At 38.5% G+C, this 288358-nt stretch overlaps 2 protein-coding genes, 2 long non-coding RNA genes, 1 other non-coding gene and 1 pseudogene across 8 annotated transcripts; 2 read left to right on the forward strand and 4 right to left on the reverse strand.

Annotated features, from left to right (window-relative positions):
- Nucleotides 1-40658: 40658 nt before the first annotated feature.
- AQR (aquarius intron-binding spliceosomal factor) lies at nt 40659-138124 on the reverse strand. 2 transcript variants are annotated; one of them, XM_020879116.2, is made up of 37 exons: nt 138038-138124; nt 121254-121732; nt 117911-117967; nt 115792-115832; nt 112647-112682; nt 106818-106938; nt 104280-104420; nt 102525-102593; nt 101200-101300; nt 98398-98474; nt 95548-95612; nt 94309-94425; nt 92535-92648; nt 90904-91007; nt 88633-88735; nt 86025-86145; nt 83996-84137; nt 80677-80855; nt 77542-77709; nt 76299-76468; nt 75010-75251; nt 73067-73213; nt 72241-72310; nt 69843-69953; nt 67103-67212; nt 64369-64504; nt 62086-62295; nt 59851-59988; nt 57264-57335; nt 56099-56286; nt 55212-55383; nt 53762-53932; nt 51802-51887; nt 47024-47198; nt 46221-46334; nt 42629-42989; nt 40659-42018 (listed from the first exon to the last, which is right to left on the reverse strand). In XM_020879116.2, exons 2-36 carry the CDS (start codon nt 121326-121328, stop codon nt 42678-42680), a joined length of 4455 nt encoding a protein of 1484 aa, XP_020734775.2. In that variant the 5' UTR covers nt 121329-121732; nt 138038-138124; the 3' UTR covers nt 40659-42018; nt 42629-42677. The 2 variants fall into 2 exon arrangements, with proteins under 2 accessions (XP_020734775.2, XP_020734774.2); XM_020879115.2 differs by lacking the exon at nt 40659-42018 and having other exon boundaries at nt 42381-42989.
- Nucleotides 101829-101900, reverse strand: TRNAW-CCA (transfer RNA tryptophan (anticodon CCA)). The gene has a single exon. It is a non-coding gene; the product is annotated as a tRNA-Trp (tRNA).
- ZNF770 (zinc finger protein 770) lies at nt 128979-138125 on the reverse strand. 3 transcript variants are annotated; one of them, XM_020879117.2, is made up of 2 exons: nt 138038-138125; nt 128979-133890 (listed from the first exon to the last, which is right to left on the reverse strand). In XM_020879117.2, the coding sequence occupies exon 2, from the start codon at nt 133832-133834 to the stop codon at nt 131756-131758; it is 2079 nt and encodes a 692-aa protein (XP_020734776.2). In that variant the 5' UTR covers nt 133835-133890; nt 138038-138125; the 3' UTR covers nt 128979-131755. The 3 variants fall into 3 exon arrangements, with proteins under 3 accessions (XP_020734776.2, XP_020734777.2, XP_070325059.1); XM_020879118.2 differs by having other exon boundaries at nt 138010-138097; XM_070468958.1 differs by having other exon boundaries at nt 137982-138071.
- Nucleotides 138126-138148: 23 nt separating this feature from the next.
- On the forward strand, nt 138149-224430 carry LOC139035599 (uncharacterized). Its single transcript, XR_011488215.1, has 4 exons — nt 138149-138328; nt 139114-139183; nt 199628-199731; nt 224174-224430. It is a non-coding gene; the product is annotated as an uncharacterized lncRNA (long non-coding RNA).
- LOC139035810 (U2 spliceosomal RNA) lies at nt 163495-163648 on the forward strand (annotated as a pseudogene).
- A 990-nt stretch (nt 224431-225420) lies between the features above and the next one.
- Nucleotides 225421-228393, reverse strand: LOC110128364 (uncharacterized). Its single transcript, XR_011488216.1, has 2 exons — nt 226626-228393; nt 225421-226522 (listed from the first exon to the last, which is right to left on the reverse strand). It is a non-coding gene; the product is annotated as an uncharacterized lncRNA (long non-coding RNA).
- Between the last annotated feature and the right edge of the window lie 59965 nt (nt 228394-288358).

Consider the following 288358-nt stretch of genomic DNA (forward strand, 5'->3'; position numbering starts at 1 on the left):
TTTGTGTAGTATTTCTCTGCCTTTTCATTATTCTTTTAAACTTATTTTGTTTGAGGTCTCCTTTTCCCAGGCATCAAGAAAAGTTGAATTCTTGAAAAAAGAAGGTTGAATTCTTTCTTCCTTCTGGTTTCTGCCCTCCTAAGGTTGGTCCAGTGGTTTGTGTCAGCTTCATATAGGCTGAGATTTGTGCTGAGTTTTTGTTTGTTTGTTTTTTCTCTGATGGGCAAGGCTGAGTGAGGTGGTAAGCCTGTGTGTTGATGATTGGGTTTGTATTTTTTTTTGTTTGTTTGTTGTTTAGATGAGGCATCCTGCATGGGGTGCTACTGGTGGTTGGGCGATGCTGGAGCTTGTATTCAGGTGGTTTCCTTTGTGTGAGTTCTCACTTTTGATGCTCCCCAGGGTTAGTTCTCTGAAGTCTAGGGTCTTGGAGTCAGTGCTCCTACTCCAAAGGCTCAGGGCTTGATCTCTGGTCAGGAACAAAGACTCCACTAATGGTTTGTTATGACATTAAGTGAGATTAAAACAAATATCCAAAAGTGAGAAGCCAAAGATGAACCCCAGACAAATGGCAGTTACAAAATCAGGCAAATAATAATTAAAATAATGGAATATACACACCTATACATATATATCCATGAGCAAATTCAAAACAGTCCAAAAAAATAAAGTACAGTAGATTGACCAGGTGAACAAAGCAAATCAATATTTATACTTACAAGTTAAGAACAAAACTAACTAAAGCACAAACAAAACTAAACAAGGAAAACAAAACTAAAACAGGGTGCCAAGTGGGGAATAAAGCAAGGAAAACAAAACTAACAAATATGTTGAGAGGAAAGGAAAGAAAGAAATGAAAGAAAGAATAGATATGCAAAGTTAAATATAGGTAGATGAAGATTTATATACATTAAAGATTAACTGCAGAGGTAAAAGAACAGTATGAAAGGCAAACAAAGGAATAAATGTAGAAAACATATAATAGGTTTTTAAAAGTTAAAATTATTAAAAAGAGAAAAAAAGGAAGAAGAAAGAAAAAAGGGGGAAAAAAAAAAGGAAAACACCACAGAACTGCAAAAACCCACCCAACGTAGAAGCAGAGGTTTATAACAACAATAAAAAGTGCGACTGAATATACACATGTACATATACACCCATAAGCAAAATCAAAACAGTCTAGCAAAAGTAAAGTATAGTAGACTGACACAGTGAACAAAGGAAACCAAAAATTATATCTACCAGAACAAAACTAACTAAAGCACAAACTGGAAAACAAATCTAAAGCAAGGTGCCAATTGGGGAATAAAACAATGAAAATGAAACTAACAAATATGTTGAGAGGAAAGGAGAGAAAGAAAAGAAAAAAAGAATAGATATGCAAAGTTAAATAGAGGTAGATAAAGAAGAGTTATATATGTTAAAGATTAACTGCAAGGGCAAAAGATTAGTAGGGAGAGAAAAGAAAGGAATAAATGTAGAAAAAATAATAATAGGTTTAAAAAATTAAAATTTAAAAAAGAGAGAGAGAAAAAAGGAAAACTCCCCAGAACTGCAGAAGTCCAGTGTAGAGGCAGAGGGTTATAATGACAGTAAAAGAATGTGACTGAGAGAAAAGCTCAAAAGCTGGTGGGAAGATTTTGGATCTTCTTCCTTAGCCACTCTGCCCCTGGGTTTCAAATGTGGTTTTATTTCCACCTCTGCATGTGGGTTGTCCACTGGGGTTTGCTCCTGAGGCTGCCCTGGAGGACTGGGGTTTCCCCTGTGGGGGCCAGGTGTGGAGGTGGGGCAGCTGCTTGGATCGCAGGGGTTCTGGCAGCACCAGGTACTCGGGGAGTTGGCAGCTAGGGTAGAAAGAAATATGGAGCTCTAGAAGGGTATGGCAACTAGAATTGGCCAATGCGCTCCAGTATTCTTGCCTGGAGAAACCCCCTCCCTGACAGAGAAGCCTGGCAGGCCACAGTTTACAGGGTCACAAAGAACCGGACACTACTGAAGCAACCCTGCGCACATAGAGGCAAGACATTTTTTGCCTGTGGCAGCTCTACCCCTGTGAGAGTTGAGCATGAAGGTGGCACAGCTGCTGGGCTTGCAGGGACCCTGGTGGTGCCAAGTGTGCAGGGACACAGACTGCCTCTACTGCAGAAGTTATGGCCCTATCAGACCCAGCTTTCCCCCCAGTCAGTCTCTGCAATCAGGAAGCTTCCATAAGCCTCTTATCCTTCTCCATCAGAGGGCAGACAGACTGAAAATCACAATCACAGGAAACTAACCAACCTGATCACATGGACCAGAGCCTTATCTGACTTAATGAAACTATGAGCCATGCCGTGTAGGGCCACCCAAGATGGGTCAAGGTGGAGAGTTCTGACAAGACGTGGTCCACTGGAGAAGGGAATGGCAAACCACTTCAGTATTCTTGCCTTGAGAACCCCATGAACAGTATGAAAAGGCAAAAAGATAGGACACGGAAAGATGAACTCCCCAGGTCAGTAGTTGCCCAACATGCTACTGGAGATCAGTGGAGAAGTAACTCCAGAAAGAATGAAGAGACGGAGCCAAAGCAAAAACAACTCCCAGCTGTGGATGTGACTGGTGATGGAAGTAAAGTCCGATGCTATAAAGAGCAATATTGCATAGGAAACAGGAATGTTAGGTCCATGAATCAAGGAAAATTTGGAAGTGGTCAAACAGGTGAACATCAACATTTTAGGAATCAGGAACTAAAATGAACTGGAATGGGTGAATTTAACTCAGATGACCATTACATCTACTACTGTGGGTAAGAATCCCTTACAAGAAATGGAGTGGTCATCATAGTCAACAAAAGAGTCCAAAATGCAGCACTTGGATTCAATCTCAAAAATGACGAAATGATCTCTGTTTATTTGCAAGGCAAACCATTCAATATTATAGTAATCCAAGACTATGTCCTGACCAGTGATGCTGAAGAAGCTGAAGTTGAACGGTTCTATGAAGACCTACAAGACCTTCTAGAACTAACACCTTAAAAAGATGTCTTTTCATTGTAGGGGACTGGAATGCAAAAGTAGGAAGTCAAGAAATACCTGGAGTAACAGGCAAATTTGGCCTTGGAGTACAGAATGAAGCAGGGCAAAGGCTAATAGAGTTTTGTCAAGAGAACTCACTGGTCATAGCAAACACCCTCTTCCAACAACACAAGAGAAGACTCTATACATAGACATCACCAGATGGTCAATACCGAAATCAGATTGATTATATTCTTTGCAGCCAAAGATGGAGAAGCTCTATATAGTCAGCAAAAACAAGACCAGCAGCCAACTGTGGCTCAGATCATGAACTCCTTATTGCCAAATTCAGACTTAAATTGAAGAAAGTAGGGAAAACCACTAGACCATTCAGGTATGACCTAAATCAAATCCCTTACAGCGGGATTTGATAAATAAATAAATAAAATTATACAGTGGAAGTGAGAAATTGATTCAAGGGATTAGATCTGATAGACAGAGTGCGTGAAGAACTATGGACAGAGGTTCATGACATTGTACAGGAGGCAGGGATCAAAACCATCCCCAAGAAAAAGAAATGCAAAAAGGCAAAATGGTTGTCAGAGGAGGCCTTACAAATAGCTGTGAAAAGAATAAAATCAAAAAGCAAAGGAGAAAATTAAAGATACCAATTTGAATGCAGACTTCCAAAGAATAGCAAGGAGAGATAAGAAAGCCTTGCTCAGTGATCAATGTAAATAAATAGAGGAAAACAACAGAATGGGAAAGACTAGAGATCTCTTCAAGAAAATTAGAGATACCAAGGGAACATTGCATGCAAAGATGGGCACAATAAAGGACAGAAATGGTAAGGACCTAACAGAAGCAGAAGATATTAAGAAGAGGTGACAAGAATACACAGAAGAACTAGATCTTCATGACCCAGATAATCACAATGGTGTGATCACTCATGTAGAGCCAAATATCCTGAAATGTGAAGTTAAGTGGGCCTTAGGAAGCATCACTATGAACAAAGATAGTGGAGGTGATGGAATTCCAGTTGAGCTATTTCAAATCTTAAAAGATGATGCTGTGAAAGTGCTGCACTCAATATGCCAGCAAATTTGGAAAACTCAGCAGTGGCCACAGGACTGGAAAAGGTCAGTTTTCATTCCAACCCCAAAGAAAGGCAATGCCAAAGAATGCTCAAACTACCACACAATTGCACTCTTCTCACACGCTAGTAAAGAAATGCTTAAAATTCTCCAAGCCAGGCTTCAACAATATGTGAACCATGAACTTCCAGATGTTCAAGCTGAATTTAGAAAATGCAGAGGAACCAGAGATCAAATTGCCAACATCTGTTGAATCATCAAAAAAGGAGAGAGTTCCAGAAAAACATCTACTTCTGCTTTTTTGACTATGCCAAAGCATTTGACTGTGTGGATCTCAATAAACTGTGGGAAATTCTGAAAGAGATGCAAATAACAGACCACCTGACCTGTCTCCTGAGAAATCTGTATGCAGGTCAGGAAGCAACAGTTAGAACTGGACATGGAACAACAGACTGGTTCCAAACTGGGAAAGGAGTATGTCAAGGCTGTATATTGTCATCCTGCTTATTTAACTCAAATGCAGAGTACATCATGAGAAACACTGGGCTGGATGAAGCACAAGCTGGAATCAAGATTGCTGGAAGAAATATCAATAACTTCAGATATGCAGATGACACCACCCTTATGGCAGAAAGTGAAGAAGAACTAAAGAGCCTCTTAATGAAAGTGAAAGAGGAGAGTGAAAAAGTTGGCTTAAAACTCAACATTTAGAAAACTAAGATCATGGCATCTGGTCCCATCACTTCATGGCAAATAGATGGGGAAACAATGGAAACAATGACAGACTTTATTTTGGGGGGTTCCAAAATCACTGCAGATGGTGACTGCAGCCATGAAATTAAAAGACACTTGCTCCTTGGAAAAGAAGCTATGACCTAATTAAAAAGCAGAGACAGTACTTTGCCAACAAAGGTCTGTCTAGTCAAAGCTATGGTTTTTCCAGTAGTCATGTATGGATGTGAGAGTTGGACTATAAAGAAAGCTGAGCGCTGAAGAATTGATACTTTTGAACTGTGGTGTTAGAATACTCTTGAGAGTTCTTTGGATTGCAAGGAGATCCAACCAGTCCATCCTAAAGGAAATCAGTCCTGAATATTCATTGGAAGGACTGATGCTGAAGCTGAAACTCTGATACTTGGGCCACCTGATGCAAAGAGCTGACTCATTTGAAAAGACCCTGATGCTGGGAAAGACTGAAGGCGGGAGGAGAAGGAGATGACAGAGGATGAGATAGTTGGATGGCATCACTGACTCAATGGACATGAGTTTGAACATGCTCAAGGAGTTGATGATGGACAAGGAAAACTGGCATGCTGCAGTCCATGGGGTCGCAAAGAGTCAGACATGACTGAGCAACTGAACTGAACTGCACTGAGCTGAGTGGAGTCTTTCTTCAAGCCTCTTATAGCTGGGATCAGAAGGCCTCTTTAGCCAGTCTTTCTCCATAGCTCTGCCCATTCAGGCACTTAGAGGGCTCCCTTGCCTGGGGTCCTTTTCTGTTTTTCTGTGCTACAGGCACTTCTAGGGGCACCCTGGGTGGGGTCCTACGCTATAGTTCAGGGCATCAGGCGTTTCATGGGCTTGCCTCTCTATTGTTCAGCCGCTGATGCTGGGGTGCGAGGAGAGAGTGATGGCTCCACCCCCTATGCCTGACTCAGCAGTGTTGCCTTGCTTTCACGGCTGCCTGGCTTTCCTCCACCAGTAGTTCCCACCACAGTCTCCTCCCTTACATTCCCTCAATCCATCTCTCCACAGTCAACAGCAGCCCTCGCCCTGGGATTGCGCCACAATCCCTAAACTCCAGCTCCCAGCTGCTGCACTTTCCAGGAGACCAGCGTTCCTATCTGGGGCATGTATGGCTGTGGCAAGGACTGTCTGATTCTCATTCCATTGAGGCTGCCACAGATCAGCTGTTTCACTCTCAGCCTTAAATGTTTCTCCTCTGACTCGGACAGTTGCCCCAATGTGGGGATGGGACTCCTGCTTCAGTTTCCCCACACGCCAAGGGCAGGTCCAGTCCTAGTAACACTCCTGTTCCCCCCCTAGTTTCTTCTTCCTACCGAGTTTTTGTGGTTCTATATATTCTTTTCCACTGGTCAGATACTCCTATCTGCTCTCAGCTGGTGTTCTGCGTGTACTTCTGTGTCTGAAGGTGTATTCCTGATGTATCTGTGGAGAGAGATGTTCTCCACGTCCACCTACTCCCCTGCCATCTTGTCCTCCTCGAGTTGTATTTTCCTAATTTAAACAGATGAGTAGTTAAGACTTCTTAACATAAAGTTTATTGACACAGTGACATTTCATAGAAAACCATTCCCACTTTAAGAATTCCTCTAAGTTGTTGATGAATTAACTCACATAAACCTCCACTGGCTACGATGGACTAGCATGTTCCCCATCCAGTACTAACTAGGAAAGTTGGATAAAGATTTTATTTTTAAAATTATTTATTTAAGTTGTTTTTTTCTTTTTTAATGTGGGCCATTTAAAAAATTCTTTATTGAATTTGTTACAATATTGCTTCTGTTTTTTGTTTTGGTTTTTTGGCCATGAGGCATGTGGGATTTTAGCCCACCAACCAGGGATTGAACCTCACTCCCTACATTGGAAGGCAAAGTCTTAACCACTGGACTACCAGGGAAGTCCCAAGCATTTTAAAAAGGAATTTATTTGAAGGTGTGTTTTTGAAACATTTATTTATATAAAAACATTTGTTTGAAGTGGGTTACACCCCATGAGTAAAAACAGCCTGACAGTAAACAGGATTTGAATCAGCTCAATCCCAGGATAATTTAGAGTAATTGGTCTTACCCTGTCTGTCAAAATCAAAAGTAAATTGCCTCTGGAGGAAGATATCCTGCGTGCGTGTGTGCTCAGTCATGTCGGACTCTTTGCGACCCCATGGACTGCATCCCCTGAGGCTTCTCTGTCCATGGGATTCTCCAGGCAGGAATAATGGGGTGGGTTGCCATCTCCTTCTCCAGTGGATCTTTCCTACCCAGGGATCAAACCCAGGTCTCCTGCATTGGCAGGTAGATTCATTACCTCTGTACCACCTGGGAAGCCCAAAGATATCCTACAGAGCTTTAAATTATCTCTACATTTTTTCATGCATACTGTCTAGTATGTAATAAAGGAATACTTGGCAAGACCAATCTGTGAGAAAAACTCATAGACAATGGAAGAGAGCACCAGGAGATCCAGACACTGAAGTTATCTGACAAGGATGTGAGATATATTTTTTAAAACCTGATGAATATGTTGAAGAAAATAAATGGCAAAATAGAGAATTTCACCAAAAGTTTGGAACCTACGGAGAAGGATCGCATGAAATTGTAAAACCAAAAAATATAATAACTGGGAGTCAGGGCCATATTCCAATCTTGTGCGAATTTATGGATTTTCTCTAGTGGAAAGTAGGATGTGAATCTCAGCTCCAAAGTGAATCTGAGATATTCAGTAGAGGGACTATGTGGAAGCAAATAAAAACACCCAACTCACAACCAAAGTTCTTTTCATTAAAGTGTCAGCAAGTCTTCAAAGCTGATGTCTCCTATTTCATATAAATGAAAAGAAAATCAGATGACATGAAGCCAGGAAAATAAACAACATGTTTATAATTAGAAGCTCTTCTAGAGATCTGGTCACGTCTCTGTGTGACATGAGCTAGTCTAAGCTCTTCATGAGGCACCAGGAGGCAAAAAGAAAAAAAAGAAAGAAAAAAAAGTCCTCTCTTCAAGGAAAATACTGTGTATGTGTAAGAAAGGTGCCCACATGATCAGGCCACCCTAATACCCCACTGTGCTGCTATGGGTCTCGTGGGATGCCAGGGAGGAAGCCTGGGAATATTTGCCCTGCTCCCTTCTCCCAGTTCGCAAAATTATATCCCTTTCTATTTAGCTAGTAAGAGACTCATTTAGGATTATCAAGATATCTATTTTTTCCCTTTGCCCCAGTAAGGGTAAGCCTATTGTATTATTAATGCACTTATTCTTGTTTACTTAAATTAGGTTTTATGCAATTTGATCATCTCAAAGCAAAGCTTTAGATCAGAACCAAAGTCAGTTGATCCTTTTTACTGATTTGAGCTGGCTGGTAGGATGGAAGGAGGGGCAGTGGGGCCGTTGGTATTGTCACAATGTCTAGTTTTAGAACAAAGAGACCGAGAAGAATGCTAACTAGCACAGCATGGCATGCTTAGACTACTGTGGAATTTGAGAGTGGAGAGAAGATGTATGAAGAGGAAAAATGTATATTATTTTTATCAAGTGCCCTACCGCAGGCCACTGCTGACTGTCATAAGTCTCCATAGCTGGAACTCTGCAAAGGATAGACTATGTGCTGTGCTGTGCTTAGTTATTCAGGTGTGTCTGACTCTCTGTGACCCCATGGACTGCAGCCCACCAGGCTCCTCTGTCCATGGGGATTCTCCAGGCAAGGACTGGAATGGGTTGCCATGCCCTTCTTCAGGGGATCTTCTCAACCCAGGGGTCCCAGATCTCCCACACTACAGGCAGAGAAGCCGGCAGGGAAGCTCAAGAACATTGGAGTGGGTAGCTATCCCTTCTCCAGGGGTTATTCCTTACCCAGGAATCAAATCGGGGTCACCTACATTGCAGGCAGATTCTTTACCAGTTGAGCTACCGCAGAAGCCTGGATAGACCATACCTCTTAAAATTCACTTGGGAAAGTACAAGACACAATTCCAAGGGTGTTGTCCAGACAATCAGCATTGAATGGAAAAAGAGGTTACTACAGGCTGGAGTGATCCAAGAAGACTTCCCGGAGGAGGTAGTATTTGGTCTTAAGTTTCGAGTAGAGTTGACCAGGAGGACAGGAAAAGGAATAGCATCCCAAACATGAGGCACACAAAAGCAAAACCATAGAAGTGGAACAGTTCAAGACATTTTCAATGGAAACTAAGGAAACTGGCCTGACTGAAGCAGAGATGTTGGGGGATATAGTTTATTAAATGCATTTGACAATTTAATTAAAAAGAGATATGCATTCTTATGACATGCTTCTTTCTCAGACACTTGTTTTTTTAACCAGAAGTACTGATAATATCAGAAGCACAAAGATAAATGTAAGTCACAGAAAAGATTGTTTTGGGTGCAAACATGATAAGAATTAAACACATATCCAGGTGATTGACAAAAAGCCCCCAGCCCAGATGAACCTGCCAGGCACTTTCTCTAGGCTTATACCGTAGTAGGTGAAAACTTACCAGGCCATTTCACCCCATAGAGCAGCAGCTGCCCGGTCATCTCTATATGTTTCTCTAGTCAGTTCATGGTGTTATTCTCCACATTAGTTCACACTTTTTCGTGTTTGTCAAAGCTTCAGTCAATTTCCACTCTTAAGACAGCCCTCTGAAAAGGGCTTTTAGAAGTGAGGCTATTGATGAATCCCAGTCACTACAACGAGTTTGAAATGAAGGACCTCTAGTAGTATCATTTCCTAGGATTTCGCTTGTCTTCTTCTCTGAATTTCTCCCTCCACACTTTACACATACTGACTCCTGAGCTTTCTCTCTTCCCACCTGTACTTCCTATAGCCATGTGCTGCTAAACTGGCTCTCTGAAAAAAATTGAAGCTTGGATTTGTACTGTTTGTTGCCTTCTGTGATATAAAGATTCCTGCCACATCTGATTTCAAGCTACCACCAGCTTGAAATATTTGACAGCCACGGAGAATCTGGGAACCTCTTCTGGCTCTCTGGATCTCCTGCGTCGCACCAAGCTCCCTTCTCATTCCTCAGACCACTCTTCCTAGGGGCCTTGACTCTCTGGACTTTGTAGGGGTTTTGTGCCTGATAATAGAGTTGCAGCAAGTAGGATCAGCTGGCCGAAGCCTTCTGAAATTACTGACTTAGACCTGCAGGAGGCCAAACCACATCTTCTACTGTTCCAAGGGGTAAGGGCTCACCTTTTCTCTCTCAAGAAGTTCAATATTCTTGCAGGGCCAGGGAAGCATTAAATGATAAGAAGCTTTAAAAAGCCACTTTCCTCTTCCAGAAAATGATCATTTCTTAGCATTCTGGACCTAGTTCTCTTCAACATTGACAAGAGGCAAGGACTCTTAATCCCTTATACATTCTCCTTCAGTGCTGGATAAACTTCAGGGTGCATACAATCACTGGAGGGTCTTGTTAAAATGTAGATCTTAATTCAGGAGAGGGGAGGGCGACGTTGAGAGTTTGCATGTTAATGAGGGGTGTGTGTGTGTGTGTGTGTTAGTCACTCAGTTGTGTCCGACTCTTTGCCACCCCATGGACTGTAGCTCTCCAGGACCCTCTCTCCATGGAATTCTCCAGGCAAAAATACAGGAGGGGGTTGCCATTTCCTTCTCCAGGGGATCTTTCCGGCCCAGGGATCGAACCCAGGTTTCCTGCATTGCGGGCAGATTCTTTACCATCTGGGTCACCAGGGAAGCCCAATAAGCTCTCCAGACCACCTCTGAGTAGCATCAGACCCAACGACCTCTAAGGTCCTATCCAGCTCTGGCTGGAGAACTTTGCTTGGCCTGCTTTGTAGGGCTCTTCATCGACACTCATCAGGTCTAAAAACTCTAGCGAGGTCTGCCAACCCTTCAACTCTGTGACCCCACTGCCCTCATCTTTTGCCACATTTTGGCTCAATTCTCAGTCCCATCCTGGCAAAGCCCACATCCTCTGCTCCTCACCCGGTCACCTTCAAAGCATTTCTCCTGCCCACCCCTTCTTTCCCACCAACTCACCTCTCCATTCCAGCTCACACTTGCTGCCCTGATTGACCCTCCCTGGCTCCAGATCCTTGGTCCAGTTTTAGCAGAGCCCCTAGCACATGTGTATTTTTAATTGGGTCTATTTACACAGTGTCACTTTTCCATTTGTGTCCTCATGCTCATAATATCTATTTACATCCTCTCTTCAGTCTTTAAGGGCAGAAGTCATGACTTTTCTCCCTTTTTGTCCTCTGCCCAGATACAGGTATGGAGTTCCACACAGGTCGTCCTAGGAAGACAACATAAATAAGCATCAACAAGTGTCTTCTATTTTACTTTTGACCACACAGCACAGCATGCAGTATCTTAGTTCCCCAACAAAGGACCGAACATGCGTTCCCTGCAGTGGAAGTGTGTAGTCTTAACCACTGGCCCACCAGGGAAGTCCCTCAACCAATGTCTTCCAGGGTCTCATCTCCCCATTCCTAAGTCCATTCTTGACTGACTCTCCTTTTTCTATGCTGCAGACATATCCTTTTTCCTTGGCAGTGTGGGATCACTGAGAAAGCCAGGGACTTGGGGTCATGGAGAACCACATCCTTCCCTGCTTCAGTTTGTGAAGCAGCCTTGTGTGAACAGTCCAGAATTGGGGTGAGAAGGTCCTGCCTGAGTTCAGGTCCCACTTGCACCTCTGACTAGGTGTGTATGACCAGGCAGGTGATTTTGTCTCTCCCCAGTGGTTTCTTTGTAAAATGGGGATCACAGTGCCAAACTCAAGTAGTTGTGTTTGAAAAAATAATTCACAGAAAATACTTAATACTGTGTCTGCTGCTGCTGCTGCCGCGAAGTCACTTCAGTCGTGTCCGACTCTGTGTGATCCCATAGACAACAGCCCACCAGTCTCCGCCGTCCCTGGGATTCTCCAGGCAAGAACTCTAGAGTGGGTTGCCATTTCCTTCTCCAGTGCATGAAAGTGAAAAGTGAAAGTGAAGGCGCTCAGTCGTGTCCGACTCTTAGCGACCCCATGGACTGCAGCCCACCAGGCTCCTCCGTCCATGGGATTTTCCAGGCAAGAGTACTGGAGTGGGCTGCCATTGCCTTCTCCGAACACTGTGTCTAGCATGGAGTAAAAAAATCTGTGAGCTTAAAATCTCTCAGTCTTGGCTCCTTGTGAGCAAAATAAGAATGACAGTGCCGTCGTCCAGGGTATTGGGGAGGATAAAATGAAGCAGTGTGTGTGGAGTACACACCACGTGGTCCCCTTGCTTCTCATTTTCTGCTCTGTGGGCAGACTCCTGAGGTCAGTCTTGATCTTGGTGTTTTTCCTCTCCTCCTCCTGTCTTTCCCCTTAATAAGTAATCATTGACTAGAGTGACCAGGTGAGTGGAATACTTTTTTAACTTAACTTTTATTGGGGTTTAGTTCCTTTACAATGTGCTGTTAGTTTCAACTGTACAGCAAAATGAATCAGACAAACATATACTGAGTGGAAGAATATTGGTTTCGTTTAAAGGAGTGTACTTTTTTTCTTTTTTTTTTTTTCCCATTTATTTTCATTAGTTGGAGGCTAATCATCTTACAACATTGCAGTGGTTTTTGTCATACATTGAAATGAATTAGCCACGGATTTACATGTATTCCCCATCCCGGTCCGCCTTCCCACCTCCCTCTCCACCCCATCCCTCTAGGTCTTCCCAGTGCACCAGGCCCGAGCACTTGTCTCATGCATCCAACCTGGGCTGGTGATCTGTTTCACCCTAGATAATATACATGTTTCGATGCTGTTCTCTTGAAACATCCCACCCTCGCCCGAGTGTAATGGGGAAAAATCACGAGCCCTTAGGTGGTGGTGGTCGTTTAGTCGCTAAATCGTGTCTGATACTTTTGGGACCCCATGGACTGTAGCCTGCCAGTCTCCTCTGTCCATGAAATTCTACAGGCAAGAATACTGGAGTAGGTTGCTCTTTTCTTCTCCAGGGATATTCCCGAACCAGGGATCAAACCCAAGTCTCCTGCCTTAGCAGGAGGATTCTTTGCCCCGGGGCCATCAGGGAGGCCTGAACCCATAGGTAGATGGGGATAAAATACAAAATAATGACTAATTCTACATTAGCCTTTTATTTAGTCATTGCAAACCAGGTTCTGTGGGAAATGTCTCACTATATAAGACATAATCCTTCTACCTAGATGTTTATAACTCTACATATATGATTGAAAAAAACTCCACTTAGAATATAAAATTACATGGTGAAAAATTCAGTTTCAAACAGCAATTCTATTACCTAAAAGTCAATAAGCCCAACTTAAGATTCCTAGCTGATTAAAATCAGTCATTTTATCTCCTGTTTCAATTTTTACTTTGATTATTGCTTAAAAGAAGAGAGTACTGGTGAATTTTGTGTTGGTTTCTCTCATCTTACAGTGGATCCCAGAGGATATATTTTAAAGGGGAGGGTGGAGAATTAGAATATAGGAATGTTAACCCACTTGAAAAGAAGAAAACAATGAAACAAGTCCTTTGGAGAAGTGAGAGGAAAAATGGAAATTGCAATCTTCTTAGATTCTCAACCCTGTCTGCAGGGAAATTTTTAAATTATTAAAATCCAGATCCCATCCTAGACTGGTCATTAGTAGTTTTATAAGTTCCCCCTTGTGATTCCAATGTGCACCCTGGGTGGAGACATGCTCTTTTAGTTAATCAACAGTAAACACCACCTGTTAAGTAAAGGGAGATGAGTCCAGCTTCTTCTGAAAGCGTGCCTTCTCTCTTGTTCTGACCTCCAACCAAGGCCCTCTTTCATTCCTCCAAATGCATCAAACCTTCACAAAGGCCCTCTGCCTAGAAGGATCTTACTCCCTCTCCTTGTTCATCCATCCCGTTTGAGTTCATTCCCAGGGTTCTGCTCAATGATTTCTCAAGGAGGCCTTGGCTAACCTAGATTATAGTACCCTATACTTCTCTTTGGCATACATAGTGAGTAAAGTATTGTGTAATTAACTGCTTTATTTTTATGCCTTGCTAGAGCAGGAGTTTCCAAAGTGTATGCTGTGGACCGATAGCATCACCTGGAAACTTGTCAGGAACGCAAATCATTCAGCCCCACTCCAGACCCACTGAGTCAGAAACTCTGTGGCTGGGGCCCAGCATTTCAGGTTTTAACCAGCCCCCAGGGTGATTCTGAAGCCTGAGAGCCAATGGAGAGAGTCTTAACTCCTTGAGGGGCAAGGATCACATCTGCTGTTTTTTTGTTTTGTTTTGTTCTGATGTTCAGTGTCTGCCTCAGTGCCCTGTGCCACGGATGACTTAAACACTTGTTGGATGAGCGTAATGCTCAAGAATCTGAGATGAAGTCTGTACCTGGAGGTAGGGAGCATGTTCATTTAGCTTAAACTCTCTACTACATAAATCCACATGCCTTGTGGTAACTTATTCATCATGCTGTTGGCAAGGAACAGCTCACTTAGCACCTTCCATGGCCTTATTAAAGATATTGGTCTTTATCTTAAGAGAAATCAAGAGGTATCCAGAGGATTTAAACAGTGAAATGATAGACTTAGAGGAAGGAACAGGATACTATAGCTTCAAAGAAAGATGCTGGTTACAAAAGACAGTAACAATGGTACCAAGCTGAAAAAGAGGACTCAGAGGAGCTTGAGAGGAGGGCTAGGGGCCCTTCTGATGAGCTGGTGGCCAAAGACCTCAGAGATAAGCCTGAGGAGGTGGAAGGATGAGATGCTTGAATAAGAGTTTTGTGTTTTGTTTTTTTTTTTTCCTCACTGTGCAGCATGTGAAACTTACCTGACAGGGGATTGAACCCATGCCCCTGCAGTGGAAGCACAGCCTTAACCACTAGACCACCAGGGAAGTCCTGAATCAGAGGTCTGAGGGAGCTGGGGATCTGGTGGGTGCTCTGGAGGCGTAGGAATACTCTGGAAAGGAGGCAAAGAGAGAGGGTGCGTGCTCAGAGGAACAACACGAACAGTCCAGGCAACAGTCTGCTGCAGTCAGCTCAGCCCTGGGTTAAAGGAGACCCACGGCTTGTGATGTTGCCTGGAAGGCAGCTGCCATTTCACATAAAGTTGTTTGGGGCCCATTTAATTTCTAATCATGAGCAATTTCGAGTAACTCAGCATCAAACAGGACCTTATGTCCTTGTTCTATTAATAGTGCCTGGCTTCTGGCAGAGAACCTTACTGTCCAGATCTAGCACCATTTTTCATCGTCGTAAGTTGCTGGATAAGGTTGTGTTTTCTTCTCTGTCCTCCCTTCATTCATCTACCTGCAAGGGACCTGGTAGTACCCTAGAACCCAGGGCTTTAATCTTCCTCTGGAATCCTAGACTTGCATCTGAGTTCCCTCTTTCTACAGCCAGATTTCCTTGATGTCAACTATCAGGCAAGTGACACCCACCATCACCTCAAGGGGAAAAGTCCCAGCCCCCAGGAGTGGCAGTCCTTAGATGGCAGTCCACTCCATGGTTCAAGGCCATCAAGAAGGATATAATGCACACAGGCACTGGATGGGAAAGCGCTTCACTCAGAGATGAGACAGGGCAACATCAGCTTCAGGGGTGGGTGTTGGTTCCCCCACAGCCAGTGGGTCTCACCCTGCAGCTGATGCAGGGTGATGGTCTGCATCATCCCTCTCGTACTGCGAGAGAGGGACCTGGTCCCCTCCTCGTCAGTAATGGATGTAGTAGTGGGGTCAGCCGAGTGCCATATGACACACAGGCTTACACAGAACAAAAGGAGTACACTTGAGTCTAAAATAGGAAAAGATATTTAAACTCAGGTCAATAAACTCAGCACAGGATGTGTTCTTTATTTTCTTAAGGTTTTCAGGGCCAAGCCCCATTCTTATGTAGCAGAGCAGGAACTGAAAACTACATTTCTCAACAACTGTCTCATAGAATCTTGAGATTTTTAGCATTAAAGGAAGTCTTTGGGGTCCTTACATGTGTTTCCCATCCGTGTTATTTACCCATAGTCTACTGTGTAGACTTTGGTTTGTCAGATGTCAGGATGCTCCTTTAGCTGTCCCAACTCCTATGCCATGTCCAAGTGAACCCACCTCATATTTCCTTATTTTTTATGGCTAATAGTACTCTTTTGTATATGCATACACCATTTCTTCTTCATCTGTTCATGTACTGAGAGACACTTAGGTTATTTCCATGTCTTGGTTTCCAGCCATTCTCGGGTCTGATGCAAATAGCTACTAAGCCAAAACTTTGACATGCAAGAGAATGAGTATGTAAACAGACAACAGTAAAGTTAGACAGTATGTATGACCATAAAATTCTGACCCACAGGTCTACAGCAACCAATCCAGGAGGCCAAACCTCAGCCCCTGTAGCAATGAGCCTAGAATGGTAAGAACTTGGACAGTGACTACCAGGTTTCCTAGCTTTAATCCCTGCTTCCACGGCAGGATCAATCAGAGAAAGTCAAATATGCTCCCCAAACCAGTCATGTGAGATGCCCTGCTTCTAGTTAGCCTACCTCCAACTTCCTCAGGTCAGCAGTCTTCAATCAGAGCATACCTCAGGCCTTCTCCTTTCTGTACTATGAAACTTTTCCACTCCCTATCTACTTCTGAGTCTCTGCTAAACACCAGTGAAGGTGGTGAGTCCTTACTATAGACAGCTCTGAAAAAATAGCCACCAATCTCATTTGGAAGTTATTTATATATTTTCACACATCCATGGACAATAAATTAACTTGGAATTATCTCCTAGGTATCATGGGCTTGGTGAAATAAAACTCATGATTAGGACATGTTGAAAATAACCTGAGGGGAATAGAATTGCATTTTTATGATTTTCTCAGTTTTATTGAGTTATAATTGATGTAAATATTTAATTAGTTTAAGGCACAACATAATTATTTAATATTGTGAAATGATATTTGTTTATTTACATCCATCACCTCGCATGGTTACAACTTTTTTTCTTGTGATGACATCTTTTAAGATCTGTTCTCTTAGCAATGTTCAAATGTATAAGAGTATTGTTAACTATAGGTGTATACAATAGTATAGTTAAATACTGTATATTTTTAAGTAATTTACATGCTGTACATTATATCAACAGAACTTAATTATCATGTAACTGGAAATTTATATCTTTTGACCGCCTTCCCCCATTTCACTAACCCCCTGCTCCTTATCTCTGGTAATGATTGATCTGTTTTCTGCTTCTGTGAATTCATTTTCTCTTGGTCTTCATGTATAAATGATATCATGCATCATTTGTCTTTGTCTGACTTATTTCACTTAGCATAATACCTTCAAGGTACACCCATGTTGTTGCAAATGGCAGGATTTCCTTATTTTTTTGTGGCTGAATAGTACTCCATATATGTATACACCACATCCTCTTGGTCCGTTCATCCATTTCCAGGTCTTGGTTATTGTAAATAATGCTGCCATGAACATTTGGGTGCAGATATTTCTACAAGATAGTGACTGTGATTTTGTTTCCTTCATATGTATACCCAGAAGTAGAATTGATGGGTCATATAGTCATTCTATTTTTAATTTTTTGAGGAAACTCCATAATGTTTTCCACAGCAGCTATACAAATTTACATTCCCACCAATGATACACAAGGATTCCCTTTCCTCCATGTCTTTGCCAAAACTATTTCTTGTCTTTCTGATGACAGTTATCTTATCAGATGTGAGATGATATCTCATTGTAGTTTTGATTTGCATTTCCTTGATGATTAGTGGCGTTGAGTACCTTTACATACCTGTTGACCATTTGTATGTCTTCTTTGGAAAATGTCTATTCAGTTCCTCTGACCATTTTTAAATCAGATTTTTATTTTGCTATTACATTGTATAGAAATGCATCTTTAAACTGTATTTAAATTATATGGAAATCTTAAATTATATAGTCATGGATAGCCATAAACAGAGGATACTTAGCTAGGCAAAAAAGAAGAGACAGATATGCTGTTTCTACAGGATATGCTACAGACCATCAAGCCAGAATAAAGATAAAGGTAATGTTTTCATGAAATAGACTATAAAACTAGCAAAAGAGAAAATTCTAGTAAAAGATGTGACTATGAAATGTTTGCTAAAAATCTAATTCTCTCCAAAATAGAGAATCAGATGCATTTCTGACTTGCTTTAATATTTCAGGAATAAAACAAAACCACAGACCCAAAAGATTATGTGGAAGTAGAGGAAGAATCAAAGACAGCAATCTAACCAGAAAGTTTTGAAAATATGGGAGGAACGGATTGAATTTAATTGAATGAACTGGAGAATGCACAGCTTTGCAAGCAACAGACTAGGAAAGACAGCTGGACCTTGCAGAGTTTTTCTAAAGCGTTATAACAGTTGGATTATGGTTGGAAATTTATTATCCTTTTTTTAATTCTATTCAGCCTTACAGCTAAAAGTCCCCACATTTACCTATAAAGCAATGAGTTCTGAAGTTATGTTATTTTAGCATATGGTCTTATTTCTGATATACAAATATTGGTAGATACTTTAGGCAGTTAGCACTAAAATTGAAATAAGAAAAGTTACCACCTACACTCTACTACAGTTATATTTTCCACTTAGAGTTAGTGTTTTCATATTGTCCATACTTCATTTTAATTAACTTTTATTTTCTATTGTCCTGTTATTACTTTACTGAATCAACTTATGAAGTTTGTATTAAAACAATATTGCTCATGATTTCAACAGCTCAGTAGTCAGTCCTTCCTAACTAGAGTGAAAGGAATGAATCCTGAGACAAGGGGCCAAGTTTTAGGGCTTCCAAATGCACTTCTTAGCTTGCATGCATTCCAGAATTTTCAACTATATCTACATTTGAATGTAACAGCCAATAGCATGAAAAGAAGATATTGAGAAAGAGCATCTCAGATCATATCTGCATCAAGCAAAGTATTAGCATTGCAGACTGATTATTTTTCATTGAAAGATTGAAATTATTCTTTTTTGACAGGTAAATATGTCACTAAATAAGTATTTACAATCATTAAATAAGCACTTGCCAGACACTGTGCTTGCTACTATCAAACAGACCAAAAAGTGGAAGATTTATTCTCCAAGTTACTTAAGTTTTAAAATGTATTTCCTTATTTCTACCTATCAATGTTTCTCCTGGTGGCATCCAATCTATATATCTTAGAATGCCATAAAAAGGGTTGCACATTTGTTCATTTAACCTAACTCCTTTGAAGAAATGTTGGCCAAACCAATTTCTTTTAATTAAAATAAATATTTCTCAAATGTGGTATTTTGGGAGGCTTGGGTTTTCTGAAAAGTATGTTCAAAGTGTCCCCAGAAAGTACAACCTGACAAACAGAAAATGTTGATTTTGTGAAGTTCTGTGAAGTACTAAACCAGTATGATTTAGTAGGTATGAGCATCTGCATGGTGAGAAAATGCATGTTCGGATGCTACCCCTTTCACCAAAATTCTCAGTTCTCCATGGGTGCACACAATATTCCCATGACTAGGAGGTTATTGACTGTAAGTATGCCATCAGTTCAACAACAGATGTTTGGGAAAAAGGAAGTCACTCTATGAAAGGTATGTGAAGTTGTTTAGTCGTGTCCGACTCTTTGCAGCCCCGTGGACTGTAGCCCACCAGGCTCCTCCATCCATGGGATTTTCCATGGAGTGGGTTGCCCCTTCCTTCTCCAGAGGATTTTCCCGACCCAGGGATCGAACCCGGGTCTCCTGCATTGTAGGCAGACGCTTTAACGTCTGAGCCACCAGGGAAATCCCTAAAAAAGGCATACATGATTATAAATGTTAAAGTAGAGAGAAAGGTACATCTTAGAATCTAGGTAATATATAAAGTTCTTTTTTTTAAGATTTTTTTTTTTTATGTGGACCATTTTCATACTCTTTATTGGATTTCTTACCATATTGCTTCTCTTTTATATTTTGGTATTTTGGGCCATGAGAGGTGTGGGATTTTAGCCCCCTGACCAGGAATCAAGGCTGCATCCCCTGCTGGGAGGCAGAGTCTCAACCACTAGACTGCCAGGGAAGTCCCTTAATTTTTTTATAAGGACATACATATATAATGTGCATTTTTTCTCACAAGCATGTATTTTCAATAGATAAAAATATCTCTCTCAAACACACACACCATCATCATTATCTATGTGGGAAAACCTCCAACATCACAGTAAATCTATTTCAACCTCACGTCCTGATTAACACATGTTATCAGCAGAAGCACACTTCTCACATAAGTGAGGCAGTTTTCACAGGTCAGGTGCCATTCTCTCTTCTTTAGGTATTACAGTGAAAATGAGAATTTCAGTGTGATGATATCATGCTTAGTTTAAACTTACTGCAGTCAGGAAATTCCCAAATTAGATGAATAACTTCTAAACATCACATGTGAACACGGCTAAGTATAAATAGCAGTGGTGATCCCAACATTGATTTTCATTGTGTTCCGAAGCATTTAAATCACATCACAAAAGGAAATGGATTATTTTTTATGTTGATTTATATAATTCTAATTATTTAGGACAAATCACTCTATAAAATTCAATAAAGAGGTTAGATGTGACATTTGTGGGGGAGGTTAAACGTGGCTCCTAACCACAGGAGAAAAATATAAGGTAAATGAGAAAAGATGAACAGGAATAGAAGATGACATAGCCATCTGTCAGTTCCCAGGGGACCTCTTGGCTTTCATGATGGTGTTTTCTGTTTCCTTTTTCAATGCTTTACCCAGCAGCATGCTGCTTGGCGAGCAACGTTCAGGTATAGGACTGAGAGAGACACTGCTGATAACAGGTAACTGCCTCGAGGTATTCCCGACATATAACCTGGCTTGTCCACCAGCAGATTTTGAACAATGGTTTTAAAGCACGTGTTTTAATCCAAGATAAGAATCTCAAAGCTACTAAAGAGAACACAGACTTCTCTACATATGTGTGTGGCTACATGTGTATATATACACACACAGAGAGAAATGTGTATATATTTATACATTTCAAAGGCAAGGCAAACTGTACTGCAAAGTTATTACAAAATGTAGAGGCTTCTGGTTTCAGCAGATAGTGGACCAGGATAATCTTTAGCCTAGGACAAACAATTAGAAATGCTGAGTCAAAATATATTTTTTATAAGTGTGTAGAAGTCTCTATAAAAAGAAACTCTCCAGATACTAGAAAGGAAGAGGGATTTGAGACCCTGAGAGGTTAGAATATGTTCTGATGAAAGGGCTATTCTAGAAAGTGCTATCCATTATAAAAACCTAAGGGCTTAGGTAATTTTTTTTCTTTTAGATTGACTTAAAATTCTATAAATTTTACCTTAGAATTGCAAACCTGATGTGCACATATTTAAGTGTGTAGCTTGATGAATTTAAAATATGTATACACTCGTGTGATCAACAACTCTAGTCAAGACGCAGAACACCTCCATCACCCCAGAAAGTTTTCTTAGGCCCCCTTCCAGTCAATCTCTATATTCACAAGCAATTATTGTTCTGATTCCTCTCGCCATAGATTCCTGTGACCATGCTTTTGAATTTTATATAAATTGAATAATTTATATATTCTTTTATGTAAGTCTTCTTTTAGCAATGGGATAGGAAGATCTAGCTATCTACAAATAACTGTGCCCCAAAAGGTCATTTATCTCTGACAAAAAAATAATGATGATGACAAGGGAGATTTTTTGAGAATTTCACCCACACTCTAGTGCATTGTAAAGACAATACAGAGGATTCTGGTATCATTAAGAAGCTGCTGGTAACCCTTAACCGGTGTGGGTGGGGAATGCTGTCTGTTTGGTCCCGTCTTTAAGGTGAAAATTATTTATGTCACACAGGTATGGATCTGTGTGTAGAGTCTGACTTTTTCTTCAGGGATCATAGTTTCCAATTTGGTCTTCACAGGATGCACTTATTTATAGACTGTCTTCCAGCACTGAGTCATTATTATTTTCTTAAGCTGAGTAGTTCTACAGCTTCACGTTTCCAACATGGGTTTGTGCACATGTGTGCACGCCCAGCCGTGTTTGACTCTGCGACCCCATGAATTAGAGCCCACTAGACTCCTCTGTCCATGGGATTTTCCAGGCAAGAATACTGGAGTGGGTTGCCATTTCCTTCTCCAGGGGATCTTCCTGACCTAAGGATCGAACCCACATCTCCTGCATTGGCTGGCAGATTCTTTACAACTGAGCCACCTGGGAAGCCCACAGCATAGACATGATGGGTCTTCAATTTCTCTGCAGCTGGGGACAAGGCAGGTTTCACCTGTTTTCCTGGGGCAAAGATATGGGAAGGCCTTCATATCTAGTTTCCTCATAAAAGTCTCTTTCTGTTTGAAGAAACTTTTGTGTAACACCTTGATGCTTCCTCCAGTCAATAATCGACATCACAGAACTTCTATTTAATTTACTTCTAAAATTGAATGGATTACTTACACTGCAAGCAGTCTGGGTAGTGAGGGGCTGTGAAAAGGACCCTTGACTGGTTACCTCTCACTCTTTGTAAGGTGGCAGTGATGATAGTGGTTGAGAAATATTATGGCATTTCTTTGGCTCTCCAGGTATGGGAATGAGTGATTTATTTTTTACTACCTGGGGAGAAGCTAAGACACCCAGATATAAATTCCACCACTTCAAGATTTTGTAAGCACATCACTACATGTCACTGATTGAGCATTTAGAGCTTTTTAGGTAATGATTTAGGGGTTTCCCAGGTGGTGCTAGTGGTAAAGGACCTACCTGCCAATGCAAGAGATGTTAAGAGACTCGGGTTGGATCCCTGGGTTGGGTAAATCCCCTGGAGGAAGGCATGGCAACCCACTCCAGTATTCTTGCCTGGAGAATCCCACTGACAGACCAGCCTGTTACACTACGGTCCATAGTGTGCAAAGAGTTGGACACAACTGAGTGAGTGAGCAGAGCACACAGAGCAGGTAACGGTGCTGAGCCTGAGCAACTATAAAGCTGCAGCCCGGCCAGCATCCTTCAGAAGCTCTAAACACACGGGCACATGAGCAGAAAACTGTTCCTGCTGAGTTGTTAAATGGGGCTGTGCTACCCTCTCAGGCTTGAAAAAAAATTCAGGCAACCACATCCTCGCAAAGTTCTGGCCACATGCTGAACAGGTGACCTTAGCTGATGCGTTTTCTCCCAGCTCCTCTCCTGATGCGAACATCTCTCATAACATGTGGACCACTTTCCCCCCAGTGGTCAAATGTGCAAAGATTTAGTTTGTCTGTGATGGCAAAGGTCTTCTTTGTTCAAAGAAGGGTTCCAGGCAGGGTTTAGCCAGAGCAGCTCGGGCTGGAATGGCCCTGAGGTCTGCTCAGAGCACGGCTGCTGGGATTAGGTGTGCCCTTTGGGTCGCTCCCATCTAAATGCTGTTGGACAGCTTCTCTATCACAGTAAATGGAGGAAGAAAACATTTTGAAGGGCCAAGGTGGGAGTGGGAGGGAAAGGAGGTGAGCGATGCTCTGTGACCCACGCAGGAATGCAGGAGAGGACGCTCCAGTGGAGGTGAAAACCAGCCGGTGAGGACAGAGACTGGAATGGGTCTGGGGAGTGCAGCGAGGTGTTCAAGATCTCTGCCACTGGGAGGTCACAGCACATGTTGATGAGGAGGAGCAGAAAGCGACCCAGGGAAGAGCCTGGGCTGTGAGCCAGAACAGAAGAGAAGGCTTTGAGCTGCCGTCCCCCAGCACGCGCCACCTGGGCAGGACACGGCTTCTGCACTGATGCCCCAGGGCGCCGCCCCGCCTCTGCCCTTGGCTGGGCAGTCGCAGCTGAATGGTGAGTCAGCACCCGGCAGTCATGCATCCTTTTTTGAAGCCAAGTCTCTAGTCATTTCTGAAAAAAGAAAAATGATTGAGGAGGAGCTGATTTTTTCCCTTCAGAACGGATGTGAGCGAACCCATTATGTGTTTTACTAATAAAAGCAGTCCCATCTTCAGAGCAGTGTGATGTTGGAGAATGAATGCTCCTTGAACACATTCTGTCCATCAGCGATGCTGCTGCCCATGGTGCCAAGGGAAATGTCGTGTGTGACCAGCAGCGACCCGCGGGGCTCTGTCCGCAGATCACCACCACCAGAGATTCACTCCAGAAAGCCAAGTAGCACTCACACTCATCTGAGAGGCCAGAGTGAGTCTGCTCGGCTTCCCTGTAGCTCAGCTGGCTAAGAATCTGCCTGCAATATAGGAGACCCCAGTTTGATTTCTGGGTCGGGATGATCCCCTGGAGAAGGGATACACTACCCACTCCAGTATTCTTGGGCTTTCCTGGTGGCTGAGATGGTAAAGAATCTGCCTGCAATGTGGGAGACCTGGATTCAATCCTTGGGTTGGGAAGATCCCCTGGAGAAAAGAATGGCTCCTTCTCCAGTATTCTTGCCTGGAGAATCCCCACGGACAGAGGAGCCTGGCGGGCTACAGTCCATAGGGTCGCAAAGAGTCAGATACCACTAGTGTCTAAGCAGAAGCACAGCCCACACAGCAAGTCTGCTCACCTACTACACTTATTTCAGAAGCAGATGAAAATGGACTCTGCACCCGCTTTGTCTCAGTCGGCCCCTCTCCACACTCCACCCTGTTTCCTGGTGGCATGAACACACACCTGCCACTCTCTCCCCCTTCCTAAAGCCTGGGTCCACCCTTCTGGGTAGCACCTCCACGCCTGAACCAGTCACAGGTACAGACCTGTACTCAAATTTTTGTTATTGTGGTTCAGTCGCTCAGTTGTGTCCGACTCTTTACGACCCCATGGACTGCAGCATGCCAGGCTGCACTCAAATATTCTAGTTCAAATCCTGGCTCTTCCACTACTGGCTGTGTAAACCTTGCATGGGAATCTTAATTTTGTTAGGCTTCAATGTCCTCATGTATAAAACAGGAAACCTATTACCCTAGGGTCATTGTGGGAATCAAATGTAACCATCTGTGTAAAACACATACCACAGTATCTGAAGTATAAATGCTTAATTAACACCATCAACATCATCACTGTCATTGTCTCAGGTCTTTCCCCAACTCAGATTATGCCTACTCTGTGTCAGGGCCAGACAACAGCAGCAGCATCTCACATGCCACCCTCTGACACTGTTCTGCTAGACCAAGGTATCACAGAGAAGGATTTGGAAACCGTCAGGACTAAGAAGGATTCCAGAGTGGCTTGCTGGACAGTAAGAGTGCTCTAAACATTTTTAGCCAAACAAATGATTCCTGGAAATTTTCTGTCTAGCAAACCAAGGCACATATTCCTTCTTTATATCAAGAGGCTTCTAACCTGCTTGAAATACGAAGGCCACTCTGGAATCCAGTCTAATGTGGGAGAGAAGATCCATAAGCTAGTAACTGTAGCATCATGTGGTAACGCCACCATTCAAGTGCGACAGCGGTCCCCGACATTTTTGGCACGAGGGACTGGTTTTGTGGTAGGTGGTTTGTCCATGGACTAGAGAGAGTGAGTGGCAATGGTTTGGAGATGATTCAAATATATATATTCAATGTGCACTTTATTTCTATTAGTATTACATGGTGATATGTAATGAAATAATTATACAACTCACCATAATGCAGAATCAGTGGGAACCCTGAGCTTATCTTCCTGGTTCAGATTCTTGCTCCACCACTTACTGGCTGTGAAAACCTTGAATGGGTTTCATAATTTCTTGAATGGGTTGCTTATTTCGCTGCACCTGGACAGTCCCATCTGAATGGGATGGGAGACAGTGACACCCAAAGTGTGGGGAGCAGCCATAAACACAGACGAAGCTTCACTCGCTTGCGCTCTGTTCACCTCCTGGGGGTGCATCCCAGTTCTAATAGGCCATGGACTAGTAGATAATCATCATGGTGATGACAGTTACCATTTACTGAGTTTCTGCTGTGTCTGGCATTATATTACTCAATCCTGTATCTCAAAACACTTGATCCTTATAACAACTCTTCAAGGGAGGTATTACCACCCCAATTGTGCAGATGAGAGAACCAAAGCCATGCGCTTCAGGGTTGCCCAGTGAGCAAGCAGCAGAGCTCCTTTGGAGAGCTCTAATTTAGGTCCACTTGGCTCCACAACGCACCACCTCATCTGTCTTAAACCCTTGGGCCACATTCTGGGTCAGGACCTTCCACTACTGTTCTCCCTGCCTGCAATATTCTTCCTCTAGATATCAAAAGTCTCTCTGCCTCACCTCCTTCCAGTGTTTGCTCAATTTTCCTCACCATCCTGAATGACTAGGAGACAGGGAGAGAGTGAATGGCACAAAACAGGGGTGAGAGAGTGTGGAAGCTCATAAGTCATTTGCATGTGAGTCTGAGAGACCAACGAGAGGTGAGCCACGAAGATAGGTGATGAATATCCTTGAAGTGGGGCAGACTGTTGCCCAGAGACCTGGCCCTGTGCGGCATTTGGAAACAGGTGAACTGCTCTCTAACGCCAGGTACCACAGGCCCTCAGGTGCCCTGTACTGTGGTTAGTAACTCAGTCATGTAGGACTCTCTGCGACCCCATGGACTGCAGCCCACCAGGCTCCTCAGTCCATGGGGATTCTCTAGGCAAGAATCCTGGGGTGGGTTGCCACGCTCTCCTCCAGCCTCAGGTGCCCTACATAGTTTTGAATCTTCTCTCAGGAAATCTCCTAATAAACGCACTGAGTCCTGAAACACTAATATGTGCAATGCATTAGCCAACCCAAGTACTTTTTGTCTTAATATGGGAACAAGGTCCTAAGCCATAAAACTCTCTGATGGTGGATTTTTAATGTGTCAAATGACAAATCTGGTGAGTGACACACTTCCTTACTCCTCCCACCTCCAATACTTCACAGGCGGCTTTCTGAGCTTCTTGTGAGGTGACCAAAGCAATTTTTGAAAGGCATTCAGCAAAGGACGGACAGAAAAATTCTTTGTGACTAAGTCCCCATTACTCAGAAAATATAAGTGGATCAAATGTCCCATCCCCCTCACCCTATGAGCATGTTGGTAATCACGACGTTACTGTATAATGTGAAAATTTCCAAATAGAACTAAACTCAGGTCTATAAATATACATGATTAAGGTTTCAAATATAGCACTGCTTTATTTTCATGGGGGCTATTTCTGTGTGGTGATTGCCTGGCTGATTTGCAATTTCAGAATACAAATGGCTTTTCTCTATAACTAATGGGAGACTTGGCAGGGTGCTGCACACCCAGGCCCTGTCTGAGAAAAAGTCTGTTCAACAGTGCTAAGTGCTCTTCTTCGGAATTACATAAGCGGAGCTGACAAAACTACAGATCCTGCTAAGATGAAACAGGGTCTGTTTGGTTTCTCTTCTGGTCCTGGAGAAATACTGACTCTTCTTGTAATAAACAATGAAATGATCACGAGTTTATACCCCTATGATAATTTTTAAAGTCTTTATTTATTTACGTTTCTTTTTGGCCGGGTGGGTCTCCGTGGCTGTGTGTGTTTCTTCTTCTAGTGGCTTCTCTTGTTGCAGAGCGCAGGCTCCAGGTGTGCGGGCTTCAGTAGCTGTAGCTTGCAGGCTCCGGAGCACGGGCTCAGGAGTTTCGGTGCCCAGGCTCAGCTGCTTTGCGGCACGTGGGATCTTCCTGGACTAGGGAATAGACCCATGTCCCCTGCACTGGCGGGCGGATTCTCTACCACCGAGCTACCAGGGAAGCCCCTCCCTATGATGCTTCAAATGCACTATGGTACAAACTAGGAATAATGGCGGTGGAGAGTTCTCCGACACTTGATTCACAAGAAACTAAAAAATGCTTAAACACCAATGATGTAAATAAATTCATAACCATGGTGACTGAACCAACGAGGACCTGCCTGAAGCAAATTCTGTGGCTGTCATAAGCAAAACATTATCATCTCCAGTTAACAAGAAAAGTAGATTTGTGACGCATCATGATTGCAACGTCATAAAGCAACATTTCCAATGTCATCACAGACACTATAACCCACCAATGGGCCAGGCTTCTGTAGGTAAATATAATATATTATAATATATTATAAATTATAATATAATGAAATGGTTATATTTTGAAGCAGTGTAAAGAAAGATAGACTTTGGAGTCAAAGTTCAAATCCTAGTTCTCTCCCTTATACATTTGATTACTTTGGACAAATAAGGCTTAGAGTTTTCTCATCTGTTCAGTAGGGATTTTAAAGTAATACCTAAGTCTCAGGGTCACTGAGACGATTAAATGAGAGAAGGCACGTAAAAGCACAGTATTTGACAAATAGTGTAGTCAGTAAACATCTTTTGTTTCTCATTGATTCTGAGCTTCCTTCTCCTGACTCCATAGTCCTTTCTGGAGGACCTTAGGACATTCTTTCCTGCCAGCCACTTTTAGGGATACAGTTAGGCCAGGTACAGTATTAGAATCCAAACCTTGTGTGAAGGAAAGACTTCTAGAGGAGCTACTCCTTAAAATAGGAGTTTAAAAAGGGTGAAGAAAGAAAGCTAGGACCAAGAATTTAAACCCATACCAGACACAGAGTTAGTATGAGGCTAATGAAAGTTAAGTTTCAAGACTCCTTTGTGTATGACCCCTTCTAAAACCTTATACTTTATTTTGTGATCATAATTTTGAATCCTTTTTCTTAAACAAGGCTCTTAAATGTGTATACACTTTGAGCCCACTGAAACCTGGAACTGCCTGTGGCTAATGAATATGCTCTGAGCCCATCTGATAGCAGGGGTGACCTGAAGCTGTGGATCACGGGGCTAGTCTGTGATGCATGCCTTTCTTTCATCTTTTCCCAGTGAGTCCCAGGATTGGTTCGAGATCAGGGTTAAGGCTTGCTCCTTGGAAGAAAAGCTATGACAAACCTAGACAGCGTATTAAAAAGCAGAGACATTATCTTTGCCGACAAAGGTCAGTATAGTCAAAGCTATGGTTTTGTCAGTAGTCATGTATGGATGTGAGAGTTGGACCATAAAAGGTTGAGCGCCGAAGAACTGAGACCTTTGAACTGTGGTGATGGAGAAGACTTGAGAGTCCCTTGGACTGCAAGAAGTTCAAACCAGTCAATCCTTAAGGAAATCAGTCCTGAATATTCATTGGAAGGACTGATGCTGAAGCTCCAATAGTTTGGCCCTCTGATGCGAAAAGCTGATTCATTAGAAAAGACCCCGATCCTGGGAAAGATTGAAGCAGGAGGAGAAAGGGGTGACAGAGGATGAAATGGTTGGATGGCATCAGTGACTTGATGGACATGAGTTTGATCAAGCTCCAGGAGATGGTGATGGACAGGGAAGCCTGGTATGCTACAGTCCATGAGGTTGCAAAGAGTTGGACACAACTGAGTGACTGAAAAACAGGGTTAAAGCTACACCTGCGGGTAGGGTCAAGACATTCCTTATATGAAAAGAAGAGCCAACCGGTTGTTTCAGGAAGGAGGCCTAGTCTGATCAAGCTGAGAATTAATGGTAGTTCTGCAGAGACTTAAGAGTCCAGTAAGGGAAATGAGACATTATAAAATAGGTACACTAAGGCATTTAATCAGTGTTGTTCAAAGGCGGTCCAGTCCAGCTCTGATGGGATGGGCTGAGCAACACTCATCAAGAACAATTGGAAAAGCTAGAAAAAAATAGAGGGGAAAAAAAATGCTTGAGGCACTAGAAACCTGCTGCCGTAGCCAGGACTTGAGGGAAAGGTACTTACTGAGGTGATTTCCTAGTTTCTGCACACTGCTCTATGCCTAGGGGCATGCACTGAATGGGTAGTCTCGCCAAATAATAGGTTAAAATCCTAACTTGCATTGTGATGGTTATTTGGATGTATGGCCTTTGGAAAATAACTAAATTATGAGGGTGGATGCTTTATGGATGGGATTTTTGTTGTTGTTTAATCGCTCAGTCATGTCTGACTCTTGCGATCCCATGGACTGTAGCCTATCAGGCTCCTCTGTCCATGGGGTTTTCTAGGCAAGAAGACTGGAGTGGGTTGCCATTTCCTTTTCTAGGGGATCTTCCTGACCCAGGGATCAAACTTGTGTTTCCTGCATTGGCAGGTGGATTCTTAACCACTGAGCTACCTGGAAAACCAACAGATGGGATTACTGCCCTTTTAAAGGGGACTCCAGAGAATATTCTTACCTCTTTCCAATGTGTAAGGTCAGAGAAAAGATAGTCCTTTACAAACCAGGAAGCAGGCTCTCACCAACCTGAATCTGCCAGCACCTTTATCTCAGACTCCTCAGACTCAAGAACTGAGAAATGTTTGTTGCTTATGCCACCCAGTTTATGGTATTTTTGTTAGGGCAACCCAAATGGAAAAAGACATGACACTTGGCAATTCTCAGTGCAGGGCAGATGGCTGAGAAGTTAGCAGTAATGTGATGGGGGTGGGAAGATAAAAAGCAAAGTTTGAAGCTGCCCAGGACATGCAGAATCAAGATCCCAGAGAACAGGGGTGCAAAAGTGTGACCCCAACATCAGCATGAGTTTTCTTCAAGTTATTTACTGATTAAGGTGTGTAGGCAAGAGGCTTAGAGCCAAATAGAAAGTGGGTGGAAAAGCAAAGCTGAATTTTTTGACCACTTCATAATGCTATGGAGACCAATACTGAATTCAGAACCCACCCAAAAGGACTGGTTCTCCAGAAAATCTCAGACTCTCAGCTGGAACCTCTACATGGCTATATCCTAGGAATGAGAGTGAGTCAGAGCTGACCTTTCCAAAGATGGCACTCCAGTCTGGGAGAGGTGTGGCCCTTCTGGATGGAGGTGATCTGCCTCCGGGCTGCCTGTGAGAGGAGAGGGGGAACCCTCCCTGCAGGCAAAAGCATCATCCAAGGCCTGTGGGATGTTTCACACGCAGTGTCAGGCCATAAGAGAATGTATTCTTAACAAATTAATAGCATGGGAAAAATTAAATAATAAAAAATCCTTTATATACCCAAAGGAAGGCAAGAAAGATGAAAAGTGAACTAAAAACACAGGAGAGTAAAACAGTTAAAATAAAGCCCAATATATCATCAATTATATAAAATTAAATAATTATATAGTTGCTTACAAAAGAAAAAATTAAAGACACAGAAAGATTGAGAAGGAGGATGGTTTTTTAAAAAGATATGGAGTGGGAAATCTAACCTGAGGTAAACTGGTGGTATTAACTTAATATGAGAAGGTAGACTCAAGGGCAAGACGCATTACTAGAGTTAAAGAGGGGCATTTTCTCATGATAACACAGGGTTGATCAAGAAGGTGTAAGATTTTTGACCGTTGCTGTTCAGTCCTTAAGTCGTGTCTGACTCTGTGACCGTACCGACTGCAGCTCCCCAGGCTCCTTCGTCCTCCACGGCTTTCCTTCCACGGGGCAAGCGTACCTTTTTGCCTTTTCAAGCTGTTCACCGGGTTCTTACGGCTATACTACTGGAGTGGGCTGTCACTTCCTCCTCCAGTGGACCACATTTTGTCAGAACTCTTCACTGTGACCCATCCATCTTGGGTGGCCCTGAATGGCAAAGCTTCATTTGAGTTACGCAAGCCGCTCTGCCCTGACAAGGCTGTGATCCATGAAGGGGACAATACACCGAGGAACAGCTGACAGAACCCAAGGAGAAATAAATAAGCTCACAGAGGATCCCAGCCCGCTCTCAGGGGGTGTGTCAAGAATACCAGGCTGCACTTCCCTCACGCCATTTCCCAAGAGGGTTGAGTGTGCAGCAAAAACACCTTGAGGGATGAGGACATGTCTCCCTCTGGGGCTACGAACAGGTTTGCTTGCTGCTTACTGTGAAAGTAGGGGTTCCCCACTGTTCCTCTCCTATAACATAACCTGTGACTACGCAGGCACCCTTCAGGGCCTCCACCAGGTCACCGCTGTGGGACTTGGAGAGCAAGAGGATCTGATGCAAACAAACATGTCCATGTTGCTTGATATTCTGCAAGTGATGTAGTCTTTTGCTTCTCACCCAAACTTTTGCATCTTCAACTAATTATTTAAAAATATGTACAATCAAATCCTAAACCCAGGAAAACCTGAAACAGGAAACCCTAAATATAAAGGACCTAGAAAGTTTGAGTAAGAGAATGGGAAAAAAAATTCCATGTAAAGAGCAAAAACATGAAAGCTGGTATAGCTATAATAAATGTTAGACAAGGTAGTCTTTAAGGCAAGAAGTATATTTAAAGAGAGACATTTCTAAAGAATTAAAAATCTATCTATCAAGAAGGCATAATAATTCTGTTTGTATGCCTTTAATAACATGGTCTTAAAATACACAAAGCAAAACTTGAGAATTCAAAGAGGAAATAAACAAGTCTATAACACACTCAGATTTTTTTTTTAAATACACCTCTCAGTAACTGATAAAACAAGCAGACAAAAAAAAAGTGAGAATAAGGATGTGAACAAAATAATTAACAAACTTGACCTAATGGTACCTAGCTACTACAAAATACACAATCTTTTCAAGGACACATGAAACACGTACCATAAAAGTCCTGACAATTTCAAGGGATTATTATCATACAACGTATGTTCTCTGACCATGGTGGAACAAAGCTAGAAATAACAGAAAGATAAGAAAGATGCCCACATGCTTAGAAATTAAGAGACTCACTTCTTAAAAGGTGTTTTTTTAAAAACTGAGGTGAAATTCATGTAACATAAAGTTAACCATTTTAAGGGGAACAATTAAGTAGTATTTAGTGCATTTAGTGTTGTGTAACTACCGTATCTATTAGGTTCCAAAACATTTTCAAAGAATATGAAAAAATGTGTTTAAAGAAGTCCCAATGGAAATTAGAAAACATCTTGAAATGGATGTTAATGGAAACATGGGATGTGTGCAATACAGCTAGAGCTGTGCTAAAAGATTGATATTATACATTACTTTTGCCCATATAAATTTGAGAATTCAGCTTCAATGGACAAACCCCTACAGAAAAACAACTAACCAAAACAAACATGCAACAAGAAGCAGAATAGTCCTATACCATTAAATAAATTAATCTGAAATTTAAAACCTTCTCACAAAGAAATCTCCAGGCTTAGATGACATCACTGGTAAAATGTTCCAAATGCTAAAAAAAAAAAAAAAAAAAATGACACCACTTTTTCAAAATCACTTCCGGTAAAAGAAACAGAAAATTCAACTAAATTTATGAGGTCAAAATAATCTTGATACTCAAGCTGATAAACTAATATCATCGCCACCATAATTATAGAACCACGTCGCATAAACACAGATGCAAGAGTCCTAATAAAAGCACTAGTAAACTTGATATAGAATTATTTTTTAAATATTAGGAATATGTTCACTTCAGTCGCTCAGTCATGTCTGACTCTTTGTAATCCCATGGACTGCAGCATGCTGGGCTTCCCTGTCCTTCACTGTCTCCTGGAGCTTGCTCAGACTCATGTCCATGAGTCAGTGATGCCATCCAACCATCTCATCCTCTGTTCCTCTGCTGTCCCCTTCTGCTCTTGCCTTCAATCTTTCCTAGCATCAGGGTCTTTTCCATTGAGTCAGTTCTTTGCATTAGGAGGCCAAAGTATAGGAATATGAGGTGGCTTTAATATTTGAAAAACCAATCAATGTAAGAACCTCTGCTTTTGCTCATAGTAACTCATCATCTCACTATAATCAACTAGGAAACCGGACAAAATATACAAAGTAACTATTTCCAGAGACCGGACAAAATATACAAAGTAACTATTTCCAAACATTGAACAGCAGCAAAGATCTGTGATCCCTGAAGGAAATAAAGTGACCCCTGTGATTGCCTTGGCTATTTGCCAAAAGACAACTTCCCAAACAGTAGCACATGGAAGAAGAACCTGAGTAGAAGCCCAGTAGTCTCACTGACTTTAGGAACTAAAACCTGAGGAGGCTGAGCTGGGTGGACTTTGGGGGCAGAGTCTATGAAAGGAGAGAATTATGCATAGAAAGAAGTCCAGAAGTTTGAACAGGGATCCCCTCGAGTCTTTGGCTGAATACTCATCTGTACATATACAGGGTGAAACTCCATGAAGTCAATCAAAGAATCTGGGCACTATAAGCTAAATATTTCCCAGAGCTCACACGAAAATCAAGGTTTAAATTTCTACCAGCTCGAGTACAGACACTTCAGTTGAACACATGGGGCAATGACCACAGAAAGGTTACAATTTAGTGACAGAGCTAAAAGTAAAGTACTCTATACCTGTGAGTTCTGCTGTGTTGCTGTTGTGTCCGACTCTATGTGACCCAATGGACTGTACCAGCCAGTCTCCTCTGTCCTTGGAATCCTCCAGGCAAGAATACTGGAGTGGGTTGCCATGCTCTCCTCCAGGGAATCTTCCCAACCCAGGGATCATACCTGAGTCTTCTGCATTGCAGGCAGATTCTTTACCATCTCTGCCAGCAGGGAAGCTCCATTACACTTGCGTAACAAAAGTTTAAAAACAAAAACAAAAAAGATCAACCTAGGGACCTCCCTGATGGACCAGTGGTTAAGACGCCACACTTCCACTGCTGGGGGTGAGGGTTCGATCCTTAGTCAGGTAACTAAGATCCTGCAGGCCATGTATTGTGCCCCACCCCCAAAACCAAACAAAACAAAAATCAACCTAATACCCACAATTAACTGCCTGCTAAAACAGACTTCAACAGTCTTTACAGAAAGACAACAAAATCTAAACATTAAAAAACACAGCATTTGTAATTTCTAGTATTCAACTAAAGTTATCAAGCACCTGAAGAATAGTAATTTTGGCCCATGACCTGAAGAAAAAAAAATCAATAGAAAAATAAACGAGTGCAATTCACCACATTAATCCAATAAAGGAGAAAAAGCATATAATCATGTTGATGGATACAGAAAAAGTATTTGTGAGATTTCAACATCTGTTCATGTTAAGAAGAAAAACACTTGGCCAACTAGGCATAGAAGGAAACTACTAAAATCTGAGTGTTACAAAGAACTATGGCAAACACTATACTTAATGGTTAAATACTGAAAGCTTTGTTTCTAAGACTGGGAGGAGACACAGATACTCACTTTGATTGCCTCCATTCAACACTATACTGGAAGTCTTCAATAGGTCAATAAGGCACAGAGATTAAAAGGGAAATAAGAAGTACAATGATTGAAGAAGAAATAAAACTACCATTATTTATATAGGTGACCTAATTATATATGTAGATAATTCAAAATAATCTACAAACTATAAGAAATAAGTGAATCCAGCAAGATCGTTACATATCAGGTCAACATACAAGAAATAAACTGTATTTCTATTACCAGTAACAAACAATGACAAAACATAATGATAAAACGTAGGTTTTAAAGTACCATTTATAGTATAAATTCAATAGATGGCCAAAACCTTAATCTAGAAAACTTACAAAACATTAGTGAGATTAAAGAAGGCTTAAGTAAATGGAAAGAGATGACACATTCCTAGATGATAAAGATGTCAGCTTTCCTCCAAATTGGTCTATGGAATCAATGCAATCCCCCAAAAAATTCAAGCAAGTTTTGTTTTTTTTTTTAGAATTGACAAAATGATTCTCAAGTGTATACAGAGATTAAGAGTAGTCAATATCCGAAAAAAATTTTTTTATTGGCATATTATTGCTTTACAATGTTGGGTTACTTTCTGTTGTACAGCTGAGTGAACCAGCCATATATATATATATACACATATATATGTGTATATATATATATATCCCCTCTTTATGGATTTTCAATTGGGAGATTGGAATCGACATAAATATATATATTATCTATAAAATAGATTACTAAAGAGTGGCCAGTATCTTGAAGAATATAGCTAAGGGAGAATACCCAACCAGACGTCAAGATTTAACATAGAGCTGCAGTAATTAAACCAGTGAAATGCTGGCACAAGAAAAGAAAAATAAACCAATGAAACTTTCAGAAACAGACCCACACATATACAATTATTTGATTTGTGACAAAGGCCATAGAACAGTGCACCGAGGATACAACATTTTTATGGATCCTACTTTTTAACAAATTGAAGGTTTGTGGCAACCTGGCGTCCATTAGTGTCACTTTTCCAACAGCATTTGCTCACTTTGTGTCTCTGTGCTACATTTTAGTAATTGTTATAATATTTCATACTGTTTTCATTATTGTTATATTTATTATGGTGATCTGTGATCCTGCATGTTATTACTGCAAAAAGATTATGACTCGCTAAATGTTAAGATGATGGTTAGAGATTTTTTTTTGTAGTATTAAACGAAGGTGTGTACATCTTTTTAGGCATAATGCTATTTAGCATACTTAATAGACTACACTTTAGTGTAAACAACTTTTATATGTACTAGGGAACTGAAATATTGTGTGACTCATTTTATTGTAATATTTAATATACTGTAGTGGTTTGGAACACACAGAGTATCTCTGAGGTATGCCTATAATAGTAACTGAAAGTGCAGGTCTTGGTACATTCTAACTTTTCCCTTATCATTTGTTACATTCTTTCAAAATTGCTATTTAACCTCTTTTGGCTTTGCTTAAAAATAAAAAATAGCTTTAGGATAATTAACTAGCATTTTGACAATTAAACATTACTTACTATAGTCCCTACACATTATATGTTTCTCTTACTTTTTTCAATCCAAAACAAATATTAATTTGGCTTTCACCCTTAAGTATAAACACTGTAAACATCAAAGGGTATCTTTTTTTATAGACCTCTTATTTTCTATCCTGATTCTGGCAACCTAGTCTTCTCTTTGGTATTCTAAGCCTGGGAGGAATTCTTTTCTTTTCTGGCCACACTGCACAGCTTATGGGATCTCAGCTCCCTGACCCGGCATCGGACTCCGGGTCCTTGGCAGTGAAAAGGTGGAGTCCTAACCCCCGGACCACCAGGGAATTTCCGAGAGGAACTCTTTGGCAGGTTTGCCTTACTCATCTGTGAGGTAAGGGATCTGCCTGCATATCAGATGGTGGTTCTTGTCCCAGTTAAACGAACCGTCGTGTCCAAGGCAAACCAGCCAATGCCTTGGTGTTCCTCATCTATGAGCTATGGCATTGTTGCCGGTCACACAGTAGAGACTCAGTCTAGGAATATGCAAGAATGAGACAGTTTCAAAGATATCTTCCAACAGTTTATTATGTATAACTTAATTCACTTCTGTGAAAAGCTGTCAACCAGCAAAATAAAATGTAAATTAACTCCGTCTATTCTTGCTCCACTATTATTCTTGGGGAAGTCTGGGATTAGAGGAAACCCAGCAATGGAAAGCGCTACTGGAAGCAGAGGGGTCATGAAAATACCGTAACACAGAACCACAGTTACTGTGAACAACTGAACTAAGCACCAGAAGAAAACTCCCCTCAGAATGAATGAGTGACTGGAGAAGAAAGAGATAGTATTTTATATGACCACCTTCTATCAAGAACTCTTGACTTTTTTTAAAAAAGGGTCGATAAAATCAGTTTCTCAAAATAGCTATTCACATTAAACCAGGCATCTCCGAAGGAGAAACAGCTACCATTGAAGTTCTCGCCCTTAGATTTACTGTAAGAAGAGGTCTCAGGTGAATGTACCATGTAAGTCAAAGACGGAGAGAAAGAGAGAAGTGGGCAGTCATCTCTGGAGATCAACTAAGAGAGAATTCAACATGTCTGATGCAAGGTAAGTTTTGGGGTCTTCTCTCTTACATTTTTCTGAAAGGAAATTTTTTTCATGTTTTATATTTGTCTAAATTTTCTTCTATTGTTTCTGGTCCACCCCCATTGCCCATGTTAAATCTTTTCCCTTTTTGAAACAAACTTTTAAAGAAAACAAACATTTAGAGAACTGAGAAAACAACAGACATTGGAAATACAGACTCTTCTTTTACTGCGGAGTAAAAAATTGAGAAAAAGTTGGTGTGAAATCCTGGAGCCTAAAATTAAAATGTAAACAGAAAATGTTTAGTGACCTTTTCTTCGAAGGCTCACATGAACAAATGTCATGGTACACTGATCAAACTTTTACTCATCTGCATTTTCAGGATGTTGCTATTAATACCACATGACACTCAACGAATTACACTATGACATTTTGTACAAATCACTTCATCTCTAGATTCTTCTGCTGTTACTTGAGCCTCTGGTTACTTGTGGAAAAACAATGTACTAAAGTCTTATTTTTGTAGGGGAGAGAAAACTTTTCCTCTGCTGCTTTAGGTCTGTAGCTGGGGCCTATGAATTAAGCTAATAAAAGAAATTGATAGGAGAAATGGCATATAAATTTAATTGATGTTTTTAACTTTACTTCCATGGAGTTGCACAGAAAAGAAGTAAAAATTCCCCCTAGACTATTAGGCTTCTAAGCCTATATACCATTTTAACAAAAGATAATAAATTATGGAAAAGTAAATAAGGCAAAAAAAGGAGTTCGGGTTTTTAGGGGTGTTAAATTGTGGGAAAGTAAATATACGGGGAAATTAATGGAAGATAAGGGGGAGTTATTTTAGTAAGGTTTATGCAGACTCATTTCAGCATCATCTCTGTGTATAGTAATAAGTGGTGTTTTCTTCCTAGTTCAGGAGAGAGGGGACATCTTTACAAAGGGAAATTCATGCCCTGCTTTCGGGCAGAAGCAAAAGGACTGAGAAAACTTCCTGTATCTGCATCTTCCAAAGTGCCTTCTGCTCAAAATATTCCTTTTGCCAAAGCAGCATATTTGGGGCTTGTATATTCTTATCCCCCTAATTTTCTAAGGGGGAATCAAAGTTCATTTGCTAATGTAAAAATATCAAACCTCAGAACCAGTTCCCCATAAGGCCTTACTTTGAAGAAGAAAGCGTTCCAATGTCAAATAAGTTTGAGAAATGCTAGATTAAATAAAGTTAACTTGATTTTTTCCAGCAGGAAATAACCTTTCGTTAACTAACAATCCAAGTTTTACATTTCTACAAATGGGGAATAATAATTAATTATGTTCTTCAAACTTATTTGACCATGGAACATGTATTTTTCCAAGTATTCTCTCAGATGAATGGTTTTTGTAACATATGTTGAGAAATACTGGGATTAGCTATCTTTATATGTAAGTGCAAAAGTTTAAGCAGGCAGTGAAGTTAAATGGAAACCAAAAGGTAGAACCAGCAATAAAGCTGTCAGTCTGTGCAGTAACTGTGCTGCATTCTGAGTCAAGTTCCAGAGGACTGAGCTGGGGTTTGTCTCTATGAAGGAAGACAAGAATGTCCAAAGCTTTTGGATACTACTGAATTAGAACCCTTTCTTGGGAACTGAAGAGTAGCAATGGAAAAAGAAAAAACAGTCTCTCATGCTCATTTCCATCACTGGCTCAGCACAGCTCCAGTTGTTATCATTCTTAAACGTCTATTCACATGACTGGTTCATAATTACAAAGGCTAACTGCCCAGCATTTTTCACAGAATGCAAAGCACTGTTTTTAACAGTTCTTCTAGCGTGTGCAAAAGGGTCAGTTTTTCTTTCAATCTGTTTAATCTTATTTTAATTGAAGAAACATCTCTAAAACACCATATGAGTGACTGCAAGATGAAAGGAAAAAGCATATTCATGCTAGATAAGTGCAATAATATAGATGATCTTGGGGTGGGGGATACAGGATACAGAACTGATGTTATCAGTACATCCTATGCAGAATGATACCCAGTGTCTTCATCTGCCAGATATTTTAATTTCAGCAGAGACCTTCTTCAGTGTTGTTATGGGCTGATTTCGAGGTTCTGAATCAGTAAATTTGATCCTTGATCTCAAATGTCAACTGCCACCATGTTTGGCCTTCTTCATCATCCTCCCTGCTCCCTGGATAGGGGCATAGCTAAGTGCTCAAGTCAAAGAATTATTTGGTAATATCCTGTCTCAAAGATTTGGAGGGAAATGGAGGGCGGGGTTGGGATGAGTACTGCTATTTACTGAGCAGCAGATATTTTCGTAAGAATTACCCTATTAACAAACAAACAAACAAATAGATCTTTCCCCCATTTTGTAGATAACAAAACTGGGACTTAGGTTATAATACTCGTCAAGGTCAAACCAAATGCTGATGAGCAAACGAAGTAAAATTTAAGTCGGCACTGGATGAATCCAAAGTCTGTTTTACAATATCATGCTGTCTCCTGATCATAAAAAACTTCCTTTTTTATAGGAGCACAAATGGTCCATTTGTACTATTTCTCTCAGTATCTAGCAAAATATCTTTTATCCTCACACTAACTTCAAGGGAACTGATAATATTTAGATCTTTCCACTCACTTGCCCAAATCAATACAGCTATTTATTTTCAACTGCTGGTATTTATTTTCAACTGCTGGTAATGAACTTTCTTAACTCAGCATTTTGTGGAAAAAAGTCTAAATACTTGAATTGCTTCATTTCATGCTGTTTCTCTTGGCATGTTTCTTTTTGGTTTGCTTTTAAAAATAAACTCCAGAATTATGACATATTCAGATATGAAACACAGGATGAAGAGCGATGGGAACATTAATCTGAAATGGTCACCTGGTGAGAATACCTGTGTCTGTAGTAACTCCAAGTTAAATAGAAAATTTTTAAATTTATGAAGCAAGTACTCATGTGTGGTTGACTTAAAAAAAAAAAAAAAAGCAAAAAACTGCCCTAGTCTATAAACTGGATTCTACCCAGTCTCCTATGGTTGTGACCCTGGTTAAGAACCTTTGATTCAGTTTACTCATTATTTAAAATAAGAAAAGCTCTCTTAAGTTCCTTTAAAAATTCTACAATTTTATAGTCAACTGCAATTCACTGGACTTTCTAGTGAATAAACAATTTAAAATAATTCAAGTCCCACTTTCATCATCCCATTCTTAATTTGACAAAGGCAAAGAAATTATTTACCTTCCAGTTAAAATTTTCTTTTTAATGATAAAAATCAGGTGGCAGATAAAAAAGTTCAGTCACCGAGTTAGACAGAGTGATATACAGTCTTAGGGAAATGGTTTATTTAAGGAAAGACAGCACAACAGTTTGCTTATTTTGGTTTCAGGTACCACGATTCATATCCTCTAAAGGCTAGAGGGAAAAATCAATCTTTTCTAGGAAAGACAGTAATACGGTAAAGCTGCTTTCCCTCTTGCTTAGCCTGATACTATATATTCACAAATGAAAATAATTCTGAGAGCAGTCCTCATACTAGGTGAGGCCCACAACACCTGCTTTCAAATTCTTATACCCAGAGAAATTACATAACAGACCATTTGGTGCCATCCTGGCTCTGCTAACAAAACAGAGGTGGGTTTCTGAGTTTAGTTTCCTTGGCATTTCACTCTCCTCGTTATCCTATCACTTTCATTTTTCCCTTCCCCATCCAATCTTTACACAGTTGTTGATGCTGCGGGAAGCGTCAAGATGAGAGTCTAAATTATACCCACCATAGACTGGTAAAGTTAAGTAAACACTAGTTACTCAAAAATATCAGGGACTTAATTTGGGGTTCAATTTCCTGACGAATTCATCATTCCTTTGAAATGTCAAGACCAGAGAAGCATTTCACTGGTGCTGAGCCAATTCCTGCTTAATTTTTCTAAACTTTGTTGGACATGGTCCGGCCTCAAGGTAGATGCACTGGAGGAGAACTTTGGGGAAATGTGTCCCTTGGTCACTCCAGTGATGTGGAAAGTGGGGGAAGAGAACCAGTGGGCAATTTCACCTTCCCCACACATACATATTCATCTCTTCTCTGGTCACCATGCCCAGGGACCTTGTAAGTAGAGGTTCATTGTCAGAAAACATAAGTCACACTCACTGTCAATTCTATCATCACAGAATCACCATTCTCCCTCTGGCTCATGTGAGGACAGCACAGTAATCTCAGTACAGTGTTTCTCAAACTACAAAGTGCAGATGAATCACCAAAGGACTTCGTGGTAATGTGGACTGAGATTTGGTAGACCTGGGCTACAGCCCAAACTTTTGCATTTCTAACAAATTTCAGTACAATACTGACGCTGCTGATTTAAAAACCACACGTGAGTAGCAAGGTCCTAGTACAGTGGCTTTCCCAAATCTGAAGCACATTTTACCTTGAGGTCTCCTTGTAGCTGGTTATCTATCAAGAGAACTAAACAAGACAGAAAACTCAGAACCTCTGTGTTGGGAGAAATCCATCATGAATACAGGAGTTAATAAAGTTCACTGATTTTCACTGCCTGGGCCGTGGACCTTGGCTTCTGTCCTTTGCCAGGTTCTTCTTGCTGAGCTGAATGACGAATTTTGGCTCAGCCTCACCAGACTAGTCCAATGCCATTCAGTCAGCAATTCAAATGTTAATGGTGGAGCACCTGTAAACACAAAAATGCAGGCTCCTGGACTCTAACCCTGAGACTCTGATTCATTAGATCTGGAGCAGCCTCAAGAATAAATAGACATTCTAGGGGATTCTAACACATTCTGAGATCTGGGGGAAGGAAATGCATGTCCTATAGGTTACTGAAGTAACCTACATCCTACGGTGTTAATGCCTTTCTATCAAGGAAGACAGCAAAGAAATGAAGGACAGAAAGAAACATGACCTGAGCATCTCACACTATGATAGAAGAAATGATTTCCTCCCCAATTTGGACACTTGCTTAAGGTCATTTATGGTTAATTCCAGTATATTTTTATCCTTTTTTTTAGAGACGTTCACTAAAAATGTGAACTATTATTCCATACAAAATTCTTTTAATGTGGGTATGATTACAGACATAGTTAATGATCAAAACAGCAAAGGAATGGTTATTTACTTTTCTGATTGAACAAATAAAATTGGAGTTGTTCACACACATAATTCTTTTTTAATATATCCAAGAAGACAAACATTGACAATCAGCTAACAAAAATAAGGACTGAATATTAACCAGTGCCATTATAATGGCAGAAGCATATATAAAATACAAGAAGTAACTTTACCTACGACTTTGTTAATGAAATGTCCTCTCTAAGAAGGGCTACAGCTTGGCTACTCGGTTTCTCCGGGGGTGGATGTGACATCATGAGTGGTGTTATTCTCTGCTGGTACAGTTACTGGTCCTGTCCCAGTGATCTCAGAGTCAGCAGGGGTAGCCTCTGGGCTGGAGCTGGCTCCTGTCTGATTGGGGGTGGTTTCAGTCTCAGAGGCTGAGGTTTCCTGACTGGAGCTGGCATCTGTTGTTTTATCAGGTACAATGTCAGCTTGAGCAGGCATGGCCTCTTCTTCTGTTTCCAATTCTGTTTCCTGACTTTGAACTTCCTCACTTTCTTCTACCATAGCAGGTGGTAGCTGTAATAAAGTCTGATGAAGGAAAAAAAAAAGAGGGAAAACATTAATGAATCAAAAAAAAAAAAAAAAAAAAAGAAAGAAAGGAAACCACCTGGCTTATAAAGTTAGGCTCTCGCATTATCTTCCTAATACATACTGTCACTCTAGAAAGCTTCAAAACACTGAGGGCTGTTTTATATTGCAGAGGTAACAACTCTGATGATAATGGCCTAGGTTTTGCCGATTCCATGGAATATGCTTACACAGATATCAGATAAGAAGATGAGAATATATATTAAATCTCTGGGGAGAAAAACAAATATCAAAAGCTATTAAATTTTTTCATGAAGGAACTTATTACAAACACTGGAAAAGAGTGGCTGATTAGGACTGACTGGCACACCAGCTCAAGAAAGAGCCGACTTCAATCAAGGAGCGCTGTGAGGGTGAGGAGGATCCACGCCTTGAGACAGGCAGGGGCAAGCAGCAGGCACAGGGCTTCTGCCCCACTTAACCAGAGCACTGGAGCGGCCCTGTACACCCGGCTGCCCTTTCTGGAGCTAAGGCTTGGCTTCTTTCTTTAGGAATTTTGTTTCTCTTGTTGGAAACTGAAAAAAAATTAAAGCAGTACTCACAATGGCAGCACAAAATGTGAAATACTTAGCGATAAAACTAACATATGTACGAAGGCTGTAGGCTGAAAGCTGCCAAACACTGATGAGAGGATTCAAAGAAGACCTAAATATAGTGGAGAGGGATATCATACTCATGGACAGGAAGACTCAACATTGTTATGTTAATTTCTCCCAAATTGATCCTAAGCAATAACACTCAAAAATCCTAATTAAAACCTCAGCATCCTTTTTTCTAGGGATTGAAAGAGATAGGCTGATTCTAAAATGTAAAGAGAAAAGCAGAGGAACTAGAATAGGCAAAAACATTTTGAAAAAGAACAAAGCTGAAGGAGTCACATTATTATCATTTTGGCTGTAATGTGTGGCATGCAATATCTTAGTTCCCTGACCAGCGATTGAACCTGTGCCCCTGGCAGTGAAAACGTGGGGTCCTTCCTAACCACCAGACCACCAAGGGAATTTTCAGGACTCACATTATCTAATTTCAATATTTACTATAAAGAAACCCTAAGAAAGATAGTGTAATGGCAAAAGGAAAGATACAAAGATCAACAGAGCAAGACAGAAAGCCCAAAAATAAGACTCTCACATACACAGTCAATGGGTTTTTTTAACTAAGACCACAAGGTAAGATCTTAAAAGTTCTCAACATTAGGAAAAAAAACGTGTAACTCTGTGTGGAAAGGATATTAACTAGATTTATTGTGGTGATTGTTTTGCAATATATAGAAATATTTAATCATTATTTTATATACCTGAAACTAATATAAAATTATGAATCAATTAGATCTCAATTTGAAAAATTGCTTTTTTAATCTCAAAAAAAAAAAAAAAAAAAAGTCAGGTCAACAGAGGGAAAAAACAGCCTCCTCAGGAAATGGTGTTGAAACAATTGGATATTCACATGCAAATGAGTAAAATTCAACCCTTGCACCAAATAAAAAAATTAACTCACAATGTATCATACTTATTAAAAAAAAAAACCTATAAAACTTCTAGAATGAAACATTGGAATAAAACTAACTTTGGGTAATGCTAAATGCTTTTAGGACATAAAAAGCATGAATCACAAAGAAACAACTTGATACACTGGGACTTGAAAGACACCTAAAAATGAAAAAAAAAAAAAAAAGTCACAGACTAGGAAATATTTCTAAAAACAAACATCTGATGAGGAACTTGTAGTCAGATTAAAATTTAAAACTCTCAAAATTCATTAATAATAACCCCAAAGAGTGAGAGATCTAGACAGACACATCCTCACAGAAGATATACAGAAGGCAAATAACCACATGAAAAGATGTTCATCAAGAGTTATTAGAGAAACGCCAATTAAAACCACAATGAGACCACTACATACCTACTGGAATGCTAAAATAAAAAAGACCAAGCATAAGTATATGTGAGCACCGTCTATATAAATGAGCACAACCTATATAAAATGGTACAATTTTGTAAGACTACAGTCAAAGCTATGGTTTTTCCAGTACTCATGTACGGATGTGAGAGTTGGACCATAAAGAAGGCTGATTGCCAAAAAAGAATTGAACTGTGGTGCTACAGAAGACTCTTGAGAGTCCCGTGGATAGCAAGGAGATCAAACCAGTCAATTTTAAAGGAAATCAACCCTGAATGTTCACTGGAAGTTCTGATGCCGAAGCTCCAATACTTTGGCCACCTGATGCGAAGAGCCACTCATCGGAAAAGATCCTGATGCTGGGGAAGACTGAGGGCATGAGGAGAAGTAGGTGACAGAGGATGAGATGGCTGCATGGCATCAATGACTCAACAGACATGAGTTTGAGCAAACTCCAGAAGACAGTGAAGGACGGGGAAGCCTGGCAAGCTGCAGTCTACAGTGTTGCAGAGATGGGTACGACTTAGCAACTGACCAACGACAACTTTGTAAGACAGGTGGGCAGTTTCTTAAAAAAGTTGAATACATACTTCCCATACTACCCAACCATTCCACTCCTAGAAATTTACCAAAGAGAGGGTACAAAGACTTGTAGGAGAATGTTCACAGTAGTTTTATTTGTAAGAGCCAATATTGGAGGCAAACCCAAATGTCCATCAATGATGAAAGGGTAAACTTAGTACATCTGTATAATGGATTATTCAACAATAAAAGGAAAAGGACTACTGATACATTCCGAAGTACAAATGAATATTAAAATAATGCTGAGCAATAACAGGTAGGGGAAAAGGGTACATGTCATTTAAGTATATTTACATAAATATCTAAAATATGGTGACCAATTATTGTGACAGAAAGTAGATCCTCAGTTTCCTGGAGAAGGTGAAATAGGAACTGGTGAGGGATGAGAGGGATTATCCAGGTGTACATGGAAAACTCTGGGGGGGAATAATGTATATGTTTATTATCTTGATTACAGTCATGGGTACATACAAATACCAGAACATATCATACTGTATACTTTAGATATGTGGAATTATATGCCAGATTATATCTATAAAAGATGTTTTTAAAATATGGATATTATATGAATAGTAATCTACTTTGGTTTAGCTGGTGTCTCACAAGGAATAATCAAGTACTTTAAAGATTTATTTGCCAACAGAGAAGATTCTACAGCAAGAACAATAAGTCAACTCTGAGAAAACTCACCTGATGATAATGATGTGTGGTCTGTATCAAATGCATATACATATTATATACAAAGTTTGCCATCTGGGGCATATTCTTTATTATCTGTACTTCATGGGATGGTCTCTCTCCATTCTAGAAGAAGGCCAAAAGAAAGTTAAGTACAATCCCTTATATGTGGAATCTAAAATACAACACATATGCTATGAACTTATCTATGAAAGAAACAGAGACACACAGAAAACACACTTGTGGTTGTCAAGGGAGTGGGTGAGGGAGCTTTGGACTGGGAGTTTGGGATTAGCAGATGCAAACTATTAAATATTGAATGTATAAACAATATACTGTATAGCATAGGGAACTATATTTAATATCCCATGATAAACCATAATGGAAAAAAGTATGAAGAAGAATGTATATATGTGTATAACTCAATCACTCTGCTGTATGCCAGAAACTAACACAACATTTTAATCAGTTATACTTCAGTAAAATAAATTTTAAAAAACAGGAAAAGAAAGTTAAGTATATGGTGAAAAACACTGAAAGATAACACTTCAATAGAAGTTCATGTCTCCAACTTATGTATGAACACTGTTAGGGTTTGGAGGACATAAGAACAGTAAGAGGACATTAAGATATAAAAGTTAGAGTCCAATAAGGATTTCCTTATTATGATAGCTGGTGGTATTATTTTTACATAGAAGATCTAATTCAGATCCTTAGTATAAGGAGCACTCTAAACCAGAGATCAGATGACCTATATGGTGCTCTCAAGCAATACCTGTAAGAAATGCTGCCCCACACAATGAAGAAAGTCTTACCTTTCTACTGGTTGGGAAAGGTTCTGTTGGAATTATATGCAAATGAAGTGGGCGGGCTGTGAGCTGGCTGAAAGCTGGAGTTAGTTCAAAACAGTTTTGGAAGAGGGATACTCTGGCGAAGATATAAAGTCCAAGTCTGGCTCGAGACATGGCGACCACTAAGCGACGGACATCCCTTTGAAAAACAAACAAAATTAATAATTAAAATATATCAAGATTAAAAATATATTTATGCAGCCTTTTATTTTTTAACATTCTACTAATTATTACTGCTAAGCTATAGCAATAAAGAGTTAAGTTTCTCAAAAACTTAACAGGATAAACATTAAGTTAATCAGTGCTATGTAACTAGTTAACCCAGTAAGAAGTTAGTGCTTTATTACCAACTTCTAAGTGTTTTTGAGTGGAGAGAGTAGGGGGGAATCACAAAATAACCAATGCACTGATATAAAAGGTTTAAGTACAAAGTTACATGGCAGCCTGGATGGGAGGGGAGTTTGGGAAAGAATGGATACATGTATACGGATGGCTGAATTCCTCTGCTGTCCACCTGAAACTATCATAACGCTGTTAATTGATTATACTCCAATATAAAATAAAACCTTTAAAAAAAGGTTTAAGTAGCAATAATAGTTCACTTGTTAGTTACCAATTTACTGTGTCACCACCATTAAGTCAATCCAAACCAGCCCTTCCTCTACTTCACTTACCAAATTTCCATGCTCTGTCAAGGTTAATAGGTCAAATTTTACTTCCTAGATAACTCTAATCACACTGCTTTATACTTATTTATAATAATTACAATACAAACAAATACAATATGATGATATGATACAATAATACCATGTCTTATTCATGCATTTACTCTAGTACCTACTCCCAATCCCTGGTTTATAATAGGTCTCAGTGTTAACATAAATAGAGATAAAAATGCCAAAATGCATGCTTCAGCTACACAGGTAGACAGGTATCTGATGAATGATGGCTGTTTCCTTTATCTTTTAGAAAGAATATGTTCTTAAAACTTTACTGAATTTACCTGAATCAAATGAACTAATTTACAAAACAGAAACAGACTTAGATTATGAACTCATGGTTGGTTCCCTGGGAAAAGGGTGGTAGGGAGGGATAGACTGGGCATTTAGGATTGACAAGTACAGACTGCTATATTTAAACAGATAACCAACAAAGATCCACTGCAAAAAGAAAAAAAAAAAAAGAGTAGCTATGTAAGCCTGATTTCACTTCATTATTTCACATTAGTTACAATTTTTTTTGTAAGAAAATATAGTTTTAGTTTCCAATATGGAGGACAGTTTGTTTTCCTAAGATGCTGTTAGATGGCTATTTAAATTTGTGAGTATTCTACAAAAGAGAAGATAATTACGAATAATAATAAAATCTGGTATAAGCATCCCTAATACCTGAAAGAAAGTGTTAAAGAGTGTTATAGGGACCAAATGTTACAAAGATCATATAATAACCAGACAGAGAATTGGTAAGTGAAATATTTGTCAAATGGTTTTTCTTTGTCTCTGTATAATGTGAGATATAATGTGAGTCTCATTTTCTGTTGTGTTTTATGGCCTTGATAAGGATCTAGTTTCCCTTATCAGAAGGAACTGTACATCAGTATATAATAGCAGTTATATTGGGGGGTGTACAATCCCTATACCCCACCAACCCAAACTAAGAGAACTTCATTTAGGTGGAAGGAGAAAGCATATCCTTTTACAGTAGTTCTGATGAACTTCTATATTTGTGACACATTGGATTCTTGAAGGAAATGTTTTCTTTAGGTTACTGCAAATCAAATTATTTTTCACTTCCTCCACCTTCCTTAGAGGCCCGAGGGGTCATGCCACAGGTGGATGGTTCCAAAACTAGTAACTAGAGGTACAACGCGAGAAATACTCAGCATGAGCTCTCAGGTAAGTATTAAAACTTTATTCAGTTCTTCTCTTCTCATCCAGAAGGCTCCGTCTCTAGGCGGAGCACAGCCACAGCGCTACTGCAGTGACAGCAAACCTGTTCCTCTGAGGAACTCTTCCCTCTAGTCCCCAGTACTGCGGAGCACTTCAGTGGCTCTACTAAGCTCATCTCCACTGTACAGACTAAAATCTGCAGAACCAATGTAGGTATTTCCCAAAGACAGATTTAATGTCTCCCCCACTGGATTCTAAGCTTCATGGGGGCAGAGATAATGAATGCTAGATTTACCACTATATATCAAGAACCTAGCCTACTGCCAAATAATAGAAGGATCTGAGAATATCTGTTAAATGAATGATCAAACACCACAAACATAACAAACTACCAGGCAAAAAAAGTACAGGGTGGCAGCATGAAGAGAGTTCCTTGGAGCTGTATCTTGAAACTGGGCAATGGGAACTACCACCTTCTTTCATGATTTCCAGAGGATGGCTGGGGGCAGTTTCACTGACTTGCTCTGAACGAGTCACAAGCATTTCATTTGCAGCTGAGCTATTCAAGTCAGTAGGGACAAGAACAATGAATGTTGGAAAAAGGACCAGAAATGTCTCACTAGTCTAGCTTCTGAACAGCTCCACAGTGTCCTAAAACAGGTCTCTGGAACCAAAGCTGAATAGCCTGGCTCCTACACAATCACCTGTCTAGTCTATCCTGGGTGGGTAAAAGAAATATGGCAGGCACTTGGGAAAACTGCTTAGGAGTCTCTTAAATGGCTAGACAGAGTTACCATAAGACCCTGCAATTCTACTCCTAGGTCTACAACCAAGAGAAAGGAAAACATACTTTCTCACAATAACTTGTACATGCATTATCACAGCAGTCCAAGTAGTCACAAAGTGGAAACCACCCTGGTGTCCATCAACTGATGAATGGGTAAACAGAAAGTAAATTATTCACAAACAATTTAGCAATTAAAAGGAATGAAGTACTGACACATGCTACAGCATGGAGGAATCCTGAACACGTTATGCTAAGTAATTTCATTTATATGAAGTGTCCAGAACAGGCAAATCTATAGACAAAGTGGAACAGAGGTTGCCAAGGACTTGAGGGGGAGAGGAAGGGAGTGACCGCTGACAGGTATAGGGTCTCTTGCTATTTTAGAGTTCTAAAATTGTGAATATAGTTGTATAACTCTGAATATACTAAAAAATCATTGAACTGTACACTTAAAATTATTTATACACAAAAAATCATTGAATTGTACACTTAAAAATACAGTTTATTTAGACACTGAATTGTACAGCATGTGTATTGTATCTCAATAAAGATGCTATTAAAAAGAAAAATATGGAAGATGGAAGGTTTCCTTGGTATCTTGAAATTTGAAAGACAAAATATTTCACTGCTTCTTAGAAAAACAAAGACATGAAAGATTGCATCTACAAACCAAAAAATTCTATGAGGAGCTTGATAAAATTCTCACTAAGATACCTAAACTCTCTGGATAGTTGAATTACAGGTATTTGGTAAACTAAGTTTCTCCCCCTCTGTGCTTTAATAAAACTACCATCACTGTCATCAGTAGCCACTGAAGAAGGTGAACTTCCAAAGCAAAAGTTTGGCAAATATAAAAGAAGATAAATTTATTTGGATAAAGAAAAGCTGGATATGTGAGATGATAATGAAATCAGGTTCTTTTTTAAGTCCTCATTTATATGCATTTTATTATCATCATCTTTCTCTTTATTTAGTTGAGTTTTCAGAAAAGTCAGGTAAAGAACGGCACAGAAATAAAGTCATGGGAATGTGACAAAGACAAAGTACTACAGAGTAGGAGAAAAGGCGGGGAGAGGAGGAAGCAGCACTCTCGTCTTCACACTGTGAGCATGGGTAAGACATTCTAATTAGGTAAATCATAATGATGCCCTATTTAGCAGCAGCTATAAATTTCAATGTGGAAATGGAACTGCTTTTTAGAAAAGTTAGTCTCCAAAAACACATTTTGACACTTAAGTAAAAATAAACTGTATTTTAGAATGCTATAGTCTTGAAATTACTTCTTGAAACATTACATCTTTGTTTACTCCTACATAAAAGTTATTGGCTCAGTGGAACCTGATCACTCTGGGTTAAATACCAAATAGATCTTGACTTAATGACAACATTAAGAGAGCATGCATAATTTTCTTTTTACGTCCATTAAGTAAAATAATAAAATGAACTCTCCTTACAGTTTTGCTAGTAAGTCATATGAGATGAAGGTTTATATAAAACTAAATGGCTGCTTTGTAATAAGGAGATATTATTCCCACAAAATCTCTAGCACATAAATACATCACAATAAATGATAAAAATAGGTTACTGTTTGTTTTGACAATTCTTAATCCTGAGAGAACAAATGGTTCCTTTATCCTCTCTAACACTAAGCTAAAAGACTGTGTCGGGTAAAGTCAGAAATCCCGTGCAATGAAAAATTTACTTAAGAGACTTTTTACCGCTCTACCTCCTTTAATTTCTTACGTTAAATTTCAAAGAGATATAGGATACATATATATATATACAAATATTTGTGTGTGTATAACATTTTATCATCAAATGCTATCTCTGAATGTTCCTGAAGAGAAAAAAAGCTAAAATGACTAAAATATTTAAGATGCAAAAAAATTCAGAAGCAATGGCAATGATTACACAGAGTATGATACCGTTACATTCCAACAAAAAGCACCAAAAGTTGCTGTAACAATCAACTGTACTTTAAACCTGAAAACTACTTAGATATGAAAGCTCAAAATTGAAGCAGAGAGTGAGATTCAACACTATTAAGAAAACGCTCCCTTGCATACCTCAGATGGCCCACTGCCCTGGTTCGTACTAGAGACAGAAGAATGTAGTCGTTCTGTTGACCTTGAAATCTGTCAACAGTTGTCACCTGGGAGGAAAAAAAGGGGAATGTGGTATATTTCCAAAAGCAAAAACTCTTGAGAGATCATTAAAATGATATGCTAGAAATAAAAATCTTATCCTTAAAATAATCAATCCCAAAAGAACATAACTATATAGTTGGAACTGAAAGAACAAGTAAATGAACCCTATGAAATAAACCATGGTGACCAGATGAGGCTATGTCCCTATGTCACTCACACTCACAGTACTCATCTTTAACTCTGTGGATAACGAAGTAACTATCTGTGGTATTAATAGTCTTCCCTCTGCTAGACCACTCAGCCCATGAAACCAGGGGCCATCTTCGTTAATTATACACCTAGTGTCCCTTTTATCTTCTTGAGACAAGAGAGTACCTTTCTTTATGAAGTTTTTTTTTGTTGTTGTTATTTATAAGTAAAAGGACAGAGATAGAGATTCTTATATTTCTAAACCTTTTATATTTCAAAGTTATTCGTTTCTCATTTTCACTCTCTATATCCCTTACGGAAAGTTCCACAATGTCTGTTCCTCCCCATTCCTTTTGTCTCCATCTCTTTGATTTTGTTTTACTTTCTGCTAGTTTTCATTTTATCTCTTCCTGGGTTCTTCAATTTCTTCGTTTTGTAGCCTTCCCTTACAGAAGTGGCTACTTCATTAAGCATTTTAAAATTCATACCCAAATATGCATTCAAAATTTTAACCTGTTCTAGGCCAATATGCTTCCTGGAGTACGTTACCTTATCAATTAGTGTGTTCTGATGCTCTTTCCCTCATTTATACATTAAGCTTGTGCTACCTTCCTTTCCCCCTCTATTTCACCACTGATTAAGTGGGTTTCTTAGATGAGCTATGTATTAATAAAGAAGATAGGCTGGGGTGAGCAGAACTGTTTCTAAAGGCTCAATGATTTTCACAACAGATGGTCCTCTCTTTCACTGCTACTACAGAGACAGTCTTTTCTTCCCCCAGATATTGTTCACCTGTAGTTTCCTTTGAACCAATCTGGGACCTGAAAGGCTTCTGCTCACCCCAATATCCACATCCACTGTTGGGTAGGAATGTGGCTCTTAGACTTCAAAGTATGCCACTCACTTTCAGAAAGTGTGTTTTTGCTGTCACTTTCAAGACTGATCCCCTAAATTCTCTTCTCCCTACATTTTCTTCCTGATCTTAGTCACATGTCATCTCACTAAAAGTGAAATTTGTTTTCCCCCACTCCCATTTTCCTCTTACTTGTGGATGATTTCCAAGGAAAGATGAAAGAGCTTTATACAGCTATGTTCACAACCAAAGTCCTAATTTCTTCATTATTAATACTATATTTATGTTTTGTTATTCTAATTTTTCAAACTTTTACTGATAAAATCAAGGATCTTCATTTTTATTTTAATTATCTTCATTTTATTTTATCACTATCATATCACATAAAAAACAAAAAAGTAATAAAAAAAAACCCCTAGGGTCTGAATATACTTGATTTTCCTTTATCCCCAAGAAAAACACTTTCCTATGTGCGTATACATGCACACAGAGACACACACACTAAGAAGCATGTGAATTATACCTTTGTAAAACAAGATAAAAAATGCTACAATTTCTATTTCTATTGTAAAGGAAATATATAATTAGATATCATTTACCAACAAAAAGTTTTAGAAGCAGTTATTTCTGGCTACTATCAACAAAAATCTTCATTGTGATAGGAGAGACAGACATTCACAGTAAATCAATAACACTGTCAGAAGTGTCACAGCATAACTTTTTATTTCATTTTCTCACATATTTTAAAAGGAGATAGCAAAGTAGAACAATATAACTCAAATATAAATCTTTCTATCTTGCCAACAACATGAATAAGAGAACATATTATAAAATTACCTTATTGGGTCTTCCAATCAATGGATTGCTTCCACATCGTCTGTTGATGATGTCACGAATAAGATGTTTTTGTCCATTATACGTTGTCAGAATGCTGATCTTGTCAGCAGGGTAGCCAAGTAAGCACATGTACATAAAAAGTGCCACTACGTATTCTGCCTCTCCAAGATTCTGTAATGAAAACATTAATCAGATTGTGCATTTATTTCCCTTTATAGAGAAAAATCAGGGCTTTCCAGGCTAGTGGTAAGGAATCTGCTTGACAATACAGGAGGCATATGAGATGCGTGTTTGATCCCTGGGCTGGGAAGATCACCTGGAGAGGGGCAGGGCAACCCATGCCAGTATTCTTGCCTAAAGAATCCCATGGACAGAGAAGCCTGGCAGTCCATAGTATCATAAAGAGCTGGACACGACTGAAGTGACTTAAGTATGCAGCACGTGTACAGAAAACAGTTAACTAGTACAATTTGCTCATTCATTATACCTCAAGAAGTGACAAGTTACTGTCTTGGACAAGTGAATACCTCTCATAAAACTGAGCAATTAACTAACCCTAAATTAACAATGATACATGTATTTTCATATGTATTTTTATATGCTATTTTGCATATGTGGTAATTATCTGTCCGAATTTCTATATGTATGTCTTATTTTTAAAAAACAAAGTGGGATACTATAGATACACTTTGAAATCTGATTTTTTCACTAGTATAGCATAATTCTCCCTGTCAGTAAACCAAGTTATAATATTATTCTTAGTAGCTATTCAGTATTATATGGAATAGGTAAAAGTGTAATTAATCCCTATTGATAACATTTAGGTTGTTTTTCTTTTCAAAAATAATTTGCAGTAAAAGATGTGATAACATTTTACCATGTAAGTCTGTGCAAGTCTGTCTATTTTTTAAAGGATAAATTCATAGGAGAATACTGCTTTTAATAAGTACTAACAATATGTCCACCAAGTAACTTTCCTACTAGCATTGCATGAGTATAGAATTTCCCAAACCTAACCCAACAGAGGTGAAAATACGCTCCAGTGATTTATACTCGCTATACATGTATCTTTGTGAACCGTATATTCTTGTCCTTATTGTATTTTTCTATTGGCTGTTAATTCTTGCCTGTTAAATGATGAAAATAAACTCTGTTCTCAAATCAATATTTTTCTTTATGATTTTGGATTTTGTAAGCTTAAAAAACCTTTCTAATCTCAATATTATATATTCATCAATATTTTCTTCTTTCTAGTATGTTTACCGTTTCTTTTCCTTGGTATATATATCTTTTAATCCATTTGAAATAGAAAAGTGTGTGTTGTCTCTGAGGTGGAAACCTAACTTTCCTTTATTCAGTGGCTGGCTAAATGGTTCAGTAATACTAATTCAGATAGTAAGTAAGCCAGGAAAATACAAAATGAACTTAAAAGTTTCTTGTTTTTTCTTACCTGATAAAAGTAAGGATTAGGCTCAGATTCTCCAACTCCCTGAAAATCTTCAACATTAATGAGCTGGAAGTCATAGAGCAAGCCAGCATTGGCTGTACTAAACTCCGGCAAGAGCTGCACATGGGGCAGGTTTCCTAGATTCTTATATCGCCAGTTGTAGAGGTTGCACAAGCTTTCAAAGACAAATACCCCCGAAAAGGAAAAGTTAGCAGTGCACATTCCCTTTTAATATACCTAAGGGGGTTTCTAAGGAACTGGGTTCTTCCTGTTAACGTTCATATTACCTACTTTGTGCTCATTGTTTTAGCAATAATGCTTTTGCAACCTTTGTCTCCCTACCATCAAGCAAATCAGGAGACTGATGATATTACAGAAATGATAACTCTATCATGTTCCCTAAGGTAAATGTTATCTTTATTCCTTAAATAAGAAAATCAAGGAAGAGTCTGTACAGTGAAAAAAACTACAAGTAGCTCTATGAGAGGGAACCTATATATTTTATGAATAAGAATTAGTGTGTTCTTTTCTTGTTCATCTCTAGATTTAGATTTCAAAATGATATTAATCATATATCTTTTGGGGGCCTGAAGAAAAAGGAGGTAACAGTGAAAGGAAGCCCTTAGTTTATAAGTCACTTAAATTAATCTCAATGAATAAAATGAAGGAACTCATTTGTTCAGTTCACAACCCATGCTGAAAGCAATAAAGGTATTTTCCAATTTGTAGATGTGTGTCCAGGCAAGTTCCTAAATAGCAGAGAGTGCTTAAGAGTCTATACAGAAGATGCTATTGAAATGTTGGATCATGGAACTGATGTCCTTAAACAGGAGTAGTATCCCTAACATCCACTCCCCTGCTCCCGTCTCCCATTGCCCAGTCTCCTTTACCTTGCTCTGGCCCTCCCCTGGGCATCGAGGTCCACAGTAGGAACTCCAACCCTGACAAAGCGAGTGAAGAGGGACTGCTCCATGTTTGAATACTTCTGAAAGGCCATGTTCTTAATGACTGGAGGTAACTGGTGATGATCACCAATCATAATCCAACGTTTTAGTCGGCTAAAACCATCCTGAGGATTCTAGGAATAAAAAGTGGGGAAATGGCAACATACTCTATGTATTACCCTGTTAATCTCCAATTCATGGCACAAGAGTCTTGCTATTCACATGATGGCTTTAACAGATTACTAATTCTTGCCATTCACCAGTTTCACAGAGAAGAATCTGGTAAATTTATAGAATGACTTGTATGGGTACCACCGGCTGACAGTGTGTGAGAAAGGCTGGAGGGACTGAGAAGGCAGGCATGGACTCACCCTACACAGGGTAACCCAAAGAGGTCTGGGAGGCTTAGGTCCTAATCAGGCAAAGGGTGCACAGAAAGAAACAGATGCCCAAGCAGGGAAATGGAAAGATGTCAAACTGTATCACAATTACAGGCAGCAGAAATTATACTTTTTAATTTCCTACTCTACATGTCTCCTTATTTCTTGAAACATATTTTGATAAAATAAAAATACCAGATAACTTGGCTTTATAAAACAACTTTTGAAACCCAATTATCTATAAATTAGAGGAGCCTCTGTTCTTCAATCCGGAATTTCACATTTTTTTTTTTTAATGCTTCCATAGTAAAGACTATTATACAATAAGAAAACATTCTTAAACATCATCATTGAATTAAAAAATTTCAGGCATAAAATGAAAAATAATGTATCCAGGGATCAAAAATAATTCTAGAAACAACTCTAAAAGAAATGAAAAAAGAGCTCGTCTGTCCTCCAGACTGCATAAAAATGTAATTTTCCTGAGAAAAATCACTGTCTTTTCAAAACTAAGAGATAAACTATGAATTTTTAAATAGTACTCCCAAATAATACAAACTACTCAATAACCAGGGAATAAAGGAAGTTCACATGCTTAAAAGAGAATACTGAACATAATGAAGTTAAGGAGAATACATAATCATAGCAATTAGCACCCCGAAACTCTAGTTTTCTGACTGCACCCTCCAGAATTCTTAAACCACTACTTTGCCTCAATTTCAGTATCTTACCTGTAGAAGAAGGGGTATAAAAGTTTCTATCTCCAGAATCTGAGCAGCTTCCTCCATTAAAATGTTGTCATACTGAGAAATGGAGAAAAAGAAAGCTTGTGAAACAGTTTGAAATCCAAACAGCGACCACCATGACTGTAATAAGCATCCCAAAATCTCTCAAATAATTCAGATACAAATAACATACAAATTATTCCAACAGAAAGTTTATGATCTTCTTTACCACCGTGCCTGAATCCTAGTTTCCAGGCATGTTAGGCGCTGCACATCTATAAAATAATGAAAAATCAAGTCTTGCTCCAACCGAAGGAAATTTCATTCGTTGTGAATCTTCTATCTGCCCAATTTCTTCTAGATTTATTCTCATCAGGTTTTATCTTTCCCTTCCTCTTCTAATTCTGATTGCTATTTATAGTATGATATCCTATTCCTCGTAAAATTCCTTCTTTGAGACTCTTACTAAGCACAAAGTAAGAGTTCGTTTTCTTTTTTCAAAGTTTTCTCCCCTGATTTTTTTTCAAGGAAGTGGAAGGTAGGGGGAGTATATTTACTCTTAATGCTTAATTAACTTTTTTCTTTTAAGCTAACTGTTTATGTATCCTCTAGTTTCTGCACTGGAGAAGAAAATGGCAACCCACTCCAAGTATTCTTGCCTGGGGAATCCCAGAGACAGAGGAGCCTGGTGGGCTGCCGTCTATGGGGTTGCAGAGTCGGACACAACTGAAGTAACTTAGCAGCAGCAGTTTCTGTGCTACTCGTTTTTACCAAAATATGCTTGTATTTGTTCAAGTCTGGTAGCTGGGTTTCTATTGGACATGATGAAATTTAAGGTTCAATTCTGTACTGTTTTCTACTGAAATTACCTTAAGTTTTAGGCATGTGGATGGGTATCTTCTCTAACTATCTGATGCTAAATTTCCCTATTACAACGATTAGTTAGGTCATCCTGGTGGGAACCTAGGAGGAGGGGTTCAAACAGCCATATTTTCTCAGAAGTTCCCACGTGGGGTCTCAAGGTGCTAGACACAATATGGAGAACAGAATGGGAAAAGCTCAAAGATGACAGCTTAAAGAGACTCCTTCCTGAGAAACAACTCTGAAAATCTAATGTGATTTAACTTATAAAAATATATTTATAGCTCCTGTTAAAAAGGAGATTTTAATCACAAAGCAAAATTATGCCACAACTATACTGGATGTATTAAGGAAGGAAAAGAGTAAACAAAAGTGCTTGAATGTCTCCTTGGAGACAGCACAGAATCAAAAGACAGTGCCTAAAATAGAAATTTAGCATTTTTTATTGATATAAATGAAAAGGACACAGGAAATATGAAAAGAGTTGAAAGACTAGATAATTGGGGAGTGGGGAGTAATGTGAAGGGATACCCTGAGCACTCATGTAACTATCTTACTAGCACAATGTAAGAAAATGATTAATGAAAATATGATAAGCTATGAGTAATGTTTTATAGATTATGCACATGAACAGCTGTAAGAAAGCATAAAATGCTCAGTTTAGATTATATCATTTCCCTGTGTTGTTAAAACTAATATGATTTAATAGCAAATCCAAAGTATATTTTATGTGTCAGCCCAAAGCAAGAACAAAATATTTAGGTGAAAACTTTTCACTAATTTGCAAAAGATAAGTTCACACCCCTAGGTTAAGTTCACACTACCTTTTAATACATTATCATATTTGTCCTACCTTATAGCTGAGGAAACTTTAATCCAAGATCTCAACAATCCTATCACCTTGAATTTATTTAGCACTTATCTTCCAGTGACTTCATAACACTTAAAAAATGTCAGCTATTTTCATCAACAACAAATGTTTTGCTAACTTTGAATTCAAACCAGTACATGAAACACTAATAACATCAGATAAACCAGTTGGAGGGAAGTTAAATGATTTGCATTAAAATCAGAGATTAGTCAGTACCACTAGCAAAGTCACAAAGTGTCTGCAAACTCAAATTTACTGATCAATTATTACATTACTTTTCAGCTGAGTAACAAGTAACAGGCTGTCTTTACCCTTTGGCTCTCCAGTCCTTATCCTGAGATGGAGTCATTTAAATATCTTATTTGACAGTCTAAATAAGTATATTCCATATCCTCATACAGAATTGCTTTTCATTTACTGAACGAACAAATAACTGCAGTGGATGTGTGCTTAAAAGGTAAATAAGGCAAGCATACAAATTTCTAATAGGTGAAAAACACTGTCAAATGTTTTTATAAAGTCTTCAGTTCTGTTTGGAGATTCTTTTAACACAGTGAAAGTAAATTAATTTACCTTAAAAAGTATTAGAAGCTATTTAGACAGTCATATGGCTATAATGTTACTTAAAACACACATTAATACATCTCATAACTACATTTAGAAAAATTATTTATTAGAGTTTACTAATCGTAAACATGGGAGGTTATTATCACTTTAGAGACATTTTAAAGTAATTATAAATGCAAACCTCAGTAAGAAGCAAACATTCAAGGGAAAGGGCCTAGTATTAACGAGAGAAGAGAAAAGAAAGGAACTAACAGCTGCACAGATGAATTAAGGAGCTAAAATGTAAGTCTTTACCTTGAAACCTAATTTGACTAAATCATGTCGTTTTAGGGCAGCATGAGTACAGGTCATAGCAATGATTTTGGCTTCTTTCACCAAAAGGTATTTAGATCTGTCTAGTCCACTTCGAAGCAGTTCAGAGGCTCTGAATTCCTATGGGAGTGGGGAAACAATGAGATACTTGTTTTAGGAAAATCATGCATATATTCAATAACCCAGTTTATGAGACTTTATCTGCAAGCTTAATATAAATATCTCGGTGGGGCCAGTGGTAAAGAACCTGCCTGCCAATGCAGGTAAGACGTGAGATGTTTGATCCCTGGGTTGGGAAGATCCCCTGGAGGAGGACATGGCAACCCACTCCAGTATTCTTGCCTGGAGAACCCATGGACAGAAGAGCCTAGTGGGCTGCAGTCCCTAGGCTTACAGAGTCAGACACAACTTAGCAGCAGCAGCATAAACTAAGCGTATTATCCAACTCGATGAACGTGAGTTTGAGCAAGCTCTGGGAGTTGGTGAAAGACAGGGAAGCTTGGCATGCTGCAGTCCATGGGGTCACAAAGAGTCAGACACAACTGAGTGACTGAACTGAATGGATAGAACAACAATTCTGTCCATGATTAATAAGTTACTAATTAAGTTCAAATAATAACTGATCTTAAAGCTACAATTTGGACTGTTTTTTAATATAAGGTAAAATATTTACTGTGTCAACAAGAATACTGCATATCGATCACCCTTGTACCTCCAGGAAAATAGACACTATGTCAAGCATTCATAATAAAAGGAATTTATTGCAAGGAACCCATTTATGCAGGTGATGGAGGAGTAGAAAAGCCAACCAACGAATGGTGACATAACCCAGAGATTGGCAACAGCAGAGTATTATGACCATCCATGGGCTAGGAAGGATAAAGAGGAAGAAGTGTTACCTAAGCCCAGAAACTGAGGTGTCAATATAAACTGGAACCGCAGTGGACCAGGTCAGCAGAAACTGGAGTCATGTAAGGGATGAGACCCCAGGCAGAGAGCTGGTGGTGAAAAATCCTGGCTTCCTTCTTTCCTCTATTTTTGCCACATTTCTCATTGCCAAACCCAGCCAGAAGTCAGCTGACATGAGAGGCTGGGAAATCAAGACTCTAAGGACCAGTCCCAGCCCAGACCATGGCAGAGGATCCCAGAGCAGAGTAGGGGAATCAACAGTAGATGGATGTAAAGAGTAAACGAGCCATGCAGAGTGCCTAATATCAAGTTTCATCAAGTCTGAACATTATGTCATACTTATGTCAGACTTTTAAACATTTGTTTTGGTTTATTCATTTGTAAATAATTAAAGCATCACAGGCACAGGTGGAGGTACCCTGTATTTCCTTCTTCCTACTGTCTCCCCGGACAGCTATTATTATAAATTATATGCTTTTATCCTTTTATATTCTATTTATGTAATCATAAGCATACCACAACACTGTTTTGCAGGTTTTACAATTGTATTTATCATTATCATATTACATATATACTACATATGTGTATATATTATATATTTATTATTCTGTACCGACCATTCACCCATTTCTAACTACCTACTCACACCATGCGTCAGTGTTTACTGAATACTTACTATCTGTCAGATATTGTTGTAGAAGTAGGGATAAAATCATATCTAAAAGGTACAAAGACTTTTAAAAAGAGACGATCTTTGCCCTTTTAATCTGAAGTAATCCTAAACCTTCTGAGAGGAATGTGAGTCTGAAATGTGGTCCTTTTACATTATTGCTGTAGTCTTCCAGGGATGTTTCCAATAAGGAATGAGAAAACTTCCTAGTTTTCTAAAAACTAGGGGCCCTGGGTTCCAAACAATCTTCTCTGTCCCCTGTGTATAGTCGTGACTCTTATTTCACCATAATAATCAGAAACATCTTGGATAACACAGCAACCTCATTTTTTGCCCACAAGTCAAAAGCAAAAAGAATTTGGAATGGCCAAATTCTAAATGAAGGAGCTATTGTTAAATCTCCTAAAGAAAGCATTCCTTTCTTAAATACTAAGACTTTCACACCAGAAAAAAAAAATGGCGATTCAATTCATATCATAATTTTTACTTATTTCTTCAACTAGAACAATACATGCTTCCAATAATTCCACTTAAAAGTAATAATCTTGTTTGCTAGATTTGAGTATTCTACTTAAAAAAAAAAACCAGCTAAGCTTAAAACCTTTAAAAGAAATTAAGAAGAACTTGAGAATCCTTACCTCAAGCTGAGTAAAGATTTTCTTAATATGCCTGAAGCATCCTTCAGCAATTTCCATGTCTTCTTCATAAGATCGGCCTTTAAAAATGGGTTGTGGGGCATTTGCAAAGTACTCATGAAACGGGAAGAAAGTGGATACTTCAGTAATATCTGGCATCGTGTTACTTTTATTTTTCACTTTGCTGATATACTCTTCCCAACGAGACATTACCTGTAACAAAAAGAGACTTGAGGTTAAACTGGCCAGCCCTTATGTTTTAGATGAACTTCCCTGGTGGTTCAGCAGGAGAGAATCTGCCTGCCAATGCAGGAGACTTGGACTGATCCCTAAGTCGGGAGGATCCCTTGGAGAAGGAAATGACAACCCACTCCAGTATTCTTGCCTGGAAAATCCCATGGACAGAGGAGCCTGGCAGGCTACCGTCCATTGGGTTGCAAAGAGTTGGTGTCCAAACGACTAAGTAACTAAACAACAACATTTTAAATAATAAAATGAAAAATGCGTCTAGTTTGGTCTTCTCTGGTGGTCCAGTAGGAAAAGGAAAAGAAAAGCAATCTTTTACCCAACCAGACTGTTTCTTACCCAAGTCACTGACAAACTGCTCTTCTTTTATAAAAGTAAACTTTAAGACTGTAGGGTAAAAAACCCTTAAATAAAACATGTACAGATGGGAAAGAACCCTAGAATTATCTCATGGGACTTTTTATCTCAGATGTTTCAGATTTCCCATGCATATTCAAAACAGTTTATGATTGATGATCCAAAAAGCCCTCTCTGAACAAAGAAATTCCTTATTTTTTCACTATCTCAGTTTCTTTCCATATATGGTTAAGTCCAGCTCTAGTAGCTTTTTAATCAATTTAGCACTTGTCAATCCTTCTCTGAGACCTTCAAAATTTTTTGAATTCTCTTTAGTATACATATAAAAAACTTCTGGTTAAGCTGACTATGTATTTGAAAGCTCATTTTATGACTTTTTGGATATAGATAGTTTAAATATATGCTGGAGTAAATGCTAACTATGACCCTACTCAGTTCCTACTTAATTTTTGTAATTCTCTCAGTTTTTCTGTTATAACTTCAGTGTTTCTCAAGCTGTGGTCCTTAGGCAGAATATCTGAGAAGCTAAATAAAAATGTAGATCCCTGGATATCATGTCATATTAAAAGAAAGTCTCTGGGGACAGAGCTTGAGAATTTTCCATTTCAACAATTTTCCTAATGTGATTATTATGTGTTGAAAATTGTTGATGTATACTGTGAGGCCTCCAGTTCATATTTTTCAAATTTATTACTTAGGCCTCAATAATTTATATGCTATTTCTGCTACTATTAAAAGTAGCTTTCACTAAGAGCCTGGTGACTTTTATCTTATGACAAACATGCACTTGAGCATGATCATTACTCCATTATTCAAAGTTCTTAAGAGTCTAAAGCGAAGATAACTTTGCAAAATCATGCATATGTCCCATGTTTCATAAGGAACCATGAAATACACTCATTTTGAATGGACTCAACTGGCTTATCAGTTTATAATGAGCATAAATTTTTTTCATATACATTTAAAAATTTCAACACTGTGATCTATACCTAAAATATATAAGTAGTATTAGTACAAAGAGAACAAATAGTTACACAAAAATCTTCATTATATGATGTTCAATCCATTTAAAATTACTAGTAAACCAAGTAAGTATTAAAATCTTATTTTTATTCATTTCTCATTAATTTTCACACCCGCAAAATTAACTCTAAAAAAAGCAAAAACATACCTCTAAATTGAAGTCAAAGAATTTTTAACTTAAACTCCTTACTTTGAAATCAATTCTATAACAAGATGTATTTTGGGAAATTTAAACAGAAAATATGCTTTTCTTTATTTCTTGATTAATATGCCTATTAAAAGTAAGTTAAAAAACTGCATCTGTTATACTGGTGGCTACACTATTTAGTTATATTTCTATAGTAATGAAAATAAATGAAAAAATAAAAAAGAGAGACTAGAAACTTTGTCAATAACAAAAAAGGAGAAGAAAAAAATTTAAAAGTAGCAACACTGGCCTTTCACTGAATGAGTCATCAAGTAAAGTTATTTAGCAAAGAAAACTGAAGACAATAGGAGACAAAGCATTTAACATCCAAAAATATAACTCTGGCAACAGCATATATTTTAATCTACTCAAAAAAATAATTTTCAAGAAAGGATTTCCAGAACCCATCCCCATTTCTAAATAAAGAGTATATTCCAATAAAGTATGATTTACATATCTTTAATCTCTTATACCTGATACAAGAAGAAATAGCCCGCAGTCTCACAAGTGTATGAAGCATCTCCTGGAACCCCGAGACTCTTCTGCAATCGTTTGACTTCTTCTAAAAGTTCTATTCTTCGAGCTAGGACATAATTAACTCTTCCATACCTAAAAATTTCAATTAAGCAAAAAAGCAAAATTATATTATGACGAGACTTTCAAAGAAACTGTCAGCAAAATATTTAAGAAAATCATAACAGAAATAATAAATGAGCAAAGAAAATAAAAGGTAGAAAACATAATTTATATTTACTAAGTAGCATTGGTATAAAATAACTCAAGTGGTAGGTCTTTAGTTATTGTATACCAAAGCTACTTAAAATCTACCAATGGATCAAGGATGATGTGCAAATGTGTTGGTGGTCTGTGAGAAAGGAAAATTAACTATATTTAAACACCTTTAGTTCAGCTATTTTTCTTTTTTCTTCATAAAAAGACCGTCACAAAGAAGAAAACACTATAGTAGATTCAAGTGCTAGTTCATCTCATGACAAACCAGAATATAGTTTACAAACTGGCTACTCTAAATACCACTATCATAAAAGTAGGTTAGCTCTAAAAGTTCTGAAATGTAATTTCAAAATTTATTTGCTTATTCTTTGGCATTGAACACAGCTTGGCATCTGGACCAAATAGGTTCATAAATATTTGCTGAATGTGTAAGAAACTGAAATTTGGAGAGTACCTGATCCAAAGATAGGTAGTTAAGAAAAAAAAGTGGAACCAGAACTGGATGCCAAAGCCTGTGCAATTTCTTTCTACCATAACAAAGTGCCTGCTATGATTTCTCACCACCAAAAAAAAAAAAAAGCAGCAGCAGTACACAATGGAATCCTATATGATATTTGCTCAAGTATTCTATCAATCTAAAACTATATTAAAAAGTCTAAATTAATTATAAAAAGGGAAAGCAATGTACAGAATACTTCATTTTATTGGGCTTCACTTTACTGTACTTTGCAGATACTGTATTTTTTACAAATTGAAGGTTTGTGGCAACACTGCATTTAACAAGTCTATCACTGTCATTTTTTTCCAACAGCATTTGCTGTCTGTATCAAATTTTGGAGATTCTTGAACTATTTCAAACATTTTCATTATTATCATATTTGTTTTCTGTGATCTCTGATATTATCATTGTCACCACTTTGGGGTGCCACAAATCATGCCCATGTAAGACGGCAAACTTAACTGATGAATGAGCATGTTCTGACTACATGTTCTGCTCCATTAATTGGTTATTCCCCCATCTTTTTAATTATGACAAAGAGAAAAATGAAATAATTGCATAATCAAAGAAGCACACACATTACTAATAAGGCCTGGAGCTTGACTTACCCATCAGAAAGCAAAAAGAGTTTTCCCTCAAGAAAATTGGTAGCACCAGAAATCACTTTAAAAACTCTACTTCTTTTCTATTATAATATTCTCTAAAAACTATAAATTATGCTGCAATACACTTATAGTTACAGTACTTAGCACTTCATCAGCCTGTATATATTCACCAAAATCTGAATTAGCAGATTTTTAGAGTTGAGTCCACTTGTGTAACTTAGGTTTAACAAGAAGAAATACCCATGGGAAGAATTCAGAAGCATTACCAGCTGTTCAAAAATTAAGAATCCAGAGCCCCAAGTAACTTAATGTGTGTTGATCTTGCCCTTTGACTTTTTAGAAGCTAAAAAATATTTGGTGAGCTCTTTAATATAAGAACTCAAAATAAATGCAATGTGGTAATTTAATACTCTTTTAGTTCTTCCGATGTCTATAATCAATTTAGTAATGATTACAAAAGTAATGTTCAATAGCCAAAGGCTGTATTAATTATGTCTATGTCAGAAATCAAGCTTTAAAAACTAGTTTAATTATAAATGAAACGAGCTATTTTTTATACAGCAACTTTGAAGGAAAAATCAAAATACTAAAAGCAGAAGAAATCTGACTTGTAAAATTTAGTCACTTTATGTCACATTAACATAAAGTCCAGCTAAACTGGCAATAAATTCCTGAAATAATACTTACAACCCCAAAGCTTATACTATCACTAATCTCCAGGTGCATTTTGTTAAGTGAATCTACGTAATAGATGCCCAGATTATATGAAATTAAATGTCTAGATGAAATGTAAAATGGAGTTGTGTAAAGTTGTATAGTTTGGGTTTGGCAATGTTGACTTCAGTTAACAGAAAGCAAATGGAAATATGCAATTTAAAAAAGATGAACAAGATAACTCTTTTCACTGAAATAACCCTATGTTTGAGGGGGAAAATGACATAAACATGTAGAACTGGAGCAGAGGGAGATCATGACTGGACTTTGGGGTCAACCTAGTATACCTATGTTGCTGCTGCTAAGTCACTTCAGTCGTGTCCGACTCTGTGCGACCCCATAGACGGCAGCCCACCAGGCTCCCCCGTCCCTGGGACTCTCCAGGTAAGAACACTGGAGTGGGTTGCCAGTTCCTTCTCCAATGCATGAAAGTGAAAAGTGAAAGTGAAGTCGCTCAGTCATGTCCAAGTCCTAGCGACCCCATGGACTGCAGCCTACCAGGCTCCTCCATTTTATGTAGGTTACGCTAAAACCCTTCAGAATTCATTTGGGTTATTCACTGCTCTCTTTCCTGTTGCTTTTTTCTTTATTAAAGAAAAAGAGGAGAAGGTTAAAAATTCTTCATAAATGAGTTTCAAAACATTCCCATTTGCTCACCTGCTGAAATCTTTCTCGGTCTCCAGCTCTTCTTCTCCATGACCAAGACGCAGGAGGTGGCGCTCGTCAATGTCTAAAGCCATGATTTTCTCAAACAACTGGTTCAGGGCCTGGAGAATAAAAAAAAGAATGAATGAGTTTTAAAGAATCAGTAGGCTCCTTTAAAAGTAACAAAAACTAACAATCACAAGGGTAGAAATGAATGAGTATTGCCCAGTCAGATAAGAATCAAAGTCTACACACAGAAGGAAACATATTACGCCATTTATAATTTAAATGAAATAGTGTTTTTATTGATTTGTGATAATGCAATATATGTATGTATAGTCAAATAATAACTGGAAATCATAAAAAGTCATCTATCTATTACATCTCTGATAATTTGTGAAAAGAGAAGGCTTTGGCTCAGTTTCTATTTCCCTCAAGTAGTAATAATTACTAAAATAATTAGCGATCACATCAAATTTCACTTTACTCAACAAAATTTCTATGAGTTGCAGAAAACTGGAAGGGTTTTGTGGTTAGAGAAGGCCTCCCAGGAGGTGTGTTGATAGAAGGCATCAAGAGGACCAGAGAGAGGAAACCAAAGTACAACACTCAAATCTTAGGCTGAGAGTCTAAATTAGCTCTTGACACAGTAGGGAGCAGAGCGCTATTTGCAAACTGTTCTGATGAAAGACATACCCATGAAATGTTCATCTCTGGGGCTTCCTGAAATCCTCGTACTTATTATCTGAACATCTGTAGTCACAAGGTTTTGCAGAAAGGCAAACATTTCATTGCATGTAAAGAAATACTACTAAAAACGACATTTAAAGATTAGCCCCCACTCAAATATTTCTCTGAATTTATCACTAGTCTAGCCCTGACCATGAAGTCAATATCCAGTCTTGTAAACATCCAAGCTATAAAGTATACAGCTATCTTTTACTACCAAAATTCCAGCAACTAGAGCTCAGAAACTGATGAGATAAACAAAATTATCCGAAAAAATAATCCACACTATCCAAACTCTTAATATTCTCCATCTAAAACTTGAGATACAATAGATCAGACCACATGGCATTAGTCACTATTTAAACCTTCTCTATCGAAACTTATGAACCACATAGATTTAGAGGGCAAAAAATACTCGCACATGGCAATCTCAGAAAAAACTGCAAGATTTCATCATAAATTAAAGCGATGTTGGAGAATGGCTTGAATCACATATTCAAACCAAGATGGGGTATACAAACTCTGAAAAATAAATAATTTGCATTAAAGAGGATGATTTGATTATCAAAGGATCAAGGATGTCTTTGGCTATTTTAGCAAAATAACATCATCTCTAAAACAGTGCTACACAAGTCAGTCATAAGTAGAGGATACTACAGAAAGTCATTTTCCAGTTATGACAAAATTTGTTTAAAAAAAAAACCAGTATGTTAAAACAACACACGAATAATATCTTACTCATTCTAAGAAGTTGAAAATAGGTAAAATTATTACAGACTAGATTTCATCAAACAGAAGAAAGAAAAAGTCATAGTCTTCTTTTATCAAGATAAAGCCTGATTACACTCTCCCCTGCACAATTTTAGTATACCATACCAGTAACTTACAAACACTAAAGATAAGAAAACAGAGTGAATGAACTGGATCGACAGTTAATAGTTTTAAAATTCTGGGATTAAAAGTTGATGAATAACAGAATTAATAACACTGAACATTTTAAAAACCCAGTGCTTCTTCATAGACCAGTTTTTTTAAAAAAAAAACTAGTGAACTGAAAGCACTATTTTTAATATGTATTCAGAGAAAACAAGTACCTTGGGCACAGACTACAGTGCAAGTTTCACAACATGTTTCAGAAGATTCTGAGAGTTGCCTGTCACATTTTACATGAGAATTAATAAATATTACTTGTTCTTCCTTATTTCTATGACAGCTTTAGAATAAATACCCTGGCACACATATAGATGTAAAGATCATTTTTCATCCATGATTTACAAGAAAAGAGTTTGTTTTTCTTGTTTTAGCTATTTATAAAGGGTCAGTTGTTCAGTCGTGTCCAACTCTTTGCAACCCCGTGGACAGTAGCCTGCCAGGCTTGTCTGTCCATGGGATTCTCCAGGCAAGAATACTGGAGTGGGTTGCCATTCCCTTCCCTAGGGGACCCTCCTGATCCGGGGGTGGCAGTTGGGTCTCCCACATTGCAGGCAGATTCTTTACTATCTGAGCCACCGGGAAGCCCCAGCTATTTATAAATGTTTTATGTACTGGACCAGCAACCTAAAACAGTCCACCCATATTCATATGTACACTTCATAAGAACTTAAAATTCAATCCAGTGTCAATATGATATAGGTTTAGTCTCTTAGGAATATCCATCCTAGTAGCAGAAAAATACGACTAGTAAGGGGTAATGCTTTTAAAGTAAAAGCTTTAGCTACGAATGGAAGATGGGGGAAAAAGTCAATTACCACGTATCCAAATATTCCTCTCAGCTTTTCCGCATGCGGACTGCCTCTATTAGAATGGTCTGGTCATGACCAGTGATACTCCAAGATTAACTCAACAACAAACACTATGCTCATCAGCCTTTCCTGATATTCTGTGTGCCCATAATCAGATTATCGTATAAGCAGAAACCTGCATTGTGCTTCCACGCATCTCCTGTTCTGTACATGCACATCCAATTCACACAAGCATGTGCACACATGAGCGCACATGTACACACACATTCCATTGTTCTTACCTGATTGGAATGAGTAACAATCAGAGTCCTCTGCTCTGGGAAATTGTGGTAGATGTTGGATATAATTTGAACTGCCACATCTGTTTTTCCTGTACCTGGTGGACCCACAACCTAAAAAGCAGATGAACACATAGCAAACTAGTGAATTACCACATTGTTAGAAAAAGAAAATTTTCAACTTGAAAGATGAAACAAGTTAAAAAATTTGCTAGGTAAGTTCAATGCAACATGAAGAAAGTAAGAGTTAGTGCACTTGAAGATGAATCAATAGAAATCAGCCATCCCGAATAAAAAGCAGAAAAAAAGATTCATGACCTCATGAATCCATGGAGCAATATTAAAAGGTCTGATATCCATGAAGTTCTACAGAGGCAAAAGTAAACAGCGTAGAAAAGTATTTAAAGAAATAATGGCTGGAAATTTCTCAAATCTGGCAAAAGACATAAATCAACAGATTCAAGAAGCTCACTGAAGCATAAACAGAACAATACCAAAGAAATCTAAGACCAGACATACAATAATTAAATGGTTGGAATCTAAAGACATAGAAAAAATCTTAATAGTAACTAGAGAAAAATGCTATATTACATATAGCAAAAAGACATTTCAAATGACTGTGCACTTCTCATCAGAACCATGGAAACCAAAAGGAAGAGGAATCACATTTTTAAAGAGCTGAAAAGAGAAAACTATCAGTGAAAATTCTATGTCCAGTGAAAAACATTTTAAAGAATGAAAATGAATTAGAGAGACTCTCAGATAAAGGAATACAAAGGTTAGCTCATTGTTAGCTGATCTGTTCTTCATATTGGTAAAAGAAATTCTTCAGACAAGGGAAATGACACCAGGGAATTCCATGGTGGTTCAGTGTTTAGGACTCTGCGCTTCTGCTACTGGGGGCCTGGGTTCAATCCCTGGTCAGGGAAGTAAGATCCCACATGCTACACAGTGGGAAAAAAAAAAAGGAAATGATACCAGAGGCTACTTGAGATATCAGGAATACAGGATAAATGGTAAATGTAGTAGACGACTCTTCTCCTCTGGAGTTCTTATAAAATATGTTTGATGTCTGTAATAAAAAATTTTAATATTGTGTGATAGTATTTTCAATGTATTTACAGGTAAAATATATGACAACTACAACATAAAATGGGAGGGTAAAGGGACTTATATGGAAGCAAGGATCCTCCATTCAATTTAAGAGACAAAATATTGATTCTAAGTAGGCTGTGAAAAGGTAAGTATGTAAATTATAGCTCTCTAGAGCAGCCTTAAGGAAAATTACAAAGGAGATATAAACAGAATGGATAAGTAGGAATGAGACTAAAAACTATCGAAGTAACTCAGAAAAAGGCAGGAAAAGGGAAATAGGAACACACAAAAAGGCAGCAATCGTAAAAAAGAAATAATAAAACAGAGGCCTAAATCCACACACATCAATGAGAACATTAAATGTAAACGGACTGAACACACCAATTAAAAGCAGAGACTTCAGAAAAGAGGGAAAACACCATGCCCAAACATATGCTGTCTACAAGAAACTCACTTCAAATGTAACAGGTAGGTTAGAAGTGAAAGGACAGTAAAAGATGTGTCACGCAAACACTAATCAAAAGAAAATTGCATTGGCTATATTAATATCAAAGTAGGCTTTAGAGCAAAGAAAGTTACCAGTGATGAAGACAGACATTACACATGACAAAAGCATCAATTCACCAATAAGACACAACAACCCTGAAAGGGTACGTACATCTCCATAACACTTTAAGACACATGAAGCAAAAACTGATAGAACTGAAGGGAGAAGCAAATTCACAATTGCAGCTGGAGACTTCAACAATCTTCTCTCAAGGAAGAGAAGTAGTGAACAATAGCAACAACCAAATGGCGTACATAGGACACTCCACTCAAGGCAACAGAGCACATATTCAAGTGCACATGGAATATTCACCAACAGGTCATGTCCTGGGCCATAAAACAAACCTTAATAAGTTGAAAAAAATTAGAAAGTATTCAATATGTTCTCTGACCATAATAGACTTAGAACAGGAAACCAGTAACTAGAAGACAACAGGAAAATCTCCAAATAACTGGAAATTAAACACACTTCTAAATCAGTGTCAACAGAACTTTTCTGCTAATGGCCAGCAAATAAACACTTTATGCATTGTGGCAGCATAAAAATGGCAGTACATGAACGGCCATAGCTCGGTTCTAACGAAACATCTTTTATGAACATTGAAATGAGTAGTATCAATGACATAAGATGCCACAATTACTTATACACACTTAATTCAATTGGGTTTCTGTGCTTAAAAATGGAATATACTCTGAAAATCTGATGCTTACTTCTAGTCTGAATCCATTTCAAGAACTAGTAGAACAGTAATTCTCTTACCATAGTTAGCCCAGGCTGCATTCCAGCACGGATGGCCTCTATCTGTGTATGAGTGAACTGAATTGTATTCCTGCAAATAAGAGTTGATAAGAAACTGGTTAAACATAAAGGTGGATGATGCTAATAAGAATTTAGACAACGAGATGTCTGAACATTTGCTCTGTATTTGTCCCTGGTCTCCCAATCTCTTCTTCCTCCCATCTGACCCCTTTTTGTGGCTATGCGTGTGCAGCAGAAAGTACATAAAGACATACTCTTTTAAAACATTTTAAATGTACAGTACAATATTGCTAACTACAAGCACAAGCAGATCACGTGACTGACCCAGTCTATTCTGAAAGACTTTCTTTACCTCTGCCCCTCCCCAGACCAATTAAAACTGAATGAATCTTGTGGAAAAAAAAGACTACAGTTATTTTTCAATATGGTTAGCCCAGATCTTATCTGTAGTGTCAAAGTACTGGTTCCCCATCTACTATCAACACAATGCCACTTTATTACTCATGACACACACGAGTAGCAGCTACAAGGGTAGCTGCTAAATGTAACACATGGTCATGAAGTAAGAACCTGTGGTCACATTCAGGAAGACTGCTAATATTTCTTTTCCATAGTAGCTGAAAATGTTTCTTTTTGAAATATTATTACACAATGGTAAAAAATGTCTGAACTACTGAATCAACTAACAGAAGAAAAGTAAAGAGGGTCCAGAATCAGAAGTTTCTTAAAATTTTCAAAGAATCAGAAAAACTTTCAAATACTACTAATCCATGTGAAATAGCAAACTATTATCTAATACTATAATTAGCAGAGGCAGTGAAACTACCGTTTGGGTTGGTTGTAAGGATAAGGGCCTCTATTAGGAATAACATGAGGTTCGACAATCAAAGTTTTTGCCTCCTCCGTGTCTTCATCTTCCCCATCAACATCTTTCCTCTTCTTCCCCTTTCCACTTCTTACTGGAAAAGTAATCCTACAAGACCAAAACCTTTGTTTATTTTCACAATTAACAACAATTTGCCAATACCTGTCTCATTCATGACATTGTACAGAGGACAATCATAAGCAAGAATCATTTATGGTTTTAAAGGAACTCTCTCTGCATATAAATTTCAAAAAAGTAGATTTAAAAGCACTGAAATGTGGTTAAGGGTATTTAGACTAAGAAAAAGCCATCTGATTAAGGGAGAATCAAAGAAGAAACATTTATCTAATTTTTTTTTTCTATAGGAAATAACGTTTTTTTAACTGGGATAATATTCATATAAAAGTCACCTTTTAAAAGGTTCAATTCAATGGGTTTTAGTACATTCACAATGTTGTACAGTCATCACATCACTACTCTCTAATGCCAGAATATTTTCATCATGCAAAGGAAACTCCATGTCAATTAAGCAGTCACTCTGTATTCCAACTCAAACCTAGCCTCTGTCAATCAGTCTACTTTCTGTCTTTATATCAGACTATTCTGGTCATTTTGTGTAAATGGAATCATATAGTATTTGTTCTCTTCTGTCTAGCTTCTTTCACTTAGCATAATGTTTATAAAAGAAAATTTACATACCTACAGCATATTTGCTGTAAAGTGCTTTACACATTGACCTTCATTTAATCAGAAAAGGCTTTATGGGAAAGATAGTATCTAAAATAAATTTCAAAAGACATTCCAGGAAGAAACAAATAGCCAGTTCTACAGAAGTGTAGGATTCAGTAGAGAAAATAAGGCTAGAGAGAAAGACTGGCACCTTGTTATGACACCTCTGGAATATCAAACCTTTAAGGCAGAAGTTCTTAGCCTGGGGTCAAGAATATCCCAGGAAACAACTCCCCATAGGTACCTGGTGGAAAGTCAATGAAAACTCTTGAGATTAAACTAAAAAATTAATTCTCTATTTGTACTTTTTCCAGTCTTTGTTCACATTCTGAAAAAACATTAAAAAAAGCTAAGAACCAAAGAAGCTAAGAGGTCAGTTTCTAGTCAGACAATGGAATGACTCTGGCAGTAGGCATCATATAATGGATTTAAGAAAGGCGACATGAGGCAGGAAAGACCCTACCATTACAAAGACTGAAAGTGCTGAGGGTTTAGAGATTAGGGAACTATGGAGGAAGACTTGGTTTGAGAATTTAAAAGGGTACATGTTTTTAATATGTATAATTATTATATTTATTTTTAATGGTTAATTAAAACCTATATGTTCTAATTTGCAACTAAGAAAGTGATTAAGTCCTTTGCTAACAACCCAGGTATACCGAGTGCTTTGCCACTAGCTCATATGATGGAATTCATGAAGCACTCAGTACTTCACAAACTGTTCTTTTTTTTTTACTTAAACTAATCCAAAGCTCCTTTAATTCTGAGTATAACAATATTATTAATATTTAAAATTGTGAAAACAAATAGGGTTAAAAGAAAAAAAGAATTTTTTCCTAAAAAGCAAGAGTTCAAAATCACATGACTCTTTATATTAATTAGGACTTATTTCTTCAGTCAAATGCTACAAATATATCAATATAATACTCTTCAAACTGATCGCTTGTAAGACAAAGACTACTTTTACTGTGGTCTTAAAATAGCTACTACACAAAGAATTAGAAATAGAGTCAAATAAAATAAATTTATCCCAGTGATTATATGGGGAAGGTTAAAAACTACCCAAACAAAATCTAGATATGATACTTAAAACTTACTTTAGCTATAGTCCTGATGGTCTCACTCAGAATGACTACAGAAAGCTTGGATAGGAGTGTATCCAGTTTTGACTTTACCTGAAGGGGGGTATCTGGAGAGCTGGGTCATCCACAGTTACTTTAACATTATGACCAGGAAAGCTGGTTTTTAAATGTTCAATGGAGAGAAATGTATCATTGAAATCAAGGGTGGCAATCTGATTGGGCATTTTGGAATAATGTGCACTACTGGGATCCCCGTAACCCAAAATGATGTCGTGCAGCCAGTCAGGGACCACACAGTCAGTGTTCATCAGGTTCCGGATCGTCTCCAGCACAGCCTGTCAAGAGGACAAAAACGGATCTGTCAAGACATCTCAAACATCTGCACTTCAGTGGAATGTAGAGCTGGCTGCACTACTCCAGAATTCCCAAGTGTTTCAAGGCAAGAAGCTATTTTCTGCTGACAGGTGCTCGGCTAGACTGAATCAACAGCTATATTTCCAGCTGATACCATACACTGAGTTAAACAAAAGACCAAACTTAGCAAGAACAGTTTATCCATTAGGAGATCATTTAGACAGAATGTCATAGATGAGTTTATCGCTTGACTTCTGTTGAGTAGGATGAAAATCTGATCAGTTCTACACAATAGCAAGAAAACATTATAGAACAAACCCTTGAAAAAAAATGTTTCCTCTTAGAAATTCCTGGCGTTTCCTCTATCTTATAGCCTATAGTTCCTCATTACTGAGACCACACACAACCAGAAGCACATTAATGTACGCCTTGATGGTGAAACACACCACAATTGAGAAATACTAAAATTAGCACTGCTAGAGATAAGAAATAAAAAATAAATGAACAATGATAAAAATGAAATGTCTAAATTTCAGAATGAAACAATTAGGACTACAATAAGAGGTCCCTGTAATAGTCAATACATAGTCAAAAGTAATTACTAAAAGTCAAGGCAGATTCTTAGACTTTCCAATAATTATTTCAACAAAGTGATCTATGCAACATATGAAAATCAGAAGGTAAGGCAATTAATTTCAAAGAATAAAAAAAGATATTTTTATATTATAAATGCTATACATCCAACAAGATAATGAAATAACAAGATAGTGTATGTTAATCACACTTATTTTCTTGCACTAACCTCTACCTAAAATTCTTAGTCTCATCAAAAGACAAAATAAGATTTAGCAAATAAATTTATTTCAGATTTAATCTATAAGTTAAGAATTTAAGAGATCTGTTTAAAATCAAAACAAAAGCAGTGATCATGATTTTAAATCTTTTTAAACCTAGTATCTGTGTAGTTATGTCTTAAAAGTTATTCAAATGAAGACACAGTACTTTTAATTATATAGCCCACAAGTTACCTTAAAGTTATTTTCCTTTGGTTTTCTTCTCATTATTACATTGAAAGTTTCATACACATCTTCTGCTCCATTTTGTATAGTATTGGTCATATCTTGTTGATACTGATTTGGATCCAAAAACACTCTAAAAGTCCTTGATTCTCCTCTAAGACTGGGTCTGGGTTCAGGTCCTAGACATTTTTTTTTAAAGTTTGTTAAATGAAATATATACATTTCAAATATCAAAGTAAGTTAGCAGTATTCCTTTTCTAGAAATGATGAGTAAAGTATTCAGACTTAACTGCAAGCCATTCCTCCAACTAGAATGACTTCCACTCATCCATTTCAAATTCCAAGCTGAAAGGATTTTCTCCTTTCTCTAAATTGTTACTATTTCTTCCCAGAACAATCCTGTGATGTTGATGCCCTCAACTAGAATAGGCACCTTACAAGCCAAAGAACTTTACTTGAGTCAGTTACTCATAGCTCCTTCTGTGTGTGTGTGAATATGTTAGTTGCCTCAGCTGTGTCCAACTCTTCTTGCGACCCCGTGGACTGTAGCCCGTGAGGCTCCTCTTGCAGGCAAGAATATGGGAGTGGGTTGCCATTTCCTTCTCCAGGGGATCTTCCTGACCCAGTGATTGAATCTGGGTTTCCTCCACTGCAAGCAGATTTTTTACTGACTGAGCCACCAAGGAATCCCCAAGGAGATGTTTCTAAATAGGGTTATGCTGGCATCTTGGGCAAGATAATTCCTTCTAGAAGACAGTTCTGCTTAGGTACTTAACATCCCTGGCCCCATCCATCAAACATTAATAGCTGACCATTGCCTCCCTACCCCAGTCATATGATATCATAGATACCACCATGTATTTTAAATCACAGGACAGTGTTGTTTCCATTTATGAGCCAGTGCTATCATGAATCAGATCAGTGAAACTTAAAAAGGAAAAATTAAGAAAATATATCAGTGAACAACTATAGGAGGTATTCAGAGGTTTTTAAAAGCAATAAAGTATCATAAAAGGAAGAGTTTTAAATATAGGCAATTTCAAAAGAGCCTGCCCAAAATGTAATACAGAAGTCCAGAAACCATATTATTTATCTCTAAAACTGGGTGGTAGGTACCCTACACATTTCTATATATATAATCCTTTGTGCTGATTTAGTATATAAAACAACTAAAAAATTACCTAGGATGCAAAAAGGCAAAGAAATTTATCATTATGTACACATACACTTTCAAAAATAAAAATCCTCATACCGTCTTCAATGACACGCCCTTTATCATCTAGCATGCCCTGGATTTCACAGCCTCTGACGTAAACTAGGCCAACCTGCTCAATAAAAGGTCTTCTTCGGTCAAACTTGGTGCCATAAGGTTTTGTGGGACGCACAGTAATTAAAAAGCATACATCATGCTTCCGAAGGCCTAGTAAAACATCAAACACATTTTCACTTATTAGAATGCTGCTGCTTTCTGTCTTCCATTGGTAAATTCTCTTCCTTTTATCTTTGGAAAAGATATAAAAAACATTTAAAATAGCAGAGATGATCAATGATTATATTTACTTTGTAACATAATTATAATTTCCTATACCTTTAATACTCAATGTTTGACAGCAATAATTAAATAAAAGTTTCTCTTTACATTAAAATGAGAAAATTTATGCCATATATACATTACTGGATAAGTCCTCTAGATCATGTTACAACTCCAAAATTAGATGGAGTTCTTCTTTCTTATTTCTAACATTCTTAATAAGTAAACAAAAATATGGCTGGTATCTATATCATATTTAGCAGGTTTATAACATCAGTTTAAAACTATCCATCAGTGTCATTTCAACAATGGTCTAACTGCATTTCACCAGAATAGGTCAACCCTAGAATAATTCATCAAGGCATGAAAGCACTGTTTACAGACAGCATCTTGAGGAGACAGCCAAATATATGTTGCTTCAGTTGGCAAATACTGAAATTTTCATAAGCAAATGTCAAGAAACAGGCGACTTGTGCCAAAGTCCGTAGTTTCCCATTCATTAGCTCAAATAATGGATTTTAAATAAGAGTCCCAACTCTATTAAAAGCAAACATACTGGAAGATGAGGGATTTTTATTTAGACCACACAGCATGTAATGCTACATGTCATTTTTTTTCTCATTCATTTTTTATTAGTTATTGTATAGTATGAATGCAAACATAAACATTTTGCTTGCTCATAACCTTGGTAACAAGATAAACAACTCAATCACATCAGCAAATGTGAGTGTGGCTAACACTATTAGCACCATTCTGGTGGCTTCAATATGGAATACGGTTCAAGTGTGCTAGAAATAATAACTGACTCCTAATAATGAATTGATTGCTTATTTCCCAACAAATTCTAGGCAATGAAGCAGGAGAACAATGAAAACAAAGGGGAAATGATCTACTATGTGAGTTGCACTGCCTATATAACTTCTGATGCACACAACTCATTGAAACCTCCAAGTCTTCGAGTCAAACAGTTGGGCCTGAGAAGCAATTTTGTCTCTACCAATGTCACTTTTTTGCTTCACAGAGGGATCACGTGGGATGTTTCAGTCCACATTAAAAATACTTGTATTACAATAATCTCAACTCTTTCAACCATTTGCATTTACTCCATCCTGGCCCTGTCTTCTAGATATTTCAGTTTCATTAATTCTGTTTCTGTATTTTAAATGGGGTAACGGAGAAGAGAATGACCTGAGCTTCATACTTTCTTGAAGAGACAACGATCTTTTATAGTATTTAGCTTCATTTCCGCAAAACTTTTTTTTTTTATAGGACAATGCTCATTACTGTTTACAGAACTTCTCTCTCATTTTTTATTTGGTTGCTCTATCTGGAACCAATAAAGGGCCTGCATTTTGGCTCTGGCTTCCCAGAAAATACTCTTCTACCCACCATGCCCCTATTGGGGTCCCATCTCCCAGGCACCACCTGAGCTCCGCCTCCTGCCAGATCAGTATTAGACTCTCATAGGACTGTGAACCTCACTATGGTGAATGCTCCTTACGAGAATCTAATGCCTGATGATCTGATTCTGCATTATGGTGAGTCATATAATTATTTCACTATATACCAGAGTGTAATAATAATAGAAAAAAAGTACACAATAAATGTTACGCGCTTGAATCATCCCCAAACCATCCCCCTACTACCATTCAGGGAATACTGTTTTCCACGAAACCTGTCTCTGGTGCCAAAAAGACTGGGGACCACTGCCCCAAATAAATCACTCATCCCACAAATAAATCACTCATCCCACAATAGCCTATTGTTTCCTATCTTGCCCATCAAAATTTACCCATTCTATTTCTCATCTGCCAGAGGTCCATTAAAAAAAAAAAAATAAGATGACTTGATGGCCTTCTGATTAGCAGTCTCCAAAGTAATGGAAGTAAGCGGTTCCCAAGGGGTTTGGGGTAAAGAACCCCGTTCCCCTTTAACATCATAATGAGAGCTTGTCTATATATCTCTACAAAGGGTCTTTGTTTCCCCCCCAAGTTTTATTTCCAGGTATCACTAGTACTTCTAGGGGTAGCCAATAAGTTACTTCAGTTCATTACCTACTATGTAAAACAGTATTTATCTTAATACCTCCTCAAGCTCTAAGGAGAATAAATGTAAGACCTTCCTCAGCAACTGAATGCCTCTCTCACAGTTCAGCAATAACAAAAGTATACATTATTTTAGATGTGAAATGTGCCAGATTGGAACAGTTTTGAGGGATACAGGAGTCATAAAAACAATCTGTCACAAACTCTACCCACTACTGTGGCCATTTGTTAAACATCTGGCAAGCTCTGTTGCTGGATTCCTTCAAAATTACTTGACAAATGTATCATGCAGTCCCTGAAGTTACAAACAGCTGTATCGAGAGCAGTAATTTCTTTAAACTGATCCATTAAGAGACTATCCCTTTCTTTCTGGCACGCCACAAAGGTAGAAGGCGATAAAGCCCACCAGCTCCGGTTTCTCATAACAGGGTAGTGAGAGCTGTCACAGACAGCTGGGAATAGAAAAATGCCAATTTAAATCAGTTTACAAGCCATTTCTGACACATTTTAACATTTAAAATGCTCTCCTCTCAGCTCTGCCAACTGCAATTTTTAAAACACTCTTGTATGCATGCTATTTTATGCTTTTTAGTAAAGTATTAAGGTTATTTAATTACTATTCTGTATGATCCTTGGTGTTTTTACTAGTAATAATTATAAATCAATTGCCATTTTTTAAGCCAAACTTTAAAGATAAAATTTAGTACACTTAAAAGGGCAATAGTTAGTATATGTGTTCTTGCTAATGCTCTAAGCAAAAGTCTATAAAGTAAAAGACAAGAGGTAACCACTTCTTGAAATACAGAATTACCTTCCCATTCATCTTTGATGTGATCTCTGACATTCAGATTGATGGTAACATCCGCACGAACTCGGGTTGGCCAGTTTTCACCTATGTTGGGTTTAGCAACCTCAACCACTGTGAATGCCACAATGGGTTGGGCCATTCGTGCCCAGCCACCAAACACCACACCGCCATACTCTGATTGCCTAAAAAGCAGAAGCAGATGATTACTCAAACAAGAAATAACTTTGCCCAACTTTCGGACAAGTTAAACTAGTAACTAAAATTACATGTTTAGCTAGTATTTGAGCCCTAACAATAATATGGAAATCTTAAGAAAAACATGTAATTTATATATGTAAGAGCTGAGCCATTTTGTTAAAGAATAAAATTATCCAGCATTCAGTTTTATATTTTGCCCTTTCTCCCTCTATAGATAGTTGCTCAGTTGTATCCAACTCTTTGTGATCCCATGGACTATAGCCTGCCAGGCTCCTCTGTCCATGGAATTCTCCAGGCAAGAGTACTGGAATGGGTAGCCATTTCCTTCTCTAAGGGATCTTCCTGATCCAGGGATTGAACCCAGGTCTCTCGCACTGTAGGCAGATTCTTAACCATCTGAGCCATCAGGGGATGTTTCTAAAAGGTGTTTCAAAATGCTTTAGAACAAATTAGACTTAAAAAAACTAAAGATAAGCAAATGATATCTATGCAAATGATTTCTTTAGGGGACAATATTTAAGATATTGAAAAGATACTGCCATGAATGGGAGTGTGGGGAATAATCAAGCTAGGTCTAATAACGAGAACCACTAACATGTAAATACTCATTATTTCTTCTTATATTAGTGCTTTAGCTCTTACATTAAACAGTGTATTTGGGAACTCTGTAATATTAAAAACTGCAGCAACACTCCAAAGTTGGAAAGTACTGCCTAAAAACATGCTTACCAAGACAAAGAAAATCAATATCCTAAGGCTTTTGTAAATAACAAAAAATTGCAAAACTACATGACATCAAAGAGTGAAACTAATTAAAAATAAAGTTTGCTACTCCAATGACTTGGTTAGTACTGACACAATTTCTAAAACGCAATGTGTGTGTGTGTGTTAGTTGCTCAGGCATGTTCTACTTGGCGCTCTCATGGACTAGCCCTCCAGGCTCCTGTCTGTGGAATTCTCCAGGCAAGAATGTCAGAGCGGACTGCCATTCCCTTCTCCAGGGGATCTTTCAGACTCAGGAACTGAACCTGGGTCTCCTGCATTTTAGGCAGATTCTTTACCATCTGAGCCACCAAGAAAGCCCCCTAAAAAGGCATTACCTTGAACATAAAGCTTCTGTAATAATTTTCTATCACCTTCTCTATTCTTTACAACTTTACTTTAATATAGCTGATAGACCATAAAATTCATTCATTGTAAATGTGTAATTCAGTAATTTTCAGTAGATTTATAAAGTTGTTCATCCATCACCACAATCCAATTATAGAACATTTTCATCATGCTTTAAAAGATACCCCTCACCCACTTGCAGTCAATCCTGTTCCTACTCCCAAGCAACCACTAATCTACTCTCTCCAGTTCCTTCCCTCTTTATAAAATCTACCTGCAACATGAGGTATTAAAAAAGTACAGACTTCTGACCCTCACAAGCACATCCTCTTATACTGCTCAGTAGTTTCAACAGGCTGAAAAGATGATTAGAACTGTGAAATGAGTAAAAATGCCTCTAATTTTCCTCCTTCAAGACATGAAACAGAAAGAAGACCCACCCTTTTAGATCTCATTAGTTTTAACAGTTTTCAATGATGGGCAGAAAAATAAATTTTTCAAAATTTAGAAAAACTTACTATCAGAAGTTATCTCCAAAAAGACATATGTTCTACTCACAGAAAATAATGTAAGCTAAAAAAATTACTTTACTAATAGACCATAAGAACTCTAAGTATTATTGCTTTATTTGGCATTTAAGTAAAGTGTAAGTGCATTCTACTTGATGAACTGCTAGCTATGAAGTCCCTATTTTGCAAAATGATCAAAATTTGGTCCAGAATCTGAACATATTAAGTGCAAGGTAGCCATAAATTGTAAGGCAGCTTTCTGATCAAGCACTCCCCCGGGGTCCAAACAATGGGCAGTAATTTCAGCAAAGCTGTGGGCAGAGATGATCAGCCAGAGGGTATACAAATTTCACAGTGCTGGCCTGCCCACTGACTCAACTGATTATTAAGTCAAAATATTTTATGCTGTGTTTTATAGTCTCACCCAGAATAACTTTCCACATAATAATTAATTAAAAAATAGAACTGTGTAGGAAATAAAATATGGAAGTGAAAAAAAATGGATCATAATCACAGAGTCCATGCAGCTCTCTGTAATTAGTCAGGAGAGAGGCCTGGGATACCTGAATCAGTTCACATTTAAAACACATTAAGCTTTTCACAAAGAATGCAGTATAATTATATATATGTCTGCATGGTATGACACTAATGTGATGAAAATTCATTTTACAGAATTCATTTACTCATTTTCAGTCATTTGTGATATGTAACTTATCACCAGTAATAATTTCATACTTCAAATGCAACAGTGAATGAAGATCATTTACCCAAAGTCAGTCAAGTCTGAAAAGCAAAACTAATCTTCACAGGTCTTATAATGCAGAACTGCCTACAACAGAATGAAAGGCTTTTCTTAGCTAAAGGAGCTCCAGACGGAAGCTAGCAGGTGGAAAGTCGAGTCTGGGCCAGAAAAGTTCCTCAAATAACGGAACCTACAAAACAGGCCCTAAAAGTGCGGGCTGACGATTCCGTCTCTTTAAGACAACCTATGGAGGGAGGGCCAGGGAAGATCTTCTAATATTGCACTCTCTGCAAAGTTCAGCTATGCCCCTCATCTCCTGCCAGGTCCTTTAGAGAGGCTGACCGAGACTAGTGGTGACAGCCGCAAGAGCAGTTGGGGTAACAGAACACCCCGTTATCATAAGCTTCTCCCAGGACGTAAACTGCCCTGCCGAGTGCACGCCTGCTGGCCAGCCCATCCCCTTCCCTCTTTACCCTTTAACTATCGCCCGACTTATTCCCACTCCCACCCCACCTCCCAGAGCAATGATCTCTCCTGCTTTTCCCTCAGTCTCACTCCCAAGTACCCAGAAACTTATTTTCTATTTTAGTATTTTGGATATATCCAATTCACATTGAAGAATTTCTCAAAGAGTAAATATTTCATATTTTAAAGTACATCTTCACGCCAGATGTATTATTTCTAAATACGTGTGAGGTTTCTGACAGAAGTATGTCAGCCACTGTTTGCATCTCTTTGTTGCGAGTGGAACCAATTTACTAACCATGGCTTCATTCTGCTGACACTATCCTCGATGTCCTGCCTAATTTCATACGTTGATTCTAGGCGGAAGAGATTGAAGTTCCTTAGAAGGTAGTCATGAAGAGTCAAAAACTGCAAATTCAACTTGGGAAGAGCAAGACAACCTGAAAAGGAAAATAACGTCCATATTGAATTTTTTTTTTTCTTAATCAGACATCTGCTTTATATATATATATAAAAAAGGCACCACAAATTTGTTAAGAACCTAATTTAACAGTGTTTAAAATACAGCATATTGGAAAAGGTCTTATTTTTGTTTCCATACAGAAACTGAAACCAAGTTAACAAATGCCATATATTAAGATTGGGAATAAAGGATGAATTTCATTAATACAGGTAATCTGTACATCTATGACTCATATGCAAACAGTGCTTCTAAATAGTGCTTAAAGATACTTAAAAGAACTGACACAAGGGTTCTAAAAAATTCTTTCTTTACACACCTAATTTACATTTGGCAAATCTCAAAGTAAATAATGCTACTATAAACACAGCCCATGACCAAATTTACCAAGGAAACTGAATTAGCATATTATATTACATAACTCTATCTTCAGTGATCACCACTGTGCTCTGAACCTTTGCCTTTCTGATAGACTTTAAGGATAAGGCATTGACTTTATGTTATTCCTGAAGTTCTTTCCCTTCTCTGACAATATTAGTGAATAATATTCTTTCTATTACCCTCATGTAACACTATTTACCTTGGATAATAAATAACCAAGCACCCAGCACCTACATCAAAAGGTCAAAAAAGAAGAACCCCAAAATACATTTCCAGTGACATAACTAAAGTTACATCTATAGCATTATTAGGTCTCCTTAAAACACAGCTTTATGGGCACATTTTATACAGCATGATGTGCGCGCGCACACACACACACACACACACACACCACTATTCATTAGGGAACGCTTAAATTTAATAAAAATTCTTAATGCTAAGCATTCAAAACACTGAATAGTTTCTAGCTTCTACAGTTGCACCTGAGGGTACCAGAAAATTACCCTAATGTATGAAGAGCAAATCATGAGAAACGCTGGGCTGGATGAAGCACAAGCTGGAATCAAGATTGCTGAGAGAAATATCAATAACCTCAGGTATGCAGATGGCACCACCCTTATGGCAGAAAGCGAGAAAGAACTAAAGAGCCTCTTGATGAAAGTCAAAGAAGAGAGTGAAAAAGCTGGCTTAAAACTCAACATTTACAAAATGAAGATCATGGCATCTGGTCCCATCACTTCATGGCAAATAGGTGGGGAAATAGTGGAAACAGTGACAGACTTTATTTTTTTGAGCTCCAAAATCATCACAGATGGTGACTGCAGCCCTGAAATTAAAAGACGCTTGTTCTTTGGAAGAAAAATTATGACCAACCTAGACAGCATATTAAAATGCAGAGATATTACTTTGCCAACAAAGTAATAGTCAAATAGTCCGTTTGGTCAAAGCTATGGTTTTTCCAGTAGTCATGTATGGATGTGAGAGTTGGACTATAAAGAAAGCTGAGCACAAAGAATTGATGCTTTTGAACTGTGGTGTTGGAGAAGACTATTGAGAGTCCCTTGGACTGCAAGAAGATCCAACCAGTCCATCCTAAAGAAAATCAGTCCTGAATATTCACTGGAATTAATTCATATTCAGCTGAAGCTGAAACTCCAATAGTTTGGTCATCTAATGCAAAGAACTGACCCATTTGAAAAGATCCTGATGCTGGGAAAGACTGAAGGCGGGAGAAGGGGATGACAGAGGATGAGATGGTTGGATGGCATCACCGACTCAATGGACATGAGTTTGAGTAAACTCCGGGAGCTGGTGACGGATAGGGAGGCCTGACGTGCTGCAGTCCATGGGGTTGCAAAGAGTCGGACACGACTGAGCAACTGAACTGAACTGACTGATACAGCAAATAGAAGTATGTTCAGGTACATATGATGACTTCCACACTAACTTTCACGTTACATCTAAATGCTGTACTTCATTATCATACCTTCCCCAGAATAGTATTCAGTTGGGACAATATTTTCATCCCATATGATCTTCTCAGTTGGATACAAAGGCATCTGGTTCAACTGCTGAATCTGAGAAATTCGACGCTCATGACGAGATACCTAAAAGAATCAAGTTTAGGATCAAAGTCAGAAACATCTTTTTAATCAAAATAACTTATTAAAAAATTCACCATGACGTATGGAATGAGAAGTTTCACAATTTTCATAAAACTTAACAAGAGATGTTTGTTCCTTTTTCCATGTTCTCCACAAATCAAATATGAAAGAGGTGCTGATTATGATGAACTTTGGAATTCAACAGATCTGAGTTTAACTCCCAGCACCTCTACTTACGGGCTATGTAGATGCTGGGCAAGTTACTGCAAACTCCCTGATTTTAATTTCCTTTTCAATAAAACAGATTAACTCCCCTCTTAGGTTTCCTATAAAAATGAAATGGAATCCTGTAAAACAGTGTCAAAGAGCTTGGCACATGCTGAGACCTTAAAAAAGATAATGCTATAGCATACAGCACTCATTAATACAAGAACAAAATGGGAGCCCTAAGTTCTAGGCTATGGTTTTCATTCTTGTACTAACTGGTTAAACAATCTGGGTAAGTTTATTAATAACTTGGCTTCAGTATTTGTAAAATGAGAGAGAGCTGGACTTAATGACCTCTATGTACCCCTCCATTGTTAGTATTTTAGAGATCTATCTCAAATATAGAAATAAGTTTGTAACCTAGTTAAGAGATGCTAAAATAATATTTGAAAAACCTGTCACATTCTTTTCAGTAAAGATATTATTGTTGTAGAAAAGAAGATACCATGCTATCATGTAAAGAATATGCATATCCTAATTTTTAATTATAATTTGGTTGGATATTAGCAGAATTCAAAGCCTGTGAAAATGTTTTAAGAGAGGGAGAAAATGAAAGATAATGATATAGCACTATAAATTTTTAAAACTGTTTTCTTTTCACATAACTATTTAAATTTTAAGGATGAAATTTTAGCTGTAAGACCCTAAAAAGCATAGACAGGATCAATTTTATACTCAAACCAATTTTCCATTAGAAAGGTCCATGAAAAATCCTCATTTCTTTCTATAGTAAGGATTTATTATTAATCTCCAAAACCTGACTTACCAGAGAAGATTTTACATTGTCAGAAAATAGGACAAGGAATTTTTAGAAAGCACTTTCAGTCAGAGACAATGAAAAGTGACTTGTAAGAAGGAAGGCAAAGAAAGTGACCCAAGACACACAATTCATCCAAGTGAATATATGGATAAAAAGTATTCTCCATACTTGGTTAATTTAAAACCCTTCCCAAGAATTTCTCTCCAAATGGCATTAAACACCTGTCACCAGGCTTAAAACACCTGCTACAAATAGTTTCCTGTTACTACCCAAAAACAAGCATATCATCTTCCTCTTTACAGTTAGGAACTGTGTTTTAAACCTTATATTAACTTGAAATACATCTCAAAGCCATTTGCCTATTATTATGTGTAAAAAAAAGATATGTACAACACACCTCCATGCAGTGTAAGTTTATACAGGTATAAAAACATGTTTGAAACATACAAAAGACAACCCAATCTTATAGTAAGCAGGAAACAAAGAATTAAAACAAGCTTTTAAAAAAAGAAAAAACCCATGAGACTGGCAAAACTGGGACACTCATAATACCCAATGCTGAAAAGAGCTGAAGGAGACAGACTTTAACACACTGTTGATGGGAACATACAGCTTCTGAAGGACAGTCAGGCTGCATCTTTTACCTTCTAAATAAGCACACGCTTCAATCAAATAATGTCACTTCTAGATAACTCTCCTAAAGGTCCACATCTGAGCACAAAGAGGCCTGTATTAGGACTGCATTATTATTTGTAAGAGTGAACATTGCAAACAACCTAGATACTCATGGTAGGATATGGTTAAATAATTATCCTCTTTTGGAAATATCTTATGGAAGTTTAAAAAGTAAGGTATATCCATTTCCCTCAAATTTGCTGTGAACCTAAAACTGCACTAAAAAAAAAAATAAAACTTCACAAAAAGCTTAAGTTAATGCTCAAACTAAGACTCATTTCCCAAAATGACTGAGAAAGTGATAATTTTCTCCATTTCTAAACATTCATGAATTCTCTAGTGATAAAAGTATGGTTTAATATTCAAGGTGCTATATCTAAGTAATGAAATGAAAAATAAACAGATAAATTATATGAATATATATGTGTATTATCCATGTATGTGTGTGTGTGAATGTAACTGTGATCACTTAAAGGCAGAAATGCTGTCGGTCATCTCTGTATCCCCAGAGTCTTTAATCCGGTGCTTGACACAGATGTTGCTCACAAATGTCTGCATGGAATGAATCCACACCAGAAAGCAGTTTTAAGAGGTAAGAGACTTGAAAAAAGTAATCTAAGAGATTAAAAAGAAATCTGACAAAATCAAATGCTGATATGATCCAAACCAGGTAAGAGAATCTACCAATTTTTTAGCCCAGAAAAAAATCTCTCTACCAACCTATATCTTTAAGAATGATTCAAAAAAGTAGGAAAAACATGCATAATTCAAGGAACACTAATATTTACCAACAATTCTAGAAGAAATCCTTTATCAAAAGTCGTGTCTTCAGCTTTAGGAAGGGTTGGTAACAAGCAGAGGTATGATGCCACCTGGTGGAGGGTATTGGAACTGCAGAATAAAAATATTGAGATCAGAATATTGTCTTACAATTATAACTTCACTTTTGAAAAGTAATTTTACAGGGAAAAAATATATGAAATCAGATATGAATACTAAACTTATAACACAGACTTCTCAAAGTCTTCTGTAAACCTCTCATAGTCCTTAGATCTTTTCAGGGAGGCTTCAAGGACATTTTTTCATATTAATACCAAGACATTATTCAGGCTTTTTTCCCACTGTCTTTACTTGTACAGTGACAGGAAAATGTGACGGTGGGTAAAGCTGGCGGCCTGGATCAAGGAAGTGGCACCATCCAGTGCTGTGAGTGGTCATGGCATTCCTGCTGCCACAGTCTTTTTTTTTTTAATCTATTTTTAAAATGTCCATGATGAAACAGCAAAGATTTATTAATGTTATTAAATTTGGACTTGAGTATCTGTTTTTTAGAAATTCTGTGTGACAGAACGGGAGGTATATCCTTTGCACACATGTTTTACTTGCATGAATGACTGACAACCTATGGTTATTCAGATTTGAATAAGAGCAAAAAATCTGATCAATAATAAACCTGTCGCTTCAATGAAAATAACAGTTTTGACAACTATGAATAAAGCTACTATATAAATCTCTGGACAGATTTTTCTCTGAATCTAAGTTTCCATTTCTCGTGGGTATGTCTGAGAACACCAGATCAAAGAGTCAGTGCATGCTAAACTGTGTAAGAAACTATCAAATTTTTTCCAAAGTGGCACTACCACTTTGAATTCTCATCAGCAATATATAAGAATTGCAATTGTTCCACATCTTTGTTAAGAGTCAATACCTTGTTGCTTTTATAAAGGATTCTAATAAGGTCTATAGTGGTATCTCATTTTGATTTAAGTTTGCTTTTCCTGAATAACTAATAATGCCAAATGATACTAGTACCTTTCTATAGACTCACTGAAATCTATATATTTTTTTTGGTGAAGTATCTGTTCATATCTACAGCCATTTTTTCTTGTTACTGTGTTCAAAGCTGTCTGGATACTAGTCCATTATCAGATATGAATTTAGCCAGTAGTATGGGGCTTCTCTTTTCATCCTCTTAACAATGTCTTTCAAATGGAAATTTCAAATTTTGACCAAGTCCAATTTATCAGTCTTTTTCCTTTATGGACTGTGCTTTGCTATCTATGGAAAACTTTGCACAAAGCACAATGACAAAGATTTTCTCCTATACTTCTTGTAAGTTTTAATTGTGATATTTATGCCTATGATTTATAGAGTTAATCTGTGTATATGATATGAGGAATTGGTCAAGTTTCATAGTTTGCATATGGATGTCCAATTGTTCTGGCACCACTGTTGAAATTAGCCTTTTCCCATTGAGTTGACTTGTCACCTGAGTCAAAAACCAACTAATCATACATGTGTGATCTATTTCACTCGATTCTATTTCAGTGATCTATGTCTACCCTGTTTTCAATACCACAATGTCTTGATTACTGTGACTTTATAGTAAGTTTTGAAGTTAGGTAGTGGAAATCCTCTTTGTTTTTTTCAAAAATGGTTTTGACTATCTTAGTTCCTTTGCCTTTTCCATATTAGTTTTAGAGAAAGCTTGGCAACTTCTATAAAATTTCCTGCTGAGATTTTGACTGGAATATACTTACATCTACAGATCAATTTGGGTAGAATTCGTATCTTAACAGAGTCCTCATTACAAGACCAATAAAGTTCTACATGCTTAAAGATGAATGCTATCTAGACTTGCAGTGATCAATTTCACAATAAATATAAATATTAAATCATTACATTATACATATGATACTAATAAAATATTTTATGTCTATTACTCCTCAAAAAAAAAAAATTAGGGCTCAGAAATCAGACAACCAATTACCTAGGTTCAAACCCTATAACCTAGGAAAACTGTATAAGTTATAAAAAAATATAAAAAAGAAAGCTAGACAAAGAAAAAATTTTTTTAAAAGATAAAGATATAAATTTTACAAAAAAGAGAGATGTATAATTATATTTAAGTAACCCAAAGATAAGAAAAGCTAGAGAGAAGCTAGTTTTAACTGTCAATAAATAGTAGTGCAACAAATAACATCACATAAAACAGTCCAAAAACAACTAAAAGCAAATAAAGAAAATTAAAATCCAGTTGTCCTTTCATACTGCCTTACCTAAGAGGTCCGAAAAACTTGACCAAGGATTCCCGAGTATCTACTTCTGCCACATTTGAGAGAGCAAAATCATAGAGCTCAGGGAAATGTGCAAAAGCAGCTCTCTAGAAAAGAACAGGAAAAAAAAAAATGTAATGCCTACATATAACAACTTACTGCCTAACAGAAAAAATATTTTTTAAAAATATTAATGCACTTCTCTTTCTTGTATGCTTCTGCAACGTGATCTCTGCCTTGTTCAAAAGCACTAGATACAACAGGAAAGAAAACAGAATTGTTCTGGCAAGGGTGTAAAACCAGAGGCAATGTGCAGTTTTTGATTTCTAAAGTCACATTTTGAATATAGATGATAAGAGCCAGGAAGGCCAGCTTCACTGACGGGAAAAGACAGAAAACAAAACAAAACGCTTTATGATTAAGAACTGGCTTAACAAAACTAAAAGGAAGTCTCAGGGCAACTCCCACGGAAGAGGAGTCTGAGGGGGCCTACGGCGTAGTGCGCATGCGCCCTGCTGGACTCCGGCGCTCAGGGAGGAGGCCCTCGCAGGCCGACACCTCCAACCAGCATGGGGCAAGCTGCAGGAAAACAGAAAGAGCAGCGCCATGCTGATTTGATTCCGTGTGTGAGAGGTAACACCTCCAGTCCTTGATGCCGAGGGAAAAGACCCACAGGTTTTGAAGTCCCCTGCAGAGGACTGCCCAGAGGCTGCCAAGGCCACGGGTAAGGCCTGCCATGCGACCGCCACAGACAACGGCGGAATGAGCCTGCGTCAAGCCTGCAAGTGAGCTCCCCGAGCCAGAAGATGGAGGCGCCGGCTCGCAGGAGGGCTCCGGCACCATCGAGGTCAAGCCCTGGGACCCTGTCAGTAGGCGGACAACCGGCCTCCAAGAGGCCAATCGCGGCGCCTTGCCGGTGCCAAGATAACGGCACACACCACCCCAGCCACGGTCGCTCCAAGGGCGGAGGCAGAGGGACGAAAGCACTGATGCTCTGAGAAGAGCAGGAAAGGCATCTGAGCTGGGACTGCGCGCAGAAGGGCAAGGGCCCTGAGAGAGAGCGGGCCCGATGGGGAAAGACAGTCGGAACTCAAGCTGGGTGTGGCTTTACACAGTCCCCACCCCCTCCCCGCAAAAGACTCTTTAAAAGCTTAGGATCTTAATTACCTTAAATTAAGAAATGAAGGTCTTTTTCTTCCACCAGAGGAAATGGAGTCCAAGAGCACAATGAGCTCAGTAATAAAAACAAAGGTACTTTGGGGGCGTATCTGAGCTGCACTGGTAAATTTCAGCCCCATGACATGTCTTTATCTTTAAAATGTATGAAGTATGCACACATACTTTGGCAAGTTGAAATACTCTTTCATAAAATAAAGTTGATATTTAAATGCACCAAATTTGCCCAATAACTAATATTTTTGAGTGTCAAATATCAATATACTGATTCTCAAGACTGAGGACCATAAAAGAAACGTTTCTCTTTCATAAATCCATCAAAATTAGCAATATTTTAAAAATTCAAGATGAGCATACTATTAAATAAGTACTTTTCCTATTTGTACTATATAAAACCTAAATTATTTATGACACAACTTCATGGAACAGATGCAAAGGCTATAATGCATTTCCCTTACCTGGAGAGAAGTAATTCTATCATAGTGAATAGTTGTCATCTCATTCTCTGTCAGAGCGTTTCCAGTCTGGTCATTAATCTCAAAACCAGTATAGAACTTAAGCATGTCCAAAAGCTGAAAGGATACATTTAAATTAACAAACTGTGCAAACATGAGAGCAAGAAGGCAAAAACAGACACTATTAAAAATAATAAATAAGTCCACATACTTTCTTAGAGGTACCGAAAAGCCCTGGAATGTAAACACTACTACAAACATTTCAGATGATGTACAAATGTTTTATTTAGGTGAGAATAAAGTATACACTGTGAATAAATTGTTAAGTCTATCTCATATACTTGGTCTACTTCTACAGGGAAGAACTTAAAACTGCAATCCCAATACTAAAGAAACATTAAGGAACTAATCAAAGGAAGTCAATAATTTTAACGGAAAAAAAGAATCTCTCTACATCACTGTAAATATATAGACCCATACAATTAGAGGGAACTCCTGAGGGTTTATGCCACTCAGAATTCTGCAATTCTCAATTAGCGATACTCTTCTCTATATTGAGAAAAAAAAATAGCAAGGCAGGATAAAGGCCTCCTTTCCCCCTGTGACGGCAGCATCAACAGAATCTGGGGCTGCATTTGCTCCCAATTTTTATTATTCTTAATTCTAACCTATAGCAGATCAGATATTAGGATTTTTTTAAATCAAGTTTTTTCGGAGTATGGTTGATTTACAATGTTGTTTGGCTGTATAGCAAAGTGAATCAGTTATACATACACATATATTCACTCTTCTTTAGATTCTTTTCCCAAATAGGTCATAACAGAGTACTAAGTAGAGTTTTCAGTGCTAAACAGTAAGTTCTTATTAACTATACCCAGTGGTGTGTATATGTCAATCCCAATCTCCCAATTTATCCCCACTCCCTGATATTAGGATTTTAATGTATTTTAATACATGTGACCAATCACTGGGTAAAATTTAGTAAGAGAATAGGAAAGAAAGGAATGCTCACAGACACAAGATAAGAGTTTTTAGGACAGTATGTAAATATATATAAAAATATTATCTCCAGCTGTGATCACACCAAAGGCAAGTGTTAGAAGTTTGTCAGAAGACTTTTCTTCTGGATGACACTGTAGGAAATGGGAAACCTGACTACTCTGCCTTCCTACACAAAGCAGGAAACCAAGTGCACTTGCCTTTCAAGTCAAGGCAGCAGACCAAGTATGTACACACTTCCGCTGTACCAACCGCCCGGCACTATCATCTCATGGAAAGAGGGCCAAGATATTAGGCTCTTTGCTAATATTTAATGACTTTAAATAACTTCCCCTGAAATTAATGCTTATCATCTATTTATAGTCCACAGTAGTCACTGATACAGAATCAAAATATATGAGCACGTGGAACTATAGCATACATAATTTAGCCCAATGATAACATCACATATTAACAAAAGTTTTATTAGAATTAACTATCCCCCTCAATTTTAATAATGCTGAATTTTTACTGTTTTAATAAAATGAGTATTTAGAAGAGAAAAAAAGATGATGATATAACATTAGTAGAGGCCACCTACATGAGGAGGCATCCACTTTGTACGTCAAGATTTGGTTTCACTTTAAAATGACTAATTTGGAATCTACATCATTCAACTAAATATTTAGCAAAAATTTACTTTGCGCCATGCCCTGGTACTCCCAGTTGCATGGCGAAGGAAGAAGAAATCAACTTAGAAATGAAAACAGTAAGTATATTCAGATACACAAATGCTTACCTGGGAAAAAAGATGGCCATCCTCTTCTCTACGAACAAGATTGGAAAGGTAACAGTGAACCAAAAGGTGGGAGTCATCCAGGATGGTATTAAACCAGCGTCTCGTGGGGAGTAGGGCCTGGAGAAAGTCATCACCACAGCAGGTAAGTCTGCATGCTCTCCCAGCTAGAGGTGAAGTCCACTGATACTCCGCGCAGAGGTGCTAATCACACACAGAGCGCCTTCAGCCCCTCAAAAGACACCGCACGAAGCAAAGGGTCTAGTCCATGCTACAAGTAAACTCAGTAGTAATGTTTCTAAACAAAATGCAGCACTGGAGAAAAAAATCTCAGATTCTATCTGGGCTGGTAGTTTTCAAACAAAATCCTATGTGAAATCCCAATATATACTGTGTGTAGGTTTAGAAATGGAAAAAAGGGAGTGAAAATCCCTAACTGGAGATCTCCTTCCCACATCATCCTATGACAGTCAGCAAGACAATACTGAGAAACTATGACAAACATGGTTCTGAAACCACTAATCTAGTCAAATACCCTCAAGTTAAAGGGGAGGTTATTGAGATCCTCAGAGATTATAGTTTCTGGCAGAGCTTGAATCTGAATGAAGATCTCATGAATGACAGCTAGTCCAATACTCTAATCCTCATGTCTAGAAACCACCCTAGCTCTCCCAATAAGAAATGAACAAAAAGGATTTTCTTTCAACTTCCTGCATTAAAAAGGGAGAGGAAATGAAAGGAAATGAATTCAATCTCAACTACGCCAGCTCTGCATCTGAACTCTGCATCAAAAACCTAGTAGCATGAAATTTTTTTAAGAATTTTAATTTTAAAAATTGACAATAGCAAGCAGCTATATCTTTCATCATCGACAATATTAGGCACACTTAGAAAAGTGAGATGATTAAAAAGATGGCCATAAACCGATGACTTCAGCTCTTTTTAAAACTCTATGAAGGGGTAATTAAACATGACAGAAAATAAATTGCCCTTGCTGGACTCATGCTGATTTAGTAAATAATGTTTTTAATACAAACACAGCCCTTTGATAGTCACTTGAAACTTCAAGAGTCAATCACTTTTGACTTTCTTCTCTATAAGACACTTGAAATAGGTACAAACTAAGGCCAGCTTGAGGTGATAAAGAAATATTTCATATATAGTCATGGGTTTAATCTTGCATATATAATCATTAGCTTCCTTAATGATTATGTAACAGAAAAATCACTGTACACTTCTTACCTCTAGATCAATCATAAGTTCAATAAATCTTTCACAGTAATGAACTTTGTCCATAGTGACAGGATCTAGACATAAGAGAGAAAACATATTAAAACTTTCTTACTTAGGTCATTCTATGGTACTATATCTTAAAACTGGCAGTTATTTAGTTATTTAAATAAGGTTATTTATCTCATTCATCAGAATTGGACTAACTATGATTCAGAGTACAGACCTCACATATTTTCAAAAAGGGCAGGCCTTACCCTTACATTAAGCTCTATAAGGAGGAGAAAATGAAAAATATAGCTTGCATCAGAGACACATTTTAAAAATCAGACCTGCAAAATTATTTTTAAAGTGTTTATTTTTAAGGCCATTTTCGTTTTCAAAATAAGTACAACTCTGTGACATGATATACTTTCAGACTACAAATCTCTATTTTTTTCCTAATGTCAGAAAATGTTCTGTTATTTTACCAGCTGAAATCATCCTGGCAAGACTGTTTCAATTGAAAAGGAGAAAAATTTAGGGTCCTTAGTCTAAGGACTCCCAGCAGTGAATAACCCAGTGCTAGACCTACAGAAGGTGTCCTACAAATGCTTTATTTAAATTTATTTAAATCTACTTATTCATTTGTTGTACATAGGAAAATAGAAGGGTTTATGTGAAGAAAGAATATGAATACTTTTTTAAGTAACACACGCCCATAGTTCAAATCCTAAAATAACGTAACTATAGAATTTTACGGCTAGAAAAGACCTCAGAGAACATCTTACTAGCCTTTCATCTTACAGGTGAGAACTGAGGGCCAGAGGAAAATCATTTGATTTATGGCCGGTTAGAACTGGAATCCAGTTTTCTGAGACACAGCCTAGGTCATACAGTTGCTAAAACTAAAGAATTTAAACGAGTGACTTTTAAATTAAATCCATTCAAACTGGTCCTCTGCTGTATCTTCTGTTCTTATTACTGGCAAAGGAAAATAATTTTGTCCAAAATTTAAAAATGAGCAAAATCTGTATTCCATATTTTTATTTATAGCTTGAGAAAATTACTGGAAATGGCCTATTTAAAATTAGAACATGATGCTTGGCACTCAATTTCTGAGTTCTGGTGGATAAAGCTGCATATTTTTACACTAATTGGCCCTATGAGGCATGTTGTTCGAGCTGAAGCCCTGTTATTCCAATTTTGGACACCAATAAATTCTTATCACTTGCTTTTTGTGTGTACTGTGTGTTTTTTCCTTCTTTTGATAGCAGCCCTGACATTTCAAATCATCCTACACAAATTTCTTTTATAACAATTGATGTGGACAGTTGTTTGCAATAACCTTGCAAAATGGAACTACAGACAGTCTTTTAAAAATTAGTTTTCTGTTTTCTAACTATAAAAACCATCTGGTTTTGTGCCCTTTCTAAACTGGCACACTATTTTCATCTCTGTTGTTTCCTTTGCCAGCAAGTTAATAAATTCTGATTAAAGCTCAAGATCAATCTAAGAAATTTTGTTTTCTGACAATATATTATGACGATGGCAACATTAAGTGCTTTGTTAGTCATTAACATTTCTGCAGGCCCTATACTGTTATATTTACTTGACTTTCAAACTTTTCTAGACGACATCAATTTTTTGAGGGTTCGAGGTGGTGGGGTGCTGCCTCACTTCATGGCTTGTAGGGTCTTAGTTCCCTGAGCAGGGACTGAAGCTGGGCCCAAGGGAGTGAAAGTGCCAAGACCTATACTGTGGACCAGGGAATTCCCAACCTGACACTAATTATTATACATTACTGGCTCTCATTATTAATACTTGTGTCAAGGAAACCAAATCTAAGTCCTCTTTCCAGGTTCAAGGTGCTTAACTGAAAGATTTAAATATATAAACATTAGGTGACAGATTATAAGCATATGACAATTTTTTCTTTATACTAGTACTGGTAGTAATATTATACCCCAAATCTGGTACCATAAATTAGCATCTGTAGCATTATTATCTATTCCTCACTGAATTACAGGTGTGATTTTCAGTTGTAAACTATTACTTGGGGAAAGTCAACATTTCTAAGTACACTATTGTTGTATTTTAGTTTAAACAAAGCTACAATCTCTGATCCATATGTATGGTATAACCTCTGGTGCATATAAATATGGTACACCTATTGAACTGTTCTTAGATTACATTTCAGTTAGAAAATAAAATATTAACAACCAATGATAACATCATACATAGCATACACATACTTTTATTAAGTAAACAATACCCTATTTGCACTCACTAGATGCTTATGTCAATCTTGCCAACCCAGCAAAATATAGTTAGATCCTCTTGGTACATCAAGCTCATACTCATACACATACACATATATGTATCTATATGCAGTGGATAATTGTGATATATTTTGAAGTTTATATTCCACATGGGGATCACGATGGAGGAAAATACTTCCCATTTCATCTTATAGCTCATATCTCAAAATAATTCTCCTCTTCCCCTCCTAAACAGTATTTGATATGGCTTGAAAACATTATTCAGTACCAAATTATAAATGCCACGTGGATAGGGTCTGTGACTATCTTGTTTACCATGTCCCAGAAACCTTGATCTAAACCTGTGTGTTATAAGGAAGCTCCAAAAATAACTGCTAAATAAATGAACATTTCAATAACCATGCTGGTGCCCTTAAATGATATGAATTTCTAAGGCAGTCACAATACTCAGACAGGTAGCATACTTGAAAAGGGAAGGACATAATCCCTTGTCAATGTAATTTAAAATCATTTGGAGAGCAGTTTTTAGACTAAATATAAATACCAGATGGGCATCTGAATGGTAACTTCACAAATGAGCTGAGAAAAGAAAGATCGTTACCAGAAAGCGGGACTGATTTCAGCACAGAGATAAACTTCTGGATGAGTTGTGAAAGAAATCTTCTTTCTTGATAGGCTCTAAAATCAGAGAGATAACAAACAGGGAGCAAGTTATTTTTGAGAAATAATTATTTCTAAAGTAAAACTTAAATGCTGAGCAGCCTTTCTTACACTGCTCAAATTGTTTCATTTCTTTCTGAAATCGGGACCATAATTTAAGCAGCTTCTTCTTTGAGAGAAATACAGCATTACATGAAGAAAACAGGAGCCTCATTGCTGGCCTAATAACCAGTCAAGAAAGCATCTCTGTCTTATTATAAAAGTTTTCACTTGTGATTTAAAGGTCAGGACTAGAAAGGAGTTTGCAAAATTTCATTTATAGTCTGCCTTCAACATTAAAAATCTAATACTTAAGTATGTAGTTGAAATGAGCAATTTCACACTTTAATATGCTTAAATTATTAAGGAGTATTACAATGTATAAAAATTAAATATTAGTTTAAAAAACAACTTTTTACTCATTACTAATTTAAGATGCATTATGTGCCAACTATTCAAAAACCAAAAATCACATATTGGACAGCTACAAATGATTATGCCAGCCCTGTTGGGAATAACAAGCAGGGAAATGACTAAAATATACTTAAAATGACGACGTCATAAAACATAATCAGTAACACAAGCCAACATTAATTAGTCAAACTGCCTGACATTAACTGAGCACCTACTGCACTAGGATATGAGCTGTGTTAAGGACATCATACAAAATAATGTAATGCTGACAGCACTCCTACAAAACAGGTACTATTCTGTCCTGACCTCACATTGAGGCTCAAAGAGGCGCAGTAACTTGCCCAAACTTACACAGCAGGTGAGTGTGAAACCTAGGTAAGTCTGATCATAGAACTTACACTCTAAACAACTGTACACAGTCTAATCATTACAAAAAGAGCTGATGTTTCAATGAAAAACACTGTGTTTCCATTCAGAGGCAAGCACTGCAGGCTTAGTACTTGGTCTGGAAGACTGCTTAAAAGGTTAGCCTCAATTAAGTCAAGTAGAGGGGCAAAGGTAGTTAGGAAAGGAATGTTTAAGAAACGAACAGTTTATTAATTTGGAATTAAATCATACTGAGGTAATGGGAAGAGAGGGTTTAAATTTTTAAAAAGTAGTCAAATAACACAAAGATATCATGTAAGTAGCCCAATTAAGGGGTTGTTGGTTAGAAAAATATCATGGAAGAGATGAGACTGGAGTCTGAAGTTAAAGAAAGGATATTCCTATTCTGACCCTGTTCTCCTGTCCTCATACCTCTCATTTCCTTACTCCCAAACTTGTTTCTCTGACATCCAGCTTTTTTCAGTTTCTCTTATTTTCAGTGATCACCAGCAGAACTCCAAGCTTCCCTTCTATCCTCAACTCTCTTTTCACAGTTTATATACTTCATTACATAATCTTACTCATACCTATGACCTCAACTGCTATCTATGGGTGAACAGAGTATTATCCTAAGTGGATGAAAAAATAAGTCAGAAGTTATCATAGGCTCAAGAAGTGAGTCCTAAGCATATATACATAAGCAGAGGGAGGGAAAAAATGAGTGGAAACAACACTTGAGGATGAAGAAAGAAAAAAGGATCATTGCTAGAAGAATCACAGAGTAAATAAAGCAAGATCACAGGTAGACCAGTTAGCTTGAGACAGAGAGAGAGAGAGAGAGAGAGAGAGAGAGAGAGAGAGAGAGAGAGAGAGAGAGAGAGAGAGAGAGAGAGAGAGAGAGAGAGAGGAACAAACCTCTTGGAGCAGGGGTCCCCAACCCTGTGAGGAACTGGGCTGCCCAGCAGGAGGAAAGCAAGTGAAGCTTTATCTGTATTTACAGCCACTCCCCATCACTTGCCTGAGCTCTGCCTCCTGTCAGATCAGCAGCAGCATTAGATTCTCATGGAAGCACAAACCTTGTGATCTAGGTTGTAAATTCCTTATGAGAATTATCCCCGAAACCATTCCCACTCCCTGCCCCGGTCTGTGGAAAAACTGTCTTCCATGAACTGGTCCCTGGTGCCAAAAAGTTTGAGGACTGCTGTCTTAAGAGTATACAGATTCTTCCCTTCCTTCCTACTAATAGAACTTTGTTTGATGACATAAATGCTTGCTACCAGACTTTTATCCAATTGATAATAATTACTATTAAAATAATCTACACCCTCATCTGCTTCCTTACCCGTTGTATACTTCATTTATATTCTTCCTTAGCATGAACCACTGGATAATATATCATAAAATCCATCTGTTATTAGCCGCTTCCCCCAACTAGAATGTAAACTCCACAAGAGCAGGAATTAGTTTATATTTTGTTCTATGCCATATTGCCTATACCTATAATAGTACCCAGTAAAATAATAAACACTTAGATTTATTGAATAAATGAAGTGTATAAAGTGGAGTGTGTAAGTCATTGTTAAGAATAAAGGAATGGGAAAAAGAAAGAAAAGTTGGACTGACAGCCTGAAGACTGTGGAGAAAACTGAGACCCATCCATGATGAACAAACCATGATGGACAACAGGCAAAGGGAAGACCAATGATAACACTTGTGACTGGGGCAGAGATAAGGGAAAGGAGAAATGATGATGTGTGGCTTCTCCACTGAAACTCTGTAAATAGTATTTCTATGATGCTCTAGGTAAAAGCACTTCTTAATTGTAAAAGCACTACATAAAGGGAAAAACAAAACAAGTCAGCAACATCTAAGACTCACAACTCAGCATAACAAACCAACATGGAACAAAGCTTTGGCAACATACTGCTCTCTTGCTTCTGGATCCATCTTTTCATCATTCTTTTTAATCAAGTTCCAGAATTTTCTTAGCTTAGGTGTCTTTTTTAATTCTAATTCCAATCGTGCCTGAAAGAATGATGTGGCATTAAATCAGCCATAACCCCAATGCAAGAATATAATATAGCGCAAATAGGATAAAACCAGATAGGAATGTGACAAATGCTGGAATCTAAGAAACTAATACCTACACTTTAAAAAACTAGTTCAATTCCATTACCTGTCAATAGAAAAAAAATAAGACAAAAGAAATTTCTCATTAAGATTTTAAGCTCAGTAATAAATTTTCTTTCATATTTCTAAATTTCTAAATTTTCTTATTTCTAAAATTCAGGACTTCAGTTTGAAAAATATGAGCATTAACATTTAAAGTTCAGAAAGTCAGTCTGAAACAATGCACATAAAACAGGTATCATAATAAGGAAATGTCCATACCACCACTCTTTCTCACAGCACTTATGCACTTTTAAGTGAAGTCGCTCAGTCGTGTCTGACTCTTGGCGACCCTGTGGACTGTAGCCCACCAGGCTCCTCCATCCATGGGATTCTCCAGGCAAGAATACTGGAGTGGGTTACCATTTCCTTCTCCAGGGGATCTTCCCAACCCAGGGATCGAACCCGGGTCTCCCGCACTGGAGGCAGACGCTTTAACCTCTGAGCCACCAGGGAAGCCCATTGGTAATAATTATTTATAGGTGCCTGTTTTAACCTTCATCAACTGGTATCTATGAATGAGCCTGTATATCTGAATGTCTGCAAAACCACCCACATACAGGAAATGAAATTCTGAATACAGTATTATATAGAAATCTGAGTTTTAACTTAACTCCCTAAAATCTGTTAATTTGGCTTTGATACTCGCCCATATTATCCAATAAGACTTTGATGGAAAAAATGAAGTTGTTAATATTCAACATAATTCTGATGTTCTCCTATAGCTATGTGTACATTCCATTCAAGGAAAATTAAAAATTCAAGTCTGTATTTAGTCTCATCCAAAGACATATCTATGAATAATAATATTTTACTAAATTAACTCCCTTTATGAGCTCAATAGATATTACCTTATTTCACCTTAAAATAATGACATTAGGAGAAATATTTATTGGCTTACACACAAAAGCTTTAAAACTGAAAAAAAAACTACACCTATGATTAGTTAATACATAGTAAATTAGACAAATTTGGTGGGGGATTTTTAACTGCCATTTTATATTCATATTAAAGCTACACCATCTAAAACCACATGTTCCACTTACAAATACATGTAAGTTTCTGAACTGAGATACTTACAGGCTGTAAGCCCATCCACATTGGGAGAGAGATAAGCTGCTGTACTTGACTCCGTATCAAGTCTACTTCCTGTTTAAAACAGTCATGGAGGGAAATATGCCATCAATTCTTTCAAATCAACAATTTTTTATTATTAAGAAGTTCAATCCATTTTTAAAAAGATAAAGCTAAGCCTCATGATTTGTAAATTCCATATTTGTGATTTCATCAATTTGCAAAATATATTTGTAGCCCTCAATTCAATACTGCCAAGGCTTTCACCGTCATTCAGGACAGCACAGAGCAAAGTGGGAACTGCCCAACACGCACATTTTGAGCTGAGGTTAGACAAGGTGTGCTCTGCCTTCCTGCTTCAGCTCTCTTACGCTAGCATCTCTTTTTGGTCTATTTAGTGCTACTCTCTCACAATATTGTGATTTTTGTTGGTGATTTTGCTATTTACAATGGCCCCAGGCACAGGGCTTCAGTGTTGTTCAGTGTTCCCGGGGGAAGAATGCTGTGATGTGCCTTAAAGAGAAAATACTGTGTGTTAGGTAAGTTTGTTCAGACATAAGTTACAGCATTTATGTAAGATAAGTTACATAAGTTAAGTTCAACATTAACAAATCAACAACATAGTTGTTGCTGATCAACAACAAAGTGACTTTAAACAGAAACACATAAAATAAGGCTATACATTGATCACCTGATGAAAACGTGACCAGAGGCCTGCATGAAACTCTCTCTGTATTTTCCCTAAGAGCAGTAGTTCAGTTTTAAGCGAATTCTGTGTTCACAGCTATTTTTTAGAGCATAACTACCTCAAATAATGAATACTGGTGGTAAACTGAAAAAAAGTACCAATAATAATAAGCTAGCTTTTAAGTTAATTAAACTAGCACCAAACTACCAATACTAATTAAATCTTGGTTTTGTTCCATTTCTGACAAGGAATCACATCTATTTATATTTGCTTTGTTTAATTTAATAAATGTTTTAAAGAGGTAATACTGAATATAAATCTTTTTCTGGTCTTTGCAAGACCCATGTGAGGTACTACATGGAAACAAACAATAACCATTCATCTATCAACACTGTTTTCAGGGTAAGAAAGAACCTCATGCATTATCCTGCATGGGTCTAAATGCACTATCAATTCAGAAGCACCTTTATACACATACACACACACACACACACACACACAGAGGTATATACCTATTTATTTAAAGATAAATACCTTCAGATAACCACCGGAGAGAAGTACAAATAAGATATTACTATAAATGTTTATTTTTTAGAACATAATCTTACAAAGAATGAAAAATGTATCATAGGCAACCCAAGAGATTTTGAAAGATCATCCATAATCACCCCTGAACAGTCAATTCAAAATGGAACTCTTCTGCTGACCTGCCAGGTTATGTATGAGGTATGACTGAGAAGTAAGGAAGCTATGTTCCTGTGTATAGTTTATGACACTGATCTCATTACTCAATGTTCATGTTAACAGACTCTTTGCTGCTCTACATTTGAAGAATTTCAGTTCTTATCATTTTACTTAGAAGCTAGATAGAAAAAAGAATGGATTAAGTTCAAATCTATTAAAAAGCAAACAGATCCTACAAGATGATTTTCCCAAGAAGGGGCTGAAATGTTAGCACTGTCCTCATTCTTCACTAAACTATGAGGAGCTCGCTGCAGAGCTAATCTCATTTACAGTCAACTTAAAAGAGTAAGAAAATCTGAACATTCTCCCAAAAGATAAAGTAAAATTACCAAACTATTGAAGCAGTGGTCAAGAAAAAGCAGTAAGACTGTCTGTTCGTGGAGTGAAAATTCACCATCAGTTTCAGCTAATGCTGCTTTCAAGATGCACTTGAAAAAGAATGGGAAATGATCTGGCTTCTTCTTAAAAGTCTGAAAAGAGAAAGAATAAAATTTTGAAATGGCTTGCTCACCTCTTTTTCTCCTGTAAGCGAACACTGGCAGACTTTTTAGAAGTCTATTAACCAACTGTAATAATTATAAAAAGATTACTTGCTTACTTATAATTCACTGTGGCAAGTCAAATATAGACTTCTGACAAGGAAATGTGAGAGTTGCAGAAATTTTCAGCTAATAAAATAACGGCTTTGGTTCCTTTATTTTTTCTTCAAGTATTAGGCTGGTAATTAGCTTAGGATTTGTTTTTTTATTAAAAATCTGAAGTGCTTCAGTTCTTTTAATTTAAACAAAGAAACATCTTGAGCAAAAACTGAAGTCTTCATATTCTATTTAATCTCAAAGACATCCTTTCCTTTATATTATCTCTTTACTCTTAATATACAAATAACGTTTTAAAAAGAAAAGACAAATAATGTAAACATATTCAAGCTCCTCTGTGATCTACCTGCCCATCTTTGTTGCCTCTCTTCTCTTTTATAGGCAAGTGCTCCAAATGTACGACCTACACTAGTTGTTTGCAGTTATTTCTCTAAAACAAGCTTCCGTGTACAGCACTCCCCTGAAGCTGCTATAACTGTCACGTCCTAAAGATGCTCACCATCCCTGAACTCCTTTTTGATGTGAAGGTTTCTCTTCTTTGCCAGTTTACAAGGCAGTGTCCCTGGGGATCCGGCCTCATTCTTCTTCTCCCTCTCCCATTACTTCAAATACCATATGCTAATGATTCTAAATACACATCTTCAGTCCACATTTCTTCACTCCTTAGATTGCTTTGTCTACTACAATTTCATCTAGATATTCCAAAAGCAATTTAAACTCAGAAAGTCCAAAACTCAATTCAACAATTTTGTACCCGCCAAAGTATTCCTCAACCCTCTTCTACTTATCTTGGTGAGAGGCACCTCTCATCTTTTACATTCAGTTGCCCAAACCTGGAAGGTTACTGAAAATAATATCCCCTCCCTCAAGCTACTTCGATTATCAAATCCAATCAATTTTACTTTCCAAACCTGTGTAACCTCTTCTCTTTATCTGTATCAACTCTAATCACCAAAGTGGTCTTTACAGCATGAAAACTGATGAAGTCATTCTCTGGTGTCCCTCTCCCTTCCTCTGGAGGTTCGAAGCAACTTTAAGAAAGCTCTAAGATTTCTCAATAAGACACAAGGCCCTTATACAATGGTAATAATGAATATTTGAGGGTCCATGGATTTAATCTTAAAGAATGTTAACACCTTTTCATTTTGGAGACCATCCCCTCAAAAGAGATGGCAAGTATACACAGCTTTCCTTCATTTAAAGAAGTATGATTGAGGGGAAGGAACTCTTTTGATGAGCTGACCATTTCATAATGGCCAAAGAAAACCTAGATTTTGGACCTTTGTTAGCTGATCAAGGCTCTGTTACAGTAGTTCAAAGAGAAAATGTCAATTACAAATTTCAAAACAGAAAACAGATCCCAAATCAGATAAAGAGAAGACTGAAATTACAATATAAGCACCTGTCTTGACTTGATTATTATTATTTTTTACCATTTATTTTTATTAGTTGGAGGCTAATTACTTTACACTGTTCATCGCAGCACTGTTTATAATAGCCAGGACATGGAAGCAACCTAGATGCCCATCAGCAGACGAATGGATAAGGAAGCTGTGGTACATACACACAGTGGAATATTACTCAGCCATTAAAAAGGATTCATTTGAATCAGTTCTAATGAGATGGATGAAACTGGAGCCCATTATACAGAGTGAAGTAAGCCAGAAAGATAAAGACCAATACAGTATACTAACGCATATATGTGGAATTTAGAAAGACGGTAACAATAACCCTATATGCAATACTGTCTTGACTTTAGACATACTACTTTACTTGGGTAAAACTATAAACACATACTCTCTGTTGTGAAACAAGGCACTGAAAAATATTATCTCATTGAACATTATCTGAGCTCAGTTCAGTTCAATCACTGTCATGTCTGACTCTTTGAGCTACTTAATATAAAATTTACTTTATCTGATGTAAAAGTCTTTATAATCCATGCCATTCTTTGTTTTAAGCACAAAGCAGAAAAATAACTTCACATTAATAATTTTTCAATTCACAACATATTAAAGAAAGAACTAAAACCAAAAGAAATGTCATTGTGTTGGCCAAAAAGTTTGTTTGGCTTTCTCCAAACCATCTTAGGGAAAACCTGAACAAGCTTTTTGGCCAAACCAAGACTTTTCATACATCCATTCTTTTTCTCGATATTTACTTTATTTTTGGATAAAGTCCCATTCTAAAAATATTATCAGTAATAAAGCTACTTTGTAACAGCATAAGTGAGCACAGTAAGGAAGCTATGAAGTAACTTAAATCTGTTACCTCCCATGCAGGGACATTTTCTCTGAATTTTTCATTCACCATGCAGCAGATTGACATTAAATAGGCTTTGCTAGACACTTCTGGAGAATAATTCATCCAGAGGTAATTTTCAAGATACTGGCTGTAAAGAATAAAAAGGCATAGAATATTTCATTAGTTACTACCATATCATTATATCACTCCCCTGAAAAAGTCTAATTACTTACAACTTCTTGAAAATCTGTATTTATAGTCTGAGAGTCCTTCACAAATTAATGTATAATGTAGGTCAGTCCTACTACTGCAAACATGTGTAGCAAATATGGCTCTGGAGAATGAGAGTCTTATACTTTCAAAGTAAGAAAACATCAAAGATTACTGACATGTATAATTATCACCATTAGAGCACTGGATATTTCCTTATCTAAGGTGCTTCACAGAGTAAAAAACAAAAATATCTGACAAATACCAGCTCTAAAATGATACAATGGACAGCTTCACAGACAAAAGTAACTGAGAAATGAACACAAACTCATATCAGGACCAAATGATTTCTGAAAACTAAGAAAAAGACTTACCCAAAAAGAGGATCTGTTACTTAATTTACAAGGCATTTAACATAAGTCAGTTTTCAAGGTAACTGGCATTTTCTTTTCAAAACATCAAAATTCTTATTTTAAGACTGGTGAAAACATTCCTAAACTAAGTAATTCTGATTTTCAAAACAAAACTTAACCATTTCTTGTTCAGAGTAGTTATAAACTTCAATTACTGTCGTGGGCTGTAAAATCTTCTCAAGCACTAATGCAGAACACAGAACTTTTTTGTTTCTATTTTAAATCACTCCACATGAATAACTTTTCAATATAACTTTTCACTGACGTCTTCATGTATACATGCAAGCATGCACATGTGCGCACACACAGTTGTGCATTTCAGATTGCCCTATAACAGAATTTTTCTACTTCCTCTTAAGCTTCAAAGGTCTCCTCATGTTGATATTTCCAAGGGTTTATCTTAGGAATCATTCTTACTTAGTTTAAAGAGCCTAGGAAACTGGTAAATAGTATTTTATCCTAAATAACTGCCAAAAGACTCCAAGTTATAGACTACTCTCTCATATAGTAAATGCATGAAACTTTGTATCATTCTTTTTTTACAAGTTTAAATTCCTTTTCCCTAAGTTATGCCCTTCAGAACTTCTGTTAGCAAGTCTCTTAGTATGATTCTGTCTGAAATCTGTTTATTTCATGCAATTTAGCTGGTGACAGAATTCTTTCTTGGTCGATAGTTCTGTTTTTCTATTTACTAGACTCATTCAACTATCTTTTCTATTATTGCAATTGCGAAGTCTACTACCAGTCAATTTGTTCTTCTTCTTCTGAGTAATCGTTTTTCCTCTAGCAGATTTTAAGATTTTTGTCACTGTTGCTCTGTTCACAGATATACTTCCTGAATCTTACAGACTCATGTTTCAACTGTAGAAAATTCTTAGCCATCATCTCTTCTAAGTTGCCACTCCCTCATTTTCCCTAAACCTCTGCTGAAACTTCTAATGGGCCTTCTCATTCCAGCCTCCGTATCTCTTAACTGCCTTGTATGCTTTACACCTCTATTTCTCTTTTCTGTTATTTGTTATTTTTCTCAGCTCTAAATCCCCATTCACTAATTCCCTCTTTAGCTGTGTCTAATCTATTCAATTTAACCCCTGAGTTTTTTTAATTTCAAGGACTTTTATTTTCATTTTCCCCCAAACCTGTCCATTTTTAGTGTCTTGTTTCTTACACACATTCTATTTCTTCTTTTATACTCATAATAATTTTAAACATGATTTGACAGTATGTATATGATTTAATTACCTGTGGTTTTCTGAGGAGTACCTAATTCTGCTCTTCATTGCTTCAACTAAATCTTGCTGTAATGTGCCCTGTAATTTGACAGTCTGGACTCACATTCATCAAGGTTTTAGCTGTACCCCTTTTTTTGCAGTTTAGTTGGAATACATATCATTTCAGAGTATCTTTATATTTGATTCAGCCAGATGCCCCACAGATATCATTTGCTTGCCACAGTTTTTAACAGTAATATCATGGGTAATACCTGATTACACAGTCAATTCCAAACCTATTCTTTACATTTTTCAGATGAGGAGTCTGAGAATATGAGACAATGGTCTGCCCAAGATGATGCACTTATCTCTGTGATAAATGGATGATACAGACCACACTCCAAACTACATCTCTTTAAACCAAACTTAAGGACTGTTCACTAATTCCCTGATTCTATTTTGGCAACTGCAGCAAATGTAACCTATATAGTGTAACCTATAACAACATGTCCCTCTGATGAGTTTTCTCAAGATTCAGTTCACTCTCCTATACCTAGACACCTTCTCCATGCCATCTCACTTTCCACTCTACCAAGAGACCATCAATCATCTCTACTACAAATGAGAATTATTGTGTCTGGAGGCTGGCACAGAGAAAATGGCATTTTCACCCAGAAATTATATAAAAGTTCTTGGGAGGTAACAACGCACTTTTTCAGTTATTAAAAATCTTTCACTGTCATTGGCGCCAAAATATGTTCTGCTGCTTTCTCCTTTAGTTCTTGCAATTCTTTTGGTATCTGGTATCTGCCAGGACTATACAACTCTGGTTTTATCCTGTGTATCAGCAACCATTTGACTTTTATTGTTCTTCTTGAAAGATGGCATGGTATGATGAAAAAGTATATTAATCTAAGGGCCATATGGATCCAATTTCTAGCCTAAGTGCTCTCTATAAAATAAGGAAGATCTCACTGGAACTATTATGAGGGTTAAATGAGATCAAGTATTTAATAACAATACAGTTCTTAAGATATAGCAGTCATTTCACTTACAAGTCAATTCATAGCTACAAACTTCAATTTTTCTCTGCAATAATAACACCTCAGCTCAGTTCAGATCAGTTCAGCCGCTCAGTCGTGTCTGACTCTTTGCGACCCCATGGGGTGCAGCACGCCAGACCTCCCTGCCCATCACCTACTCCCAGAGTTTACCCAAACTCATGTCTATTGAGTTGGTGATGCCATCCAACCATCTCATCCTCTGTTGTCCCCTTCTCCTCCCACTTTCAATCTTTCCCAGCATCAGGGTCTTTTCAAATGAGTCAGTTCTTTGCATCAGGTGACCAAAGTATTGGAGTTTTAGCTTCAGCATCAGTCCTTCCAATGAATATTCAGGACTGATTTCCTTTAGGATGGACTGGTTGGATCTCCCTGCAGTCCAAGGGACTCTCAAGAGTCTTCTCCAACACCACAGTTCAAACGCATCAATTCTTTGGTGCTCAGCTTTCTTTATAGTCCAACTCTCACATCCATACATGACTACTGGAAAAACCATAGCCTTGACTAGATGGACCTTTGTTGGCAAAGTAATGTCTCTGTTTTTTAATATGCTGTCTGCTGCTGCTAAGTTGCTTCAGTCGTGTCTGACACTGTGCGACCCCATAGACGGTAGCCCACCAGACTCTGCTGTCCCTGAGATTCTCCAGGCAAGAACACTGCAGTGGGTTGCCATTTCCTTCTCCAATGCATGAAAGTGAAAAGTGAAAGTGAAGTCGCTCAGTCGTGTCCGATTCAGCGACCCCATGGACTGCAGCCTACCAGGCTCCTCCATCCATGGGGTTTTCCAGGCAAGAGTACTGGAGTGGGGTGCCATTGCCTTCTCCGAATATGCTGTCTAGGCTGGTCATAACTTTTCTCCAGAGGAGTAAGCGTCTTTTAATTTCAGGGCTGCAGTCACCATCTGCAGTGACTTTGGAGCCCAAAAAAACAAAGTCTCTTACTATTTCCACTGTTTCCCCAATCTATTTGCCATGAAGTGATGGGACTGGATGCCATGATCTTAGTTTTCTGAATGTTGAGCTTTAAGCCAGCTTTTTCACTCTCCTCAAGAGTCTCTTTAGTTCGTCTTCACTTTCTGCCACAAGGGTGGTGTCATCTGCATATCTGAGGTTATTGATATTTCTCCCAGCAATCTTTTTGATTCTAGCTTGTGCTTCATCCAGTCCAGCATTTCTCATGATGTACTTTGCATATAAGTTAAACAAGCAGGGTGACAAAATACAGCCTTGACATACTCCTTTACCGATTTGGAACCAGTCTGTTGTTCCATGTCCAGTTGTAACTGTTGCTTCCTGACCTGTGTACAGATTTCTCAGGAGGCAGGTCAGGTGGTCTGGTATTCCTGTCTCTTGAAGAATTTTCCACAGTTTGTTGTGATCCACAGAGTCAAACGCTTTGGCACAGTCAATAAAGCAGAAGTAAATGTTTTTCTGGAACTCTCTTGCTTTTTCGATGACCCAACAGATGTTGGCAATCTGATCTCTGGTTCCTCTGCCTTTTCTAAATCCAACTTGAACATCTGGAAGTTCACGGTTCATGTACTGTTGAAGCCTGGCTTGGAGAATTTTTAGCATTACTTTACTACCTTAATTTCGAGGTGAGTGCAATTGTGTGGTAGTTTGAGCATTCTTTGGCATTGCCTTTCTTTGGGATTGGAATGAAAACTGACCTTTTCCAGTCCTGTGGCCACTGCTGAGTTTTCCAAATTTGCTGGCATGTTGAGTGCAGCACTTTCACAGCATCATCTTTTAGGATTTGAAATAGCTCAACTGGAATTCCATCACCTCCACTAGCTTTGTTCGTAGATGCTTCCTAAAGCCCACTTGACTTCACATTCCAGGATGTCTGGCTCTAGGTGAGTGTTCACACCATCATGATTATCCAGGTCGTGAGGACCTGTTTTGTACAGTTCTCCTGTGTATTCTTGCCACCTCTTCTTAATATCTTCTGCTTCTGTTAGGCCCATACCATGTCTGGGCCCATTATTTGCCCATCTTTGCATGAAATGTTGCCGTGGTATCTCTAATTTTCTTGAAGAGATCGCTAGTCTTATGCCATTTTTGTGAGGATCAAATCAGTTTATGAAGGGAGTTGTTGCTTTTCGGTCTCTAAGTAATGTCTGACTCTTTGCAACCTTGGACTGCAGCACATCAGGCTTCCCTGTCTTTTACTATCCCCCAGAGTTACAGTCATTAAAACAGAGACTGACTTCTGATGCAGACTATACCTCAAGAGAGTGTGGAGAAGTGGAAAAACCATGAACTTTGGCATCGGACACTGGCAGCCTAGCTCCACCAGTTACTTAAAACACATTATCTTGAATAAATTACTTAACTGCTCTGATCTCAGTTTTTTTCCTTCAGTATATGGAAAGTATAATGCTGACTTTTTGCAGGATTGCTATGATTGCTGTATATATAAAATGTTTAACACTATGTCTAGCATAAGGTTCAATAAATGAGAAATACTACTATCATCAACAACAATCTTAGCTTTTACTTCCAGTCTACTGGCCATACCTAGCTGTAATATAATCTAAATTATAATCTAAAAATTGCATATCCTCTTCTGCCTGAAATATTTGTAAATGGTTTAGGTCAGGACAAGGTTGGTTTGGTAATAATAAATAAGCTTGGAAGGAAAAAAATGGCTATAGAATGCATTCCAGTTTACTCCCATTGTAACTAGAGGAACCAAGTAAGAGTTCAGAAATTGCTCAGCACACCCTATCTTAATTAGTGAGAAACACTTCAAAATACAGTTACTCTAACAACGGAACAACAGCCTTGAAAACAAAAGATGTCATACACATCCAAAATAAGCCAAACACAAAAATATAAAACTTCAAAAGTCTATAGTAATTATTTTCTTACCAACTCACAGAAGTGTACAGAAAACCTAGTTAAAAGTTAAGTCATACTGTCATCTTTAACATCATCAAAGTAAAGTCTTTTAACTCACCTAAATTCCAAGAGCATTATCTTTCTGATGGCAAACCTAAAAATATAAAAGTCAATAGTAAAAATATTTAAATAGAGAATATAACATTTCTAAGTTACTAATACAGATGTATTCTGGAATCTTGTTTTAATACTGCCTCACATATCAGAATAATTATGTCCAATAAAACACTGAAGAAAGCAAATTTTGCTTTTATATATTTTTATTTTGTTCACTTTATTTATTTTTAAAAACTAAGAAGAATTACATCCTATTCATATAACAAACACAATTAGCACCACGACATACAAGTATATAACACACAAACTAATAAGCCGAGTAGATTTAATAAAAACGCAGGTTCACATCAATATTCATAATATTGGATCACCGATATTATTGGATCACCATTGCCAAAAGCTAGTCTGCCTCAATTTCTTAAGCACTAATCTTCTTTAATTTAATGGTAATCGAATGGAAACGTTCTGCTGAAGTCATGCCTGCCTTCCTATATAAAGGACACAAATGTGTATTACAGACATGTCATATAGTTTTGATATTAAGTCTAAAATATTAGAAAATTGTAGAGGCAGAATCAGATATTTCTGTATATACTTTAAGAAACAGAAGTGTTTGTTTTATATGGATAAATGATCCTGCAGTTACAGGGTATCTCTGCAAAGATAAGTCCAAATGTCCACTAATATAGCTTTATCATTTTGTATATTAGAAATAAAGTAGCCAGACCATATGCATGCCACTGGATATAAGCTTCCAGCTTTGCAAATTAAACTTGCTGAGACAGGTAAAGAGCTTAACTAATGTTTTATATATATATATAAGATATAAAAATGGGTCTAGAGATTAGACATGCCAGAAAATCTTTAAAGGATGAAAAGTTACAAGTAATAAAGACAAATATTACTTATACAAAGTTTGTTAAAAGGTTGACAAGGACTTGACATGAACTTCTGAGCTATCTACTCCAGATTGATTGTTAAACAGAAGATTAAAAAATCAAATAATATCAGTGAACAAAGGAAGCCAGTCACAAAAGAGTACATATTATGTGGTTCCTTTTTTTTTTACAGTTTAAAACCAAGCAAAATTAAACTACAGTATTCATGTTTGCATATTTACATATTTAAATGGTAAAGCAAAGGGGCATACAAGGGAATCTAGGATGCTGACAATGTTGGTGTGTGTGTTTTTTTTAACCTCGGTGGTGGTAAAATTCAGAAGGCTATACATTTCTGTACATTTTATGCAGTATCTATTAATTTCATTGTAAAGAGGCTTAAACAATTTTAATGAAAAGAAATCTAAACACTGGCAAAAGTAAACTGCTCTATAAGTTATCCCTTTTTCTTCAGTATAAAAATCACTTAGATGGATTCATAATTGGATTAACAATTAAATCACAGTGTATGGGTTAAGAGAGTCCTAAAGAGCAAATGGACCCTGTCCTATTTAAGAACAAAGTACTGGATAAGAGCCAGAGAAAAGGATTTAATAACTGGCGCAGCCTCTTTATCCACCTACGGTAAAATATCTTGGGCTAGTTACTTAACCTCTCTGTACCTCCATTTTCTCATCCATAAAAGGAAGATAGCAGTTAACGTGTTGGCTCACATGTGATACACCTTAAGAGAGGACTGCCTGATCATTCAATCTAAAGTAGCAGTCTTTGTCACTGTACCCTGATCCCACTTTAATTTATAGCACTCACAGCCTGCTGACGCTACATCTGCATATGTTATCTGTCTACGTAAGAATTAGAGCATAAGCTCCATGAGTTAACATGAGACTTTACTTGCCATGTTCACTCATGTACCCTTTAGCACTAAAATGGTGGTTGGTGCTCTAAGTAGGCTCACCCGAGTCCTCTATTCATAACTCTACACCTAGACACCTAACTGCCTATTCTACATCTATAAGGCTCTTTAGTAGCTAGAATTCAACATTTCTATACCCAATTCCACCACCAACAACAGCAAAAGTCAGGAATGGCAGCTAATCACCTGACTACCTTGGCCGAAAACTTTGTGGAGTCATCCTTGATTCCTCCCTTCCCACACTTATCACATCCGGCCACCAACCATCTTTTCACTTCCCTCTCTCTCAAATTGGTAACTCCTCTGTATCTCACCTTCCCATGCTAATCCATGCCATTATTATCTTTAACCAGACTACAACAATATTCACCTAGCTAACTACCTGACTCTGACCCCCTCCAATGGGGGCATTTTTCAAATACCACCATCAGGCTTCACTGGTTTCCTACTGCTCTTCAAATTTAAAACAAACAAACCTTAACATGGTCTTTGGTCCTGTTAGGACCAAAGGCTCTAGAATCAATCGGGCTCAAGAATCAATCATTAAAACAAAACAACCAGCCTCTTATTTTGACACTGTGTTTACAATATTTAGTAAAATTCACCTCCTAATTTCATGGAACACATGAAAAAAATAAAATCTGCCATTTTATAAGGTCTATGACATTCATAACATGAATGTTTCCATTTAATACTAAAACAGTTAGTCAATTACCTTTTAAAATACTGATTGGGCATATATGTCTACAGGTGCAAATATGGAAAAACATCCAAGACGCAGTTTTAAAAAAATCACAGGGGCAGAGAACTGAAACACATGTATATATAAATAAAGACACTGAGGGTTAAGGGTCAGGGAAGAAGATTTACTGAAACTTACCCCCTTCTGTGTATTGTTCAAAATAATTTTTTATTATATATATAGCTTGTACAAAATACGTATTTCATTATTTGGTATTCAATTATCATGTATATTTACTTTTCCAATTTTAAAATAATCTTTTGAAAAGACATATCAGAAAATGGTAAGAAAATTAGTATTAACTAAACTGAAAATTTTAAATCTCCATGTTTAATCTTCCTCACATCCTTCAAAAACAAAATAAACCCTAAAGAATGTAATCTCTCTAATCTGAGTTAAAAATTACAAGGCAAAGAAATATCTTGACTCTCCAGCAGCTAGATGTAATTTTTCCAGCTACCATCTCCTTGATGACCAAATCAAGAAAGAAAAGAAAGTTCCAAATTTATAATTACATTTAGTTTGGAAACTCAGGAGATCCAAGTTAGAAACAATAATTCCTATGTATAAAAATTAAACTTGTTCCTACCTTGATTTGACAATTTCTTTCTCATATATATCTTCAATCACCTGTTGTTAAAAATATAAAAACGTTTAATATCTCAAATAATTTTTTTCAGACTCAAGAGTTTTCAGTTACTGAGATTACACAAAAGTTGTTTCGGAAAGTTATCAAATATTACTGCTAGTGAAATAATACTTCAGAGATATTTTTTATAATCCCATTATATTCCTCAAAATGTAAAATAACAAGAAAGCGAAGGAGTAGAAAAAATAAATATGTCTACATAAAAATAATCATAGAAATAATTATTAAAATGATGTATTTATTTCATTTCTAGGGAAAACAAAAATTCACAAGATCAGGATAATTTTTAAAACATAGTTTTAACAAAGTATACTAAATGTTACCAGCCTTCATCTAAGAGCTTTAACAATGTGTTTTCAAAAATTAGAAAGCAAACTAAAAGCACAAAGAGACAACAGAAACAAACGCCAATCGTTACATTCTGTTTTCCAAATGCATGATAAAACCTCAGATTTCCACTTAACTTGGGTTAGGGTGGGTAAGATGGTATGATCCCTAAGAATTCAGGTTCTGGAGTTGGAAGCCTGATTCAAAGCAGTCACCTTCACTGCTGATGGCGACAACCTCTCCAAGTGCATGACTGCTACTAAGGCTGTTTCCCAGTATACAAAAAGGATCTAATTATACTATTAAGTACCCCATGGGTTTGCTAAAAGACAACACACATAAGGAATTCAGCCCAGGTCCTTGCATATGGTGAGCCTTTAATAACAGTTAACAGTAGCAGAAGTAATAGTAGTGCTAGAGATGAGTAGTTTAAAAAAAAAGTTAAAATTAAGAAGCGCTTTAACATGGTATAATATAATTTTATGCTAACTATGATATCCTTTAATTGCTCAGAGTATATCTGTCAAATAAATGCTTGTGGGTGGTAAAGGCAGGAAGACAATGAGGCAAGCAAATCTTGAATTTACATGAAATTTCTGTCTTCTTCTGCTTTTTATCAAAATCTAAATTATTAAAAAATAATAAAATGAAGGGCATAATCTTCTTTAAATACCAAGTGAAAATAAAAATAAAATTTTTCTGAACAGGCATACATAGCTTCATCTAGAATTATCTCTAGTATTAACTAAAATGATCTAAATGGTTAGCCAAAATTTAATCTCTAAAAATCTTGATCTAATTAGGTTCAACTCAATCTAGTACCGTCATGAAGATAATTTTGTCATCAATGGAAAATGACTCAACAGATACAACATATACAAGCATAAACATATACAGACAACATAAAGTAAGATAAAGCAACCTGGCCAATAATTAAGAGTAACTAATGTATATCAAGTTTAATATCTTCCTAATGAATAAAATGGGATTGCTGGCAAAACAAATATATTTATAGATAAAACATTTAAGCTCAAATAATAAGAAATTTGGGGTTGAGTTTTACTAAGAGTGCCTAAAGTACCACAATTCGATTTATAATGGCAAAGCTTTATGTCAGTCTTTACTACATGTTAAGTGGCATGCAATATGTCAGCTCTATTATATTTCACGTCAGCTCTTTAAAGAACCTATTTCAGTAAGAATTAATCTTACGTTTAGGCTTTTTTCTTTTCAATTATTCTAAACTGTGTCACATGAATCCTAAGCCCATTCGATACACTAAACAAGTCACCCCTCTTCCACCATTATTGTAGATATTCATTGTAGTTCATCAACCAGAGAACAACAGATTCTATCCTAGGTGAACTGTCAAAAAAACTGTAGGAAAACTGCTGTATATTTACAAAGACATTCATTACATGGTCATCTAATAATGATAAATCAAAAACAATCTAAGAATCTATGAGCAGGAAAATCCACACACACTTTTTAAAACGCTTAAAGGAAACACAACAAATGATAGTAGAGGTGATCACTGAGTAATAATCTTTTATTCTCCTATGTGTAGCCTCTGTATTTTTCAACTTTTCTCTTATGAGTAATCATTAGTTTAGAAGACCATTCATTTTAACTTTAAAAAAAAAGTGAAAAGCTTTTGATGAATCAGCTGTTGAAAAAGAGACAGAAAGAGCATACTTATTCGAAAAGGATGCTGCAAATCAAAAGCACTTACCTTTATATCAAAGGGTGACTTTTTCTTGATATGGGGTGCCCAATATTTACATGCTAACTGCAAAAGTAAACAGTATACATAGTAAGTCATACATTCATACCACTGTAGAGCTAAAGGACCAAGATCATTCAGTAACAAGCACTCCTGACACAGTGCCACGCTGGGTAAGAGTCACTTAATTACTAAGGGGACTACATGGGCTTGCAGACCAGTGAGCATCTTCGGCCACAATCTACTGAATGTCAGTGATACCCTGCATGGCACCCTGCTACTGTGATTTTAAAAACAAAACAAAACATACCTTTTTATCACCCCTAGGGGAAAGTTAATAACCACAGTCAAACATCTTCAGCATAGAGCTAAGGAAACCCAGGTTTAGAAAAAATAAATGAGCTGCCCACAATAAAATGTTAACAAGTGAGCTAGTACTAAACACCAGATCCAAAGTCCTCAGGAATGTTGATGTGCAAAACAATAAATCTTTAAGTGATTAGCACACACTCAGAGGGCTTCCCTGGTGGCTCAGTGGTAAAGAATCCGCCTGCCAATGCAGGAGTCAGTCAGTTTAGTCGCTTAGTCACGTCCAACTCTTTGCGAACACATGGACTGCAGCACATCAGGCCTCCGTGTCCATCACCAACTCCTGGAGCTTGCTCAAACTCATGTCCATCAAGTCAGTATCTCATCCTCTGTCGTCCCCTTCTCCTGCCCTCAATCTTTCCCAGCATCAGGGTCTTTTCTAATAAGTCAGTTCTTCGAATCAGGTGGCCAAAGGCTCCAATGCAGGAGACTAGGTTTCAATCCTTTCGTCAGGAAGATCCCCTGAAGAAGGAAATGGCAACCCACTCCAGTATTCTTGCCTGGGAAATCCCATAGACAGAGGAACGTGGCGGGCTCAGTCCACTGAGTCACAAAAGAGTCGGACATAACAATAACAGTAGTCTAGTACATGGATAGCATTATGTCTCAAAAGAAACAATGTACATACTTTAAGAATACTTTATTGCTAAAAAATGCTTTTCATTAAAAAAGTGAGATCACAGAATTCAGATCTCTGATCTTCTTTATAACTAAGATTTAACGTCTACACCTCATTCACTCAATAATCATTAGAAAGCACCTTCTCTGGTTAGGTGCACCAGGTGCTCAGAAATCATGGAGTTAGGGCAGGGAAATGGTCCTGTCCCTACATGCTCTCTGTCTCCATTTCTACCATCCTTCCTTTCACAAGTTCGCTCTCCTGGCTTCTTTACCTACATGCCATAAGGCATCTGCACTTGCTTCTCCCCAGACTGTTTCCCTGCTCTTCCCCAACTGGCTCCTTTTCTGGCATTCAGGTCTTAGGTCAAAATCACCTCAGAGAGGACCTTCCTGACTGCTTTCATACACCCCATCTGCTCTGTCACAATGCTGTTTCATTTTCCTGATATCAATAATCACTGTCTGAAACTACCCTGTTCATTTACTGACTCATCTCTAAACTGTAAGCTCCCTGAGGGGAGGAAACTAATAACTTCTACCAAAAATTTCAAGTATATGTGAAAAGAGGGTTCTAATCTAGTCTGGAGCTATGACAAACCTTAATAGCATATTAAAAAGCAGAGACATCACTTTGCTGACAAAGGTACGTATAGTCAAAGCTATGGTTTTTCCAGCAGTCATGTATGGATGTAAGAGTCGGGATCATAAAGAAGGCTGAGCACCTAAGAACTGTTGCTTTTGAACTGTGGTGTTGGAGAACACTCTTGAGGTCCCCTGGACAGCAAGGAGATCCAACCAGTCCATCCTAAAGGAAATCAATCTTGAATATTCATTGGAAGGACTGATGCTAAAGCTGAAGCTCCAATATTTTGGGCATCTGATGCGAAGAGCCAACTCATTGGAAGACTCTAATGAGTCTTCCAAAGATCCAAAGACTGAAGGCACGTGGAGAAGGGGTAAACAAGAGGATGAGATGGTTGGATGGCATCAGCAACTCACTGGACATGAATTCAACCAAAGGGAGGTAGTGAAGGACAGGGAAGCCTGGTGTGCTGCAGTTCAAGGGGTTGCAAAGAGTTGGACAGAACTTAGCAACTGAACAACCATAACAATCTAGTTTAAGTTGTCTGCAAAAACCTCTCCAAATTAATGTAGATTGATGACAACGAATTAACCATATAAGAAAAGGGCAGGGGGTGGGGGTAGGGGGGTGGAGAGGATTAGGATTCTAAATAGAGGGAACAATGTTGAAAGGCCAGGGGATGAAAGATAACACAGCACAATTAAGTGCAGTTCAGTATGGCTAAAACACAATTAGAAAGGGGGAAGTAACAGAGAAAACTGGATATAAGCACAGGCTAGATTATAAAACACGGGATGACTCCAGTCATTATCCTAGGGGCAATTAGAATTCATTAGAAATTGTAACAAGATAAGTGAGGTGATCAGATCTGTATTTGGGTAAAATAACTCTGACAACAATATGAAAAATGAGCTTGAGGAGAGCAAGTGGAAAGACAGGAACACAGGTTAGGATACCTAGGTCCAGGAAGAAAACCATGGAAACCTGGCTTAGGGCACAGAGAGCAGACAGATTTAAGAGACACTTAGAATGTAGCAAAGTGCAGGCTAGAAAAAGAAGGACTCAAAGTGACTCCTATGCTTCTGCCTTGGCAAACCTGCTGAGACAGGGCACAGAGAAGAAAGAAGCTGGTGAGTAGTAAGTTCTACTTTGAGCTACTTGCACTGTTAGTCAATACACCAAACAACAAATAAGGATTAGGAATGTTGCTAAGAGCTACCGGGGTTGTATTTCCCTGTTCAAAGCCAACCGCGGTTCACAATAAAACACAGTAACGGGTTCTAGAGGAATACTCACGCATTGGCGTCGGAGACTGCTCTTCCTAGACGCATTTATTTGGAGCAAGTCTCTTGTCTGATTCTCATCACTCCGCTCAAAGATCGAGGTTACTCTAAGGAGAAGAATAAGCCTATCCCTCCTTCAACACTCATTTCAGCATCACCTCTGCTACGACATCTTGCCAGTCTCAGGTAGAATGGGGTGTTCCTTCTGCGAATTCATCGCTCCAGCGACAAACTCTAGCATGAAAGCGTTCTTTCCATGTTTCTGTATCCCCTGGAATGTGAACCCCTCAAGGCAGAGCCTCTTTAACCACGGTTTCCCCAAGAGCTAGTACGGTGGCTGGCACCCAGCACATACACTTCAGTAAAAAGGCCTGAGTTAATGAATTGATGAACAAATGCCTCCGGGGAGCTCCCTTTCCGAGGAAAACTCCACCCCCTGGCCTCACAGCCTCAGAGTCCTCATCCCTTCACACACACCAGACTCGCCCCAGCCCACCTGGGTCACGAACTCCGCGTTGATCTGGGACACCGTAGGGGCCACGATCTTCTTGGGCTGAGCAGGGGCCGTCATGGCAGCGCTCTCTCCGCTCCAGAGGAAAAGAAAGGACCGCTCCGAGCAGCGGTGAATCCGATGGACCTCTCCTAAGAGGCGACTGCAGCTGCCTGATTCCGAGATGCAAAAATTCGGCGGGGCTGAATATTCTCACGGTTACAGTCTCACTGGGAACGCGTACCCCAGCTTGTACATTCTTCGGGAAGCGGAACACAACAAGGCCGGAAGTGCATGCGAAGTGTCGGCTCTGAGCTAGAGAAGCAGGAGCTGCGGCCTCTCCCGCTTCTGCCCCCTGGTGGGAAACCGGCAGAAAAACACCAGCGAGACTGGGTTGGTGTCTCAGTGGCCTGATACACGGTGTTGGTGGAGGTTTTGTTGTTAGCGTTGGGAAGGAAGAGGGAGACTTGGGATTTCTTTCAACCCTAAAAAAAAAAAAAAAAAAAAAAAATATAGTTCGGGAGACAAGGCTTGATTTTAACGTTTTAAACAGATTCATGGACATATAAATTAGTCTATAAGGAGCTGCACATATTTTGTGTGAAATCAGATCTTTTTTTCATAGGCACACATCTGTGAAGCCATTACCAAAGTCATAATAGTAAGCATATCCAGTGTCCCTAAAAGTTTCCTACTACTCCTTTGCGATCCATTCGTATCCCTCTTCTACCCATCCATTCGCACTGATCTTTTTGTTACTGTGCATGCTAAGCCACTTCAGTCGTGTCCGATTCTTTGCGACCCCATGGACTGCAGCCCACCAGGCTCCTCTGTCCTTGGGATTTCCCAGGCAAGAATACTGGAGTGGGTTGCCATTTCCTTCTCCAGGGGATCTTCCTGACCCAGAGATCAAACCTGTGTCTCAGCATCTCCTGCACTGGCAGGTAGATTGTTTACCACTGAGCAACCTGGAAAGCCCCTCTGTCACTAAAGAAAAAGGTATATACTATATTATTTCATTTTTGTAAAATCCTATTAAAAGTATATTAACCTACAGATTAATATATAATGTATATTAATGTATGTTAATCTACAGTCTAATCTATTAATCTAAAGTATATTAATCTGTAGATTAATATACTTTTAATAGGATTTTACAAATATGAAATATGTACCTTTTTCTTTCTTGTTTTTCACTCAACATAATGATTTTTATTACTTATTTATCTTATTGGCTGAGCTGGGTCTTTGTTGCTGTACTTGGGCTTCCTCTAGTTGTGGTAAGCAGAGGCTATTCTTTTTTGCAGTGCACAGGCTTCTCTTTGTAGAAGCTTCTCTTGTTTCAGAGCGAAGACTCTAAGCACACGAGCTTCAGTAGTTGTAGCATCTGGGCTCAGTCCTCGTGACTGGAAAGCCCTAGAGCATGGGATCAGTAGTTGTGGTGTGCAGGCTTAGCTGCTCCAGAGCACGTGGAATCTCCCTGGACCAGGAATTGAACCAGTGGCCCCTGAACTGGCAACTGGATTCTCATCCACCGTGCTACCAGGGAAGTCCAACATAATGATCTTGAGGTTCATCCATGTTGATGCATGTATTAATAGTTCATTCCTTTTTATTGCTGAGCAGTAGTCTATTTTATGGACGTAGCACTGTTTGTTAACCTACACATCTATGGATGAGCATTTCAATTGTTTCCAGTTCTTGACTGTTCCAAATAACACACTAAGAGCATTCTTAATGTAGACATGGGTTTCCCTTTCTCAAGTAAATACCTAGGAGTGGAATAGTTGGGTCATATGGTAGGTGTATGCCTAAATTTTTAAGAAACTGCCTATTTTCTTAAGTAGTTGTACTATTTATATTCACAACAGCAGTGTATGAGAGTTCCAGTTCCACTTCTTTCTCATCCACACTTGGTATAGTCTTTTTAATTTTTGCCATTTTAATAGTTATGTGGCATATCTCATTGTAACTTTAATATTTATTACCCTAGTGACTAATGATGTTGAGTGTCCCTGTGCTTCTTTGCCATTCACGATTGTGGAATCCTCTATTCAAGTTGTTTGCCCAATTTTTAATCGAATTGCTAGTTTTATCTTATCATTGAGTTTGAATGCATACTTCTACCACTAACAAATCCATTCAAAAATTAAACACGTGCCTCTAGTAAACCTTGCCTGGATTACCATAGGCAAGAAACTGGTAACACAGTTGCCTCTAGGGAGGAAGTACTAGGGGAGGGAAGAACAGGAGCAAGGGAAGTCTTATTTCACATTTTATACCCTTTTGAAACATTTGAATTTTGTAATATCTATAGCCTTGTTTGAGAATAAACAGTTGTGAAGGAAAAATAAAAGTGTCTGTAAATATGAAAATTAAATATGGAGTCCTTTTCTTCTAATTTCTATGGTATAAAGTTTGTTTTTAGAACTAAAGATGATTTGCATGATCATAATTTTAAATGCAACAGATTTTGAATACATAAAGTATCTAATTACACTTTAATTACAAATAAAGTCTATAAAACAAAAGGTAAAATAAGATTTTCTGAAAAGCTTTTATGATGAGAGTTGAAAGGTAGATAAGATTTTGACAATCAAAAACATAGGGGGGGATATCAACACATTAGAAGGCAAATTCATTCCAAGAGTGAATGAAAGGCTCTAAATGAAAATAGAGATTTACAGATAATATAAGATCTTGTAATGATGACTCCATTCATTTCTTTCTTTAAATATTCGGTATACATTTGAGAATGTACCAACATCAGATACTGTTTTATTTATAAAACATAAAATCATGCCTTCTCTTGGTTTCCAGAAACATGTATTGCTAACAACACTTTAACTCAGTGGTTCTCAAAGTGTAGTTTCAATACAGCAATAACATAACTTGTTTAAGTGCAAATTTTCAGGCCCAGCCTCAAATACTGAATCAGAAACTCTGAGGGTGCAGCTCACCAATCTCTCTTTTAACAAGCCCTCTCGAAGATTCCAGTGCATACTAAGGTTTGAAAATGACTAATCAACAGGGACAATTAACATAGTTAAGAACAAAAAGCAGTGGGATCCCTGGAAATGGAGTGCTCCAGTAAATCAAAAAGCCTTCCAGAGGAAGAAGTGTTTAAGCTTAAACTTCAGAGAATGAACAGAAGTTAGTCAATACAGATGTAAAATAGTACATGTTCCATATTGTTTAATAACACCATTGTACCACTTTTCTTTTTCAGTTTAGTTCTCTTTTTTCCTCTAAAGGAATTCTGTTTCTTTAATGGAATACTGCTAATAGAATTCCAGCAGTTAGCCCTGAAATTCTAACCCCTCCTAACTGACAATAAGAGAAACATCAACAAGAAAGGAATTAGTGTGTCCTTTCACCGCTTCTCAAGAGCAGCTCTCTGCATGAAACAGTCCCAGCCAACATCACTTCTAAAAAGGATTCTTAAAAGACAGGCAGACTTCAAACATGGTGCTATCCCCTAAAAAAAGTGTGCAATTATCATCAGTTATCTTACATAGTGTAAATTGAAATCTGATTTCTGCACATTAAACTTTAGTTTCCTTGCATAATGATGGAATAAAAACAAATGAAATCTGGCTCAAATAAATCTCTACTTTGAATAGAGTATGAAAGTTTGTATCTAATTTAAATTCATATTATGTAGCTAAGATCAGTTCAGTCAGTTCAGTTGCCCAGTTATGTCTGACTCTTTGCGACCCCATGGACTGCAGCATGCCAGGCCTCCCTGTCCATCATCAAATCTCAGAGTTTACCCAAACTCATGTCCCTTGAGTCGGTGATGCCATCCAACCATCTTATGCTCTGTCATCCCCTTCTCCCCCAGCCTTTAATCTTTCCCATCATCAGGGTCTTTGAGGTCAGGTCAAATGAGTCAGCTCTTCGAATCAGGTGGCCAAAGTATTGGGGTTTCAGCTTCAGCATCGGTCTTTGCAGTGAACGCTCAGGACTGATCTCCTTTAGGATGGACTGGTTGGATCTCCTTGCAGTCCAAGGGACTCTCAAGAGTCTTCTCCAACGCTACAGTTCAAAAGCATCAATTCTTCAGCACTCAGCTTTCTTTATAGTCCAACTCTCACATCCATACATGACTACTGGAAAAACCATAGCTCTGACTAGATGGACTTTTGTTGGCAAAGTAAAGTCTCTGCATTTTAATATGCCGTCTAGGCCAGCTTTTCTTCCAAGGAGCAGGTGTCTTTTAATTTCAGGGCTGCAGTCACAATTTGCAGTGATTTTGGAGCCCCCAAAAATAAAGTATGCCACTGTTTCCTCATCTATTTGCCATGAAGTGATGCGACTGGATACCACGATCTTAGTTTTCTGAATGTTGAGCTTTAAGCCAACTTTTTCACAGTCCTCTTTCACTTTCAGCAAGAGGCTCTTTAGTTCTTCTTCACTTTCTGCAATAAGGGTAGTGTCATCTGCATATCTGAGGTTGTTGATATTTCTCCTGGAAATCTTGATTCCAGGTTGTGTGTGCTCCATCCAGCCCAGTGTTTCTCATGATGTACTCTGCATATAAGTTAAATAAGCAGGGTGACAATATACAGCCTTGACGTACTCCTTTTCCTATTTGGAACCAGTCTGTTGCTTCATGTCCATTTTTAACTGTTGCTTCTGACCTGCATATAGATTTCTCAAGAGGCAGGTCAGTGGTCTGGTATTCCCATCTCTTTCAGAATTTCCCACAGTTTGTTGAGATCCGCACAGTCAAATGCTTTGGCATAGTCAATAAAGCAGAAGTAAATGTTTTTCTGGAACTCTCTTGCTTTTCTGATGTTGGCAATTTGATCTCTGGTTCCTCTGCCTTTTCTAAAACCAGCTTGAACATCTGGAAGCTCACGGTTCATGTATTGTTGAAGGCTTGGAGAATTTGGAGCATTACTAGAGTGTGAGATCAGTGCAATTGTGCGGTAGTTTGAGCATTCTTTGTGATTGCCTTTCTTTGGGATTTGAATGAAAACTGATCTTTTCCAGTCCTGTGGCCACTGCTGAGTTTTCCAAATTTGCTGGCATGTGGAGTGCAGCACTTTCACAGCATCATCTTTCAGGATTTGAAATAGCTCAATGGAATTCTATCACCTCCATTAGCTTTGTCAGTACTGATGCTTCCTAAGGCCCACTTTACATTCCAGGATGTCTGGCTCTAGGTGAGTGATCACACCATCGTGATTATCTGGGTTGTGAAGATCTTTTGTGTGTGTGTGTGTGTGTGTGAAGATCTTTTTTGTATAGTTCTTCGGTGTATTCTTGCCACCTCTTCTTAATATCTTCTGCTTCTGTTAGGTCCATACCATTTCTGACCTTTATTGAGCCCATCTTTGCATGAAATGTTCCCTAGGTAGCTCTCATTTTCTTGAAGAGATCTCTAGTCTTTCCCATTCTATTGTTTTCCTCTATTTCTTTGCACCGATCACTGAGGAAGGCTTTCTTAGCTCTCCTTGCTATTCTTTGGAACTTTGCATTCAAATGGGTTTATTTTTCCTTTTCTCCTTCACCTTTTGCTTCTCTTCTTTTCACAGTTATTTGAAGGCCTCCTCAAACAGCCATTTTGCTCTTTTTCATTTCTTTTTCTTGGGGATGGTCTTGATCCCTGTCTCCTGTACAATGTCATGAACCTCTGTCCATAGTTCATCAGGCACTCTATCAGATCTAGTCCCTTGAATCTATTTCTCACTTCCACTGTATAATTGTAAGGGATTTTATTTAGGTCATAACTGCATGGTCTAGTGGTTTTCCCTACTTTCTTCATTTAAGTCTGAATTTGGCAATAATGGAGTTCATGATCTGAGCCACAGTCAGATCCCAGTCTTGTTTTTGCTGACTGTATAGAGCTTCTCCATCTTTGGCTGCAAAGAATATAATCAATCTGATTTCAGTGTCGACCATCTGGTGATGTCCATGTGTAGAGTCTTCTCTTGTGTTGTTGGAAGAGGGTGTTTGCTATGACCAGTGCATTCTCTTGGCAAAACTCTATTAGCCTTTGCCCTGCTTCATTTCATACTCCAAGGCCAAATTTGCCTGTTACTCCAGGTGTTTCTTGACTTCCTACTTTTGCATTTCAGTTCCCTATAATGAAAAGAACATCTTTTTTTGGTGTTAGTTCTAAAAGGTCTTGTACATCTTCACAGAACCATTCAACTTCAGCTTCTTCAGCATTACTGGTGGGGGCATAGGCTTGGATTACCATGATATTAAATGGTTTGCCTTGGAAATGAACAGAGATCATTCTGTCAGTTTTGAGATTGAATCCAAGCACTGCATTTTGGACTCTTGTTGACTATGATGGCTACTCCATTTCTTCTAAGGGATTCTTGCCCACAGTAGTAGATACAATGGTCATCTGAGTCAAATTCACCCATTCCAGTCCATCTTAGTTTGCTGATTCCTAGAATGTCGATGTTTACTCTTGCCATCTCCTGTTTGACCACTTCCAATTTGCCTTGATTCATGGACCTGACATTCCAGGTTCCTATGCAATATTGCTCTTTACCACATCTGACTTACTTCCATCACCAGTCACATCCACAGCTGGGTGTTGTTTTTGCTTTGGCTCCGTCTCTTCATTCTTTCTGGAGTTATTTCTCCACAGATCGCCAGTATCACACTGGGCACCTTCCTACCTGGGAACTTCATCTTTCAGTGTCCTACCTTTTTGCCTTTTCATACTGTTCATGGGGTTCTCAAGGCAAGAATACGGAGGTGGCTTGCCATGCCCTTCTCTAGCAGACCACAACCTGTCAGAAGTCTCCACCATGACCAGTCCGTCCTGGATGGCCCTACACAGCATGGCTCATAGTTTCCCTGAGTTAAACGAGGCTGTGGTCCATGATTAGAGTGGTTAGTTTTCTGTGACTGTGGTTTCAGTCTGCCTGCCCTCCGATGCCCTCTCTCAGCGCCTACTGTCTTACTGGGGTTTCTCTGACCTTGGACGTGGGGTATCTCCTCAGCCGCCTGCCGCTCCAGTGCCGTGCAGCCACGGCTCTTATGTAGGTAAGATGGAATCAGGAGTAACAAGAACATGTATTGGAGGAAATAACTTTGTTCCTTCAGTACAAATCTGGAGAGGGAGGCCAGTGAGGAGGATAAATGAACAAGATATCATGTGATGTGGGAGTTAACATATCCTTTTGCAAGTGATAAGAAGCTATCAAAGAAACTTACTATAAAGAAGGAAGCAAACGATGGACTATGTTAGAAAGTTCAGTGGAAAAGGCAGATTGGAGTGGGCCCAGGAGTGTTTGCCTATCAGCACCTTGTTTCTATTCTATATGATCTTCCCTTTTAAAAAAAGTCCAAACTGTACAATTTCAAACTTTAAAAATATTCTGAAATTTGAATTTTTCAAGAATCTTCATCTTTCCCTCCACATACATTTTCTCCTAATAGGCCCCGTGTGTGTGCTCAGTCACAGATGTGACCCCATGCACTGTAGCCTGCCAGGCTCCTCTGTCCATGGAACCTTCCAGAGGATATGGGAGTGGGTTGTCATTTACTACTCCAGGGGATCTTCCCAACCCAGGGATCAAACCCATGTCTTTTACATTTCCTGCATTGGCAGGCAGATTCTTTACCACCGTGCCACCAGGGAAGCTCCTTATAGACCCTATGGCAGTACAAAACAATCATTCTACTAACTCAGTCAAACTATCTCAGTAAATAAATAATCATGCTACAGCCTGCTCCTGTCCAAAGGAAAAATTCTTCTACTTTTGTTTAAAGATATTTAAAACTTTATTTTTTTCAGAAAACCGAAGTAATTGATTCAACAATAATAACAGTTTGAGCATGCAGCAAATCATTTAACATCTAATGTTTAATCTTCTTATCATGATGTAGACAGTTTATTTTCATTCCGATAAAGTTCCCACAAGAAGAGTGTAGTGATAATAAATGTATTTAATTAAAGGTACTTCAAATAGCACTACAGTACATCTTTGACAAAATTTTTACAATATTCCAACTTTCAATATGAAACAGCTTAAAAACGTGTGGGCAAAAAAAAAATGTATAGTAGTATCATCTGGGCAAACAAAATCTAATAATCACACGAACACAACACTGTTAGGATTCTCTGTTAGGGCTGGGAAAGGAGTATATAAATCATTAAGTTCAAATAAAATTACATAAATAGCTTAGGAAAATCCCCAAATAGATAATTTCAGACATATTAAAGAAAAAATCTTGAACTTTTATTCTTGGAAAAGATGAACTAGTTGTCCTTTGCTTTTACCTAACAGAAATGTTCTTGTGTAAAGCAAATTCTATAAACCAGCATCTTACTTGCACTTGAGGAACATATCTCAAGAATAAAGAAATCACTCTTTAAAACATGACTCTCCTGTATGCTTGTAAATTGTTGGGATTTTATCTGTCCTGTTATGTTTAACCTCTGTGAATCAAACCCAAGTTTCTCAAAATTCACTTGTAAAAAGCAGCAGACCAACTTTTTCTCCACGCCCCACAAAGAGAGTTCTTACAGTGGGATGTAAAATTGTTCACTTGTCTATTTTAATAGAGGGCCTATCACCAAGTATATCTGAGTATGCTAGGATAAATACCCACCCATTCTTTTCACCTTAGAAAGATTATGGCTATTTTCTCTTATTACTAGGAAGTGTCATTCTTAAGGATTTTTAGATTAGCTTCATGGCAAATAGATATGGAAACAGTGACAGATTTTATTTTGGGGGGGTTCCAAAATCACTGCAAATGGTGACTGCAGCCCTGAAATTAAAAGATGCTTGCTCCTTGGAAGAAAAGCTATGACCAACTTAGAAAGCATATTAAAAAGCAGAGACATTACTTTGCCAACAAAAGTCCAACTAGTCAGAGCTACAGTTTTTCCAGTAGTCATGTACAGATGTGAGAGCTGGGACTATAAAGAAAGCTGAGTGCTGAAGAATTGATGCTTTTGAACTGTGGTGTTGGAGAAGACTCTTGAGAGTCCCTTGGACTGCAAGGAGATCCAACCAGTCCATCCTAAAGGAGATCAGTCCTGAGTGCTCACTGCAAGGACCGATGCTGAAACTGAAACCCCAATACTTTGGCCACCTGATGCAAAGAACTGACTCACTGGAAAAGACCCTGATGCTGGGAGACATTGAAGGCAGGAGAAGGGGATAACAGAGGATGAGATGGTTGGATGGCATCACTGACTCAACGGACATGAGTCTGAGCGAGCTCCAGGAGTTGGTGATGTACAGGGAAGCCTGGCATGCTGCAGTCCATGGGGTCTCAAAGAGTTGGACATGACTGAGCGACTGAATGGACTGAAGGATTTTTATTTAAAATGGCAAATATGAAGGACAATGTGTGATTATAACTCTTTCACAATTTGATTAAATATTTCTCAAATCATGACAGAACTGTTTAGAATGACACTTTCAATTCCATAAAGATCTTATTTCTGTACAAGATTATTTTACCAATTAAAATAACAATTCATTAATGATCAAAATAACATTGTTTAGCATTAGAACCTTGCAAAAAACAGGAATAAAAACTAGATCTAGTCACTGCCATTTGATTAAATTTAATAGATTTAGTTAAGTTATAGAATCACTCAATTAAAGAGGTTTAAAAGTAAGTTTACTAAAGTAAAAGTCTTGTGGAGATGGAATCTACAAGTGAGCCTTAAGTCTACTGCTATCAATTATGAAAAAGTATGTAGATGAATTACATTCATTCCTCTGAAAAGATGACACTACATTCACATCAACAAAAAGATTATGGCACTTGAACACTATTTAATGAGTAAACATGGTAAATGTACAGAGGTACATACTAGGCTCTTTCTTCCTTTTAAATTTTGGAGGGAGATAACAGCAGGCTGAGCAAAACAAACAAACAAACAAAAACCCAATCACCCATAGAACAGGATGTGAAGTTACCAGAGTCCTAAGAAAAAAGCTTGGAAAAGACCAACAAAAATAATGTTTTTATTTCCTCATCTACCTTCACCTTTATTGGCTTTATATTTTTTAGCTTTTAAGAAAAAATTTCCCGATGGAATTTGAACCATAGACCTAAAATCTATGAAATAAATGAAATCTAGTCATGCTATCTGCTGCAGCTGAAAACCAATTTTTGCCTGTCTTTTGAGTATATATAAAAAGAGATCATGTCTTAAGGAATAATTCCTTCAAAAATTAGGCTGAATTATTTGTACCATGCCATAGATTTACAACATTTTCAATACAGCCAAAATATGTTAAAATGCTTGCTTTCTGACATCAAATCATATTTTTCCCTCTAAAAATTAATTCAGCTGCTCCTAAAACACTGTATTAAATGTCTATGTATCTTACCTCTCTGTATGCAGGACAAGCAACTGCTTATGAAATAATTCAATCTAATGCAGGCCTTTTGATAAAAATACATTTTAAATGATACAGGCTAAAGAACAAGGTACCAGAGACACCACAAACTATCAGTGGTTCTGCCAGTTTCATAACTGAATTTAGGATACCCATTTTCTCTTGTGGTCATTCCTTAAAGTGAGTAAGTTGATGTCTCTTCCAGTGAGGAGCCTGTCTGAACGTTTTGCCACAAACTGAGCATTCAAATGGTTTCTGCCCTGCATGAATTAAATAGTGTCTTTCCAGTTTAGACGGGGATCTAAAACTTTTGGAACACACACTGCATTGGTAAAGAAGGCCATCATTCCTCTCGGCACGCCCTGCATAACTACAGTGACGACTATGACGGCTCTGCTCTGATTCCAGAAGTATGCTAGAGAGACAGGGCTCTCTGTTCCTACAGGGGGCACCAGGAATGAAGTCCTCTGATTCTGCCTTAACTTTTATTTCTGACATTTGATCTGACTCTGAGACCTTGTATTTTTGAAAACCAAGAGTCTGACATTGTTGGGAAGCACTGTAGCTAACATTATCACCCTGGTGAAAGAAAAGTTTGTTCAAATTTTCCAATTCTACTTGGCAAAGAGATTTTCTATAGGGAAGCTTATCAATATGAGTTAGTTTATGTCTTTTCAAGTGAGCTGACTGTCTAAAAGACTTCCCACAAACATTACAGCCAAAAGGCCTCTGTCCAGTATGAATTAAATAGTGTCTTTGTAGTTTAGACACAGAAGGAAACACTTTCTCACATTTGTCACAAGGACACATCTTATGTCCAGTATGTATGTTTCCACTTGGAACTGAAAAGCCACACTGGAGCACTTGACAGTTTTCAAAGAATTCCTCACCTGATGAACCATAGATAGATATGTCTTTTTTATGCATAGGATTATCCATACTTAACATGCTTTCTGGTGTAAGAATACCTTTTACGTTTTTCCCCATATGTTGGCTCTGGCAGTGCTTTTGCCAAGAAAACGGCAAAGTCAATGTTTTCTTTTTATTGCCAACTGTCTTATATGTTCCATGCTTGCCAAGAGAACTCAGACATGTTCTCTGGGTTTGTTCAGGCCTCTGCTCACCAGAAATAAGATCACAATTTTTCATGAAAGTGTTTTTAAATACTTTTTTATCAGATCGAAAATTATCTAATTTCTTACCCCCAGCACGTTTAAGCTTAGCTAAGATTTTTTTAACAATGGTTTTATAGTTGCAGCTTCTTTTGAGCTTGCTTGGAATTTTGCCACTTCTGGCAGGAAAACACTTGTGTCCATTGAGAATCTGCTCTGATTCAAAACATTCTTCACACTCAGGACATTGAAAAGGGACAATATAAACAGAGTGGACATCAAGCTGATTATTCTCTTCAGATTTACCTATATCACCATTTTCAAAGCCATCCTGCTTTGCATTTAATTTATTAGGCAGGGAGCATGATTCTGAACTCTTCACCTTTAATGAAAGAGTCTGAAAAGTCTTATTCCTGGTATGGATTTGTTTATGCTTCAGAAGTTTGCTTTGAATCTTAAATCCTTTTTGACAGAAACAACACTGAAAAGGTCTTTCTTCTGAATGTGTGAGTTGGTGGATTTTTAAGTGAGTTGACTGTCGAAAAGACTTACTGCACAGGACACATTTAAAAGGCCTCTGACCAGTATGAATGAGAGCATGCCTATCAAGTTTTGACTGTGATGGAAACATCTTGCCACAGATTGTACACGCATGAATATCCTTTTTTTTCTTTGAAGGGCTGTATGTAGGATCAGACTTGGAGCATGGGTGTAATGCCCATCTCTCCTCGGGGGTAAAAGTATGATACATTCCATACACTGGCTTTTCTTGCTTGGCCTCCAACGGTCTTCTGACCTGCTTAACATCATTCTGGTACGTTTCATCGTGAAGCTGTTGGTGCTTCACAAATGTCTTCAGATTCTTAAAGTGGCGTTGACAAATACTACATTTAAAAGGCAGATTATGAGTTAGTTGATGTCTTTCCAGGTGAACTAGTTGCCTAAAGGTTTTATGACACACATCACATTCAAATGGCTTCTGACCAGTATGAATGAGATAATGCCTAGCTAATTTTGATGGTGTTTCAAAATGCTTGAAGCAAATATTGCAAATATATGGCCTGTTTCTGGGTAGCTTGTTGGCTGCTACACACTGCTGAATCTTTAGCATTTTAAAATTGTTTTCAGCCATCATATTCTTCAGTGATAAACTCTGATGAGCTCCATAGTGTTCTTAAAATCCACAGATGTCTAAAAATTAAAAATAAAAATGTATTAATTTAAAATTAATTATTCATGTGAAAAGAGATAATTTAAAATGTCCTTTGGCTAAAGATATTAAAGGAAATAGGGAACCTGAACTTTTCCTGTGTTTAACATTAAGTTAATAACCATTTTAGATACTTTAGAATCATTAAACTAATTTCACATATATAGAGAAATAAGGAGTCTTCAAAAGAAATACTTTAAAATGTATATAATTTTAAGCTGTATTTCTAATTAGTTGAGATAATACATTAAAGACACTGAGTTGGATTTCTGAATATTAAATAGACCTTTTAATTCCAATTTTCTTAGTTCACTATTAAGTAGACTTGCCATTTTAAAAAACTGGACTAGAAAGGTAAAGACTGTAAGAAATATAATACTAAAAACAAGACAAGACATATCTGCATCCAATTATAGCACTCCTTGGATATGATCTGAGAATGGAATGTTTCAGTTATCAAAATTCTTAGCCACATTGTTAGTATATTTACACTAAATTACTTCTTTGGACCAACAAAGATAACACAAGACAACTGGAAGAAAATGTTCCAGGAAACCTGAATTTTAGTCCTGGATTTGCTACCATATGATCTTGGTGGCAAGAAGGAAATATATAGACTCCTCAGCTCTATGTCAGGGAAAGTGCCTCCTGGCCTGCCTACCACAATCAAGGTGTTGTGAGAAATCAATGGAGATGATGCATCTGAAGGTGTTGGAAAACTAAAGCAGTATATAAATGTAAGGTATTATTTAGCTCAACACTAATCAAACTTGAAAACTTAATCTACTTAATATTTTTAGGGTTTCTAACTAAGAGATAAACACACTAAATGTATAGTTCTTTTTATTTCTCCTTTCCACTTTATTGAAGAAGTCCTAAAAGACAAGTATAGAGGCAATAAGGTTGACACAGTGGCTATCTACATATTTATCTATGGCTCAGTAATAGCAGGTTGAGTACAGTTCACTTTCAGGCAATATAATTAATAGTTCATTTTTATCTTAAGAGTTATTAAAAAGACAAAAACACCTTCCCTAATATGCCTCTGTGGGACACATGCAAAAGCTTGTGAGGAACTTTCACAACCATTTTATACCATATATTCCATCTGAAAAGCCAATTTTCTTCTCATCCTTCTTCTACTAATCCCTTTTCTTTAAATAAGGAAGTCAGAGATTATAAAAAGGTGTTCCAGCTCTCTCATCCTAAAAGTTGAGATAAGAGACTCACTTTTTTTTTTGTCAGCTGACTTAGGGGAATATCTGAGCTTCCCCGGTGGCTCAGATAGTAAAGAATCTGCCTGCAATGTGGGAGACTTGGGTTTGATCCTTGGGTTGGGAAGATCCCCTGGAGAAGGGAACAGCACCCTACTCCAGTATTTTTGCCTGGAGAATTCCATGGACAGAGGAGCTTGGTGAGCTACAGTCCATGGGGCCACAAAGGGTCTGACACGACCAAGCAACTTTCACTTTCACTTTTAGTGACCATCTGGCATATGTGCTGTATGCTATTATCTGTTTTTGTGTTTAAGATGTCTAGAAAACACCTTAAACACAAAATCTCAAATACACCCACTGTAGTGCTCTTCAGCAATGATGTAAAAATAGGAAAAAAGTCATTTATTGAGCAAATTATCTTCTTCTAGTTGTTTTATCACAGTGTTCTTCAATCTCCAAGTCACTATCCATTAATGGATTGTGAAATAAACTTAATGGGTCATGATCTGCATTTTTGTTTAATAAAATAGGTTATAAAATATCAGATTACATAACATATGATAAGGACAGTGTTTTGTGAAACTTCTATAGGAAGAGATAAACTTTGTGAAACCTGTTCCCTTGCATATTTCTTCACACAGTAGACAGAGGAACCCACAACAAATCAATCACTTTATCCAAAAGTGGCCAAGTAATCCATTAGGTAAGACTGGGGCCCATAGGACAAGACAGGAGTTTCTAAGGATTACTAATTTTCTTCAATTGACCCAAATAACCCCAAAATATTACCAAAAAATTTAATTAGAGGTCAAAGGTAATATGGCACACAAAATAGTCTGACTGCAAGCCACTCCATTATAAATTTATAAAATACACACTATAACCCAGATATCCATGTTAGCAACAATCAGCTGTTGGTACTATTAGTATGCATTTTCACAACACTGAGTTAAGAGAAATTACAGGTGAACAGCCTCCATATCCCTAACGTGCTAACACAGCAGCAGTTATGAAGATTACAATTAGGTGAATTGGCCAAAATTTGGCAACTTATTTAATTCCTGTCAGGTAATCAGGTATTGAGGTGTCAATTAGGACAATGAGCCAAACTGCAAGTAATTAACAAATCTTTATTCACTTATGCAACAGTGCAAGCAAGAGGCTGAAAAAGCACTGGTCACCCAGTGGTCAATTAAACAGAACAACACTAGGTTAGGGTTAGGTAGATGCAGTGCACACAGTCATATCCCAGGGGAGGAGGCTGAAAAAAAAGGCTCCTGGCTCTTTATGGACCTGTGAGCCAGGGGTGGAGGAAGGAAGGGCTACAAGTAGAAAGATCCTGAGTCAAAATGGAGAAAGTACCTCAGCCAAGGCTGCCCCTTCCACATTCCCTCCCTCTGCAATAAGGAGGTATGGGTGGAGGCAATTGGGAAGCACCTGGGCCTCAGAAAGGAGGTACCTGAACCAGGAATGCAGAATATGAGCATGGCTAGTGGGAGGGAACTGGTGAGTCCTCGACCTCAACTCCCTCCACAAAACCGCAGTGCACAAGGTCTAGTGTTGCGAGAGCAGCTTCCCCTGATGAGGCTGGCCAGGCAAAGCCATGCAATTTTCTACCGTTGGGCCTGAAAGATCACACATAGTACTTTGGCCTGAAGCCAGGTTTCTCCACGCCTATTGTCTATTTCTTTCCTTTAACAGTTTCTTTGGAACACTGACAAAAAATGCCAGCTAGAACTACACAGATGACAACCATTTCTGATTATAACAGGAATTGACTACCTACAGTTACTGTGCCAAAAAGAGACCATGGATTATCACATAACACTAGCCCTAAGACTGGGTACTACTGTCACTTTCGTCCACACCATGTGGGAAAGCACTGACTGGAAGCTCTATATTGTTAGAATCACTGGTGGCAAGCAGTGATCTCATCTGCTATTTATAAGTGACAGCTCAGGGATCCCCAAGCTCTAAGTGCAGTCCCACGTGTACTTAAGCACATGTACGTTAATTTGATAGAACTCCAAATCCCACTTCAACTGGATCTTGTGTTCTCAACTGATTTTTTTTTTGTTTTGGTCGATAATATTTTAAAAAACAAACCAACATTGTGTAATTTTTCCTACGCTCAAGTAAAAATAAAAAAACGGCAAATCTCAATGGTTCAACCCCAAGATTATCCTGACAACAGCCAAACACTCCTACAGGTGGAAGACTGAAAAAACTGATCTCAAAAAATTCCAACGAAACTTTAAGGCTGAAAGCCTACTTACTGGCTTTCCAGTCTCAAACAACACCATTAAAAGGAAGTGAGGACATCATAAAAATCACTGAACAAGAAACACAAGAACTGAGAAAATTTTATAGAACTTTCAGTTAGGGAATAATCTTTGGCGACATTTATCACAGCCTTTCACTCTTTGTAGCTTCTGCTCTACTTCCCTTGGCCCACTCTCTTGCCCTTGAACCATCACCTCTTCCTCCTAAGGGGGTTAAGGGGGGGGGGGTGCACAGGACACAGGGCCCTCACAACTGGCCCTCGCCTTAATCGTCCACAACCAGTAAGCACCTAGGAGTCGAACGAGAGTCCAGAGACTGCAAAACCCCACAGCAGGAAAGGCGAGCCAAGGGTGAAAACTGCTTTGGCCACGGTGGGGCAGGGGGAGGGAATGCCACACGTGATACGATTCACTGCAGGGGAAAGTATGCTTTTTGCATTTTCCTTTCAGAGATTTCTGCTCCCCAGGAGACGAAGTCAGGAGTTGGGGAAACGAGAAAATCAAATGAGCTGAGTTCCTGGTTCCCCCATTCTGGGTCCCCGGGCACCTTGGAGGGGCTGAGGCAGGCCCGACCTTTCCCGTGGGTCGCTCCACCTCACACCTGAATTCCTGAATTCTTCCTCACGCACCTGCAGCTGGCACGGGCCCGGGAGCCGCGCATCTCGGGGCCAGGAGCCGCAAAGGCAGCGTGCGCACGTCCTCCGGGCCGGCTCGGCGATGGGCTGAGTGCGCAAGCGCGGGACTCGGGAGAGCCTCCGGACGCGGTCCGACTGGAAACAGGCTCCCCACCAGCCCAGGGCCGCAGTGGCTTGGGCTTTCCTGGAAGTCTTCAGTGTGAAATGCGGATCCAGCGATGCTTCCGACCCCGTCGCTGCTTGCCAGGCACTGAAGTTGTCGGGGGGAAGAGTAAAGTAAAGAGAGTAAAGAAGGGTGTATTTTCCGTTTCAGTTCAGTGCTTGACTAGGAAAACCACATAGTCTTGACCGGTGGGCTCAAGGTTCTACTGGAAGCTGATGAGCCCGTGTTCAAATCCCACTCTTCTAGTCTTCTCTAATGCGAGAGAAAAGGGCCGGTGATAAAACGCCCTGAGTCAGAACTTTCTGTGCCTCCACTGTCCTGAGTACTCTGCACGTCGTCAGACTATAGCGCAGGGGTCAGGGACTTGGGCTTCACTCTCGGCTCTGCTAATATCCTGCTAGCAGCGGGCTCTTTTAGCTTCTTTGAGCATTCCTTCAGTGTATTTCGGGTCGTCTGCAATGTATGAAGACCTGTGCTCAGACTGTTAGTTTCCTCAGATTTGACAGATGAAATGGATGTAAAGTGCTCATTGAAATGCCCGGTGCATAATAAACCCCCAAATAAGTATTATCATTTATTAGTTACTATTTTTATTTTTAAATACAACAACTTTATGAAGTAAAAGTATCCCATTGTAAAATGAGGGAAATGAGACCGAGACGTTAAGGAGCTGAATTTCGCACAGCTGAGAAATGATGGCAGTGGGGTTTGAACACAGGTCGTCCTTTTAATTCACTACTGCCTCCCAAATTGTAGATATCCCAACATTATGTAGGCACAATTAAGGACTACGAGTTGTAGTGTAGTTGCAAACTAGGGTGGCACATTGTTACTAAGATGCTTGAGTATCTATTGAAGATTTTAAGTACAAAAGACATCAGAGGAGAATTTGTTGTGGCTTTTGCAGGTTCTGATTGTAACTGTCTCAGCTTAAGAGGCGAGGAAATGAGAACAAGTAACAAGTGCATTTTTCACCTGTGAGTATCTTTTTACATTACTTTTCAAGAGTCATTGCAAACAAAAATTGTTATTTCTGATATTTGTATATGCGCCTGTATTTAAAAAGGGAGACATTGGGCCAATGAAAAGTCTCTATTTTTGATGTAACATGGGGAAATGGATAATAGGAAAAAGCTTTTGCTTCTCAGGAAGCAACCTTGCAAGAGTCACATTTGAGAAGGTTGAAGCCCTTAACTTTCAGCTCAAGCAGAGAGGAAGAGCTTTATGTGTCCTGAGTGCTGATCCCAGGGTGGGGATGTGGATTATCTAGACTTGGTTGCTTCTGCAGCTTCTTTTGGAAGCTCAGCTCAGTCAAATTAAGGAAACAATTGCATCCATCACCAGCCATATAAATCTTTAGGAGAGATGTAAAGATCATGAGAGACTATTACCTGAGGTTGGGGACCAATGAAAGGTGCATTACCTGCAAAAATAGATAGGTCTTTGCACCAAGAACCTGAGAAACATGGAGTGTGGAACAAAAGCGGATGGGCTGTTCTCCAAGGTCACATACCTTGTCTCATCACCTCCCCCATTTACCATGAGAGCTATTTCAGGAAACATCCATATAAAAAAGGGAGAAATTACTGTGAATAGGAGTCATCTGGAAGAGTTCATTGAATAGCTGAGATTTGGACAGAGACACAATGTGTACAATATGAATAATAGAAAATGTGGGACAAGATAGAACATTGTAGGGAGAGATTGCAGTAGTGATGAGGAAAACAAAGGAGTAGCTCGGCATACTTTTGAGTTAGTATCTTACCTCTTTAACTTACTAGTGTGTGTCCTTAGAAGTGACTTAACCATTCTAAACCTTATTTTCCTTATCTTTAAAGTAAGGATATAATCATTTGTTCATTTATTCAATGAACATCATGTACCAAACACAAAGGACTCACTTCTAAATATCCATAAATGAAACTTAGGCCCTTGACTTCAATGTAGTTTTCAGCTCAACATATAAAGAAATAGAATATGTTAAGAGAGATATGTACAGGGAAGGAATGGGAAGCAGGATTTGTGTTTCTTTAATAATCAGTGATGTTGAGCATCTTTTCCTGTGATTGTTAGCCATCTGTATGTCTTTCTTCAGAAAAATGTCTATCTGGCTCTTCTGCCCATTTTATGATTGGGTTGTTTTTGTTGTTGCTTTTTTTTTAATATGGAGTAGTATGAGCTATTTATATATTTTGGATATTAACCCCTTGTTGGTCACATTATTTGCAAATATTTTTCCCATTGAGTTTTAATGCTTTTTAAAGCCTCCTCCTGCCCCCAGGTGATTGGCCTAGCAGAGAGCTTGCATTTGTTGCTTTCATCCCACCTTGTAACTTGCCTCTCTCCTCTTTCTCCTCCTCCTGTTGAGTGACCAATAAAACCATCTTGCCACCTGCAGCTAATTCACCAAAATCTGTATCCCTCAGGTGTCAGTTACTACTCCCAAACAATTATCAAAGAATGTTTTTATTATTGAAGTATAGTTGATTTACAATATTTTATTAGTTTCCAGTGTGTATCATAATAATTTGATAAGATTATACTCCATACAAAGTTATTATAAAATATTGATTATATTCCCAGTGTTGTATATTGCATCCTTGTAACTTACTAATTTTATATCTAGTAGTTTGGACCTCTTATCTTTCCACCACTCCCACCTCTGGTAATGACCAGTTTGTTCTCTGTTTCTGTCAGTCTGTTTCTGTTACGTTACAATTGTTCATTTGTTTTATTTTTTAGATTTTTACATATCACTGAAGAGATAGTTTTATTCTCTCCCTGTATGAATTATTTCACTAGGTATTGTTCCCTCCAGGTCCATCCATGTTATCACAATGGCAAAATTTCATTCTTTTATGGCTGAGTAATATTCCATTGTATACATATGCCACATCTTCTTTATTCATTCATCTCTTGGTGGAGGCTTGGGTTGCTTTCATAAACAATGGTGCAATGAACATTGGGTGCATATGTCCTTTTGAAGATTTTTCTAATAAAGACAGCTCTCCCTTTCTAAGACTTTTGGTGACTACAGCCTCCGTCTCATTTTGTATTTCCTCAAGAAAAATATTTGCAGTCTCTTTATGTTTTGCTACATGATTTCTGAAGGAAGGGTGGCTGATGCTGGGGTTGGGAAGTGGTCAGTTGGGGTCAGAAGGTATTTTACAGTATAGCAGTATTTTATTTAAATACAGTGTTAAGTACAGTATTTAAATATGTTATTAAATACAGTCTGGTATGAAATATGCTGCTGCTGCTGCTAAATCACTTCAGTCATGTCCGACTCTGTGTGACCCCATAGACGGCAGCCCACCAGGCTCCCCCGTCCCTGGGATTCTCCAGGCAAGAACCCTGGAGTGGGTTGCCATTTCCTCCTCCAGTGCATGAAAATGAAAAGCAAAAGTGAAGTCGCTCATTTGTGTCCGACTTGTAGCCACCCCATGGACTGCAGCCCACTAGGCTCCTCCGTCCATGGGATTTTCCAGGCAAGAGTACTGGGGTGGGGTGCCATCGCCTTCTCTGGTATTTAATATAGTATTTACTTAAACACAGCAGTGTTACAGTACAGTGGTATTTTACTTAAAGTAGTTGAACAACCTCCAACTCATAGGCTAGTTATCAATTTCCTAAATTGTTGCTGAAAGTTTTCCTCTAAAGCTCCATTGCTGATAATGCCTATTGGATTTCTGGATCTAGTTAGGTAGCATCATCCCACCCCACTCTCTATAGTTTAAATTCAGTAGTACAGGAGTTCTAGGGTTACCATAAAGCAGGCAGGATTCTCAATGTAGGACTTTGATCACATTTGTTCACCCTTAAGTCAGGGCTGACCATTGGAGCCTCATGACTATGGAGAGCCCTCCAACTATTTTAATACCAGGTGGAGGCTAACCAAGAAGGGAAGACAGGGGTGTGGTATCTACCAAGATTTTTTGTTTATGGGGTCAGGAGAGCTTGACACTGAGATCTTTCTCTTGTCTCTGGATCTTAATTTCTGGAGGACAGTTCTAAAAAGTGTGCATGCTAAGTTGCTCAGTCATGTCCGACTCTTTGTGACGCTATGGATTATAGCCTGCCAGGCTCCTCTGTTCAAGGGAATTTTCCAGGCAAGAATACTGGAGTGAGTTGCTGTGTTTTCCTCTTCTCACAAGCACATTCCACCAAAAAGTGCCCATGTCCACAAGAACTGGAACATGTGGATATATTTCTCTTCTTAGTCTCCACTCCCAAGGGGTGCTCTGGATATTAAAGATGTCTTCAGTGGCTGCTAGATAATAATAATAAATAGTCATTCAGTCGTGTCCAACTCTTCATAACCCCATGGGCCATAGCCCGCCAGGCTCCTCTGTCCATGGAATTCTCCAGGCACAAATGCTGGAGTGGGTTGCTATTCCCTTCTCCAGGGTATCTTCCCAACCCAGGGATCAAACCCAGGTCTCCTGCATTGCAGGCAGATTCTTTACTGTCTGAGCCACCAGCGAAACAGCAGGGAAGTGGCTGCTAGATTCCAGGGGCAAATATATGAGATATTACTGATCTCTTGTTTAGGATCTGGCTTCCCAACTGGATAAAAATTCAGTAGTCATGGTTCAGATTTAAGGCCCAGGGATTTTTTTCTAGTGTGTTCTCTAACCCAGAGTGAGGAAGTCACTTATCCCATAGTCAGGGGGCTTTGGAAGTTAGAAACCTGAACTTGAGGGGCTGATGTGTACCTATATGGCTGGATGTGTGCCCTTATTTCTAAACCTGAACATTCCTTCTCCTCTTCCCCTTGGATAACTTCTTTAAGGGCAAGGGGTGGGAAGGGTAGCTCACATTTTCACAGGAAGTTCTGAGCTTCTGTAATGTTTTGCTTTAAAATCGTCTGATAGCAACTTTCTCCAGTCCTCTGATAGCAACACTCCAATGAGTGTTCCAAACTGCTTTCCAATAGTAACATGGATGCTTTGTGGCAAGAGCTGCTTAAGTTTTAATACAACTGCAAAGGTCATTTCTTCTTTCAGCTCTTAAATTGTAAAAAATCCAACTTACAAATCCAGATAGTTTACCATGTTGTCACATATTGTTAGGGGGCTTCTCAGAGGATCAGGGGTAAAGAATCCCTCTGCCAAGCAGGGGACGCAGATTCCATCTCTGGGTGGGGAAGGTCCCTTGGAGAAGGAATTGGCAACCCACTCCAGTATTTTTGACTGGGAAATCCTATGGAAGAGGATCCTGGTGGGCTACCATCCATGGGGTCGCAAAGAGTCAGACAAAACAGAATGACTAAACAACAAAAGTATTGTTAAGCACTCAGCTACCCAGTGTACTCCAAGGGATGCATTGGAAACTTTGTAATCACATAAATTTCTAATTCTGGATTCTGTAAACTTTCAGTTAATTATTGTCCATATCCCAACTGTCATGCCTCTAATAGTTCAGGGAATGTAAAAATCCTCCTTTCTGCGTAACCTGAAAATGTCTATATTTCTTGTGGCGTGTAGCATTTAGTTGGGGTCCTACTAATCAGTCCCAGGTTCTGATCTCCAAAGAATCCTGTCCCAGAAGAAGCAGGCATAGTAGGAACCTTTCATTAGCCTTGTGATGAGGTGCATTGTGTTCCCTGAAAAGATATGTTCAAGTCCTAACCCTGGGAACCTGTGAATGGGACTTTGTTTGGAAATAGGGTCTTTCCAGATGTAATGAATGATCTTGATGTGAAACTATCTTGGGTTTAAGGTAAACCCTAAATCCAGTGATGATTGATCTTTTAAGGAAAGGGAACAGAGACACACAGACACACAGAAGAAGGCCATGAGAAGATGAAGGCAGGAAAGACCTCCATGTATCTGAGGAGCAGGTAGAACGCTAGTGGCTCAGGAATGGTGTTCAAGGAGGAAGTAGTGCAAGATGAAATGAGCTCAGAGAATGGTAGAAGTCAGATGTAATGCAGCCTTCTAAACTACGGTCAAGAGTTTGGTTTTTATTCTAGATGCAGGAGAAAGCATCTGGAAGGCTTTAAGAAGAAAAAATGGTATGATTTGAATTTTTAAGTGATATTTATTGCTGCTATGTTAGAGTCAAGTGAAGGGTTTTGGAGAATATGTATGATGTCAGTTTAGCTAATCCTGAGTTAAAGAAAGTGAAAGTGTTCGTCTCTCAGTCGTGTCTGACTCTTTGCGACCTCATGGGCTGTAGCCCACCAGGCTCGTCTGTCCATGGATTCTCCAGGCAAGAATACTGGCGTGTGTTGCCATTCCCTTCTCCAGGGGGTCTTCCCCACCTAGGGATTAAACCTGGGTCTCCGGCATTCCAGGCAGATTCTTTGCCATCTGAGCCACCAGGATAAGATGTTTCCCAGAATTCCCCGTCCTGAGAGAATCAGTGTTGGTGAGCCTCACAAGGAGCATTTTGTATGCTATTTGGAAGGCAGAAAGGAAGCAGTAGCCTGTTGCTTTTACACTTGAAAGGTCAGAGCAGGGCACAAGGCCCTACTGCAAAGCACCCACTTTGCTGTAATCTGCTGGCTCATCTTACTGGCCTGGGACAATATCTGGACCACAAATCTGGTCTACACTTCCTTACCTTCCATGCAGCTAAGTATAGCCCCATTTAATGGGGCTATCGGGGACATTTTGTCTGTAATTTGCTGGGCACAGACCTTAAAGGAATGGGGCATGCCATTCCTCTTCCCTTCCTCATTCTGGCTGTCTAGAATTTGTCTGTGTTGACAATCTCAGTAGTAGGCAGCAGAAAGGATCCTGATCCTTGGACGTCATCAAGCCATGCCAGCTCTGGACTTCCTACTTCATGTCTTTTACGAGAGAGCTGAAAACTATTTTATTTGATATAAGATTAGTATTCACCACTGTTTTCTATTTCTATCACATGTAGCCAGTGTTAATTCTAAGTAAAGCAGTGTCCATATAATTAACTCCTTTTTTTTCAAGGGCATCTAAATGAATGCCTGCTTGGTGCAAACAATAGTCTAATTAGAACCATTTTTTTTTTCTTGGTCAAGCCTGTGTATATTATCTATATACACACCCACACATTAAAAAAAAAAAATCCCTCTACCAACCCATATTTTGCCTTTAAGGTTCTAAAAGAATTATAGATACTTTACTAGAATCTATTATTAAAACACCTCTACTTTCTCTAGGGAAGCAACAATTGATCCTCATTTTCTTGGCACTAGCTCACATTTCCTAAACCCTTGTTTAAAATTAATCCAAATCATTAAACAACACAGGGAAAAAATTCTTTTAAAATTACACAATAAAAGCTGCCTGAGAGACTGAAAAAATTAAGTTTACATGTAATCTCAGATAAGGTGACCAAATTTCCAAAATTGGCTAAGACAGTCCTAACTCCCAGATTGCCTGCTGGTCTGGTTTCTGTCTCAGCACACGTCATGTGGTCTAGCCAGATGTCATCCAACTTTAGGACAGAAATTCCTGGGCTTTGTTCAGGAGAGCTAATCACTAAAAATGGGGGTCAGTTTAGTTCAGTCGCTCAGTCATGTCTGACTCTTTGCGAGCCCATGGGCTACAGCATGCCAGGCTTCCCTGTCTATCACCAACCCCCAGAGCTTGCTCAAGCTCATGTCCATCTAGTCAGTGATGCCATCCAACCATCTCATCCTCTGTTGTCCCCTTCTCCTCCCACCTTCAATCTTTCCCAGCATCAGGGTCTTTTCCAATGAATCAGTTCTTGGCATCAGGTCGCCAAAGTACTGAAGCTTCAGCATCGGTCCTTCCAGTGAATATTCAGGACTGATCTCCTTTAGGATGGACTGGTTTGATCTCCTTGCAGTCCAAGGGACTCTGAAAATGGGGGTAACAACCTGAAAGTTTAAATGGCAAAAAACTAAAGTGTGGTTCCAATTGTAGTTAACATTTTTTGGTTGTTTGACAAAGTTTGGAAGCATTTGTATTGTTTTTTTGGTGTCTTTCACACTGTGCATTGTATGACATGTTTCTAGGGCTGATTAATATTCTTAAAAAGCGATATTGACTACAATAGTACATTGCACATGCTAAGGGAGAGTATTTTTCAAACATTTGTGTTTTGTGCATGAGTCTTTTGCACAAGAGGGTGAATAATGGAAATTTAAAATCAGTAAACTTTACTTGTTTATGACTGTACTCACCCAGTGTTTCTAGAATTATGCAGTAATATTAAGAAATGCTCAGTCTTTTGTTCATCATGTGTTTAATGTATGTAATAGTAACAGTACTTGTAAGGCCATCACCTTCTTCAGTGGAGTTTTCCCTTCAAGCCCCAACTCAAATAAGTTTTCCAAGGCTATTCCAGGGACTTTACATGTGTCCAGGACTATTGGATGAGGTGTTGTCTACAGGGGATTGGTCAATGGCTAGTTCACCCTTGAAGTTCACTGGAAGTTCACATGGTGTATAAAGACTAAATGGAAGTTAGCCAATTGGACAAAGAGGAAAGGGCATTCCAGGTAGAAGCAGCAGTATATATTAAACAGAAGAAACAATAAAATGGATGGGTTTACAATATCTTATTTTATTAAGTCCAGAAAGTTTTAAAAGCTGAAAGCTTTTTCTTAATTCATTAGGCAGGAGAACCTGCCTCAATCTGAATGCATTGGTGTGTAGCATTTGTCATAGATCCATCAGTAAACAGATGGTATTCTCAGATTGGGATCATTGAAAGAAGGTTTAATAAAGAGATTCCCTCAAAGATGTGGGTGGAGTGCTGGTACAAGAGATGGGAATGTGATAGTGGGATAGCAGAGCTGTGATGATGCTAAGAGACACATCCTAGGAGACGAGAGGACAGAGTAGTTCTTGGAGGCCAGAAGGAAGGAGTCATGGGAAGAAGACTGCCTCAAGAGCAGCTGCCTCCAGGGGACTGTGCTTCGGGAGAAGGAAACACCAGAGGTTCCCAGATAGCCTGCAGGGCTCCCCATTGGCTGTATCTTACTAGAATCCTGGGGCAATGGGGTATGGGCCTGAAGCCCAGACAGGTTAGTTTTCTAGGCACAGAGCAAGTGGAAAAAATATGGAGGAGCCAAGGGAAGTAACTCAGTGGCAAAGCCAGACCCAACTGATTGAGGCCACTTGTGATCTTAATATACTTAATGTGCATATTCTAGGTTTGATGCAGAATATTCATGTGTTTGAAGTGAGCTGATGCCTTAGACAATCTGGGGTGTTATGCAACACACACACACATACACACAGAGGCATGGGATTACCTGTTGAAAATATAAAAAATATGAATTATGAAACACTTGTGGTCTCTGGGGTTTCTGTTAAGTGAATACTTATAGACAGTAAACTGGAGACATTTCCATATGACTAGAAGATTTTGTATGCTGGGAGTTAAGAGGCAGGAGAAGAGACTGAAAAAGTGGACTGGAGCCATGACAGGAAGAAGCTTTTATGCCAAGCCAAGAGTATGGACTTGGTTGTAAATGGTGGGGATCTATAAAAAAGACCTTTAAAGGGGGTGACAAGGTTATGCATGTTCTACAAAGATCTCTCTGGCTGTCATGCACAAACTGGATTGGACTCTCCTGGGCAGCAGAGCTTGGGATGGCCTGGGTTTGGTATTTCTCTTGTACCTCAGAGTAGAGAAGGATCAGGGGAGGGAGGCAGAGGGTGGTGAAAGGCTGGATCTCGTGACTCCCACAGCTGCACAGAGGACCCTTGAACAGAACATGGAAGAATCAGAGAAACACCTGCAGGGCACTAGAAGAGGAGACTAAGAATTTCAAATGTCATGCTCAGCACTGCTTAGTAAGCTGCCTAACAGTCCATACTAAAGGAAATCAGTCCTGAATATTCATTGGGTGGACTGATGGTGAAGCTGAAGCTCCAATACTTTGGCCACCTGATGTGAAGAATTGACTTATTGGAAAACACCCCGATGCTGGGAAAGATTGAAGGCAGGAGGAGAAGGGGACGACAGAGGATGAACTGGTTGGATGGCATCGCCAACTCAATAGACATCAAGTTGAGCAAGCTCCAGGAGTTGGTGATGAACAGGGAAGCCTGGCGTGCTGCAGTCCATGGGTTGCAAAGAGTCAGACATGACTGAGCGACTGAACTGAATTGAACTGAATAAGGCTTTTTGCCAGCACAGCAGATGTAGTTCATTGCTCATCAGCCAAGAAAGATACCATTCCCTTGCTTTTTTACATCATAGGTTCTTTTTTAAGAAGAATGAATAGGGACTCATAGGTGTTAATAGTGGCAGTAATTACCCAGTGAGTCTGTGATAGAATCTGGACTGGTCTTCTAATAACTCTGTGCCAGGTTGTTTTTATTATACTACAGCACCATCCAAATCAGTCTGAGATATGGTGATGGTTCACATAAATGTGTGCTTGAGGTTCTGAAAAAAATATGTAGAAATAAAAGACTAGTGCAATGTTGTTATTTAGTCACTCAGTCGTGTCCAACTCTGTGACCCTGTGGACTGCGGCAGCTCAGGCTTCCCAGTCCTTTACCATTTCTTGGAGATGGTGCATTAATTATAGGCTTATCAGTCTTTGGAAGGTACAGTTTTTTCCTCTTTAAGTTTTAATGAAAATGAAAACTAAAAAATCTATAACATTAAGCAAAATAAAAGTCTAGTAAAGCTAGCACAGTAATTTATGCATAATTATGGAAGAACTGGTATGTAAAGTGATTATATGATGTATCTCATGAGTTACTTTGTCAAACTTATTACACAGCCTAGTTATAAGTTGATTATTTCTAGTCTGTCTCCAGTTGTTTAATTGTTTCCATATGCTTACTTGTGCTTTAATTTATGTGTGTTTTGTGAATCTTACCAACCACAAGCAAGTGGAAGTCTATACAATAAAAATGTATCTCTTTTTCACCACCACCCATCCTCCCTTCAGCACTTTCTCTGGAGTTAACCTCTCTTAAGAGGTGTGTGTACACTTTTTCAGGTTTGTATCCAAACCTGCCTATATATTATAGACATACAAAAACAAATGTTATTTCTTGTGTTGTTTTCCCACAGAATGGCATAATACCATGAGAGTGTTCTTAACTTGTCTATTTCACTTGATATGTTACATGTATCTTCGTGTAAATATCAATGATTGCTTTGTGTTCTATTGCAGAAATGTTCTTTTATTTAACTATTCTGTAACTGATGGTAAATAGGCTCTTTTAAAGTTTTTATTATGACAAATAATCCTTCGGATTAGCATCCTTGTACTGCCTCTTAGTTGTACTTGAAAGACCTTGTTCTCTCAGGTCCTTGGCCAAAGTGTGTATTTTATAGGAACTAATAACATGTTTTCTTTTTTAAAATTTATTTTAATTGGAGAATAATTACTTTACAATATTTTGATGGTTTTGTCATACATCGTTATGAATCGGCCATAGGTAAACATGTGTCCCCTCCATCCTGAACCCTCCCCAGACGATCCCTCCAGGTTGTCACAGAGCACTGGCTTTGGGCGCCCTGCGTCACACATCAGACTCACTCTGGTTATCTGTTTTACCTATGGTAATGTATGTGTCTCGATGCTTTTCTCTCAAATCGTCCCACCCTCTCCTTCTCCCACTGAGTCCAAAAGTCTGTTCTTTACATCTGTGTCTCCTTTGCTGCCCTGCATGTGGGATTGTTGGTACCATCTTTCTAGATTCCTTATATATGTGTTAGTATATTATATTTGTCTTTCTCTTTCTGACTTACTTCACTCTGTATAATAGGCTCTAGGTTCATCCACCTCATTAGAACTGACTCAAATGCATTCCTTTTTATGGCTGAGTAATATTCCACCATGTATATGTATCACAACTTCCTTATCCATTCATCTGCCCAGGGACATCTAGGTTGCTTCCATGTCATAGTTATTGTAAATAGTGCAGGACTATTGTAAGTAGCTGTAATGAATATTGAGGTACATGTGTCTTTTTCAATTCTGGTTTCCTCGGGGTATATGCCCAATAGTGGGATTGCTGGGTCCTATGGTAGTTTTATTCCTAGTTTTTAAAGGAATCTCCATACTGTTCTCCATAATGATTGTATCAGTTTGCATTCCCACCAACAGTGTAAGAGGGTTCTCTTTTCTCCATACCCCCTCCAGCATTTATTGTTTGTAGACGTTTTGATGATGGCATTCTGACTGGAGTGAGGTGATATCTCATTGTGGTTTTGATTTGCATTTCTCTAATAATGAGAGATATTGAGCATTTTCTCATGTGTTTTTTAGCCATCTGTATGTCTTCTTTGGGGCTTCCCTAATAGTGCAGTTGGTTAAGAATCTGCCTGCAATGCAAGAGACCCTGGGTTGATTCCTGGGTTGGGAAGATTCACTGGAGAAGGGATAGGCTACCCACTCCAGTATTCTTGGGCTTCACTTGTGGCTCAGCTGGTAAAGAATCCTTCTGCAATGCTTTGGAGAAATGTCTGTTTAGATCTTCTGTCTGCTGTTTCATTGGGTTGTTCATTTTTCTGGTTTTGAGCTGCATGAACTGCTTGTATATTATGAAGATTAATTCTTTGTCAGTTGTTTCATTTGCTATTATTTTCTCCCATTATGGGGGCTGTCTTTTCACCTTGCTTATAGTTTCCTTAATGTGCAAAAGCTTTTAATTTAATTAGGTCCCATTTGTTTGTTTTTGTTATTTCCATTACTCTGAGAGGTGGGTCATAGAGGACCTTGCTGTGATTTATGACAGAGAGTGTTCTGCTTACTACTTTCCTCTAAGAGTTTTATAGTTTCTGATCTTACATTTAGGCCTTTAACTCATTTTGAGTTTATTTTTGTGTATGATGTTAGACAGTGTTCTAATTTTGTTTTTTTTACACATAGTTGACCAGTTTTCACAGCACCACTTGTTAAAGAGACTTTTTCTCCATTGTATATTTTGCCTCCTTTGTCAAAGATAAGGTGTCCATGGGTGTGTGCATTTATCTCTGGACTTTCTGTTTTGTTCCATTGATCTGTATTTCTGTTTTTGTGCCAGTACCATACTGTATTGATGACTGTTCAGTTCAGTTCAGTCACTCAGTGGTGTCTGACTCTTTGCGACCCCATGAACTGGAGCACTCCAGTCCTCCCTGTCCATCACCAACTCCTGGAGTCCACCTAAACCCATGTCCATTGAGTCAGTGATGCCATCCACCCATCTCATCCTGTATCATCCCCTTATCCTCCTGCCCTCAATCTTTCCCAACATCAGGATCTTTTCAAATGAGTCAGTTCTTTGCATCAGGTGGCCAAAGTATTGGAGTTTCAGCTCCAACATCAGTCTTTCCAATGAACACCCAGGACTGATCTGCTTTAGGAATGACTGGTTGGATCTCCTTGCAGTCCAAGGGACTCTCAAGAGTCTTCTCCAACACCACAGTTCAAAAGCATCAATTCTTCAGCACTCAGCTTTGTTTATAGTCCAACTCTCACATCCATACATGACTACTGGAAAAACCATAGCCTTGACTAGACAGACCTTTGTGGACAAAGTAATGTCTCTGCTTTTTAATATGCTGTCTAGGTTGGTCATAACTTTCTTTCCAAGGAGTAAGTGTCTTTTAATTTCATGGCTGCAATCACCATCTGTAGTGATTTTGGAGTCCCCAAAAGTAAAGTCAGCCACTGTTTCCACTGTTTCCCCATCTATTTGCCATGAAGATGCTGACCAGATGCCATGATCTTAGTTTTCTGAATGTTGAGCTTTAAGCCACCTTTTCCACTCTCCTTGATGACTATAGCTTTGTAGTATTGTCTGAAGTCGGGAAGATTGATTTCTCCAATTCCATTCTTCTTTCTCAAGATTACTTTGGCTATTTTGGGTCTTTTGTACTTCCATACACATGGTGAAATTATTTGTTCTAGTTCTGTGAAAAATATCATTGGTAGTTTGATAGGAATTGTATTGAATCTATAGATTTCTTTGTATAGTATAGTTATTTTCATTATATTGTTTTTTCCAATCTAAGAACATGCGGTGTTTCTCTATTTGTGTTATATTTGATTTCTTTCATTAGTGTTTTATAGTTTTTTACATACAGGTCATTTGCCTCTTTAGGTAAATTTATTCCTAAGTATTTTATTCTTTTTGTTGCAATGGTGAATGGGATTGTTTCCTTCATTCCTCTTTTTGATTTTTCATTGTTAGTGTATAGGGATGCAAGAGACTTCTGTGTATTAATTTATATCCTGTGACTTTATTATATTCATTGATTAGCTCTGGTAATTTTCTAGTGGCATCCTTAGGGTTTTCTATGTAAAGAATCATACCATCTGTTTTCTTAAACCTTCTCTTGGAAATCATTCATATTAACCCATAAATACAGCAACAAAAAATAACTATTGAATTTTAGGCAAATGATAAAAGTGACTAAGAGTTTATGTCCAGTTCAGTTCAGTTGCTCAGTTGTGTCCTATTCTTTGAGACCCCATGGACTGCAGCATGCCAGGCATCCCTATCCGTCACCAGCTCCTGGAGTTTACTCAAACTCACGCTCATAGAGTCGGTGATGCCAGCCAACCATCTCATCCTCTGTTGTCCCCTTCTCCTCCTGCCCTCAATCTTTCCCAGCATTAGGGTCTAATGGCAACCCACTCCAGTACTCTTGCCTGGAAAATCCCATGGACGGAGGAGCCTGGTAGGCTACAGTCCACAGGGTCGCAAAGAGTCAGACACAACTGAGCGACTTCACTATTAGGGTCTTTTCAGATGAGTCAGTTCTTCTCATCAGGTGGCCAAAGTACTGGAGTTTCAGCTCCAACATCAGTCCTTCCAATGAATATTCAGGACTGATTTCCTTTAGGATGGACTGGTTGGACCTCCTTGCAGTCCAAGGGACTCTCAACAGTCTTCTCCAACACCACAGTTCAAAAGCATCAATTCTTTGGCGCTCAGCTTTCTTTATAGTTCAACTCTCACATCCATACATGACTACTGGAAAAACCATAGCCTTGACTAGATGGACCTTTGTTGTCAAAGTAATGTCTCTGCTTTTTAATATACTGTCTAGGTTGGTCATAACTTTCCTTCCAAGGAGTAAGCGTCTTTTAATTTCATGACTGTAATCACCATCTGCAGTGATTCTGGAGCCCCTCAAAATAAAGTCAGCCACTGTTTCCACTGTTTCTCCATCTATTTGCTATGAAGTGATGGACCCGGATGCCATGATCTTTGTTTTCTGAATGTTGAGCTTTAATTAGGTCCAGTAGGAACTATTAATATCTTGCTGTTTTCATCTTTTGCTCACTAACCTCAGTTTCTTATGCAAAGTCGTTCTGGAGATTACTCTTAAAATTCTTCTTTGGTGTTTACTTCATCATATCTTTTATCTTAAGAACATCTGAGAGGCACAGACCTGAGGAAGAATCTCCAGATTAAAGAAGTGAAGTTGCTAGAAGTTAAAATGGTGTTTCCTCATTAGAAAAGTGACATGCTAAAGGGCTGTGGCATCCAGGACCTTTTCTAACTTTCTGCTTCCTTCATCGCCTCAAATAATGAGCTCTTGTGAGAGGAGCAGAGAGTGGTGTTTAGGAGCGTGGACTTATGTGCTCGTTAGCTGTGGGCCTGGAGCAAATGACTTAACCTCTGTGTCCTGCAATTTCTGCATCAGTTAAAGCAGGGATGGTGATGGTGTGGTGCTGATGATGATTTTGCCCATTCTGTAGGGTTGTTGTTAACAATCAAAGATTAATATTTATAAAGCACCTATCAGGCCTGGCACATAACTATCCAAGTGTTTGTTGGAGACACAGGTTTGATCCGTGGCAGGGGAAGATCCCCTGGAGGAGGAAACGGCAGCCCACTCCAGTATTCCTGGAAAATCCCATGGACAGAGGAACCTGGTGGGCTATAGTCCATGAAGTCACAAGGAGTTGGACATGACTTAGTGACTGAGCACACAGGCGGGTGTTTGTTTGATAAAATAACACAATGTCATGAAGAGTGTGAAATCTCCTGAAGAAACAACTGTTTGAGAAACTTCCCCAAAGCTCAAGGATAGCTGAAGTTGCTCAAAATGTCATGTGAAAAATCTCCCTTCTCCTCCCTATCAGGTCTTCACTGTGGGGGTTTCTCTACTTAGTGTTCACAGAAGCCCTATATTTCAATGGTTTATGCTGGATGTCTAAACTTCTAATGAGAAATGATATTTAGGTTTAAAAAAGCAGGTTAAAAATAGACAGATTCTGGGTGACTATTTCCTTACCGTTGTTGGCACATTCTTTGTATTCAACAAAATAGTCTAACAAGAAGAGGAGATTTGCAAAAATGTATATCATAGAAGAAATTGAGTCAGATTTCAGAAACATAAGTACAGGAACAAATTGGATTCTCAGCAGACATGTCTTTCTGAACATAAGAAAATAATAGAAAATTCACTGACAGTGTATTTTTATAACGCACATTTTCATGTTCTTTTTTCCTTCTATTTTTTGTTTGTTTTTTTGGCCACACCATGAGGCTTGTGGGGCCTTTAGTTCCCAGACTAGGGATCAAACCCTGGGCTCTGGCAGTGAAAGTGGTGAGTCCTAACCTCTGGTCTGCCAGGGAATTCCCATAACCCACATTTTCAAATTTTACTACTATAACTATTAGAAATATAGCCAAGTTTTATTTAATGAAGAGCTGGTTAGCCAGATCTGAGATTTTACAAGTATTCTGTTATTCTTTTCTTCTTATTCTGCCCCTGCAATATCCTGTGTTTTGATTAATTTCAAAGCATGTGAGGTTAAGTAGGAGATTTGTTTCTCTCATTATGGTTAAACTTCCAAGTCAAGCTGTGTATTTTTTTAATTTCCTCTTTAGCAAGAAGATACAGAATGAAATGGTCCCTCCTAGGGGCATCTATAATCTCTGGAATAGTTGACTGTAGCCTTGGACTGAGCACTCTGACCAAATAGTTTTATATTCTTGTCTGGTGTGTTATGGTTTAGTTTCACAACAGAGTTGAATGTCCTACTTCTTCATAATATTACTTACAGGATTTGAGGGCTTGACACCAGCTTTTAACACCAGCTTCAGCATAGAATCTACATGTAGGATTTTGGAGAGGATTTCTGATACAGGAAGAGGGAGGGAAAATTAACATGCTGGGAGTAGCCACTAAAGTGCCCATGCAGAGCTGGCATTAGAAGTTTCAGACTTTCGCTAGGAAAGGAAAAAAGCACTAGGAAAGAAGCTGTAGCAGTTATAACTATTGCTACCTTATGATTAGGTATTATATGTGTTTGTTTCTTTTATTCTTCACCTTGTTCCAGAAAGTTAAGCATTTATCATATGGTTCCTCTAATAGGACAATAGAAAAAAAAAAATGGAGATCTTGTTTCTTTTCTTTCTCCTTGGCCTGCAGCATAGGTCTCTGTTTAACTCTGTAATAATTTCTTTTTTTAGTTAGAGTTGCTCAGGCAACTACTCTTCACTGTCTAACTTGACCCTGTTTCCTGATGAATGATCTTTTTATTTCTTAGCTAAGTCCTAAAAGTTTTCACATTCTGCAGTTTTCTCTGGTAAATAGCTCTAGACATAACTATTTATAAAATCATAGGCAGCCATAAAAACCTTAGATTTTTAAAGGAAACGTACAGACCATTTACTCCAACCCTCCGATTTTATAGTTAAAGAAATTGAGCCCCTAAGAGGGTAAATAACTTGTTTTGTGTCATCCAGCTACTTTGTAAGCTGGATAGAATTTTCCCAAGCTAATTGATTTTTTTTTTTTTTTTTGGCTTGGGTAGAACTACAACTAAAACCATTTTAAAGGCCACATCTTTCTCCATCCTTGTCCTTTTGAAATATCATATGTATGTAATTAACACTTTCAAATTTATAAAATCATGACTCCTAATTCTGAAAAACATCACGATGTGACAAAGAGTTAAAAGAGATTTGGAATTAACATACTTTTTAATAGACCATTTTTTGCCACCCTGGTCTCAGGTGTACAAGTTAGTTGAAGGTTGGCTAGGTGAGCTGAAAGAGATTGCTTTACTTTATCTAAGTTTGGTGAGGGAGGGAGTTGAGGGGAAATGAACCAACACAAATAGAGAAAAATAATATCAAGATAGGAATCAGTGAGGCTCAATAACCTATTGCCATTACTATTGATAGAATATCACACTTTGTGGCCACGAGATCATAACTCTAGTTGGGCAATATGAAGACCAGTAAGAAATTATAAATTTCCTTTATGTCTGTAACTTGCATCTGTGCTCTCACTGTGTGCTCAAATTGCTCAGTCATGTCCAGCTCTTTGCCACCCCTCCATGCTTCTCTGTCCATGGGATTGTCCAGGCAAGAATACTGGAGTGGGGTGCCGTTTCCTCCTACAGGGGATCTTCCTGATCCAGTGACTAATCCCATGTCTCTTGCGTCTCCTGCATTGGCAGACAGATTCTTTACCAATGCACCACCTGGCAAACTTGCATCTAGCTAGAGCCAAAGGTGAGCAGTCTGTAGTGTCCCCATTCTCTTCCTACTGTCCCCTCATTCCAGTTAGCACGTCCATCTGTGTAGCCACAAATAACTCACAGAATCTTGGAAGGACCACTCTTCTTGACTGCTCTGTACCTCTCTTTGCAAGATAATATATCCCACAAGCAGGCACATCTCTAACATTTGTGAGCCTGAGGTGAATGTACAAATGATTATTTCCACACATCCCAACGCTAAGTGGGCCACCTACCCTTTGTTCATACTGACCTCAAAGAAACCTGTGTATAAGTATGCTGACTACACCCTACCTAGTCAAGCTCTGTCCATAACTCCAAACACAAATTACACAAACCACTATTTTTTGGCTTCACTTTGGGCCATATGGTCCATCGTTTATTGTTCAGAGAGGAGCAGAAGCCCAAGCAGGCTCTGGAAGCAGGGAAGCAGAGATTCATGAGCAGGGAATTCCAAACATTCTGGTTAGGGAGAACTTGGTCTAGAAGAGGATAACAAGGTTACAGATGGTTGAACACCCTTGGGCTCACAGCCCCAGCATGGTTCGTGTAGGGAGGAGGAGGGCCAGAATTTGTCTTTCTAACGTGTGGGACCCAGGAAGGAAGTTCTGCTTGACTGGACCAAGAGCAGTACTACTAACGAAGCAACTTTGGGACAGAGCCCTCCTGTAGACATTGTCTTGGGTTGGACCTGTACAGAGAATGAAATCAAAGACATTTGTCGGCCAGAAAGGAGCTACCTTAAGCAAGACATTTTTTACACAGGGAAGTCTCAAGAGATGGAAAAAGGCATCTAAAAGAATAAGACTGTTCAAAAGTATGTCATGTCAGGGCTGAAAACAATCGTGAAGATCAGCTAATAAAGATGGACTGAGAGACTACAAAGAAAGGCAACTTGCTCGGGGCCAGAATGCAAGTTAGTGATAGCGTTCAGCTGAACACTTGAAATTTGGGTTTCGAGGTTCTCAGGACTGGGTTTTTTCCCCACAACATTGTGCTGAACCCTTTTGATGTATAACTTTAAGCAACATGGAAGAAGAACGGTCACAGGGTAGCTCTTAAACTATAAGGGGGTCTTTTCAACAGTGTGACAGAGCAGAATGGCAGATACCAATGGTTTCCACTGAAAATCAAAGACCAATCAGCCTGTGTGTGTGTGTGTGTGTGTGTGTGTGTCTGTGTATGTATGTATGTGTGTGTGTGTGTGTGAGAGAGAAGCAGAACGTCAGGTAAGAAAGAGAGGGAAAGCACTAAAATACAGGGCCCAATGTCTTGGTGGGGATGTTGAGCATCAGAGAGGCTCTGTCTCTTCCTGAGAGTCAAAACCAGGAAGTGATATCATTGTTAAATGGCTCAACTGGGGAAGTTGGTACAATGAGAAAAGGTAGAAATGAAGAAGGAGCTGTAAGATGTTTGAATTAGTCTGTCACTCTTATTTGCCCTCCCACTGGGACTCTATTTCAACTTAATTCATACTCTCCTACACTGTTAGTATTGTCTTAAAAATGAAGGCCAGGAAATAAAATCTACTGAAATGGCAAGTATGGTCTAAGCACTTATTGATAGTGCTAAAACAAATGAATATTTGTGGTCTATGAAAATAAGAATTAAACTGGAGTACAGAATTTGCATTCCAGATATAGCCTTGCAGCAAGCCATTTAACCTCTGCAAGTTTTCCCAAAGGTAAACTGCAAATAAGAAAGTTAGCTCTTAATATTTATGACAGCAAAAAAAAAAAAAAAAAAAAAAAGTAGGAGGAAACCCAAATAACAACAGGGAAATAAAAAAATTATGGAATATTTATATGCTACAATATTATCAACATTAAAAGCCAATTTTGAAAATTTTTAGCAGTGTACAAAAAATTCACAATGTAATGCCAAGAAAAAAGCATGATTCAGAAAGTATATGTATTGAGTTATGCCAGTTTTAAAAGATAGATGATTATAAAATACATCAAAATGTTAATTTTATTATCTTTAGGTGGTAATTACAGATGGGTTTAATTTTTTTCTTTTATAGTATTTTCACTACTTCCCAAATTGTGTTTAATGGACATATACTAATACTACCATAAGGAAAATATGTTGTTTTTAATAGAAGGAATTGCTTTAGCCTAATTCATAAAGATGTTGTGAGTAAAATGAAATAACAGGAGCTTAAAAAATTGAATTCTGACAGACATGTGCTAAACAATTCAAGTATTTATGTTAAAGGAAAATTTTGACCAATGTCTCCATGCATAGCATTTTTTCTTAATAATGAATGGAGGTTCCTGGAAGTAATTGTCCCAGTCATCAGAGAGGCACAGGATAGCCACTACCACTTCAGATCTAGTTTTGTACGCTGACCCTGGTGTCCAAGAAAGAGTCAAAGAGACCCTGGTAACGCGTTATATAGCAGCTTGATCCGGTCATCAGGAGGGATGGCAAACTCTATGGGAAAGTGTTTGTGCCTGAGGTGGGAAGTGTGTAGACAGACTTGTTTTTTCCTGTGGCTTCAGTTTCAGCCCTCTTTCTCAGCAGGCAGCAGCCACTATCTCATGTCATTCCCTATAGAAACTGCTGGTAAGTTGGAAGAGGGTTAAAATAGGTTCTTGGGAAATTCAAGAAGGCAATAAGAAGGGCTGCAGCTGGGGCTTGGGCCAGAATTAGCTTGGCATCCTGGGAAGGTAAGATAAGGTAAGGTAGGTAACTAACTACTACCATTCACAGTTTTGTCAAGTATTTGCTAGTCATGATTTCCTCCAGTCCTCTAAAAATATGAGCTTAGTTATATTATTTCTTTTTCCTCCTCCTCTTTCTTTTCTTTTTAAACTGGAAGCTCAGAAAGGCAAAACATCTTATCCAAGATCGTGTGGTCTAACTGTGTGACCTACTTTACCTTACCTTACCTCTGGCCCCAGCCTCAGCTGCAGCCCTGCTTACTGACTTGTATTTCCCAGGAATCTATTTTAACCCTCTTCCAACTTACTGGCAGCTAATAAATGCTGGAGCTGGAGTTTGACATCAGGTTTTACTGGCTCTGAAATTTGTGTTTTTAACAGTAAAGTCCAATGAGTTCCAGAACTGTTTAACACCAGATTCACTCAAGGAGAATTTTGAAAATATAGATTCCTAAATCCTATCCCTAGAAATTCTGATTATTTATTAAGTCAGGAATGGGACCAAGGAATCTGTATTTTAAGAAGCCTTCTTGATTTGCTGGTCAGGGAGGTTTGAGGCCTGCTGTTCCATTCCACATTGCTGTTTCCATATCAGCCACAAGGCAGGCAGTGTTCCTGTGCATGAACCTGAAGACTCTGCCCAGTGAGTGAGTTATGCTGGAGGAAATTCAGGTGAACTGCACACCCTGCATAAAACCCTTCACTCTTGGCCCCTGTTGATTCTTCAGTTTCATCTGTCTCTCTCACAACATCAGAATTGTGGAAAACCAGCCAGTTGGGAAGGGTGCTAAAATGAAACATATAAATGTACCAAGATAGAAGAAATTATTTTTAGTAGAATTCTGCTGAAACCTCAACTGTGTTTAAAATTGAAAAGAAAAATAACCTCTTGGGGTAGTGAATGGGAAGAGAGGACCAGCCCCTCCTCAAGGAGCTTGCTTCAGCAATAGGTGGTCATTAAACAGCTTCTAAGGAGGACATGTCCTGCTCAGTGCAGATCTTGTATTTGGCTGAGAGGTTTTGTAAGTTTGGGGTCAAAGTGTGTCCGTGTTTAGGACCACAGAGGAGTAGCTGAGAGGCCACTAGTGTTCTCCCCACACAAAATCATTGACTTGGCTCAGGCATCCCCACGTTTTGGTCCTGCCCTGTTCTCACTTCACCCCTACATCATCTCCTCTTTCCTCCAAGTCTTTGCACATCTAGTCCGATTGTTTGGAATACTCTTCTGTTCTCTCTCATCCTCTTCCTCATCACTTGTATTAATCTTATGGGTCTTGTCTCAGCTTAAGCATCCCTTTCTCAGGGAGGCCTCTCAACACAGAGGTTAGAGACTCTTGTACATGTTCTGACAACTCTCCTGTCTAGTACTCTTCACATTTCATTGTTATTGCATACCTAATTGCCTGCTGCTGCTGCTGCTGCTAAGTCACTTCAGTCGTGTCCGACTCTGTGTGACCCCATAGACGGCAGCCCACCAGGCTCCACTGTCCCTGGGATTCTCCAGGCAAGAATAATGGAGTGGGTTGCCATTTCCTTCTCCAATGCATGAAAATGAAAATTGAAAGGGAAGTCGCTCAGTCGTGTCTGACTCTTCGCGACCCCATGGACTGCAGCCCACCAGGCTCCTCCGTCCATGAGATTTTCCAGGCAAGAGTACTGGAGTGGGGTGCCATTGCCTTCTCTGACCTAATTGCCTATTCACCCCTAAACTGTGAGTTCAGTGAAGGCAGGAACCTTTTTTGTATTGTCCACTATTGTTTCCTCATAGTTAGTCCAATGTTCATAAAGTATGTGTTGAGGACTGAATGAGCTGAGAGTCTAAGTGCATAGTGAGCCCCTCACTTAAAAGAATTCAAGGCTGGGTCAGGACTTGTGATCAAGTCACAGGAATTCTGCTGGAAAGAATCCCTAATTTTACCAAAACCCAGCCTTATCCAGATTATGCTGTGAAGAATCCCAGGATGAAAGTCAGGACTACAAGGTTCACACAGATGTATGACTTTTGGCTAGTTGCTTAATCTCTTTATCTTTCAGAGCTCTTCTGAGTAGTGAAGGACAATCTGGGGAAGTCTTCTGAAAACAATATGAGTTGATAGTGGTGGAGACATAGAAGAGATGGGATCATCTTTATTTTATTTAAAAAAAATTTGGGGGGATATCGTTGATCCACAATGCTGCGTTAGCAGGTAAACAGCAAAGTGAATCAGTTATACATATACATATATCCCCTCTGTGTAGCTTCTTTTCCCATCTAGGCCATTAGAGTAGACTTCCTGTACTATACAGTAGTTTCTCATTAGTTATCTATTTTATATATAGTAGTGTATATCTGTGATCATTAAAAGGCTGTGGTTGTAACTAAGGGACTGTGCTCTGGTTACCATTTTCCCCACCTCAGTCCACGTCTGGTAGAGTCAGCACAGTCAGTACAGTGGAGCCCTCATCAACTCCCACTCACCACCACCATTATCTGGTTGATTAATACAGTTTGTGTGTTATTGCAAAGGAAACAGGAGGAGGAGAGAGAACCAAGTAAGTGGCGGCATTTACTGGTGAAAGAATGTGGTGGATCTGTCAAAAACACTTTCCAGATTCCTTTTTCTCTAGGGGATAATTTTTCTGCTGATATTTCAAAATTAAATACCTGTACCAGAACTGTCATCTTCAAGGTGATGGTGCTAGAAATCTCCCTTGACTTCTTAACATGAGAGGTTTTAAATAATAGTTGCTTTAATGAAGTACCATATGGGTAACATTTTAAGACAGGCAGTCAATGGTGGTGAGAAAGAAAAAAATCAATTATAAAAATAAGTGAAAGCATTTCACAATATATAGGTATAGCAAATCATCATGTTGTACACCTTAAACTTACACAATATTAAGTGTCAATTATATCTCAATAAGGTTAGAAAAAAAGAAAGGTAAGGAATTAGAAGTAGGGTTGCCAGATATAGCAAATAAAATATTCAAGACACTTGTTTTAGTTCTCAATCATTTCTGACTGTTTTGCGGCCTTGTGGACTATAGCCTGCCAGGCTTCTCTGTCCATGGGATTTCCCAGGCGAGAGTACTGGAGTGGGTTGCCATTTCCTTCTCCAGGGGATCTTCTCGACCCAGGGATCAAACTGAGGTCTCCTGAATTGGCAGACGGGTTCTTTACCACTGAGCCACCAAGGAAGCCCTATTTGAGACATACGCTAAAATAAATATTCATTGCTTTTCTGAATCCATATGTATTTGGGTATCCTGTATTTTTATCAGGCATCCTTTAATGGAAGGCCTCTCCTTTTTCCTTAGTTCTAATTATTCTGTAGTGAAAAAATAAAATGTTCTGCAGCAATATTCATCCTGTGGTTCATTTAGTGTCTTTTTTTTTTTCATTTAGTGTCTTTAAAATTACATTTGCCTTTAAAACAGCCATTGTTTTTCACTCATCTTTTTACATAGGAGATTAGGGTTAATTTACCTTTTTAATTATTTTGTGTATTTTTGAGGATCTTCTGTGTTTTAACCTTAAGTCAATAAGAATTTTTATCATTATGTTCCTTTTGTTATATTATAGTTCAGTACCACTATGTATTATTTGAAGACAAGTAAAAGAAGTCACCATTTTACACAGTGGAAAATGTGGGGTACTGCATTTTGTTCATTCTGCTCAGCACTCAGTGGGATTGTTTTCCTATATTATTTTATATTGTATTAAATTATATTGAAATTTCAAATTGAAATTTCAGTTCAGTTCAGTTCAGTCGCTTGGTCGTGTCTGACTCTTTGTGACCCCATGAACCGCAACACGCCAGGCCTCCCTGTCCATCACCAACTCCCGGAGTCCACCCAAACCCATGTCCATTGAGCCGGTGATGCCCTCCAACTATCTCATCCTCTGTTGTTCCCCTCACCTCCTGCCCTCAATCTTTCCCAGCATCAGGGTCTTTTCAAATGAAATAAATTTCAGTATATATCTCTAAAAAGATAAAGATATTTTTTTAGAATATTCATGACGATATCATAATCATACCTAAAAACCCCAGCACTTCTTTAATATAGTATCCAGTATCTTATGAGAGTTCAAAGTAGCCTAATAATAATGTTTCATAAATTTTTTATAGTTGTTTTTTTAAATCAGAAACCGGACCAAATTAAATCCCTTTGTTGTAATTTGTTGATACTTTTCTTCTTCCTTTTTTCTCCCCTCGCAAGCTGTTTATTGAAGAAAGTTGGTATCGCTTCTCGGCCTTTTGGCTAAGATCAAGTGTAGTGAAGAAAGTTGGTTGTTCAGTTGAGTCTCCTACATTGAGTTTTTTGTTGTATTCCTATGGTTTACATTTAATATGACCCTCTTTCTCTGCATTTCCTGTAAACTGATAGTTGAATCCAGACCTTCAGTTTAATTTACGTTACATTTTTTTGGCAGGAATACCTCATAGATGGTGGTGTATACTTCTTTCAGGAGGCACATAATACCCAGTTGTCTCACTTTTTGTTGAATCACCTCATCAGCTACTTCGTTACCCTGAGTTGTGTTTTTTATGGGAAATATCTTAGGTTGGTTTCCTGGGAAACAGATTCTGAGATGAAGCTTGCTTGTCAGAGGCTTAAAAAGCAGAGCCCTAGGGAATAGCACCCGTTGGGGGAAGCAGGGACTGGCTGGGGGAGGAGTTGGACTCTGATGGAGGACTCACTCGGTCAGTCCCACAGGGAGCTTTGAAGCTGGGGTAGCCCTTGACATTGGAGGCTGTACCTTTGTACACATTCCCGTCCTTGCATTGACTAATCATTTTTTTTTGTGGGCTGCCCCAGGGTTGAGGATGTAAGCTTGGGTGAGATAGCTCTTTATTCAAAGACAGTTCCTGGGAATGCTCCTGGCACTTGAATGAGTGTCTCAGGGGGATCTGGGTGGTGCTCTTTATTATCCAACACAAAAAGGCAGGTTAACTGCTTGGTTCTTTCTGTTTATTTGCCAGATTTTAGCATTATGAGCTGGCTCCTTAGCATTCTACAAAAGTTACCAATGAGATTTTTTTTTAACATCATAAACTCATGGATTTCAACATAACATATTTGATGTGTTTGCAGTCCACTGCTGTAATTATTTCTGTTGATTTACCTCAAATTAGCTCATGAACCCTTTGACATGACCCCGCATAGTTTTTGATAATCTCCTTGCTTTCTTGATGACAGCATATCCAGGCTCAACTGGTACAGTTCCTGTCCCAGACCTGTGATTTCTTGTTTCCTCTGTGGAGTCCTGGCTCCTTTAAGGAAGAGCCGTATTTAGAGGCCAGGACCTGGTTGCAGGTGGTGCTCACTGCTGCTGGATTGGTTATTGCTTAGTCCTTCTAGTGGTGATAGCTAGAAGATACACACATTCCTAAAAAGAGAATGCATCACGAATTCTTCACTAGTATTTCTAGCTTGAATTTAGGATTTCAGGCCTGTATGAAACTTCTTTGATTTTATGTTAGTATCTCTTTTCTCTTGCTCAGAAATCCTTGTTCTTTGGACTTTAATATGATTACTTACTCACTTTGTCCTTCTCTCTGTATGGTTCCTGAATTATAATACTAATAATGTGATTACTGAGAAAAGTTGAGGACTTTTTTTTCCCTTCACCACTAGGTCTGATCTCACCAGGGATACAGAGTCAAATGACTATGTTTTAAAGTCATTTGAAATATATTTTCTTTGCATTGTTAAGTCAGGGATTTCATATACAGTTGTGTTCATTTATATCATTTTGCTTTTAAGTGATAGAATTACCTTTAATATATTTTATATGACTTTTTTTTATTACTACAGAAAACTTTCCCATGATTCCAAAATCAAATCTGTTAAACAATGTATTCAGAGAAATTTAGCTTCTATTCATGCTGTTCCCCTGATAAATAAGCATTTCTTCATGGTATATACTTCCTTTTTTTTTGTTTTTAATTAAGCAAATACAAAATATATTTGTATCCTCCCTCTGGCAACCCACTCCTGTACTCTTGCCTGGAAAACCCCATGGACGGGTAAGCCTGGAGGGCTGCAGTCCATGGGATCACAGAGTCAGACACGACTGAGCCACTTCACTTCCACTTTCTTTATTAGAGAATTTTTTTTTTTTACTTTGCTTTCTTTCACCTAATATTGTAGTTTGGAGATCTTTCTATAACAGTACGTAGAGATAGTCTTCACTCCTTTTTGCAGCTGCATAGTACTCCATTGTATGGATATTTGCTTTATTTAATCAGTCCATTGGTGGACATTTGGCTTGTTTGCAATCTTTTGCTATTACAAATAATGATGCAATGAATAGCCTTGTGCATACATCAGTTTTTTTGGTATATTGGAGAGTGTATATTTGGGATAAATTCACAGAAATGAGATTACTGGGTTAAAGGGTAAGTGTATATATGTATTTTTGCTAGTTACTGTCAGATTTTTCCCTGAAGAGGGTAGTACCATTTTGTTCTCCAGCCAACAGTATATATGCATACCTTTCCAAGACATGTCAAACATTTGGATTTTCATTTGGATTTTTGCCAAAAGCAAAGGTGAGAAATGGTATCTCACTGATGTTTTAATTTGCATTTGTTTTATAGTAAGTGCTTTTGACCATGCCTTTATATGTTTAAAAGTGGTTTGCATTTTATTTCCTGTAAGATGTATGTTCCTATCTCTAGTCCAGTTTTCTTTTAATATGATCATTGGTGTGTATCTTCTCAAAAAATAATTTTAGAAACTCTTTATTTATATACTAGAAATTTTAGCCCTGTGTAATATAAGTTGTAGAATTTTTACCTTTTGTCTATGATATAAGTTGCAGATTTTTTTCTTAATACATCATTTGACCTTACTTTGTGATGTATTTTTTTGGCCATAACAAAAAACAACACTCCTGCCTCACAAAAATACAAACAAACCCACATTATTTAAAATTTGTATGTAATCAAGTTTCTTAATCTTTTCTTTTAATGCTTCTAAATTTGGGGTCATAGTTAAGAAAAATTTCCCTCACTCCTAGTTGTAAAGGAATTTATCCATACTTCCATCTAGTACTTGTATGGTTTTACTTTTTACATTTAAATCTGATCTGTTTGGATTTTGCCTTTGTGTGAGAAGTGGATCCATTTTATTTTTTCCTCATATGTTTATCCGGTTATTTCAGTAGGTATCTTTATCCCAAGACTCATATTTTTCTTGAACTCAGAAAAATTTTCTCTTTTTTTTTCCTTCTCTACCTGCACTCTGCTTCCTCAACCCTGTCTCTGGGCCTAAAGATGTTGAAATTCCTGGATCCTCTCCCCATATGTCAACTGTCTCTCAATTTTGTTCCATATTTTCCATTTCTTTGTTTTTCTATTTTACATAATAGAAAATTTCATTACATTTACCTTCCTTATTATTTGTCTGATTTTTAATACTGTCCGGTTTATTCTTCATAGTATCTTTTTGTTAATGTCCAATTCATTTTTATTTCATGTTAGTTATTTTTAGAACTAGAACTTCTAAATTTCAAAAATCACATTTCTGATTTCCTAGCATATCTGTTATTATTCTTATTACTCCTTTTTTTTTCATAGCAGGCTCTTCTTATTTAATAGATTCAATAAAAAGAAATGAAAACTCAAAGAAGGCAATATAACTGAGCACTTATATATCATTTTAACAAATAATGATGAATTTATGAAAAAGTAGCAAAAGAAAAGGGGATTAAGCTTCTAGGGTTGATAGATTATGGGTAAGTGACTAGAAATATATGGGGAGACCAGTGGGAGATAAAGAGTTATCTTGGTAGGTTTGTTCGTGCAGGTCAGTTCCTCATCTCCGTTGACAGGGTGTTCTCTTCCTCATATAGGGGCACCTTTCTCATGGGAAAATTTAAACTTGCTTTTAGGCAGACAGGGGCAAGTCAGAGTGCCCTTCCTGCATCTGCTGTTTCTCAAGTGCCTTCAGATCAAAATAATCAATATGCCAAATTGGCATATTTTGAGGTGGCAAGTTCTGATCCCCTTCAATATCAAAACCAAAAAACTGACATCAGTACAATCCATAGAGCTTACTCAAATTACACCAGATATATGATTGTGTATATGTGTGTGTAGCTATATGCAGTTCTGTCACATGTATAGACTTACATTGTGCGTGTGTGTGCTAAGTCACTTCAGTCGTGTCTGACTTTGCCATCCTATGGACTGTAGCCCACCAGGCATCTCTGTCCACGGGATTCTCCAGGGAAGAATGTTGGAGTGGGTTGCCGTGCCCTCCTCCAGGGGATCTTCCTGATCCAGGGATCAAACCCACGTCTCTTACATCTCCTGCATTGATAGGTGGGTTCTTTACCACTATTGCCATCTGGGAAAACCTAGACTTACATTACTACCTTCTAATTAGAATTTTTAAAAATATTTTTTGTTGTCTGAATTATCTTTCTACATTTTGAAAGCGTTAATGAGCTCTTAAAAGTTTGGGGTTTTCTTTTTGAACAAAAACCAGATTCTAGCTTTATGTCTTATGCTTAGCTGAAAGTGGGGAAATAGGAAAAGGAGAAATCTACCCTGCCCTGTTGTTCTGAATGAAGTTTGTAAGTTAATAGCCTTGATTAGTGTCTCAAGGCTTAATCTTGATTCCCGAATCAGGCCTGCTTCAGGGCTTCCTAGGAGAGGATTTTTCTTACCTTTCGGTGATTTGGCCTATAGAGTTCCCTATTCTGTTTTCTCTATTGGTCCTACTTTTTTCCTCTAACATTTTTTGAAACATTGTGCTTTGGCGCTGGATCCTTTTTGTTGTTTTCTAGTCCAATGTGTATTAATAAATAGGAATTTTAATGATGGTGGAAAGAAATGGAGGTAGATACATGTGCTCAGTCGGCCATTCTGAAAGTGATGCTTTAATAAAGCTTTCTTAATATAAAAAATCAAATTCTGATTTTTCCTTACATGAAACATCGGGTTGTTTCCAGTTGTTTAATGCCAGAATTTCTTAATTAAGAAATATGTTTAGAAGCCCAAGAGCTTTTTATTGTATCTCACTCACATCTACTTGTTTTCAGTTCTGCATTTACTTACGGGCTCCAAGGTGCCATGAACCATGCTGTTAAGATCCGTTGATGCTGGACTTCTGGCTCAAGTTCTGCTCCTTGGCCAGAGAGTTTAACCCACTACTGGCACTAACAATAGAGAAGGGTCTAACCTTGCGGCTATTCTTTTTCCTTAACCCTTATTTGACTGATGGCTACTGCAGAAGTTTGGAGAAGGCATATCTGGACTGCAGCTCAAGTCATGATGCCTGCATTTTCAGAATCAGAGTGCACAGGGAATTTTAAATGTAATCTCAGGTGAGAAGGCAGGTTATAGGATAAATGGATGGCATTCAGATAAAGCTGTCTTGCTGGTACTGGAAATAACAGGTCCGGGATGAAGGAGAGAATTCAAGAAAATGCCGATGGGTCAGAAGACTCACCAGCTCTTTTCATTCCGTCAGGTGACAGGACAAATGTACGTGTACTTAAGCTGAAGCCAGAGTACCTTAAAAAGAATTTCCTGGAAGAATGAGGATCAGAATATAGAAGAGAGATTAATAGCTTTCTCTAGAACTTGGAAAGGTTTGCATCTATATGGGCCATAGATTCTTATCTGGAGGCTGGGTTCAATAGCTAATGGCTTCTACTGTACTTTCCTGCCCTAGGAGTCAGTAATTTAATGTACTTAAGTAGGGATCTCCTGACATTTTTGCATTGAATATCAGAATAAATAGGTAATAGCATATCTATATAACTTGCTAACATGTCATTTAGGCTGCCTGAGGGCTGCAGTAAATTGCTCTGCCACCTTTTTAAGTGAATATACAAATGCTAAGCATCAGTGATAAGATCATCCATGTTTTATTATTATTCCTCCCCTCTGGTGCTAAGAAATGAATTGCTTAGAAGAGGGAAGGGAAGGTTGGCTTAATAACTTGTAATCAGATATGCCACACAGCAAATGTGAACTTCCTATTTCCCTATCTTTTATCCCAAGAAGAACAACTTATCTTTTAATATCGGAAACAACATATCTTGTAATATGGGAAAGGGCAGTAGTAACCCTTGAATGTACAATGCCTATAGGAACGAGGTGCAAGCGAGAATAAAACGGAATAAACTTATGCTTGGCGACTTTCTTATCATTCTTTCTAAAAAAAATGTTCCACATGACAGTACTAAAAATGATACTAACACAGTGCTTACTATTCTAAACATTTTATTACTCATAATTTAATGCTTCCAACAACTCCACGAGGTAGGTACTGTTATTATCTCGATTTTAACAATGAGGGCAGTAAAACACCGGGGTTAAGTGATTAGCCCATGGTCACACAGGGAGTTCTAGAAAGTATGCTAAAGTCCTCCTAATGAAATACCGATTTCCTCACTGTATTTGAGTTTGTTCAATACTGTGTTTCTAGGGAAGACTTAATCAGTTTTTGAGAAAACATGGCATTCAGTCTAATTTCAAATTAGGAAGAATCTTTGGCTCAATCCTTTAGTCTCTAAAAGTCCCTCAGAGCCTTTACTTGGATAATTAGTTGTGAACAATATCAATTATATCTAAGTGGACAAATTTAATTACTACAGAAGACCAATTGATTTTTTTAATTATCATTGATTGCTCAGTGGTTATCTCAGTGTAAAGATTGGTACATTCTGAATCTTTAATTTAACTGGTTTATTAAGTAGTCCAAAGATTGACACCAAAGTAAGAGGTGAATTTTCCTCTTGCTCCTTTTTCTTCTGAGTGAAGGGTAAGCACCACAGATACCTAAGATATTCTGAATGAAGGGTAGGCGCACAGAAGCCTAAGACAAAAACAACAGTTAATATTAAATTATTTGTAAGGTTTTTTTTGCATCTTCTCATTTTTCATTTTAGTGGGTTTGTTGGAGTCAGTGATATCCTAGTTCTCCTAATGGTGAAGCTATAGCTTACCATATTAGCTGGGATACCAGACTGCTGATATTTTTAATCCTTAAGTCAAAAATCACAGTGAAGCCAGTGAAGATCATACAGATTATTGGAAATTGATATGGACTTATAGAGAAAAGTACTTGATTCTACTCTTTTGTCTATGTTACCCTCACTCTTTTCCTTAATAGCTGGCCACATGATTTACTTTCTCTGGCTCAATGTTCTCATCTTTAAAATGAGAATGATCGTATTTGTCTTACTTGTAGCATGGGCCAAGTCTGCGACAGTGCATTAAAAGTATTAAATGTATATAAATTCAGGGATCATTAATATTTGGAGATGACTGTGGTATTTGTATTGTTTTGCTATAAAAATATTGTCTGATGATAATTGTATCAAGTTATCTATTTCTGCATAAGAAACCACCTCAAAATGTATTGGCTTAAAACAACCATTTATTGTTTCTCATCAGACTGCAAGTCAGCTGGGCGGGAGTTGCTTTTCCGTGCCAGGTTCAGCTGTTCTTGGGCTTGCTTGTGCGTCTGTGATCAGCTGGTGGTTCAGCAGGAGGCTGGCTGGTCTAGTATGGCCCCAGCTGGGACAGTTTGGCTCTCTTTCCCATGGCCTCTTGTTATTTAGCAGGCCAGTCCAGAATTATTCTCATGGCAAAGGAAGACAGCAAGTCTGGGGGCATGCATAATACCACTTAAGACCTCAGCTGAATATGGCACCTAATCATTGCCACCACGTTATAGAGGCCAAAGCGAGTTGCAAGACAGCCTAATTCAAGGAGTAAGAGTGTGGGATAAATAAATGTCACATTGTAATGGGAGGAGCTATATAGATACATTATAAGAAGTGGGAAAACTTGGAGCCATTTTTGTGATCATCTATCATAGTGAGTCAGTTATAGGCAATGTACGCAATTTAAATCCTTGATTTTTTAAAAACTGTTTTACTATGGCAGTGATTTCTGACATTTTCAATTTTTGCATCACTGTATTTTATATGTCTCTTGTGTGTGCACTTAGTCACTCAGTCATGTCCAACTCTTTGCGAGCCCACACTGTAGCCTGCCAGGCTCCCCTGTCCATGGGGATCCTCCAGGTAAGAATACTGGAGTGGACTGCCATGCCCTACTCCAGGGGATCTTCCCAACCCAGGGATCGAACCCAGGTCTCCCGCATTGCAGGCAGATGCTTTACTGTCTAATCCACCAGGGAAGCCCATGTATCTCCTACATTAACACATATATCCATATGTGTTTTTGTGGCTTGCTGCCCTATATAAACCTAAAATAAGACTTTTGAAAACATTTGCAGTTATTGTGACCAACTGTTTACCTGGAAAATCTATCAGATATAGTCTTATTTATTAACTGTTATTTGCTATATTAGCATTTATGTAAGGAAATAAAACACACAAGTGTGAAGTGAAGTCGCTCAGTCATGTCCAATTCTTTGCGACCCCATGGACTGTAGTCTACCAGGTTTCTCTGTCCTTGGGATTTTTCCAGGCAAGAATACTGGAGTTGGTTGCCATTTTGTTCTCCAAGAGATCTTCCCAACCTAAGAATTGAACCTGGTCTCCTGCATTGTAGGCAGACGCTTTACCATCTGAGCCACCAGGGAAGTCCTATGTAGTTAAAATAATTATATTTTGCACTGCTAGATTCTCTGTTGTACTGCAATAATTAGTACACTTCATTATTGGTCCTAGAGACAGTCAGCTTAAATGAAGATTTTTACCAATATAAATTGAAAATCCAGGTCTCTAGCTCTGCTTTTATGAGAGAAGAATGGGGTTTTGGCTTTATTTTGTTTATGCTAGAATGAGCCCAAGTTACTGTCTACATTGATTATATTCCCTGAATGTGTGTTTAACTTATGATTTCTTTGGATTTATGCATTTAGTTGCATGATACCAAACATCTAGATTTTTTTTTCTCAAAAAAGCAAAATATGCATCTGTGTGGAAGAATGCTCTGGTTTCGGCATTTAGTTGGCATCGTTATATATGCTCTTGAACCAGGGGCACTGCACCACTGGTGCAACTCCGGAAGTTTGGGTCAAAAGAATGTAGTTCTGCTTCAGTTTAATTCTGTGACTAGTAAATATAACTTATCTAGATTGCACACAGGCACTTGGCAATATCCTGTATAATCTAACATTTCTTCTCTCTGTCTTGGCATCAGGTTCTGGACCATTTAAAATACATTGCTGTAATGTTTTGTAAATGACTATATTGTAATTTAGTATAATATTTGGCAAATACAAGCAAAATACAGTAGCTAATAGTGCAAGCACATTTTATTTGAATACCATTGTTAACCACATTCATGTAGTACTTACCAAATGTGTCAGATTATTACTATCTATTTAATGACTTAATGGAGGAGATACATTGTTCTTAAATTCAATTATACCCTTTGCACCTCTGGAATTAAGGTCATGTCAGCATTTCTATTATATAACTGCCTGGGTTTAGTAGTTTTTAACAGAGCTATAAAAATTGGCTTCCAAATCCACTCTTAGTAATAAAGGTCACTGCCTGGGGGAATATTTTTCTCCAAAATTTAGTATGAATAATTTTATGGTGCATCTCCTTCTTTCTAAAGTAATCTTTTAGGAAAAATTCCAATATGATCCTCATATGGCAGAAGGAAAACTTTAATTTTCTCTTTGTTTTATAAGACTAGCATGTTTTTTCCTGCAGAATATCAGTCATCTCTCAAAAAATCTGACTTTTAATACACTCTTTACTACTTATTGGTTGTGCAACCTCAAGCTGTCACTTGACTTCTTTGTGCCTCAGTGTAAATTTACTCATTTGTAAAATGCTCTATTGATAGTAGTTGCCTCATAGAATTCCAATGATGATTCATTCCAGTTAAGTCGCTCAGTCATGTCCAACTCTTTGTGACCCCATGAACCACAGCATGCTAGGCCTCGCTGTCCATCACCACTCCTCGAGTTATTCAAACCCATGTCTTTCAAGTAGATGATGCCATCCAGCCATCTCATCCTCTGTCATCCCCTTCTCCTCCTGCCCTCAATCTTTCCCAGCATCAGGGTCTTTTCAAGTGAGTCAGATCTTCGTATCAGGTGGCCAAGGAATTGGAGTTTCATCTTCAACAACAGTCCTACCAATGAACACCCAGGACTGATCTCCTTTAAGATGGACTGGTTGGATCTCCTTGCAGTCCAAGGGACTCTCAAGAGTCTTCTCCAACACCACAGTTCAAAAGCATCAATTCTTCAGCACTCAGCTTTGTTTATAGTCCAACTCTCACATCCATACATGACTACTGGTAAAACCATAGCCTTGACTAGACGGACCTTTGTTGACAAAGTTATGTCTCTGCTTTTTAATATGCTGTCTAGGTTGGTCATAACTTTCAGTTCCAAGGAGTAAGCGTCTTTTAATTTCATGGCTGCAATCACCATCTGCAGTGATTTTGGAGCCCCTCAAAATAAAGTCAGCTACTGTTTCCACTGTTTCCCCATCTATTTGCCATGAAGTGATGGGACCGGATGCTATGATCTTAGTTTTCTGAATGTTGAGCTTTAAGCCAACTTTTTCACTCTCCTCTTTCATTTCCATCAAGAGGCTCTTTAGTTCTTCTTCACTTTCTGCCATAAGGGTGCTGTCATCTGTGTACCTGAGGTTATTGATATTTCTCCCAGCAAACTTGATTCCAACTTGTGCCTCATACAGTCCAGCATTTCTCATGATGTTCTCTGCATATAAGTTAAATAAGCAGGGTGACAATATATAGCCTTGACATTCTCCTTTTCCTATTTGGAACCAGTCTGTTGCTCCATGTCCAGTACTAATTGTTGCTTCCTGACCTGCATACAGATTTCTCAAGAGGCAGGTCAGGTGGTCTGGTATTCCCATCTCTTTCAGAATTTTCCACAGTTTATCGTGATCCACGCAGTCAAACGCTTTGGCATAGTCAATAAAGCAGAAATAGATGTTTTTCTGGAAGTTTCTTGCTTTTTCAATGATCCAGAGGATGTTGGCAATTTAATCTCTTGTTCCTCTGCCTTTTCTAAAACCAGCTTGAACATCTGGAAGTTCATGGTTCACGTATTGCTGAAGCCTGGCTTAGAGAATTTTGAGCATTACTTTACCAGCAGGTGAGATGAGCACAATTGTGCGGAAGTTTGAGCATTCTTTGGGATTGCCTTTCTTAGGGACTGGAATGAAAACTGACCTTTTCCAGTCCTGTGGCCACTGCTGAGTTTTCCAAATTTGCTGGCATGTTGAGTGCAGCACTTTCACAGCATCATCTTTCAGGATTTGAAATAGCTCAACTGAAATTCCATCACATCCACTAGCTTTGTTCATACTGATGCTTTCTAAGGCGCACTTGACTTCACATTCCAGAATGTCTGGCTCTAGGTGAGTGATCACACCATTGTGATTATCTGGGTCATGAAGATCTTTTTTGTATAGTTCTTTGGTGTATTCTTGCCACCTCTTCTTAATATCTTCTGCTTCTGTTGGGTCCATACCATTTCTGTCCTTTATTGAGCCCATCTTTGCCTGAAATGTTGCTGTGGTATCTCTAATTTTCTTGAAGAGATCTCTAGTCTTTCCCATTCTATTGTTTTCCTCTATTTCTTTGCATTAATCACTGAGGAACACTTTCTTATCTCTCCTTGCTATTCTTTGGAACTCTGCATTCAAATGGGTATATCTTTTGTTTTCTCCTTTGCCTTTCGCTTCTCTTCTCTTCACAGCTATTTGTAAGGCCTCCTCGGACAGCCATTTTGCTTTTTTGAATTTCTTTTTCTTGAGGATGGTCTTGATCCCTCTCTCCTGTACAATGTCACGAACCTCCATCCACAGTTCATCAGGCACTCTGTCTATCAGATCTAGTCCCTTAAATCTATTTCTCACTTCCACTGTATAGTCATAAGGGATTTGATTTAGGTCATACCTGAATGATCTAGTGGTTTTCCCCACTTTCTTCAGTTTAAGTCTGAATTTGACCATAAGGAGTTCATGATCTGAGCCACAGTCAGATCCCAGTCTTGTTTTTGCTGACTGTATAGAGCTTCTCCATCTTTGGCTGCAAAGAATATAATCAATCTGATTTCAGTGTTGACCATCTGGTGATGTCCATGTGTAGAGTCTTCTCTTGTATTGTTGGAAGAGGGTGTTTGCTATGACCAGTGCATTCTTTTGGCAAACTCTGTTAGCCTTTCCCCTGCTTCATTCCGTACTCCAAGGCCAAATTTGCCTGTTACTCCAGGTGTTTCTTGACTTCCTATTTTTACATTCCAGTCCCCTATAATGAAAAGGACATCTTTTTTGGGTGTTAGTTCTAAAAGGCCTTGTAGGTCTTCATAGAACTGTTCAACTTCAGCTTCTTCAATGTTACTGGTCGGGGCATAGCCTTGGATTACCTTAATATTGAATGGTTTGCCTTGGAAACAGAGATCATGCCGTTGTTTTTGATTGTCGCAATGATTAAATGAGATAGTATGCTTATGTGTTTGGGACACTATATTTTGATTGCTCAAAAAGAGTTATTTAGCTTTTGTTGTAATTAGTTAAGAGATTTAGTATAAGTCCATTCACCGTTAGAGAAACATCCGAAAAGAAGAGGCTACTGAGGTGAGATTTGGCATTTACTGAGAGATGTGGAGATTGCTGGGAGGAATACCAATAACCTCAGATGCAGATAACACCACCATTATGGGAGAAAGCAAAAAGTAACTAAAGAGCCTCTTGATGAAAGTGAAAGAGGAGAGTGGAAAAGCTGACTTAAAACTCAGTATTCAAAAAACCAAGATCATGCAATCTGGTCCCATTACTTCATGTGAAATAGATGGGGAAACAATGGAACCAGTGACAGACTTTAATTTTCCTGGGCTCTAGAATCACTGCAGATGGTGACTGCAGCCATGAAATTAAAAAATACTTGGTCTTTGGAATAAAAGCTATGACCAACCTAGACAGCATATTAAAAAGCAGAGACATTACTTGCTGACAAAAGTCCGTCTAGTCAAAGCTATAATTTTTCCAGTAGTCATATATGAATGAGAGAGTTGGACTATAAAGAAAGCTGAGTGCCAAAGAATCGATGGTTTTGAACTGTGGTGTTGGAGAAAACTCTTGAGATTCCCTTGGACTGCAAGGAGATCAAACCAGTGAGTTCCAAAGGAAATCAGTCCTGAATGTTCTTTGGCAGGACTGATGCTGGCAATGAAACTCCGATACTTTGGCCATTTGCTGTGAAGAACTGACTCATTTGAAAAGACCCTGATGCTGGGAAAGGTTGAAGGCAGGAGGAGAAGGGGAGGACAGAGGATGAGATGGTTGGACGGCATCATCAACTTGATGGACATGAGTTTGAGTAAGCTCCGGGAGTTGGCAATGGACAGGGACATCTGGTATGCTGCAGTCCATGGGATAGCAAAGAGTCATACACGACTGGGCACCTGATCTGAACTGAGAGGCATGGAAGAGTCTATGTGTTCAGTCACTCAGTTGTATCCAACTTACTGGGGCTCCATGGACTCTCTAGCCTGCCAGGTTCTTCTGTCCATGGAATTTAAAATAAAACTTTATAAAATGAAGCAAGTTTGTTCAGATGAAGCATCTAAGTATTGTTCTATTACCCATTTATTTCAAATACGTTAAAAAAAAACAGCTATAGGTTAAAATAACCTGAAATATTTGTTAGCAAAGAACAAATAAGGTAGATGCCATTTAGAATTCTATACAGTAGACCATTTATGACAAGATTGACCATCAATAAAGAAGTTAGAGATATATGAGATTCCTTTCAACATTCAATTAATGATTGAGAATACTCAGCAGAGTTGATCAGGAATCTCAAAGCTGGTATGATTTCTGGATAAATCTGGTGTATATCAATTGAGTAGAAACCATCAACATCCACTGCACAATGGAGATTACATTGTCCAGTGATCCATGTTCCGTCAATGCCAATAAGAGATTAGGCCAAATGATGATATAATATTTTAGAAAGTCATTACTGTTGTCCTAAAAATTTTTAACCAAATTATCTGGTTTAATCAAACTAACTAGAGAAGTAGTCGGTATAAATAATTGGCTGCAATTTTTGTTTTCTTAAAATTCTGCTGTATGTATAGTTCATCTGGAAAGGAAAATACAGTAGTTAGAATGGTACTGTGTACAAGAAAAATGGAGATAAATGCTTTAGATCAGAGAGATGTGCAGAAGACTGCCCAGCCCATAGATAGTGTTCATGTGAATGGCATCCCTTGGAGCTGGGCATCCTGACACTACAAATGCAGTTGTAAATGAATCAAGAAGTTAATGGTTAAGCTTAATATTTATTGATCAACAATAAATTCTTTTCAGTCTGCTCAATCGCAGGCACAGTAGAAAATGATAGACAGTTTAGTGAATTTAAAGAGAATGAAGACTGTACAAAAGAATGATGAATTGGCTATGAAATCTAAAGATGTTTTTAATGTTACAGTCAGATTGACTGATAGCATGTGGCTCCAGACTATTCATTGAAGAAAATATGTAATCATAAGGCAAGGGACAAAGTAATATATGAGTATGAACTTTCCCATCCCTTTCCTTATGAAAACCTTTTCATAAAACCTTTTAGTTCTGATTCAGATGATTCTTCTTCTGAGAAGCTTATTCACAGAGGCAAAAATCATACTTTTGTGACATCCAGAGTATGTATACATTGTTCTAGTATTGCACTTATTTTATTTCATTATATTATAATAATTTTTGTATGTGCTAGTTTCTCTATTTATTAATATGGTGTGAGTTCCGTGGAACTGTGTCTTTATTTTTGCAGTACTGGGCACATAGATGGTTGACAGTAAAGGGTATTGAATGCATGTAGTTAGTCATATATGAGAACAAGAAATATTCATGATATCTACGATGCTTGTAATTCAAAAGATAAATGGAATAAATTTATGTTTGGAAAAATCCAAAGATAAATGGGCTGAAAGACAAAATAAACCTCACAGACCAGATTTCTGTTTACCAAAAAATCTGCCTGTCAGATTAAATTATTTGGAAATCATCCAAACACAAAACTCTTAGGAGATATTGAAAAGTTGGAGAAATCATCTGTTACAAATAAAGATGATATTGAATAGAAATAAGAGCCAGTAACAATTTTTAATCTTTGATCAGATCCTGCATCCAAAAGTATACTAAGAAGTCTTGAGGAAGTAGGGAAATATCTACATTTGAAAAGTGTATCTTTATGCTAATATTTAGTTTGAAAATGTGTAACTTTTCTCTTTGTGTTTTAATAGGATAAAAGGCAATGAAGAGAGCTAAATTTTTGTAAATTTCACAATTTTTGTCTCTGCAACTTTGCCTGGCCACACTGATAACTGGTCACCTTGCATGTTCCCCCCTTTAGGATGATAAATATACTATAGAGGGACAATTAAAAAAATTAAATCGATATTTGAAAGTGAAAAAAGCACAAAATAATCAGTGTAGTGTTATTATTGATATTAGTGAAATCAGTATTTTATTAAACTATTCAAAGCTATTTAAAAAATAAGTTGTTTCCTGAACTAAAATCCTTTCTTTGAGTGCAATTTAAATACTTGGCCTTTTCAGTTTATATATGAAATGTTTGACTTGTCAAATGAAAATACTTGGTGGTTTTGCCTGCTCAGGAGCTTCACTGGTGTACTGTGTTTCATTGGGCAAGGAACTGGGGCCCTGGGATGATGTCTTGCTTCTACTCTTTGCCAATCATATCATCTTGGACAGTTATTTTATATTAGTCTCAGAGTTCTTATATACAAAATGAGAATAGTCAAGTATTTCACAAGATTGTTATGGCAATGAAATTATGTGTGCTTGTAAGCTGTAAAGCACTTATAAACTGTAAAGTGCCATATACATGTTTGTTATGGTTATGACTTCTCAGGAAAATATCATGAATATGGGGAGCCTTTTTTTTTTTTTTCCAAATGTGCTTCTCTACGACACAAGTAGTATTGAATAGAGATTTTTTCCCATTTTCTTCTTCATTTCCCCCCCATTTTTTCTGTGGTAAAATACATGTAACATAAAATTTACTCTGAACATTTTTAAGTGTACAGTTCAGTTGTACTAACGCATTCATACTGTTGTGTAACCATCAGCATCATCCATCTCCAGAACTCTTGTCATCTTGCAAAGCTGAAACTTTGTACCCATTAAACAGTAATTCCCCATTCCTCCTTCCTGCTTCCTTGTTTTTTTGAGATAATTTACAATTCTCATACCGCTCCCACAATATTCCTAACACAAAATTCACTGCCAACCAGAAGTTCAAATGGTGGTAATTTCAATTCTGTCTGCTTCTTCCATTGTTTTGGTCCTTGTAAGATAAATAGTCAGAATTGGTTAAAAAAAAAAGAAAGAAAACTGTAATGTAGACTTTGAATGATAGAAAAAATTTGCAATTCAGCCATAGGTAAAAACAGTTGAATATTTTGAAAATTTTTGGACATAGTGAGTTTTCTAGAAATGTATCCTAAGGAAATAACTAGGGATGCGTGGAAAAAGTTATCTGATTATGGTTAAGAATTGTAAATAGATATTCTGAATCCTCCTCAGTTGCATATCAGTTTAAAAATTAATAATACATATATATATATATAATGAACAGTTTATAATCACCAAATACCTCATAATAGAATAATACTTAAAATATGGGAGTATGATCATGTTATAATATTGTTAAAAGTTTTAGAAAACAGTATATATGACATTGTATCAAGTAATAAAAATAATACAGATCTATACATATATATTAAAGTATAGTAAGGTATACAGCAAAATGTTAATGATAATCCCTGGGTGGCAGAATTATTAGTGATTTTAATTTGTTTTTTGCAGTTTTTTATGTTCTGTAATTTTTTCAGTGACCATATATTACTTTTATAACCAAGAACAAAATGTAATTAAATAAAAACTCAAGCACAGGCCACCTCCAAAGCAAACCCAGCAATGAACTCTTAAGTATTTCAGCTATGAACATTTGAGTAATTGGAAATTGGGAGGACCATATAAAGTAGTCACTTGGGGCTAGTACTTGAATGAAAAACCCAGAAAGCTTGTTTCGAATCATGTCGTCTTTCACATTGCTAATATAATTAAAGCAAGTAAATCAGTTGGGCAACGTGCCACTCACCCTTCAGACACACGTCACAGCTGTCTGCATGCTCACTATCTTCACCTTGCTCAATTTTTACAGTTTTTAATATGAATATCAATTCCCTTTTTCATAAACCTAACCTATAAATGCCACAACCCCTCCGAGGGATTTCCCTAGGCTTCATTTTAGGTTCCACAAGAAAGGATGTAAAAGAGACCTTTCTTTTGTAAAGTGATTCTATAATTCTGTCCAATATCCATCATTTTCAAGGCCAAGTAATCATATTTAATAGATCCTAAATTACTTTCTGTCAGGCGAGGATTCCCTTGATGATATTAACCAGAGCAGAGGACTGACAGTCAGAGGCCCGAAAGGAAGATATTGTTCTACAAAGGGCTTACAAGCTTTTTCTGGCAGGGGTCAACTCCACTAAGTTTGGGGTGGTACAGGATCTGTGCCTCCACCACAATCCTCAGGCTTCTCCAAGATTCCCACAAACCAGCTCCCGATTTCCTTAGAGTCACTTTTAAAATTAAATTACTTGGCACATTTTTTACCCTTTCGTTTGAGGAAATTGCCATCGTGAATTTATTTTTTCAAGTACTCCTCCAGCAAGACAGCTAGATGTGTTAGCATCTACCTACACTTATCTATCCGCTTGAGAAAAACTGGGAGAAAATTGGAGAGGTGCCATCATGTCTGTGCTGTTTAAATGAATGTAAGGTTGGAGATCATTTCTTGACAGGAAAGATTATAAGGTCATGATGTCAGAACATGAGCATGAGCGCAGATTATTCTTTGAAAATGGAGGAAATCTTTGACCAGGTTTTCATTAGGAGACAGTTCCCATCACTCCTTGGAGGACCTCTTTGTGTGTGCGTGTGTGCTCAAGTTGTGTTTGATTCTTTGAGACCCCATATCGCGGACTGTAGCCCGCCATAATCCTCTGTTCATGGGATTTCCCAGGCAAGAATACAGGAGTGGGTTGCCATTTCCTACTCCAGGGGATCTTCTTGACTCAGAGATCAAACTTGTGTCTCCTGAGTCTCCTGCATTGGCAGGCAGATTCTTTACTACTGAGCCACCTGGAGTAGCCTTATTTTGTGTTTTACATCTCAAAGGTGTTAAAGAATAAGAATCTATTAAAGATAAACACTTCCCTAAATTAAAGAAAAATTTTGATGCTTCAGTTATTGAAACAGTTCAAGCACAATTCCTTTTTTAAGTTGAATTAAATTCAAAATCCAACTACTGAGCTCTTGCTATTGCCTAGCCCATGCTAGAAACTTTATAAATGTTAACTCCTTTCATTCTTACAATGGCTCTGTAACCTACAGATATATTTATCCCAGCTTTAGGGATGATGTCTACAAGTTAACCATCTCTAAAATCTTTGGATGGCTTGCACTCCAAAAACTTGGGCTACTGTCAATTTTTGATGATCTGTCTCACCACATAGAATTGGTATTCTTGTTCTGGAAAAAGTAATCTTAATCCAGTTGCTCCAATATTTAGACTATATGGATCTTGAAATTCTCACCTAAAGAAAATAGTAAATTATTAAAGGAAAGAATAGGAAGGAGGAAATAATGGTGGTTAGTGTTTAACATTCTAGAACAAGAAGTAGGATGATGAACACATTAGAAAAAGAAAATATTGAACCTTTATCAAGGTACTTTGTTTCACCATTTTGAGGGGCAAAAATACCTTACATAAAGGGACCAATTCTGTCTGTTTCCTAGCCAGTTTTCTTACTTTTATCCTTCCTTTTAAAAATTTTATTTATTTTTTATCGACAGATAATTGCTTTACAGAATTTTGCTGTTTTCTGTCAAACCTCAACATGAATCAGCCATAGGTATACATGTATCCCCTCCCTTTCGAACCTCCCTCCCACCTCCCTCCCCATCCCACCCCTCTAGGTTGACACAGAGCCCCTGTTTGAGTTTCCTGAGCCACACAGCAAATTCTCATTGGCTATCTATTTTACACATGGTAGTGTAAGTTTCTGTGTTACTCTTTCCATACATCTCACCCTCTCCTCCCCTCTCCCCACGTCCATAAGTCTATTTTCTATGTCTGTTTCTCCATTGCTGCCCTGTAAATAAATTCTTCAGTACCATTTTTCTAGATTCTATATATATGCATTAGAATATGATATTTATCTTTCTCTTCCTGACTTACTTCACTCTGTATAATAGGTTCTAGGTTCATCCACCTCATTAGAATTGACTCACATGTGTTCTTTTTTATGGTTCAGTAATATTCCATTGTGTATATGTACCCAGAACTTCTTTATCCATTCATCTATTGATGGACATCTAGGTTGCTTCCATGTTCTAACTATTGTAAATAGTGCTGCAGTGAACAGTGGGATACATGTGTCTCTTTCAACTTTGGATTCCTCAGGGTATATGCCTAGGAATGGGATTGCTGGGGCATATGGTGGTTTTATTCCTAGTTTTGTAAGGAATCTGCATACCATCTTCCATAGTGGCTGAATCAATTTACATTCCCACCAACAGTGCAAAAGACCCTGAATGGCCAAAGCAGTCCTGAGAAAGAAGAATGGAGCCAGAGTAATCAACCTTCCTGACTTCAGATTATACTATAAAGCTACAGTCAACAAGACAGTATGGTTCTGGCACAGAAACAGAAATATAGACCAATGGAACAAGATAGAAAGCCCAGAAATAAACCCATGCACCTATGGGTACCTTATTTTTGACCAAGGAGGCAAGAATATACAGTGGGGTAAAGACAACCTCTTCAGTAAATGCTGCTGGGAAAACTGTATAGCTACATGTAAAAGAATGAAATTAGAACTCTTCCTAACACCATGCACAAAGATAAACTCAAAATGGATTAAAGACCTAAATGTGAGACCAGAAACTATAAAAAACTCTTAGAGGAAAACATAGGCAGAACACTTGATGACATAAATCAAAGCAAGGTCCTCTATGACCCACCTCCTAGAGCAACGGAAATAAAAACAACAGTAAACAAGTGGGACCTGATTAAATTTAAAATCTTTTGCACAACAAAGGAAACTATAAGCAAGGTGAAAAGACAACCCTCAGAATGGGAGAAAATAATATCCTTCCTTTTTTTAGTGCTCAGATTTTTGTCTTATCTTTGCTCTTTAATCAGTTCAGTCACTCAGTCGTGTCTAACTCTTTGTGATCCTATGGACTGCAGCACACCAGGCTTCCCTGTCCATCACCAACTCCCGGAGCTCGCTCAAACACATGTCCATTGAGTCACTGATGCCATCAAACCATCTCATCCTCTGTCGTCCCCTTCTCCTCCCACCTTCAATCTTTCCCAGCACCAGGTTCTTTTCCAGTGACTCAGTTCTTCACATCAAATGGCCAAAGTATTGGAGTCTCATCTTCAGCATCAGTCCTTCCAATGAATATTCAGGACTGATTTCCTTTAGAATGGACTGGTTGGATCTCCTTGCAGTCCAAGGGGTTCTCAAGAGTCTTCTCCAACAGCACAGTTCAAAAACATCAATTATTTTTCTGTAGTTGTGGTGAACAGGGGCTACTCTTTAGCTTTGGTATATGGGTTTCTCACTGCAGTATCTTCTCGTTGCAGAGCACAGGCTCTAGAGCGCATGGGCTCAGTGCGGGTGGTTCCTGGGCCCTAGAGCACAGTTTCAATAGTTGTGGTGCTTGGGGCTAGTTGTTCCACAGCATGTGGGATCTTCCTGGACCAGGGATCGAACCTGAGTCTCCTGCATTGGCAGGTGGGTTCTTTACCACTGAACCGTCAGGGAGGCCCTTCGTTTTAATGTAATAAAACACAGGTGCAAAAACTGAAGGAAGGAACTGGCTGGTTTCATGATCATTTCTTCCATCTTTTCATCATCATTAACTCCAGTCGGTACTCTGTTCTTTACTTCTTTCTTTCCAATAAGTCACTTCTTTCTTTTCAATAAATCACTAAAGCTAAGATTTAAAAGCACTTTACCACATCCTGATACACTGCAGTAGTTTAATTTTCATATCAGTCTAACCCAAATTGGTTTCTCATCAGCAGAGCTCAGCTGCCACTAACTTTTGCACTGTGTTCAACAAATGAAAATTTTCAGTAAAACCTGTATTATCATTTATCTCCACTGTGGAAATATTAAGCAAGCTAGAATGTAGTGATTTCTTTAATATTTTAAATCATAACACAATTATTAGGATAGTGAATATTTCACAGTTTTCCTGAATGTGAAGTTGGATTTAAAAGGGAGTGATCATTTAAAATCTGACCATCAGGTCTCTAGTAGACATTGGTCCATTTTGATTCATATTGCCTGGACATATTAATATACTACTTATCTTCTTCTCAGTGCTGTTATTTTAAAGAGTTGGCCCTCTTTGACCTTTAATGGGCTTATTTTAAATGGGTTTCTGTTTTCAACTTCATTGAATAGACAATGGCAGTTGCCTGTGTTTGTGTCACATTTTATATTTTTCAGAGAACTTTCATAGCGTTATCTATTTAATTCTTATTCAAACAGCAAACACTTGTTGCACACTGTGATAGGTATTGTAGTTCAGCATTTTGAGAGGCTGGGGGAGTAACTATGAGAGCACATCTTGAGTAATGTGTTATGAGCTTTAATAAATGTATGTATATAGTACTACGTGGACAGTGGGTACCTAATTATTAATTGTATTGTTCTCTGATAGCATATCACATTAGCACATTAGATTTTAACTTGATATATTGAATCAATTAGCTTCTCCAACTCAGTTGTAATAGAAAAAAACATCATATTCATCTCTGCATTCCCAGCATCAAACACAGGGCTTTGAACATGATAGCCAATTACTCTTTTATGAATGATGGAATAAAATGAGTATAGGTATATAAAGACATAGACATTCATTTTATATACTATAAATGTGTGTAGATACATAGATATTTATATGTTTATATATACTGTATATAAAGTATATTTAACGTAACATGTATATGTTTGAATTCAGAATTCCAGGAAAGAGAATGTTTCATGTGACAATTGGGAAACAAATTGTTTTCTGGTCAACAGAAGTACTGTCTTTGTGTTAATACAAAGCCAGTACATAATAGGTGGCATGTTAGGTTTGGGGCTTCCTTGGTGGCTCAGATGGTAAATAATCTGCCTGCAATGTGGGAGGCCCAGGTTGAGGAAGATCCCCTAGAGAAGGGCATGATGACCCACTTCAGAATTCTTGCCTGCAGAATCTCATGGACAGAGGCGCCTGGGGGGGCTACAGTCCATGGGGTCGCTAAGAGTCTAACACGACTGAAGAGACTTGGCATGCACATGTTCGTTTTCAACTCCTTACATTGATGTAGCTGTGATGGTTAAGGTCAGACTCTTGAGAAAGATCAAATTCCCAAATTTCCTTTCATTTTAAGAAGTGAGATCCTTCAAGTATCTCGCTCTTGCTCTTCCTTCCCAGCATGACTAAAATTCATGTCTCACTTAGGAGACTATTTTGTCTTCTGTCTTTAGTTAGTACATATTTCTGGCTTGTTAATTATGTGCCACACACCTGTTTTACATGTATTTTCTTCAACTGCTTGCTTCTTCAGCTTCAGCTGCCTGCTGACTACCACCCTAAATATATTTGATTGCCTATTTGGGGGAGTCAAGGAGAGTTTTACTGACAGGAGGAGGAAAATATCAACTCAGAACCTTACCTATAAGTTGCATAGAAAATACCCAATCAGATCTCTGGCAGGAATTCATTCCTTCCCTTTGCTCTTTGACATGTAATATTTGGAGAAATATTGGGTGTTTTCGAATTTTACTTAAACAAATACTGAATATAAGATAAGAATCCTGTTTATTTTTGTAAAGACTCTCCGGAAAGAAACCTTTTGTTCTGTGCCGCTTTGTCTGGTTAGGTAGACGAATACATTTCAACGCCGACTTTATTTATGGCCATCAGTCTAGCTGCCGTGTTTGCGTTGTTTCCCCCCCCTCTGGTTCTGGCAGTGGGTTTCTAACCCCACACTTGTGGGCCTGCCTTGTTCAGAAATGGGGATCTAATGTGGGCTTTACTATGGGGCCAGTGAGGAGCCTCGTGCCATCTCAGAGTGGATCCTCTTTGTTGGCTCTACTAGAATGAGCGTTAGCTGTTTTCCTCTCGTTTTCCTTGGGCGAGGTGCCCTATGGAGACATGATATCAGCTGCTAACTTCACTGACTTTCATTGACCCCACCGACTGCCTCTAGTGAACATCCTTGCTAACTGCCTGCTCTGTGACTGCCCGGATAGACGTGCTCTCTAGTCCTCGGAGTCTACACTATCCCCCTGTCCTTTCTCCTTTAGCCAAATGTTTTGTTTCAGCCCCATTTCCTAGACTCATGTATCATTTCTTAGAACAGTCATCCTCTGGCTATGATGACCTCCTGTATGGATCTCTAACGCCTCCCAGACCCTGAAAGTTTCCATTTTTTCCCCAGTTTGTCTGGCTGTCCTGCTCAGTTTTAAGACAGTAATAGAAACCCAGATGTGCTGCTTTGTTAGAAAAATAGAGGGTTAGCAAGCTTTTTCAGGATCAGCAAAATGATGATTTATTCAAGACCCTTTTAACTATATTCAGAAAAGCTCCTCCAGACATTTCATTCAGAAGTCATTAAGGCCAGGAATTTAGGATCCTGGGACAAAATCTCAAAAGGATTCCCTACAGCCCTTGTTTATTACCAAACTCTCCCTTCATTGTATACATTCCTTGGCTGATAGCTGAAACTGGGAAAGAGGAGGAAGGTAGTCATAACACTTAACCTCTTGTTTGCTGTTGGCTTATGTACTTAGCTGCATGCCCTGTGCAGACTAGCACCATCCTTGATATGCTGAGGATGTCAGTCAAAGTCCCAACAGGAAACAAGACACATTCAAAGGGGCTTATTAGGGGAGTTTAACAAAGAGGCTATTTATACGGATGTAGGCAGGTTTAAGGGAAATCAAAAGAGGATGGTGAAATATCCCCAGGGAATCTTAGCAACAGCTAGGAATCTTCACCTATTCCTATAGCAATAGGCTTGTAGGGGCCGAGGAAGAAAAAGCTACCAGCAGTCTGAGAGAGAGCTGCACCTAGTATGGTGGGTGGAATATGTCACTGAACTCTCTTAGGAGCTTTTATAGCCATTTCCCCTCTGTGGATCGCTATTTTCCTAAGTAGTCAAACAGTACGGTAGGCAGAAGATGCCCTCTGGACTCAGGGTCTTCATGGGTCTGGCTTCCAGATTTGTCCCATAGCTCTTTAGCCCCCCATGTCTTATGGAGGTTGCTCCCCTAGTAGGCACGTTATTGACGAAACTGCATTTTCCTCTGATGCCTTTTTTAGTTGTATTCCTTTCAGCAATGGACATTAAACCACAAACCAAACTCCTCTTTTCCTTATCCTAGAGATCAACCTTTTTAATGAGACATGTCCTGTAGTTGCAGGAAGTCTTAGAGGGATTTCTCCCTTTTCTTCCTTCCCCTGCTCCCAATTTATGGAGAATTTGAATACAGGGTTATTTGGTTGATTCAGCGTTACTTCTAGATATTTTTTCCCCCTAGATTCAGATATTCTAGAGATATGGCAGTGAACTCATATACACAAGATCCAAAAGGGAAAGAGAAATGCACCATGAGCTCCGGATACAGGCTCTAAAATGGGAGTTAGCATTGAAAGCAAAGGCTGTCACTCTTTTTAACGCATAAAGTTTAAAAACTATGTCAAGAGGGAGTTTTTAGATTTCCCTTAAAGGAGAGGTTTGGAGATGGTGCCCTCTCCTTTACATTGTGACACAGTTTCCCATCACAGCTGTTTTAAAGGAGCTGTAGCAGGTCTGTGTGGTGCTCCTGCAGACACCTGCTTCAGAGGGGAAACCTGAGTTGGTGATCACCCAGTCTCATGCTGAGACACCCCTGACGGGGCTCAGAAAGAGTACAATTAAACCACGGAGGGAGGTTAGCACCAGTGCCAACCTCTTGACAGGGACCCTGCGGAGAAATGTTCTGCCTCCTTTGGAGAGCTGAGAGCTCACAACATGTGAAGTTCTCACTCCAGGTAAACCTTGGAGTTCTACAATGTGTGCTAAGCAGCAGGTTTCCTACGGCTCTGACAGCGAATGTCTTTTGCACTCTTGGCCTATGAAGTTTGGTGTTGATTTTTCTTGGGTTTAGGGTGACTGACTTATCTTGGTGTACCTGAGATTTTCCTGGATTTAGCACTGGCAGTCTGGTGTACTGGAAATCTCTGTACGCAGTCACCCATATTGGAATCTTACAACCGTGTACTGTTGGGGGAGGCCTCGACTCAGTTGAAAGTCCAAAAATTCTGCTTCTCTTTCCCAAGACCAAATAATCCTGTTTTCAGATCCTCCATAAGTTGAGGGGGTGGTGAGGGACGAGAAGGGAGAGACCCCTCTAAGTCTTCCTGTAATTACAGGACTTGTCTCATGAAGAAAGTTGATCTCTAGGGTAAGACAGTGGAGGAGAGGAGTTTGGTTTGTGGTTTGAGGTCCACAGCTGAGACTGTGGATGTGACATATCTGAAAGTCAGAGCCCACAGAATCAGGTCTTCACTAGGAGTGTGGCTGCCATATCACATCCTTCTTCACCAGGTTCCCAGGTATCTGTGAACTGGAAGTACTAATTCCTGTCTCACGGAGCACTTTAGGTGATTGTGGTTGAGCTGAGGTTCAAGTGCAGTAATGCATGTTAAAGCTTTCAGTAGTTTATGAAGCACTCTGAAGACACAGTTATTTTGGTTACATCATACTTTCTTGATTGATAGTCCATGACTCTGAGCACAAGTGGACCTCTCAACTTTATGGGAAAGAAAAGGAGCTAATAAATATTATTAACTTAATATGTTCATTAGTATTTAATACATTTATTAATAATTTAATGTATTAAAAACATATTGTCTCTCCTGGTCCACTGAGCATTGTGCCAAGTACTTTATATACATCCATTGCTTTTAATCCTAAAAATTCTATGAAATAGTTATTATTATTCCCTGTGGCCCCTAGAATCATGTTCTTCATACAAGAGTCCTGTTCTCTTTTGATGTAAACTCAGGGATAATGAAAGCAGAAGATCCAGTATAAAGTACCTGGGCTGGCTCCCAGAATAGAGCAGCTATTTTTCATACTGGCATAAAATCCTATATGCAGACTTCTATCTGGTCAACCCTTGAAGATCAGGTGAGGCTCAACCTGCCCTCCTACCCTCGATAGCCCTGCTCAGACCTTGAGGTCTGCAGGTTTAAGATGGCAATAGTGGTAAAGAATCTACCTGCTGATGTAGGAGATGTAAGAGATGCAGGTTTGATCGCTGGGTTAGGAAGATCCTCTGGAGGAGGGAATGGCAACCCACTCCAGTATTCTTGCCTGGAAAATTCCATGGACAGAGGAGTCTGGTGAGGTACAGTCCATGGGGTCACAAAGAGTGGGACGTTACTGAGAGACTGAGCATAGCACAGGGGTTGAGGTGAGCCATTTGACAGAGTCCAGCGTTCTGAGAGAATAGGAGTATGGGCTCAACTCTGCTATAATATATACATTTGGAAGATTGTGTATTTGTCCTTGGTTACTGAAAGAGTGTGCAGATAGTGTCAACAAAATTGTACAGACATGATAAATAATTTTAAAACTACATATTTATATGTATAACCTATCCTTTTATTATATTTTCAATTTTTACTTATTATCAAGTTTAAAACTTTATCCAAGCATGCATCTTTACTTTCCATTGGGCTTATATATATTTTTAAAATGCAGATGTAAGTTCACTTCTTAACAACTCAGCCTTCACCTAGTAAATTCATTTGAGTCTGTAGATTATCCATGATACATCTGATACTACAATTACATCATAATGTTAAACCAGTTCTGACTTGTCAGGAGTTGTTTTCTCAAGGCCCTTGGGACTGACGTCCAAGGCACCAATTTGCTCAGAGAAAGAACCTGAAGGGAGATCTTTTACTTGAGGATAGCAGTTAAGTTTGAATTATGTTCTCCAAAGTAGAGTTTTCTCTCCATAAGTCAAATCAAAGTACTCAGAACTTTCAAAGAAACTAATTTTCCATTAATTTAAAGTCTCTTGTATATACATTTATATATATTTACTACCTTTCAATGAAAATTTGTAGGCACACAAAGCAGTAAAAAAAAAATATAATGTTTCTTCCTAAATGATGTTAAAACAACTTCTTAAACAAATGAGTTAAAAGACTGGGCCAAAACTATTTCGAGCTAGTCACAAGGGATGAGACCTTTCAATGTGCTGATTCAAGATTTCCTTTAAGGACTCTGTCAGTGTAAAAAAAGTGAATGGTTAATCATTGTTAAACCAAATACAAGGAAAAAATAATGTCTGGTTAAAGATTATTAGGCTAGCCAGTCAGCTGGGTGGGTAACCCTGGCTTCCCAGAGGTCCTTAATCTTATTTAGCTCTATCAGAAAATTGCTCAAGCATTTTAACAGCAATGCCTGTTATATCCCAGAGGAGGCTGTGAATTATGTAATGTAAAAAAGTTCTGCCTTAGACCACGTTTGGGACAAGTTTTATTCTCAATGTGAGTGTAACTTTTGTACCAAAAGTTCTTATCAGATTTTTGTTCTAAAATAATAATTTTTTCTTAATATTTGATTTAAGGTGGTTAGTCCTTTTGGAATAAAAGTTATCAACTATTTTTCTACCTTAAAAGAATATTGCAGGATTTAAAAAACATGAAAGGGAAATTCGATATGTGTGAGGAATAGTAAGATTTCATAATGGATCATCAGTACTAACATACAGTGCAAATGTGATTTTTAAAAAAGCCAATAGTGTCTAGATCTATCTACTAATTAATGGGCAGTATGTGGTAAACTAGGGCTTCCCTGATGGTTCAGTGGTAAAGAATCTGCCTGTCAGTGCAGGAGACCCAGGTTTGATCCCTGAGTCAGGAAGATCCCCAGAAGAAGGGAATGGCAACCCACTCCAGTATTTTTGCCTGGGAAATCCCATGGACAGAGGAGCCTGGTGGTCTACAGTCCGTGGAGTTGCAAAAGAGTCAGACATGACTGAGCAACTAAACAACATAGTAAACTATACCATTGACGGATAGTGATATCCTTACCATAGGAAATTCTACGGGACCATGAATGGTTTCTCCAACAAATGAGAGAGAGAGAGAAAGGGGGAACCTATAAAAACCACTCAAAAGACTTAACAAACCAATCAAAGCATGTAGACCTTATATGGATCCCAGTTCAAACAAACTCTCTATAAAATAAAATTATGATATTCATAAGGAAGTTGACAATTTTAATTCTTACTGGAAATTTAATGATATTAAGGAATTATTGTTAATTCTTGAATGTTGATAATGGTATTTAGTTTATATATAAAAAATTAACCTTACAGTTTAGAAATTCTTGGTGAAAAATCTGCAGTTTAATTGATACCATGTCTAGGATTTACTTCAAAATCATACAAAAAGAATATAAGTGGGTGGGAAGATAGGTGAATACAGTCAGCCTGAGTTAACAGTTGTTGTAGCTTGGTCATGAGTACATGGAAGTTCATCATGCAAGTCTGCCTACTTTTTGTGTACGCTAGAATTCTCTTTTCATAGAAAGCCTAAATAAAACCGTGCCAGCATGATTGGTTCTCAGAGCTGCTGGTCCTTTCATTACTTCTTCGACCAGACTCCTGTTCTAGAGCCCACAGTCAGTGGGGCTCTGTGCACAAAAATGTAGGTTGGAGGGCATTGATGCCACTTAGAGTAACATGTGAGGAAGTGGTACCATAATATGATGTCAGTGAAAACCTTTCTTTTAGAGCATAACATAACAGAAGAAAGATATTATGGCTAGACACAAAGAAATGGTTGTCTCTGTGCATCGTAGTGAAAGCATAGCACTCATCACTTAGAATTTGGAATTTATTGGTTGTGGATAGAGAGAAGGGAGAAAGAATAGTCTCAAATCCTGCCATGGACAGAACTCTTCTTACTTAGTTTAAAAGGCACCTTTTATGGGAAGTAATTAGCATTCCCGTTAAATGCAGGACTGATGTTACTGAGAGGAGGACCTTGTCTGGTAGGCTGGTTAGCCACCTACCTACTAACAGACACTGTCAAGCTGACAGTTTTCAACCAGACTTGTGTTTATTCATCATCCTTTTTGTCTTCTTTCTTGTAACTTCTCCCTTCTTCCTCTTTTGCATCCTTCTCGTTCTCTTTTTCCTTTTCTTTTTCTTCTTTTCCATAAATGTTTCTCCCAAGAGCAAATTCCTTGGTGTGACTTGCAGCAAGCTTAGAATAAAATGCTGATGTTTTTCGTAATTAATCTGAAAACTTGCTTTCTTCAGCTTTTTCATTGCATGGAAAGAACTAAATTGTTCTTTGGCATATGAGGGAAAAAAAAAAAAAAAAAGGAACCTTGGAGTTTCTAGTCTAGTAGCTCAGTGTCAGTAGTTGGAATCCTGGGAAAGAGGGCAAAGAAAAAGGGCAAGGAGAGAGGACACAACCAGGGAGAAATTCACCTGCCTAACATCCAGCCTGACCTTCTTTCCTGAACTGTGGTGTTGTTACTGCTCTCCTCTCCAGTCTCAGTAAATGAAATGCTATCCTTGAAGTTACACAGGCCCCCAACCTGGTTTTATCCTTGCTTCCTCTCATTCTTTTACATCTACATTTGGTTCATCAGTAAACCCTGTTGGCAGACCTTCAGCCCATACCCATAAACTCACCATCACCCTGCTGGGACAATGGTTCCAGCCACCAGCTCTATCTTGGGTAATTCCGATAACTTCCAAATTCATCATCCAGCTTTCACCGTTGCCTCTTTTAGCCTCTTTCCAACCCAGGAGCCAGGTGGTCCTTCTAAAATGTAAGTCAGCCTCACTCCTCTACTCCAAAGCCTGCAGCAGCCTCCCAGTTTACTCTGTGTAAAAGCAAATGCTGTCATACTGACCTACTGGCCTGAACAGCCAGCTTCCAACTTTTCTGATCACACGTCATCTTTCCCCGCGTGCATTCTCTCTGTGCTGCAGCCACACCGGTCTAGCTGTTCCTTCATCAGGGGTCCGCTGCTCCCTCTGCCTGGGCCGTGTTTCCCCCAGAGCGGGGGTGGGTGGGCATGCCTCTCTCCAGCTCCTCCTTCAAGACTTTGCTCAATGTAAAGACCTCTCAGTGAAGCCTTCTTGAGTCACCTGTTTAGAAAATCACTTTCTTCCCAGCACTCTGCTTCCCCTTTATTTGCTCTTGTTTAAATCTCTGTGCATTTATTATTACCAGACACAGTCTATAATGACTTATTTATTGTGTCTATTATCTGAGTATTTATGCTGGAATGTAAGCTCCATAAAGGCAGAGAATTTTTTTTCTCTTTTGTTTACTGCTAAATCCTGAAAACTCAAGCAAGGCCTAGTCTGTAGTAGGTGCTTAATACATACTTGCTAAATTAAAGAATGAATCCCCCAAACTAATAAAATCTGGCATTTACAACATTCTTTTTTTTAATATTTATTTATTTGGCCACACCGGGTCCTAGTTGAGGCACGCGGGATCTTGGTCGTGTTATGCAGGATCTTTCACTGAGGCATACATTCTGTACTTGCAGTGTGTGTGTTCGGTTGCTCCACAGCATGTGGGATCTTAGTTCCCCGACCAGGGATCAGATCTGCATTCCCTGCGTTGCAAGGGGGATTCTTAACCACTGGACTGCCAGGGAAGGCCCTGGCATTTACAGCGTTCTTATGTGAGTAGCGCTTTGTGGGGATGGAGCGGAGTGGCTGAGTGCAGAGGACACAGGGTGCTGGTTTCAATCAATGAGCTGTTGAGCTCGTAGCACCAAGATTTAGGGGGGACAGACATTTCAAGTAATAGATGATGCTAGAACTTGAGCCCCTAGGAGGTGCCTTTCTGGTCTTTCTACGATAGCCTAAACTGTCTTATTTGAACCTTAAAACAGGCAGTCAAAGATTTGGAAATATTTAGGAACATTTGGTTACTTTAACAAAATTTAAAGTTACATTTTGAGAAAAAAGATATTTTCTAATACTGGACATTTATACATCTGGTTGATTTGTTGGAAAAAATGTTTAAATATTTGAAATTAGACATCTGGAAGTTTAAACAGCTTAAAATTAAAGACAAAGCTCTGTTTGAGATCTGCCAGGCACAAAATACAACCTGCAGTGTTGAAACTGGGGGTAGGTAAGGGTGGAGCTGGACCCGGTGGGGCGGGCCCTGGGTGTTGACTAATCCTCTGGGGTCCTGAGAGTAGAGAGCGGGAACGGGGATACTGGGGAGGGTAGCTGGGGAGACTTTGGTGGGAGGTGAGGCCGCCTAGAAAAAGGCTCATTTCTATGTTGGCCTAGCTGCCCTGCAATGAGCACTGTCGCAGGGCTCCTAGAAGGAAGTTTTCTTGTTGGTAGTAAGAAAGAGATAAAAATTTAATTGAGAAGGAAAAGCCACTCTGATACATAAGTAGAAACAACCTATGCCCTATCCTCTCTCCAGCCACTTCTGTTCATCTGCCATGCGGTGGGCCCTCTTCCTGCCTCCCCTTCCAGTCATCTTTCAGCCCACAGATCACTGTCTTTGAGATTGCTCCCTACTTCCACTCCTCCTCCCTCAAAGCACACCTTTTAAGGCCTCTCTTGATATTCAGGTTCATTTTTGTCTTATGTAAAAATAGTAAGGCCCACATTTGCCCGGGCTGGCTGGGCTGCTGAATAAACCTAAGAGTGGGTGCAGAAGTCTGAAGAACTGATGGAATATTCTTTGTTGGTGTTGGAGAAGGTGGCAGCCACATCAAAGGAAAAGTTGTGGCATGGCTCATGTGGACATAAAGGGAGGGCCTGAGTTCCCTGAGGGGTCTCACCCAGATTCCACCCTACCCTGAAGGTATCCAGGGATAGTTGTGCATCCAGAAGAAGCACTGATGATGCTGAAGGCATCGGCTGGCCAGCTCACCAGAGGCTACGTGGGGCGCCTGGCACATGTGTATCTACATATGTCTGTGTGTGTCTGGGGAGACTCAGGGCAGCACTGGTCTGGAGCCCAAGTGAGATTTGTAGGAAGACCACATGGTCTCCAGCAAGGCAAGCATCCCAGCAAGAGCGGAGGTGAGGCTGCTGAGTAGCTAGGAGGCACCACTGCATCTGGCCAAACTTCAAGAGAAACCTAGGTTAAAGAGAGGCTTCCCTGATGTAAAGAAGGTAAAGAATCAGCAGGCAAAGAATCCACCTATAACACAGAAGATGCAGGAGACATGGGTTTGATCCCTGGATCAGGAAGATCCTCTGGAGGAGGGCTTGGCAACCCACTCCAGTATTCTTGCCTGGAGAATCCCATGGACAGAGGAGACTGGTGGGCTACAGTCCATAAAGTTGCAAAGAGTCAGACATAACTGAAGTGACGGAGCACACGTGGAAAGAGAAACCCGAGGACAAGCTGCAGGCATCAGGAGCCACAGGAATATCCCAACCGAGAGTGGATAGGCCAGTGACCAGGACCTACAGAACACTGAAGAGCCTGAGGCCCTGGCCATACCTCCAACAGAACTGCACAGTTTAAGAGCAGCCCGACCCACGTGTACTCATGTATCCAGATGCCATCCTGGAGAGGAGCCAGGAAGGGGAGATGGAAGACGGACATTACTGAGTACCTTTATCTAGAAAGGTGGGGCATTAAACACAGGGTCTCGAAATGGTTTCTTTGGACCAAGGTTTATAGCAGATTGGACCTTAATTATTTTTCTCCTTGTTACTCAGCAGTTGGAAGTTCACATAGTTCATCTATTTATCTAAAACTACCAGTTTTCCTTTTTACCCATCTACTAGAAGAGTGAGTACATTACAACCTCCTCATACATACATGACTGTCAGTAGCCGTGTGTTTGGTCAGTTCACACATTTGAAAGCTTCTGGCTGTAGTGGGAGAGTGGAGAGAGGGTACACTCAGACCCCGTGTAGACCTAGGTTTGAACCTGTCTCTTCTGCTGTGTTTCCTCCCTGTGGGAACTTGGGTGGGTTACTTGACACCCATGAGCCGTGCTTGTCTGTGAAGTGGATTTCATACCGCTTACCTCCGAGACCTGTTCTCAGATCAGATGGCATCTGAATATAGAGTTAATCAAGGTTTGTCACATGGTCACAAATGTCAATTTCTTTTCTCCTCACACTGATTAATTTTCATACTGATAAACAAATGACAGATTGTTTCCTAGTTGATTTAGTCCAATTAACTCCCAGTAAATTGACCTTAGTTTTTGATGGCATCGTCCAAATTGGCGTAGTGACGCGTTAGTATACGCCATGCTTTATTTTAATCCAGTTCCAACTGTGACCTGTAGATGTCTCTCTGAATCGTCCTCTGTCCCCAGTTAAAGCTCGAGATACTGAAGACAGCGCAGTCATTTGTGTTAGTGATTATTCAGAAAGCGCGGGGGTTGGTGTGTGAGAAGGGACAGCACTGGTCGCCTTGCCTGTCCACTTGCTTCCTCTGTCCCTCCTCCCCACTCCCCACCCAGCGTGACTGTCCTTACACTTGACCCTCTGCACCACGTCCACGCTCCACCTTGCACAGAGGCAAGGGGCTCTGGGTTGAGTAGCGAAGTTCTTGGGGGTCCTTTTGATGTCTCCTCAACTCACCCTCCACCTCAACTAGGATGAGAGCTCAGGGCAAACACTGCTTAAAGCTGTCAGGTGGGGCATGTTTCACAGGAAGCTGCTCTTTCCCATGGCACGAGATTTGACTCACATGATTTGAGCTGGGTAACACACTGAATTGGCTTCCCAGGAGGCTCCGTGGTAAAGAATCCACCTGCCAATGCAGGAGATGCCACAAATGTCAGTTTAATCCCTGGGTTGGGAAGGTCCCCTCGAGGAGGAAATGGCACTCCACTCCAGTTTTATTGCCTGGGAAATTCCATGGACAAAAGAGCCTGGCAGGCTACAATCCAAAGGGTCGCAGAGTTGGACACGACTGAAGCAATTGAGCATGAGAAGCTGAATGAGAGAGTGCTCTACCATGTCTTGCTGTTTGGGACAGAATGTTTAGCATTTGTTCCTACTGACCCAGGGAACTCAAAACAGAAGAAACGACCATTGGAAAGGTAAGGGAGGAGGATTTAATAAATCATCTGCACAATATTTTAAGTGACGTTTTTTGCTCCATGAAATTAGGATTCTTTAGAACCCTATAAAATAGATACAAATATAGTTCATGAATCAATGGGCCTGGCCTCTCCTGGGCTGTATTTTATGTTGTGTAAAAGGCTTCTGGTGACTAATGTGAGGCAGGTGGTGGCAGGTGAGCAAGGAAGGGAGAGGATGAATCTCCCATCTGCATTGCTTCATTTAAAGAGACTAGAATGAGGATGTTTTAATTTTAGGGACAGGGCTTTCTTCCTGACAAATGATGGAGACAATTTGAGTGGAATAGAGTTAGTTTTACTTTCTGGATTTCCTCAGTCTTTTTTTTTTTTAGCCTTCCTTCAGTCTCCTGGAGCTTAGGACTGTCTGGTCTTATTGAGCAAAGCAGAAGAGATTGTGAGCCAGTCTCTCCTCATGGAGCCCAGGCATCGGTTGTGTTTGCCCTACTGTGAGTCTGTGCAGATGCCTGTGGTCACATAGTGATTCACAGAGGCTGAGAGTGAGACAGGGTCTTGATTCTGTTGTCTTTGGTGGAGAATGATCTCATCCCCTTGGAGACAGGAGTAGAAGCTACTAACCCTAGGGAGTTTGCTGGGGCAGGGGTACCTGAAATAAGTTGGGGATGAGAAGGAAAGAGACATAACACTTGAAAACCTAGATGTAGTAGCCGGATGTTAAATCTGGATGGAGCCTTGGCGCCAGGGGAGGGCAGACCTGGAACCAGAGTCACACCTGTATGTGGGGTTGTCTAGGGCTTTTTCTCTGGAGGGTCTCCTGTGTACGAGACCATGTGTTCTGGTCTGCTTAGCATTCTCCTGGGTCGTGCCTGTTGCCCAAAGCAGTTGTGATAACACCCCTTCTATTCTTAAGAGAGTCCTGATTTGGATGATAAATTCTGTCACCCTAGCTGTTCACCTTACTAGATCTTTCATCAGCATCCCAAAAAGGTTGCTATGCTTGACAGTCCAGTAAGACATACTATACAGAAAGCTTCTTAAGGACCAAGAAACTGGTCTAGAATGAGGCAAGAGTTTCCTTTGAGAGGCTTTGGGCTTCCTAGCTCCTAATATGTGTTCACTTTTAATCATATCCAAATTTCTTTTGATCCCCTCTTCTTTCTGTGTGGCTAAAAAAGAGTTGTTTTAAAATCATTATTATAGTATAAATTACTTTTTTACTTAAAAACATACTTAAGAATTTCTCTATTAATGGACAGGTTATTCCGTTTCCATTTTGTTGGCTACTTCAAACAATGCACACACACACACACACACACACGTGCGCGTGCGCGCGCTTCTGGTTTTCTGTATTTATCTCTGTTTCCTTATCTGTACGTGAAGAAATTGTAGGATTGGTGGCAGGATTAAATGAGATAGTGCTTCTAAAAACACTTTATAGTCCCTGGTACAGAGTAAATATTCAATAAAATTGGTTGTTGTTATTATTTAAATATTTATTCCATAAATTATTTTTTTCTCAGAGAGGCCCATTCTTGGGCTTTCTGACTAGCGAAAATGGTGCTCCTGTGTCCTCTCAAGGTTATAGGCAGGATCATGGCAAGATGTAAAATGTCTTCCTAAAGCATCACTCAGAACCTTACTGAGGGTTCCAAGTGAGGTCCCCAAAGTTCATATGGTCTACAGTCCCCCTCAGTTCCCAGTTTCAAAGTGGATGTGATGATTTATTCATTTCTGCAGGGGCCAAAATGCCACTTGAATGTTGTCATTGAGACACTAGACTTTCCTCTCATCTCTGAAGTATAAAATTCAAAACACCTACAGAAGTGGGGTTGAGAGAGAGGAGGATAAGAAGGGACCTTCAAAAGGCTGTGAAGCAGAATGGAATGGAAAGAGTGGGCCTGCCACTTTTAAAACATGAGGGTTATTTGGAGGCGCTCCTGTAGAGACCAGAGCGGGAGACAGCAGGGTAAAGGGCTGCCTCAACTTTCATGTTGGGAAATATGTTTTTCAGATGTTCTTTTCAGCCAGAAATTGTCAGTATGATAAAGAGACAGCTGTCGGACTTCAAAAGAGTGACCTCCTGCCTTCTAAATATTTCTCTGCAGTCCAGGGCTTCCGAAAGGAGCCATCTCTGGATGAGAACTGATTTTCTCTTTGCTGTTTTGTTTTTTTTTTTCTTAAAAGCTTTGAACAATATGGCAAAAGATAAGAAAGGAGGCTTTTGCTCCAGATGTGCAAGGTTTCCTAGAAGAAAAAAGATCTAAAAAGCTTCTCTACCACCTGTCCTGGTAAGTCAAAGAGAGGATTTGACTTCACATGAGAGAGCTTATCAAATAAATACTCTGCTTGTCAGAATCTTCTCTCTAGTTCCCATCCTACAGAGACACATCCTGACACGCTGTAGAGTCTCTCCAATGACCAAAGCAAAAAGTAACAACACAAACTAACTCAAAGTAGGGCTGGGTAGGACTGAGGCTTTATGGAGCTGTTAAAAACTAAAGAGAAAAACTAAAAACTAAAGGGAGATGCTTTAGCATCTTTGCTGGAGATGCTCCAGCAAAGAAACAGGAAACATGTCAAGAGATAGAGGCCAAAAAGAGGAAGAACATCTTAAGACTTATTACTCATTTTTAATCTTGTCTGCATTCAGGGGATTTACAAAACTTAAAACAAGTAAAAAATGAAAATATTAAATACATACAAAGTCTATTTTTCAAGGCCACAGGATGGCACTGTTATGGACTGAATGCTTGTCCCCCCAAAATTCATATTCTGACATCTTAAACCACCAATCTCCTTGTATTAGTAGGTGGGGCCTTTGGAAGGTAATGAGGTCATCGGGGTGGGACCATCCCGAATGGCATTAGTGCCTTTATAAGAAGAGTCTTGAGAGCTTGTGCTATCTGATCTCTGTGATGGGAGGGCACTGCAGGGCAACAGCCATCTGCAAACTGGGTAGGACCAGCTAAATCAAGGCCAGTGCAGGTCTCACAGGTGAGGGATCCTTCAGGTTTTAAAGAAGAGAGAAGGACTGGGCACAGGATAGTCCAGAAGGTTCATTCTGCCATTGGCAAAATATGCATCAGTGAGGGAAGCTGAGAAACTTGAATATAGTGGGGTCACAAAGAGTCGGACACGATTGAGTGACTTTCACTTTCACTTCGATTTTTAGTATTTTGTCAGATGCTTGATAAATATACCAATGAGGAAAAGGGTACTTCCAGTTATTCAAAATATTATTAATAGAACATTTCCTCTATGCCAGGCACTAAGTGATGAAGATAAGATAACCCTCATCGTTTTAGTCTGTTTTATCCCCTCCAGGATTCATTCTTTAGAACAGCATTCAGCTTCATTTTCAGAAGAGGACTTTTGCAACTGAGTTTGTTCTGTCACTTAAGGTGTGAAACATAGCTACTGATCTAGAGGGGCAATGGTTGTGTTCAGGGACCACCCTCCTCCTTCCATCTATCCAGGAATATATCAGCCTTACCCAGTATCCAAAAAAAGGGCCTATGTTCCCATTCAGAGTCCTGAATCTAGGGTTCATGATAGAACTTTCTACCCTGAAGGAAAGCTTGAGTCATAATCAGGCTTCCTCCATCGCTGAAACAGAACAAAAATAAAAGAGAGTTATCAAAGTCCATGCTAATGACATTATAAAATATAAAATTTACATTAGTCATGTTACTGTTCTCACTCATGTCCTGTGATGATACATGTAAATTTCAAATAAAAAACTGTTTCCTAACACTTAAAGTGAGGAAAGGGTAAGAAGTCACACCAAAGCCTACCTAGAAAAACTGACCTGCTAATTCTTAGGATCCAAGAAGGCCAGAGTGACACCTCAACATGATATCTCAACTTGCTACAAAGGCAGTCACACTGATCTCTGAGTGGGGTGCCTGTGGGGAGAGGAGGGCTGGAGGTTGGGGAGGACAGGCATCATAAATCTTTATCAAATCAGCAGAAAGCAAACAGAATCCAGGGCCACTTTTCCAGCTTCAGCCTATCAACTTAGAGCAGATTTGCCTTGTCAGTTTTTCAAGCATATTATCTAAGATGATGGCTTGTTTATTTATGTCTTGGATTTATGGATTGACTTTCTTCCTGAAGGCAACTTCAGTTGACACATCCATTTGTTCTTACATATTAAATCACCTTTTTTTTTCTTTTTTTTTTTGAGAAAAGAGATTCAAAGCAAGTTTCAGGTAGACCCATGTGTTCTTTTTTGTTCTGTATTATGTTTTTCATTTGCCTCTGGGGGTAGATTATTTTCCATTCTCAGCACCTGTGTTTCCTCCTTCATCTTTCTAGCTGCTTGGGCTGTTTCCCACCTTCCAAAACCTTACACAACTCATAAATTCAGTGTTCTCTGGTCACAACTTTGAAATCACAAATTAAATTGTTTTGTCAGCTCAATAAAAAACAATAAAATAAAAAGGAGGATTAAAAAGCACCTGGAAGAAGCTCTATATCTTGGCAAGAAAGATTAGGCTTTCCCCCAAAGGTTCCATGGGATTTAGAGAAGAAACTGGCTGGATTTGTTTCCTCACGTATCTTAAATATTAATAATAAGATGACCAAAGCCATCCTAATTACTTGTTTCTCTATGCATGTTTGTAGGTTGAGAGAGTATGGGGACCTATACTTCAGTCATGGGACTCCTCAGCTCTATGGAAATAGCAGCGTGATACTCTTCCTCTGTCATTATTTCCCAGTCCTCTTTATAGAAGGGAAACTTCTAGACTTCTGGAACATTCTAGGTTTCTAGACATCTTAGGCTTCCAGAACATTCTGTGGTTGGGTCACTTGTCTACAAATTAAATAGTATGTGAACTCATGCTTGGGAGAGAATTGGTCTCTGCCTTACCTGATCCTTAGCCTTCATTCTCACTACTGGTTCAACATGAGATTCTGAGTGGGATGGGAAACTCCAGCAAGGAGCCACCTGCCTTGTGAAAATGTCACCTCCTACTTCTCCTACTCAGGAGGCCTGGACCATCCAGTCTCTGCAAACCTTTAGGCATCAGGCCTTTTATGTCCCTCCTAGAAGGAGGTACATGCAGGCTGATTCTGAAAATGGGCAAATTCAGTAGAAGATAGAACAAGCAAAAGCTGATTTCTCAATCAGGGTTGTTGAGTGTCTGGGATATATTTTGTCTTTGTGTCCCTAGCATAGCGCCTGGCATAGACTAGTTACTTAGGAACTGTTTCTGAATGACTTAAATTTGAATGACTGCTTTAATGGCTTTGTCAGTGAAGACAGGTGGTTTTACTGCCTTATTGTACAAAGGTGGTCTTTTGAGAGAATCCTAGGCCCCATTTATCTATCCATCCAGTTGGCAAATACTACCAATTGCTTCCTATGTGCCACTTAGCACTTTATCTGAAATTGTTCAGTTCATTTATACTCTCTATCCCCACCCAGCTGGCCCAGAACATAAACTCTAAGAGAGCAGTGATGTTGCCTGTTTATTGCTGAGGGGCCTCAAGTGGAGCCTGGGGATAGGGAAGGGCCCTCAAAACATGACAGCTTGACCTTTCTTCCAGCTAGTATTACACAACTTGCAAATAGCTCCAAATCATTCCATGTACTAAAACCCAGTGGTGGTTGGGGGAAGCAGCTCTTGCATTGGCCTTGGCATCTTCTTCCATCACAGCCTTGCTATGAATCACCTATTAATCAGCCTTGCTCTTACCCCAGTCTGTGTCCCAAGCTGACCCTTCACCCTACACCAGCTCATTGGATTAGAGCCAGTATACAGATTTGAAGGGAATGGCAACCCACTCCAGTATTCTTGCCTGGGGAATTCCATGGACAGAGGAGCCTGGAAGGCTACAGTCCATGGGGATGCAAAGAATTGTACACTAAGTCATGGACATGACTTAGTGACTAACACACACACATGCACACATACATACAGATTCTGGAGATTCCTTGTTATTTTTGCAAAGTTCAATTTTTAAGATATAGAGTCTGGTATTTTTTTCATTTTATCTTTTATGTTCTTATCATATTTCACAAAATCCATAAAATGCTGAAGGTCAAAGGTACAGCTTTTCTCTGGTGGAAAAATGCTTGACTAATGCCTTTGGCAAAACTGTTTTCTCTGTACCGCTGGGTTAGCAGGGGTCTTACAAACCTCCCAGACTTCAGGCTAGAAGAAAATCCCTTCTGGACTGAAGGCGGCCTGCAAGATGTTTCCAGGCCCCTGGAATGTCCTTTGCTGTACAGTTGTCTTTTGAGTCCCGTGTGCTGAACCCGCTTTCCATTACAGAGAGAAGCTAAGAGAGAAAGATATTTGCATAGAACGCCACAGTTTACAAGCGTTTTCGTATGTTATCTTTTTAAAATCTTTGCTATTAAACTGTGAACTGTGTGTCGTTCCAGTTTTAGAGATGAGGAAATAGCTGCTTAGAGAGTTTAAATAACACACTAACCAGAAATGGAGCTGTCATTCCAACCGATCATCTGAATGTGAACTCTATGTGTTTTACCACTCCCCAGCTATGTCATAAATGCGTTTCTGAAGTTTGCTAGTTATTTGGTTTCCTGGTTACTTCCCTGTGGTCACTGTGGTTCCCCAAACTTGTTAAGCTGGTTCACATCTTTAGGTCTCTGTATAACGCTCAGCCCTCTGCCTGGAAGAACTTGGCTTCTCCTTCATTTGTTTATATAACTCACATTCATCTCTCAAATCTGGGCTCAGGGGAGAAGCACACGGGTAACCAGGGGCCCTGGAGTCACTGTCTGGGCCCAAATCTTGGTGCTCCCATTTATCTCCTGTTAGACTCAGTGTGGTGAATTAACCTTTCAGTCCTTTGTTTTTCCGTATGTGATGGGAAGAATTTTAATGCTTATTTTCAAAGGCTGGCGAAGAAGGAATGCAAATACCACATTGCTTAAAGGATGGTCAGTTTTCTGTTGTTCCCTCCCAATTTAGAATCACGTTACCAGTCTCCCCTGCTTTCCTAGAATTGCCTCTGGATGGTCCTGGGGTTCCCAGTCAATCACCCTCCCCAGAGAGAGGAAAATGAAAGGGGGAAGAAAGAGAAAAGAAAAGAAGAATTGCATGGAACAAAGAGAAAATTATCCGATATAGAGAAAACTTTGCCAGTGGAAGGGAAAGAAGGAATATTAAAATAAATGTATCAGTGTTTTTCTGGGAAGGATTAGGGAGAAGAGAGGAGAGAAATAGCTAAAAATGGCACCGCCTGTCCTGGCAGACATGTCCTGGCTCAGAAAGATCTGCTCTGAGTCCAGGAAGCAGCATAGGAGTCTGGAACCCAACTCTGCGGGAGGAGAAGGGAAACATGAGAAGAGCTGGCTTGTAAGGAAGGAGGAAGGGTGACAGGAATCATCTTTGTACAAATCCAAGTGGCAATTGGGATGTATTTATGTTTTAAGAAATTATGAGTTTTTTTTTAAAAGGGCAAGCTTTTATAGCACTTTTTTTTTTTTTTTTGCTTAGTAACAAGACCGACAAAAGACATGTATTCAGCCAAGATGTCAGTTGTTCAGCTCATTAAAATATTAAGTGAAACACTGATGACAATTATATAGCGCTGAGCCTTTTTGTCTGCCAAAGTGTGCCTTTCAATGCATAACAAAGTAGGTCAAAAATTTGTTATTTTCTTTTCATCTTAGATTTTTTGATGGAGCTCCTTATAGTGGGTAAAATGATTGCCCTGTTTGTTGGGGATAATTTGAGGATGGGAACCCTGGAGTGACTCAGAAATCTTATGGACGGCAAAGAAAATCTCCCTTCTCTCTGGAATAGCATTCATTCATCCAAAAAGGCTTGCTGACCCTCTGCTTTATGTCAGGCTTTGTGCTGTGTGTGTGTGCTAAGTTGCTTCAGTCGTGTCCGACTCTTTGTGACCCCATGGACTGTAGCCCACCAGGCTCCTCTGTCCATGGGATTCTCCAGGCAAGAATACTGGAGTGGGTTGCCATGCCCTCCTCCAGGGGATCTTCCCAGCCCAGGGACTGACCCAGTCTCATGTCTCCTACATTGGCAGGCGGGCCACCTAGAAGGCCTTGTGCTTTATGTTGTAAGTATAGTAATGAGCAAGATAGAGATTGATGGGTACCATCCTTATGATTAGACCTGTGGCTCCTACTCAGGTTTGTTTATTTGGCTAACATCTCATGTTCACAATATCTCTCCTAATCATATAAAATGAACATGTCCTAAGACTTCCCCTGTGAGGCTCTGCTATGAGAAATGAATACTGGTAGTCACTGAGATGTTGATGGCAAAGAGGAGTTCATAAGTAGCCTTCCTGTGGGCATTTGTACCTGGAATGTATAAAGGTAAACTCGTGGAAATATACAAACCCTAACACACAGGATTGAATTTCTGCTAATGGGATTTCAAGCATACACACACTTTTATTTATGTTGCACTCCCATGGGCACACTCATAGTTTGATTGTTATGATGTAGTTAGAGCTAGTATTTATTGAGTACTTACCAAGTGCCAAGAAGAGTGCTAAACACTTTTAATGAACAAACTCATTTCATCTTTAAATTTTGTTATATATCAAGAGCTGCAAAGGATCTGAAATTGTGCTCTATTTGCAAGCTTTTGGATGCTGGCAGAACACACAAGTCTCCCAGGTCAGAACAAAGGACTTTATTACTCACAGTTCAGCTCACAGCATGAGCATCAACATGTGTGTGCACCGTTCCTGCGGCCCTGAAGTTGTGTGGGAATGCCATCATGTAGGGCTTCCTTAGTGGCTCAGCTGGCAAAGAACTGGCCTGCAGTGTAGACCTGGATTTGATCCCTGAGTTGGGAAGATCCCCTAGAGAAGCATATAGCATGTGGTGTTATAGGAAGGGAACCCTAAGCTTAGGAAACCTGAACCTTTTATAATGGGTGGTAAATAGCCCTACGCTTTGCTCTGAGGGAGATGTCTTCTGTCTTGCCTGACTGCTTGCTTTGCAAAATGCTTGAGAAGTGTGGAACAAAGGGCTGTCAGGGTCTTAAGATATATAGGAATAGGAGAGACTCATAAAGGACAGTATCCCCCACATAGATACTCTGTATATCCTCACAGTCTACTGAATAAACAGACTGGCGGCAGGGGCAGCATGAAAATAACTTGCCTTAGGTCACACAATTAGCACATGTGTGATTAGCATTTGAGCTAGGCAATCTGATTTCAGAGTACATGCTCCATGTAAGTAGGGTTTTAGTTTGAATCACTGAAAGCTGAATCTGAGGCAAGAACTTGGGTGCAGGTAGGTATATATAGGAGGTATTTGGGCAGGTGCCAAGGGCTTACCCTGTCTAGATGGCACTCCTCACCTGCTTATTCATTCCCGTGTTTTGTTTTTTTTTTTCAAGAAGTTTAATTAAATGATATCTACATGATTCTTAAAACCATAAAATAAAAGCATATGTAGCATGGATAAAGCTCTATCAGGCAAAAGGGAGCCATAGCAATAAATAAAACCAGATACTAATCTGAACAGACCTTCATCAGTAAATTTATAAAAAGATTCAGTTGAGAAGGACAGAAGCTGAACTCACTAGGAAGTGTTGAGATCTGACGGAGATTATAAATGTGTGTGTAAATCTTATTTTTTCATGTTTTAAACCACCGTGTCACTGAGCTGAATCTGATACACATACAGACTTGAAAAGGTTGACTACCTCCACTGCAGAGTTTTGTAAATAGTTACTTTCTATTTCACCATGGTTTTACATTCTTTCATTTTTATAACTTCCCTTAATTATCCAATCTGTATTTATATACCTGCTGGGTAAAACAAACCAGGCATGCAAAAATGATACACTCATTTCCCTGAAGATAACTTTGGCAATTATTATATATTTGTTTAGCCAGGTGAATGATCAACTGAGACTGAGCTGACAGTGCTGATTTTGATAATTGTTACTAGAAATATAATATATGGAAGGCTCAATATGTATCTTCAGAATTCTACTTATTTACATCTTAGAATGCTAAGCAGAGTTTTTAGAGATCAGTTTAGCCTTAACGAAGAGAGACATAGATATTCACACAGCAAATCTAAGTAGCATAACCCAATCTGTTGTCTTATCAGTGTACTTTATGCTTTACTTTCCAACTCCACATCTGCTTCTAAACAAAGTGGGAATGTTATGAGAGTTGGAATAAAAGAAGAGAGAGAACACTGAACTTCAGAGCTGAGATTTTCTGCCAGTGAGCTGTGCAAGCTTCAGCCAGACATGGTTAGCTTCAGTTTCCTGGTCTATTAAATAGGCCTGGGGTACATGATAAATACTTTTCTCCCCTAGTACTAATTGGAATATGATTCTAATACAATAAATTCTGTTGGGAAGCCAGTACCTCGAATTAAGTTGTGTACTTTTTATAGTTAAGAACAAAGATTTTGGAGCCAGACAGACAAGTTTGAATCCTAGTTCTGTTGATTACATAACTTTGGGCAAATTGCTTAACCTCTTTCATTTTCTATATAATAGAAATGTCATACTTTCCTTGCCATCAGTATTTCCACATAAACCAAATAGAAAACCTCCTTTGAGCTCACATTTCTATTTTGCTATCACCATACCACTTCCTTTTCTTTTATAGAAAAGCTTCCTAAGGATTGTCTCACTATTGTTTCTACTTTCCCATCTTCATTTGACCTTATAACAGTGTGACTTCTAGTCTTATGACTTCCGCCGATGCTATTTTCACCAAGGTTACTAGGGACTACCTTCTGGCTACATCCAAAAACACATCTCAGCATGTCTTTATCTCCCACAAAGTTCAACACAGACAGCCACTCTCCTTGGACATTCTCTTCCTTTGTCTTCCAGAAACGCGCCTTCTATCTCCTTTTCTTTTCCTTCTCTATTTCCTATGGGTCTCCCCCTTTCCTGTTCGCCCCTTACAGGTATCGTTGTCCCACAGTTCTATTGTAGATTCTATTTTTCTTTCTCTATAAAATCTTCTGGATATTTTAAGTATTTTCATGTCTTCAAGGACCACCTGGCACATATGCTGGTAACTCCTGAATCTTTATCCATAGCCCACAGTTCTGAGTTTCAAATTCACAAACATAACTACATCCTGATTATTTCCACTTGCTTGTCCCTCAGGTATGTTCCCCAACATGTCCAAATAAAACTAATTATCTTCCTGCCCATATTAGTTCCCCTATTTTGGTGATGGAATCTCCATCCATTCAGTGGCTCAAGACAGAAACTTTGGCATTGTCCTTTTCCTTTTGTTTACCTTCACCCCCCATATTCAACTAAGCAGGTCTAATCTTGAGTATCTCTTGAATGCATCTGTCTTCTCCATCTCAATGACCATTTTCTGACTCAGACCACCATCATCTCTCATCTCCATTGCTACAACATTCTCTTTATTGATCACATTTGTCAGTCTTGCAGCCATTCTTCACACTGCAGCTCAGTCACATCATTTCCCTTATTATAATCTCTCCAGAGGTTTACATCACCTTCCAACTAACATAGAGACTTTTTACAGCGACTAACAGGACCCTTTGTGATGTGCACTCTGCTCGGCTCTCCAGCCTCGTCCTTCCCTCCTTTCCGTGTTCTGTCGCCTACACACTCGAGGCTCCACTGAAACAGCTTCTTCCAGTTCCTCCAGGAGGAACTGTGTTTGCCTGTGTCCCTCTTAGCTGGAAACTTCTTTCCAAACTCCTCCCTCGTCTATCTATATCTCCACCTCCAGAAGGCGCTTCTGGGTCTGTGAGTCTCCTGCTGGCCGCATGCCCTCTGTTCTTCCCTCTGTATTTGCTCTGTCATCACACTTGCTCCCTGCTTTATACTCACCTGCTGGTTTGCCACTGTCTCCCACGACCCCAACCTCTGTGAAGGCGGAGTCCCTGTCTGGCTCACAGGCATTCCCGGCCCTTGGCAGAGCCTGACACACGATGAGAACACAGTCAAGTAAAGTGTCTACTCAATGAACAAATGCGTGGAAATCACACACTAGCTAGTTTAACAAGTGCCTCTCTTTAACTGTAATTAATAGCAGATATTAGAATATCTTTTAAGTTTTGGGATCACCATGGGTATGATCTGTCGGCTCCTATCTGTACTCAGGAGCCCTGTAGCCTCACAGAGAGAACTCTGCAGTTTTCATGGTGAGAGGAGGGTGGGAGAGGGAGAGCAGGGCGGTGGGGCTCACTGGTCACCGCCCTGGGACCTTCACGTGGCTTACACTGGGGCAGCTAGAATTTGCTTGTTTTATGCACCGGGGTGGTATATTATATCATTATATTTTCTATGGGGAAAAAGCAGGGGAAAATGAAACAATAAGAAAAAGTAGCCCTGATATAAGCAAGCCATCAAAACAGGTCTTATAAAGATGGTTCTCCAATTAAGTAAGGAAATGAAAATGTTTGCTTTAAAAGACATAGTGGAGGCAGGTATTTGATCCCTACAACATAGTACTAGCATTACCCAGAAAATGGTACAGTGCTCGTAAAAATGGTTCTGGGATGATGGGTTGTGTATCTTCTTCAGTTATGTCTTTTCTTAAATCAGTTAGGCTGGTTCATACTACCAACTGACATTTATTAATAAGATAATAAGACTGTGAGACTTTTCTTTATCATCTTCTTCTTTTCTATATCTTTTCTGTGTATTTCTATTGTTTTTCCTTCTCCAGGGGATCTTTCCAACCCAGGGATTGAACCCAGGTCTCCCACATTGCAGGCAGATTCTTTACCAGCTGAGCCACAAGGGAAGCCTCAAAATACTGGAGTGGGTAGCCTATCGCTTCTCCAGCAAATCTTCCCAACCCAGGAATCAAACTGGGGTCTCCTGCATTGTAGGGGATTCTTTACCAGCTGAGCTATGAGGGAAGCTCCCCAAAATATGGAGCGCTTCACAAATTTGCGTGTCATCCTTGTGCAAAGCCATGCTTCCCTCAAAGCTTCCATGGGGTCATAAAGAGTTGGACACGACTGAATGACTCACTTTCTATTGTTTAGATAACCGTGCCTGAATAAAATAGGACTTTTTGCTGTGTAGACAGGGGAAAACATATATAATCAGACTTATAAATTAAACCTAGTACTAGTAATTTTGAATCCTAATCTGCTTCCTCTGCCAGTGCGTGGCTAGAGGTTTCATACCTTGCAGTTCCCAAGGGAAATTCTGCATTTCCATGTCCCTACTTTTCTAACAGAGATGGCAAGATGTTAGACAAAAACATTGCTATTGGAAGAGAAGGCTTAGGAGATAAATATTCTTGATCATTCATTCATTCAAAAATATTTATTGAGAGCTTGCTGTGTGGCAAGCTCCTATAACATTATCTAGTGCTTGCACACATATCAATGAAAAAAACACCAGATAACATCCATACTATTATAAAGCTTATATTGTGATTGGGGGAGAGAGAATCAGAAAATAAGAAAACAAGTGAATAACATAATTTTGAAAAGTGATGAACTGTATGAAGCCAGAAGAATGATCACATGCCATGGATTGACACCCTGGGAAGGTGGGGCGAGATTGGGTTAGACTGGGGCTGCCATAGCCAGGTGGCCTCTGAGCTGAGCTAAGCGGTGAGAAGGAAGCAGCCATATGAGGAAGGGAGAACAGAGCCTTCCAACAGAAGGGAGCAGCGAGGGCAGACTTCCACCCCTCTCCCCTGTGGGCCTCGAGAAGGCAGCGCGTGAGTATGTGAGGTGCAGCCTTCCACAGGCCATTTCAGGGGCAGGGCCAAGTGGTTTGCTGACAGGGCCCAACACAGCCTAAGCAGAAAGGGACATCATGGGAAAATAAGTGAGGAAAGTCAAACAAATTCTTTTGTAAGAAGTTTTGTGTTTTGGTAAAAGGTTTGTTTTTTCATTTTAATATTTAAAAACAAAATAATCTTACAACGAGATGTGTGTGTGTACCATGTGCTTAGTCATATCAGACTCTTTGCAAGTCCATGGACTGTAGCCCGCCAGACTCCTCTGTCCATGGGATTTCCCAGGCAAGAATACTGAAGTGATTTGCCATTTCCTCCTGTGGGGGATCTTTCTGGCCCAGCCACTGAACCCGAGTCTCCTGTGTCTCTTGCATTGCAAATTTTTTTTTTACCTGCTGAGCTGTCAGCGAAGCCTAAAACTAGATAGAAATCCCAAGCAACAAAAAATGCTCCTAAATTGCTACAGTTCAGTTACAGTTCAGTCACTCAGTCGTGTCAGACTCTTTGCAACCCCGTGGACTGCAGCACACTAGGCCTCCCTGTCCATCACCAACTCCCAGAGTTTACTTAAACTCATGTCCTAAATTGTTATGGGCATTTAATTGGAACCTGTGCTTATCCCGTTTGTCCACTAGAGGGAAGCATTGCCTATCAAATGCTCTGGAGGTTTAGTACCAGAAAACCAGTTCCACAGATACAGTTCTTTCCCATCTCTGTTTCCTGTTCCTCTTCTGTCTTTCCCCATAATTCACCTTTTAGCTCCCTGCCATCCACCTATCCAAGGACACAGTCTCTGTATTCTGGCTAGGCTTTTTGTTTAGAGAAGAATCTCTGACTCGTTAAGAAAAAGTAAAATCTGCAGATTTAACCTTGTTGGAAGTGTTTTGACCATATGCCTCACTGTGGACCCTTTCAATGAGCAACAAGAATCTTGGGGGTCTCCAGGACTCTGGTTGGCTCATTCTGCCCAGTTCTTCAGGATAAGGCCCATTGCTAGGGGTCATGGGAGTTTAACATTGTTAGGTTAGGGAGCAAAGAATTTTGTTTCCTCTGTGTGTTGTTGGGTTGGCTGTCAGCTGGTAGGTTGGTGGCAGCAAACCTGGCCTCCATGGGCATGGGGACCAGGCTCACTTCTTTCCCAGCATGCCACACCCTTCTCACCTGCCTGCAAGTTTCACGTTCTATGTTTTAGCTTTATTTTTAAATTGGGCCTTTTATGAAAAGTGTGCACAACAGTGAGTTCAGTAAGAGAAAAGTGGAAGAGAAAGAAATGGCAAAATTTTAGCTGTAGCTACACAGGCAGATTAAATGTAAGATTTTAAAAAATGGTGTAAGAATTACGTACAAATAAATTATGAGAATTTATAATATGGGTTTTGCTTCCTTCCAAAGAAGGATTCAGAGCATCATGCAGCAGAACACACTGTTGTGAACACTATCCAGTGTTCATTCAGGGTGTATTAGTGGTTTCCTTTGTTTTTAGTTGGAGGCTAATTACTTTACAGTATTTTAGTGGTTTTTGCCATACATTGACATGAATCAGCTGTGGGTGTACATGTGTCCCCCATCCTGAACTCCCTCTCACTTCCCTCCCCATAGTGTTTTCCTTTTATGTGCCAGGAACCAGGGGTATACAGCCCATGGGCAGGGCTTTTACGAAGCTTTTATTGTAGTTAAATAAAGACATGAATGAGTTCAAAAGTCATATAAAATGTGTGTGTGTGTGTGTGTGTGTGTGTGTGTGTGGTGGTGGTGGTTCATAGCTGGACTTCATCATCTCCAATACACTTCATTTTATAGATGTATAAATGATGGCTTGGAAATACTGTGACTGATTTAGGGTGACACATTTTGTTCATTTGTCCACTGAAATTTGCTTTAAGCAAATTGGAAAACATTCTAGGCTCAGACAGTAAAGAATCTGCCTGCAATGCAGAAGACCAGTTTCTATCTCTGGGGCAGGAAGATCCTCTGGAGAGGGGAATGGCTACCTACTCCAGTATTCTTGCCTGTAGAATTCCATGGACAGAGGAGCCTGGCAGGCTACAGTCCACGGGGTCACAAAGAGACATGACTGAACAACTAAGCATGCACGCACCTGATTATTTAGCTCTGAGTGCTTGAGAGAAGGGAAAGAGAATGGTTTGGAAAGGGAAACTTTTTTGGGGGGCCACTAATTTACTGAAGAAATGATCATATGGATCCTTATATCATGGCCTTGGAGGGACAATGAAACATTCTTCAACTGACTTAAAAAAATCATTAGCTCTTCATGAAGTTATGCCATACGGTCAGTATTGAATTGTATTTCAGTGAAGGGATTTCTGTTTTAAGCTATTACATACTCCAAAAATGTAACTTAAAAAAAAAAATCTAATCTCATATAATTTAATCTAACTTGATATAGAATGAAACCAAAAGAATCTGGAGGAATATTTGATTCTTTTAAAGCTTGATATTGAGCAGCTACTCAGCGAATATGATTAGTGAAACTCTTTCCATGAAACCAGACTCCAGCCCCTGACCAGGTTGCCTGATCCAACTGGCTGTCTTTGTTGTCTTGATAGCATGTTTCTGGGCCCAAGTTATATGTCTAATTGCCTCAGTATGCACTGTTTGCTTATGTAGACTTATCTTAAGAGAGAGAAATAGGAGGGAATATTCATAAAAGAAAGAAACTGGGAGGAGGACTGCATGTGTTGTCTGTCATAGTTTTCATTAGAACATAAATTCCTAGAGCTGGAATTCTGTCTTGGAGTTTTGGTTCTGCTGGTAGTGTGCTGTGCTCAATAAAAATTAACCCATCAATCAACAGGACAGAAAATCCTGTCTTGCCAGAAATAGTACTTCCTATTTGTCCTATAGAAAGACAGTACAGAAGCTAAGGAAAATGGCAAACAACAACAACAACAACAACTCCCAAAAAATAAAATTAAAATATAATTGAATGAAAACAAATAGATAACAGTGAAGTATTCAGGGAAAACTACTGCCTGATTCAGTTTTCCCCCTTGACGTTATCCTAACTCTAATGGAGATTTGTCTACATGGGTGGCATCTTGGATGCCCCATTTCCTGCCTAGAAGATGCTGTTTAGAATGGGTCAAAGTGCACCGTTCATCTTCCTAACAGCTTACCCAGAAGCTACTCACTGCCACTCCCAGCAGCCTTGCCATCTGTCTGTCAGCATCACCACCAGGGAAGCAGCTCCTGAGCTCCCCTGGCCCAGCCTCACTTGGTCAGAAAACAAAAACAATTCATCTGGGGAGGGATAAATAGGAAGCTGGCAAGACAGACAGAGCACTGTTGACTACAAAGAAGAAAGGGAGGGCTGGTGTGGGGAAAGCAAGTGAGACAGGCACATTGAGACTGCTTCCTGTCACAAACCCTCTTGAGAATTGATGAAAGCTACCAAGCCTTTCTCCAGAACAAGAACATATGCATATGCATACCCAGTTTTGCATAAAATTCCATGAATCCACACCTTCTTTAACCACACACACACACACACACACACACACACCTCTTGTTTTAAAAAGTTAAACTGTAGAAGCTGTTTTCAAATCTTATTAACAATGAAGGAATCATGAAAAACTCTTTAATCATGGCAACTGTTTTGTATTAAAGAATTTTCTTTTTCCAATTGTAGTCTTGCCTGTACAAGTGTATCTTTCAAATACACTTTATTTTTGGAGGCAATTTCTAGAACTCTAAGAATGGCCAAAATGAACAATTGCAAGGGTAAAAATACTTGTTATCAGTGCTTATATCATGTTGCATAGTGCACCTTGTTTGAGATTTCTACGTATTTATTTATCTAAAAGTAATTTTTTTTTTTTAAAGAAAAAAGGCTTCATTCTATTACCAAATTCTAGAGGACTAAAATTCCCTAATATTTGACTATTTGGGGCTCTTTTAGGAAAACTAAAACTCACAAAAGAGAATAAATTTTGTTATCCACCTGTCTCATGCACCCTGTATCCTGAATAGAGGAGGCACATCCTCAAGTCCAATTAAAGACTTGCTGACTATACAAATTGTGGACTTGCCTAGTGGTTCAGCGGAAAAGAATCCACCTGCAATGCAGGAGATGCGGGTTCAATCCTTGGGTCGGGCAGACTCCCTGGAGAAGGAGACAGCAATCCATTTCAGTGTTCTTGCCTGGAGAATTCCATGGACAGGGGATCCTGGTCGGCTACAGTCCACGGGGTCACAAAGAGTTGGACATGACTTAGCGACTAAACAACCACTACAAACTAGAAATTGCGTATTCTTCCTCTGTTTCATTGTAGGAACATGAGGCTCATCCTGATCTCTTCTTAAAGGCAGGTCTAGGGTCCTTGGCTTATTTCCCCTCCCCCCCCAAATAATGCAGAATAGAGATTTTCACTTGAGGGTGGAGCACGGAGGCAGCAGTGCCTGGACTGCCCACATCCAAAAACACAGAAGACATTCTCTTTATCTACCCTCATAGTGCTTGGGAGAGCAGAAGGGGCACAGGTAACAGCTGGCAGAGAGAAAATGTGGGAGGAAGTGAGGGGAAATCAATAAAATGGAGATGAAAAAGTAATGTGCTCTCCACGCCGTAAAGGAAAATCATGATGAAGGCCCAAGTTAACTCCCATAATGCTTTCAGGGATCAGAGAAATGACACTGTCACAATAGGGCATTAGTTTTCTGAAGCCTACAGGCTGAATTTTATTTATTTAAAGTTAACTCCCATTTTAATACAAAAAAGATAGCATATTCTACATCAAAGGGGGAAAAACTTTTCCTAATGTATCCATTTCTCTTCTGAAGTGCACGAGCTGTCGCCATATAATGGTTTGTGGTGTTTTCTCGACTGTGTTTGCTTTTCTTTGCATCAGGAAATGCACAATAAACAGACTCAAGCCTGGATCTGCTTCTCTATGCCAATGGCAGTCGTCTGATTTTGTGTGTGTTTTTGAATGCATTGTTAGTTTTAACTAAGATCTATATATGTTGCGTGACTGATGTTTCAAAGCAGGAGAGAAAGAGACATGGATATGAAATCAGTCCTTGGTAAATTGTATCAAAGTGTAACTACAAGCTGTTGAGAGAATTGGGCTGGAGTGGCCTTTGAGGAATTATTCAGTTTTCACTGGTGACCATTTCATTTCCCTTGGAAGTTCAGTCAGTGGTTGCCCGGAACTGCTCATCCTCCTGATGAGGATGGCCCAACCTGTTGGCTTTTTGGATATTGTTTACATAACTGTGAGAGTAGATAAAAATTACCATCTTGCTGAATTACTGGTCTTCTCATTGTTCTTCATATACTTTGCTCATTTCTGAGCTTAAGTGTTACTCTAGGGGTATAGAAGTCAATCTGAATGTACCAGAGTAGGTAAGAGCATGAACTTGACAGTCTGGGTTCAACTCCTGGGTCTGCCATTTACTAGCCATGTGATAATTACTTAACATCTCCATGCCTCAGTCTCCCCATCTGAAGATGGGATGATTACCTACCTAACAGGGATGTTAGGAGGAGTAAATAAGTAACATAAGGGAAGTTGGTTAGATCAGTACCCACTACATAGTAATTCTTTTTTATAGAGAGCTTCCAATGATGATGATGATGGTTCTTATTTTTCTAATTAAAGCATAGTTTGTTTCCTCTGGGAAACTACTAACCCTCTCCCTGCTATTGTTCTGATATAGCTAAATATATGCTTCTCTTCTAAGGGTGGAGACGTAACCCAGACCTGGGCAACCTGTGAATTCCACCCCCCCAACTACAGAGATTGGCTCAGGGATGGGAAAATGACATAAGTTGATCCGATGAGGGTGAATCACAGGAGTTTGTTTAGAAACAAACTTTGTTTGTATTGGAAGGGGGACACTGTCTTTTGTTTTGGGTAGTTAAGAAGCAAGATGTAAGCCTTGCAGCTACTATGTAGAGTCAGTTCATCTGAGACTGAATCTAGTGCAGAGAAAAGCAAAGCCAAGAGATGGAGCGAGAAAGAGAAGCCAATTTAAGTCCTAGGACCCCGTGTTTGCAGCCGTGCTGGGAGTCCCTGAACCACTCCTGCACAAATCAGACCGTGTTGGGCGTCACTGACTCTCACTGACTCCTCATGTGTTCTCCGCCTTGTTCAGACTCGACCCATCCTTTGAGACGTGGTGCCTTCTGGAAGTCTCTGAGTTTCCATGGCACCTACTGTCTGTGCCATCAATTTAGTCTCATTGCCCACTTTAGAAAGTTTACTTTGGTGAATGTATTTACTGTATCTCTCCATTTCTATGATTTGGTTCCATTTTTATTCTTTGGTGATTTCCATAGTGACTAGCACATCTGCTATTTCACGTTTGCCAGATACTTATTGCTTGAATTCCTTTTATCCTCCTATGCCTATCAAAAATGAACACATAGAAATAAAGTAAATGAAGTAAACCCTAACAAGAGTATAGGGTTGTTATGTAGGAAAATTTTGAGAGAGGAGCCCAGCCCCCTGTCACCTGTGAGGAGCAGCAGCGATAAAATGTGGACTTGTTTATATTTGTCCCACCACACTGTAAGCTTCATATGAGCCAAGACTGGCTTTATTCTTAAATTAATTTTTGTTGAAGTATAGTTGCTTTGTGTTAGTTTCTGCTGTCCAGCAAAGTGAATCAGCTCTACATGTATATAGTAGTAGTGTTAATCCCTCAGTCATGTCCTACTCCTTGTGACCCCATGGACTGTAGCCCGCCAGGCTCCTCTGTCCATGGGATTCTCCAGGCCAGAATACTGGAGTGGGTTGTCATTCCCTTCTCTAGAGGATCTTCCCCACCCAGGGATCGAACCCAGGTTTCTTGCATTGCAGACAGATTCTTTACAGTCTGAGTTACAGGGAAGTCCTCCATATGTATACATACATCCCCTCTTTTTTGGACGTCCTTCTCATTGAGGTCACCACAGAGCGTTGAACAGAGCCTCCGTGCCCTTCTCCAATCAGTTTTATGTGTTTCCAGTGCCTTGCACAGTCCATGACGCATTTTAGGTGCTCCGGAAATACTTGTTGAATGAATGCTGCATTTACAGTGCAGAGAATTCTCAGAGCTATTACCTAGCCCTTACCAACATGTAAGGGAAATATAGTAAGAAAGAAATTGCTGGTTCTATGTAGCCAACACCTTCCTCCCATTATTCTAAGCCCCTTCTTACAATCACTTTATTTCTTTAAATCACAGGAATAAATAAAGCCATTCCTTAGGATGACAGATGAGGTGTAATGACAATAGCATGTTTGGAATTTCTAAGTCTGTGAAAAGACCAGTATGAATTCCAGACCTAACAAAGAAAAGCTCACCGTCGTTAGGATGAGTGAGTGAAAGGGTATGAAAGCTGAATCACAGATTTAGACAAAGGCACTGCATTGGAATGTTCAACACATACACAAAGAATTCTGGGTTTTTGGATCTTTCTTATTTTCTTAGATAACATTATGTAGCATTAGTTCCATAACAGCTCTATGTATCATAAATCGAAGAAAATATAAACCACTCTTCCTTTGAATTAGTTGATTCTTCCCCACAGAAAGTATTCATAAAATACTCATCTCCTTTTGCAACTCAGTATTTTCCATTCACTTGTTATCATCCTAAAATTATTTTTATTATATCAGTGCTCTTCACAAAAAAATTCATTTGCTCCAACAGTGTAGGATCCAAGCTAAACCGGATAGCCAAGACCTTCAATAATTTGACCCCAACCTACTTTTCTGTGTGTAAACTTTTCCCTATTCCTCCATCCAAACCTCTATTCCATTCACCTTTGTCTCTTTCCTCTCCTTGATTCTCACTTTTATACTTCTTAATCTTTCTGTCTATTCCAGCATGTCGTTTTATTTTAAGCAATATCCGTAACCACTCCAACGAAGATGAACTTTCCTTCCTCAGTTCTTAGAGTATTTATGGTCACTTCTTCCTCTTATCATCTGAGATTCTTATCATTTCATGTGAGTTCATCTTCTGTTATTTATTTTGAATCCTTTAACAGCAGAGATCAGACCTTGGACTCCTTTGCATTGTGCTTTTCATATAATCTGGATTATTTCCATGGTTATTGTAATAACCTTTCACTATTCATGCTTGGGGAGGTTTTATCCTTTTTCAGTTAGTAGGGGGTAGCAGAGGATGATGAGATGGTTAGATAGCATCACCTACTCAATGGGCATGAATTTGAGCAAACTCTGGGAGACAGTGAAGGACAGAGGAGTGTGGGGTGCTACAGTCCATGGGGCCACAAGAGAGTCAGAGGTGACTTAGTGACTGAACACCAAGGACGGCAAAAAATGCCAATTGCCATAAAACTCTCAAATGTATTAATATCCCTCATGACCAAAATTAATCAGAATTGCTTTCCAAATTATATTTTTACAAAGATCTTAATCTTTCTCTACCAAGTACTTTATGATTCAATGAAAAAAAAATTCACCAGGTATCCAATAGAAAATGGGGATTGGGATATGCATAATCTAATGAATGGCTATCAAAATATGAAAAGATGAGTATCTTCACTCAAAATTAAAGAAATTCAAATTAAAGTCAAACTCCATCTTTCACTTCTTAGACTGATAAAGATTAAAAAAATTAAAATTGCCAATGAATGATATGGACAAAGGTGTAGAAAAATAGGAATTTACATATACTGTCCAGAGTACAAATTTGGTATAGCCTCTTTGGGAGGGCTATTTAGGAATATACATGAACGTTTAAAATTTCCCTAACCTTAGAGTGAAGAAGTTCACTTTTAGGCATTCTCCTTACAGATATAATCATATAAACACATAAACATATCTATGTGTTAACAGATGTTCATTGTGGTATTGTGTATAATACCCAGTGCATTTCAGTGGTGGATTAACCCATGGTTGAGTGCTGAGCTGTGGTGGGGCTGGGACTTGAATCCAGGCAAACTGGCTCCATGCTTATAAAGGCAGGGCTTTATTACTGCCAACTGAATTTATTTAGGGCCCTTCTCTTAGGAGCTCAACATCCTCTGTAGACATTGTCTATTTTTTTTGGCTAGGAGGAAGAGTAGTTAGGAGTAAGTCATAAATATTACTACAGTCATTAAACAAGTCAGCAATAGAGATGAGACTAGAATTCCTATCTTCTTGACTCAACCCATAAAACACTCTGCCATTTCTCATCTCAGTTTTGAGTTGACACACATTTATTTAACTCTGTGACATGTCTGCCAAAAAAAAAATGTTCTAATGAATCTTTCAGGGTGTTCTGATAGCTGCTCTGTTTTGAAGTGTATCTGATGAATGATTTATATATTAGATTTATTAAAAACACGTCCATTACTTTGAGGCCTTGGGTGGATATTTAAAGGAAGAATATGGCATATTCAACCCAGTAGTTATGATTTCCCATAAGTAGCTAAGGGATGGCCCACTAGGGGATGTCAGATTAAAAAGACATCTGAGAAGGTGAGTGGATTTGGCCCCTCTAACTCAAGATGCCAAAACAGAACCACCACAGAAAGTAGTCTTGCCTCCATTCCCTATGGCTTAAAACTTCATATTTCTTTTGCAAAGGCAAGCAACTGATTCTACTCCTGCTTGGTTTGACTTACCAAGCTCCCATTGCATTTGGACAAAATGCAATTCTGACAGTAGGATGTAAACACCAAGTGTCAGTGTGCCTAATGAATTTAGGAAGAAAAATGATCAAAAGTATAAAGATCTTTCAAAAGTAACACCGGTACACAGATTCATAATTCCTTCTAGGAAGTCAACTACAGAAGGGGCACTAGAGAACAGAACATAAGGGTTCAATTCATTCTCCCTGTCTCTGTTTTTTAATTAAATTTTAGGACATGACAAAAATATTCTAGGGTTCGGGAGAGAAAAAGGTAAAAGGGTTGTTAAGAACACAAGATTTTAAGATTCATCTAAGAAAGCTAGGCTAATATATCAACCTGGATTAGTCTGCCAAAAATATGAAAATATAAAAACATCATAAATTAGTCAGTTGTCCATGGCTATAATCTGTTTGCCTGATGCCAGATGTACTTATGATAGGAAAAACAGTTGGCTTTAAAACAGCTGGAAAATGTTAGGCACTTATATAAGATAACACATTTTTTAAAAAGTATCAAATGGATTGGTGTCTTATTAGGGTATGCAGTTTAACAGAAGTGGCTATGATTTAACTTGGACCAATGGTAAATTTTTCCATCTTAGCATTTCAGTGTTCATTTAGGGAACTATAATACCATGTAGTACAAACCCTTTATTAAATCAGTGCATTCATTATCTGAAATAAAAGTTTTATTCAATCGCTGTATTTTGATAGACTAGACGATTGCACCTGAGTAGGAGATAATGGATTGAAGAGAGTGTCCTTGAAGGAGAGGAGCTCAGACCTCCTGTCTTGCACATTCTCAGGAGACAGTTTCCGATGCTATCAAGACTTCAGAAGGCTTGCAGGGATGTGAGCCAGCCCCGTGTGCTATAACAAATCAGTGTGTGAACCAGCTAACCATGTAACTGGAGAGAGGAAAGAATGAAATCATTTCTGCTCAAAATCTGTCGATGTCATCTTTTAATCTATTTAAGGTGATCAGCTCAGCTGGCTTTATGGCAGCCCAGCCATGTGTATGGTAAGGACTCACTAGAAGCCGCCATCAAAGTTAGTAAATCTGTTTCTGCTCTCTGCAGGCTCTGCTTGCTTAGCCTAATCCTTCCATCTTTCCACTGCCCAGCTATTAGAGAAAGAGCAGGAAGGATTCTGGGTGATGAGAGAGAGGATGAAACAAATGAGGCAAAGCCTTTTTAAAGGCTCCTTAAAAAAATGCTTACTTTCCCATAACTGCCTGTAACTTTGTGCTGATAGTCTTCTAACACAACTTTGTATTTTGCATGCTCTAGTAGCCATCAGCATAGACTAATTTTTTTAAATTGGAAGTATACTTGATTTACAGTGGTATGTTGGTTTCAGGTATATAGCACAGTGATTCAGTTACACATGTATATATGTATTCTTTCTTTTTCAGATTTTTTTCCATTATAAGTTATTAGAGGGTATTGATTATAGTTTCCTGTGCTATACAGTAGATCCTTGTTGTTTATCTATTTTATATATAGTAGTGTGTATCTGTTAATCCCAGACTCCTAATTTGTCCCTCCATCCCCTCTTCTCTTTTGGTAACTATAAGTTTATTTTCTATGTGTGTAAGTCTCTTTCTGTTTTGTAAATAAGTTCATTTGTATCACTTTTTAGATTCCACATATAAATGATTTCATATACTTGTCTTTCTGTCTGACTTAGTATAACAATCTCTCAGTCCATCCATGTTCTTGCAAATGGCAATATTTCACTTTTTTTTTTATGGCAGAGTAATACCCTATTGTATACATCTATCACATTTCTTTATCCATTCATCTGTTGATGGACATTTAACTTCCATGTCTTGGCTACTGTAAATTGTGCTGCTATGAATATTGGCATGCATGTATCTTTTCTAAATAGATATCTGGATGTAGGCCTTGGAGTGAGATTGCAGGATCATATGGTAACTGTTTTTAGTGTTTTGTAAGGAACCTCCATTCTGTTTTCCATAGTGACAGTACCAATTTACATTCCCATCAACAGTGTAGGCGGGCTCCCTTTTCTCCATGCCCTCTCCAGCATTTGTTGTTTGTAGACTTTTTGGTGATGGCCATTCTGACTCCAGTGAGGTGATGCCTCATACCATATTTGGATGCATACATTGCTACAAAGATCTCTAGGAAATGCACTTTGGCAGTAGATCTGGGAAATTATGAAAAAATACTCACCAGTATAACGTGTGTTAAAAGATGGTTCTGCTGCTTTCTGAATATTTACTAGCTATTCCCATTTATTTACACACATAAATTGCATCAGCATACTGATGTAAACTGTTAAAAGCCTGATGTAATCTATTAAAAGCCTGAGGAAGTGAAAGGGGGAGAGAAGAATATAGTGGCTTGGTAAAGGTAGCATTAACAGTCCCTCACCCCCAAAACAATCCTTCCCACAGGGATGATTTCAAATTTTCCCATGCAGAAAAGGAAGGAAAAGAATTCTGGATTGGAGAGGAGTTACCATGTCTTGGACCTCTGTATTGTTTCCCCACTTTACAACACTTGAGTGAAAAGAGCACAGGGGATAGTGATCTCCCCTCTGAAGTAAGCAGGCCCAACATCAGGCCAGCTCCAAATTGAGGTCATGGTTAGTTTCATCCACTGCGGTTTTCCACTTGGAGCTCAAATGCAGTGCATTGGATCACAGGTAATTGCTTTTTCTGGGCACAGTGTGAGAGCGATTTATGAGAGAGGAGACGGCAATAGGCGAGCCCTCTAAACATAGTGTCTTCATACCGCCTGAGAGTCCCCCTGCTTACCCAAACAGGGAAGTTTGCAGAATTCTAAAGAGGCTTTAGTCAATGCTCCTCATTTTGGCCTGGAATTAGGATCCTTTGAAAAGTTACACTCCCCCCCCCCCCCCACATGAAAGAATCCCTTCTTGTCAATGGGTGTTTCATAGGTCCCAGGGTCAGAAAGTAGGCTGATATACTAGGTAGCAAGCACCAGTCATCCTTCTTAACTAGGCCAGTGTCTGTCCACTTGAAATGGCTAATGTATGTACCTTTAGATTCCTTTCTCAAGCTTTTAATAACTGCAACCACCCCCCCAAATATGTTTCCTGTTTTCTCAGTGCTAAAAAAAGGGGGTTGCTTTTCTGTTTCCTTATATTGACACGAGGGCTTAGCTTTTGACAATTTAAACTCTGTAAGAAACCCTGGAATTTGGAACCATTGTCTTTATTCACTCATTAAGGAATAAAGTCCCTTTCCAACATAAGTAGACTTGAGGTCTAGACTGTGGGAGCCAGGAGTAGAGTTAGGCACAGAAACGCTGTGTTTTTGAAGAAACTCATCATAAAAATAGTGCAGAGGTGGAGCTGTTGCTTGTAAGGATAAATGAGTGGATACTGTTATGCGCTGAATTGTGTTTGCCCAGAACCCATTATATTGAAGCCCTAACCTCCAGTACTTTATGTAACTAGATTTGGAGACAAGACCTTGAAAGAGGCCCTGCATTTTGACCCTTGGCAAGTGTCAGCGTGATAAGAAGATACTGAAAGAACTAGAGGACCGTGGGGAAAAGGCAGTCCCTTCTGCTTGTTGGGTGTGCTGAGTGGAGGTGGGAGAGAGGAGAGTTGCAGAGTTCTCATAAAAAGAGGAGGGTGGGATGCTTCAAGAGAACAGCACTGAAACATGTATATTATCTAGGGTGAAACAGATAACCAGCCCAGGCTGGGTACATGAGACAAGTGCTCGGGCCTGGTGCACTGGGAAGACCCAGAGGGATCGGGTGGAGAGGGAGGTGGGAGGGGGGACTGGGATGGGGAATACATGTAAATCCATGGCCAATTCATTTCAATGTATAACAAAAACTACTGTAATGATGTAAAGTAATTAGCCTCCAACTAATAAAAATAAATAAATTAATTAATTAATGCATTTTGTGAAGCAGATGACATGGGGGCAGAGGTGGAAAGACACCAGGGGCACTCAAACATGAGCGTATACCATGTCGCTGGGAAAAAGCACCCGGTGTGAAAGAGGACAGAAAACATAGGGGAGGGTTCTGGGAAATAAGACCTGAAAATCAGGTTAGCACAGCTCGTGGAGGGCCTTGTGTGAAGGGTTTTGGATACTGTCATGTAGGCAGTAATGAAGGAAAATACATGATTTTTTAATATCTCAAAATTTCTTTAGTTTCTGCCCTATGTTTTTCTCACTTTCATTGCATATCTTTAGTCAGACTTTAAGTTCCTTCTCTCCGAGTCCACTAGGTTCCATCAGCCAAACTGCTCCTTAAAAGCCATCTTTTATAGAGGTTTAAGTGATTTTCAATTGACCCCCACCATTGAAAGGTAATGGATAGCCTTGATGTCCTAGACCCTGTGTAAGTTTTGTCACCAATTTGATGGATTTTGTAGGGCATGTCATTTTTGCAATTTGTTAAGTACTGACAATTATCACAGAGATCAGTCAAAGTATGTTGGGTTTCCAAAAAAACACTGACTAGTGAGCAAAATATGTTTAAAAGTTAATACATACCCCATCCTCTGGCCCGGGTGTATTCTCTCTCTCTCTCTCTCTGTATCTGAACTAAAATAACATCTATCAATCGTGGAACATGGCCAAATAGTTAAAGTTATGAGATTAACTGGAAATGCATGCCGTTTCTTGGAGAAGATTCAGGAAAATTTTTTACTGATTCATGTTTATATATTACAGGCAAAAATGGAAGTTACATTCACTCTTTATTCAAAATAAACCCCACCACTTACATGCAAATAGCTATACAGTACCTTTTGACTATGGTAGGGAAGCTAAAGGACACTGCAGAATACATATCTAAACAATTAGGTGATGGTAGAATGTGCTGAATGTCTAAAAATACAGAAATAGTCTTTTATCACCACATTTTCTGCTCCTGTGTCCTACTTGTAAATTAGAAGCAAAGGTACATGTCTCTCTAGCTGTCTCTTCAGCACACCAATTAAAAAAAGCTTTCATTTTGACCAAGAGTTAGTTTTCATGTTCTTAGGATTTACTCTTCTAATAAATTTTTTAATACATTATATAATTTTAATTGTAGAAAGGCCATTCTTGCAGAAGCAGTATCAATGAAGTGGTTAAGAGTAAGAGCTCTGGTGTCAGATCTTCCTGGTTCGAGTCCTTGTTCTTCAGTTTGTGGTGACCAATTTTTATCTCTGCACCATAGAGGATCACTGTGAGGATGAAATGAAATAATGCAGGTAAAGTGCATGCTTATAGCACAAGAGTGGATGAAACTAATAAGCTGCTATATAGAAAAGAACATTCTCTGCTAAATACTGGGCCTCAAAAGTGAGTTGATAGGGAGACCATATAGAATGCCAAATACAACTGTCATGTACAACTACAGCCTTTCTGGTCAGTGGACAAGAAATGATAATGATGAGGTAATTGGTAAACCATAATACCAGAAAAAAATCAACCAGTGACTCAGAAGAAGCTGACTTTACACAGCTCTAGCAGGAAGCTAAAAGTTCAGAGAGTTTGTGTTGCTAGGGAACATTTTTGAAATCTTGAAGGGAAACACATGTTTACATCTAGGTAGAAAGTCATTTGGGGTCTTATTGTTTAACAAAAGGCCTGTGAATTGCAGTATTAAAATCCTTAGGACAGCTTTGCCTCAGTGACGCAAAGATTTCAGAATGGTGATGAGAACAGTTAGTGTGGAGAGCTTGCTCCAGCATGCCACACGTGGATCATTTCTCCTCGGGGTAAACGTGTCACGGGCACCAGAACCAGTGCAGATGCCATCTTGTTCATCTCTGCCTCTAACGGGGTCTGGAACACTAAAATGCAAAAACAGAAGATGGTGAGTTTTCACTATTGACCTTGCACAGAGCAGATGCACAATTAATTGATAGCTGTTGAATACATTTATCTAGCATTTACCTCGGAGAAGGCAATGGCACCCCACTCCAGTACTCTTGCCTGGAAAATCCCGTGGATGGAGGAGCCTGGTAGGCTGCAGTCCACGGGGTCGTGAAGAGCCGGACACGACCAAGCGACTTCACTTTCACTTTTCATTTTCATGCACTGGAGAAGGAAATGGCAGCCCACTCCAGTGTTCTTGCCTGGAGAATCCCAGGGACGGGGGAGCCTGGTGGGCTGCTGTCTATGGGGTCACACGCAGTTAGACACAACTGATGTGACCTGGCAGCAGCAGCAGCAGTAGCATTTACCTACCACTGCAAAGTCAGTTTCGTTGGGGGTAGGACAAGGATAAAGACCCTTGTATCTCTGTGGGCCTGACACTCCGCACCCACTGTGTCTTCTTCTGCGGTATGTTTTCCCTGAGGAGTTCTCCATTATCACACCAAGTGGAGCCAATGTTAAAATATTTACCAGGTCTCCAACTCATCTCCTTTTTCATCTTAATAGAAATTCTACCTGTAACATGATTGAAATGAAAATGTCTTCCCCTAGATCTGAAAATGATGTTCAGGTTAAGGTTATTTAAAATTCGAAAAGAAATGCAATTCAAAAGAAATTCAAGACAAAATATAATGATAAATCCAGCAATATCAGAAGGCATTTGCTATTAATTTGGTGATGCTAATCATAGAAGTAAGACATGAGATATTACATATTATAAATGGTGATGAGAACACCATTTATGTGACTGGAAGAAATATTAAGTGTATGTTTTCATTAGTAAATAATAAAAGCATGAGAGGAAAACAAAACTCTTTTCTACCATCATCCAACTTTTTAGTACAATAAAAATTTCTCATATGGCAGAATTTCCTCTCTAAGCTGAGAAATTCTCTTGTAACTAAACTGTCATGAAGTTGCCACATTAGACTAATGACCTTTAGTTATAATTGGAATAATTGAATTTTAAATTGTCAAGAAAACGGAACTGAAATTCATAAAATTTGCCAAGAGAATAGCTCTTTGATATGCATTTGACAATCTGAAAAGTACGACAGCTTAAAAAAAGTGAAACTGCTCTTGCATTATCCAAGGGCAAAGCAAGCACTTGAATATTCTTTTTAAAAGCATTTCCCCCTCATGATCTCAAGATTAAAAAATTGCTCAGCCACTTTTGTTGAATTTGCAATACACTTGCTTTAAGTCTTCTTTTGGAGAAACATTTTATCAGTTAAAATTTTTACATGAATCCTGTACCCAATGTAAGAATCATTTATAGCTAACTTATTGTAATCACATTTAATGATATACTCACAATGATGCCCAATCTCCAGTCAGAGTATGGAAGAAATAAGTAATTATTTAACTAGGTAAAATTATAATGCATAGAAATTAAGTGTTTTAAATTTCTGTGGATTAAAAAGACTATCCATTCCTGAATTTATTCCACATTGAAAACTGTTGACACTAGAGGTAAGTATTGACAGAAGTAGGGCTGATCAATATTGAACCTTAAGGGTCAAAGGACTTCATGTTTGGTGTAATAAGCAACTTAGTTTAAGTATTACAGTATTTCAGTAAAGCAACAATTATTAAGGGTCAGGCAAGGTTTCTATTATAAACTCTAATTCAGGGAGGCTTGGGGATGTGTTGTTCCAGAGTCTCTAAAGGTATATAATAGTATGATTGAAGCAAGATGATAGTTTGGAAATAAACAAAGAGAAAGTAAGTCATTATACTCAAACTTGAAGAATTAAATTATTTCCATTCTTCAGATTTAAAACGCATCTTTTCTTACCATCTCCATGGACCTTTTATGAGATCTTTAAACCCAGGAAGCTCTAGATGAGAGGTAAATCTCTTTTGAGTTTTTAAGTGGCTTGAAATCTTTACTTTTGAAAATTATCTACCACATTCAAGTAGGCTGTAAATTATAAGTACAACCAAAGGGAGCTCTGTATCTGTTCAGCCAGATATGGTTCAATGAAATCTCAGAAACACCCTCTACACTTTCCATTTAGTTGTGTAGAACATTAGTAACACATGGGAATCATTATTTTTTACTCAAACATACTTGATCTTGTTGGCCTACTGAATTGCTTAAGGTTTGGTTTTTCAGCAAATCTGTTTATATAACTAAGAAATAGTGTCTTAATTATTTACACTAAAATTTGTGCTGTACCCATTGTGACTTAAACTTGCAAAAAGCAAACAATAAATTAAATATAATATATACCAATTCCTTTATAATAATAAAATAATACCGAAATAAATGATTACATAGAAGTATATATTGCTTGGCCTAAAATTTAACAACATAATTTTTAAAAAATAATAATTAGGGAATAAATTAACATGAAATAGTTTAAATTAACATGGAAAAGTTTAAGATTATGGAATTTGGGTTTGAAAGAAAGGCTGGCTTATCTGAACAGAGTGGGAGAGGCTAAAGCACTAACTCTAGTACTTTCTACCTATACTGAGCTCCATATAAGCACAATTTCTGAATCCTCAAGTCCTTCCTAGGCAGACACAAAGTGGTCTGCCCCCTTGTGACCTTTCTTCTAGAATTCAGAATGTATAGATACCTTCAAACAACAGAAGTGGGCATTGATCAGTCAAGGAAGAAGCCATGCGCTTTCAGTTTCCATTACATTAAACAAAATACTCATTAGTGCTTGGCATCTTCCCAAGCAGACGCAATCTAGGTGTCCACTGAGGCCTCATTGTGCAGTTAAGAAGTTTAAAAAGACTTTCTAGACATCAGCTAGGGACAATTAAGGAATGGATAAAACTACTCCAAGGTAAGAACGCTGAAATTACTGGAAACAAACACACATAGAATTTCAACTGTAAACTAGACAAACTATATTTATAAAGGTCAGATTAGACATTTAAGGAGAGAAGGACTAAAGAGCCCTCTGCTTCATCATCATTACTCTCCTTTAAGAAACCACAGTATGCCTTCCTATGGTAGTATCCAGTCATATTAAAAGAAAACCACATCTAGATATGTGGTAGCAAAAATAATGTGATGGAAACCTGTCATCACAACATAATTATTCCTATCTTTACTCAATAAGAAAACTAAGTGTTAGTATTACTAAGAGGTCATAATAGTGTAAGTTTGCTCTGAAATCCCTATCCATTAAAACTATGGAAAGTTTTATTGCCAAACATCCATTCCCAAATCCAAAATAGCTCCTAGAAAATTCTAGAGAGCAACTACTTGCATGCAGGTCAGACTTACAAAAGAATTTCCCCAAGGGTTTCCTTCCCTCCCTCTCTTTCTCCCATCCATCCTTTCATCCCACAAGCATTTGTTCAGTACTGTCTACCAGGCACTGTGCCAAGTGCAGGGGCTACAACAGTGAGTAAGACAGACAAGGCTTTAGGTGAACATGAAGTCACGGGCTAACACGTAACATAAAAGGTTTTATATACTCTGTTTCTTGCAGTGTTAAAATAACCTTATTTGAGAAATCTTCAGGGAAGACCAGTGTTTCAAAATTCATTCACGTTACCTGTCCCTCTTCTTCTTTAGGGGAATGGGAAGAAAGGCTTTTAATGGCAAAATTTCTCTTAAAGAGACATTTGTCTTTCTACTTTGACTGATACAGTCTAATCCACCAGAAAATTGTGGGAGCAAATGTTAAATATAAACTCTTCTCAAAAGGATGCTGTGTTATCTAGCCATGAGGAATGTATGAAAGATCATGCAAAAGAAGAGAACATATGCTTCACATGGACCTTGCAAACTTCCTTGAGTGCCACAACATACTCTTCCTGCTTTTTAACTCAAGGATACCATTCTATCAGTAGTTAACACAGATCTTTAAATCCCAGAGCTGATAATGCTTCCCAGCTACAGCTGGATGCATCTGACAAGCAGCATGTAGTAGGAAGCCTCACAGGGGATAAGGTTCCTAACAGTCAACTGAGAGTTCAAATCCCCTAAGAGGTGCCCCTGGTGTGCAGAGCACTTAACCCTTCGACCAGTACCAACATGACTATTCACAAATTATTGATGTCCCTAAATCCCTGGCAGATTGCAGACAGTTCTTATATCCATTGGAGCCCAAACATATGGCCACTAATGGGATGGATTAAAAAAAAACACATATACACATTCATTCTTTGCCACGTGAATATAAAGCCACTGAAATGCTAGAAGGTGATTGAACTGGATGGAACAGTGTTAAATACATGCTTAGCCTCATGTTATGGATCATTCCCATTGACATCTATCTGCTTCCTTGGTACAGTTTAATTAAAGCTGTCTGGAACAAGTCTGCTCTCTAAATGATTGCTGAGCAATGAAAAGGTGAAACAAGAGGAGGCTTGAGGCCTTTTGTGTGTGTGTGTGTGTGTGTGTGTGTGTGTGTGTGTGTAAAGCATTCAAATGACTGTCTCTGTGGCTAAGAATAGCAGCAGGGAAGAAATTCATTTCCAGAATTAGCTAGCCATTAGGCTTTTCTGTAAGGGAAGGCAAGGCTCCTTCTGATGACTTAAAACACCAGAAGTGAAGTTAGGTAATATCAGATCTTAAAAATTCACACGGGGAGCTATATTCTGGTCCAAAGTAGAGATTCTTCGCCGTACCAGGTTCAATGCATGAGACAGGGTGCCCAGGGCCGGTGCACTGGGATGACCCAGAGGGATGGGATGGGGAGGGACGAGGGAGGGGGTTCAGGATGGGGAACACATGTACACCCATGGCTGATTCATGTCAATGTAGGGCAAAAACCACTACAATATTGCAAAGTAATTAGCCTCCAATTAAATAAATAAATTTAAAAAAATAGAGATTCTTTTTGTAGTGGGGGAGGGTTCTAAAGCAGTAAATATTACAGCAAACTTTTCTTATTTGTAGTTACTTTGCAAAATATAACCCCTAATTTTGCCTAAAATAGTCCTTTTCTTCAGAGAGTTTTGTAACTACATGGCAGGAACACCATATATTTGGGTTTATAGCATATAGCATATTAGCATGGCAAGTAGATAGCTTCAAACAGTTATATTTCTTGACTAACCTTCATGTTTCTGGCCCTGTTAAGGTTCTAGGGAAACTATAAATAAACGGATTCAGGAACATAGTTGAGATTGAATTTTAAATTAGCTAGTTATATCTACTTTTCTATGGTACTTTTCTCCCCTTTGTTATGATTTTATTTAGATATAAATTATATTTGTTCTTTAATGCCAGAATTAACTGTGCTTTATAAAAGTGTCCAAAGGACTATGGCATGTTTAAAAATGTCATTCACTGGCTTCTCTGCACAAATCCATCAGTCATGATGTGGGCTTATCATCTTCATTTAATATTTATTTGGTATCTACTTCATATATGACACCGAGTTATATACCCTACGTTCTTCTTCCCAACTCCTACCTCTAATGACTCTCTGTCTCTGTCATAGTATGTTCATCCAGGCTGGCAAAAGGTAATAGTAGCACTAAGCAGAAAAACACTCCTAAATTCCCTTAGGATGACCTTCAGGAGTACAGATTATCCTAGCCCTGATGCATAACAGAAATTAGTCAGGCCTAGAAGATGTTATTTTGAAGCTAACAGGTCATAAGTTAAAGCCTATTAATAGGATAACATTTGAGTGCTCAGTGACATTGTGCTGGAAACTCGCAGACAAGAACCAAGCAAAAGCATCCTCAACAAACTCAAACACAGGGAAGATGTACCCGGTGTAAGTCACCAAGGAATGATGGTGTCAGATGAGCGGAAACTGAAGGCTACAGGGCAAGCGAAAGGGCCCAGCTGAATCCAGTTGTCTAGTTGTCCCCATGAAGGTGCCAGACATGTGAATGAAGTTGCCTTGAGCCCTCCAGACAAGCCAGCTATCAGATAAATTCCAATGAGTAACTCTCATTAATGCTAAATGGAGCAGAACAATTACTCAGCAGAATCTTGCCCATATTTCTGATTCATAGAATCATGAGATACAAAACAATGGTGGTTTTTTAAAGTCACTATGTTTTGGACTATTCTGTTATGCAGCAATATATAACTAGAATAGAGGCTAGGCAATAAAATGAATGTGTCATGATAAGCCCCCAAATTAGAGTTATAGACCTCTATAGAGTACCTTCCCTGGGGGCTCAGCGGTAAAGAATCCACCTGCCAAGGCAGAGGATGCAGGTTCGATCCCTGGGTCAGGAAGATCCCCTGGAGGAGGAAATGGCAACCCACTCCAGTGTTCTTGCCTGGGAAATCCCACGGACAGAGGAGCCTGGTGGGCTACAGTCCATGGGGTCACAAAAGAGTCAGATATGACAGCAACTAAACAACAACAGGAAGTAGGAACTGAAGAGAGGCACATGTTTTAGGGGAAAAAATCCTAAATTTTCTTTTGTGTTTATAACAGATTGACAGATTTTTTTCTGTAAAGGACTTTGTGGACTGTATGATCTGTTACTCAACTGTGTCACTGTAGGGCAAAAGAAGCCACAGACAATATGTAAATTAATATAGGTAGCTGAGTTTTAATAAGCATTTACAAAAACAGACTGCTGGCCAAAGTTGGCCATGAGTCATAGATTGCTCATCCCTGGTTTATAATGTCTGGGATACTGAGGACAATTCAATTGGAAATATGCTATACATAGACAACACACAGGAATGGGGCTCTGTGACAAGTCAGGGCTGGAGATGTGGATTAGCGAATGGAGAAAATTTTTGAAGAGAGCCTAGGATACTACTGTTGCATCTTCTTAAGCTTACTTTTACTTTGTTATTTCTTTTAAATGGTATCAGTTAGGATATTTGGTAAACACATTAGTGGACTGAGGGATTACTTGAATCTATAGGTGGTACCACTGATCCAGGGAGACATCTAGAGGGTAAAATCAAATAGATTTTCAGATATATTAATAGTGGTCCTAGGTCCATTGTCAATGGTTTTCAAATCTGTACAATTTCAAATCAATGTATTTTATGAGTAAATGGACAATTCTAGAACTATGTTTTCTAAGTGTGGCTAATATTCGAATTTTTAATTTATATCACATTCATAATGTATTTGAATAATTATGAGTTTGGAAATACTTCTTGCTCATATTTGAAAACCATCTATAACATTAATACCCAAGCATTTATATCCTAAACTATCTTGAAAAGTCAGTGGTTATTTTCCATAATTTATGATATATTGAAGGCATTTTATCATGCTGTTTACTGTTATGGCATGGGAAAAAAGTGTGACCTTTAAAGGAAAAAAACAAGCAGTTTTTTAGTTCTCCTGCATGTCTTTTAAGTTTATGGATATTTATTTTAGGCTTTATAAAAATTCTATCAGGCAGCTAAACAGTTTAGACTCATACAGCGTGTAAAGTCTATTAAACAAGGGCTCTCCCCCCTTTCACCTATTGCCCTGCATGTGCTTGGTACAGTGGCACAACTATTCCGAACAAACACTAATAGTCTGCCTAAATCCTTAATATAACTAATGCAGTCATGCTAGAGAGGGCCTGGTGAATATTCAAAGGGATTTTTATCCATCTAAGGCAAAGAATGGTTTGAACAGTTCTGTTTTTGGCTACAAAAAGAGCAACCTGGTTAAGAGGTGAAGGTTTCTTGTGGCTCCTGCATTTGATAAAGTACAGACCTTGCCACATTCCCTCATAGACCTGTGACCTCAAGCTCTGGCCTTTAGACTTTTTTCCTCCTTAAGAGAGAAATGATTAGTAAGGTTCTTCTGTTAAGATATGTTAGCAGTTTCTGCTAAAAAGAGGATTTTAATACTACTGAATTGCAAAGAACATGACGCAAGGCTTTACTCTAGATACTAAGACAAACCCGGTTTAAGCTGATGCCATAGCTCCTATGAAGGGCCATTTGTTTAGCTCTGATAGTATTTTCTCTCTCTCTCTCTCTTTTTTTTTTCACCTTTGTAGCTTGGTTTCAAACCCTGTCTGGGACACCTGCTCGATGTGAAATGAGATTGGAAGGGTCTCAGTCCATTTGTGGCTGGCTGAAATTTTCCATCTTCCTTTCCAGAAAAATGGTCCATAAGGAAATTAAGTGAAGAGTTAGATGTCACACATGGATTCACGTGTAGGTGTACTGGAGGCCTAGATAATCTTCCTGTGTGAAAAGTACAATATAAATTCAGCACTGCTTCATTGGTTCATCCACTTTGACTCTCAGCATCTCTCTAACACCTGAGGTCTCCTGTCTCCTAAAGATGATGCAACTTTAGGGACATCTTTTTGCTATTCTAAGCCACTAAATAATTTGAACTGAGCTTGTAAAGTGGCTTGAAATTGGCTGTGATTTGCTGCTTCATTTAAACAGGAATGTTTTGTATGAAAGTAGTATAAGAGGTACATGTTCTGTGCTTTTCACATTATGTAAATAGATCTTAAGTCTCTATAAATAACAATTAAAGAATTTTCACAGTCTACGAGTAAACAGAGTACATGCCTTCAGACCATACATTACTCAAGAGAGAAAATGGAACACCGTAAGTTATTACAACCCAAGGCAATATTGCCTTAAGGTGGTATGAATTTTGATTCCAAAAGTCAATAGAGTCTTTTCCATATAAATTTAAAGCCACCCAAAATTTCCCTGAACTTAACTAAATACACAATTAGTTTCTTGTTACAGATAATTTCTATTGATTCAAATCTGGTTTGTCAGCATGGATTAATCAGAATCGTCAGTGACGAGATCTGGGTGGCTCAAGGGATCAGTTCCTGGGCTACTTTCATCCCCAGGTCACTGTTTCCAATACTTAAAGGAGCTTTGAGAGGCCTCTTTGACAGCTGGTGTGAAACAAACCAGTACCTTCATCTAAGTCCCTTGCACAAATTCTTTGTCCCTTATATTCAAAGATGTTATCACTTATTGTCTGAGTTATATGTAAAGGTAAAAGATTATTGCATTATCGGTAGTGCTAGTTATTATTCATAGATATGTTCACATTTATAATCTCTTATGGTAAACAAAAGTAGTTTCTATCGTCAAGGCCTGCTGTATCTAGTTACCGAATATTTATCTCTGTAGGACATTTTCCTGCAAATGAAACCAGCAAGCAGCTGATCTCTGATTGGTTGTCTCAAACTATCATATATTCTTTCCTTTGTAGAAATGTTTCTTTTCTTTCTTTCTTTTTTTTTTTTACTTATAGAAAGTTTATTTATTCAATTTAGTTTGTAGAAATTCACTGAGATGTTTGCAGAGACAGCCATATTTCTCTAAACATAATGATAGGGGTTTTTTTTTTTTCCATTTATTTTTATTAGTTGGAGGCTAATTACTTTACATCATTGCAGTAGTTTTTGTCATACATTGAAATGAATTAGCCATGGATTTACATGTATTCCCCATCCCGGTCCCCCCTCCCACCTCCCTCTCGAGATTATACGTGTGTGTCTCCTTTCTTTGTTTGCCTATCAGGTATTTTCTGAAGTGCAGGTTATAGTGTTCTTATCTTTTCTCGTTAAATAAAAACTCTGGGTCCAGGTCCTCCAGATAGATAGATTCCCTGAATAAATATTATTCTTAGCAGTTCTTGGGTCAGGTGGTTATCCTTCACTTGTCTTTAGGAACCTTTTAACCCCAACCTGGGCATCCATAGTGATCTGCTGGGTAGCACACAGGCCTGGTCTTTGGTTAGCTGATCTCATCACAGCAGGTCAAACATCTGAAGATGCTCTTTCCTTCATCCCCCATTCTGGCTGAAGCTCTTAATAGCCTTCCTTATTCAAGGTACATCAGGTAACCTTGTTTTCTAGATCTTTCTAGTTGTAATACCATAGATTTTTTTTTTTTGCCAGGGGCCAAACACTGTTTCTTTCTTGACTTGGTTGAAAAATTAATAGAGTTTTAATAGACTTTTATTACAAAGATACTAGCTATTCTTATTTAAGAGAGAAAGGAACCTGGGTTACTCAGGAGAGAAGAAAAGAGATTTTAGCTACCCTGGGTTGTTTGTGAAGCTTTGTGGCTTGGCTTTACTAAGGTGTTTTCAATTTCTGGCTCTCCTATGAAACTCTTTGGCTACCGGGTGCGAAGAGCTGACTCATTGGAAAAAACCCTGATGCTGGGAAAGATTGACGGCAGGAGAAGGGGACAATAGAGGATGAGATGGTTGTATGGCATCACTGACTCAATGAACATGAGTTTAAGCAAACTCTGGGTGATAATGAAGGACAGGGAAGCCTGCCATGCTGCGGTTCATGGGATCACAAAGAGTCAGACACGACTTAGTGACTGAACAAGAACAACAATGAAACTCTACTATCTATTTAGGAAGCTAAACATAATGACTGGTACCTATACTGACTGCTGTACTCTGAATTCAAGTTCATGGTTTTTAATAATATAAATAATAGGAAGTATCTAGTGCTTTCTGGAAGTATGGAAGAAACAGTATGGTTCACTACCCTGGGCCATGTATATATAATGAAACCAACTTGGTAGAATGTCTCAGTAGTAGGAATCAATAATAAAGACCAGTTATCCATGTGTCTTTGGCTACTTAATTTCAAGTCTCATTGCTGTGAAATTGGAAGGGAAGGTGTAGGAGGAGCTAATTAAATGAAGCAATGTACCTTTAGGGAGTCTATATGTCAGGGAAGTTGCCAGTTCCAGACTGCTGACAAAAATCATCCAAATTGATCTGAGTCCTGCCTCATAAAACTGTAGGTGTGGAAGGAAGAAGGAAGATCCTCTGATTTCAAGTAAATGAATGGAGTTGACCTAGCTAGTATTTTTCCTTTTTAGTGTAGGGAGAGCAAGCAGACAGTTACTTTTCATAAAACTTAGTTTAGGATGGAGCTAGTCTAGATTCTCCCTTAGAGAACCTACTCTTTTCCTGGAGATAGACTGTCAATAAGTTTAGTAAAAGAATTGAATTCCTTGGGCTTTATTTTCCTCCCAGTCTTCCCTTAATATCTTGTTTATGTTTTTCAACTACAACATCATACTGAACTACAGTTGTTTACCTGGTTTTCCTTCTCAATGGATAATGAGGGCAGTAACCGTTTGTTATTCTTTATACTCTCAGACCAAGCATAGACTGGCACATTACCTGTACTCAGCAAATGCATGACAAAGGAGTGAAGAGGAGAAACCAGAGAGGAAGACCAGGTCTTCCACACTTCTTTTTAATCCTACTCTATCCTTTTGTTGATGATGACTTGAGAGATTGAATCATTCTGTATTAATGTAGTATCCTTGGTAAGCATGTGGATGCCATGTGCTTAATCTGAATCATAATTCTGACACTTTTTAGCTATGCAACTTTGAGCAAGACTTAAATGTCTTCATTATCTGTGCAATCAGAGTAATACATATTTCATGGGGATGGTATGAGGGTTGAATAAATTAATGTAAAGGGCCTGGCACATAGAAATTGCATTATTATTATAATCACCATCAAAGTGAAAATATGGCCAGTTTGTTGTTGAGTCTAGAAGAGAGAAGACACCTGTGGTAGCGGGTAAGAGTGCCAGGATTACTGTCGTGCACAAGACTAAAGGATCCATTAACCCATAGATGTTGTGTATCCTCTGTATGATTGATTTACTAGGTGGAAATATGGGGCTTCCTTATTCTAATTTCCTTTAAGGAAATGTCTGATTATTTAGTCAAGGGGATCCCTTTTGTGTTCCAGGTGGCTAGGAGGCGTCTGTGTGTGTTTGTGTGTGTGTGAGGGGGAGGGTAGGTATGAGTGACTGATTTGAGTTGTTTCAGTTATCCAGCAGTTGTGGAGGCAGAGAAGGAGTGGAGTGTGGGAGAGCAAAAGTGTTAAATGTCAGCATTCTGACCAAACCAGGGAATGCTCTGGGATCCCTAGGTATGGCCTATAGGCTCACGGGAAAGGAGGCACCTTATGGACAGAAAGTTCTGGAGGAGATATGGTACTAGAAGGAAAGACAAATTACGGTTTACAAACAGCTGAGAAAAGAAGAGAAGTGAAAGGGAAAGATATACCCACCTGAATGTAGAGTTCCAGAGACTAGCAAAGAGAGATAAGAAAGCCTTCCTCAGTGATCAATGCAGAGAAATAGAGGAAAACAAAAGAATGGGAAAGACTAGAGATCTCTTCAAGAAAATTGGAGATACCAAGGGAACATTTCATGCAAAGATGGGCACAATAAAGGACAGAAATGGCAAGGACATTAAGAAGAGGTGGCAAGAATACATGGAAGAACTATACAAAAAAGGTCTTAATGAACCAGATAACCATGATGGTTTGATCACTCACCTAGAGTCAGACATCCTGGAGTGTGAAGTCAAGTGGGCCTTAGGAGGCATTAATATGAACAAAGCTACTGGAAGTGATGGAATTCCAGCTGAGCTGTCTTAAATTCTTAACGATGATGCTGTGAGAGTGCTGCATTCAATATGCCAGCAATTTGGAAAACTAGGCAGTGGCCATAGGACTGGAAAGGGTCAGTTTTCATTCCAGCCCAAAGAAAAGCAATGCCAAAGAATATTCAAACTACCATACAATTGCTCTCATTTCACTTTCTAGCAAGCTAATGCTCAAAATTCCTCAAGCTAGCCTTCAACAGTATATGAACTGAGAACTTTTGGATGTACAAGCTGGATTCAGAAAAGGCAGAGGAACTAGAGATCAAGTTGCCAACATCCATTGGATCATAGAAAAAGCAAGGGAATGCCAGAAAAAACATCTACTTCTTCTTCGTTGATGATGCTAAAGCCTTTGACTGTGTGGATCACAAAAAAACTGTGGGAAATTCTTCAAGAGATGGGAATACCAGACCACCTTACCTGTCTCCTGAGAAACCTGTATGCAGGTCAAGAAACAATAGTTAGGACCAGACATGGAACAATGGACTGGTTCCAAATTGGGAAAGGAGTACATCAAGGCTGTATATTGTCACCCTGTTTATTTAACTTATATGCAGAGTACATAATATGAAATGCCGGGCTGGATGAATCACAAGCTGGAATCAAAATTGCTGGAGAAATCAACAACCTCAGGTATGCAGATGATATCACTCTAATGGCAGAAAGCGGAGAGGAACTAAAGATGAGGGTGAAAGAGAAGAATGAAAAAGCTGGTTTAGTTTCCTTTATGTTTAATTTGGTCCTATTTGTTTATTTTTGTTTTTATTAGCATTACCCTAGGAGGTGGGTCACAGAAGATCTTGCTGTGATTTATGTCAGAGAGTGTTCTGTTTATGTTTTCCTCTAAGAGTTTTATAGTTTCTGGTCTTACATTTAGGCGTTTAATCCACTTTGAGTTTATTTTTGTGGATGTTGTTAGAAAATGTTCTAGTTTCATTCTTTTACAAATAGTTGATTAATTTTCCCAGCACCACTTGTTGAAGAGATTGTCTTTCCTCCACTGTATATTTTTGCCTCCTTTGTCAAAGACAAGGGGTCCATGGGTGCATGGATTTATCTCTGGACTTTCTATTTTGTTCCATTGATCTATATTTCTGTCTTTGTGCCAGTGCCATACTGTCTTGATGACTGTAGCTTTATATAGTATAGTCTTAACCTGGATCCTATTACACAGAGTGAATTAAGTCAGAAAGAGAAAGACAAATGCTGTATATTAAGGCACATGTATGGAATTTAGAAAGATGGTAGCGATGAGCCTACATGCAGGGCTGCAAAGGAGACACAGACGTAAAGAACAGACTTTTGGACTCAGTGGGACAAGGTAAGGGTGGGATGATTTGATAGAATAGCATTGAAACATGTACATTACCATATGTAAAATAGATGACCAGTGCAAGTTCAATACATAAAGCAGGGCATCCAAAGCCGCTGCTCTGGGACAGCCCAGAGGGATAGGGTAGGGAGGGAGATGGGAGGGGGGTTCAGTATGGGGGGACACATGTATACCTGTGGCTGATTCATGGTAATGTATGGCAAAAGCCATTACAATATTGTAAAGTGATTGTCCAATTAAAATGACTTAGTTAAAAAAAGAAACAGCTAGTTTAAAACTCAACATTCAGAAAAATAAGATCATGGCATCTGGTCTCATCATTTCATGGCAAAGAGGTGGGGGAAAAGTGGAATCAGTGACAGATTTTATTGTTTTGGGCTCCAAAATCACTGCAGATGATAACTGCAGCCACAAAATTAAAAAGACGCTTGCTCCTTGGAAGAAAAGCTATGACAAACCTAGACAACAAGCACACTAAAAGCAGAGACATCAGTTTACCCACAGAGGTCTGTATAGTCAAAGCTATGACTTTGCCAACAGTCATGTACAGATGTGAGAGTTGGATCATAAAAAAGGCTGAGCACAGAAGAATGAATGTTTTCATATTGTGGTGCTGGAGATGATTCTTTAGAATCCCTTGGACTGCGCGGAGATCAAACCCATCAATCCTAAAGGAAATCAACCCTGAATATTCATTGGAAGGACTGATGCTGGAGCTGAAGCTCCAATACTTTGGCCACCTGATGTGACGAACCAACTGTTTGGAAAAAATCCTGATGCTGGGAAAGATTGAGAGCATGAGGAGAAGAGGGTGACAGAAGATGAGATGGTTGGATGACATCATCAACTCAATGGACATGAGTTTGAGCAAACTCTGGGAGATGGTGAAGGATGGAGAAGCCTGGTGTGCTGCAGTCCATGCGGTCACAAAGAGCTGGACATGACTTAGCACTTGAACAACAGATAGAAATACCTATTAGAGGAATGGAGGAACACTGGAGAAGAAAGTTCTTAGCCTAGTAACTTTTGTACACAGCATCAGAATACTATAGTTTGATAGAAGGTAGCAGTACTGAGTGACTGTAAAATCAGTATAAGAAAAAAAAATTCTGAAAAGACTTGACAATCTCTTGAGTCTGTATCACTCTGGAGAAATGCATTCTTTCACATTTAAATTTCTTTCAGTTATCATTTTTTATTGATACTTAATCTTAATGTCTGTAGTATCTTGAGAGATATACCTCTATATTAACCTTAATATCTCCATATTAACCTTGTTGTTGTTGTTGTTCAATTGCATAACCTTAAGTCTGTCTATATTATATGCAAATACCTTACTTCATTTGCATTCACAACTCTGCTAAAATAAATTGATACCTGGAACTATAGAGGTTTTGTTTGTCTTTTGCCATGTCCAGTTCTAAATAAGCAACAAATGAAAGAACCCTACATACCCAGATCTTGACTTGAAAGATATCTTGAAGATTTACAATATGCTAAACTAGGGAAAAATTTGGAAATAATCAGCACAATACATTTGGCTCTCCATTATAATCAGTTTTTCAGCCTGCCTGTCGATAAAACTTTTTCTTTTTCACAATGGTTTACAACTTAAATAATTTAATACAACAGTTGTTATATTTTTATTGCAGGCTGATAAAACTGGAACCATAAGTCTTTTCCATGCACTATATTACAAAAAAAAGTGACACTAGAGAAGGGGAACGGATGATTACTAAAACTGTAATTCAATCTTCAAGTTCTGAAGATGTCATAAAAAAGGCTTCTGCTTTACTTGCACACGGCAGATACTATCAGGATGCCTCAAATGAACTCTCTCTGGGTATTCAGTCTCTCCTTTGGCATTATTTTATATACAATAAAAATAAAAATGGGACTTCACAATGCAAATGCAACTATGATTCAAGCTCAGTAGTTCTTTTGTCAAATAGGATTTTCTTTTATGAAGTTTCATTCTAGAATTAATTTTGATATCAGTGCCTGTCAGGCTGTGGAAATTGAGCTGAACCAAGTGAGTCTATTCCTATTTGAGCTGACATGTAGGAAGCTGTAATTAGGAAAAATGCAGAGTTTGTACTGTGCTATCGAAAATTAAACTCATCATGCCACATATTGTCAAATCTGGTTAAAAGTATAGGTATGATAAATAGCAACATTCTATAAATGCCTAATCATTCATGTATTTAAAAATTTACCACTTTTTCACCCTGCCATAATTGGTTGTCAGGAAATAATTTTCAAATTCTAATCATTGCTAAAATCTGAAGTCTGTAAATTAATAACAGATTCCTATAGTGTTTACTATTAACAGTGTTCTACCAAACTTAGGACTCTAGCTTGTAAGGAAATGTATTCCTTATAGAAAAAGATGATGGTTAGTTATTTGTACATTCTTGTCAGCTGTTTTTCTGTGGACTTGTCTGTACTGGCTTCAGCGTAAGACCAAGAAACTTCTAATTCGCCAAACTTCTTAATCCGTCCAACATTCAGTTAATCTATAGATGATGGTGCAAATGAAATTGAATTTCTGGCTATGAAAAATGACACTTTGCCTCTGTATTAAGGCACTGCAGCAATATTTTACAAAATTCGTTTGCAGTCTTCACAGGATAAGAATAAATTAAGTGGAAGAATTGAACTTTCATAGTATGGCTGCTGAAGGATCAACACATGTGGTTGGAAGATGAAATTTCCATTGATTCCCCAGCTTGAGAGAGTGCAGGCAGCACCATGTGAGTTTCTGCATTTTGTCTCTCAGCCAATGCAGCCCTGACCCATTCCACAAGGGGTGAAAGGTCACAAGTGCTATGTGAGTGGTGTTTAATTTTCACCACAACTGAGACTGCTAATCACATAACATTAGGGTGAATTATGGTGATTACTGCAGGCTGAACACAGAGAGATTAAGCAATAACAGCACCACAACCACAGCTGTGATGGTAGTGATGAAAAGGTGGTGCTTCCATGACCCCATGCTAAAGGGTTTGAGTGGGGTTCGGGAAGCCTCTGGTGAAAGACACTTTGCCCCCTCCAGGCTAAGTTTTTCCTAAACCACCTCTATATTAAGCAGAGTAACAATAACCCATTTTAACAGTTTCTAGTAATGGAAAGGGCTCAAAACATTCTGCTTCAGAATGCCTGTCTCACTAGTCTACAGAGTAAACATGCACTCCAGAGGCACTGCTTTCTAGAAAGTCTCCACTTTTTAAAGCTGTTAGCTTCTGCACCCTGCATGGATTTTTTTTCTTTAAAAAATTTTTTACTAAGTATAGTTGATTTACAATGTTGCATAAGTTTAAGATGTATAGCAAAGTGAATCAATTATACATATATCCAATCTTCTTTAAGTTATTTTTATTTTTTAATTTTTATTGGGGTATCGTTGATTTACAATGTTGAGTTAGTTTCAGGTGTACAGCCAAGTGAATCTGTTGTATATATATATGTATATATATGCTCATTTTTAGATTCTTTTCCCGTATAGGTCGTTACAGGGTATTGAGTAGAGTTCCTTGTGCTCTACAGTAGGTCCTTATTTATGTGTTTTATACAGAGTTATCTACTTTATATAGAATAGTATGTATATGACAATTCCAATCTCCTGATTTATCCCTCCCACCCTTTCTCCCCTGGTAACCATTTTTCTACATCTGTGACTCTATTTCTGTTTTATGAATAACTTAATTTGTACTATTTTTTTAAGATTCCACATATAAGTGATATCATGTGTGTCTTTCTTTGTCTGACTTCACTCAGTATGACAATCCCTAGGCCCATTCATGTTGCTGCAAATGGCATTATTTGTTCTTTTTAATAGCTGAATAGTATTCCATTATATATGTATGTAGCACATCTTCTTTATCCATTCCACTGTCAATGGATATTTAGGTTGTGTCCACATTCTGGCTATGTAAATAGTGCTGCAATGAACATGGGGTGCACCCTACATGGATTTTTAAGTTGTTTGGTCTCATTTTTTCTTTTCTCCATATGTAGCCCATGTAATGGATTCTATCTTCCTTAGGAAAATTTGAGGAATAATTAAGGAAAAGAGGCTACTTCTAGGTGTTTTTTAACTTTAATAAAAATTGCTTAGGTGGGAGGCTGCCTGACTCATGAATCGTTGAATAAAGCCGATTGTATCTTCAAATTTACTGGGTTGAATTTTGTTTTCTAACACATACATATTTTTTCAGTGTAAATATTTTACTTACAACCATACCCTAAATGTCCTTATGTGAAGGTATTGACTCAGACAGTAAAGAATCTGCCTACAATTCAGAAGACCCAGGTTCAATCCCAGGGTTGGGAAGATCCCCTGGAAAAAGGAATGGCAACCCACTCCAGTATTCTTGCCTGGAGAATTTCATGGAGAGAGGCTACAGTCCATGGGGTTGCAAAGAGTCAGACACGACTCAGCGGCTAACACTTTCACTTTAAAATAAGAAGTCAAACACTGGATACAGAGTGAAGTGAAGAGCAGCTATGAGAAACCTAGGCAGTGTATTAAAAAACAGAAACATCACTTTGCTAACAAAGGTCTGTTTAGTCACAGCTGTGGTTTTTCTAGTAGTCATGTACAGATGTGAGAGTTGGACCATGAAAAAGGCTAAGCGCCAAAGAATTGATGCCTTCAAATTGTGTTGCTGGAGAAGACTCTTGAGAGTCCCTTGGACAGCAAGGAGATCCAACCAGTCAGTCCTAAAGGAAGTCAACCCTGAATGTTCACTGGAAGGACTGATGCTAAAACTGAAACTCCAATACTTTGGCCACCTGATGCAAAGAGCCAACTCATTGGAAAAGACCCTGATGCTGGGAAACTTTGAAGGCATAAGGAGAAGAGGGTAACAGAGGATGAGATGGTTAGATGGCATCACTGACTCAATGGACATGAACTTGAGCAAACTCTGGGAGATAGCAGAAGACAGGGAAGCCTGGAGTGCTGCAGTCTATGGAGTTGCAAAGAGCTAGACACAACTTAGCAACTGAACGATGAGAAGAGCAGCTAATGCCTACAGTTCATTCCTGATGTTTGGATAGTCTGCTTTTCACATATTAGGGCAAAAAAAGATCAGTAATGTGTCCATTTCCACCAAGTTGAAATGTCCTGCATCCGGAGTTGTTTTCTTGAACAAAGGGAAGCAGAGACATCTGGAAGCCAGGAATTGGGAAACTGGGTCATCGTCAGTTCCAAAGTTTACCTTTAGGGTTGATTTCTGATTTTAAGGGAGCACTTATTAACTTAGTTCTTGAAGTATACAAATGGAGATGTAGATTGTTTAAAAAAAATACACACACACACACACATATATATGTTAGCTTCAACCATATTTATAAACTAAAGATAGCTCACTGAATTTTACCAGAAGTCCAAAAGTAGTCCTGGTTGACAAAATAGATGAAAAGGCAGTACATGTATTCTGTGCAAATAATGCTATAAAGCAAAGAGTCTCATATGTTCTAGCTAAGGTAACTGAATAGTTCTTTTTAAAGATTTTTTTTTTTTCTTAAAATATGATGTAATGATCCCATATGGAGGAAATGAAGGTGGCAAAATCTACAGCAAAATCTGAATCATGAAGAAAAAGTTCAAAACTCTTTGGCGTAGTTCAGTAGAGGCAGCATCAAGTGCTTTTTAAAATACTACGTTGTCAAGCCCAGCTGCTATGAAGTTGGAATGATTCCCAACTACAGCCTAGGTAATTTATCTTGTTTAACAGTAGCTCACCTATTCTGGCTGGTTTGACGTTAGCTTGTTGAGGCAGTTCTGGGTTACAAAGTGCTGGAGCAGAAAGTTCATGTTAAGCTTTCAGCTGATATGAAGATATTTCTATTGGAAAAATATAAATATTAGGCAAATGGCCAATTAAATGCATACATCTTTGATTCTTAAACCACAAGAGATAATGATAATACTCATCATAATAATAACCAAAACTAACATTATTTACTATAGACGTTGTATTAGGTGCATTGCATGCACTGTCTCATTTATTTGTCATAACATTCAGAAGTTGTCTTTTCTTATTACCTCTATTTTACACATGAATAAATTGAGGCTTTAATTCAGTCCCTCAGTCATGTCCGACTCTTTGCAACCCCATGCACTGTACTGAAGTTAAATAACCAGGCTTTCTGAATTGGGTGAAAATTTGGACTCTACCAAGTTTCAGAAACATTCTGGGATAAACTGAATCATCCTGCTCTTCTGTGATTATTGGCTCTTAGCAGCATTGTGGCTTTAGGAATCAATATGGTGCATGAGTTCTATAAATGTGCCTCTTAATAAGTTAATAAAACAGATATTCTCATTGCCTCTCCATCAAAGTTTCAGGGAAAAATGAGAATACTAAATGCAGTAGGATAGAGAAGATCTGCTCCATTTGCTCTGCAGTGATAATCTTTTACAAAAGAGGATTTTTATTAATTCTTTGCCTTCTGGGGATATTATAATTTTCTAGAATATAGAACTGCCTTAAGCACAGTAATTTGCTGAGCTAGACTGAATCTCAAAATGTTTCAAATGAGCTGATAAACAACTGCATAATTAGCCATTATTAGATCAAGTCTGTATGTTACTGATATCCAGATGAACAAACCAGTGGATAGGCAAATTATAGATATACTTTTAAAAACTAAGAGCCTGTGTTATATTTTTACATGCTTTGTGACTTGTCCTTTAAAGAATTAAAAACCACATTTCATTTGCTTCTTTTTAAAAGAAGAAATTTAGATTATTCTATCAAGCAAATCCTTAGGGACTTAATCATTAAGCACATATTTCCATGTATGAATAATGAAGGATTTGTGTGTTGAACACAACTCACGCTTTAAAAGTGAATAGGTGGTGGGATTTTCCTTTTCAATTAAACCTTGCCTCAAATCTATTACTTGCCTGGGTAATGTTCGTTCATCCCCCTTTTGAGTTCTGGTTCAATTTCAGAGTACAAAATACATTTGGTCCCGATTATGAAAATAACAGGTTTTACATGCTCAAACCAGAAGAGGAAAATACAGTAAGTTTTTATGATTAAACACATACACCATATTCAGGTGGCTAGCATCCAGTCCAAAATGTGTCCATGTTATGGTTAAACCTCTCTTTCCTCTCAGTTTTCATTTTTCAAGAACTTGACACTGGATCATAAAATGTTGCTCTGGGCTGGAATTCGTCATGCAGGGTTACAGCCTAGGAGTAAGCTTTTTTTTTTTTTAAATATTAAAATCAACTCAGCAGTTTTGAGGATTGCATAAAGAGAAATTGCAGAAAGCAAAATTTTTAAGCTGGTTTAATTAAACATAATTGTAATTTATGTTCTGAACTCAGGGAACACAAAGCAAAACAGATAAATGTGTTAGATCATCTGAACAGAAAGAACTGCAGCAGCAATTCTCCTGAAGAACTCTAAAACTAGCAGGTTGATAGTTAGGTGTCTTCCTGTTTGGGGAGCAGAACAGATAATTTCCTGAGTTTCTTTGCAGACCAGTGATTCTGTGATTATTTCTATCAGTATTACAGATCCCAGTAATAAACTATAAGCTGCCAGTTTAAAACTGCAATTGGCATAAGGCCATGTGTGAGCCTAGTTGGAGGATGGATTTGTTGCTAAATTTAGAAAAAGCATTTTGACCTTTGATGATTTTAACAGCCTCCAAATTTTTGATGCCTTTCTTATGCTTCCTGTGATCACTGATCCTACATTTGATGTCAACTAATAGGTAAAATTTTATTGTTGTTGGGTTTACATTGTGCTCTTATTAAATACAGTGATTATCTATCCATATTTAGTTTTAGCCATGGATTCCTATTAATGTACCTATATATTTCTTCAACTAGTCCTTTCATTTTGTGAATTGGCATGGAATGGTTATTTGAGTATTTACACAGTTCTACAAGTAGGGTATTTGTAGCCTCAAAGTTAAAGTCGTAAGGCCACCTGGGCTGCAGATCCAGTGAGGAGTGCCACTTTCTTTTAAAGGTGTGTCAGCTAAACTCAAGTCACAATGAGAAATAGAACTTTTGGTTCAAAAGATATCAGCATAATTGCTTTGGTGTTTTTCAAAGGCATTAGAGAAGTTTTCAGCTATTGTAGAATGTTCTGACTTTGTCAGGAACATCTTGCTATTGTGTGTTTGATAGGAAATCTCATATGTATATAACTATTTGTACTTAACTCATAAAAATGACATGAATATTCTCCTAAGTCCAAGATACCTCATTAGGATTTTATTAACGAGCCTCTTGAAGACACTACAACCCTGAAAAGGAAATTATATTTGGATCAGAATAAATAAAGCTACACACTTATAGATCTGAGTTGATTTAAGACTCTGAAGCAAAGAAAGGGAAGCAGATTTCAAATTTGGAGCAATATTCATCACAGCCCCAGAATAAGAATATTACATGTAATTTGATTATACTATCACAACATGTAATACTACACATATTTTTAGGGTGAAGTAAATATTATTACAGAACTCTGGTTCATTACTGGGCAGCAGTGTAATGCATAAATGAAATAGGTTAGGGAAAATGTTTCACTGAATTTTATTTTAATTCCTTTCTTTTCCTGCATAATTCATCACTGACATTTTTGAAGTAAACGACAGTTTTGCTATTAACAAGAGACACAAAACAGCTTGTCTGACACTTGATTCTTATACAAACTTTGAGATTAAAAAACTATTTTCATAAATGTATTAACTTTAGTGACTATTTGAATATTTGAGCTTCTTACCTAAAAGGATTCTGAAAAGTCTTTATGATGGGTAACGGTTTTATTGTTACATTAAGACACTCAGCAAACTAACTGAAACTACAACTGACAGTACTGTAATCAAAGGAGGAAAAAAGATCCCCAATCATTTAAGTAAGTTATTTCCTTACAAATGTGGACAGAAAACATTGTAAAATAAACTATCTAAGGTTAATAGACCATGATCATAGCTGTAATTTATTTCTGACTTGTATAAGAAAATAAGTAAGAACTACAGGCAAAAGAAAATATGAACCTAAATTCTGATGAACATGTTTCACAGTAGATAATTCTTCAGCTTTTAAGTTTCTGCTATCAAAACAAGAGTTAATAATTAAGAATAAGAAGCTATGAATCACCAGGAAAAATCACTGGACAGCTCAGAGAGAGAGAACACTCATGCCCATAGACGTCCTGGTCTGGAAAGAATAGAATGTTTGCAAAATATCTGCACCAGCAAATAAGGACTATTAAAGGGTGGATGTGATTTTTGTTTTAATTCGTTTACTAAAATCAGTAGTGGGGACATTTATTATTTTAAATTAAGCTTTACTGCCATTATACTAACTGCATTAGTTCTATGAAAATATTTCTGTTGAAGTATGGAGTTTGCTCAGAGTTAAAGGTACAATTACCGTTGATCTAGCAACTCCAGTTCTGGGTGTATACACTGAAGAATGGAAGGCTGAGACAGCTACTTGTACACCAGTGTTCATAGCAGTACTATGCATAATAAGCAAAAGGTGAAACAAACCAAATATTTATCAATGGATGAATGGATAAACATATATATAAATTATAAACATATATATATATAAATTATATAAGCAGACAAATTATAAAAACAGCTCATGCAGCTCAAAATCAAAAAAGAAACAATCCAATCAAAAAGTGGGCAGAAGACCTAAATAGATATTTCTCCAAAGAAGACGTACATATGACTATGAGACACATGAAAAGATGCTAAACATCACTAATTATCAGAGAAATGTAAATAAATACTACAATGAGGTATCACCTCATACTGGTCAGAATGCTAAGTCACTTCAGTCATGTCTGACTCTATGCAACCCTGTGGATTGGGGCCCATTGGACTCCTCTGTCCATGGAATTCTCTAGGTAACAACACTGGAGTGGGTTGACGTGCACTCCTCCGGGGGATCTTCCCGACCCGGGGATCAAACCTGCATCTCTTCTGTCTCTTGCATTGGCAGGCTGTTCTTTACCAGTAGTGCCACCTGGGGAGCCATGGTTATCATCAAAAAATCCATAAGAAGTAAACGCTGAAAAGTGTGTGGAGAAGAGAGAACCCTCTTACACTGTTGAGGCGAATGTAAATTGATACATCTACTATGGACAGGAGTATGGAGGTTCCTTGAAAAACTGAAAACAGAACTATCACATGACCCAGCAATCCCATTCCTGGGCATATACCAGAGAAAACCGTCAGAAAGATACATGCACGAGCGTTCAGTGCAGCACTGTTTACAATAGCTGGGCTATGGAAGCAACCTAAATGTCCATCAACAGAGGAATTAATACAAAACATATAGCACATACATACAATGGAATATTAACCATAAAAGAAATGAATTGCGTCATTTGCAGTGGTGTGGATGGACCTAGAGACTGCCATGAAGAATGAAATCAGAAAGAGAAATATTCACATGTTACCACATCTATGTGGAATCTAGAAAAATGGTATAGATGATCTTATTTGCAAAGCAGAAATAGACATAGAGACATAGAGAACAGATGACAAGGTGGAAGGAGGGGTGAGATGAATTGGGAGATATATATCTTCCAATATATATTATGTACAAATACACACCGTTTATAAAATACATAGGTAATGTGAACCTGCCACACAGACAAGGAGCTCTACTCCGTGCTCCGTGGTGGTCTAAATGGGAAGGAAATCCCAAACAGAGGCAGTGTGTGTTTATGGACAGCTGACTCACTTTGCTGCACAGCGGTGACTGACACGGCAGTACAAAGCAGTCAGCACTGCTTTCATTATACTCAAATAAAAAAGAATAAAAGAATATGGTATATAAATGCAATGGAATATTACCGAGCCGTTACAAGAGTGAAATAATGCCATTTGTAACAACACGGGTGGATCTGGAGATTATTATACTAAATAAAGTAAGTCAGAGAAAGACAAATATCACATGATATCACTTATATGCAGAATTTTTAAAAATGTCCTGAAGAGTTATGAAGAAAATGACTCAAAAAAAAAAGGCCAAAAAAAAAAAAAAAAAAAGAAATACAAACGAATTTACTTATCAAACAGAAACAGACTCACAGACTTCAAAGACAAACTTAGAGTTACCAAAGAGAAAAGGTATGGGGTTATAACTTGGGAATTTGGAATTGACAACAACAAAGAACCACTGTGTAGCACAGGGAGCTCTGCTCAGTATTCTGTAATAACCTAAATGGGAAAAGAATCTGAAAAAGATTGGATGCATTTATGTGTATAACCGAATCATCTTTGCAGCATGCCTGAAACTAACACAGCATTACTAATCAACTATGTTCCAACTATTTTATTTAAAATAAAAATTTTAAAGTTCACATTGAATAACAAAAACTATGTCATAGGCAAGCATCTTAAACTGTGTGGTAGACTCATGACTTTTACAACGACATTTGGAGACCTTTGTGAATCCTCAGTTTTATATATTATGGGAATATTTGTTCTGACTTCATTCTGACTTCTGACTTTCTCCCTAGTTACTTTTGCATTGATAGTTCTTTCTGGAACATAGCCCCCATGCACCAGTGAAATGAATTCAACTTTCATTGGCCTTTCTTCCCCATGGTATGCAAATACTGTATTGGTTGGGAGAGGAAATGGTTTCTCTCTAAAATGGTTTTCTTTTGTTCTGTGTAGAGGGTTTTGTGAATTCTTTCATGTTACATGTCTGATCCAGAAACATTATTTCCCCAAAATACTTTCCTTCCTTTTTATTTCTGTCAACAGCCTTACTTAGCGTTTGGCCTTTTTTTGAGTCATTTTCTTCATAACTCTTCATGACAGTTACTGTTGAAAACAAGTGAAAAACAAACCTGAACAGTAACGAGGTGCTAGATGGTAAGACAGAAATACTGGGCAATCAAGTAGGTTCATTCACTGTTTTAAATGATGCATCTTAAAAGTATCTGTGATTCCAGTCCTCACTTTAGAAAAACTACAAATTGCCACTTAAATGGGTTCAGACTTGCAAGGTTCTAAGAAAAGTGTCTCACATGTGGTAAACATTATAATTTTTTAGATTAGAAAAATACACATTGTATATCTTTTATATGTCAAAATCAATATATAAAGACCAAAGCTTAAAAATATTAAAGATGAATCTGTTACCTGGACAGGCAAGGAGGAGCCACATCACTGAGAGAAGGTTCAGATTTCTTCCTGACAAGAAATTCAAGGGATAGAGGTAGTGCAGGAGGAGGAAGTCCAACACAAAGGGCAAGACTCTGGGTTCAGGCGTCCGATTGATTCATGAGGTAGATTCACTCTTCTTATGATTAGTAGCTTTCAGGTTCCATGGTACCCTCCCTGAGAAACCTGCTTTCAAACGAGTCTGGGTGAGTTAGCTGTGTAAGAGATGTGCAGGGGACGTTGCTAGATTCGTTCAGTAGATGCCTTAAGCACAGGTACACGCTTGAAACTCAGGGATTTCTTATAACTATTATCTGAGAACAGGAAAAATCATTAACATTCAATCAATGATTGCTGAGGATCTATGCTTTTTTTTTTTCAATAAAAATGATGGGGTAACAGTAGATGCTCTAAAAACCACATGAGGGGTTATTTTTAGAAGCTTTCCAAGGAGTTTCTGAAATCAGTTCTTATCTTTGACAGACATGTAATTCACAAGTTCCCTGGTAAGAGAAACCATGAAATCTTAGGAAGAATAGAATCTATTAAGTGGACAAAAATAACTTAAGTGTAACAGTATTATGAAGGTCTAGTGCTCTTTCCTGGAGAAGGCAGTGGCAACCCACTCCAGTCCTCTTGCCTGGAAAACCCCATGGACGGAGGAGCCTGGTAGGCTGCAGTCCATGGGGTCGCTAGGAGTCGGACACGACTGAGCGACTTCCCTTTCCCTTTCCACTGTCATGCATTGGAGAAGGACATGGCAGCCCACCCCAGTGCTCTTGCCTGGAGAGTCCCCGGGGCGGGGAGCCTGGGGGGCTGCCGTCTGTGGGGTCGCACAGGGTCGACTGAAGCGACTCAGCAGCAGCAGTGCTCTCTCCCTGAGCTGGAGTGCCACACACAAACTTCTAGTGCTTGTCTTGTCTTGTACAGTAATTTTCGTCGTGTGTGCTGACATTCCCTGGCTAGTTCCCAAGCTAGTAGTGCCTGTCTAAAATAGATACTCAGTAAATACTGAGTTGAATGAATAGGTAACAAATGAATTGACTGGCAAGAAAGATGGTGCCAATTTCCTTCTCTTTACTCAACTCTAAATAGTAGGAGCTGACCTCTTTGTTCCTTTCAGACTGGCACCAAAAACTGTTTTTTGTTTTTTTTTTTCTGGGTAGTATGACCCATTTCAGAGAAGGAGGTCTCCACAGTTAGACAAGCCACAAAATATAAACTGATTTAAACTCAAGATTTGGGGGAAAAGAACACCAAAAGTTGAAAAGGTTAAATAAAAACTTTTATCAGGAAATGTAAGCTATGTCTTATAGAAGGAAGGCTTCCATGGAAACAGAAAAAGAGTATACTGTTTTGCCAGTAGTTTAATTTATATTTTATAATTATTTGTAATGTATTGATATTATAATATTTTAATTCTTGGGAGGATAAATTAAAAACTATTATCCTTAGGAAGATAGTAAGTAAAACTGTAGACATGAAAACATTGCATTTTATTAATTTATTTTAAAAATTTTAAGAGAGTGAATTAAGACATTATTTTCCCATAAAAGAATGTTTCCATTTTAAGCTTGCTACATGGTAAGTTATAGCCATTAGAAATTCCTCATCATTCCTGAGTAGGTAATTATTACTTGAAATAGCTCTTTCAGGGTGATTATTATGAAATGTACCTATCTTCTGTTGATCTACTGCTTTATTTATCTCATGTTAAAAGACCCTTAGAAACCTTCCTATCATTAATGAACAAATTTCATTTTACAGATTACATCCATTAGTTGCCAAGAATAATTCTGATCTGATTAAAGGATAACCATTTAAGACCACTAATTCACATATGAAATGCTTAAGACTGTACATCGTTAAAGACCTTACATCTCCAGACCCATTATCTTTTTTCTCTTGGTAGAAGACAATAAACGAGAGCCTTAAATAGTGGATGGATCCATCTGTCTAGACCAAAGAAAAAGAGGGCTACAAAAATAAGTATATAGTTTGAGGAATGCTTCCAGAAGAGTATTCAAGGTTCAATGTAGGTATTATGAAATAACAAAAGATTACAAATCTCTTTGAGATGGAGGGAAGTCATTAGAAAAGAAAACATTTGGGACTTTCCTGGAGGTCCAGTGGTTAAGACTCTCTGCTTCTGCTGCAGGGAGCATGGTTAGATCCATGGCTGGGGAGCTAAGATCCTACCTGCCATACGGTGCAGCCAGAAAACAGAAGTGAAAACAAAACAAAGACCATACTTGGATGATTATGATCTCAAATGAGTATTTAAGGAAACAAACATGACAAAATATTTCTTATATCTATGAAGTGTTTCTCAGAAGGATGAAAATTACTGTAATTCTCATAATAACTATTTTTATGTGATTAAGATCATAAATAGAATTTATATGTTTGCATGAGGGACAACAAATACTAAAGAAGCAGGCTGACTTTTAGAAAAATTTACATGTAGACTGCAAACACCCTGAAGTCAGGCACCTAATTCATCTCACTCCCTATCCTCAGAACCTGAAGTTCATCAAGTTCATCAACATATTGATTAAATGTTAATCAATAAATACTTGCTGCATGAATAACAAATTAATACAAGTTTTCTAATTTCACTGGAGAATCTTAGTGGAAATCCACAACCTATGAATATGCTGAATTCCAAAAGAATTTTGAGGCATATTGGTTGCAACTTAAAATATATTTCCCCACAGGAAAAACTATTATGGATGGTACAGGGGTTGGCAGGCCAGCCCATGAAAGTCACTTAATCTACAACATAGCAGAAACATTATACATTTGAAATGAACAAGTAGCAGAAAAAAAATACTGCAGCAATAAAACCAAAGATAGAAATAATAAAATTGAATAAAGCCTTAAAATTTTCTTGTCTCTCAGTGCTTGGAGAGAAGCAGATTTAAGTATGAGAAGAAGAGAGGTATGGAAATTGTCATGGAGAGGCTTATATTCTCAAGAAATTTAGAAGCTGATGGCTTTTTAAAAATTTTGTAGAATTCTCCTCCAAAACATAATTCTGCTTATCCATGATAAAAAGTCTTTGAATAACACTGGTTTAACTCTTATCAGCTATGATGAAAGTGCTTTTTAAAATTCAAAAAGAGAACAGTGAAAAGAGGAAAAGAAACAAATGTGAAGAAAAATCAAGCAAACTGAACAGTAACAGCAGAGATGAAAATATTGCAATATGAGTTAATCTAATACTGTCTGTGTTCCAGGTACTGATGATTAAAAAAAATATATGGATGAAACACAGTCCTGGCCCACAAGAAACTTCAAGCTTAGTAAGGTGAATCAAATTCAAACCATTAAGCCCAACATTTGTGATAAAGACTGTGAAAAAGTAACCAGGCTACTTTTTTTAAAAAGCAAAAGATGGCCAGAGCTTCCCAAAGGGGTCCTCAAAGGCTTGTGGTGAACGCTGAGCAGGTGCTTTACAGGCCGAAGGAGAGTGTGAGAACAATCTAGTTCTGGGAACTGTGTGAACAAATGAAAGTGCGCAGAGTACGGAGGCTCAGAGGGAGAGGAGGATTGCCAAGGGACAGAAATGAAGGCGCCAGCCAGGCGGGGCTGTGGTCCCCGTGTGAAGTGGCCTGCCTTATCCTACAGATGACTGGAAGTCTGAGGAGGGTCACACAGGGAAATAACATGATCAAATGGGCATTTAAGATCATTCTGGAAGCATTGTGGAGGATCAATTGGAGGTATGAAATACCGGTGGCAGGGGAACTTGCTAGAAACTGCCAGAGTGAGCGCTGGGCAGAAATAGCAGGGCTATTTATAAAGACAGTTTGGGGAACCATGAAGATGAGAACTTCACGAGGGCCTCAAATTCAGATGCTTGATGTTGTCTCCTAATGAGGTTATCCACACTGTCATTGAGACTCATTTCCAGGACTGAACTTTTAAAAAATGCTACAAATTTTGTAACCTCATTTTAACATATTTAAAATTTTTAACATGCTGGGAGTCTCAATAAATGGAAGGAAGCTGAGTCCCTCTCCATCTCAGAAAAGCCAGCTAATCTGCTGTATGTGGTTGGTGCACTGTCTTCCTGGAGGTAAAGAAGGGGATGGACAGAGAAAAGATGTAAGCTGGAAAGTTTTCATAAGCAGCATCAGTTGAGCTTTGTTGTGGGGAGAGGAGAGTGTACATCCCTTTGCTCAAGAGTTGATGTTTGCAAGTTGGTTGTTCATAACTGAGCAGTGTCTGAACTGCTGCTAAATAATTTTTTCTCTACCCACTTATAATATAGATGGATGTCCTGGCTTTGAAATATTTAGTAAAAGGTACTGTGCTTCTCTAAATTACTTTCCATTTTCCTAACCCAGAAGACTGACTTTGAGAAATGGTCCAGAGCTAATTTTCTTAAAACTAAATTATCAAAAGTAACTTATTTCTTTATATTTATGTCTCTGGTGCTAAGTCTTTTTAATACCTTACAGAAAAACATTATAATCTTATGACAAAGAAAATTTAAAATGCATTTTATAGTTGTTGAGTATAATGAATGAAATTTTATTTAATTTTTCCTTTCTAAACATATTTGACTAGCTATTGTTGAAAGAAGGACCAGACATGGGGAAAATTCAGTTCAGTTCAGTCGCTCAGTCATGTCCGACTCTTTGTGACCCCATGGACTGCAGGATGCCAGGCCTCCCTGTCCATCACCAACTCCCGGGGTTTACTCACACTCAAGCCCATTGAGTTGGTGATGCCATCCAGTCATTTCATCCTCTGTCATCCCCTTCTCCTCCTGTCTTCAATCTTTCCCAGCATCGGGTTCTTTTCAAATGAGTCAGCTCTTCACATCAGGTGGCCAAAGTATTGGAGTTCCTGCTTCAGCATCCGTCGTTCCAATGAATATTCAGGACTGATTTCCTTTAGGATGGACTGGTTGGATCTCCTTGCAGTTCAAGGGACTCTCAAGAATCTTCTCCAACACCACAGTTCAAAAGCATCAATTCTTGGGCACTCAGTTTTCTTTATAGTTCAACTCTCACATCCATACATGACCACTGGAAAAGCCATAGCTTTGACTAGATGAACTTCTAAATAAATCTAATCTGTGCTTTCTATGTTCAGTTGTCCTTGACATATAGAAAACATCTCTCTTCAGAAAGAAAACATTTCTTCCTTCTAGTGTATGACTAGATCTTTATCCATGTGGGAGAAGGTGATAAAAATGATAGAAGTATGCAGTATTAAGATGAAGGGAGAGAATCTTCATATTTAAAGTCAGCCATTTCACAACAAGCCAAGGACACAGAAAAAAGCTCCTTGTCTTTTGAAACATTTGATTTGACTTTATGTCCAATGTTCTGAGCCTCTGGATAAGGATCACTTCTTTCCTCCTCCGCTGCTTCTGCGCTGGACATCCTCTAGGTAGCTCGGGTACTGAGGGGATCAAGCAAAAGAGGCCACGGGCTATATGCTGATTAGTGGCTTAAGCCTAAGCCAATGAGTGGTTTAGATCAGAGAATCTTCAAGGAATTATTTTACTTCCTTCTTACTGCAGGATCAAGTCAAGTAAGATTCTGATAATTGATATTAAAACATAATTATATCATTCAGAGTTAAGGTTGTACACAAATATTTGACAGAATACATAAATAACCCCAAGATACTTCTTTCAGTATTTGAATTAGTATTGTTCAGTAGTAATTTTTAGCACACTTTATTTTAACTATTATTAACTATTTTAACTGCATGTTTAACTTTAACTAAAATTTTAACTATTTCCCTCATCAGTAGTTTCTTGATCTAGAATCTCTGCATGAAAGATGCCCTAGGAATGGTCATCTATGAAGGATAGAACTCCATGAAAGAAATTCTGCTCTTCTTATATTTAAATTTATTCTCTTCGCCAGGCATTTCTAGGATTGTGGGGCGGGGGCAGAAATTGTTACTCTCAGGTATGCTGCCTTACTTAGATTTTGGCACTTTTTTTTTGGCAAGACACATTCATAGCTCCCTTGATAGGAACAATGAAGTAATTAGTTATTGTACCCCACACCTTACTAATGTGTGTCCCAAATTTTGTGGCATAAACTTTTAAGCAGTGTTTGTTTTTTTTTCCTGCGATTGTTTAAAAGTTGAGGTCAACACTACTTATTATTCAAGTTAGAGGAAAACACAGAGAGTTGTTATCTGCAGAGCAATTCACGTAAAATCTCCTAATACTTTTGCATAGAATCTCCTCTACTTTTGCCACAGGCTCAGAAAATCAGTCTCCACACGGTTGCAGTGAAGTGAGCAGTCAGTCTCCTGAGTACAGTTACAGGTCTGTCCCAATACTGCTTCTGTCAGCGAACCTGCCTGCTTTTACTTCTTTCATATTATAGCCATTAATTAGAACCTGCCAAGAGGAACTTGAACATTCCTCAAGTATATATTAAGCATCTGTCCATCATGGTGGGAAGGGCTAACTTATTTTGGGGTATTCAACTCACTGGGTATTTTAAATGTCAGGTTACTCAATACAGAAGTGCAGAGGCTAACATGCTGGAAGTAGTTCCCAAGTTTTAAGATTTCTTCTCATGAGTTGCATTCATGGCCTCAGCCCATCTTTACATCAAAAAAATCTAAGTATTGATTCTAGATTCTGAAACCTATAATTATGTATAAACCTGAACTATGGAAAACCAAATAACTTTCTAATATGTTACTATTTACTGGAGACATTTGCACTCAGATCTTTCCTCTAATTAGATTGCTAGCATTCCTTGTGTTCTAGCAGTGTTCCAGTGTTATGACTGGGAGGAAGCTAATTTCAAGGATCTTTTGCACAAGGAACTATTTACTGAGACATATGCAGTGCTTTCACTATGAAATAAATAGGAATAACATGACTTTAATAAGGGTTTTGACAATAAGAAATGAGACTTATTTGTCTAGCATTCTCACACTATGGAATGCAGTGGCAATACCTTTGCTATTTCTTACCTTCTGTGGTTTTGGGAACACACAGTTTTCTTAGTTTAGTTTCACATTTCACCTTACAGATATGCCTTTACTTTGTCTTCCAAAAGGTGCAAATCTATTACCTTATATGTTTTTAAAATGATGCACAGTTCTCCTATATTTTACCAATGACAGTGTAATTCTCTGTCTGCCAGGTTGCACACAGTCAGTTTGATTCTTTTCCCTACTTCTCAAAATTCTGGCAACTTGTCTTTCACTAATTTCCTCAAATATAGATCCTACTTTAGGTCTTTCATCATCTTACCTCTCCCAAGGCAATAATTCTCAAACTTTAGTTTGCATGTAAAAAATACACATGAAACTCATAACATTCAGATTCCTGATCCCAGTCTTAGATGACTCATCAGGTCTTAGGAAAGTCACAGGAAGCTGAATTTTAATATATCACTTAAATATAATTCATCTAAGGTTTTGAGTAGTTTTATTCTACAGTTTTCTTATTTCTTTTGGGTCTTATAAACCAGGGGTCCCCAAACTTCAGGATCTAATGCCTGATGATCTGAGGTGGAGCTGATATAATAATAATAGAAATAAAGTACACAATAAATGTAATTTTCTGGAATCACTCAGAAACCATCTCCCCACCCTCAGTCTGTGGAAAAATTGTCTTTCATGAAACCGGTCCCTGGTGCCAAAAAGGTTGGGGACTGCTGTTAACAAACCATTTCTAAATAAGAATCCTAATGGTTAGATCAAGTTTATTCATTCATTTATGCCTTCACCTACTTATTGAGCTCCCAATGTGTGTCAAATGCTGTTCTAGGTATTGGGTTTATGGGATTGACCAAAACAAACATCATGGGGCTCAGTTTTTGTTTCCCTGAGTTTAAGAAGAATCCTCTATAAATCATGGTTGAGCCAAACTTTCTGAATCTGATGAAGATCCTAGTTGATTGTGTCTCATAACTATCATTCAACAAAGATGCTCCCCTCTAGGCAGGTTGTTTTCTCTTCCTTTTTCTCAGCCTTACTGTCTCCATACCAAACTCAACCCACCTCTGGTTGTTGGTCCTCTTACTCTCCATTAGGAATATTGTCCAGTGTTGAGGACAGGGCACAGAGATGGGAAAGATAGACGTTCATTCATTAAGCACATATTCATTGAGAACCAAGCACTGTTCTAGATATGAGAGAATTCAGCAATGAACAAGATAAGCATAGAAAATAAAAAGAAATACCAGATAAATTGCATTCAGGGTATGATGACAGTGACCTGGCAGCTACTTTATATTGAGTAAAGAATTTAGTGACATTTAGACTGTGAGACGCTGGGCTGGATGAAGCACAAGCTGGAATCAAGATTGCCAGGAGAAATATCAATAACCTCAGATACGCAGATGACACCACCCTTATGGCAGAAAGTGAAGAGGAACTAAAAAGCCTCTTGATGAAAGTGAAGGAAGAGAGTGAAAAAGTTGGCTTAAAGCTTAACATTCAGAAAACTAAGATCATGGCATCTGGTCCCATCATCTCATGGGAAATAGATGGGGAGACAGTGAATAGTCAGACTTTATTTTTGGGGGCTCTAAAATCACTGCAGATGGTGACTGCAACCATGAAATTAAAAGACGCTTAGTCCTTGGAAGGAAAGTTATGACCAACCTAGATAGCATATTAAAAAGCAGAGACATTACTTTGCCAACAAAGGTCCATCTGGTCAAGGCTATGGTTTTTCCAGTGGTCATGTATGGATGTGAGAGTTGGACTGTGAAGAAGGCTGAGCACCAAAAAATTTATGCTTTTGAACTATGGTGTTGGAGAATACTCTTGAGAGTCCCTTGGACCACAAGGAGATCCAACCAGTCCATCCTAAAGGAGATCAGTCCTGGGTGTTCATTGGAAGGACTGATGCTGAAGCTGAAACTCCAATGCTTTGGTCACCTCATGCAAAGAGCTGACTCATTGGAAAAAGACCCTGATGCTGGGAGGGATTGGGGGCAGGAGGAGAAGGGGACGACAGAGGATGAGATGGCTGGATGGCATCACCGACTCGATGGGCATGGGTTTGGGTAGACTCTGGGAGTTGGTGATGGACAGGGAGGCTTGACGTTCTGGGATTCATGGGGCCGCAAAGAGTCGGACGTGACTGAGCTACTGAACTGAACGGAACTGAGACCGTGAGATGAATGACAAAAGTGGCCATGCAAAGTTTAGGGAGAAAAGCATCACAGGCAGAAAAAACAGCTAGTGCTAAGGCGGTCAGGTAAAAATGTGAGTAAGAAGAATATAAGGGAGGCCAGTGTGGCTCGTGCTTAGTGGGAGAAGATAAAGTGGTAAAGGATGGGGTCCAAGAGGTTCACATGAGCCAGATGACATAAAGGCAGAAGTGGGGCTGTGATGTGATTTATGTTTTCACAAAACTCTCTTCAGATGTTGTGTGGGAAGACCAGATGCAGGAGAGACCAAACAGTAGTCCAGCTGAATTATGATGGTTTGCATGGGCAGTGGTACAAGTGAACAGAAATGAACAAAGTAGGCATATGTTATGGAAGTAGAATCAGGGAGCTTGGTGATGGATTAGATGTGGGGGCTGCAAGAGAGGACTCAGGGAAAATTTCTAGAATTTTTTTCACTTGAGTAACTGGCTGGCTGGTCATGTCAGTTGCTGCTCCAGAGAAGACTATGGAGGGAGCAGGTTTGGGTGAGGAGGGTGGAAATCAAAAGTCCGAATGGTGAGTGATATGACTGAAAAGTAGGCTACTGTGCCCAGACTGCCAGAGGCTTACAATAAGCTAAGAAATTTGAACTGTTTCTGAATGGTGATTTAGGAACGTAATATGGCATTGGTGTATAGAATGGGCTTAAAGGGGCAGAAATCACATGTCTGCTGTAGGATTTTGGGAGTAAGAATGGCGGCGGAGGGGTGGGGGATGTGAGAGTGAGTCAAAAACACAAGAATAATTATAAAAAAGCCAAAAAGAGGAAAAGAAATCAAATAAAAAACAGGTAGAAAGCACAAGTGTTTATTTGAAGATGGAAAAAGAGTAAGGAGGGTAGGATTTAACTGTAGAATGTGTCTTGGTTGGTAGTTTTCAGAAAAAGATGCAGAGGGCAGAAAGGAGAAAGTGCCACAAGTTCCTGGGAGAAGGACCAAGCCTGCTCCAAAGAGTGGAATTCACCAGCTGTGCTTGGTTTTCACACACAAACTGTCTTGAAAAAGAACCTGGGTTGAAAAAAGAGAGATGACTTTGTGATCTACACTTGGTCATTCTCTCTATTAGTGGCAAGGGTGTGTGTTTGTGTGAGAAAAGCAACTTCATCTGTATTTTAGTTAGCACATATCTTTTCACCATAGGAAAAAAAATTGGTGATCTTTATTATTATTAGGATCATCTAACAGGATATCGGATAAAACTTACATATTTGTAGCATTTTCAGGGCTTGAAATATCGTTTCATAAAATGGGAAGATTTTTCTCACCTTCATGAGTTCTGTTGCCAATGAACAGTGTATCCAAAACGGATGTTTTCAAAGAGGATCTCTGTCACATCAAGGGAGAAAAACTGTTGTTCTTTTTGAGAAAATGTTTCCAGTTTGCAATTAATTTTATTTTTCTGATGGAATTTTCTTTCTCCATTATAACAGGCTAGATCAATAAGAACCCTGCATCTATAACTTAGAAAATCAAGACAGGGAAAACCATCAGAGAGAAAGCAAATGATGACAAAAATCGATATGCTTACTTACTCTGTGCTCCCTTATCCTTCATTTTCCACTTGTCTTCACCAAAACCTCACCACTGGAGCTAAATGGATCTCTTGAATAAGATTTTTTTCTAAAGGAAACAAATTTTGGCTCATTTGTGTCAATTTCAACAGGAGCTGCTTCTTTCCTATATGAGCCATTTTCTGAATAAGTGATTTTTTGGGGGTTGGCAAGCTGAGAGATTTTGCCTTAGTCAATAGTTGGCATTATCATCAAATAGGAGGCAAATTAGTCACTGCAAATGAATTAATATCTTGCAGAACTAGAGTTATTTATGCCCTGAGTGATAAACTTGGGAACTGTTAATCAGCGCACTGACAGAATTTGTAAATGAGATCAATGCATCACTGTTGGGGATCTTCCAGGAATGATGGAGGACAGGACAGCTGCCAGAAGACTGGATTCATTTATTTGCTTGCTCTTTCCTTCCTCTATTTACTTTCTTCCCTCCTTAACCTTTCATTCCCTTTTCTCCCTTTCCTTCCTTCCATCTTCCCATACACTGGTGCTCTGCTCTGTGCTAAGTGTATCTGTTCTGGGCTAAGAGGTATCTTTAAAGAGACATGTCCACCACCTTTAACAATCTCATAGGGAAGAGAAGGCATCAGGCATCATTAGAGTGTAATGTATTAAGCATAAAAACAAACGTCTACAAAAATATTTTAAAGTATGAGAAGGAAGACTCTAACTTGTCCTATAGGGGTTAAGGAAGGGCCTCTCTGAGAAAAATGAATACAAATTTGCCAGGTGGACACAGCAGTGTTTTAGGGAGAAGAATATGCATAAAACCATGGGTTTGGGGGAAAATATGATCATCAGTATTACAGCAATCACAAAAACAAATAATGTGTACTATGCCCTTACTATATGCCAGGTATATGTTATGAACTTTTCATAAATTAATGTTTTTAATCTTTACAACCACCCCAATGGGTGTTATTCCATTTTTCTGATGAGTATAGCAAGTCCCAAATGTTTCAGAAATTTGTCCCAAAGAACAACTGGTATGTTTATGGAGTTGTAACCTCTTCAGTGTATTGGTATATGAAGGATATGGTGGAAAATATCAAGAGATGAGGTTAGAAAGATCTTCAGGAGTGTATGTAATAAACAGTAAGCCACACTACAGAAAAGGGCTCAGGTTCATTGTTAAGCTGGACAAATTTGTTCATCTATTCCTCTGTACATCTACACATTTATTTATGAGATATACATATATATATATATATATATGATTTTATGCAGTACACAAAAATCATGCATAAAATGAGTAAAAATGAGAGTGATAGAAAAGATGAAGGAGAGGATATAATGGAGGTAGGAATAAGGCTAGTTGAGCAGACGTCCGTGAACCTTGGCAGACACTGGAGCTATTTTCCATCTCTGTATGAATGTTAAAAAACCAATTGAGGAGAGAAAGCCAAGCTACCCCCTAAGTGAGCTGAAACTATACCCACTGAAAAGGTCAGGGTATTTCAAAAGAATGATTTTGGAACCATTTAATCAGAGGGACAGATGGGTGATAGAGGCCATAATGTCCTATTTCTTATAGCATGGTGGATATGATTTTCATTTGAAAAGAGTTTTTTTTTTTTAAGGAGATATAACCAGATGTCCTCTTCACCAAAACACAGTCTTAATAAAGTGTTCATGTAATGCTTGTCTTTAATAATTCTACTGCCTGAATATTTGCCCAGATGACTTATTTGTGACATTTATACCAATCCAAATAAATAACTAACTTACTGGTTGGCTTGTTATTTTTAAACACCACCTAACAAATACACTAACTTTGGTTTTAGAATGGTTGACATATAACCTTTCCTTCTGGCAGTGGTTAGCTGGTAGGGACAGTTGCCTATTCAGGCTACTCGGAGTTTGCAAGACTTAAATTGCATCAACCGAATAGTTTCTATTATAATCGAGTTTTAATTGCATATATCCTGACATGCTTCTAAGATTGTTTAGAAGCAAGTTCAAGAGAGGGGAACACAAGCTATGAAAATATAAAATGCTGTGTTAAAAGACATCCTGGTTAACACTAACTCTTGTGTCAGTAATCTGATGGTTTCTGTGTAAATATAGGGATGGGGGTGGGGGGCTTCCCTGGTAGCTCTGTGGTAATGAACCAGCCTGCCAATGTAGGAGATGTGGGTTCAGTGCCTGGGTCAGAAAGATCCCCTGGAGAAGGAAATGGCAACCCATTCCAGTCTTGTGTGAGAAATCCCATGGGCAGAGGAACCTGGTGGGCTACAGTGCATGGGGTCACAAAGAGCTGAACATGACTCAGCAACTAAACGACAACAATAGGGATAGGGTGAGGAGGGTGGTGAGCTCATATTTCTGACCCATAACTAATTCCTGTTCACAGAGGCGAAAGTTAATAAAAGCTGCACATAATCTGAAAATGTTCTTGGTAGATATTGTCATGAAGTGGTCACTGGCAGGGTAGTGTGGTAGCCATTTGTAGCACAATAGCTAAGTTTAAAGCCCTGCATTACTAAGGCTGATAACTGGGCAGGCATGTGGGTTGTATGCGATTTGAGTGAAGAGTCCAGCGGTCTAGTAAGTGTACAATTTGGGGAGACGTGTGATCCTTTTTGAAAAAGGAACAAGTGATAGACTTGCACCAGGATCTTCTATGCCAGAGTCAATAAACACGTAAAACAAGCATTGAAGAGGGTAGATCTCAGTTCTGAAAATCACTGAATAGCTTTGAGGGGAAAATGTCTTAACCAGGTCTTTTATTGGTTTATATTTTCAATCAGCTGTACAGGATGAGGCCCCAGTTGACAAAAAGTTGAGGCAGTGAACTGTCTCTTATAGTGGTGAGAACTTAGCTTCCTGCCTATCAGCTGGGCCTCTATAATTCCCCCCCCCACCCCACTCATTGCAGACCTGTAACTCTATCTAGAGTTTATTCATATTGTCTAATGAAATCCAAAACATGGCCCTGGTCCTCTTATGGTTTTCTTAGAACTAAGGTTTTCCTGAGGTAATAAAATGTATTCAATATTAAATAAGTTTTAAAAGCTTTAAATTTTACAAAGCCACACCTCTTGTTTAGTTTTGTCATTGTAAGCGTCTCAGCAAATCATGTCTAATTAAGTACTGGAAAAGTGGAATGTGCATTTTCTGTCAAATTTTATTTTTCAGGTAAAATTGGTTTTCAAATCTGCTAATTGGTAAAAAGATATTACCTTCTCTCTCAAGTTACAGAAGCAGAAATTCAACTGGTCCTTAAGAAATGAAAGACCTTCAGTGAAGGTTGAAAGCCCTTCAGTTCATCGTATCACACTTTGAGCAACTCTGGTCTCCTTAGGTCCATCACCTGTCCTCATGGCTTACAGGTGCGCAGGGCGGTTAATTCCAGGACTAACCTACCAATACACTGGAATGGACCCTGATGCTGGGAAAGACTGAAGGAAGAAGGAGAAGACAGCAACGGATGATGAGATGGTTGGATGGCATCACTGACTCAATGGACATGAACTTGGGCAAACTCCAGGAGATAGTGAAGGACAGGGAAGCCTGGTGTGTCCATGGTGTCGCAAAGAGTCAGATATGAATTGGCAACTGTACAATAACAACCCAGGACAAACTTCCCACTCAGTTGAAATACCCTTTCTGTGGAAGGGTAAGAATCCCAGAAAGTCTGTGGGGCTGGCTTTTGGAGTAAAGAAATGAGTAAAATTTTCTCTAGATTTTCCCAATGTGTTTTTTTTTTCTTTTTTTTTTTCATTTATTTTTATTAGTTGGAGGCTAATTACTTTACATCATTGTCCCAATGTGTTGTGATTCAATTTATTAGATAAATGAGTTGTTTGAGGATTTTCATTTAAATTGACAAATTTCACTCCAAGCATAAATTTCCACAGGGACACGGTCTTTATTCTTTACCAATTTCAGGTTGCCACTAAGGTCTAGAGGAACTAAAGGTATTTTAGCCTCAGAGTGACATATGAGCTGATTTCAAATATTTGTAGACTGTTGTGTGGAAGGTGTATTATACTTTTCATCCAAAGCCATATGGGTTAAACAGAATCTTAGTAATCATATTTGTCCATTAGACTGCTTTGGAGATTGTGACCGAGTCCTACCCTAGAGATGTTCAGTAGACGTACGGATGATCATTTGGCATGAAAGTCATGTGTCAGAGATTTCTTGGGCCAGATGATATGAAAGTGCTCTCAAAACCTAAAAGTTCTAAGAATCTATAATCAACATTAAAAAAAAAATTATTTAAAAAAATTTTGGCATGAAATATGAGGAAGGGCTGTTTGCTGGAGGCAAAATGTATGTCTATGTTTTTATACTTTTAAGTCTTAAAATTGTAGCATTATCTTTTTTTCAGATAGCTCACTGGAAATAAATATGAAAATAAATATGGAAATTTCCTAAGTGACTGAATACTAATGAATCTGTAAATAAATTTAGAATTCTCTTCTGGACACAATTCCTTGGGTGTATAGGATCCTAAATTTATGTTTTACCTTTTTATTTTGGAAAAGTTAAAACCTATAAAAATTGATAGACTAGTATAATGAACCTTATGCACCCATCACCTAGCTGCAAGAATGATTAACTTATAAGGGCAGATTAATGGCCCCTGAAAGATGTCCATGTCCTGAAGAAACCAGGAACTTGTGGATGTGTTAGGTTACGTGGTAAGCAAAAAATCATGGTAACAGATGGAATTAAGATTCTCCAAGAGGGAGCAGTCTAATCACCTGCATCTTTGTAAGTGCAAGAAGGAGGCAGAGGAGAGAGACCCAGATAGATAGCCATGTGAGAAGGTCCTGGCTGATACTGCTGAATGGCGCTGGAGGAACAGGGTCTTTAGCCAAGAAATGTGGCTGAAAAGGCAAGGAAACAGATTCTCACCTAAAGAATCCTAATAGTTTGGGGGCCTATTGATGCCTTGATTTTAGCCTAGTGAGACCTCTTGTAGATTTCTTACCTACAGAAATATAAGATAATACATTTGTGTTGTTTTCAGCTATTAAGTTTAAGGTAAATTTTTTAGCAGCTATAGAAAACAAGTTTCTTTAAAAAAAGAGAGAAAGGCTGTCAAAATATGAAGGAAAAAAATAATCCTTAAGGACAATGTTAAAAAGTTCTTTGTATTTTCAAGTAAAACAAGTATTTAGCAACCTAGCAAAGAAAGTCAGTGCTTTTATTTGTTGGCTTTGAATACAACAGGAATGGACATAAATCTGAATATCTATAAAATATATTTGAATATATGTACCAAAGTTAAATAAGTATTTAAATTGCTAATATGATTAGTTTCATTTATCATTTAAATGATTTAAGCCCAGGGTGCCATTTTTGTTTAACTACTTATCTCCGTTACATAAATTGCAAATTAGATACTCTGGCTTACTTGAATATGTTTTATAGTTATTCTTGATGGTTTTCCTTTATATACTATTTATCCAATTACAGCAAAAAGGCAGATATTAGATAAAAATGCATTATTTTATAGAAGCTAGTGAAACTGTTTATACTTACTAGGATACAGACCTTTCAAAAAACCAACTAAAATCTATGATCATTTTCTTCCAAATAATTCTCTAAATTCCCATTTATATTCATAGGTTCTTTTTTCCCTAAACCTGATAAGATATTTAATTTGAGTCCAAAACCAACCAACCAATCACTCAACCAACCAAATGACTTACTCTGCAAACAACCATAAGTAAAAACAAAAAGTAAAACAAAGCATTTGAAGTTTATAAGCATTTTTGAAAAGTGATGCACATAGCTTGAATGAACTGTCATGTATCTATTTTGTTATCTTGCCAATGTCAAAACAAAGGGCAAAAGATAAATGTCTAGATTTACTGAAGTCAAATATCCTAATGGATTATTTATTCCTTTTATTATTAAGTACCTTCCTCTTCAAAGATATTAGCCATATGATTCACAATCCGGAGTGAAGTTTTTACCAACTGTAATTATTAGAGGCATATTTAACTGTATATTTGAAATGTATAGATTATATTCCTTTTGGAAAGTTGTGGGAGAATTGCTATAATAGCATATATTTGTTTTGAAAGTATAAGTTAGAAACATCCACTAATAATTTTGAGCAGATGGCACAAACTTTAACACACAGACGTACAGATGCACACCAAACGCAAAAATCTTAGAAAATACATATACTATTTAGCATTCTACTTAATATTTAATACATCATCTCACTCTTCCTGGACACTATGAGAAACTGAAACATACAAAATTAAGGGTAGTCTCTAAAGCTATTGTGGTGTGAAAACTTAGTTAGGCTATGGTGCCCGATTATTTGGCCAAACACCAGTCTAGATGTTGTTATGAAAATAGTTTTTAGATATGATTAATGTTTACAATCAGAAGACTTTGAATAAAGTAGATTATCCTCCTTAATCCAGGTGGGTCTCATCTAAATAGTTGAAGGCCTTAAGAGCAAAGATGGAGAAAAAAGCAATTCCTTCTCAAGGTTGCAGCATAGAAACACTGCCCAAGTTTCCCACCTGCCGACTTGTGCTGCAGATTTTGGGCTTAAGGCTGCAAACATCAATTCTTATTTGAGTTTCTATGCTGCTGGCCTGCCTTATTTCTTTTATGATTTTCTTATGCCTTATTGATTTTAGATTTTCTAGCCCCCTAAATTGTATGTCAGTTTCATAAAAATCTCTGTCTTTCTGTCTCTATAAATAGGTTGGTGGGTAGGCAGGCAGATAGATGATAGAAATAAAGAAAGACCCATCTCCTATTGGATCTGTTCCCCTCAGGAGAACCCTACCTAAATAGCTATTACTGCCCAAACATTTTGCAAATAAGACATTAACCTTAATTACATCTTAAAAAAAAGTAATTCTCCATTCTCATTTTGTGCACCTTTCATTTGCTTTGTTTAAACTGATCCAAAATATTTTATTCTTTTTATCTCAAACTGATAATGAAAATTATAAAAGCTCAAAAGAATTTCTTTCTACCCAATATTGCTGTCCCGAGTTTCTTTCTCCACTTCTACCCAGCTCCTCACCCCTTTTTTATCCAGTCCATGAATCATCCCTGACACATACTTCATGTTTCTAAAATACAAGATCATTGAAGAGCTTTATGAACACTCTAACATAGCTTTTAAAAAAATTTTTTTTTTTGGCTTAAATCTCTTTTCTGTGACTATCAATAGTATGGTCTTGTTTTTAGGTATTCTCTCTGGTGACAATTTTTTATCAATTTACGTTTAGCCAACAGTTAATGTGTGCTTGGATAGTAGCTGAAATAAGCTCAGAGACTCTGGATCTATTATCAGAAGGCTGTGTTTAAGACTTGCTTTGTGTACCTTAAAATAAGACCTTTTACTACTGTTTAAGCTAAAGCTCTGTCTTCATGTTATTCTTTAGATTCAGAGTAACTAATTCTGACCAAAACTCTAAAAAGAATTGGAAATGATCAGTTAATTAAAGCAATGCAGTGGTTAGGAAGACTGAGTTCCTTTCTAAGCTGATAAAATATTTCAAAATGCATACAAATATGAGGCTTTTTCAAATAAACATACAGAATTCAAAACTACAACAAAATTAGTCCTCTGCTGTTGCATAAGAGGGATTTAGCCCCTGTGCAATTTATGACTCAGATTATCTTCCTAAACAATGTTACCCAAATAAACCTTCCTTGAAATCAGTGGTACTGGTATTCAAACATTTTTCCTTTATATGGAGTTAACTGTGTCCTCTATCATCTGACTGGTTCAACTAAAGTCATTTCTCTTAAAGACATCAACAGCTCAAGGAAAAAAAAAAGTTTTCTCTCTGGGCAAGGGGAGGACTTTTGCTTTGCACTTTAAAATGTTTGCTCTGTTCCAAGAAGATATTAGGATCAGTTGACTGACAACAGGAAAAATTTTCCTGGCAGAGAAGGAAGCCAGAGGAGATTCATATGCAGACAAAATTTTGACTATCAGGCTGTTTGTATCCCCATGTCTACTCTAATATGCCAAGCTGGGATAAATCAAATGGACTCTAAAAATGGTAGACAAAAATGTGATTTCACAATAATTCTGGAGTTTTGCAGAATATCCATCTTAAGCATCTTTTTTCCAAAGAGTTATTTATTACTGAGTAAAGCTATCTAGCTATTCCAATATATGCACTACTCTAAAAAAAAAAAACAAAAAAAACCCAAAAAAAAACCTTGAAAACTCTACGTTTTTAAAAATTGGTACAAAGATACAACAGTTTTGCTGAAGTGCTAATGTGAGTTAAAAGAGATTATAGGACCCAGAAAGAGGTGACTGAAATCTGTTTGAAATGAGGAGAAAACCAGGTCAGATGAAGCAGTGTAGTGCTTGGTGGTGATGTGTCATTTTCCAGGTGGCCATCCCTCTTTGGAGTGGCTGGGCCTGAAGGGTCCTTCCTCAGGGTGGGGGGAATGTGTATACAGCTTGTCTCTATTATGAGATCCTCAGGGTAATAATCTCTAAGCAAAGTGGGAATTGGACTCAGCATAAATGCAAAGAGGACTAAGGACACATGAAAGCAATGCTGGCGTGAATTCACAAATCAAATGCTTCAGACAGCTCAGGACAGACTTTTCTAGTCAGCATCTCATAGCAACTTCATAATCATTCAGTTTTCCTTGGCTTCTCAGAGAATCTCACAGGATCTCAAATGTGATCCTTATGAGGATTAGCAGAATAAGAGTAGTCCAGGCCATAATTTATATTCTAAAAATCCCTTAAACAGTGGGGGAGATTCTGATTTCTGAGAGTAAAGCAGAGTGGGCACTGGCAGACTCTTCTTACTGCTGGGTCCTCTTGATCCCTCTGTTTCCTTCATTGCCTTTGGGAACCTCACCCCAGCTGCCCTGTTTAAGATTTCCATATGGGCTCCCCAGGTGGTGCTAGTGGTCAAGAACTCACCTGCTAATGCAGGATATGTAAGGGACATGGGCTTGATCCCTGGTTGGGAAGATCCCCTGGGGAAGGCATGGCAGTGGACTCAGTATTCTTGCCTGGAGAATCCCGTGGACAGAGGAACCTGGAGGGCTACAGTCCATAGGGTTGGAAAGAGTCAGGCGCGACTCAAATGACTTAGCCCGCATGCATTGGATCTTCTAAGCTAACCATCCTCCCTTTGTTAGTGTGAGCCTTGGAGCTTTTTTTCTTACTATGGTATTTCACAGGCAAATGAAGGGTGTAAAGGAAAATTCAAACTGAAGGTACCCAAAGTTGATTTATGGACTGCTAAACTTGTCTACATTCTACTTCATATAAGCTTAGACTTAATGCATACCGAGTCTAAATATGAATCTTATCACAGCAATACGAAGAGAATGTGATTAAGTCTCACCCCCATTCTTCCTTGAAGAAGGCTCATTTTGAGACCATTGAAGAACTAATTTGACTTAAATTTGATATAAACTAGAGCAGAAAACTAATTTAAAAGAAAAACCAACAGCTACAAAAAACAAAACAGCCTAAAGGAAAAACCCCAAACACTGATAACTCTTAACAGACTTAATGTAGTCGGAAATCACTTACAGTCTACAGGAGTCTATTTTAAAAGGTGTAAACTATTAAGAAAGACTGGAATCTGTTTTATTAATGATAACTTTATGAAGTTGTTAACCTCCTAAAGATTTTTCAAGTTAGAAATTACCTTAGGGACCTTAATTTTTCATTTTAATTTAAAATATTAATTCTTTTCTCATTTTGGGGGCCATTCCCCCAAAGCCTTAATTTCTATCACCTCCAGTAAACACATAATGTTTTGTGGGAGAGCTATCTTTTGTTAGATATCTTTTTCATCTGCCCTGAAGATTAGACTTTCCCTGTCTCCTTTCCTCTCAAAAATCCAACTCAACTTATTTAAAACCAGTGCCAATAAACAGGAATTTTTCATAATTGTTAATCTGGGGCTAATGTGCCATACTGATAAACTTAAGGGCTTTAGCAATTGAGTTGCTGGCCTAGTTAGAACCAGACTAAAATTGTTAATATAAATAAAACAAAAGAACTGAATAAAACTTTTTCATAATATCATTTTTAGTGAATTTTGGTTTGTCCTTTTTCTTTTCTTGGTAAGAGCTTTGAATTTTAAGGATTCTCAGGCAAAGATTCACATTGAGATTTAAGTATAGGGAAATAATATTAACTTTATGGTTAATTACATCTTAATTGCCTTTCTTCTTTAGGTTATTCATTAAAATTATTATTCTGATTTGTTAACAAGGTGTTTTTCTGCAATATAAGACACACATAAAGAATAAAGCCAAAATCATATAATCCCACCTTTGTATAAGGTTAACTTAACATTTGGTGAATTTCCTTTCAGCTTTTTGTGTGCATAGCTACATTGCCATGTAACTCATCCTAGAGTTCACAGCATAGAGGGTCTATGTTTTATATGTTTTACACTCACAGTGAGTTTTGTTTTTTGCTTTCCTCTATATGTAAAACATACTGGCCTGTATTCAGGAAGACCAACAATTGACATGACTCTCCATTAGAGGAGTTCAAAGGTGGATGTGTTGCTTAGAAGTTGATTGGCTGATACAAGACAACATGCGGGTTCTGGGGAGCCAGCCCTTATTGTGTTATACACACTGGCAGCCCCTCTGAAGAGCCCAGAACATGCTTCCTCAGAAACATGTGTTCCCTCTTCCTGTCTGCTGGTTACAAATCCTTTTGGTTTGTCAAAATGCTGCTATTTCTCTTTGCTGCAATAGAGTCCCAAACACTTAACAATCATTGTCTTTACTGGAACACACAGGTGAAAATATCTTCAAGTTCTAAAGTGACCTTAACCAGCAGTGAAGAACAATTTTATTTCTGCCCTCTGTAAAGGATGGCTGGAGATATGTCTTTCTATATATCCACCTGTCTGTCAATGTACTTTTTTGAAGCACAAAAATAGCTTCTCATAAATAGCTTTATTTTTTAAAATAAGGCATGATTTTAAAAATAGCATAATGAAATATTTTAAATCCTCTTTGCAGTAGCATTTGTGTAATATTTCCTAGATGTGTACCCAAGTAAAAACAACAACAACAAAAAATCCCAACACACTTAAAGGGAAACACCAAAATATGTAAAGGTTAGATGAATATAATGGCTTATGGTTTTTTGTGTGTGCATGTGCGTGCATCTTTTCCCCATTCTCTGCCCTTCTATATCTTTTTCGCTTTTTCTTCCCCACTCTTTTCCTCTCTTTCCTAAAATAATCATGTTGATTTGCCATATCCCAGAAGTACCAACTAATGGTTCTACTGAAAGAGAATTTGAAAGACTTCACAGTGTTTGTCATCACAACGTCTTTTGGCATTGCTTTGGTCTGCACATTAGTGGTATACTGAACCTCTAAATTGGCTAGGTTCCTTTGTTTAAAATGGCATTCACTTAGCGAATGTACACCATTACTTTATCATCCAACATGTCACCAAGAAGTTAATCAGACTGTTCTGCTGATCTAGCTTAATGTTTGTCTGTCCGTAGATGTCTTGGGGGCTGTTGCTACTAACTCTAGAGAAATTAGGGTGGGGATGATGCTCTTGATTACTTTTTTCCTGAAGGAAACACTGCTTCATAGATATTATATTTTATATATAATGGTATTGAATAAATTAAGGTTTGAATTAAATGGAGTTGAATAGGAATTGTTATCAACTCAAGCAAATATTTATATGGCAATAATTTGGTCTAGGTACTTCCCTGGCAGTACAGTGGTTAAGATTCTGCACTCCCAATACAGGAGGCAAGGGTTCCATACCTGGACAAGTAACTAAGATCCTGCATGCCTCAGGCTGTGTCCAAAATAAATAAGAATTTGATCTAAATGTTTGACATATAGTAACCTATTTTTTCCTCTAATAATTATATGAATGTGTACAGCAAAATCCCTGTTTAATAGATGAGGAAAGTGAGGAGCAGGGATGTTTGGATAAGTTCTGTAAGTCATGGAGCTCTTACGGAGCAGAGTGGCATTTCACACCAGGCAGTTTACTTCCAGAGGCTCTTCTCTTAATCCCAGTGCCATATCCCATATTATCAGCAAATATTTGATCATATTTTAAAAAATATATAGATTATTATACTATGCACAGGAATATGAAAAAAGGTATTAGTTGTTGCTGTCCTTTGAGGTTTTTAATCTAGTTAGACAGGGGAAACAATATAAAACTATAAACACTACCAGGCAATAAAAACTGTGATAAAGGAATCACTCAGATGAGAGCTCTAGGATTTTGAAGATGGCCAGATCACCAAAGGCAGGAGAAATTTGTAAGGACTTCATATATCTGGACTTTTGAGAGGTTTGGACCAAAGACTGAGATACACTTTATGCTCTATAAAGAAAGTTATTCAAAATATGAATAGCTTAAAAATGCATCTAAGACAGATGGTTTGAAATAATTTGAATTATCTGTGAGTAGAGTGAATACTTGATTAAACCCCAGTAGGTGAGAATTACTATCATAAACAAAGGAATTTAAAACACTGTTATTGTGCCATTAATATAGAATTAGAGTGATTAGATAATTCAGAAGATGCTTGTCTTGATGCCTTTAAAAGTGGAACATGCAGTGCCTTGGGCTGCAGACAATTAGTGCTGCATGTCACAGAAGCTTGGGAGTGACAAGACTGTTTGACAGCCCTGAACCAAGAACCAGTGCCCAGGAGAACAGCGATCTAGAATACTGACTTGATTTTATACTTCTTTTTGTTTAAAGAAACCAACATTTCAGTGATCTACAGTACTCTAGGGTTACATTCATCTACTGTTCCTGTGATGCAATTGTTTCAGAAGAAATAATAGGTAAGTTACATAACAAGACCAAGGGCACTTCAGGATAAAGAAAAATACAGGAGCATTTAAATTGTTAGAAATCTTCTGTATCTATTCCTGCCATCTCTTAAATTAACAGTAAGATTATTTTTCTTCCTTTTACCTCACATGCTATAAGACTGTACTATAGTTTGCCACCCCATTTTAGCTAATTAGAATTTATTTTATATATTTCATATTTCAGTGAACTGAAATATGTATCAGTTTAACATTATGTATCAGTTTCTTAACATTACATGTCTTTTGTAGAACTCAATTTACATGTAGATTAAATATATCTCATTTTATCCTAATAATCTGGTATTATTATTTTCTCTCCAGTATTTCTACCATCTGTCCAGTTATTCAAAATTAGAAACTGGAAGTCATTCTTGATTCTTTCTTTTCCCTTCCCATGTCATATCTAATCAATATGTGATCTTGATTATCTCTTGAATATCTTATAGTGTGTACAGTCATAAAAGCTAATTATTTCTTTGAACCCAGAGGCCTATGTGGTCCTGCTGAGTCTAGAACCTGGGTTTTCCAATTTCTGGTTCAGCCTTCTCTCTAATCTGCTATGATGCTTTTAGAGAGGGACTTTGTTTTTTTTTTTTATTTTTTAAATTTTTTCCATTTATTTTTATTAGTTGGAGGCTAATTACTTTACATCATTGCAGTGGTTTTTGTCATACATTGAAATGAATTAGCCATGGATTTACATGTATTCCCCATCCTGGTCCCCCCTCCCACCTCCCTCTCCACCCGATCCCTCTGGGTCTTTAGAGAGGGACTTTGTTTTAATTCTAATCTGTCTCAATTTGTAACTAGGTAATAAAATATTGTCAACACTAGCTCCTTGCAACACTAGGAAAAAAGGCACAGAAATACCACCTAGTATTAGTGTATATAAAACACTATTAATATTACCTATGACACCAATCTCTGAATTTATCACTCTTATTTTTACTGAAGAACTTCTTACTGAATGTTCACCATGCTTCCATCCTTTTCTTCCTCCCAGAAGAAACCTTGGCCTTCCTTCTGCTCAAGGTAATCTCTCTACCTGTGTACTGTGAATCTTAACTGCTTTGCCTCCTCAGAAGACTTGTTTCAGAAATAATATCCCATCTCTGCTGTATGTAACATCGGCCCCACCCCACTTGCTTTTCTCTTTCAGCCTGTAAATATCCTTAGGTGTCTTCCAACTTCAGAAATGAAGCAAAATAAACAAAACCAATAAAAATCCTCAATTAAGAAAATGGCCTTGCCACCCTCCTCCTTTCTAATCATTAAGTCTCTCATCTTTAGTTGAGCTACTTCCAGAGCAGAACTTAGTGTGGTCTATCTTTACTGTCTGGGTACCACACACTCCTCAACCCATAGTAGCTTCTGCATTACCATCGGCATGATTCCCATCACCTTTGTTTTGACAAAGCAAATGAATACTTTCCCACAACTTTTATGGACTTTGACGCGTGGACTGTTTATTTAAGTTACTCAATTCTTCCCATAGACCAGGCATTGTTCTAGGTGCAAAGGAGACACAATTTGGGGGACAGTTTCCTGGTTTTCCTACTTCATTGGTGGTCTTTTTTTAAAAAATCCATTTCCTCTGTGGGCTTTTCTTTTGTTTACCCTTTTAGTGTTGCTGTAACACAAAAACATCTATTTCTGCTTTATTAACTACACCAAAGCCTTTGACTGTGTGGATCACAATAAACTGTGGAAAATTCTGAAAGCGATGGGCATACCAGACCACCTGACCTCTGTCTTGAGAAACCTATATGCAGGTCAGGAAGCAACAGTTAGAACTGGACATAGAGCAGCAGACTGGTTCCAAATAGGAAGAGGAGTACGTCAAGGCTGTATATTGTCACCCTGCTTTTATTTAACTTATATGCAGAGTACATCATGAGAAACGCTGGGCTGGAGGAAGCACAAGCTGGAATCAAGATTGCTGGGAGAAATCTCAATAACCTCAGATATGTAGATGACACCACTCTTATGGCAGAGAGTGAAGAGGAACTAAAAAGCCTCTTGATGAAAGTGAAGGAGGAGAGTGAAAATGTTGGCTTAAAGCTCAACATTCGGAAAACTAAGATCATGGCATCCGGTCCCATCACTTCATGGGAAATAGATGGGGAAACAGTGGAAGCAGTGTCAGACTTTATTTTTGGGGGCTCCAAAATCACTGCAGATGGTGACTGCAGCCAGGAAATTAAAAGACACTTACTCCTTGGAAGGAAAGTTATGACCAACCTAGATAGCATATTAAAAAGCAGAGACATTACTTTGCCAACAAAGGTCCATCTAGTCAAGGCTATGGTTTTTCCAGTGGTCATGTATGGATGTGAGAGTTGGACTGTGAGGAAGGCTGAGCACCGAAGAATTGATGCTTTTGAACTATGGTGTTGGAGAAGACTCTTGCAAGTCCCTTGGACTGCAAGGAGATCCAACCAGTCCATCCTAAAGGAGATCAGTCCTGGGTGTTCATTGGAAGGACTGATGCTGAAGCTGAAACTCCAATACTTTGGTCTCCTCATGAGAAGAGCTGACTCATTGGAAAAGAGCCTGATACTGGGAGGGATTGGGGGCAGGAGGAGAAGGGGACGACAGAGGATGAGATGGCTGGATGGCATCACCGACTCGATGAGCATGAGTTTGGATAGACTCTGTGAGTTGGTGATGGACAGGGAGACCTGGCGTGCTGCGATTCATGGGGTTGCAAAGAGTTGGACACGATTGAGCGACTGAACTGAACTGAAACATTACCCACTCCTCCTGTTTGCCTCACATGACTAAATGTTTACATGTGCAGTGAACAGAAGGATACTTTACCCCAGTCTAGTGTCAGGAAGTACTGAAGACCCAGCTGTGCTGGGTGCAGTCAACACACAGCTTCCAAATGCCAGTTCTACAAAGTCAGCCTGAGCTGAACGACTTCACCCAAGATTGTGCTTTTTATAGGGCTGGAGCCAATGGGTGAGCAAACGGGAATGTGAAGATCTGGCTCCTGTGGCCTAAGAGGGTAGTTGCACAAGATGAACCTGGAAATCTTGACACACAAGAAAACAGGGAAACTAAGACTCTGAAGTCAAGCTGAACAGACTTCTCCTTGCCAAAAATGGGATAATTTGAGTATCAATAAGAATAAACATGGCAATGGTTGAAACACATCTGTACCTTAAAGCTTAAGGAATTCATAGAAATACTGAAGGAGATCCACAAAACCTCATTTGTTATCTTTGGGGAATACTGGAAACAAACTCATTATTCTAAAAATTAGTAAATGGAGCATTTAACTAGCCTTTTCAGGATAAGCTAGACCTGGGTATAACCAAGTGTTTGATGAAGGAAAATTTCTCCTTAGAGATGTAGTCCCTCTAATAATGAATAGAATTAATGATTAATAAGTGATATAATTATAATATTGCTTGCTTACCCTTTAGGAAATAATGGATCTAGGTATATTTTATACAAAGTAAAATCTACAGAAAGAAGCTCACTTATAAATACTACTGCAAAAATACAAAATATTAGCAAATAGAATCCAACAATTAATTACAGAATCATTTTTGTCTTCAGAGGATTTATGTCAGACATGCAAAAATGGTTCTATATTAGGAAGTAGGTTAATATTATTCATCAAATTATAACTCCAATGAGAAAATCATGATAATCTCCATAAGACACTCAAAAGGCATTTGACAAAATTAAGCTATTTTTAAAAAAGCACCCAATACAAAAGGAATCAAGATACTTTATTAACTTAATAAAATGCACATATCTCAGCCCAAAGTCAGCATCTAGCTTAATAGAAAAATGCTGGAGGTATTTCCTAAAGTCAGATCAAGACAAGGTTATTGCCATCATACTACTGTTCAGTAATGACCTGGGATATTAGGCCACATAATTGTATATGAGAAAGTGATTATGTAAGATTATAATAATATTATTAATATACTATGTTAAATTACTGACTTATATAAGAAAGATATAACATTATATCGCAGACAGGTGTAAAAATTGTAAATGAGGATGTAGAGTTATACTATTTGCAGATGATATGATTATACACCTGGAATACCCAAGAAACTTGGCTAAAAAACCAGTATATACAATAAGATAGTTTAGGAAGATGATTGCTATTAAGTTAATATACTTTCAAAAAGGCTTCATGATACAAATATCCATTTAGAGGATAAAGTTGAAAAAAAAAACATTAAAATGGTATAAAAAAGTAAAATATTTATAGAAATAAACACTACAAAAAATGTGAGAGACATATGAAGAAACAGTCCTTATAAACACAAAAGTACACTTGAAACAAATGTGAAGACAGGTCATGTACTGAGGGAAGTTCAACAACACATACAGGGTAGTTTGCAAATTTAACAACATCCTCACCCTCTAAAAAAACACCACCAGGTTTTGTAGTTCTTCCCTCTCTGCCCAAACTTAACAAGCTAATTCGAGTCATTTAGGGACTTATGGCAAGTGTAGCCAGAGGAAAATCACTGATGGGGAGATTATATCTGTCAGATACTGAAGCAAACTACAAACTTTAAGAATTGTGTCATTCTGTGACTTTAGTTACCTATGGGGATTTAGTATATGATCAAAGTGGCTTCTCAAATCAGTGGGGGAGAAATGGAAGACAGTAAGTGATAGTGAAGTTATAGCAGCAGTGTAGAGAAATATAAAGTTGTATACTTTACCCTGTTCATCAGAATGAAAGACCAAATGGATCAAATATTTAAACATAAAATAAAATCAAACATTCTAGGGAAGAAACAAGTAAATTCCTTCATAGATTCGAAGTCTAAGGGGCCTTCTAAATATTACATTAATGATGTTAGAAGCTAATATTAATATTTCCATAGTATGTACTATATGCAAGACACTGTCCTAAGAGTTTTACATATATTTACCTACTTAGAAAGTGAAAGTCGCTCAGTCATGTCCCACTCTTTGTAACCCCATGGACTATACAGTCCATGGAATTCTCCAGGCCAGAATGTTGGAGTGGGGAGCCTTTCCCTTCTCCAGGGGATCTTCCCAACCCAGGAGTCAAACTCAGGTCTCCCGCATTGCAGGCGGATTCTTTACCAGCTGAGCCACAAGGGAAGCCCAAGAATATTGGAGTGGGTAGCCTGTCCCTTCTCCAGGGGATCTTCCCGACCCAGGAATTGAATCGGAGTCTCCTGCATCTCAGGTGGATTCTTTACCAACTGAGCTATCAGGGAAGAGCTTTACCTATTTAATCCTTATAACAACCATCTTATCACTCATCACATTTATTACTCATCACTTCCATGTGAATGTAAACATAGGACAAGGCAGAACACATTATATATTCCTTGAGAGAGATACAACATATTTTAGAGATTCAAAAGAGGAAAAGTTATCAGGTTGGGGAAAGAAAAATGATTTCATGGAAACAGCAGAATCTGAGGTAAGTTCAGAAAGATGATGTAAGGCGATCAGTAAAACAGTGAAAATAGTGTACAAATCCTAATTCAATCAACATGGGGTATTCCAGGAGTAACTGCTAGTTCAAGATGAGGCATAGGAAGATCCCAAACTCACCTCCTCCCATGGACACAGTGAGTCTACAATTACATACAGAACAATTCCTCTAAAAAAAACCTAAAGCCTGGCTGAGTGATGACTACACATTGAGCCAACGAGAAGAAAAGCACATCAGTGTGTGTAAGATAGGCTGCGACACACACTTGCCATAAACCCCACACCTAGTGTGGTGCCCCACAACTGGGAGGGAACTTAAAACTCAGAGCTTCTCCTTGAGGAGCACAGCATTCAAACCACTCATCAGGTGTCTTAACTTCTAGGACATACACTTGAAGAGCCCCCAGAACATCTAACTGAGAATCAACAGGGCTTGTCTCCCAAGACTCATACGACTGTAGTGATCTGAGAAATGCCTCTTAAAAGGACTCACATGCTTGGGCTCATCCACCCATGGCTCAGCTCAGAGGCAGCCAACAGCATGCAGATTTATACTAGAGACTCTCCTGCTGATATTAAAGAATTAGCCTGAGGAGCAGGCATCTCTGGAGAAGGCAATGGCATCCCACTCCAGTGCTCTTGCCTGGAAAATCCCATGGACGGAGGAGCCCGGTAGGCGGCAGTCCACTGGGTCACTAAGAGTCGGACATGACTGAGCGACTTCACTTTCACTTTTCACTTTCATACATTGGAGAAGGAAATGGCAACCCACTCCAGTGCTCTTGCCTGGAGAATCCCAGGGACAGGGGAGCATGGTGGGCTGCCGTCTATGGGGTCGCACAGAGTCGGACACGACTGAAGTGACTTAGCAGCAGCAGCAGCAGCAGCAGGCATTACATTTAACACACACATCTCTGGGCCTGATGGAACACTCTCTGGGGACAGAGGCTGACGGGTGCCATCTTAGTGTACTCTCCCTTTGCCTTTCTCCAAAGCACCAGTATCTCCTGGAAGAGAAATTTTATACATAGCTGATGCCCCAATTTTTGTGGTTGCAACCTAGGGCACACTTCTTGATTACTTGACTGTGGAGGCCAGGGAATTGGTTGTATTGGTCCCATGGGACAGTGATAATCAGAGTCACCCAGAAAGGAATTCATATCCCTATTGATACCCTAATGTTATGACTGCTGCCAGGGGACCCGTCTATGTCACCTGGCTCTGGTGGCCAGTGGGGCTTTCAACTGTGTGATTGTGGCCTGAGGGGAAGGCTTCAGCATCTTGAGGCACACAGCAATCCTTTTCAGAGATCTCAGAGGACAGTTCCATCTCAGTGTTCATCCTCTGCCATGGTCTTGAGCGCAGGTGTTTCTTGGAGGGGAGCATTTCATTTGTCTGGTGCCTTGGCCTTTATGTCTGGTGCCCCAGTTTTTGTAGCTGCTGCCCAACAGATACCCTTTGATTGCCTGGCTTTGGTGACTGGAGAGGCTTTCCTTCCAGGGTCACTTTGGACTGTGGCAGTTTGACAGAAAATTTCTGGCTGGCTATCACCACCAGGGCGCTGCACAGACAGCAGACTGAGGTGTAGTCCTCAGTCTTTCTGTAGAGGCCCCTTTGCTTATCTTGGAGATTCATCCCGAGGGGGAGGCTTCAGATTTAGCACCTATTTAGTGACCTAAAGACCTGCTCGAAAGGAATGAGGCTTGTGGACATCATCTTATTGCTCCCAAGAGCAATACCATCTTGGTTTTTCCTCTTTGTTTCTCCAGGTCACTGGTGTCATCCAGAAAAGAGCTTCTACATTTGTTTGAAGACCTGATTAATGTGACTACTGACAAATGGACACTTCCAGATTTCCTGTCTCTGGTGGCCAGTGGGACTTACAAAACTTGCAATCCTACAGGTCTGTATGTATTTGCAAACCATTAAAATCTGATGTTCAAGGGTTTGGCTTTTAGTCAGCCTGAATATAGGTGCTGAGGTCCTCCCCTTTGGGGCACTGACAGGTACTGGCACATCCTCAATTGCTGGGAGTTGCTGAACATGTAGTAGGCTGCTTGAACAAACACAAAGGTTTGAGAAACAGTCAAGACCTAAGGCAGGGCTGAATGTCAAGCTTCATCTGCTATACAAGATCATTCCTTCAAGACTGGGAGAGGTGGTTGTTTCATCTACTATAGAGATATCAACACAAAGAGTCAAGCAAAATTAAGGAGCAGAGGAATATGTTCCAAATGAAAGAACAATGAAAGAAAAAACTTTAATGAAGTGGAGATAATTAATTTACCTGATGAAAAATTCAAAGAAAAGGTCATAAAGATGCTCACTGAACTAGGGAGAAGAATGGATGGACACAGGGAGAACTTCAAAGAGATGGAAAATATCTGGTTGGCCAAAAAGTTTATTTGGTTTTAAGTGAAAATAAAAGACATTCATTTTCACCAAGAACTTTATTGAACTACATATTCACTAACTGGACAAACTTTTGGCCAACCCAGTATAAGAAAGTATCAAGTAGAAGTCACAGAGCTGAAGAATACAAACTAAAAAATACACTACTTGGGTTCAACAGCAGATGAGATGAAGCAGAGGATTAATCAATTAACTCAAAGACAAGGAAATGGAACTCACCCAATCAGAGCAGCAAAAAGAGAAAAGAATGAAAAAAAAAATGAAGATAGCTTGAAGGATTATGGGACAACATCAAATGGTTTCATATTCGCATCATAGGGCTCCAAGGAGAAGACAGAGAGAAAGGGCAGAAATTTTATTTGAAGAAGTAATGGCTGAAAACTCCCTGAGAAAGGAAACTGATACACAGATCCAGAAGTACAGAGGGTGCAAATAAGAGGAACCAAAAGAGACCTGTGCCAAGGTACATTATAATTAGAATGTCAAAATTTAAAGATTAGGTGAGAAGCTTAAAAGCAGCAAGAGAAAAACAACTTGTTACATACAAGAGAACCCCTACATAAGTATATTAGCAGATTATTTTTCAGTGGACACTTGCAGGCCAGAAAGGAGTAGCATGATATATTCAAATTGCTTAAAGGATAACCTGGTAAAGTTATTATGAGAAAATGAAGGGGAGAAAGTTTTATAGACAGGCAAAAGTTACCTGAGTTGATACCCACTAAACTAGCATTACAAGAAGTGTTATAAAGGGAATTCTTTAAGCTGAAAGGAAAGAGCACTAATTAGTAACAAGAACACAGCAATAAACTTCCCTGGAAAGGTAAGCATAGATGTAGAATGTGACATTAAAAACATAGGAATAATGTTGAGCTTTACAATGGTGTCAAACTTCAGTTGTCATCAATTAAAATAGACTCATATATAAAAGTTGTTATATGTAAGCCTCATGGTAACCACAAAGCAAAAACTCATAGCAGAAACACAAAAAACAAAGAGAAAGAAATATAGATACACCACCAGAGAAAATCAAATCACAAAGAGCAAGCAAAAAAGAAATAGAGAGGAACTATAAAAAACAGTCAGAAAACAGTAATATGGCAATAAGCAATACCTATTAATGATTACTTTAAATGCAAATGGGATAAATTCTTCAATCAAAAGACACAGTGGCTGAATGAATAAGATACAAGACCCATCTATATGCTGCCTACAGCATATACAGATTCACTTTAAAAGTAAGGACACACACAGAAAGTGAAGGGATGGAAAAAGATATTTCATACAAAGAGAAACCAAAGAGCTGATACTTACATCAAACAAAATAGATTTTAAAACAAAGACTGTAATAAAAGACAGATAAGGGTATTACATAATGATTATGGGCTTCCCTGGTGGCTCAGAAAGTAAAGAGTTCACGTGAAACTCAAGAGACCCATGTTTGATCCCTGCATCTGGCAGATTCCCTGGAGAAGGGAATGGCTACCCAATCCAGTATTCTTGCCTGGAGAATTTCATGGACAGAGGAGCCTGGTGGGCAACAGACCATGGGATAACAGTTAGACATGACTGAGTGACTAGCACTAAAGGGATCAATCCAGCAAGAAGTTATATTTTTAAATATTTATGTACCCAACAGAGGTGCACCTAAATATAGAGAGCAAATTTTAACAGCCCTAAAGGGATAAAAAGCAATACAGTAATAATAGGGTACTTTAATAATCCACTTACATCAATGAATAGATCATCCAGTGACAGAAAATCAATAAGGGAACATGGGCCTTAAGCTACACATTAGTCCAGATGGACTTAACAGATGTTTACTAAACATTCCATTCAAAAGCAACAGAATAGGCTTTCTTCTGAAGTGCACATGAAACTTTTTCCAAAGTAGATGATATGTTAGGCCACAAAACAAATCTTCATACATTTAAGAGCCCTGAAATCATATTAAGCACCTTTTATGACCACAATATTACAAAATTTGAAATTAAAGGGAAAAAAACTGGAAAATTTACAAATATGTAGAGAGTAAATGTCATGCCTCTGAATACCAATGTGTCAAAAATAAAATCAAAAGAGAAATTTAAAAACTTGAGACAAAAATAGAAATGCAACATACCAAAATATATGGGATACAGCAAAAGTAGTTCTTAAGAAGGAAGTTCTTAAGTGATTTATGCCTACCTCAAGAAATAATAAAAGCCTCAAATAAACAACCTAATTTTATACATCAAGGAACTAGAAAATAAGAAAATCAAAGCCCAAAGGTAGAAGGAAGTGAAATAAAGATTAGAGAAGAAATAAGTGAAATAGAGACTAAAAAGATAATAGAAAAGATCAATGAAACTAACAGCCAGTTCTTTGAAAAAATAAACAAATTTACAACTTGTAGCTAGAATTACCAAGAGAGGGGACTCAAATAAATGAAATCAGAAATGAAAGAAGAGATGCTATATTACTGAAATAAAAAGGTCATAAGATACTACTATGAATACCTAAGAAAAATACAATTCAAGACTGAGTCATGATGCAATAGAAAATCTGAACAAGCAAATTATTAACAAGAAAATTGAATTAGGGGAGAAAAAAAAAAAAAACTTCTCATAAGTCTAGAACCAGATGGCTTCACTGGTAAATTTTACTGAACATTCAAAAGCAAATACCAATCTTCTCAAACTCTTTAAAAAAAAACAGAAAATAAGAGAAGTCTTACAAACTTGTTTTATAAAGCCAGAATTTCCCTGATTACTAAAAGCAGCCAAGGATGCCACATGGAAAAAAGTTACAAGCCAATACCCCTGGTGAACACAGGTACAAAAAACCTCAACAAAATATTAAGGAAACTGAATTCAATAATAAGCATTAAAAAAGTACCATAAACCAAGATCAAGTGGGATTTACTCCAGAGATGCAAGGATGGGTCATCATACACAAATCAGTTAATGTGACACCACACTGACAAAATGAAAGCTAAAAAACATACAATCACCTCAATAGATGTGTTAAAAACCTTTTGAAAAAATTCAATACCCATTTGTAATAAAAATACCAACACAGAAAAGTATAGAGGGAATGTATCTCAATATAATAAAGGCCATCTATGACAAAGTCACAAGCTAACATCATACTTAATGGTGAAAAGGTAAAAGCTTTTCCTCTAAGCTCAGAAACAAGAGAGGGGTGCATAGTCTCACCATTCTTTTCAACATAGTACTGGAAATCCTAACTAGTGCACCCAGGCAAGAATAAGAAAAAAAAAGCATCCAAATTGGAAAGAGAAAAAAAAACCAAACTACAAAACCTGTCAATCCTTGCTTATGACATGTTATATATATATAACCCTAAAGACCATCAAAAACTGTTAGAATAAATAAATTCGGTAAAGTTGCAGGATACAAAATATCAATACACAAAAATCTGTTGTGTTTGTATACACTAATAATGAACTATGAGAAAAACAAATTCAGGAAAAATACCATTTACAATTGTACCAAAAAGAATAGGGATAAATTTAACCATGAAGTTAAGGTAGCTGTACATTGAAAACTACATGAATAATGAAAATTATTGAAGAACACACATATAAAGGGGAAAATATGCCTTGCTCATGGATTGGAATAATTCATATGGTTAAAATGGCCATTCCACCGAAATCAATCTAGATTCAATGCAATCACTATCAAATTTTCAATGGCATTTTTCAGATAAAGCAAAATCCTAAAATTTGTATGGAACCATAAAATACCCTAAATAACCAAAGCAATATTGAGATAGAAGGAAAAGGCATTATATTCCCTGATTTCAAACTATATTTCAAAACTATAGTAATTAAAACACTATGGTGTCAGCATAAAAACAGACACATAGCTCAGTAGAACACAGTAGATATCCCAGAAGTAAATCCACAAAAAAATGATAAATTTATCACAAAGGAGGCAAGAATATACAAGGGAAAGGACAGTCTCTTCAATTAATAATGCTGGGAAAATTGGACAGCCACATCAAAAAATGAAACTGGATCACTGTCTTATAACATACACAAACTTAACTGAAATGCATTTAAACCCGGCTCCCTCTCTACTGAGCCCTGGGAGGGCTGAGCCAGAGATCAAGCCCTGAGCCTTTGGAGTGGGAGCACTGACCCCAAGACCCCAGACCACCAGAGAACTAACCCTAGGGAGCATCAAATAGTGAGAACTCACACAAAGGAAACCACTTGAATACAAGCTCCAGCATCACCCAACCACCAGTAGCACCTCGTGCAGGATGCCTCATCTAAACAACAAACAAAACAAAAATACAGACCCAGTCATCAGCAGGCAGGATTACCACCTCACTCAGCCTTGCTCATCAGGGGAAAAACAAACAAAAACTCAGCACAAATCTCACCCTATATGAAGCTTACACAAACCACTGGACCAAGCTTAGGAGGGCAGAAACCAAAAGGAAGAAAGAATTCAGCCTTGAAGCCTGGGAAAAGGAGACCTCGAACACA

Source organism: Odocoileus virginianus, chromosome 6 (genome assembly GCF_023699985.2).
Source record: "Odocoileus virginianus isolate 20LAN1187 ecotype Illinois chromosome 6, Ovbor_1.2, whole genome shotgun sequence".
Classification (NCBI taxonomy): Eukaryota; Metazoa; Chordata; class Mammalia; order Artiodactyla; family Cervidae; genus Odocoileus; species Odocoileus virginianus.

Coding starts and splice junctions, on each gene's coding strand:
- AQR (XM_020879116.2), bottom strand. CDS start 121,328: ATGACGGCCCCTGCTCAGCCCAAGAAGATCGTGGCCCCTACGGTGTCC. Junction 88,736..90,903: donor AAGTTTTTCGGACCTCTTAG/GTAAGGCAGTAT, acceptor TTTATTCTGCAG/TTCCAATACCCTCCACCAGG. Junction 67,213..69,842: donor TTGTTACTCATTCCAATCAG/GTAAGAACAATG, acceptor TTTATTCTCCAG/GCCCTGAACCAGTTGTTTGA.
- ZNF770 (XM_020879117.2), bottom strand. CDS start 133,834: ATGATGGCTGAAAACAATTTTAAAATGCTAAAGATTCAGCAGTGTGTA.